This window comes from Cloeon dipterum, chromosome 3 (genome assembly GCF_949628265.1).
Source record: "Cloeon dipterum chromosome 3, ieCloDipt1.1, whole genome shotgun sequence".
Taxonomy (NCBI): domain Eukaryota; kingdom Metazoa; phylum Arthropoda; class Insecta; order Ephemeroptera; family Baetidae; genus Cloeon; species Cloeon dipterum.
In genome coordinates, this window is record NC_088788.1 from 27546544 (window position 1) to 27800198 (window position 253655).

The following is a 253655-nucleotide window of genomic DNA, read 5'->3' on the forward strand; positions in this document are numbered from 1 at the left end:
AAAATCTAAACCTATTTTATTAAAAAAATATTTTATACTTTGGGTATTTTATTACCTGCTTGTTTAAAAGAATTTTGGAGTGCAAACTTTGTTAAAGTTCAATTACATAAATATCACCTCTATTTGTGTTTTGATTCTATTTCAATCGGATACATAGTTAGATAATATAGGTCTAAACTACAGAATGTGTGTAGGATAAACTTCACTTAATTATAAATATAAATTCAAAATCCCGGTACTTGATAAAACGTTACACATAAAATTAATATGCATAGGTTTTGCATAGGAAATTTCTAGCAAGCATCTTTTTCTTGTTCATAAATTGCTAACGATAATAGAGAGTTAAAGCTGTATTTTATGAATATGAAGTTATAATTTTATTTTAAGTCAAATGAGAGTACAATCAATCAAATTAATTGGACTTGGTCCCTTTCATATTAAGTTTTTAATTTAACCAGCGCAAACTGAGGATAAAGTATTTTTAAAATTAATAATTAAATGACACGCACGTGTGTAATTATAAGATTTCTCATCGTACAAGTTTTTGGTTGAGCGGGTGGCATAATTTGAAATGCACGACAACACGAATTCCAGGGGCTACACATACTTTCTCCTTGTCCAACTTCAACTTTGATCTTGCATAATTATTTCTCTCGGTCGCCTTTGATCTTCGTCTCTTCGTGCGTGTGGGCAAAGTTTTTGCCGCATAATTTCGCGCACTCGAGGGGCCGCTTGGGCCGCGGAGCACAACCGAGGCGCGAGATGGCGCGAGGTGTCACGGCGTGAACCGCAGTAAGCCACTCGCTTCGGACGAGCGCCAGCAAATATTGGCTAAATACTCAAATTTTAATTCGGAACCGGGTGACAAAGCAGCGCTCGCGCTCCCCGGGGGACTCGAGTGGCCACCCTTGGCAGTCTTTGAAGTTTCATCCCGCCTTTGTGCGGTAAAAATGCTTTACAACCCATGCAACTGTGAACCGTGATTTCGGCAAGTTGTTTTTTGAATCTGAAAAGCGGCAGCCAATCAGTGAGCTGCACAGGTGGCGACGAGCCTCCCTGATTGGTCACTGAACAGCCGGCAGCATGCCGATGCACGAGTTAAAAATCATGAGATGCGAACGATTGAGTTGTAGGTGGGGAGCAAGTGCCGCGAATAAACTCGCTCTTTCGTTCAGGTCAGATACAGAAGTGCAGATAAAAGAAATCGCTTTGTCTGTCAATATTTATTAACTAAATTAATTACATTTCAACTTTTCTTACAATGAATTAATGTTTTTACAAGTCGGGAAAGCTCAGATGCGTAAACCGATTTAAGTTTAGCGGGCAAGCCCTGCCGCTGTTCGTGTCCCCTCCTCTAATCGCTCCTTCAGCTTGCCGCATTCTAGCGGCAGGGCGCGCTTCAGTCGAGTCGAGAGTCAGCCTGCTACATCTCTCGCATTCGGTTAGTTCTTTCGTTGATTCAAGATGCAATGTTGTTGACAATACAGTTAGTTATGTTGTGAAATGATGAAGAATTTTGCGTCGACCGTCTCATTTTGTGCTATTTAGTTGTTGTCAATATTGCGATAATGAACTGCGACCTTACTTTGTGTTACGTTCGCCCCGCTTGGATTACCAGTTTTATCCGGCAGAGATCTTTTCCGAAGGTAAGCAAACTAGCCTGCTTTGTGTGAGGTGCCATTTCTCGCAGCATGCTTGTATAAATCTTTATTTTAATCTCGTACCGGTACGTTTCGGCCCGATTCGGTCCGCAATGGGTGCCGACAAACCTACAGCGCGTTAGGGACGTTCCGGCAGACGACCTGCTGTCACGTGCACCCTGACTTGGGCGGCATTTTTGACCGGCTGACGCGTGTTCCGGTTCCTTTTTTATTTCGGGGCTCTCGTCAGCGGGCTAGTGTGTAACGTTATTTCTCGTACAATTTTCCAATTACATTCCTTGTTAGGCGCATTGGGCTCAAGTTGGGGAATGAACTCGTTTGTCTTGAAACGGGGTGGAAAATCAGTTTCAAAATACCATCTCGGAAATTTCTTAATTTCGGACAAAGAATGCCAGCGTAATATTCTGTTTTTAGCAAGCGTTGAAGAAATAAGTAAAGTGCTGATGCTTTTTAACCTGAATTACTTATTAACCTCTCCATCTCAAATTTTAAATTTAAGTCAAGGAAGTCCAACAAGCCTTTCATTCCTTGTTGGGATTATTTGTGTTTAGTTGTGTCAAAACAATCATAACTAAGGCGGCACTACGCGCACCTAATTTAGGTATGGATAGGGGCTGTAACACTACTATGGAAAAATTACAGTTTGCGCCGGGTTGCACATCTCGGCAGTTTTAATGAGAATCCTATAATATAATACTATGGGAGGAAAAAACTGTAATTCGGCGGCGAAAAGTGTTATTTTCCATTAGGTGCGAATAGGAGCAGAAGGTCATGGCATGGTTTGAAACAAAGTAACGTATTTTGAAAATTTAGTTGAAATCCAGAAATAAATGTTGCAAAATTCCACTACGAAATTTGTGTGAATTTAGGGGATGCAGGGTTATTTTTATTGTATTCGCACCAAACTTAAGTGCGAAGAATGGTTATAATTAAGATAAAATTCATCTCTTCCTAGGTGGGTGTTTGTTACATTATTTAGAAAACAACAAAAATTTTCAAATAGTATGGCCTCCCTGATGTGGATTATATCCCATTGCTTAAGGCTTAAGCTTCGGAGGGTGAATTCTTCTAGAGGCACACAAGGGGTTTTACTAACATTTCCGGGGAAAAATAACCCAGGATTTAGGTTTTCAAGGGGTCAGTAGGGGAGAGCGGCTCGTTTGTAGATTTCATGGGTCTTTGAAAATGAGGAAAATATGGTATTAGTGCATGTCTATCCTAAATTGATTGATTGTTGTTATAACAGCCCAGAGGACACAAATGCCACACAAAACATTAAATTTTCTAAGATGCGTATTGAAAGGAATGTTTTTGACGAAATGGTGGGCTGTTGGAGCAGTGAAACACCTGCGAATAATGGTCGAATGGTTGGATGCACCTCTCAGGCAAATGAAAAAGGACTTGCCGCCGTCTGGAAGAAGCGGCAGAATGTGAATATCCCTCTCTTCTATCTCGCCTCGCTTTTTATATTTCAAATTATATACGCTTTGTTGATGTGTGGAATGTGGCCATGTATAATGCCTGCTGCCGCCGCGCGCTGCGCCGCTCGCTCTCTGCGCCCAGCGAGGCACACAAGTGGAATTTTTCATACACAATATTGACCTTTTGTATTAGCACGTGATGGATTCTTATCTTTTCGCAGGAGTCGGGCACGGAAAAGCTGCATTAATTACTCGAGATAGCGCGGTGACAAACCGCCTCGAAGATGAAAGGCCTGGCCGGCCGACCGCAAAACTCTGGGAAAAAGAGATTAAAGAAAGACCAGACATTTTAAATTCGATACATACGCGATATACATTTTGTCCCGGCTTGTAATTTGGCCTGAGCCTTTGAAGTCGCGATAAAAGATAAAAGGGGGAAAAGCTTTGCCGCCGCTGGAAAAAATACACTTCTCTCCTCTACAACTTGTTTGCTGGTTAATCCATCAGGCGGGGTCGTGGCTCACCACTGCGCAATCTGTTTGAAAATTAAAGGGTTGCAATTGCTTAATTCCGGGCTTGAACGCTGCGAGCCGCGTAACGCGTATTAATCCCCGAATCACGTGGAAATCGACCCTGTTTAACTGGAAGTAAGATGTGTGGCCCGATAACCGTTGAATGAGGTCTAGTTAAAATAATAATCAGCTCAGCACCCCCCCCCCCAGGTAATTTCAAAATGATGGTAGCGTATCATTGGAACGTCAGAATTATGTCTGTAAATTTATGCAAGTGGAACAATTTACTCCAAATCACTAAAAACTCCTAAAATTTTGTTAGAATAGTGTACTGAAGGCTACGGAGTGAATATTTTTTTTTTGTAAAGAAAGTCGCACATCTGAAAAGAAAAAGTTAATAATATCACGACCTCATCCAGGCTCAAAATGCGCGACACACCACGTTTGAAAATCCTCCTTGTCTGCTTCTGCCTGACCTTGAAACAAGTTTTGCACGAGCCGCTGTTGCATATATGCGTGTGTTTGTGTACAAACCATACACATATGTATACAATAACAAAATAAAAAGCTGCAATAATCGCGTCGCACCTTGTACGTAAACGAAAACCGCTTAATCCGGTGCGGCGCGCAGGCGAATCTAATTAGACAAAAATCGGCGCCACGTGGATGCTAGCGGACCACCGCGAATTAATTAGAGCTCGCCATCTGAGATCAAAGTGGATTTATTTGCTCTCGTAGGCACCGGCAAATGCATAATTAATGATAAACGGTCCATTTGGCCTGTTATGTTTTCCTCCTTTTCTTTCGGCCTTTCTCTCTGAAGTGTTGCCGCCGCCGCCAGCCGTCGCGCCAATAACAATCAGAGCGGCTCGAGGGTGCCAATTCGGCGGGTCTCCTGCGCGGCATAATTGGCCCACAGCACAATCGACATAGTGCGCCCGCTGCTGCATTATTTCATTGTGCATCGTGCGCGGGGGGAAACGCGCTGCTGCCCGAAAAGGGGTGAGCTGTAGTGGGATTAAGAGCGCTTGTGCTGGGGATGTGAAAAATGCGTTTTATTTTGCCTCTGGACCATTGTTATTGATTCGAGTGAACAAACCGACTAATTTAATTATTGCTTTGTTTAGTTCATTCATTATTTTTCTCTTTCTTTGATTCAGACAGTTCAGGTTAAAATATCTTACATCTGAAACTATTCTTGTAATTTATTAAAAAGATGAAAATTATCTTACGCTCACGCTCAAACATGTTTTAGTGGCGAGATATTCAGTCTAGAATTAAAATTAACTAAATAATTACATAGTTACATAGCTCGTCTTGATCTCGAACCGGAAAAGTGAGTAAATTTCGATCTAAATTGGCTAGCAGGCCATAACAATTTTTTTCCAAACTATTTTTCACCTCCCCGCCCGCGTCTGTTTATTTATTTATGCACAACGGGCGAAAGACGTCGACGGCCGTTGCCGCGGCGTGCAGGCCGGCTTCCGATCGATATTACTTTATTATGCGTGAATAATAAACACCACACGTATACGGCAAACCAGCCGCCGGTCCGCGCTGCTGCGACGACAAATGATAATTTAATTGATCCCCCGCCGCCGCGCCACCGAACAGTTCGTCTCCAAGCGATCGAGCAACTCTCCGCCGCCGACACCTGCGCGCCGACTTCGATTTTCGCACGCCGCAAATTAACCCCGGCGCACCCTCGTGCGTCGGCCAACTCAATTAGTGAGAGCACGGGCGTTTACGCCGATGGGTGGCGCCAAATTCGATTGCGATTGCGAGCTGGAGCACGAGTTGGAATTTTGTTTCTCGCGTGGTTTCAAAAGAGGGCACTTAGCGAAATGGCTGGCAGCCCCATCCTGCCTGCAACACGAAACCTCGCAGCAACCCCACCCCACCCTACCCTTCCAGCGAGTTGAAACGACGAAACTGATACTTTCCAGAGTGCATCGAGCGGCTGATTATCTTTTGGAATAAAGGCCGCCACCTCTCCGTGATTAAAGATGCAAATTGGCTAGCCCCGCACTCTCACAACACACTCGCTGGAACATAATTCGGTATCGAGTGGGAGATCTCTCCAAATGAAAAGCGGTCATTATCATTCGCGAGCAAGAATCCACGAGGGTAATAATAAAGGAAGAAATCGTTTCTGAGTATGTACACGTGCATTCATCTCCAAAACGCGCAGAGAGCTGGAGCAGGTAGCGTGAACAAAAAGCCCGTGGAGCAGTCTTGCTCGCCGCAGACAAAAGGACCTTATTTTTACCGTGCACACGCGTGTATTTCAAAACTCTGTTGCCTCGTCCGGCGGTGCCGCCAACGTTGCCAGAGATTTTTTAATCCGGCTCTTGGGAGCGACACACGCACATGCGAGTGCTGAATTGAACCCCCGCTCGGCTTGCTCCCGGGGATGCATTTGTGCAAGCCCGGAATAACCACCCTCCTATTTAGACATTCTCTTTTCGCGTCCGTCTTGTGTGTGTACCTGCCAGCGCGCAATCCTTTCCAGCGCCTGCGACCACGGCAAATTGGCCTGTCCTATCCACTCTTGAAAACTTTTTGCGTGTCCCGCCGTGCCCTGCGGCTGTGTGCTGCTGCTGGCTGATTGAATAATTGATTTCGCCCTGGAGACGTTCCCTGCCTCGACCTGTTCTGTGTACAAAAATTTCCCGAGAGCCAACAGGGGATTTTCATGTATTGTGCAGCTAAATGCTTTTGCTAGATCCAACAGTTGCAGGCGTTTTTTTAACTATTTATATTTCAACAAGGATCTGAAAATTATTTAAGGTCTTTGTTGTTTTAAAAACGAGAGAGCAGTTTTTCTTTGATACCAAGCAAACTTACAGTCGTAAGAAAGGTGATTTATTTCACGAGCGAAATTTTGCCATGAATTTTTCGTTGGATGTAACGAAATTATTTACAGCGACTTGCTTCTGAGTTTTTTTGTGTGCTCGCAAGTGAAGGAGCCGGTTTTGCTGATCTTTTTCTCCGCAGAAATTTGCAGTCGATCAGATTGCAGGTGACTCATGCAGCTCTCTCCTATATCAAAGGCTTGTCGAGATGGGCCGGCATTGAGCGTGATTTTGCTCTCTTCCTCTCCGACTATACTTGTTCTGTTCTTTGTTTTCGTGTTGAGATTTATACAGCAGGTGGTTCCAAATTGCTGCCCCTCATGGAAACGGGCTGCGGCCAAGCGTGTGTGTGTTTGTGTGGGAAAATGTGGAAAGAGAGAAGCGCTTTCTTTGCCACTGTGCAGGCACTTGTATGGTCGCCCGCACGCAAATTCAATTTGCCGCATTTGCCCCTTGCCCTAGCGCGCATTCTAAATATTTGACGATGCCAAGCGTCACGCTCATGCAACCCCGCTTAGCCGGGGAGGAAAACGCAGCTGCCGCCCGATTTATCCGATAATTGGAATCGCTATTATTTACTCGCTAGAATATAACGAGATATTGGATCTGACGCTAATGGGGTGGACTGCGTAAGGGTCACGCACTAACTAGAGTATTTCTCTCTCGACCATCGAGTTTGATACTTGAGATGAAGACACTGCACTTGATTTCATTGCTATTCTCTGGGTTGTTGGGAGGTATTTTTATTCCTTGAAGCCTCTTATGTTGCTGGAGTAAGTAAAACTCAAGATTCTGCTGGAAAATTTGGTCAAATTGGAAAATTTCCTTCTTTTTCAAGTTTTTCTCTCCGTCACACGCAAGTTGTGTAGCCATTTGTTTTATTTTTTCACGATCCCCACGGAATTTGTGTTTTGATATTGAGATCTGATTATATTAACTATTTTAATTGCACGATCAATGTTTTCAATCTGATAAGTCAAGAAATTGTATTTCAATTGCGGTCACCCTTTTGGTCATGTAAAAGTGCTTTGTTGAATCATTCAATACTAAATAAAAATTCAGACAATAATTAGGACTTGAGACTGCATTTGCAATGCTTGAACTTTTGCGCTCGTTAGCAGCTCCTCAACCGGAAATGCAATCAAATTCATATGCGTATACATTTTTATACATTCAGCAGCGTCGGCATTATAAAGAATAAAGCCATGCCATCACGCACAAAAAACGAGTGGTGCTCGTTTTTTATTTTATTTTATTATTTAACTCTGTAGCGAATAATACGGGTAAGACGGCGGCCGAGGGCGGCCGGGAGGCTGAGTGAGCGATCGTAACGAGATGTCGCAAGCAAGGTGTCAAACTAAGGCAATTTGTCCACTCTTTTCTCTCTCGCTCGCTCGCTTTCCACTTTGAAGCTTTGTGCCCAAGGTGTCGGCCCGGCGGTGCTAGTCCCATATTGCTGCATGTGTGCGAACTCCGTATATCCACTCGCCACTCTCATCAAAGGCGAGATTGTCGTCATCAGTCTCAACTCTTCAGCTCCTTTTTTAAAAAGCTGCCTTTGAAGTTCCCTTTCTTCGGTCGCGAAACGCTACGCGCCCACGGCGCCTCCGCCGCCGCGCACCATGCACCGCGTCCACCGCGACCAACACCAACCCTCGTTTTTGTCTAATTGGGGGAGCGAAAGTTTTATTGATGCCATAGCACTAATTGACTTCGTTTACCGACAAGACAGATAACAAAAGTGGAAAATCAGCCGCCGAAAAACATCAAAAAGCGACCGCTTGCAAAAGTTTCCCCTCTGCTTTGCACGCATAGTAATTTAATTTCACACCACGTGCAGCAGCGCTTGGGGTTGAATTGAAAAACAGCCGCTTTCAAAATATTGTCAAGTGCGCGAGTTTCCCCGACCGATCAAAGACTCGCACGTTTTTCCCTCTTTGAAGAATTTCAAATGCTTTCGGCCCGAGTTGTTTTTGTGTGTGTTTCGCCGCTCTGCCGTTTTCCACCTTGCGTGTTACAACATTTTTTTTGATCCGGCGCCGCCGATTCTTTTGTCGATTGTGCCTGCTCAACAAGTTCTATATATGTATATATTCTACTCGGCACAGCTCCCCAGCATGCAAGATGAATGAGAAAAGTGCGCGGAACGTGCAAAACAAACACTTCACCAGTTCGCTGATTTCCAACTAAGGGTGGACACAATTAGGAAAGTGGAACAGCGTTTTTTTATGTTTCGCAAGCGCCAGCATTCTGGAATGCACACAAGCTCAAAGTCACCCTGAAAATTTGGCTCAAAACCAGAGAACCGACTCTTTTTCCCAGTGGAACACCTGAACGTGCATCAATCGAACAATTTAAACTGTTTGAATCGGCGACAGCCTCTCTTTTCGCACTCTGACAACTTCAAAGGCTAGCTCTATAGCATTTGATCAATCCGAAGCGCATGTAACAACATCCCGACATCCATTTCTCATTTCCGCGAGCATCCCCTTTGATTTGGCAGGCCGATAGAAGAGGCCGGCCAGCACGCCTGTCCATTGAGGCGCCCGCTTACTTTGTACGCGAGCTGCGTGTTTATAAAATTAGTCATCAAGTGGACAGATGCAGCAGCCGCGTGGGCTGACGCGGTAAAAAGGGGCCCAATCCGTCTCGCCGGCCGGCTCATTTGCGTGCTGAGAAGGATGACTGTTTGCTCTGACCCTGACGTTGAACGTCGCCGCGCAAAGGGTGGTCAGGCATAGGCGACATACTGATTGTGACTTAATTTAATCATAAACCCTATAGGCTACGGGCTACTTAACAGTCAATGTGCTGATTCGTCAATCAGTTGATTTAAATCTTTGCTTTGTTGTCACATCCAGAATGCCAATTTACTGCTTTAATTACACAAGATGAACACAAATTAAAATAATCTAAATTGCTTTCAAATTTTTATCAAGTGTCACTTTGTTTTGGAACTAATATGCATTTTGGGTTCGCCTACTGGTTGTCCCAAAATAATGAAGCCCGTAACTGACTTCAGCAAAGACCCGAAAATATTACCCTAAAAAAATGCCCGAAAATTTATTGGAATTCCGAAACACTATTGCAAAGCCCGATAATTTTGTACAAAACCCGAACAACTGGAGGGTAAATGTACAAAACCCGAAAATGAGAGAGCGAAAGTTTCTGGCAGGCACACAATAATTTAATTATTAATAAGTCCTAGTTCTAAATAGTTACAGTTTTTTATAAAAACATTTGAGCGCATTGAATGTACCATATTTCCATCCAAATACGTTGAGCAATTGTGGACCATTGCAAAAGCCAGGTGGTATATCATCTCCTTTTCTTTATGTTTACTACTGGAGTGTTAGTACAAACATGTGTAACTACACATCACAACAATATTTTCATGAGTTATGCACACTGTCAAAAATGATTTTACTGCTAGAAACGATAGCTTATATTACTATACTTCTCAATTCCTATCCAAAACGTTGCTGGGCATTCCATAGCCGATTGGAATAATTTTTCCTTCTTTTCAAAAATTTTCGACCTTTGTACGGTCACTGATATTATTTATTAAAGCAATTTTTTTGGATTCTTTTTTCCGGTCTCTGCTGGAGTCAGTTTTCAAGCATAATTATTTTAGGCCAAACAAGTGCCACCGTATTTTGATTGCCCTATTTTAAATAGAGCCACGAAAAATTGAACTGTTGAGCCCAAAGACTAGCCTTGGCAACAGAAGTGTAAAGGCAGTTTATGAAAATTAGTATGCATACAAAATGAAAGCGTTGCATATTTATGATTTGCAGCCGCTTTGGCGGCATCGGAGGAGCCTCGCGGACGCATTAGTTCCGCGGCGGCATTCGTGCCTCTCTTGCTTAATATTCTCTCTTCTCTGGCTGGTGCTCTGAACGCGCGGTAATTACCCGGCTATCGGGCCCAGCCTCCTCACACTCGGCTAACCTTGGGCCCGGCAACACAATCGCATTATACACGCTGCCTCTATAATCATAATCTCGCCGTGCGCGGCTCAATTTTTATCTTCGCTCTCTCTTCTCTCTCTCTCGGCGAGCCGCCGCCGGAGCGCCGTCGATTTGGCTGATTTTCGGCCCGGCATTATAATTTCCTCTGCTCCGTGGGTGTGTTGGCCGCCTGCTCGAACGAGAGGAGCGACCGGTGCGATTTTCGCTAGGATAGAGTTTAATGGATTCGCGCGAGGGCCAGCCAGCAGCAGATGAATGAATTGGCTCGGCAGAGGAATGCGGCGACGGCAACACATCCTTCAATGGATCGTTCGTTCTTTCGTTAGCACTCTCGCCGGTGAAATGTAGCGAGCAGCCTAAGAAACACCGCGACCGCCAGATTAATATCACTCAAAGGAATTTGGTTGGAAAATTCGATTGGTCGCCACTGAAAGACACTTTATAGGAGAGACCTGCAAATTTAGCCTCTTTGGCATTCCAGAAGAAAAATTTACTGGCAACCCTGTCTCCTTTTTAAATTTTAAACCGGAAACATCTTCAGATTATTCTCAATGTTAAGTATGTGCTAAAAAATATCATTTAAGGAAAGAAATTGATTGCAAGGGAGATAAGCTAATTTTTATACAAGTCCTTTGGCTCTCAACATTAGTTTCAAAGCTGTACTTAATGTGAAAAAAAATAGATTTTGCCTGAAAATAGCTTTTCTAACGTTATGAACGGCAGTAAAATTTATATTCCGTTAGAAGAATTTTTACCAAATCTGCCAACATGGGAATGTTCAGTGTCAAAAAACTCCTTTATTATATTAACGACAAATGCAAATATTATATTCTGCTTAAGAATTGTTGCTCTCGCTTCTTGAATGTGACTCCGGTGCCTATGATGTATTCACCTTATGTTCCTTTTTTGGCCTCAGCGTATAAATTTTTACTTCACACTTCATTTTCACGCAGCCGCCAACTGAAAGTACAAAGACGCATGAATTTTTTTAGCGCGCAGCATCAAATTTATCAACTTTTTTGCTTGGCGGCTCGCATCACACGGCTGCTAATTAAGCCCGATTGTGCTAATTATCGGCTAGTGTACTCGACTCTTAATTATTTTCCAGCGCGTAGCGCATTGATAATTATGGTTTGCGCACTGTATAATTATAGTAATTCATTTCTTTATTATCTCAGCCCATTTGGTGGCGAATAAAAAATAGGAAAAATCCAATATTGATTCAACGGCTGGCGATATTTACCGAAAAAAACATGCAACCTTGGGATGATCCTGCGGCGCTGTTATTATTTGCTCTGTACATTTTCACAGGCATCACGACGAAAGAGAGAGATTATTTTTCTCTCTCGCTCGCGCTTCTCCAGAGCTCTTGGTTTGTTTTATTTAATCTTGCCCTTTGATGTCGGTGCTGATGATATTATTATTCTAATACCGACGACGCTGGCTGCCGGTGTGTTTACTCTACACTGCTTGCTTCATCCCGTGTGGTTTCATTACTCTAATGAGAGAGAATTTTAAATCTCTGGCTCATGGCTCTAGTGTGGTGCGGGCAGGTGACACATCCGCCCATTATTACGTTAAGCCAACTCTCGGCGCAAAGAGAAAGAGCGGCTCGACTGGCTTTATCAGAAAGTGCAAACAGGCGGCGACGAAAACACGCACATATCACACAGCTTGAACCTCTGCACGAAGCGTGTGGCTCTTTTTCTGCATTGGCCGATAATTCGTGCTTCTTCCTGATCGCAGCTGAAAGGCTTGAAACACGCGATCCCAACTTGAGTGCTGACTTCTTTCATTCGCAAAGTAAGAGAAATACGAATTAAAGATTGGAAATCAGCAGTTTCTCTTTTCATTTTCGTTCTAAAATTTCTCTGGTATAATCAAGTTTTTCCCTCATGTAAATTCATTGAAGGTATTCAACCATTAATATTCCTTCATTGACGTGGCTGCAAAAAACTCGCATTTAAAAAAATGCAGTGCAGTGGTAAAAAGCGTTTTTTTCTCAATTTTTACCAGTTTCTTGCAGGCAGTGTTTGCACCTCGGTTTTAAATAATTTTCTAATTATTAGCTCATTGCCTCCACTTGAAAAATTGTCCGAAATTTTTTTGGAGAAATTGAGGCAACAAATGGCAATTTAAAATAAAATTTTTATTTTACTGCAGTAAAGGAAATTTTGACCACTTCAACTGCGAATTTTAGATTTTCGCAGGGGAAATATGGGATAAATTCATATTTTGCGCAAGAAATTGGTAAAAATTGAATGGTAAAAAACGTTAAAATCCGGGTGCAACCATGTTCATGGATATATGAGAGAAGATAAAGTAACCAACAAACTTTATATTTTGTGTCACCTATCGAATAGAGGAATAGTAGAGCAGGCATGACCTTTATCTTGTCGTGGAATAAAGAACGACGGCACGAAGTCCCTTAAAAGTGAAAATCTTCTGGAACCAGTAAACTTATTCAACCAATTTTAAAGAGCAAATAAGAGGATTAAGCACACAATAGTTTCCCTTTTGTAAAAATGAAAAAAACTGCCCTTCCAGTCACCAAAATCACATTTACCTTGCCACTCTATAGTATACGCATTTCCAAGAAAAGGTAACCTGCAGGGAGGAGCGTCCAAACAATGCGTGAGTTTTGCTCACTCTTTTGAGTGCCCGAGGCTTTACTTGATCATGCCGGCTAGCATGGCCGTTCGCCTCCCGGCCCCCCTCGTCTGTGATGCCGCCTGAATGGGATCTCTAAACTGGCGCGGTGCTCTTATAATGCTGCCTGTTTGCCTCATACCGCGTTTTTTAGAACCGGCTACGTTGCATCGGCACGAAGACGGCGCGGCGAGTGAGTTCTCGTTGCCCCCCGGAAGCGTCGTGCGGGTGCAAACTCAAAGCTCGGTTCCGATGGATAGATCTCGTAGGCGCCGATCGCATTTAACCTGGAACATGATGTTGGGCAACCTGTTGATTCTCCTAGCCCTGCCGAACATGCCGGGCTAGGTAGTGCGATATCTTTCAGTCGCTGGAACTTTTCCTCTACCCTCTACCGCCACCGAAATATTTTTATTTTCATATCTTATAAATACTATTTTATTCGTAGTTTTGGACGCTGAAAGTAAAGATGCTCTTGCCTCTTGCTCATAAAAAAACACTTAATGAATGCAATGTTCTGAAAATATAAGCTAATTCAATTAATCGTTTTAAACGTTTGAAGAGAAGCAGGCCTCTTTGCGGAAGATTTCATTTCCTGGACTCTGGCGTCACAAAAGTGGCCAAGTGCTTTTGTTGCGGGGCACAACGATGTGTGCTGCTGCGTCGAGATGGATCTAAGCAGCCGTTCCTTCTTCTTTTTAGTTCTCCTCGGGACCATTATGTTGCCTATTAGAGCCGCGCTGAGACCTTCAAAAACTCGCTAGCTGACTCGCCCGCTCGTTTCTTTATGTTTCCAACTGCTGAGTAGATGGATCGCTCCGCCGCCGACCGACCGGCCTGCCCTGCTAGATGAAAAAATCTTATTGCTCTGCACGCTTATAAATTAATGACGCTTAATGATTTGTCGGCCGTTGGGTGCTTTGATTTGGGTCCGATTTGAGTGCGATATAAATAAATCTCCAATGAATAAAAATGACCGTTGATGGTTACTCTGTTTTGATAGCGGGCCGGTCCAATAATCTTATATTATTTCTAGCTATTTGAAATTGAGCCGGTATGCTATGCATTTGCATAGCAGGTTTCGGCGGAGATGTGTTTTTGTTTCAAACAAACAAGCTATTTAAAAAGGTAGATGGGGCTGCCAAGGTCCCTGGTTTTATGATTTAATTTATAGTTAAATTTTTTATTTAGTTGAAAAACGTGTGTTTTTTCGACTACTCTCCTATACCAATTTTTAGTGTCATTACAGACTAGTCACAATTAAAACCACTCTGCCCACGTGGCTTTTCCATTATCCCTGACAGGATAAGAGGGTACAAAGTTTGCGGCGCCAAGTGCTTGCCTCTAATGTGTTTAATGAAAAAAAATTGTTGTGCAATCGTTGGCTTAATGTTTTTCAAAGAGGCGGCGGCGCTCTCTCTCTCTCTCTCTCTCTCTCTCTCTCTCTCTCTCTCTCTCTCTCTCTTCTTCCTTCTCTTAACACACACGCAGCAGAATCAGACACAGTGAGCACAGCCGGCGTTTAAAACAACACTGATGTAAATTAAATTCCGTCAGTCTCAGCGGCCGCCTCAAATAGAGTGATCACTTTGAAAATTGCCTGCTTTCTAAATCGCAAACAGTGCGCTCAAGTAAGTGAGCCGCTGTCTGCTGCGTCTCTCGGACAGCATGAGTGATGTCGGTAGAAAAGATGCAATTATTGCCGCGTCTGCCGAGCGTTTCGAAATCCAATTTCACGTCGTGGGGAACGCATGATTATTCAATCAGCAGCCTCCTGTAATTATGAACCCCCGGTTCAATCTTCCAATGTGGACGGAACCGTGCGTGCGAAAAATTTGAATTAGCAAAGCAATCGAAGAAACGGAAACAGATATAAAAATTGCAATTTGTGGATGGTCGTTTACATAATGTTTGTTGAGGGCTGACAAGGAAAATGATGAACAGTTAAAAATAGTCGATACGGAAAGACGGTTGAACAATAATTCTGGATTTTTATGAAGAGATTAAGCCTACACTTTAAATTCCTTGAAAGATCATAAACATTAATGCACTCAATTTCACTTAAAATGCCTGGTGGCTTGTGAATCGTCATAACATCCTTGCACGCGGTGTCTTTATTACCCTGCCGGCTTTTCGCTAATTTTCCTGCTGCGAACTGCACACAACATCAATAATTTTTGATTGCCAGCCAAGCCAGCGAACGAGCGAGCTAGCAAGCAGGCGGCCGCGATGAGTGTATATGTGATATTGCGTCACATCCACGTGACTGAGTGCCGATCCCTTTGTAGTTCGCCGCCGAACACAGCAGAAGGGGAATATTTCTCTTTGTTGATGCCGACCGCCCATGCTCTGACTGACTGGCGCTCATATATGAGTTTTTGTCTTGTCTGCCGACTCGGGGCACAGCCTGCACGCACCTCGAGACCCTGGGAAGGGTGTGAGGATCAGTCTCTTGATTCGCGGTAACGCCCCCGTCAGCTGCTTTCCGCCGGGAAGCGATTGGAAAGTTTCTGAACTGGAAAACAATACGCGTACTTCTTATTCCAAGCGCCTATGCTGATCTTGAACTTGCGATAATGAGTGGAAGGTTAAAGACACCATAAAGTAGCGGCTTCTATTCAATTGCCAAATGTTCCTTTTGCCGTTAGCTGTTATTGAATTCAATTGAAGACATTTTCTCTAGTTATTAATGCCTCCAGCGCACTGTTTTATAATGTCGTAAGCTATGTGTCCAGAACAGTATGGCTTTTGTTGTTTGCTTTCTATTTACTCATTACTCTTGCATCATCAGGTGTTTTCATTGGGTAAAATAAGTTTCAAAGTATACAAAAAACTACTGTAAATTCATTTGAGTTTATTTTGTGGAAGAAAATTTTTGAATTTTGGCACAGAGTCCACAATATTAGTTATAATTACTAATATATGCGTGCCCAAATTTATCCATTAACGACGCTTCATAATTAGAATGCATTTTCCAACTAAAAAATTGAGTCTAACACCCAACACGTGCAGCAAGCCATCTTCAATCTCTGGCGCACACACACGCACATTCATTGCGAATTCACTCAACAGTTAAACGTGCAAAAAGTTGAAAGAACTTTATGCTCAAGTTCAAAAAGCGGCGTGCCTTTGACAAGCCGCGCAAACGAAAATGAGCGCAAGCTGCGGATTAAAGCAGTGAGCGAAAAAGCCAGAGAGAGCGGCGCCGGCAGACAGCTATATAGCATTTAAAGGATCGATTTTTTGACAGCCGCCCGCTCCTAATTTGGCATCGTCAGCAGCAACGTGTTTTCCCTCACTTTAATAAATTAACGCACATGCACGAATTTACCTCAGTGACCAATGCAGCTGTTGGTTGCAATCAGGGGAAAGGCGAGCGACCAGTCGTCTAGAGTTGTGAGCCAACCGCACATTTCACAAACGTTTCAGCTTCCGATAGTTCACGTTCACATATTTCCTTTCCAGCTTTAAATTTCAACAAGTATTAAATATGCCGCAGAATCATTAATGACGCTCCCATGTTCTCCTTATGGAGAGTCAATTTGGTCTACTATTTTCTTACATAATTAAATTTAATTAAGTTTTCCTAAATCTGAATTAATATCTAAATTAATGCGAACAGCGCAGTTTTTTATCTTTGACATTTACTTGGAGTCTTCAAAATGGCAAACTCGTAGCACAGAATGGGAATGTCAACTTGATGGGAATAGATTACAATTTTGAGTGGATTGAGGATCTAGCGGCGGCGTTTCCTTTAATGTTGCACATCACGGGTCATCTCTCTTTCTCTTGCCACTTATAGCAACCATGTTACAATGCATCTGTGATCCCGCGGAAAACGGCAGCTGCCTCTCTTTTCTGACGAATGCCGCCGCCGTTTGATGAGACGGACGATATTAATGAACCTCTCCTAGTCTGACGAGGGAAAACATATGTATCAATAGATGATGATATAAAACGGTCGCGCCGCAGCGGACGTTTGATCGATCGAGAGGATTTCTATTTCTTCTTTCCTACGATCATAGCAAACTCTTATCTGTGAGACTCTCGAAATCTTAGTGATACACATTCGCGGCGTGCGTAAAGGAAATAACGTCGCATTGTCAGCACATATTCCGCCCGTCAGCAGGGGGACGAAAAATTGACACGGAATGTTCGAAGCTTCCTCGATACGTTGAATATGGGGCCAAACTTTTTAATATTTCACGCTATGCGCGTCGAATCGGCGGAGCAAATCGTGGATGGATGCGAGGCATTTGTTTCGAGCTAGATTGCACAGAGATCAAATCATAGCCCTGGTCTGTTTCAAAACTATTTTAATATTTTTTTAAGTCCTGCAATCACATATAAGCGGCACGCTCAAAGCTCAGAGCGGTAAGAGAGTTTTTAATATCGATGAAAACTTGCTACGTCCCTTGCCGCTTTTGGCAAAAAAACACTGACCTGCACTTTTTTCGCAATTAATCCTAATTGCGAGCACACGCAGAGAGTTAAAGCGGCGTAATTGCTCAATCTGCTGCATATTTGCAGCGGAGCGTTCGTTGCTTGGGCACTCGGGGCAAAGGTCGGCCCGCCAGAGGATTCGCGCGGAGAAGAAAAACGTCGTTTAGTCAGCTCTCGGACCGACGGCGGTGGCGGTGGATTGCTTTTTGATGTTCATTAATGGACGGACGCGCTTCGTCATTAAGCATATAGACGCGAGAGTGCTGTGGCAATTTTTATTAATTAACTCGATCGCGGGCCCCTTGCGGGTGACCAAGCGAAAATCGCCAACCAGAATCCAGAATCATAGTGGCTATCTCACCGGATTGGAACTAGTTAATACCGCCTTTCGAGGCGCCGGCCGCACTTTTTTCGCGATAAGACGGTACGTGTGAGCATCGTTATCTATCCAGCATCTATTACATTTACTGTGTACAGAGCCGGCGGATGAGATAAGTTTTTTCCACTTAGCGGATCTCCAAAGAGCGTTCGCTTTCGTCTTGCCGATTGTAATTATGTTATTTCATTAAGATATTGCTGCACTCTCAAAATCCACAGATAATGATTTTTCCTATTTGCTGTCGAATAGAAAAGTAGCGTTACGTTGATTACAGAGAAAGTGTTTGTGTCAACACCGCTAATTGTGCTTTAAGTAGAATTTTTTTAATCAGCTCAGATTGCTCAGTCGTTTCAAAACAAGTTATCTCAAATTCATTGACTGCTAATTTTCCGCTCGGATTCGCTTAAGAACCTTGGCCTCTGAATACCAATATACATTATTTTAATCTTAGATCTCAAATTTTAATTCGATAGTTCATCTCCGCAGTGTTGCATTCATCTTGATAATTTCATTTAGCGCTCATTATCTGAAATATGGACATGTTTTCTGTCATGAGACAATATGTAAATTGATAAATTTGAAGACTTCATGAAGAATGCAATGAACATGTAACCGTCAGTGAAATCAAAGCTAATCTTAAACGTCTTTCAAATATCAATGCTCAGAACTGTTGACCTGGCGCAGAAAAAATCCCACGGCTGTTTTAGAATCGTTTATTTTTTGTTTTGGTGCCTGAGGTGAGTGCAATAAGCGTATTTCGGGGTCACTGTTGTTGCCAAATATTTTTGTTTACCTCATCAGTGGCCAAAGTGGGAGCCATCCGTCTGCACGCTCGCGATCGCGACTTTGTCTGGGCGCGTACACAGAGTCAGCCAGTCTCTTTGGCCCTTTCAGATTTCAAAGGAGCGAAAGGCAATGTCAGTGGCGCGCGCGCGATTCGTCTAATTTAAACATACCACTAATGTCAAACGCGCTGGGAGCAAATGGTGAAAGCGTGCAGGGGTGCCAGCAGCATTAAATTAATAGGCTTTTACACTTCAAACGGTATCAAAACTAAAACCACTGCCTGCCACAATTGCTTTTTTACCGTATTCCCTTTGATCTCTCCCGTGCTCGCCTTCTCTTTTATTATTATAATGTAAAATTTAGTGTCGAGAGCAAAGAGTAAAAAAGCTGTTTAACTGCGACCGGGTGTGAAGCAAAAGAGCGCACGGATTTTTTCCTCTCACCCTCCTACGTGCCCTTGAAAGCTATGGTTACCAGCTTCCTCTTGATACACAAGCTATTTCATCCTTATTCTTGAATTGATCTAAAAACTTTTCCCAAAAACACAAACTCTTTTTCACATTTTCCGTCAATTTTAGACTGTATTTTTCCGAATTGTTATGTAAAATAAGTTAAGCACAATTTAAGACGTGTCTAGTCAATCGACCCAAAAACTTTTCCCCATAATTCACTTTGTCACATTTTTTGTCAATTTTAGACTGCATTTCTCAGAATTGTTCACAATGGTCCCCTGATGAACACATGCTGAGTAGAGAACACCCACGCACATGAAAAGCTACCTGCAGTTTCCTTTGCTGTTGCCGACCGCTTGGTCGAGCATCATCCCCCTGAGATGGATGTTTTATTTTGGTAACCGCCACCTCATTTATCATCATCACAATCTGGCTGCCTTTCACGCACGCACCCCATTCTCCCTTCTCCCTGACGTGCACCCGCACCTTTACTTTGAACTCGCGGCAAAAGGCGTGACGCGTCGGCAATAACTCTTGCTGCAGTAGCCATTGCCGCCCCTGCGGGCGCTTTGGCGCCGGACAGGAAGCTGCGCGTCCCTTTTGATCCACTTGCGCTAATTAACATTTTATTTATATGCGCCTGATCGTCCAGCTGCTCGTTCGCGCGTGAGGGACAAACCTCTTAATTTAATTAAGTGCCGCCCGCAGGCTCGCTAGACGCGGTTTGAACAACCAACCACTCCGTGGCGACATAAAAAAAACTTAGTGTAGATATTGCAATATATAATGAACAATTTGCGGAAAACAGTCGCAAGTTTTGCTGCAGAAATGTGCATCCTTATCGATAATATAAACCAATCTTTACGCATCATTTTCAACCCTCTTTCTGTTCTGTTACAGGTAAAGCCTCGTGTCTCCCGTCCCCCATGTGCGCAGGAACCATTAGTCGGCCATTTGGATTTAAGCCGAGCACAAGACGGCAAAGAACCCTCCACTTTAATCAAAATTCTTCTCTTTAAAATTTCAGCAATTCCAGCGGCGGCAGCGACTTCAGTCTCTCTGAAAGAAAGAATCCGGCTTGAGCCGTGTTTGTGCGTCGCCCAGCAGCTGACGCGCTGCGAACTCGAAATGCTTCCCTAATTGTTTCCAGTGATGAATAATTTAAGTGCAGCAGGGAGGATGCAAAATAGGTCTTCTCGGTGAACTCGTGTCGTCTGGTCGGCTTGAAGGATTATTACTTGTGTGTAGGCATTTCTGCAAGACTGAAAAGAAGAAACCTTATGGACAGAGAGGAATCATATTTTTTATGAGGGGCCATAAAAAGCAGGAGCTTTTGTATATAGAATTCCTATCCCACACAGGCCGGCTTCTCGCGCAAATTCGCAGAGGACACTCTGGCGGCACTCAAGCCAACTGTCATAAGCCTCTGGCTTGATGGAGCCGCCGCCGGACCACTTTTAGTTTTTGCGAACACGATTTAATGGCCAATATAGCAGCTGACCGCGGAATTTCACTTTGATATCGCGCTGCACATATTTCTTGAATCAAAAATGTTGATTTACTGGTTTTTATTTCGAGTCGGAGAGAGAGAGAGAGAGAGAGAGACCGGCGCTCTGAGCACACATATGTATACTCGCTCGCATACTTTATTTAAGTTACATTACTGCGTCTTTTTGCGCTCCATCCGTCCGACCGACCGGCTCGCTCCTACATTCATTCTTTTTCAAGTGGCTGGCCTTTCTTTGCAAGTCACCGACAGATACTTTTTGTGAAACAATGATCGCCAACCAAGCTGCGTAGGAGAAAATCACGCCTAATGGCATAGATTTAGCTGGAAATTGTGTGCTAAACTCAACTTCCATATAGTACTGCTATGTCATATCTTAATTTTATTTTAAACTTTATTTTAAATCTTCGCCACTGTGAATTCTTCAGCCGCTTTGTCCCAGTGAAGTGCGCCGCTCAACGATTAATTACAAATTTTGACAAACCCAAGCTCAAGGTTAGCTGATTTTCTCGCTCGTCAGGTGTGAACGTTGCCGGGAATAATTAAGGTAATATTCAAATTAGTGGTGCTTTCATATTTTAATCTCCGCCACTCGGGTTCCAGCGGAATCCTTTATAGTGTTGCGTTGAGCGGCGTAAAAATATATAAGATAAATTATAGGGGGGAGGTGAGTGCGCGGCAGGCACACAGGTAATTACCTTTGCTCGGCCTGAAGAAGAACGAGAGAGAGAGAGAGAGAGAGAGAGAAAAAAAGAAAATTTATAACCCGGCAGGTATAGAAGGCGGCAGATAGAATGGAACAGAAGAAGTGGTAAAATCAGAGGAGGAGGCGAACGAGCGAGCCAGCGCGAGAGCGAGCGCCCAACCAAAAGAACAAAAAAGATGCAGACTCGGTATTCAACTTTTAACGCCTGGGCCTCCACACTCGAAGAAACTGAAAATTATCCGCCACTGCTGCCGCGGCGGTGAATCCACTTTAATAAATTTTTATCACTTACCATAAAAACGCCACAGAAATTTGAAAGGAAGCTCTCAGAGCAGGGAATTCCTTCCACGCCTTGTTGTTTTTGTCAATCGGGAAAGCGCGCAATAAAACCGATGAGTTGGTTTACATATGTATAATTTGGAGGGCGCGAAAGAGTGTCACTCAGTCAGTTTCTGGCTCAATTATTCAGTGATGTTAAAAGCCTCCATCTATTATGCACACTCCATTTGACTGGTAAAAGCCTCATCCATTTTGCAATCATTTGACATGTCTCTCCACTCTCTGGGCTGATACGAAAGCTGGAAAGAAGCTGGTTCTGTGGCGGTCGCCTCTCTTCTTCTCGTCTCTTTTGTCTCGCCGGCCGACCAGTCGTTCCTTCAGTCCGCACAGATATTTTACTTATAGTAGGCTGAACAAGACCTTGGACGCGCTGAGAGCTGGATTTATAATGATATTCCATCATGCTTGTCTATCATCGCCGCCGAAAATCTGCATTCGCCTTTGTGCCCTGAGATTTTCGCCGCTGATTGCAAGCGCGAAAAGTAGTCGTGCAAAATTTTTGCCTACTGCCAAAATGATTCTCCTTTCTATTTTGCGGGCAGCAGTTGACAGAATATTTTTCAGCGCCCCCATCAAGTGTTGTTGAATTATTTCTACTCAGCTGGCTCTCGCGAGGCGATCCTCGTTTTGGTCGGCGAACTGTTGGTCCGTGTTTCTCACTCAAGCAAGTAAAAATTGCAAAATTTGTGGTTGATTTTGCTCAATGGGAGCAGGCATTCTTCAACGTAAGTTATTGGATTGTTTACTGTATTGCAGTGGCTTATTCTGTTAATCGCATGACCTGAAAGCATTTGCATTATTTACTGGCACTGTCAAATTTGTTGATAAAATTTTGTCATTTTAAACATGTGTCAGAGTTCTTGGGTCTTATTAACTTGGCAGGATTCTTAAAAATTAATTGCGTGGTTTACAACTCAAATAAGACAGTTGCTGTTACGTACAAAATTGTCTTGTTTGTTGATGCACGTACACATTCTTTGGGAAAAATTATGAAAACAAGGAATTTTGGGCTCGCCTACTGAGTTGATGTAGGATTTAAAAATTCCATCATCCGTCTTCACAGCTGATAATTTTATTTGGCCCAGCGGCGTCGGCGTTGGACTCGCTTTGATGCTCACTCGGCATTTTAGGTGTTGGAAATAGACATCATCGCGATGATTCCCGCTGCTGTCAACGTTCTTTATAGTTTCTCGGCATTTTTGAATACATCAAGGATGCTCGCTGCTCATCTAAAGTTAGCCGTCATCGCATCTTCTAATTTTGGTAGGAGCCACCAAGCGGCGCTCGCTTTTTCACATGGCCGGCCAGCAGCGAGCGATGCTTGGAAGGAGAGAGAGCTTCCCTCACGCACATAAACACAGCCGGCATGGAGCCCAACCGCTAGCTTGTGAACCTCTCTCCGCTTGCTTTTCACTCATACACACGTTTCTTTCATTCAAGCTCCGCATTAATTTTAAATTCAATGCTGCTCACTTTTGCCCTGAGACTGAAATTTTGCTTGCTTGCAGACGCAGACGCCGCAAAAGAGAGTAAGGAGAAGTCAGTCGCCTCAGAGAACATGACTGCCTGGCTGGCTTTTGTACTTTGCAACTGCTGCTGCTGCTGCCGCTCGCCTTTCAGAGACACCCACTGACTCCAGTTTCATCGAGCTGAAGAGGAGTTGTCTTTCTGCTGCAGTGCATTCGCTCACCCAACCGTCCATGCACACACTCCTTTTAAGTCTGCTAATTTTCACACTGCAACCATTTGGGAAAAATTTGAATTTAGATGCTATCCCGTGTCACGTGCCAAGCAGTTTCCCTTTTTCGCTACTTAATTATTCAAACACCCCTTTTGGAGCTGGGGTTACTTTCTTGTTTGTGTCATGAGCCCTCTGTGTGTGCACAACAGCAGCATATATAATTAATTTATGAGCTCATCCACCCCTGAAAGTGGAATTTTTAACAAGATGTGTCCGTTTCTGCAATAATTTTTCCACTAAATGCTCAGGGTTGTTAAATATTGCCTGCTAATTACAGTCCCAGATTTTTAATAACCTGAGATCGTTGATATTATTCTGATGCATAATTAAAAGAATTAATACATTGGTAGAGAAGATTAATAGTTTTGGCATCTTCGTACTTGATACGCTAATTTAAAATATCTAAGCAGCAGGTCAAAAATTTCACAAAATGAATTTCGTTTTGTCGCTCATCTCTCTATGAACTGCCTAAAACCTCCAAAATCATATCTCATAAGAAAAAATGTAAAACGAAATCCTACTAGAAAATTTCTAAAAATTGCACAGTGTAGTTAAGATTAATTATAAATGCTCACATGCAAATGGCTGGTGCTGCAAACTGCAAAGTAGTTAGTTGGAGGCTGGCTGGCAAGTCGCTCAAGTGGCTTGCTCAACAGTCTGCGTGCTACTGCCCTGCAAACGTGTTTGCCAGCCAACCCTCCTGTTCCCATTCCCATTGTACGCACCTGATATTCATTTCTGGCCCGCTGCTCAATTATTTTACCTGCCAATCATAACCTGGCTTACAAACCCCCTCCCCCAACAAATCCGTTTTTTTAGCAGGAAATTCATATTTAATATCTCCATTGTGCGCCAGCAGCCGCAGCTTCGCAAAGTACAAGCCGGGGTATGTTCTCTATTGTGTCTGCCTGCTCAATTCATTTTATCCAAATGATTTCAGCCTTGGAGCCTGAAGCCGCGTCTTTCTTCGCCAACATGGCTTCGGATCATTAATTTGAGGGCGAGTGAATTATTTTCTATGGGAGGATGGAATCGAGGGTGGTTTCTCCCCCTCAAGAGTGAATCACGCCGATTGTGATTGGGAGTTGGTACCCGAATGCTGCTCGGGACGCATATTCTGCGCAGCTGTATTTACGGGCAGGCTCGCTTGCTCTTTTGCGCATTCGGTGATGACTCGGGCGACGGATTCCTCTTGTTGGCTTTTGGTCAATAGTTCGATAGCAGCCGAGCGTATTGCAAGTCGTCTCTGTTTCTTCTGCCAAAAAACCTGTCTTACCTGAGGGGTCCCTAGCCGAAACGAATTGGAGCAGTCTCTCTATTGTTCTGTCAATCATAATTCTTCTATGATGAGGGTAAATATTGCTGCATTGTTGGCTGTTTATTTCTACAAAGCTTCCATTCATCGCTCGTGAGTGGAGAGTTTGAAGCCCGAATGAGCTCACAGCTCCAGCGAACACCGTCCGGGTATTCCAGCTCAGCTCTTTGTCTTTGTGTTTTCACTTTTGACTGAAGATGAGCATCGCAGGCGCCTACAAGAGGCAGAGGAAAGCAGTTTGTCTGCAGCAAAGATGGCTGGGTCGAAGCCAAGCATCCCCCTCTCCGAAGGCAGCCGGACGCCGTATCGATCTCCGGGTCGAGCATCATCGGGCCGCCCCGAACCCACCTCTCCCTTCCTCTTCAGAGCCACAATGGGAGAAGGCAGATCTGCCCTGCTGCGGGGCTGGCTGAATCAGCCTCTTTTCATCGATCCCTGCGCAGACTCTTTTGTGCTCCCTCATTTTTTATTATTTCTTATTTTCCATATGGCCGACTAATTATGCGCTCTGTAAAAAGTGGAAACTCTAGCCGTTGATCTCACTGAGCTGGTTTCTCCGTTTTCTTGCAGGTTGTTGAGTCACTGCAGCAGGTTCAGGAATGCTTGAAGCACGAGCTGATGCTGTGCCTGCTCTGAGCTCCGACCCCGTCCCGATCGAGAAGGGTCATAATGAGTCACCATTCGCTGCCGGCAACCACTGCGGGCACCGAACAGCGAGCCGACATCACCACTTCCATCTCCACCACCACTTGCTTCACGATGCCAGGCGCTTCACCAGAGGGCCTACTTACCTCTGATGAGAACTCTCCGCGGCCGCCAGTTTTAGGTACAGTGCAAACTAGCCTCATATCTCTAATGAGCTAATTTCAACGTTCACTTTACAGGCTGCGAACAAGAGCCTACGGCCAGCGGTACATCATTCTCTGAAGTTTCCAAGCCTGAATGGATGTCGTCATGCAGTTTCACTTATAATCCTCGGGACTATCACATAGGAAATAGTACGTTTGGTAAATTGCGCAAACAAAATATTTTTTCATAAATATCACTATGTTCTCTTTTCAAACAATTCATTTCACAAGATTTGAACTGAAGAAAAAATCGCTCTGTAAAAACAAGTCAAATTCAACAATTTCAACATCAAATCTTCTTTCAAATCAGTTTCCTAAAAGTTAAGTGAAACAAAATAGTTAAAGATTTGACATTTTGGTAAACAATACTAACCCTAAACCATCCCAACCAATTAAGATGCTAATTAAGTTTGGCCTTAACTTCATGACAAATTATTTGTTATTCTTGCTATTAAATTTGTTCACCATCAGATTAAATTATTATTAGTTTCTCTCAAAAAGTAAATAAATTTTTTCACAGCACAATATGCAGATTCCAGTCGAGTCTCTTTGCCAGGAGTTAGTGACAGAGCCACCTCTAGCAACTTCCCGGAGATCCCATCCTGTCTCCTGTGGGCCAAATCTCTGACTCACCTTCTAGAAGACCCCACTGGCTCTGAACTCTTTGTTGACTTCTTAACGGAAGAAAAATGCAAGTCCAACCTCAACTTCTGGTTTGCTTGTGAAGGCATGAAGAATCAGCCCAATGAGAGAGCGGCAAAAATGATGCGCGTCGTATACCGTACTTACATCAAGTACAACCCAGCAACAGCAAAACACCAAACCATTAATTTGGACGAAAGGGTGCGCAAGAAGGTGATCGCGAAGATGGAAGGATTTCCCAAGGATCCAACTTATCTAGACAGGCATTTGTTTGATGAAGCTCAGCGCTCGGTCATGATGTACATCAACGAAAACGAATATCAAATGTTCTTGCGTTCAGAGACATATATTCGGCATGTGCGTGCTATGCAGAGCAGAGCATTGGGAGACGGTGAGAATTAACCTAAATGATTCAATATTCATTCCTGGTCTTAATTTCCATGAATGTTAGAGCTTATGTACAGTGATGATATTGTGGCGGCCCATCACACCATAATATTAAATTTAATTTAAATACCTAATCACCTCCACAACTTAAACAAATCAAAGGACCAATATTAACTCAAGAATTGAATGCCATTTTGGTGAAAATCTAATTTTTTCATGATTATTATTGTCTTATATAAGTGCCTCAGAAAAGTCAATAGTTAAAAACAAATCTGTCGACACAAACCTGTTTTCTCAAACCAAAATCTGATTGAAATAGTGCGTCAATAATTTGTTCTCTCTGGTTGCAGCACAGCTACAAATCAGCTAGCTAAAATTTCAAGAGAATTTTGCACAATCCATTTTCGCTATTTGTGCATTTCTGTTTACTTAAAATAGTATAATCAAAATATAATTCTCTTGAAGATCAATTTTCTTGTGCAGTAAAATTGATTTTACCTTTAATGACTTGCTTATAGGGAGTGAAGAGGAATGCAGCAGCTCCTCAAGCAGCAACGGCAAAGAACTGACAGCCCCTATGGGGCTGCTGCCCACACTGCATGAAGACTCTGAACTGCAAGTAGCTTATCGCACTGATGCATCCCTCAGCCTCACCAAAAGCCATCTGAGGGCAACTCAGAATGAAAGAGCTTTAGAGTCGCGGCCTCTACCTGAAGCCAGGTTTGTTTTACAATCCTTTGTGGCATGCATTCAAAAGCGCATCACTTGTACATATTGTGTATGCCCTGAGTGTTTTACATTTGCACAAATTTGTTCCAGTTTCATTTTGTTTACTTTCGAAATTTTATTGTTTTATGTTGCTGAGTAGTATGTACGTCCAATTAAAAAAGGCTGCGACAAGCATGACGTCAATGGTTCCCAACCCCTACCATGTGCCCTCACGGCAGTCTTTTCTCTACTCCTCCTACAATCCTGTGTCCAGGCAGGACAGCGAACTCCAGAGCCTCAGTTCAGACGCTTACACATCTGATAGCGCCTCAGTTACTAACAGCTCTGCGTAAGTAGTTTCCATGAACCTCTAGCAAAGCTCCAGTAAAACCAGCCTTGTTTAATCTGCCTCCTAATTTTGTACATTATGCTAAAGCTGAGATTTTTCGCATATTACAGGCTTTATTATATTTATTCATTTTATTTATTTCTTCGCACGGTTTTTTCAATTGTGAACTTAAATTAGAAACTTGCAGATATTTCTAAATGGCCCATACTGCTGTAAAAATACTGCCTAAGAAACTTTAGTATATTTTATACTCCGGTTTTTCAGTGATGGCAGTCGCTATAGGTCTATAAAAAAGCAAAGTAAGCCAATCAACAAAGAGCCCTTCCTGGACATAACAATCATCCCCCGCACGCAAAGGATTCCTAGAGAAAATGTAAGTGTTCAAGAGGAAAAACATTGATGTTGCTAGCTAACATATCTGTTTCTTAGTTGAAGCCTATGAAGCCTGAAGAATTTTTCAAGATCTTGTTAGCGAAACTTGAAATAGTTGCAAAGGAAAGAGAACTGGAAGAGCAGCTGGATAAGAAATTATTCCAGGTAAGACTAACTCCATGGCGTACGCAAATAAACGCGATTTTCTGCCTTGATTAATATCTGCCAAAATTTTAAATGGCAGTTTTAAACTGATGGCAGTTTATTTAATTATTCAAAAAATGAATTTAATTTGCAGGGTGAGTGTGGGGGAGAGGAGATGGTAACAACTAGTGAACATGGAGACTCAAAGCAGTTAGAAGAAACTTTTGAAGATAGCTTGCTGATAGGTGACAAAGGAATGCCTTCCTCCGCCCTGCCTTCTTCTGCCCCTGCTGATAGACTGAATAGCGCTGATGATCAATCCATACTCGGTAATGTGCAATGGAAACTCAGTAGTTACAGATACTCATTGTTTTTCCTCTCACAGATATGCATGTCTCAAGAATTTGGCCTTCCATCACCCCTGTAATGGTATCCCCAAGAGCTAGTTCTCCAGACAGTTGGAGGACAGCGACGACCCTCCCTATGAGGGTAAGCTGCATTTTTAATCAATTTTTTATTCCTTGTACCATAGTGTAGTTTCTTTGTGTCATTTTCAAATTTTTTATTTGATATTAAACATTCACAAATTCTTTCTCAGGGAGGACTCCAGTCGCTGCAATCTCCTACGCCCAATTCTTTACCAGCCTTCTCTGCAGCTGCAGCTCAACATCATACCAAAATGTATGCAAGGCATACACGAAAGGACAAGGTAAACAATCAGATTTTGGGACGCCTGGACATTTAATTTAACAAATTTTGTGTTTCTTAGGATGGTGTGTCGACCCTGTCTGCCGATTCAGGCAACGTTCGCGACTATATGGACTCCAGTCACCGTCCCTTCATTCCGAAGTCCAAATCAATGCCTGACTGTGGCGGCCAGCAACCGGTCGAGCCCTATGCCACCCAGGGCCACGCATCACGCATGTTCAGCAAGGAGTCAATGACGGGTAAACCTAGCAGCACGCGTCGAACCTTGACTGACCAGAGTGATAGCGGTGTCAGTGTTGTGTCTGAAACGCCTTCTTGCCAGACTAAGGACAGGTAAATGTTTTAATTTTCTAGATATTATTTCAAAGGCAGAGTGAAGTCACCTAAAGAATGCATTATTTGCGCTCTCGTCATTATAAACAAAACCTTAATCCTTAATTTAAAGAATGTTACTTGTTTACTTGTAACTCATATCTAATTTACAAATTAGCCGTGTGATGTACTGGCTCCTTCAAAACGAGGCTGGGCAAGTGATTGGCAATGCTGGATATTCGCACAGCGATTCATCCTCAAAGCATAAGAGCAGTAGATCTGGAGGAGCTTCTGCCTCAAACACCCAGAGACAAGCGTACGTTTGGTTTCCAATGTATGGATTCGAAATTTACGCTCATGTTTTGCTCAACAAAGTGCAAGAATAATTAAATTTTTTTGTTCTATAGGGAAAAGTGAGCTCATAACTATCAATTTATTTTGCAATCATTTGCATGCTCTATTTTTAAACAATATTTGGCTTTGATTCATTTGTAAAACAATTGTTCAAACGCAAGTTCTTATTTTATGTTTTAATGATAAATCCATAGCTGCTTTAAAGGCAAGTAGGGAGCGTTTCAGTATTTTTTCAAATTTGAAAATATGTGCACTAATAATAATGTGAATAACAGGAGGACCAGCAAAAAATCGAGTGGTGGCACAGGCTCAAGGTCTGGATCGCAAGAAAGGAGTTCAGCTCTGCTCACGTCTTTCAAGAAAGGAGCGACGTGGTGTGATGCACCAAAGCAACCCTTTGTTGCCGACCCCAGTATGCCGCCTATTGACAATCCGCACACACCCACTCAGCTGGAGGAAGCGAGAAGAAGGTTAGAGGATAACCTGAAGGCAGAGGAGGCGAGATTGAAGGCGAAATCTATTGTCAGGCAAAGGTACTTAACCATGTTGATTTTTCTTAATCGTTTTTGCCTGGAGGAAGAGCATTTATTATTTTTTAAGTTGATCCTTAAACAAATAAAATAGTATGTAAAAAAATGTTGGGGCCAAAGCCAGAGCTGCCCTAAATTGTCTAAACTGGTAAAATGTACTTAAAACATACCAGAAACAATTTTTTAGGCTCATGAATTGTCTCCTGGCACTAAAGTGGATGTGTTATGATGAGTATAATTTAAATAAACGTAACTCTTTTATCCTTCTAATTGTGCATTTATTAACATGACTTTGTGGATTTGCCAAGCTCTCCTAAGCACTTAAAATATGGTTGCCAGCTGCAAACTCATAGCCATTAATATATGGTCTTTTCAATGTTGCAAATAGTTCATTCAGTGGATCATTGCAGTCATTTATTTTAACTCTTGATCTCATGGATGCAGGTTCGGGATAGCGTTGCCAGGCAAATCGCTTCCGCTTTCGCCAAGTACAGAGCAATCAAGTGGCAGTGGACATTCCACCCTGAAGAAGAACCCTCCCCCCTCTAGTTTGGTGTCCACCCTGAGCAGAGCCCCGTCTGAATACACGACAGTTGTGTTTACATTCTGCGACGAGGCAGTGCCATACAGGACCAAAATAACCAACAAGCACCTCACACTGCGAGAGTTCAAGGAGCTGTTGCCTAAGAAGGGAACTTACAGGTAAACCTCAACTTCAGTTTTAAACGTGGCCAGTTGAGCTAACATTCCAACCCATTCCATAGGTATTTCTTCAAAACCGAGTGTGATGATGTAGATACCAAGGTTGTCAACGAGGAAGTTATGGATGACAATGAAATTGTGCCCCTGATGGAAGGAAAAGTCATGGCCCAAGTGAAACCAGTCGAGTGAATGGACGCTAGAAGAAAGTTATTTTTTTGACATAAAGATAGAAAATGACAACATCCTGCGCCCTAAAATATTGTGCCTTGCAAATATTTTGAAATGTATTGTGTATCAAAATGTGCAACACCGTTGTTTATACCAAACTCGTAGGGATGACGACAAAAGAAAAGTGTACTGGTGCAATTGTTCCTGTGGACATGGCTCCATTCTCCAGACAGATTTTATATGAGGTAGCCTCAAAAAATAAACAATTGAAGTGAACGAATGAGGATTAATTTAATAAAAAGCGATTTTAGCCTTGCTCTCTTGGCAGCTCATTTCTTCATTTATTCTGTCGCAACATTCTCTTGTTCATAATATCTAAATTAGATGACTATCCATGGAATTATGATTTTAACTGTTACACTCAGGGAACTCGTAACTTTTAATTGTTAATTTTTACTCGCCCTTGTACAGCAGAGAGGTAAAATTTGATCGCGAGATTTTCATAGGGCAAAGCATCTAAAGTATTGACTACTTGACAATAATTAGTAAAAAGGAAAGTGGTTGTTTCCATATTCAGCTGCCAACACTTGAGCCACAAATTATGATTCTTGCCATAATATTACATCGAATGATTGCTCTAGGTCTTATGTATGAATTGGGTTGTAAAGTCTCTATTGTTGCGCGCAAATGTTTTTGTACCTAATGAATTATGTAGTGCGTGGTGGAAATGAGTCAAATGGTTAAACTTGTGGACATCTCTCATTCAGCCAGTGTACACAGACATTATTCTTTTTTGTCCCAGCATTTTATTATTTATTTATTTAAGATAAACGAATATTACATGGTGATCAATAAAAATCTGTCTGTTATTTTGATTTAACCCCTTTGATATTATTCTCTGTATATCCTGTGCGCAGGAATTTTTAAGTGGATTTATGCAGGGCAGCAATTGAAAACTATTTGAATTTTTGGATCCAATAAGGAGTTGATTGATAAAGACTTTTGTAACATTCAAAATAGGATCTTGCTACAGTTAAAATTCAAAAATTTCTTATTTTCTCAAAACATGTGCTTGACTACATGTTCTAGGCAGATTTCGATTCCTCTCGTCAAGATCTATTCAACACTGTATGACACATAATGGGTTATTTTGAAATAAAATCAGATTTCACGTAGGGAGAAAAGTGTGCTAACTTTGCAGCCACTTTTCTCAAAAATTCACAACGCCACTTAAAATTAGGTCAATTTTTGCATCAACTGAATATGCTAAGGAACGTTTGGCAACAAGGATTTTCCAGGCTTTTGCCGTTTAATGCAGCAATCGACATGTTAGCAGATGTGTTTTATATTAAAATGAGGACAATAAGCTTTTTCTTTCAATAGAAAAATCCGAAAAATTTGTTCTGATAACAGTTCACAAACGACCGCCAGTGACCTAAAATATACATTTATTTTTCCTAAATTTAATATCATCTTAAGGTTTAGTCATAATTAATTTACCAAAACCAATGTAATGGTTCGATTGATATAACACTGGATTACGTTGCTTAACGGAATTAAAGGAATGGGAATGGCGTATTCCAGAGTAAAAACCCACAATCACGATATCAAAATAACACCAATGGTACGCACTTTCCTCGTGAGCACCATATTTGAACGGTGACTATTCGCGCCACCATTACGCTTATCCTCTAATCCGTATCAACCAAATTATCTCGGCCAAATGTGGCTGAAATCGCAGTCAATGACCGCTCGAGGCATTTAAACTCTAAACAAACACGCAATTTGACCATCGAGTGACACGATAAAAAAATGAGATTACGGGAAAAGTTTTCAGAATGAGAGAAATTTTGTGAAATAGAAAAATGTGTGCCCATAGATGGTGCGCAGGGAGGGGGCAATCGAGTCAGCCTGATGATAAAAAAAGACGACGACGAGACATGTGAAACTCAAACAAAGATAACAGAGTATCGGTGTTATTGAAGAGAAAGCGTACTGGTTTTTAAAAACCGGTTAATACAATCATTATCTGAACCATTTTACACAATGAAATATACCCTTTCAACTCAATAACATACTTAATTCATTTTAGAAAACCATTTTGAGTGTTCATAGAACACTCTACGCAAAAATGTACGTCCATTTGGTTCAAAAACAGCAACTTTCTAATTTTTTACATGATTAAAAACCGGTTAAAAAAGCATTAAAATATCGATAGAAGAATAATCGATGAGGAGGTGCCCCGTTTGTGCGGACTGGTGCTGCGAGAAGTGATGCTGATGCTGCATTGAGTGGAGTGTGAGAGAAGGAGGCCGCGAGCGAGCGCGAGCGTTTTCATGTGCGAAAAGTCGGCCGCCGATTAGTCAAAATGTGTAGTGTGCCGGCTAAATTCTACGAGCTGTGCCGACTGTGCTTGTCCTGCGACGGCGTCAAACTGTCCATCTTCGACGGCGAGGGCTCGCAGCGCAACTTTCCACTCAAAATCATGACGTGTCTTTCCGTCCTGGTACGCATCTGGCCCGGAGTCGGCCCCGTCGGCCGCCAACCGACCCCGCCGGCGTCGGCCGACCGGTCGGGCGGCCTCCAGGGTCCCGAAACGGGCCCGCGGTGGCCCCCGAACGGCGTCCGCAGCGCCCCCGGGGCCGCGACGGCCGAGTTTTTATCTTATCTAATTTTAGCCCGTGACATATCGCGTTTCCCGACTCCTCTTTTATCAGCGGGGCTGGCGAGCGGCTAAATTTGGCCGGTCACCTCCCGCGGGACCCCCGTGGGCCGCACGGGGGGCTTACCCCGGCCCCTGATAACGCGCAAGGCCGTGCGCGCTGTGATTTCACCGCCATTGGCGATTCGTTCGGGGAACTGCTGGCTGGCGCTGATAAAAAGTGCCGCAGCAGCCTCTATACTTTCCTATCGGCCGTGAATTCCGTGTTTTATTCACCGCGAGTCTCTCGCTCGTTTCTCTCTCTAATCGGTCCCACCGATCAGAGGTGTGTATATCCCGCCGTGATGCAACCCGCCGCTCTCGAGCTGCTTTCGATTTCGTCTCCGGGTCGGAAGTAGTCACATTTTAAGTGGCATAATTAAATTATTATAAACAATCTGATCGGAAATTATCATTTGCCAACACCTGTCGGAGAACGTGTTGCCTGTCACGTTGGTTTCCATTCTTGTTAGTAAACAATTTGTCCGACGGCACTGCCAAATTTTCCGTCTCGCCCGACCCTCAAATTTCAAGCCCAGGTGTCACCCTTTGGTGTTTATTTTCGGGCGGCGCGCTGAATGCATTACCGACTTCCTTGTGATCATCGCTTTATGCTGGATATTTATTTTTAGACAGATCTTGGCAGACAGTCTTATGCTTTGCTTTTTAAAAATATATCTTTGAAAACGCAGGTCATTATCTTATGAATCCTCGCTTGAAATTAACAACATTCAGGGCATTTTTATTTTGCCATTATTCATCTCCCTCTGATTCATTTATATCAAAATTAAAAAAAAATTTCTGACCAGATATTATTAATTTTATATAATCAAAAGTTAAGAATGTTGTTTTCTTAAGAAAATGGAAAACCTAAATTATCCCTTTGAAATTCCTACTTCGCGAGCAATATTTTATAATCTCAACAGAATCAGCTAATGTCGTGCTATTGCATCGACGACCTATTTTTTTTAAATTATCATACACGTCATATATTTAATTTTAATTTATTTTTGTACATTTTTCAACTCAAATAATGCAGTATTTTGTTTGATTTTCTCTCTATTTGTTTTTTTTAACATACAATTTGCTAAGAAAATTTATTTTGACAAATTTATCACAGTTTTAAAATAAACATAACCTATAATCAAAAAATAATATTACGTTATATATTGATTTAATCAATAATTTACACACCTGCCCCATAGAAAGAGGCAACTGAAAGTAAAAATTTGAGGCTTATTGTTTTGAAAAATTTCCTGATCATTTTCCTTCAAACCGTGTATCCATCAATAATTTTAAAAATGATTTTAATGTGTTAAAAATTTTCTAGCCGTTACATTGCTCACATATTTTTCCTTAAATTAATTATTTTCCGCAATTTCACCATCGCTACAAACGGAAGGTTTTGCAAAAATTTTAGTGCCAATAAACTGAAGGCTGTTGAGTTAACATACCAATTAAATTTTTTTACCACTTTTCGCACTTTTTCTTAATCCGGCAACACTCGTTTGTGGTGTTTCAGGTGTCTGAACATGACTTGCTGCCATCCTTGATATGCCACAGATGTGTTTACAAACTCGACGTGCTGTACGATTTCAGAGAGGTGCGTTTTTAGAGAGCGAGTGTTTTCCTGCGGAATTGTGTGACCCGCAGCCAAACAAACACTCTTCGCGTCAGCAGAATTCAACCAAATCGTTTTATTGCAGGTCTCGCGGAAATCAGATCTCATTCTGAAGCAATACCTGAATTACACGCAGCATTTATCAATCCGACCGGTAATTATACAATTTCTTTTTTCTCAAATTTTGGGGAAAATACAAAATAAAAGGAATATAATATGAAGTAAGATTTTCATATTTCTCGCAACTGAAAAAGTTAACAAGGGAAACGCACCTATTGAGTCGCAAAATGTTGTTTTTTCGCTTCAAGTGTTTGATGAAAGATGACAATTTCCAAAGGAATAGCTCCCGTTATTTATGGTTCACTAAAACCACGCCTGTAAAGTTAAAATTCTAAGAAATTTCAAATTGTCATCTTAAAAAGCGGTATGAATAAAAAAAACCATTCGAAATTTGGAAAAATATTGCAAATTTTAAACCTGTGCATTTTTTGATTTTTTGATAGAACTTAAATTAATTCATCTATCAAATGATGTAAATTGCTAAATGAATAAAAAATTGAATCTCAACAAATTTTGATTGAAAAAATTATTTTTTATAAAAACGTGCAAAATTAAATTTAAAGAAGAATAATTATATTTACTATTTTCAACTTTAATATTCCACAATAATTGCCGATCATTCTCTCAACACTAAAGAGTATAAAGAGCCATTTGATGACGGTGATAATATTGGTTGAATTAAAATTGCGTTCGCAATTATCAAAATGTTTCTTTAAAAAAATTATGGTAACTAAATTGCGTGACTTTGGCATGAACTAGAAATGCGTATCAATTTTAGAAGGAAGAAACAACAGAAGCTGGTGGCAGCTCTGGCGCTGAAGAAGATGATGCCCCAATGGAAACAGACGTGTCGAGATTTGTAAAAGTTGAGAGCGACGAGCCGCCAGATGAAGAGGAGAAATCAGTTCCTCCAGAGGGCAGCGAGTCTGAGCCTGAAGACGCAGAAGGTGCCCTCCACATTGTGCTAAATAGCGACCACGAAAGAGAAGAGGCAGAATTCAGTGACAGAGAAGACAATCATGCGCCTCGTGCGAACAACAACAAAATGTATGTGGTACTATTAAAACCGAAAGAATCTGACGAAATGATGGTTGTGCTTAGGATGCCAGCGCTAAAGAAGTTTACGAGGAAATTCTCGGAGGGCAGCTCTAAAATGAAAAAAGAAACAGGCGAGGCGGACAGTGCTTCCGAGGCAGCGTTGCAAGCGGAGAAATTTGTCAGAGACTTCCAGAAAAATGCCAGTTGGCTTCAGGATATGAGGTAACCAACTTTGCACGTGATCTGTGCGACAAAGCCGTTGGAGAATTTTTAAATTGGCATCTGCATGCTGGTTGTTTGATCTTTGAAAGTAAAATCAGCTCTTAAATCTGAAAATAGAACAAGGAACACTGCAAATGTGCTTATAATTCTGTACAAACAAAAATTTGATGACTCAAAACAGTTAACTATGTTTTCATAGTTAAAAAGCAACTCGACAAAGTTAGCTAAACAAAAGGGCTGATCTAAAAAGTTGAATTTAACAGATTAGCATCGTGAAGGTCGAGTTCCTATCACAAACAAATATATAATGATAGCACATCAAGGAAGAACAAGCTTCATCTCAATTAATTTAAATCGTTTATTTTGAATGTTACGTCGTGAATAAATTTTTACTTATTTTACATCTGCAAAGTTGATTCCTGACCGTGAATCTTCTCTACGTTTCAGGACATTTAAGGACAAAGATGACGAGAAAATGGAGATGAGTAGTCCGACGCAGCCATTCGATCTGCGTACCTTCATTTCACGCACTCAAACAACGCCTTGTTCGTCAACGTCTAAGTCGCCATCATCCTCTGGACTTGAGCTTCGAAGATCAGACGGCTCTGTCCTATTCCCGCGCGTCTCCGTCGCCGACATTCTTGCCTTGCAAGCGTCCCGCAGCCAGCAGCAGCAACAGCAGCAGCAGCATACGCACCAGGATGACCCTCCAGAGCAGTCTGAGTCAATGGACGCCGAACCGCACTTCTTGTCGCAGCTGGCCGGCGCCAAGGGTCCGCCGTGGAACGTCTTCAAGAAGCAGCCCAGCCTGGCCACAAAGCGGGTCGACCTGTGCTGCACCAACTGCGGCACAAAGACCACCACCATCTGGAGGAGGAATGCTGAAGGAGACATGGTGTGCAACGCGTGCGGACTCTACTTTAAGCTGCATGGCGTGAACCGGCCAGTAACCATGCGCAGGGACACAATCCACACGCGGAGGCGTCGGCCCAAGCGGCAGAGAACGCGCGGTGGTGGAGGTGGTGCCACCTCCGAGACCAACGGGGATCCCTTGGCCAGTCCTCCAGAGACAGAAGGTAAGAAGATTTTAAGAACTCTCCCATTTTCAGACCAATTCTTCTCACACTTGAAATTCTGAGATAAGTCTAATTTGTTTCTATACAATAATACTTTTTAATTAATATATCATTGTAATTTAATTTAAAGATTTACTCTTGTATGTAATGAAAAAGTTATGGGTCGTAAAAGTGAAATGAAAATTGTTTGACATCCAGCGATTCAGAATTTTCTGCAGTAAATTCTACGGTTATGGATTCTGTTTTGCAAGTTAAGTACTGGTGATGCAGTCTACTAAGTGATTGCTACAGCTTACTTTACTAAACGAGAACGTGTGATATAACTTAATCAACAATTTTTTCAATTTTTTCCGCCTATAATTTTTTAAGAAATGGGAGAAGACTTTGTAATAAATCAAATTTTAAGTATCGAAGTATCAAAATTCATTGACTTTTCATGCAAGTAGTTGTAACGGCAATAGGAAACATGATCTGGCGGAAAGTTCGCTTTGGTGCTTTTTAAAAATGTATCAAAGTCATTGAAGTACTATTCAACATAGTAAACATAGATCTGAATAGGTGAAAATTTTTCGACCTATAAGCAAGTTATGGAGCCTCAAAGTTATGGACTTTAACATGAGGATTGTTTCATAATCGAATTTCAAATCCAGTTTTTGCCCAACCATTTTTATTTTCAATAAGCGTACTCCACTCAATGAGACGATTGGAACGATGAGTAATTTTTCAACGTCCAGGTTTTTTTTGTCCATTTCCCGATAAATTTTTCGGTTAACCATTTCAGACCGTTAAAATTGTAAATAACTTGAATATGTGAAAAATGCGACGAATTTCTCTTTAATTGACAACGAGGATGAAGCCTGTTTTTAATTATATTCAACTTGAATATGGCTTGAGATAATTTATCCAAATTTTCTTAGCATCGTTAAACACAAAATAAACTTCATTTTCTGTTGAAATGAAAAAAGTTCCAAAGCGGACTTCCCTTGTGTTCTTTCAATGAAGCACAATTAATTTAATGAATGAAAGAATGCTTTTTACAACCGATCACAAACAGTTTGCTTTGTGTCAAACTTATGACGTCACCCCAACTAACTAAACTGGTGCTTGTCACCAAGCATTTTAGTAATGACAAAATTTTGCCTTTTTTGCCCAAGGGTGCAACAATTTTGCTTTTTTATCTTTCATGGAAACGTTGCGCGTGTGCAGGCAAACGAGATTACTTAAACCAATTTTTAAAGATGTGAACTTATCTTACCTGCTTGATTCGTTAAAACCATGATTCAATGCTATGTGTGTAAGTCGTTGTTGGTCCAAACAAATCGTTAATGCTTCATTTTTTCTCTTTCGCAGAGTCGTCGCCGCGACTCCAGCTTTCAAAGTCATTACTGTTTTCGCCAATGTTGCCAACCCTGACCGTCCGTGCCTCATCAAACTCATCGCTGCCTACCGGCCGTGACTCAGCCCGAGACTCGGCTTCCCCGGGGGAGCCCGATGACGAAGACGGCGCGGCCCTCGCGCTGGTGACAGTCAAGACAGAGCTCCACGAGTCAGACGAGGAGCAGGAGGAGCGCGAGGAGGGGCCCCTCAACCTTGCAGCCACCACCACCACCTCGTCCCTCTAGGGGTTGAGATCCCAACACCACGTTCGACGACGACCCGGAGACAGCCGTCTTCCGTCAATCAGCATGTGATCACCGCACTCTCTTCTCATCGCTCTCTATTTATTTCTGTATAGTATTATTTTGGAAATGATTTTTGTTTGTCCGTCCTCCATGTAACAAGCAATACTCGGAACGAATACTCAAAGTTAAGGTTGGGCGTAAATTTTACTGGGCGACTAGCACTTTTTGTCGTTGAAAATCAACTTGATACCCTTAAAAAATAGAGTGCCATAAAGAGATTATTGATTTGAAGGGAAATTGATCATCGGGAGGCAAATATTACAATTTAGAAAGTGTCATTCGTTGATGATGTGAAATATTTACCTTCTCTTAAGATGATTAAACCTTTCCTTGCACCATCAATCGTATTGGCTATTAAAGAACTTAAATTTCATGGGCAGAGTGAACAAGCCGTTTTTTTGTCTGAGACAGCAGAAAACTGGTAATTCCAGGGGAAATAATCTCGTCTTCTTGTATTTCCATTTTACCAAAATTGTAGCTATGCTTTTCAGGCTTTGTTCTCTGACGATCCCATCCTCTGAAATGAGAATCCCCACTTTTTAAACAAATTGTGGACCATTTGTTGGATATAATTAAGAATCACATTCCATTACAAGATATATCTTCCGAATTGAACAATCAGTGCTGCGCCGCCCAACCAACAGCTCTCTCTTCTATTGATTTTAGCTCTTAAGATTTGTAGACCTAAGACCGCGCCTTTTTTATTTTGAAATAATTTATTTTGCCATCACCCCCCTTCATTTAAATACTGCTACACAATTCGGTCAGAGCTACTTACGTAAATGTATGATTAACATTATGCCTTCAATTCGGAGACGGCTGTTTTGAAAGCTGTGTCGGCGGAATCTCTCAGCTGTGATACTAACCATCACAAACACAGGTGTAAACACATCTGAAGGACACTGAGCCAAAATTGGGTTCATCATCCTTCTCGCACGGATTCACGTTTAAATCAATTATTTATTGACTCAGCAACAATAATTAGTAACTCACAAAAAACACACACTCGAGTATGTATTATACTTTTGTGCTTAATGATACTTAATGAGAGTAACACCACTTGTCAATAATGTTGAGATAATTATTATGATATTACTACTACTACGATTACTACAGTAATTACCCACGCAGCAAGTATTTCATTACCATATAAGGTTTTTAGTTTTCTAAGCTACAGATTTGTATGAATCATTATTTAACTCTCGTTTATTGCCAGTTGAAGATTTATCTCATTTTTGTGTTTATTCTTTACTTTTTAGGACTGGAGTAATGATTGCGTAGTTGATTTTATTAACAAAACTCAGATTAATATTTAGTCTCTAGTATAGTTTGGACAGTTTCAACCGAAGGTGTTTGAATGACGGCAAGGGGAATCAATTATTTTGGATTTTAAAATTCTGTCTGAGGACTTCCTCATTTTGCAAGCAAGCATTTTTATTTTGATCTTTATTGCAAGCGCCGTGCTGAGAAGGTCTTGCTTTGGTAAAACACACGGCGCTTCCGCTGACTTTTTATTCATACTTATTTTGCCACGACAATATCACTTTTCTCAAATATTTTAGCTTTTGTGTTTGCTTCTATCTGGAGATGTAAATTTTGATATTTGAAAATGTGATAGCTCCCCTTCTTAAAATATTAATGTCTGTCCGGAAAATTTGGGAAAAACGTGAGACAGAATCAGAAATAATATGTTTGACCGTGTACCAGCAGAGCAATTTTAAATGTGATTATTTTACTTGGAATTATTGCACTTCTTAAAGAAAATTATTTTTGAAAAGATCTAAAGACTGAACGAGCAGGATATTAACGAAGGACACTAATACGAAGGATGTTTCTTAAAAACGAGTAGAACACGAATTTGTAAAATAATCGATACTAGAATTGTATAAAATGGAACAAGCCATGATCTGTGCCTTTGACGAAGTATTTTTAGTTATTCTTCCTACATTTGGCACAACAATCGAAGTTGACCGACCAAGGAATTTATTAAGCAAAACAATGCATTGCTGCACTTCGAAATGAGATCAGTATTGCTTCCCGACAGGCTCAGAGAGTTCACTGCTTAACTCAAGCCAGATTTTGTTACTTGCAACACTTGCCAGTTTTTGTGTAAACTACGAGATAATTTATGTAATTTGATTGATATTAATCACTACTAGTTGTACATCTGTGCCATGTATTTTTCATCGAGAGTAAATTTTTAAAGAATCTAATGCTTTATGTACTAACAAAATTTCAAAGTAACCAAGTAATGTGTTGTTTGAGACAGTAACACCCAGCAGTAATAATTAATCCTACACTATATAAATAGTATTTTTCAACACACAGACAAACACACACACACTCACATGCTCAACTCGCAGTAATAAAACGTAAGAATTCGTTTTGATTTTGCAAATGCCAGTAGAGTAAATTCTGAGCTCCTCTACCGATTTACTCATCATTATTAATGTTGCCAATTGCCAGCTCTCTTGTTAGCAGCTCTCTGATTAGTTAACACAGCATGTTATTATATTGAATGATCTGCAAATCATCTTATTTTCTCTCATTTTCGCAGCTGTATGTTTAAGTTGTATTTATTTTAATCAATCCAGCTTTTCAACATGGCTGAAAAACTTGTAAAGATTGTGGTCAGGGTTTTTTTAATTAACTTGTAAATTCTTGACTGCAAATTCAAAAGTGAAGCTTGTATAACAAATAAAATTTGAACACGAACTTGTTCATAAGCTAATCCAAGTGACGTTTGAATCTATATATACCAGGGGCATTGAAATAAGACACGTTGGAGGTAATTTTTGCAAATTGTATCTTCTGGACTTTCATCCTTGTTTTGAATACAGCTCAACTTTCACATTTGTTTTTCTTTAAAATACAATACAATCGATAGCAGGGCGAGTAAAAAATTAATTCTCAGTTGTCTTGAGTACCGTACGAGACCATAGAAACAAATGGAGAGTATAGGTGGGTTATTAAGAAAATCGAATCATTTCGTAGAGTCGTGTTATTTGGAATTGGTGCATTTATGGATCAGTAAAATATGCATTTCGTCCTATGCGCATTTAAGGATCATTCTTTAAGTCTACAATTTTAATTATCGTTCAAGGCCTCTCTCTGTAAGTGGGTCAATAACCTTTTCTGGGACTCCAGCTCATTTTGGTCCCGTGGCAATTAAAACTCCTAATCTCTCGCGCAACTAAACTGGGATCCTTTCGCTACCGTTTCAAGGAGGGGCGATCAAAAATGAATGAAGAGACGAATTTGTTAACAATGCGCAAATTTAGTTTGAAAATCCAAACATTTTTGTCGTTTTGCGTGATGCATGAGTGATATTTTGGTCCATTAATCTAATTAAAGGCCAGCGTTGCCGCTGGCAAAAATCGCCAAACTGAAGAATTATTATGTGCTTTGATTATCCTTAGGTCTTCGAAGCGAATGTCTTTGTCATAAATTGATAACAATGCATAAATCATGATTAACATGGCGTTTTATCTTTTTTTATATTATGAATGTAATTTTCACTTTGCAAACTTTAGCCTCGCAAATATTCAAAAGTGTGGGACAAATTTTTGGCAAACATTTTCGACTTAAATATAGAGAGAGATGGTGCGTATTTTATAATGAAATCAGTGAACCAACTGCATGAGAATAATCTAATTAGAAAAAAGAATGAGTTGATGCACTCAGTATTATATTTCTAATATTCAGACTACAGAGGCTGTAGTTTGCACATGGAAGTTAGAAGTCAATTTTAATATTTTTAGATTTTAGCACATGGATACACATTGGAAGTCACTCCTATTTGTAACTTTTCAATATAATTTTACCTCTTTAGTTTGAAGATTTTTAAGATTGAACTATTTCCAAAATTGCTTCATATAGACTTTCATTTTCTTCCAATGTGTTCCATAATAGTATGTATATTTTTACCGTTTTAGGAAAATTCCAATTACATTTTTTTGCAATTATTTTCTTCCTTTGAGGGATAGAGGTGATGTTAAAAAATATTGATTTACCCCACATATATATTTATCATTGATAAATTAAGAAAGTTAAGTGCGATCAACATTGAAATTTTTAACTCGGAGCAAAAAAAATCATATTAATATCGCATGCAAAAAGACTGATATAGTAATATGTCAACCGTTCTAGGAAACTTGAACCTGTTAATAATTTTGAACAGAAAAAAGACGTAAGTATTCATCCTCAATCCCTCAAATAACAGATTTTCCTATTACAGCGATATTATAATTGTGTATTAGTCTGTTGTACATTAGATATTTTGCGCCAGCGCGGGCATACCGTCGATATAAACCAGCAAACTGAAGAAATAAACCGTAGTTTCCGAGTAGTATAGTTTTACCACAGTTCGATTTTGCAGTTTTGTCAAACACTTGAAACACCAGCGTTACGTTCACAGGTATATTGAAAGTCACAAAATTATTCCAGAATCGCAGTCTCCTTGAGAAGATCGTTGGGGGGCGGGGGGCTAGACGAGCATGGATGCGTTGAGCACGAGTTCCTGCCCCTGGGGGCGGCCCGAGGGCCCCGGCACGGGGTCCACCACTGGCTCACTGTCACTGATGTAGTTGGGCAGCGGCGCACTCGTCGTAATGGAGGGCACCGTCAGGTGCGTCGTCTGCTGCTGGACGCCCCGCTGGTGCCCCGGGGGCGTCGGCGTCGGGGGCAGTCTGTTGATCGGGATGACAACGTGTTTGCTGTTGTCGCCGTTGACCTTGAATGGAGGCGGCTTGCGCGTGATTATTGTCGACACGGTCGGCTTCTCGTCGTCAGACGAGGACACCGTTTCGCCGCGCTGTTTCCGTCGGCGCCGCTTGTGTCGGCGCCGCCGGCGACGTTCCTCTGGACACAGACAGCAGCACGAGGCTGGGCATGTACAGAAGAGAACCCTGTGGATAAACGGAACATGAGTATATTTTAGGAAAATAAATATTGTCATTTGAGATTTAATTAGGTTGACAATTTTGTTTAACCTAAGTAGATGACTAGATACAAAAATCACTCCTAATAAATGAATTCTTAGATTAAATAGAGTGAGAAGAAAACAATTAAATTGCTCCATGAGAAAAAACTGGGGCGATTAAAATTGAATCATTTTCCGTTATTCCAAATATTTTTATGAGCTAGCATATGCTAGAAAATGATTGTTAAAAAAATATTTTCCACTTTTGGCTAAATTTTCATCTCAAAAATCGCAAACATTCAGTTTTTTTGCCCTTAAAAATATCTAGATTGATATTAAAATCAAATAAAAGGTTTCTAAAATAATCATAATATTATATTAATTATTACCTGAGCAGACAGAAGAAGGCGCCCGCGGCAAGCAGGCTGGGCCCAATTAGCCTCAGCTCGGCCGTTTTGAAGCCCTTTTCGCCGAGCCCGACGAACGAGATGACCATGCCGACACACACCAGTCCGAGCCCAATGTAGAGCACCACGTTTGCTGCCGAGCTGTCGACGCCGAGGCTGTCGTCGTCGTCGCCACATGACGCGTCCCGAATCTAGAAAGAGATTTGATTAAACTCGTCTCAGTGAACGTTTTCATTAAGCTCGATCTAGCGATCTCTCAAAGGGTATGCAACCCGCATGATGCGTACAACGTGCGGGTTGCATATCGAGGCATATATTTCTTGAATGTACTGTACGGGCTAAAAATTAATAACTGACGTGACCAAAACATAATTTAAAATTTGCGGAGTAGTATTTCGCTTTAGACTTCAATTTTTTTTATATTCTTGATATAAATTGAACCATTTAGATTCAAAGTAATTTTATTGCGGATATAATCAAAATTATGTAATTTTTTCTTTACATTTCCAGGTGCTAAAAGTGTTATATGTTTTTAGCTTCTTATTTCCTGTTAGAATCAATATTAAAATGGAGCGAGGGAAATGCAACACGCGCTAGCTGCCATACGAGATCACATGCTGATTATACTGAAGTATTTTTCTAGTTTTTGATGGAACAAAAATATTGAAACTGCAGTGGTTGCGGAGCTGAGCTCCCACTCCTTTTTCACTTTTGGTCTAGGGTATTGTTATTAATGATTGTTAGACGATATTTGTTAGAAATTCGTTAATGCAACAGAGAGAGATTTTGAATTTAAATTAGTTTTCGCCGGACACACGAGCCAACAAGTCGCACCTTAAGAGTTCCGAGCGTTTAATTGAGAAGGACCCGGTTCATTTGGGTAAATTCTATTCTAATTTTAAACTGTTCTTCAAGTCAATTCTCTCAAACTGTTAATTCTAAAGTCGATTATGAATTCTGTTTAAAGGTCCTTGTATTCTGTTAGACTTAGTCGCCAAGTGACTGTCTTATAAAGAGAAGAATTGTTCAAGATCCCGCAAGGTTTTATTTCCACCTCCTGACCCCCAAAAAACCTATTTTGATTGCGATTGTTTTTTCCCCACTGGTCGTAAGAAATTCCGTTCGTTCAATAATTTATGAATAATTATATGAAATGAAAATAGCAAAATTTTGTTTAAAAATAATAGCAAAGATTCGAGGAAGGTGATTATGCGAGAGTATATGGAAGAAAAGATTGTCCTGCAGCTTCTCAGGAATACTAACGAGCTGAAATTCATGTAAAAAAAGATCACGCTCAAGCCCAGCTTTGCATCCGTGTGCCCATTTACGTTGCTGCCCACGCTGCCTTGTTACACGCTTATTGCATGGAGTGTCTCATTGCGCGACAGGAACAGAGTCGGGTGCGAAATTGGTTGGATGTGGCACTCGCTCGCACACGCACAATAAATCTAGCCCACGTCACCATGGGAACGGCGTCACAATTGGAAATAAAAAGGTAAGCTAGGCAAAGCATCAGACGTTCCCGGGCTGAGCATCCCCATCACCCGCCCGTCCACCCCGCACCCGCGCTCCAAGTCGCTCTCCTTTCTCCCGCAGCCGAGCGGGGGTGGCTGGGTGTGCAACCTGTGGCTCAAATAAATTTCATGCTACCCCATCGGCCGAATGACTTGGCTTTCTCTCTCTCTCTCTCTCTCGTGAATGCAGCCAGCCCCCCCACACACACACACACAAACTCAAGGTCCAGTCGACCAGCTTAGTTTCAACAAAGACTAGTCCAAGCACGTGCTCTGCTTGCCGTTTAATTGCCCAGAACAAAATGGACTTCTCTGCTTAAGCCTTTTCTACCCTCAAAATTCACGATTCCTTCTTCTTGGTGGTAGGGTGTATGAACAATAGTAAAGCAGAGAAAAATTAAGTTTAAATTTGATTCGTGTTCTAGGCTCGTCAACGTTGTAAAAAATAGAGCAGGTCTTTAATAATCATATGGTCATGTTAATTAAAAAGTGTCAGAACACTTGTCTAATACTTGCGATACTTACTCTGTTTTTCTTGACCCATCTTCGATGAGCTTTGGTTGCCTTGTCCCTGTGTTGGACGGCAGCTGCGTCGCTCAATGAGAATCTTCTTTCTGTTGTGAGACTTGCAGCCTTCCCCTAAAAAACAAGGTTAAGCCATTAGAGGATTGTAAAAACATCAATATCGAATGAAGATATACAATTTCTCTGCGGAAGGAAAGGTTGCCGTCGTAAAGAGCGCATTTTTCAACAGCCTGTTAACGTTATGAAGATCAAGAAAAGTCAGAACGTATTAAATATCAAGTTTATTACAATTTTGATCCTGTACATTAATTTTACACTTCTGTGCTTTCTGTAGTAAGCCGCTTTTATCACGACCATTCAGATTTATTATGTGACTGCGACAACAAAAAACATGTTTTTGTAAGCGATTTAGAGCGCGGCAAAAGCGAATATTAAGTTTGCGCGCTCGTGACAAACGCAACAGTTTGCTAGAATGAAAAATGAATCAATAAGGCAGGAAGCGCAGTCAAAACACGACTGCCAGTCAAGTCGAGACATAAAAGCGTTCTTCCCTATGATAAATTGACGTGCGGCCAAGTCTACTCAGGAAAGCAAAACTACCCTCTCCAAGGTCGGTAAGTAATTTTTCTGACGTTCCTCAACTATTTTTTACATAGTGAAAATAAATACATGTTATTATCTTTAGCAATATTAAAAAAATGGATGACACGTAAAATATTTGATTTTCGCTGCGGAATGGTCCTAAACAATTCAACATGAAATACATAAAAAAATGACTAATAACTCATCCCTAAAGATACAGAATGGAAAATATCCACTCTTTAAAATTGGTTTCAAATAAGTGAAATAAATTGGAACCTTGTGAATTTTTATAAGAGGAAAGTTGTGTTGCAGGTAAGGTGAGTGGTGGGTTTTCCCCTACAATATTTCGCTATCTATTTTATTGTGCTCTGTCATCAATGAGTGCTGTCAGTTGTTTTCAATTTTCAGTTAGTAATATTCCAAGTTAGATGTCAACACTCGATATAGGAATTTTGTCCAATCCTCACAAAAATATTCTAAGTGCTACGAGGTTTGACACATAAAAAAATTAAACAATTCCTTTGCGACTTCATGAAAATATCGCCTCCCTCTTGTAATTTAAAAGAAAATAAATGTTGAATTTCTCGCACTTATGTTTACTCTTTATTCAATTCCTGGATATGTGACGAAAATTGTTGGAGATTAGAAATTTATCACTTCTTCTTATAGCTTGTGGTACTTAGAACGTAAGTAAGCATTGATAATTTAATATTATTACAAATTACATGTTTTGGTGGGTTTAATTATTGTACAAATCGTTATTGCTTTTAGAATTCTTCCTTTGGGATAGCTATTGGTGGAATGCATCCATTGCTTTTAATTGATGCCCAATCTGTTAGTTGGGCACGAATATCTTGCTCCTTCATCCGATTGGATGTGTATTAGGAATTTTTAGTAGTTCCGCTCTTTTTGAAAGTAGACTGGGAACAGCTCTGGCGGCACTAGAACTTTTCTAGCTAGGGAAAGCGCGCGTGTCCCTCAGTCGGCGGTATCTAGGCAACCCGCGTGAATCGATGATAGGCGGACGGGCATGATATGATTACACTGTACATACGTCTACGCGTACGCGTGATGCTGCCTGCCTTTATTTCATCCATCCAGCACTGCTCTCGACCGACTGTCTCGCGCGCGCCGTGTTTGCCGGTGGGAAATTGGGCTGGCCATTCGCGCGCGCAGGGAGCCACTGACCTACTTGTTTATGCCCATATTTTAATGGGCCAACGCGCGTCGAAGGTAAACAAGCAGATAAGGCCGGATTTATTGCCTCATTTCCGATATCGTGTCTGTGTACGTGTTTCTTTTTGCGTAAACCGCTGCCACAGGGGCGAATCTTGCAACCAGCCCGCTCTTTCCCTGCACCGTACATGAAACGCGCGCGTTTGCTAATTAATCACTTCACCTGCCTGCGAGCGATTATGGACGTTTTAAAGGGTTTATACACGCTGTGATCTCCACCCTGCTGCCGGCACTATATGAATCAATTAGAGCAGCAGCAAATTCAGTTTGCCAACCCGTACGGAAGGCAGGCAAAATCAAACAGTGTTGTTTCATGTGCTGGGTTTTATTTAGGGACCCAAATTTATAAGGCTGAACTTGCCATATTTATTTGTAGAACGATGCCACCAAAAGACCGATTTGCCGAATTCAGAGCAGGAAGAATAAGTTATATAAAAAACAGTCTAGCTATTTGTTATTATGCTATTTTACAGACTTCTGAATTTGGACTCTAAATGCCAATTAAGTCTTGTGCTAAAAATGTTTTCCGCGTTTCAGCAATTTAACGTTATAAATAAAACTCTCTAAACCTTTTTCTCAATATCCTTCCCCTTAAAATTCGCAGCTGTTATTATTAAAAGGACAACATTTTGATCAATTTGAAACTTTCAAAATGATTATGACTGCATAAATGCTAGCAAATAATAATGCAAAAATGGGAACACAGAGCTAGCAAATTACTACAAAAAATGAAATTACTTAGGGGTTATCTCTCGCTGCACTCTTATAAAGATTTAGCTCGGAGGCGCCTACAAAAAGTAAATAAATTCAACGAGGTTGTGAAATAGGATTTTATCGACGTTAAATTTGCTGGGTACTTAAAGCGTTTCCCATGATGCAGTCAAAACAGCAATTTCGGCATTATCGATCCTTTCGGCGCTATCCAACCTTGCACTAGATGGCAAGCACACGCTCGGACAAGACGCAAAACATGTAATTCAAATGTTTGACTGAAGTTCGAGTTTCCAAGATTGCGTCCTTGGCAAGTAAAACTATGCACACTAGAGCGCCCTTTCTCCCAAGGGTGTGTTTGAATGCTCAACGCACGGCAAACACGGCGAACGATGTACGCAAATAATATTCAAAGCCACTTTAGAATGTAAATAAAGAGTTGCTTTGAGCGCTAGCCTGCTTGAATAGCTACGATGCAAAACCATTGAAAGCATTTTTGTCTTCAGTCAATGGTCGCTGAATCTACTCGCGGAAGGAGGAACAAGCGTTTCCTTCGTCAGCCCGCAAGATTGATTTCCAGCTAGTAGTGCATTCACGACAGCACGAAAGCTCTTGGTTCAATGGTTCAACCCGTGAGAGAGTTGTATTCTCCAAAATAATTTAATTATACATTATGGTGAAGAAACAAGAAAAATGAATTTTCAATTAGAATTTTTTTAACCTTGCTCAGTACTATCCGTGGGCTATGAGCTCACGAGTTCTAATAACACCAACGAGCGAATAACAAAATGATAAGGAACGTTGTTGCAACTGTGGAGAGGATCCCCAAGAAGACTGACGGCGACAAACGGAAGGAAGCTGGGTGGCTGTGTCCGGCAGAGGGTAGAACTGTACAGTTCCCAAATACACGCTCAACAACTAATTGAAAGTAAGGCAAATTATTTATCATATTGAGCACCAAAATCCAAAAGCGAGCAGTGGTTAAAAGCCCCTTTAATTTCAGCCGGATCTGCGCAGACGGACGACGCCGCCGAGGACCCGTAGCCGAAGACTTTCGTGCTGCCGCCCTGTTTGATGATTCTTCTTGCTCAACTCTTTCACAATTCTGCTGAAGATACAATAAAAACTAATATTATTAAAAGGGATTTATCCTAGTTTTTGTTGGCACCGATAAATTAAAAGAGATCAGAACTGATTCGAGAAAATCAAGCCAGTAAAGCTTCAGTCCATAAGCCTAAAATCTATAGACATCAGCACCAACTGAAACTCTGACTCTATCAACAGAACAATGAAATTTCCTAGATCAATCAATCTTCTCAAGCAAAGTTTTCGATTTGCACTAATTTTTTAAAGACTATCAACTGTCAGAGTGTACTACATTAACGTTCCTCGTAGACTGATGAGAACAGTGTCACTTGCAGAAATAGTTGAGCACGCGTGCTCAGCAATAAATTTATTTGCAGCTTTTCACATGCTATGCGCATAAAATTTGTTTTCAGTCGCGCGCAGAAGTGTCCAATTAGAAGCAGCCATCACTTTTTCTCGTTTAATTTAGCTGCACAGCATTGCAGAGCAAAAAGCGGAGTTCGTTTCTCTTTTTAATTATAATATGCGCGCTAATTAGCGTGTCTGCTGGGCTGCAACTTCAGGAGAAAAAATAATTTCCACCCCGCGAATTATGAAAGACGTGTGTCCCTAGCGCACGTGACCTTTCTTTCAGAGCCACGAAGAACAGAACAGAGCTAGCTCAGCGCCTTCACACTAGAAGAGAAAATATGATTCCCTTTTAATGTCAAAACGAACGAAATTTATCGCTCTTTGAAATAAATAAAACCAGACTTTTTCTAAACTTAATATTGCAATTTTATAATGTTCAAAACTTGAAAGGAATGGAATTAGAGGGGAAGTGTCAAAATCACATAGCTCTTTTCTCCTCATTCCTTTAATAAAACTCAACAGACAGCTAAGAGTCCATCCCTGTCAGAAATTTTGTAAGATTATGAGGTTCAAACATAGTTCCATATTACCACATATTGAAAATTTATGGTCCCTCATAAAAATTAGTTTAAACCATCCATGACCAGGTAAGATTTGTACTAAAGCATGCTAGATTCTATGAATAACGATTTTTTGACTGTTTTTACTTTCAAATTAAATAAATCAGGAGTTTAAATTTAGATCAAACGACTTTTCAAGAAAAAAGGATATTAGAATATCCGCGTCGGATCAGTGGGTTGTTAGCATAAAGGTTCAATCAGGCGTGCAGGCGCATTCAAGGGAAAGGGGCGTACATTAAAATGCGAAGGCCTCCAGCCGGCGAGACGCGAATTTGCAATGCAAACGGGGAAAAAAAGAATGGGCTAAAATTCAAATGTAATTACGGCTGGCTTGGCAGATCAAAGCGGGTTTGTTTTGCAATCAAGCGAGACATTTCCATATCTGTTTCGCTTTCGGCTAGCTAAAAACGCCGCTCCAGCAGCGGCAATAAATCGCGCAGCAGCTCAAGAAGGTTATTTTGTTATTGGCACGATTTATTACATTTTAAGCACTCTCGAGAGGCGCCTCAGGTCGGTATGGAAACACACGATAAATAAAACAGCGAATCACAACTTTGTGCGAGGCCGGCTTTTTCGAGCCTGCCCACAGCCAGAGATCGATGCTCGGCGACCATGGCACTCATTCGGTCTGCATGAATACACGTATACACCTACGGAGTGCGGACACCGCCTTTCGAAAAGCACGCATTCGAGGCAGCCGGACACTAAAAAATGGAGGAAAACTCTAGGCAAATGATTCCTACCAGTTATTGATGTGTATTAAACTTACATTGAAAATTTCGCTTTTCTACGATTGGATGTTTTTTTTTTTCATCATTTTTCTTTTGCAACCATGAAATAGGGCTGTGTGAATTTTAGACGGCTTTCTACGAAAAATTCAGGTACAAAATAGACTATTTTTAAACTCATGATACTTATAATAATTGTATTCTTAGCTGTTTTTTTATGTTTTTAGGGCTTTTTGTTTGTACCCTCATTTTTTGACCGATTACTTTTTTCAACGAGGATCGAGTACATTCATTTTTTGTACTTTTTTTCGTTAATATATTAAATTTCTATTAATATACTAGCAAAAACCTTTATGCGGTAATTGTAAACGAATAATTCGTGCACACAATTTTACAAATTTAAGATTTTCTTTTAATTAAATAAGTATCTACGGTATTAGAATTACTTTCTTCTCACTCTTTGTTTGATTCATGCGTTGATATACAGAAAGTTCCACGAAATGTAATTGTGATTATTTTACTCCAAGGACTTTAAGATCCGTTTGAATGCAAAAAATCATTATCAATTTTTGGCTACAATGGCAATCTTTTCTTTTTTGCAACTGTTTTGGGAGAAGCAGGATGCCCTGTGGCAGATTAAAGGCAATTTCCTAGAATCTCTTCGCGCAGGAAGTGAGTGAAGTTATTAACAAGATTGAGCGGGTAGCGTGTGAACAGCGATGAAGTTCGTTCATCAGCTCGTGAGATTACTCAAACAAAAACTTAATATCAAAGAATAACATCGCGCCGCGGTGCAGGTGACTTTCTGACGTCACCCTGCCGAAAATAGCTGGCGAAACTCCCTTGAGAGTGAAGGAAGAAGAAAGCTGCACAGTGTTTACGTGCCCTCGTGCCACACTCTTTTAAAAAAAGGAATTTCATGTGCCACACACACTCACTTGCAGACCAAATGAATAAGAACATTTCGAAAGTCGGACAAGACAAAGCCGGAAACTGCATATTAAGAGGAAATTAAATGCGGCACTGAGGTATATTACTTTCCAGCCTACAGTCAACACGATCTATCAAAATATCCGTGGACTGGAAATAGAGAGACGAAAATGGGTTAATGCGGATACACAAGAGAGAGTACGGAATGGGAAAGTGTTACCTTCAAAAGCCGAAATGAAGAGAATTGAGAACCAAATCGCAATAACAGAGAACGTGATTGGTTTTGCTGCGCAGTGATGCAACTTACAATGAAGTTCTTATTAAGATGTCTGGGTAGGTTTACCCTGACGGAAGCTATATACCGATCAATATTAATGTAACAGATAAGTGAATGTATCGACGTGGTGGCGCTCAGGGTGCACGAGGGGAGGAGAGTTATGACAGTCGAGGAGAGACTGCGAAACGAGACCAGCATCGCAAGAATTCGAGCCCTCTCTCTCTCTCTCTCTCTCTCTCTCTCTCTCTCTCTCTCTCTCTCTCTCTCTCTCTCTCTCTCTCTCTCTCTCTCTCTCTCTCTCACTCACTTCTCGCAGCCCTGAGCAGCCGACATGTAGCAGACCCGAATAAACATAAGTAAGGTAATATCACTTGTTTCCCCCTGGCCCAAATGAGGCATCCCCGAGAGTTATACACCAGCACCCAATAATTCCGGAGTCCTATAGCCCGAACGAATAAGAAGTAATCACACGCCCTCGACCAGGCCCTCGCGCTCGCTGTGCTGCCGCGTCCCCCTGACATAAGAGTCCTCTCGAACGAAAATTGAATTACAACATACTAAATACAGAATTCCCATAAATTGTTAACTTAACAATTATAGGAGTTTTCCTAAGAAAGTTCGTCAAATTTTTTAGCACAGTCAGCAATATGCATTTTAGTATTTGAAATATCAGGGCAGTTGAAAATATTGCGATTTTGTTTGTAATCTGAGTGCCGGAGCGGCAATAAAGTGGACCGGAGCAATTATGAAGCGGGGTGAATCCGCGGTGCGTGCTAAAATTGAATTTGGCAATTTGGCGGCGCGTACACACGTCGACAATGCACTTCATCATCATCAGCACCTGGCAATCAAGCTGGAAGCGCACAAGCGACGGGCAAATGACGCAGAATTCGATATTCAAGCGCGCGGGCGGCCTTTATGAGATCGAGTGGAGGCGTTGTCAGGCCAGTCTAATCAGTATTCCGGTGGTATTTGCCCAGCGCGAGGCGGGGGCAACCAAGTTATTGGGCCGCTATTTCTCCGAAGCCGTCTTTCCAGGTAAAAACGCACTCATGGAGAATGTGAAAAAATATGCCGAGACGCAGGCTACATTTCTCGGACGCAATAAAACCCAACCTACCGCCCACCTCACCCGCCACCGCCCAGGTAGCGCAGAATTCGCCCAAGTGCGCTCTTTTCCAGCTATCGCCTTCGTGATAAATCTGACTCTTTGCTCCGATGGATCTCTGTCCTTGATGTGGAAAGAAAGGTTTTCATCTGAGATGAATGGAAATTTCTTCTTTTTGAGGCTGACCTGAGATAATTTGATGTAATTTTCACTAATTTGAAAGTCATTTTTGGGGAAAATATTTAATTAAGTGCAACGATGTTTGTGACAGCACATTAATTCGAAAAGCAGGACTCAATGCTGACTTCAAGTGAAAATTGCCCTTTGAAAATATGGTAAATTTAAAAATTTACAATGAAAGTGAATTTGAATCAACTATATAGGAAATGATGTTATATAACATGCTTGCGTGGTTCCTTTTTTAAAAAAAAAATCCTCAAATCTAAAATTTCATCAGATCTATTTGACACTATTTTAACCAGCCTGTTGGCTCGCATTGTTAAGGCACTCTCAGGAGTGTCAAAGCAATGGGAGGTATTTGAGCAGTTCGGAGATTTAATACTGGCTACCCAATGTCAGAGATGGCAAAAATTGGTTAGTTTAGTGACTCGAAATGCTCAAATTGCTCGCTACTTGCTGGTTTGCACCTTTCCATGCGTGATTTGGCTTCGCGGGACGAATGTCTAGCGTTTCAATGCAGTCCTCGGTGCGGAGACAAGTGGCCCTTGAGTGGGCTGGGTCCCTGTGCGGCCTGGTGCGCCCATGTTATCCGTTCGCGGTGTTATTGGGACTCGGGTTTCAGCATTCGTGCTAGTGCAGTGCGCGCCCTTCCCGGTCCTCGGATAGGGATAAAAAGAGCAAAATAATAATGAAACTCTGCTACTTATATTACGAAAAATCTTGAAGGGAAAATCTCTGTGTACCTAAATAAAGGCTGCTACTGCAGCCCGATTTAAGAAGATTTTTGCTTTAAAATATTTTTCAACTTAAGAATTTAATTTTGAGAGCGGGAAAGATGATGATCTCTTTTAGCCACCCTTGAGATCAGCCGCTAAACTACTCTCATCGTCGCTTGTTTTATACAATATCTGATTCTGCATTAAGTTGGTAAGCCACATAAATTGAGTGTGGTTTATCCTAAACAAATTGAGTTCATCATGCAAGTAACAGTTTCAGACGCACAGCTTGCCATTGAATTGGATTGGTAATTATCGAGATTAGCCATAAGCTTCGCGTGCATGATCGCCGTTGCACGTTTTGCGCATCGACCGATTAATCAGCAGCGCCTTCTGATTAATTTAGCTGTGCCCCAATTACGATTTGCATCTCGCAGAGCAACAAACAGAGCGAATAAGTACCTCGCGAGCGAGTGAACGAGTACAGCTCGCCTCGAGTCATGAGAATATATTTATTGTTCAAGCGCACGTGCAATTATAGCCATCTCGTGGCTAGCCGCGTGCCACAATTTACAAAGAGCACGTCTGCATTCTCTTTTGATTGCAACGCAAACACATACTTTTGAGGCAGAGTGCGGTCGCAATTTGAAAGCTTAGTTAGGAAATTTTGGAAAGGGTGCCTGTCAACCGTGAAAATTTTCAGTTAGTGAGAATTGAGGACGGTAAACATGAATAGCAAAGCCGGGTAAATTCGCAATTTTAAAACAAATCCAAGATTTTACATAATTTTAAATAATAATAAACCTAATGTAAATGACTTGGGAAACCTTTCAAAACTTAACAATGATTTTAACACAACTGGAAATCTATGAAAATTGTGCATTTCGGACTAAAACCAAAAAAGGGAAATAGACAAAGCCAAGGAAGGCAAAGTGACCCGCATGGCAACATGACAACCCCATATAGTTATTATCAGTTAATTTTGATTCGCTTTATTGGCTGACGAAAAATCATGGATGTCAAAGAAGAGAATTTAATTGGTTTCTTATAGAACGAAATCGGAATTTCTTAAATCGGTTGCCACATTGGTTGGACACATTGGTGGGCAACCAATACATCATGACGTCATCTTAGTGTTAGGGCTAGTTTAGAATTAGAATACACCACTTCTGTTATCCTGATTGTTGGTCTCTTCCTGATTTTTTTATACAAATAACTAGTCAAAAATTAGACCCTAACAAGTAGCCCAAAAATCACTGCGTAATTGTTAGCGCATCCTTGCCACCCTGAGCTTTGATGATGACAACGTTTCTATGTTACCAGAAGCTATTTTTACTGAGCGTTTGTCCACTAACGTGGTGGCAGATTCCAATAATTCCAACAGACCCATGATTTCTAGAATAATATCGTCTAAAATTATTAACTATATGTATCATTTTCTTGTCGTCTTTAACCTTAAAGTAGTGCACGTGCAAAATATCGTTTTGATTATAGTCATTGATTATAGGAAATAATTAAATGTCCAAAACATTTACAGAAAATTGTGACGACCCTATCATTTCTCTACCTGAACTCTGCGCCCAGATTGGAGGCTAAGTAAATCATTCCAGTCCGGTGGCCGTCTGTTTGTCGTTGGCGAGTTTCGAACACTACTCCTGGCACTGCTAAGATAGGGGCTGCCAAGGTTGGGGGTGGTCGAGCTGGGAGTGAGCAACGGGGTGTTGGTGTTGGACCTGCGACTCTGCTGCGACTTGACCCTGAGTTTGGTGGCCTCGAGGTCAAGTGTTTGGTTGGCATGGGTGCGAGTGAACTTGTGGTAGATGATCTTCTTGCTGCGGCCGGTGAGGATCTGCACATTGTCCTGCAGCCGGCTGTTGAAGCTGAGACCGGCCTTGTTGATGTGCAGCACCTGGATCGCCGGCCCGATGAAGCGTTGGAACCAAGACGGCATCGGACACGCATCGTCCGACCGCCCCAAGTGTCAAACATCACATTGCTACAACTCTCGTCAGGCAGCTGCAGACCCCAGCCAATTCTGTTCACGAGCACTCCGCGGATCAATCCTCACTTTTCACTTGTTACATAACTCAAGCTTGAACTTTTTCAATTTTGCTGCTGTGAAACTCCAAATAACTGCAGCAGACAACAGAAACTTCCGTGCACACGACACACGCGTCAGACACAAAGCACAGCTCAATCGAGACTGAAGCAATCTGGCGTTTTTAAAAATTGTGGCAATGACACTGTTTGGAATGGATTTTTGACGGCACGGAGCAACAAAAAGAGACATTCCTGCCAGTTACAAAAACAAGAGTTTGCGAAACAAATTAGAAAGATTGACCTGCAGTCTTTTCACTCATTGCTGTTGAACTTTATTTTTAAGCACGACGAGAAAGTAGTGCGAAATTCCACATCTTCTCAGTGGAAACTGTCGAGCCCCCTTGTAACTGACTGAATTCATAATTGCTTGTCACGAAGGGTTTAATTACTGTCCGGCATGCACATTGGAAGGGGGCCAGATTGTCAACCAGACTAGCCAAGGGTGACATCACACACAAAATAGTGATGTCACTCATCCCTTCCCCTCCGAAAGTAAACGCTCTCGCCTTTTCTTTCTCTGTGACCCAAATATGAGTATATATGGTATATATACCTCTGAGTGTTGTGTGTATGTTTGTTCGCTGAGAGTTATATGTTTATCCATTTCCTTATTATTTGTAAATGTGCCCGCCCGTTGCATGCACACGCGGACAGCATGTGTGTGCATGCGGTTTTTACTCGGGCTGTTGTTTTAGGTAAGATTCGTAAACAGCAATTTGCTGACAACCTCTTTACCACAATGGTGTTCGTTCTTTAGCAGCTTGATCTGGGTTTGCATTTTAATGGTCAATCTTTTGATTAATATGACGTTGAAAGCCTGAGTCAATTTTTGGTCTTAATGGGATTTTAACGAGACAGCACGCACATTTTTCTTCCACTACCAAAAGCTTTTAATTTTTATTTGTAGAATAGTTGATTTCTCACAGCTTTGAAATTTCGTTTTCAATTGCAATAGTTTTTAGACTAAGGAAGTGAACATTAAGAATCATATTTGAGATTAAGATTAATTAGCAACACAAAATGAAGCTTTGAAAATTTAATTTTCCTTCACTCTTATTTCTGTTCACCTTAATTATCCACAATTTCTTCTATGGATATTACATTTAGCACGACTTTTTGTTTAAAAATTACGGCTGACTTCATTTGTCGATTGTATATACACAAGACCTCATTGACAAAGAACAAACAATAAAGGCAAAAATTGATATTCCTTTACATTAATCTGATTTTGTTCAAACATCAAATCCTGCATGCATTCCTTTGTAGAAAGGAAATTTCCATGTCACATCGCAAACTATCCATATTCATATACTCCTAACCGCTCCAACGGATAATTTTAATTGAACAAGGAGACGCGTTCTATTTGCTCTCGTTGGCAAGAACAATGCCACGCGTATACAGCAGTGATACCTAGAGGCGCCTCTTGTGCGATTAGCGGCGCAGTAATTTTTGTACCGCGTGTCACAGCCGCACGTCAAAACCAAGGCTAATTGCTCTGAACGAGTAAATCTCTCAGTGTGCGGTCGATGTAAAGGAAATTATGAGCGCAGGTCGGCAGTGTAGAACAAATTAGCGGCAGATGCTTAATGGGCGGCGCGAAAAGTAACTAGCAGTGTGCGAAATGTGGCCCCATTGGCGAAGAAGAAGACGGAATAATTAATGAGCGGGTGATTTATTGCATCAGGCGGCATTTGCATATTTATATTTCCATTATTCATGGCCGTCACTCGGCTGATATTGAAAGTACAAAGGAGGAAAGCACGCGAGTCGTGACGTCTGCGGCCAAGGAGAAAAACCAACTGAGAAAGGGCCAACTAGCTATTTGCCTTTTAATAGCACGCTCTCCTTTTGTTAGCTGCAGGAAATGACAATATTTCCATCTAGATTATTGCCCGACAGCACACTTCTGCTCAAGAGAAAGAAAAGAAACAACCGCTTTGTTCGCAGCAACAACCTTAATCTCACAATTAGCAAAATCTCAGCCACCCTATATCGATTTTTATCGTTGCAATGGCTATAAAATTTGTTGAACTGCAAAACACGAGATTCTCTTTAGAGATCTGATAGTAAATGTGCCAAGAAATTCACTGATGACCATCGTCTGAAGCTGAATGCCAGTAAAAATCCAAACACAGCAGGTGAGAACTATATTGGCGCTAAAATTGAATAAATTATTTTCATTTTTTTAATTGGATTGATCACTCCATTGATCAAAATGGTTTGACTCAAGCATTAAATTTTTTTATTTAATGCTAAATTTTGCGCTATGGTATTATCAGAAAATTTTTAACGCCCATGCCAATTAACTTACAGAAAGAATCCTATAAAAAAATTCCTCATGCTTTTAGTGACAGCATTTGAGATCAATCCACTTTAAATTTCATAAAGGCCATTGCATTTATTGCGTTCTGGCCAATTTAACGTCTTTGCATTAGTGATACAATTTACTGTCCAATGTCAAAATTCAAACGAGTATGACGATTTAATTCCAAAGTGTCCTCCATTCTTTTATTGGATAGTACGTATTTAGAGCTGACTTTCGCCCGTCAGATCGTGATCGGTGCGACGCTCTGGATTTCGATTAAAATGCTCACGCAATGGTATTTCGAAGAGAAGTGCGCCACCCACGAAAATATGAATTCCCTCTCGACGCGAGCGATCCTCAAAAAATTGGCATGACGCGTCCGTATTTCCTCCGCAGACTTTCGGCTTTGCAAACTTTCTGCCGACGTGAAGATTGCATGTGAAGGCATATTTTATTTGCAAGAGAACAACTGTTAAAATTAGATTAGCGCTTTGCATTTTTTTACAACCCGTGATAATTTATGTGTAAATTTGTTCTTTTTTTCGTTTGACTTAAAAATTTCAACACTAGAATTGGTTTTACTGAAATCTATCAAATTAACAGCTGCTTGAACGTGCTTTTAAGACTTTTACGTATAACTATTCCTTAATAAAATTTCTGAAATTAGGCTGTGAGAATGTTTTTTTCGTTTTTATTTTTCTAACATGACTCAATGGGTGCGGGCTGATTCTTGCGACAGTAATTTCTAATTTCTTACCCCACTTTGATGCATTTAGTGGCGTTTTTATATGACATTTAAAATACAGATTTATTACCTACAAGCAAATTTTGTGCATAATCGATTACGATTTCACGATTAGAGAAAGGTCAAGCTGGCTATCCATCTAGAAGAGAGCCCTCGAATTCACTTTCTCGCACACCACTACTTGTCACCGCCCCTTGAGTGCTCGCCAGGCATGCGACCTTTGGCCAGACGCGATAAAAGCCACATACTTCCACGAGAGTTGGCAGCGGACAAATCCCTAGCACTTAGCAAACTTAGCGAGACTGAAATGCCAATGTTTGGATATTAAAAAGTCGTGACCCATTGACCCGGCGGGTGCACCGGTCGGTCGTGTGCCGCAGTGTGTGTGTGTGTGTGTGTGTGTGTGTGTGTGTGTGTGTGTGTTGGCACGCAGCAATATATATTGACTCCACACATGCAGCCGATATTTGGACGAGAGAATGTGTGTGTGTGTGTGTGTGTGTGTGTGTGTGTGTGTGTGTGTGTGTGTGTGTGTGTGTGTGTGTGTGTGTGTGTGAGAGAGAGAGAGAGAGAGAGAGAGAGAGAGAGAGAGAGAGAGAAAGAGATGGTCGGCAGCGGAGCCATAAAAGCAATAGTTTGTTTTCTCTGGCCGAAATTGCTGGGCGCAGGGCGGCAGGGTCACGCACGCCTTGCTGGGTAAATAAAAATAATACAACAACAAAATCGGCCGGGTCCTGTCTCACTTCCCGGTCGGCCGCAGATTTCTTTGAATTTTTCAGCGGCGGCCGCTTGGGTGTTGGAGAGCGCGATTTCGCTTGGGTGATGATTTTTTCAGATCGCGTGTCAAAAGCACCCCGCCCTGTCGACCCACGCTCTCGCGCTGCCTTTCTCGCTTGCTCACAACCAACCCCACCCCTAAACGCCCGAATCGCAGGCAGGCAAAGCTCGCCTCCAGGCCGCAGCCAGCCGTTTCGCGCTTGATGTCTTCCTATCCTTAATGCACTTTTCGACCTGTTTGCGCCCCTGAGGCGAGAACGCGAAATTATCGCCGTTCGCCGAGCGTAATTATCACCACGCTCCCAGCTAGAATAGGCGGAATACCAGTATTGAATAAATTTCAACAGTCGTTTCTACTTTTAATATTCCACCCATGTTCGTAGTTTGTTACGATGACGACGATTTATTAAGCCTGCTGCTACCAAGAATATGCCGGACCGTTTGGTTGTCATGATTTTATTTTAGATAGGCTATAATATCGATTTATGTTGAAAAAAGGCTCTAGAATATTAGCTGTGATTCATTTTGTGACTCATTGCGGGGTTGCAATGTAAATATTTCCTATAAAGCAAATTCTATAATGTTAATTGAAAATTGTAATTCGATCCTCGTTGCTCAATAATCGCAATTATTTCATTTTTAGCAAGTTTCGGCATTACCGTTGGGCCCTATTTCATGAAAAATACAATATTTATAGAAATTATAACAATTATGAATCCAGTAAAAAAAGATAAATTCTAAAATCGATGTACCTATTTCATAAAAGTCTCGAGTGAAGACATAAATGGTTTTTGAAAGGCTTTTTGTCCCATACATTTCCTTTGAAGGTTCTCGTTTTTGCAGCTCCTGTTCACCATTTTCTGGATTTTGTTTGTTGTTTTACATTTCACCACTTCTTTCTTTTTATGTGAATACTTAACACGGATTTCAAAATATAGAAATTTAAGGTTGAGATTTTTGTGGTCATGTAACATATAAAAAAGTAAGTCAACAACTCTAGCTTCTTCTTCCTTTTATACTTCCTGTATGTAACAAATTTTAAACAATTTGTGTCTTTCAACTAAATTATGGAAACAATCATATCAACAACTTAAGTTTTGTTTGCGGAAATGGTTCTGGGTATAATAAAAGATCATTTTTGGAAGGCACCGTCTTTCATTTTCAGTGCCAAAAACGTTGTTCTTGGAAAGAGCCCGTAAAATACCGTCCATAAAGTTGTAGAGTCAAGCTGTTCACCATTGACTTCGTAGCACATGCCGAACCGCCTGCGATAAATTGATCTATGCTGCCTGACCTACACCGATGTCGTGCAGGTTGCATATTTCGTAACTTTCTTGCTCTCTGGCCTCGACGTGCACGATACAATCATTAACTTGCGTCCGCAACCGCTGATTTCACTTTAATAGTTTCCTCCAAGGCAACTTTGTATGTTAATGCATGTTTTCAAATATGTCAGTTTAATTTTATCTTTACTTCTATTTGAGGGTATCAAAAGTTCAAATTTGAATTAGAATTAACCCATTTTTCAAGTGTCTTACTAAAATTTTTAAAGTTAACATTTACTAGATTTTAAAATTCTCAATTTTCTCTAGAGGTTGCATTTCAGGCAGATATGGCGTGTTCGAAAATAACAACGAACAGAGGTGTATTATTTCATTCACAAGAGCCAAGAAGTCTATTTCTATAAATTTATAAATAATTGTTTAAACTGAATCAAGTCACAAATTGATTAGAGTGTAAAATAATGGAAGTAACAACAAACCGTAAGCTGATTCTACTTCACAACAATAAAGTAAACACTGAAAGAAAAACCCACGTTGCAGGTCACGCACTATTAGAACTTGGCTTGCCTGCTGCGCGTTGAAAAGCGACCATTCCGCTTCGGAAAGGAAGGCGATGCATTTTTAATCCGCGCTCCGCAGGTGAACATAGGGAAAGAAAGAGAAACGTGCCCCGCACCGCCGACTCTCGCGACGAAAGCGCGCAGTGTCGCGAGCGCGCGCGTGTGTATGTCAGCAGGCCGGCTACTTTTCAATTTTTCGTCTTCTTGTCGGGCGTGCTAGAAAAAGCGGACAAAGAGGAGTCACTGAGCAAACTTAGCCGCCCCGCTCGATATCATCTCTCTCTCTCTCTCTCTCTCTCTCTCTCTCTCTCTCTCTCTCTCTCTCTCTCTCGGCAGGCGAGCAGCGTAAGTTTGCTTTGAGCAGCGAAAGTAGTGCCGAAGCAGCAGCTGCTAGGCTCTCGGGTCAACGCAGCCAGCCAGCCGAGCAGCCCCTTATTACGATTTCATGCCCAGCAACAGATGCCACGTGCAACAAGTTCGGCCACTGCTGCTGCGACTTGCAAATGGGAAACACACAAACCCACGCGTGTTGGTGGATCAAAGCGGCCCTTCGACCCGAGGAGCAGCAACCTATAGCTTTCTGGTCTCAATCTTTTTGACTCGCGGCTCACGTTACTCTCAGCGCTTTCTAGAAACCGACACCGAAATTAACGCTGCGTGCCGAGTGAAAATTAATTACAAAGACTCCTTTTGCTTCACAATTGTTGCGTTCCAGACTTAAAACTAGGAAACCTTGAGGGAACTTTGTGATTGTTAGCTGTTCGAAACAGATTCCAATTCAGCTATGAAGAAATTGATGATTTTCGTGACAGTTACAAGATTTTATGCGCATTCTGAAAGGACTTTAAATTTAAAAAAAATGGATCTAGCTATATTATATATGAAACGATTGTTGATTCCTGCTCGTGTTTAAACTTTTGAAACACTGGTTTTATGGCGGTTTGACTTCAACATTTTTTCAGCGAAATTTTTTCAGTAAAATATTGTTTGATTTAAATCTTAAAAAAATTAAAAAACTAAGTTTACATGATTTATTTTCAGTGATATTGATCTCCTCTCAAGATTAAATTGTGAAGGTTGAAAATCGTTCACGGCTTTGACGATATTAAAAAGCGACTTTCGTCACACAGGAAAAAGCATTTTAATCTCCTGAAGGATCGCTATACACAGTTCATTTCGCGCGACCTTTTCTCCTCTTTTTCAGTCTTTCCTGCCGGTAGAAATTTTCGCTTTGTCTCGGCTTTATTGTTGCTCTCGTGCAGTGAATGCAACCGGCACGGCACATAGAAACAAGAGGGTCGCCTGCTTTTGCAAGCTTCCAGCTGTGTAAGAATGTATGTACATTGGCTTATTCTCGTGCCTCTCTCGAAATCTCGTTGCCAGACTCAAATGGCACCGACGACTGCAAAAGGAGAGAGTGCAACTTGACATGAAACGGCCGTGCAGGAAGTATAAACACATAACTGTCGCGCTCGGATTTCGCCAGATTTAAAAATATAGTGCTCATTTGGCAGACGGCTTTTTTATGGTTTGCTCATTAAGAAGCAAGGTTGAATTCAAATGATATATATATATTATATATATATCAAATATCATGGAACTGGCCTCAGGACTAATTGTTGATATTTTTTTCAAGTTGTACGTATTTGCCATTGAAGACGGTTTTTCATGAAGAGGTCATACAGGCATTGGAACAGTAAAACAATGAGCACGCTAATCACTAAGGTAGATTTCAATAAAAGGTAAACTAATTGCATTAATTAATTTTTTTCCATATTAATATTTTTAAACGAGTACAAGAAGTAAATTAAGCATTTATTTTTATATTGAAAGACGTAACCAACGTAATAAATCATGCTTTGTGATGATGAACTTTTATAATTTATTATAGTTAACAATTTTATATGTACACTGCTGTAGAGCACTGACTTGCTACGTTTGACAAAAGATTCTCAAAACTATACGAAAAATTCAATCTGAAATTCGCGGCTATGAAATGGAAAAAAACTGGACATACCCATGCTTGTGGAGGGTAGGTGGGAAACGGGGCGATATCCTTTGTCGCGACGTTACTGGGGAGGTCTGCCCGGCGTCCTTTCTTCTTGCGGAGTGTCTGCTTCTGGCGGATGAGAAGTGCAGCTTGCATACCGGCCACTGCTGCGGTCATTTGTTGCCCGCCTTAGCACCCGGGGCCTCGGGGACCCTGGGTGCACGCGAGGGGTGCCGAGCCGGCAGCGGTGGTTGGCTCTGCACAACCCCGCGCGGGGGCGCAACTGAAAATGGCACACAACACCCTGAAATATTTGTACTGTTCGCAATTTTCCAGGAGAGAATCGCTGCCTGCAAACCCTTTGATCTCGCGTTCTGCTGATTTACACCTTTTTATTGGCTCTAAAATCGCTCGATTTTTTGTGTGTATTAGGAAGTTGACAAGCAAAGAAGCAAACCAACCTCAGATTTGTGTGCGTCGATGAACTTTTGTTCCTTGTCTTGGCGAGGTTGTCATGGATTTTAGTTTGGTTGATGTTTTAAAATATCTTTAATTGTTCACACGTATTGAGTATTATTTCTGAAAAATTATTCTTGGCATTCCAATCCTTAAATAGTTGCTGTTCGATTTGTTCATTAGGTATTTTCACTTTTTTTAAATGGAAGGAGAAAATGTTGGAACCTTATATAAGCACTACCTTTTAACGATAATTTCTGAACCATGAATTGCGCTGGAAATATCATGAAATGAATCCAAGTTGCACCTCTTTTTGTTCAGAATTTTAATTTACAGGTAAATCGTAGATGATAGTATTTTTCAAATTTTCTTATTCATGCAAAATTGTAAAATACAATGTCGAAAATTTTTACCATCAATTTTTACCCCCTAGAAAGGGAAAATTGGTAAAAATATCGATTTGAAAGTTCTTAAACCCTAAAAAATCCCGCCAAAAATCGACAGTGGATTTTATCGTCGATAGCGACTCAGGGGATCCGGGATCTATTTACTCTTTGTTCCAGCGTTTGTGTAGCGGTGAATGACTTTCATATGTGACCTACTCTTTGTCTATCAATTGCGTTAGTAAACCCTCACTTTGTTTCAGTTTCTTTGCAGCTAATCCGGTGTAGGCGACAAATGGCGACGCATAGGTCGAGCTGCGGACATAATGTTGTGCTTTTTACTGCAGTTTGATGCAAAACTTTTTGTGTGGTGCGCACTGGTTGGCCGGCTACTTTCAGAACGGATGGAAAAGCCCTGGTAATCCAGTTGCATTATGAATGAGCTCCGCTTTGACCCACTTCAACTGCCACATTTGCAGCGACGGACGCTAATGCGTCTTGTGTTTTTGTGGAAACTGCTACGTACAAAGTGGAAAATGTACTTCTGACAACACCAAAGTGTCCGAAACTAACTGTCACACACGCCGAGTGTTTTATCCGCAAGATTGCACTTGCCAACGTGCATTTTCGCTAATGAAACATTTGCACTGCAGCAACAAGAAGAAATAATGGGCAATGAATTAAAAAATTACTCTTATGCGGCTTTTGTGGGAAAATACCGCATCCTTACCAACTTTGTAACACTAAACATTTTAAAAAATCGTGTAAATTATTTATAGTGTATTTCTAAAAAATGGTACGGTCTGATTTTTTATTAAACAATGTATCGATTTCTTAAGAGTATTTTCCCTGAAATGTTTCACTTAAAGGCACCCATCCTGGTTTCCAAATCAGCATAGAAAATAGAGCTTTTAAGTTTATTTGTTAGCTAAATTTCGAATTGTACGTGTTAATTTATACCAGTTATCTTTAAATAACATTAAAACCATAAATATTAACTATCGTCTGATAGCAATATTACATTTTTCACGTATCTAAAAAGAAACGGATATACTTAATAAGTTTTATTTACTTCTTTTTTACTTCACTAATTTTATTTTCATTGAATAAACGATTCAGTGAAAATAAATTAAATAACAATGTAAATTTAGAGGTGAAAATATTTTTCAGCATATTATATATTTCCTATTTATTGTAAATGTTGATTAAAATCAATGAAAAATTAAAATGCCAAATATCTAAAAGATTTATAGAAATCAGAAAAACGAGTAAAAAATTAAATGAATGATTCGGAGAAATAAAAAAATAAAGGTAACGTTTTCATAATTATCATTTTTTATTAAGCGTTTATTTTGTCAAAAGATCAATTAGCTTTTACGCTTTTGAAATGCACGCACTTTCATTCGCGGTGAGGGACACGGGAAATGAGACCTTTTTAAGTTCACGATATCACGCTCTTCCACCGTGAGCATGCTAGGAGAACGACCACTATTATCGTCATTATTTTCCAGCTGGCTCCAGCTAGACTCCAGAGCAGGGAAATAATGCAAATTAACTTCCTGCCTGCGGAATGTGAAAGGCGACTGGAATTCATTTTATTTGATATCTCATGAGGCGTTCCCACAGCCCCCTCATCTGGCTCCCTATCTCACCACTAGGCCCAACATGCAACTTCATTTTCAGCCTTCGTGCCGACGAGCCGATAGAAACAAAAAGCTACACATAAATTTCCCACCCACAATTTTGAGCTTTTTGGACGTTTTCTAACCTTAACCTATTTAAGCCCTTGTAATTTTTCCTGTCTTCACCAAAAATCTTTAAAAAGAAGATGACTTTTTTATTAATTGCAATAATTATTAAGTTTTCGCGATTGAATTTTATTTGATTTTATTAGCAGGAAAAAAGTTGTAAACGTGAAACTACATTTACAAAGTTGTATTTCATTGATTATGAGCAATAAAAATATAATTTAGATAGGTTTAGGGAGAAATGAATAATGCGTTAGAATGAAAACTGATTGATTATTGATTATTTCAGCTGTCCAAAATATTTCTTACCGACGCACCTTCGAGTCTCCCATATTTTTTTTATTTATGGAGTGAAGTTGATTCTAAACCCCTACAACCTGCACCAGAGTATTTCCCTGACTCCTCTGACTCGAATATATATAACAACATGCTCTGAGTGTATACTGAACATATTACATTACTCATATTTACGTTTTTCCTCCTCTTGACTGAAATTATATAAAAAGATAATGAAGTACACATAACGTCTTCAGACGCTCGAACAGACTTCTGTAACAAGTTAGCAAGCTTCACCGTTTCGTAGGAACCATCAGAAAGAAAATTCATTTTCGTTGCTGCAAAATAACGTCAAGCTGGTTAGCACAGGAAAGTTTACTGACTATTCACCCTGTAAATAGTACAAGACAGGCTAATCGTTGCTATCGCATTTACCCGCAACCTTTCCTTACTCAACGTAAAAGCCACTTTTCGGCATCTCATACGTCGTAAAATAAGAAAATATAAATTCTCACACACGCTCTCATGCAAAGCAATAATAATCGTGACGCAAATAGAACAAAAAATGAATCAGACGGCTTGGAAAAAATACCTCGATAGCTGAAGCAGCTCGCAGGTTTCTGATACTGATCGAGTCGGCATTCGCATGGACGCCCAGCAGGGCCTGGTGGCTGTGTTGGCGCGCGGTGCCCGTCGAGCTCGACGACTTTTTGCCCCGCCGGGCCTGCCGGATGGCCTGGCCGGCGGCCGCATACATTTTTCACTGTACAAAAAAGGCCAGGGAACGGGTCAGCCTTACGCTATCTAAATCACCCGGTTTTCCTTGGCAACAAACGAGCTCAATTAGGTTCCCATAGACTGACTGACCGAAACTGAACTGACATGTTGGCAGTTTCGCCGAGAATGTTTTCAGCGGCCAAAAAATCATTTGACATTTTTTAAGTGTGGAAATATTTACATCTTAAAAAACGTAATTTGAAAATCACTTTTATCTATCACAGGAGAAAATAATGTCTCATCTGGATGGTCGTGCTGAATCACAAATTTTCCTTCTTTCAATTAAATTAAAATATTCATTCAAGTTTTGCAAGTTGTTGTAATTTACCACTTAAATCAATCTGCAAAAATATTAATCTTAAATGATATTTCCACTTTCTGGATATTAAACTTTGCAATGGCATCAAGGAAATCAAGGATGGATTTGTAATTACAAATCTTAAGAATTTTGCCACGCAAAAGTAGGCGAGCAAGCTGTTCAAACATTTCAGCGATACAAACTGCCTTGACACGAAGGGTGCAGAAGTTTTGCTCCACTTGCGTGAAAATAATTCCGATTTCCGGTGGCAGCTGCCTCAGGCGGAACTGTTTGGCCCAATCAGTCCGTCAGTGTATTCCGCAGAGTTTGTTGCCAAGGCAAAAAAGTAGGCGAAATCCGCCCGAATCGAGTTTTATTCAAAGAGGCAGTCGCGTCGTGACTAGTGATTGCAAATTGCGTTTCCTCGCGGGTGTGTCGGCCGATAGGCAATCAGACGTAATCAAAACACAAACACCTGAATCGAGCGGAGGAGCAAGTGAATGGCTTAATTAAGCGCCGCGCCAATTTGCCTGAGCAAGTTTCGCTTGGCTGAGTACAAAAACTGCGAGCACACCGCGCACATGCATACATTCATACTCACATAAATGGAGAGGCACACGTGCATGCGGCAAATTAAATGCAGATTGTTGCATGAATGCATGCGCGCAAGGCCGGAGCAGCGAGCGAGTCGGCCTCTGGAACTAGACACGGACCAACTGCATGCACCGCGCCATTTCGCGTAAAAGCGTGCAATAACTTGTAAATACATGTGCACACACACACTCATCCATCTTTTGAGAACCAAGCAGCAGCAGCAGTAGTGAAGGTGGATGGGCACTCTGCTTGCGAGAGGAAAGTCTGACCTTAATTTTCCCTAGGGAGGAAAGTGATGATTGCGCTTCAAGCTTCAAGGTTTTCTACCAAGGGAGATGATGAAAGATTTCAACCCAATCTGATGTTGAGTTTAGAACCACGCAATGCTGGTTTTGGAATTTATTTTTAAAAAAGTCGATATATTCTAATTTCCCTCAGTGGAGAAGCAATAATCTCCACCGAAGGGAGTCGTAAACTGCTGTCGTAAAATTTGTCCACGCGTATTGCGACGCATATAGGAATAGCAAGGTGCCGGATTGAATGAAACGGCAGTCTTTCATATTACGGATTTCTTTATTGTGCTTTTGTCGATTGATTCGTCTCTTGACCCCCTTTCGACTGACCACGGCCGTTGCATTGATATCGCGCACTTTATTATTGGCCCCTTTGTGATAAACACGAAAGGCTGCAGCAGTTTAACCGACTTATTCCGGCTGCCTTCATACACCCGCAGGAAATAACTAATATTACCATTCAAGCAAACCCATCTTTAAATTCTGTGCGGCATTGACGGATTGCCTTCGATTAAATTCTTTCGACAAAAACATTGTAATCGTAGTGCAAAACGATTTTGAGCGTCTAAAATGAAATGGAAAACTATGTATTGACGGCCAAGCTCGCTGGTTATTCAATAATAGGACTAACTATGTCTGCCAGTTACTCTAATTAAGAAATTTTTATTTAAAAAAGACCTCACTGAGAAGCACCGGACACTGGCGATATATTTTTATCGTTCAACTTCTCTTGGCCTGAATAATATTCCCACTGCGAAAAATGGTTCTCTTTAGAGACGGATTTAAAGTTGCAATACATTTGTAACAAGCTCGGGTGGACGGCGCCAACGCTGAGATGCTGTCATTAGCACACAAAAGACCTGATTTGATTTTTGTTTTGAAAGGCGTGGTTAGTTTATTTCATCCCACTCATTTTTATCCTCTGGATATTATAGCGTTTTTAAAAAAGTTGCATCACTTTTTGGCCCTTCCAAATAATCATCAAAAATCACTTACGAAACAAAAAAAAACTGTTGAGAACCGTTCTGCGACTTAAAATAAAATATGAAGAGTTGATTCAACTTAGTCTGCATAAATGTTATTCAGCCTATTTCCAACTTTTGGTTATTTATTTTTCTATTTGTTCATAATTGAATTGAATCCTTTGCACAGCAAAAAATCGAAAATTAATCGGTGACTTGCGCTCGCCACCAACTCAATTATGCTGCACGTAGATGCAATCATCCCGTGCTCCAGCATATTATATGAACCACATGTTGCATGTATGCTCTTTTGATGGTACAGTATGATCATCTCACAAAGGAGCGCATGATTTATGCTGTGACTCTACCCATTCATTTCTGTGCAGTGCTTCGAGACCCGAGCGTGTTCGATTCGAACCGATAAAACCTGTCCGAAGCAACTTTGCAACTCTGCATTGACACTCATGAAATCCTCATCGTCTTTATTGACCACATGTTGAATTACGGTGTGTCGCGCCAATGCCAAGTGGCAAAATTCAAACCCACTCCTAGACTGGGTAGCCAAATAAAATTAATTCGTACTTTAGAATGCTTTAATCCATAAAATATATTGTTAAAACTTTAATATCAGTAAAATAGGGAGAATTCTTAAGCAGGAAATAAATTAAAAAAGGGAAACTGCAAATGGCTTTACGCTGCAAGGATTGATTAAAGATGAGCCGCTGAGCGTAAAACTTTGAAGAGGAACATTATTTTGCACAAAACAGCTTCAAATACAGGGTGGTAAGAGGAAGTTTTTAGCAGACAAAATCTCGTCTCATGTTTTCTTTTTCATCATGATCGTTTTCATTGAAAATTTCCTGCAGCCAACACTTCAGCGTGAACTTTGTTTAATAAGCAAGTTAATTGTTGCTGATGAGGGGGAGACAATTTTTCTCTTCAGAAGTTCTTTAATCAAACTGCGAAGAGTAGACCTATTTGCAGATTTCCTTTCCATTAAAAACTTTTTTGAACACAGATAGTCCATAATTTTGATTCAGATGATGTTTCGTGATCAAGCAGACAGTCTGTCATTTTTTGGGCTTGTGAATTTTTAAAGAAGGGATTATTATTGTTAGAGAGGGTGAGTGATGCGAAATGTATGGAATTCGTGGTTTGTTCTCATTCTCAGTTTGATGCTTTAATTTTACAAAGAGCGGAAAACCGTTTGTTAAATCTGAGTAAGATCCTTGCAGGTTTCTGCAGGGGTTGCACTAGTATGCCAAAACAGAAGCTTTGAATTTATTTTCCTTTTATAGATATCCTTCACCTGACATGTGTTTTAGCTCTTAAAACAGCTGTTAAACTCAATTTTTCATGATGTCCGAAATTAAAGCTAGGAGAAAACGAGTGAGTTCCTATTTTCCTAAAATTTGTGGAACAAAGAGGGCCAAAAATTGCTACGCGCGGTCACAATGACAAGGTCGGTGCGTGCCTGCCCCGGCGCGCACACACACACACATCAAATATACATATAATTTGAGTCTAATTCAATTTGCGAGCGAATGAAAGAGGGAAAGAGAGAGAGGTGTAAATCAACGGGCGCGAGAAGGGTCGCCGGAGCCGCCCTTCAAATGACAAGGCGGGACACTCACCGACGAGGGCCGCCTGCGGACGGGGGCCAAATGAGCGGGCGCCGCCTCCGGCGGGGGCTGCATCACATGGCCGGCCGCTCCGGCAGCGCACAACCGACTGAAGCAACATCTTCCCCAGGACCGGTGCCGCCTCCGCAGATGGCTCTGCGATGCGTCTCGCTCTCTCTCCGAGCCTGCCGCAATTAGGGCGCCGGCGGACGGACGCACCCTCTCGACTCGCACTCCGCGCCGCGGACGGCCCTACTACTTATTGCCCCCACCTAGCCTGGCCACGCTAATATTCAATCGGTCGGCTCTCCGGCAGTGGGCACTGGCGGCCCAATTCGCCGCTGTTGCTCTCCCCTGGCCTACTGCCGCCAGTCAAGCCTCACCAGTCGCTCACCGCGCATCAACCCCCGTTGCCATGGAAGGGGGGCGCCTCGCATGATTTGCGCCTTGCTTTTTATCGTTTTACAATTTCGCACGAACTGAGCTCGAAATAACGGAAGAGAAAAAACTTGGGACATGGAAACTAAAAATTGTGTATAATTTTGTATGTTGGGCAAATAAATCTGAATATCGGGATTTTCGGAATGGGCCAACACATTAGTGAACAAGCGCTGGATGAAGAATGAAGAGAGCGGCCAGAGCATTGTGAAGTGATATCTGTTGATTGTCAAAGTGGTAAACATTGGTTTGCCACCTTGAATATTTGGTCATTTTTTTCGATTTTCCGTTATATTATTATAAAGATAATAATAATTAAAGAAAAGTAGGAAGAAAGCAGCTTCTCTATGATCGATCCACAAATTCCTTAAATTGATGCAAGCCAAAGAGTCCAACAACATAAGTGGCAAGTCCAAATTTTACCAGAGTCAAATTTAACTACGTCACAATTTACTGGTCGATCTCTTTATCCTTTGAGAAAAAACGATTGATTGCACTCAATAACAATTTGATTACGTGTTTCCTTTTCCTTTTCTCCCTTCAAATTAACTCGTAATATTTCAACCTCTCTCTATTTTATGTTTTCAAATTTATTAACGGACGTGACACACACCTCCATCTAAAAACAAATAGAAGATTTGTAAAAGTATCTTCAACTGGAATCCTGGCTGGACTTCATATTATGTGTGTATTAAATAATACGTTCATTCTACATTACGCGGATATTTGAATGATTTTTTATCGTCTCCTCCGTAGAGGTTAAATATGCATTGAACTTAGACATGTACTTAAATGGCAAAATTTTTATTTAAAAACTGTTCATGAAACTGTGGAATTTGCTAATCATATAGCTTTGTTAACAAAATTTCCAACAATTAATAATAATCTCTGTTATTGACTTTTGGCGAGTATTCCATCCTTTTTTAGTTAATATACAATTTCAAATCGGTATATACTGTTTGCACTCTTTAATATTTAGCCCTTGTTTGATAATAATTTTGATCGTTTAAATTTAATTTTGCTACTTTCGTTTTTCTTTTAAAATACTATACACAGTTTCATTTTTCACCGTCAGTGAGTACTCGCACTTTGAGAAATAAGTACTGAACTATTAAGAAGGTCATTGATAAATTTATGGGACCACCAAACGCAACCAATGCAAATGGAACAATTTTTTAGCTTTCTATATCTGATGATTTCCCTTGGTGGCCTACCACAAACCGTAGAAAACGTACACAACTTTGCGTAAAGACACTAACAAATGAGCTGTTTTTCTTCATATGCTCAAGTTTCACATTCTGTGTGCGACTCAAGGTGAGCCGTGAAAATTGTTTATTTGATGGCCCAAAGCACTTTGCCTAGATGAGAGCCGAAAGTCGTTCCAACAAATTTCCAAGGTGTGGGTTGCAAACTACGAGAGAAGTTCACCAAGAAAGGAGGATTTCCCAACACATAATTTCAATGCTGGAGACATAATTCTATTAAAAGTTTCCCATAACAAAATTGTGTGTGGTGAAACCCAATAATTGATTTAAAATACGAAACAGGCATTTTATTTTTTTCCCAATTAAGGTAGCAGCAAACAAAGGATTTGGCATGGTGATTATCTGGCAAGGCCGATTGCTCGAGGCGGCAAATTTTCAATCTCATTAATAAAACAGCGGTGTGTGGTCGAGATCGATGCAAACTTGTAATTTGGTTGATACAGAAAACGAGCACGCGGGTGAAGGCAGGCCGGCCGGCCGGCCGAGCAGCGAGCGAACGCCGGCCGATGTTTGCTGATGGGTCTGCGCTGCCTGCTTTGAAATTACGGCCGTTGTATCGACTGCTGACGACCGTGGGGGCGCTGTATGCAACCCGCACGTCATTTCTGTTCACCAATTTGCATAACCGACTTCGGCTGGCAGGCTCGCGGGGCAGACTCATTCCCAAGAATTGAGAGACTTGCTCTGACGCTCAGCGTAGCATTTCGAAATCGACACTTACACGCTTCTTTACAGCGCCATCATAAAAATTATGTTTTTATTCGACTCGTAAAGCGCTGGCGTGAACAATTCGCAAAAAATGTAAATTTTATTCTTCCTTTTGTCCAAGGCTAAAAAATATCAGAGGCACCACTCTTGCGTCATGCGTTGTTTTCGAAATAAAAAGCTTTCATTCAAATCAGACCAGCCAAGGACGCAGACTAAGAAAATATAAATACCCAACAGGAAAAGCATAATTACTTTATGTATTGCTTTAGAAAGCAGCGTTCACAAGTAAACATACTAGAAGAAAAACATTTCAAACGCCCAAACAGGCAGGCACTAGTACGCATAATTTAAATGGTGTACTAAATCATATCGATTTAAGATGTTTTGGCCTTGTAAGTCCCTGCTTTTTTTGCAGTACCGAAGATACAGCCCAAAAAATATTTTTTTAACATATGATTTCAATGTATTAAATATTAATATATTAGAAAATAATAAAATTAATTATGCTAAATTTAACTAAGCACTTATCATGCTTTAAGTCAAATAAAATCCATTTTGACTCTTCATAAAAAAAGAGTTGCCATGTTGCAATGTCTTTTTTCAAGTTAACTTCAAATTTTGCATGAGTAGTGCTTACAGTCGATTTTTATTTTCTGGCCGTTGAACTTTAACCTCGTGTTGAATGCCATCACACACAAATTCAATATACCAGCAGAATGAAGTGAGCGAGACACACTTTTGCGTTCGTGAAAAAGAGGCGAGTTTGTGTGTAATATCAAAATCAATAAATTTAATCAAACGCAGCCTCACAACTCACAGTACACCAGACTTTTGTCGATAAGTCACGGGGTGCTGGAGCTGATTAACGCTCCGTCTTTAAACAACTTCATTGCCAACAACTTATTACAGTTACGTACCTTGCTGCTTTCGAGCACGAAAGCAGACAGATTAATTAAATTGGCCCCATTAAAAAGTTGTAATGAAATTATTAGCAGCGTTTCTCTCCTCGCTTATAATAGATCAAAGCGCAACGCAACGAGTTTCCAATTAATTAGAAGCTCCGCCAACGAATGCTCTGCATGGGAATGGCAAATCTTTCCAAAGGCGTGCTAAATTATCCGGTTCTGGCACAATTCCAAAAACATGAAAACTCGTCAAAATTTTACGCGCAGAAAGAGACAAAAATATGAGCATCAGAAGTTTCAATTTACTATAACGATAAAAATTGATCTGTTCCCGATAAAATATTCTACAAATAGAATATAAAAGTGAATATTTCCAGAAAAATATAGGTTTGAAATTTGTTATATTTGATTATTATTTTTTGTCAAGATTTCGGCATTCAGGACCTCAAGAAAACCTTGCGGTTCTTAGGCTTTAGTTGTGATTTGTAATGCCGTAATGGTTATCCTCGTTGGTACTATTAAAATAATTTTAAATTTAAAAAATACAAAGCTTTCCAATAAAACCGTATTTTTTAACCTTTTTTAAAAAAGTTTTCTTAGTTTTTTTGCTTCTTAATCACATTTTGAACGACTATATAACATATCTTCTGAGATGTCTCAAATTTTAAAATCCTAAAAAACCAAATCCTGCCTTTGGAAATGATTAACACACGAAAATTAGAGTATATGCAGGGCAGACGCTGACAAAGATATTTTCTTAATTCTCACCTTGTGGTGTCATCCTTGCCTTCTCAGTCGGACCAATCGGAAATTCTTGCACTAACTACTAAGGCGGCCGGCGGATCTCCTGTGTCACATAATCGGACCACTGTTGCTCATGGTGTCGAAAACCATTTCCGGTGGCAAATGTGCGGCAAGCCGAGTCAGGCACTCGCGCGGTTCGCAGATCGGCAGAGCGCAAACCGACTCGGCGGTGAGTGCAAAGCGCGCGCTTGCAGACTGACACACTGTATTACAATTTGACCCGCCCCGGTGACCTTATGCAATTGGACGGGGCCGGCGCCGCGCACACGCGCACTGCCGCCCTTCACGTGTCGCTGGCCGCCGTCCGTCGACGTCCCCTCGGAGCCCACCTGCCCCACGGGCCCTTCGTTCGCACCCAAGATGAATTCGTGGCCCGACAAGGATTGATTTGCCGCTTTTAGACACGGCCGCCTCCGAATACTAATCCCTCTCAATGCTCTCTCTGGCTCGACCCGAGTGCTGTCGTAAAGGCGCCGCCGTTTATGGCCACGTTTTCCTATTCAATGAGGTGCGCTTGCTTGCTAGATCAATTTTAACTAGATTTTCTAGCGGTATTAATGTTCAATTCCAGGAAAAAGCACGTTTAGCTCAGTGCTTTAAGCCCACTTAAGAGCTTTTTTAACAAATATACAAATTTAATAAAATGTTTAAAACTTAGCCATAACTTCAGTGAAACACGCGAGGGAAATGTTTGGAATGAATCCTTTAAAATTTTAGTTTCATTTTCATTCATAATTGTAAAAATATTGCAATTTTAAAATTTTACTTTTTTAATGCTGATAATTTTATTCATTTGTGTATTTATTTAACATAAAATAACTAAACATTACACTTTTGATATTTAAAAAATATTTATGAAGAATATCTCGGTTTCAAATTTTGGTAAATTCTCATAGTAAATTACTCTACATTTAATGAAGTGTGAAACCTACATATCATATCAAATCCACATCTCTATTGCATTTGTGTGAAGTGCAAAAATTAATTTTTTTCGTACGATCATGACTGCGCACAACTTAACATTGCTAAACTTAGTGATACTTCTTTGAAACAAGATATTGTATTAGGAGTACTGTTATTTTCATAGCTTCACCCACGACTCTAACCTCTCCTTATATCTAAAGAAAATGTGAATTACTCGCACTTCTAATATCTCTTTGAAAGATGAAGACTACGAATTTTGAAACCTCGGTCTGCTTGGCTGATTTAAAGCCCTTAAAAACAATTATTTGACTATTTATTTGAAAAATGTACTCATTGAATTTTTTTAGATTAATAAGAAAATTGGATTGAATTGTTGCTTGAAGAAGCATAGATCATAGAGGTTGAATATTAAAATATTTAATGTATTTCACACAGTCAAACCAGAAACTCATTACATGCACTATAAACATTAACTTTTGATTCGTTCGCTTAATCTTGTTATATATTGATTATAACCCATTCAATATATGAAAACGCTGTACATTCGCATGGTAACGGCACGAAAGGAATCTTTCTGGTTGAAAAGATGAATACCAATCATGTCGAATAAATCATCAAAGCAGAAATGGGCTATGAGGTCACACTTTAAAAATCGATGCCACTTTTTCTCTGCCCGCTATGCGAATTCGTAAGTAATGTTTTCCGAAATCATCGTATCAGAAAGGCAGTCAGAGAGTAATTTTCGCGGCGCTAATCACGCACACGAGAGCCAGCCGCGTACATTCCGTAATTTGCATGCCAGCCTTGGCTTCGTATAGATTTTCTTTGCTCTCGTGTTAAAAAATGTGGTCCTACCGAAGAGAAATAGAAACAGAGCAAAAGAACTCTCGCATAGCTCTAATCGCTGCTTTTCCGTCGTTGCGTGTTGCCCTAAATGAGCTGACCGATGGCCTCTCATTAGCTTTTCAAAGTTCTCCGTCGATAGAGGGATTTCTCGGGAGAGCAACAATCGGAAGAATGCTCTCCGTTCAACCAAAAGGATGGGACAAAGTATAAAAATGGATTTGACAGAGTTTGATTATTACATGACAGTGAGCAATTCTACACTAAAATCTAAGCTCAAAATTCCTCTGCAAAAAACTGAAAATCAAGGAACATTAAAGAGCTTTCAGGAAGACAAATGCGAAAAAGAATCAGTGTGTGTGAAGCTCATTGGTGCGAGTAAATCGCGAGCTTTTGAGAAGAATTACATGGGAGGGCAGAAGTGATGAATTGAATCATCACTCGTGACAAATGGGCTTTGTCAGGGGCGGACGGCCCGCGAACACTCCACGCTACACACAACGCGCTTCGCCGTCTACGTCGTCGTCGCAAATTAGGCCAGCAGCGATAAATTCTTCTGCACGAGCGGCGAAGGAGCGGCAAAGCGGACCCTTTGATCTCGATTATATCCCCCTCGATAGCACAATCCGCCCTCGATCGCGCAATTGTGAGTTTGTCAGTTTAATTAACGCGAATTGCCACGCGGGCCAAGTGGGTGACACGCTATTTGCGTCACTAAGAACACCGCTGAAGCAAATGCAAATAAAAATCGTCAATTGCAGCTGACGTAGGACAGCGGTCGAGGCTATTTTTAAAATGTCAATATACACGCCCCCGCTCCTCTAGCTGCTGCTAAAATTGTCAATAATAATATAAATTAATATAATCATATAATTTGTGAGAGGATAGCTGTTGAAGAATGAAACTATCATACACAGCAGGGAAATTCGAATAAAAATTATTATTTTGTCAATATATTGCAGATTTAATCTTCAAATAGCTTCTTGACAGCTCAGTTACAAATAAATTTCTCCTCTGTGAATGGAATTTTTCCAAGAAGATTTCTTAGCTCTTTAAATTGAAATGCGGCAATGCAGCACATTCATTTATTTTTGGTAACCGCACGATGATGTCGAATAATGATCGTATTTCCTTCCGCAAAGCTTTCCAGCATTTTTGTTTGTTCAAACAGTGACTATAACGCTTTACTGCTGAACTTGCTTTTAAGAATGAAATTTTATTTTTTCTGTTCAATAAAAAAAACATTTTTTTAACCCATTTATCTCTACTTTAGAGCCCAAATACTAAATTGAGACGCGAGAGGATGAGTTTGAAAATAGCATTTTATTACTCGCATGGGCAGTTGACTCGGTAAAATGACTGTACAATGAGAATACAAAAAATAGTTTCATTTGAACGACTTTGAAACAATTTTGATAAACCCATAAAAGATGGTTGGTCTCAATGACTGTACACTTTCTGAAATTCCAGCGATATTTTACTATCTTATCTTAGTCGAATTTTAAAATATCCTGTCAATTTTACCAATTTTGGACAGCTCGTCAGCTATGCGGAGGCCCACATACCGGGTTGGCCCACACATGCCCTAAAGCAAATCCCCCACTAATTTACATATCACTCCACGTCAATGATTTCTAGGCAGAATTAGAGTTTCGGCATGATTCTTTGCTAGACTGGAATAATATGTCACTCAGTGCTCTCTAGTCCCCGAGCACTTGCTCTCGAGCACCGCTTCACTCCGGTCTTTCGCACACCTTTCAAGTTGCCAGGCCAAAACTTGAATTTTTAAAGAAAAGACTCAGTCTCCTCGTCGTGTGCATATGTCACTCGGGCGTGAAGGACAAAGGGGTGGGTCGGGGTGCAGCGGCGTCCTTGGCTGGAGAGGGTGCGAGTACGCCCGCGAGGAGGACGCGTCCGTCCATCGGCGCAGCGTCGTCGATTTGGCAGGCAGGCAGCTAATGTCTTGACTCATTACACGCTCGCTCGCTCACTCAACAGCGCCGCGTGCATATCGCTTTCTATGGGAAGCTATAACTCTTTATGCCCGCGCGCTCAATATGCAGCAGCTTTATGGCGCTCGCTGTTGATATTTCAACCGCGAAACCGAGGTTGTGCAGCTCACTCACACCGAATCAGTTCCTGACGATGTTTGGATCCTTCTTTTGCTAAGTGTTTCTTCCCAATCTCTCAAAATAAACCTTTAATATGTACTTATTGATTGACCAATTATTTTTTTCTCGGCCATGTCCACCTTTATAATTTTAGCAACTCGCAGGAAGAGCTGTGGAAGACAAGTTTTGTTACAAATTTCAAAATGTAAAATTTCGAAAGCGAAAAGCTAAAAATTGAATTTGTCTCTCTTCTTTCCATCTAATATTGTTTATTTAGCAGTTTAATGGTTAAAAGACGTTGTTTCAAATCGTGCAATAACTTTTAAGATTAAAAAGAAACTTAATAAATCCTCATATTATTAAGATGTAGTGCGAAAAGCATTTTGTTGCGAATACATTTTTAAGAGCTCAAATACAGATTCTTGAATCCAATTTTAATGTAAGGCTAGAGTGGATTTCATCCTCAATGTGTTCAACTGACTGTAAGTTCTGAAGGACACAGTCAACAGTGTGTCGTGTAGCAATTTAATTTTTGACCACTTTGTCCCCTATATTACGACACGGGCATAAAAGTTAAATTTTACATGGTTCCAACATGCGACGTGCCCCTTTGTGCTTTCTTCCTCTCTTTCTTTTTTTATTATTCCTTTTTTTCTTAATATCCGTGCTCGGCCATACAGCAGCTGCGACAAGCGGCAGGTGAGTTAAATGTCAAGATGGCACGGGTGACGCAAGAAAAGAGTGAGATAAATATTGCTCTCTCTGGCGTCCATTCTGGTGCCCTCTCAGACAGCCTCTCACTCTTCTGTACCCCATACACGCACAACATGCCGAAAGGGCAGTGTTTAAATTCATATTTCAATAATTTTAGAGCCCGGATTTGTGGAAACCAATAATTTGAACTTTCCATCATAAATTATGAATATTTTAGCTATATAATATTATTTATTCTCACACTTTGTCATAATACATTAATGTTATCACAAGTCAAACACAAATATACTGTATTAAAAGCTTCAAGTTTCAAACTTTTAGCAAGGAAATTTGATCATATTTAATGTTTGAACAAAATTTTCAGCAATTATGCGTTAAAATCAAAGCAAGGGATACAAAAATAACTACAAATTAGTAAGTAATGAATTTTTTCAGTTAGTCTATGATTATAAAAATTAAGAGTCAAATTTATAGATTTTTCCCACTTAATTCTAATTAAATCAACAAGAATTTTTCACTTCCCCACCGGCCGGCTCTCAACAATGTGGCAAACATTGGACTTGCTTCTTTACAATATGCCGCGCGTTCAATCTGAAATTCTTGATGACTCGCCGCCCTTCACACTTTTCTCGCCTCGGGCATGACACAGCAGAGGCTGCTCTACTTTTAAGTTGCGGCTGAATGGTTGGTGTGAACCAGACAAGATTGGCTTGCATGCGAACCTTGCGGGATTTTTATGGGTAAAAGAAAGCAATTATTCAATTTCTGACGCCTCCTCGTGGACTGAACGAAAATTGCTCCGCTCAGCGGTGGCTGATGAAATTCGACGCAAAAAATCATGTCGGTTGAAGTTGTTGGCACGAAATGTTGCACGCTATCACATTGCATTAATCACATTTCCGCGCACTTGTTTACCTTTAATGTTTCGAGGACAAACAACTTACGAAACCGACTGAGAAATTAATTTTCGTTGGCTGGCTCACTCAAGCTGTGTGCAACACGCTCACTGAATTAATTAAATTAATACGTAGATGGATGGGATTAAAACAAGCACGATGTGAATTTGATTAATTGTTTTCTTTAAGATCCATGTGGTTTCATCTTTTGTTAATTGCAGCTATTCATGATATTAAAATACTATTATTCCGTATCGAATATCAAATTGCTGAATTTAATCATATTTAATTAAAGATTATGCTGTATAAACTGTATAATATTTACTTGAGGACAGGATAATTTTAAAAAAATGATTGAAATAAAGGGAAATTAATTTTGACTTCAAAGATTTAATAAATAATCACACTCTGAGAAGCATTGATTTTTTAAATCCTTTTCAGACAAAATTATTTTCATCAACAAAATGTGTAGGCTGACAATGAGTGAATGGGAGCGCTGATCAAGTGTTGAATTTACATCTTGCTCGACCCTCCTTTCCATTTCCCAGCTCTACGAGCAATACTCCCATCAGACGGCACAATAGGAATCAATTTTCGGGACGACTTTCCCGCGCTCTCCTTCATATTTTGTGTGGAATTCTGAGCTGCCAGAGCCGACTTTTTTTATCAGCCAACTCAATCTAAATTAGATCGAGTCACGACGCTGCAGACTGCGCAAAGGGCGAAACTCAATTCCAAATTAATATCCACGCGCTTCTTCTATGGACTTATGTCCCAATCACTCTCCAAGAAAAATGTTTACGTCCCTAGTCCACCGCGATTCGGGAATCAATCTGCCTTCCCCGCACTAATGCATATTTTCCAGATGGCTGTTTTTTCAACAAAGACGGCCTCCACGCATCGCGTGATCACCGCTTGACCGCACTTTGACTTGTATTTCACGCGAGTCGCGGGAAATAATGCGTCCGCCCGAAAATTAGTGCCAAATACGGGAGACCTTGGCCTTTTATCGCTGCGTGATTTCCGTGACCCTGAGAAAGCAATAATCGCCGCCCCCCCACAACAGGGACACACGACTGTCCTTGGTCATTCGCACCTGCATGCGCGGGGATTTCTCTACATATATTCATACTAATAATACGGGTGTGCTTTTTGATTGGCCCGCTCGGCCAACTGCAATATAAACACACGCAGGCTGGAATCCAATTATTGACATTCATTAAAGTTTGATGGTTATTTCTGATCCGCTCCCATGCAGGAGCTCACGTCGAATTGAATAACACGGCAGGTGATAAGACGTCAATAAAACAGCACGCTATTAAAATAGTAATGCGGAGTGCTATCGTTTTTGTCGGTGGTCTTTTTATGTGAAGAGTAAAACGGGGTTAATCTAGCAAATTTTTACTGAAATCGAGTAAAATATGTTTCCAAATAAGATTGAGAGAAATCGTGTGTGGCAAGTGGAGACAATCACTGCATGTTCTCTGATTTCTATTTATTTCACGACGATTTATGCAAATTTAAAAGATGCACGAAGAGGACAGTTCTGATTGCAACATCAAATTCTTTTAAATTCCTATGAATCCTCTGCTGTCAAAATTTGATTGTAAAAATACAAACTGTTAAGATAGAGCTCATGTTATAACAAGATATTACTCTCGTGACTATTATTTCCTCATCCGTTCTTATTATTATTTTTCTTCTCAAAGTTACTGATAATTGTAAATGTATTTATTGTGATTCTCCGGTTTATAGCATGAATCATTTGCTCGACTGTACCACAAAACCTTAATTATTGTCCCAATCCATCTGTTATTAAGAACCAAAATTTAATAAGCCGAGCGCCGGTGGTGTCCAATAAAATCTAAAGTAAAATGCAGCCAAATATTTGGCACTTTCTGGCACAGTATTTTTACAATTGAAACTGAACCCCTATTTTTAAAACAGGCCACTGGTCACGTAGGCAACTTATGTTCGGCCTTCCTCTGACTTCTGGACCGCGTTCGGCCCGTGTCAGCGCTGACAAGCGGTCGACACGGCTGAGACATGGGTTGCGCACCTTGTCGGCCTGCTGCTGGAGGAACACACCGATGTAGTACTCAAAGTTAGAAGCTCAATTTAGCCGGGCTGAAGGTGAAAAATTCCCTTGCAGTTCGGAGCTAACAAGAAGCGTGTCGCACTAGTTACAATTGTTAACGACAGTATGGCGAAATTTACGACACGCTCTTAGCCTGTTTTAAACTGCACGATGTGTGCGGCAACAGCCTGCATCGTCCCGTCGCCATTCCCGAAAGATAATCATCGCGAAACGGGTCAAATAAATGGCGTGTTGGATGTTAAACAAATAATGACGCGACGGAGCTGTCTTAGGATCATAATATAGTATAAAATGTACATAGCATAGCGCGCACGCAGACGCTCCCCTCGTTAGTTCGATCTATGTGTATAAGCGGCTGCTAAAATGCCAAGTTGACGCTAAATTAGACGTTGAATTGAATTTTCATTAAGAAGTTCTCATTTTGAACGAGGAAAATAGCGCAAAGGGAAATAAACATTGTTTTTGTGGAAAGGTTAGCTGAAGGTTTTGTGGATCTCATAATGATTTTCAAACTTCAAGTATTATTGACGTCCTCTGATCATCTGATGAGATATTGAAATACAGTTTTAACCGTGTCAGTGTTGATTTGCAAAAAACGGGCTTTCAATTGTAGTCTGCTGTATTGGACTGAACTAGTGAACGGCAAGTTGTTCTCTGATGAGATTTCCGACGCTCCCTTGCTGAAATGAGGTTTGTACCCTAAAATTGAGAGCGCTTAAGATAGCACTCGCCTGGGGTGGTGAGCAATAAACCGCCAGGCTCTGATTGGGCCCTCTCCTCGGGGAAACTTTTCTTATCAGAAAAGGAAGCAAATGCCTGTGACTTTGCTCGTCTGAGGGATTGCCAAAATCACACGGTAGCCTCTTCGTTAGGTTTTCCAATCGAAATAAAACTTCGTGGGTGGTTTGAAGATGACCTGTTCCGTAAAACTAGTTGAATTTAAAGGTTTTTTGTCAGGATCAATCGTTTCAAAGCCATAAAATTTCCTTCAAACATTTTAGTGGAATTCCAATTCACAAAATAGTACTGGGCCATATGAAATGCTCGTGAAGAAAAGAAGTAACAAAACCCTTAGCCGTCAAAGGTCGTGAGAGAGTGGAGCTTTCGACCAGACTTTTTTTTAAACAAAAAAGCTGGCCCGATGACATTTGCCGCTGCCCGTTCCATATCTTAGGCTGTCGATAAGGCGCAGCGAGCTGGGCGTGCGGAGAATGAGAGACCAGCGCCTGCTGTCGGCTGACGACGCAACCCGCTCGACGTGCGGGGTGGTTTTTCCGCCCTCTGCGAGCAGCAGCAACCGGTGGGGGAGTGTCGCCGTCCACCGGCTGCTCGATTAATTATTCAGCCGGCGTGCAGTTCTATTTGTTTTCTCGTGTTTTGCCGGCCGTCCGCGCCGAAAACTTATTTGAGTTTCGCTCGGCCGACCCGCCCCCTGCATTATATCCGCTATTATTTATTCAAGCCGTAATTTGCCTCAAACCGACACTCGTTAGCAAAATATGTACCTGATGTTTTTGGGGTTGAATGCTGATTTATTATTTAGAAAAAGTTTTGGTCTTTTTTTAGAAATCATTTTGATTGAAAGTATCTCAGGCTTGCAAAGACGCACTTAAAATTTGTGTTTTGCGCTTTTTTGGTAGCATTTTTTGTGATGCTGCTTTTATAATCAAATTTCGTCAGAGGAAAGTAAAAACTTGCCAGGCTAAATCCCAAAGTTGTACAGTTTTGTTTATTTTGGTCATTTTAATATTACTATTTTCTTAAAATCACAAGGTAATTTGTCACTATACAATATTTGCACTTAGAAGCGTGCGTTACAATTCCAAGGTAAATAATAGTTATGCTAATTAAAATGTATAAAAACGAATACAAATTTCTTTTGTAGTTTCGTAATAGACGATCCAAACTATCCGAAAAAACTTTGGTAAAAACTGGTATTCATCTCACAAAATCAGCCAGCATGCCAGCGGGCACATATTGCGTCACGTGGGCATAACCACCAGCCGCTGTGATTTTGGCTGAGATGTGCCAAATACATCAGTGGCCGGCTGAAAAATTTAGAAAAATTGAAAGCGTTAAAATGTTAGGGATAAAACTAAATAACTCCTCAGCTCAGAATCAAGCGCATTAATTAAGATGATATTTCGTGAAAGCAAAATTATTTTAATGAAAATAGAAGTGTTAAAGTAATTTCTCGCATGGAACGTCTAGGGGGATGATGCTTATTTAATTAATTGACTAAATTAACCCCAAGCACTTCAGTCCGGTCCACCGGATGGGCGCCGTAACTGGAAATCGGCCTATTTATTTTGGGCCGCAGTCAGTTCCGGATGGGAACGTCTCTAGGAATAGCCGTTTAAGCTTCGATCGGCCGGTTTGCGGCACCCTGAAACTGACTAGAACGTCCCAACAGAATGAGCCGGGACGAATAGCCGTGTCTTCGAACAAACTCCACCACTTCCAGACGGGTGAGCTCAACTCGGAGAATTACGTAATAGAGATTATCTTAAAGTCAAACTTTTTTATTTCTTTCGGTCAGATCTCATTGTCAGGGATAATCCTAAAACTCGTTGTTACACAAATTGGGGGTTTATTACAACTGCCATCTCTCGCTATCGTGAGTCGAGAGGGGCGCTCCCAGAAGGAGAAACGGGGGGAAGTTAATACATTTTGCCACTACATGATGCCATGCGAAAAAAGGTTAAAATGCATCCATCACGATTATAACTATTTTTCATCGCATTCATGGTACATTTTTATGGCCCGACTAAAAAACACAAACAATCCCAGTTTACTGACAGATAGCTGCAGTTCATGTGAAATAGAATAAAAGAGAGGAGCAGATATGGGAAAAGCAAAACGAGCGAAGCAGAACAAACCGCTGACATGAAATGAATATTAATTCGCAGCCGAACGAACAAACGCTGCGAAAATTGATAAAAGGCATTTGTGCGGCAGAGCAACCGCACACATACGGTTTTATTCATGAAATAATAACGTTGGCCCTGATATCCGCACTGGGTGCAGTTTAATTAAAACTTTGCGCCACTCATAATCACCGGGAGAGTATTGCAATAACCATAAACAAAGCAGACGTGAGATAGATGTTAATAATTCAGAACAGCAGGCCGGCCAGAGGAACATTAGTCACAAATTCAGCCGATATTGCGCCGCGTCTCATTTTGATGATGTCATTTGAGGCCGAAAGTTCTGCGCTGTATATGCTCCACTGCAGGCGTTTATAATTGGAAACCGTGATTGTCCTCGACGTTTCCGCATCGTGACACCTGCAGAGTGAGTCGACTAGTCAGTCAACTCTTCCAGGCAGAAATGCGGAAACAATTTTTCACCGTACTCAGCAAAAACTGTGGCTTGTGGAACGTAATTTTCGAAAATGATTATGGCTATTCAATGAAACATTATGTTAATTTATCGAATTAAATCCCTATCCCTTAAAATAAACTATGCAGTACTATATTTCATATCACATCATTAAGAATTGGCAAAATTTGTGAATGGCTCATATTAACACGAAATATTGGTATAGAGTACAATTTACGTATGTGCAGCCTTCTAATACAATTAAAATTGCTGAAGGGATTCAGATTTTTGTTTCACAAAACCGAAAAACAATGAAATTTGTTTATGTAATATAACCATTACGATTGGCAGACTTCTCCATGCATATAGCCTAAGCATAATTATTAGCAACGAGGATGAAGCCTAGTTTAATTTATTTTCAATATATAGTTATTATAATTTGTTTGGTATTTATAAAGAATTTTTCTAAAATTCACATTTTTTGGTAAAAACAATTCAACCCTTACGTAGTAATTTAAAAATCTAGAGCACCAAGTAATTTTCTGAAAAACTGCTATAAAATTGCAACAATACTGAGCATATCACAAGAATTTTGTATCCGTTTTTGTGATGTCCACAGGATAAACAAAGTTGTAAAAGAATTTAAACGGCAATCATATTCTTTCGTTTTTTGCGGCTTCTACCTCCTCTTGGGAACAGATTTTTCTCCGTCAAAATGTATAGCCACGAGAACGGTTTTAATAATCCAGTGCGTTTGCCTTTTCACATACGTTTTCTCCACCTCCGACTGGCCCATTTCCTCAATCTCATAAAGGAAATAGAGCGAGGGAGAAGCAGAACGGCTCTTGCTCAAACAGTAGAACATTTGCGAAAACCAAGCGCGACGGTGCGAGGGAGGTGTACAAAACAGCCGCAGGAGACCAACAACAACAACCGCAATGCATTGAAAAATGAGTACCGACGTGCAGACTAGAGCAGAGTGAGTGCTCGTCGAAATAAATTCGCGGCTGCGAGATAAACATCGGAGCGCAACAGAAAATATTTGCGCCGCGGCGGGGGCGAGTTAGTGAGCGGCGGGCTCTTTGGGGAAATAATGGAAATTGATCCGGCCGCGGCTGGAACAAAGGGCGAGCGGGATGAAAATTCGCGCACGGCGGCCTTTAATTCCGCCGCTCGCGCGCGCATCTCTTCTATTCCCAGCGCCAGGACGGCACTTTCAATAATTCCGACTCCCGGGCTGACGCATTTTTCACAGAGGCACTGAAATAAAAGTGAACTACTCTCTAGGTTGCAAATATTAATGGCTTTTCGCAATCATTGCATGGTTACATGCAATGAATCTATGTAGGTCAGGCCAAGACCGTTTTTGCAGTACATGAAGTAATAGTTTTTTTAATTAGGAAACGTTTTATTTGAAAATGTGTGATAACACAGACATTGCACGTGTGGGCGTGTTGCGCATCTCAGCTAGCAGCTAATGTTAAAAACGTGATGCCCCGCTCTAACTGCTGATAAGCAACAAAATCTTGAATTAGTATTTGGTTGTTGACCTCTGATGGAGTGACGAGCAGACATCGTTTGCAGATCAAAATTTGTGTAACGCATGAAAGAAATTTGTAATTCAAAATCTATCTAAACCTTGATTTGACGTTCGTATGCTCTTTTAAAAAATTAAATGAGACAGTTTCAAATAGTTGTTTTCATTTCCTTTCAAATTCAACGAGGTTAGGTCAGAGATAAAATTCCTTTTTCACTCTGATCAGCTATCGCGGAGTTTGGTTCAAGCTTAAAATCATTTAGAAGAACTGCAGGCTGATTAAAAGTGAGAATTGCAGCTTTTTCTTATTGATTTATGCCTCAATATCAAAACGGTGAATTATTTCAGGCTAAAATTTTCATGAGTAAGAAAGAAAAAACGGAATTTTCTAAGGATGGGTTATTTTGCGTGAATTATGAACGTTTTTCATAAATATTTGTATTAGAGGTTTTAATGACAAGCAGTTTAACCCACCGCAGGTAAGCGACATCAATAAATCTTTTTAGATATGTAGTAGGGGAATCTATTTCCACCGCAATATAATAAATAATTATTGCACCCCTGAGAAAAGAAGCGCTTTTAAAAAGGCCGCTCGCTTACTTGATGTAGGCGAATGAGGCCATCATGCTTAGAATAATTTATTATTGCACTCACAGCGCAACACACACCCTCTTGCAGTGCTGGTTGGCCGCTCTTACTTACTTTCTTGCCACCAGAGATAGCATCGTGGGCCTATCGATGTTATGCAAATCGAGACACACGAAGAAAGCCAGCTTTCGGGCGGGCGAGAGAGGAAGAGGTTTATTAAACAACCTCTTTTATTGTTATTGTGGCGGCGGGACGCATGGACGGGCGAAACATTAGCCCAAAGCGCGCGTCTCCGTTATCTCGGGACACACTAGCTTGATTAAAAAGCGCCAGAAGATTGCGAGCGGCTGGCTCTGTGTCGTCGTTAAAAAAGCATTTTTTGCTTATCATTTTAAAGGATGAAGCCGGGCAAATTCCTCAGCTCTGAGCAAAATTTAAACGGTTGCTTCTGTTGTTATACCCTGCGTTTTAGCAGCAAAAAGCTTAAAATTAGCGAAATTACCATGCAAAATAGCAAGTCAATAAAATTATGGAACATTTTGCTTATTTACTCTTCTAAATTTTAAGTCACATCTCGTTGATAATTGATGCTATTTTATAGTTGCTAAATATAATGTTTACATGTCGAGATTGAATGTACAGCCACTTTGCATAAAATTACGACCCCGTGTGGGTTCCTTGCTTATTTCTTGAACTCTATACTTTATTCCATATATATAAAATATTTCATTCTCATTGCAGCGCAGGTTTAATATTTCATGTTGCATATCAAAGAATTCCGAGCGAAGACATGTCGTGACTAAAGAAGCGAACTGCTGTCAGACGAGAAAAATGTGCGCAAGAACAAACGTTCCATCCAAGCAAATAGAAAAATTACTCTGAGTAATGGCACGCTGAATGGATACCTACTGGAGGTCGATACACAGGAGCAAATAATGAAAATTGAAGACTGAAGAAAGCACTTCTTAACGAACTCGAGCGCCAATGAATCAAAAGCATAAGACTACGGAGCCGAAGAAAAGCAAAACTCGACGATGCAGGTCATTAAAAGTTCTCGTTTTGGTCCTTCAGCAGTGGAAATTTCCTCTTGAGTGTGCACACACAGTGCTAATCGGATTAGATCGAAAGAAAAATAGGCTCCAGCTCCTCCGTCTTTGGTCCCGCCGCGGCAGGGGCGGCAGATTGAATTACGTGTCGCCGCAGTTGCATAAACAAAGATATAAAGCACAAAACATGTCATCAGAGTCGGCGCTGACGTCATCAGGGAGACGATCGCGTATTCTCTGGCCTTCGCAAATGCTCCCCTGCCGACGTAAAAGTTTGCACGCACCCAAACAACGTGAAATTTGCAGTACAAACAGCTCAGGTGTGCCCTCAACGAACCAATTTAATAATTCAAGCGAGCTGCTTTGGTATTCAGAAAGGCATTATTTCTTCTTTTGCTCAGCGCAGTGGGTGGTGGCAGTAAAAGTTTGCCAATTGTATTACCGAGTGACTCGCGACGCCTGAAACAGAGCCTAATGACTCTGAGAAACGCCTTTTGTTTCTAACCTATTTCATGAAAATTCGCCTTTCGCTCACAAGCCGCTGCCAAAATATTCACTGAGCTGTATATAATTGAAAATTATTTCTTTCAGGTAATTAGTGAGTGTACATTTCTTTTCAATGCTAAACTTTTTATTCCTAAGGGGGTATTCTGAAAGTGCAAAGGCGAACAAGTGGGCGAAACCGAGCAAGACTATTGCTATGCATAATTATATTTTTAGGCACAATTATTGACCCGTCGTGGGATTCAGAAGCGGGTAAATATAAGTGGGAAACCCTGAGGGCTCACGCGGCCTGATTGGGAGCCCAAATAATATGAAATGCATTTTTTGCTTTGACCTTTGATTTTAGGTTAGGATTGTATGGATTATATGACGTGTAAATATATATGAAAATGTGGGTGTTTGTTGAGTGATGCGCAATTTTACCGCGACCAGGACGAATTTCTTTTTCTAAAATATTTCCTTGACAATATTTTATTAATTTTTCCCTGCTGTAAATCCAATGTTGTACTCTGAGTATTTTTACTTTATAAACTATAAAGTAGATTTTATTTTTTTCCATGAAATATGGCTGCAGTTGACAGCCGAAACTATAGTATAGGCATAAATAAAACGACAACTTGTTCAACGGGGAATGTCTTCCGTGAATGAAACCTTTAGTGCGACCTTCAGTGAAATTATAACCCTTTTCAAAAATACCTTAGTTTGCACAAGCGAGATTTTTACGAAAAAATCTTTCTTTCAGGGCAGCTCTCATTTAAATGTTCTGAAATAGTAGGTCTGTTCCTCTCGTTGCCTGCCCATTGTTAATATTACAGAAGCAACAATACATTAATAATTATACACCAGAGCGCGCAGAACTTTGTCTAGAAGAAATTTGCATATTCCCTTTGAATCGCTCTCCCGCCCCATTTGCAACTGACATGCGGCACTCGATTTGCATTCGGCCTTGGACGCACGCCTTTTCCAGATGAGAGAATTAAAAATTCTGCAGCCTTCTCGTCTGCCTGTAATTTTATTATTTTGGTAATGAACCGCCAGAGCGAAAACACGGCGGCCACTGCCTCTCATAGGCTGTTTTATTTTTTCACTTCATTGTTATGCACCTCGAGAAAATGTTAATGTATGCGCTCGTTGGCCGCCGACACGCACGCTTGCGCCAAGGATCACTTGTGGGAATTGAATGTTATTAATTTTATTGTCTTGGAATAAAGCTCACCTTATCTGCCTTATAACCGCGAATTTTCGGAAGTGCATCGTAAAATGGAAATTTCAAATTCGCCACATAACCAGATAATTAGACACGTGCATGGTGTGCGGCTCTACTCAATAAATCGAATTGCTCAAAAAAAGACACTAACATTGCATTATTGGGTTTTCTTGCTCCTGCCATAGACCATGAATGTGTGTTATGTTATACAGCCAATCACATTTTAAAACATAATCATTATGCCAGCAGTTTTTAGCATTTATTATTAAAACGCCAGGTCTTTTTTAAATATGATACCATTGAACAAAAATAAGATGAAACCAACTTTCAAAAATACTTAGTGCGATATTTATTTCGAATGGGCATGACAGAAAGAATGAAAAAATGCTATGAAAATTTTTCTGCGTTTTTGAAGTTTTCTGCTAGCATTTGTTTGCCCATTCTTACCATGTCTTAATTTTATGTATTTAAATTTTGTAACTATGACAGTAGGAATAAACAAATAATAATAATAATAATAATAAGATATTCTTGCTTGATTGTTGGAACTTGACTGTCGTCTTCTTGAGTGGCTCTTGCGAATTTGGCTTTTTCTATAGGAATCTGTAGTTTTTGGATCCCCCGCTTCCCCTTTTCTGAAAAGGTAGGAAATTCTTTTTCGTTTGAGCATAAGATCTCGCTCAGGGACCAATTTTATCATCAGATTTCCAGAATTAAAGTTTCTTTCAATTTGGCCATTATAGTTGTCGAATTCATTTCAACAGTCAGTTAGCTTGTTTCTTTGTCGATAGCATTTTTGCGTTATTGTTGACAACAAACAAAGCGGTTGTAGCTCGAATTTTAGGCTAAATGCCCCGATTGAGAAAGAGAATTTCACCCATTGAGGGTGACTCACTGAATGATGGCACTAATTCAGTTGAGATTCAAGCGCCCGTGGTAAATAGTGGACCCTCGAACCATCGGCGAGGGAGCGGCGCTGCACCACGTATGTCTACCGCTGCACCTTCAACATCTTCAGGTGCACCTGCGTCATCGGGTTTGGTGGAGCCTAGCGCACTACTCACCCAGGCAGGGAGACCAAGACAACGCGTTAAATGGACTGATGAACTGAATGAGAACTTATTACGCGCATATTACAGAGCAACGAAGGTGGGAACTCAGGTGGAGGGCTTCCGTGTCAGGTTAGTGCAGGAATGGGAAAAAATCTATCCGTCTTCAATTCTTTCAGAGCAGAATGTTTGTGGCCAGTATAGGATTATTTGTTCTAGCAAAAGGGTTTCTGAAGACAGGGTTCATGAGTTGAGGGCTGAGATCCAGCAGGAATTGAATTTGACAGGTGCTGCCGAAATAGTTGAAAGAGTTTCACGAAGGAGAAGAGGAGAGTTAAATTTAGAAGCACAGGAAGAAACAAACGAGGCAAATGAAGAAGCAGGTTTGATGGGTCAAAACCAGCATGGAGATGATGCAGAAGAAGAAGAAGAAGTGGTTGCTGGAGAAGAAAATCAGATAGATTTAAGACTTAATGTTGATTTTCAGAATTACAGGTCACGGTACGAGAATGCAGTCATGAATGCTGTTCCGAGAATCCCAAAGATACCGTCAAACAGATCGGCTAATGAATGTGTTGCTAGAATGAATCGTATTTTGGATAGGGAACTACATGATGACTTAACTTTGGAAAGGCTTATAAATTTGGTCAAATGTGCAGCATTAGCAGTTTGTAGTGTGCTGGGTATTAGGGTGAATGAGGAGCCAACAGTGCCAAGGGAGGAAGCTGAAACAACGTCTATACCAAGATGGGTTAGGAAAATTGAGAAGAGAATCAATGGTTTTAGGAAAGACATTTCTCATGTCCAGGCCTTCTTGAGGTACAGGTTTTCTTCGGGAAGGAGGGTGATAAGAAATGTGAAAAGAATTCTGCTGACTATGCAGCTGTCTTTGAGTTCTCCAACAGCAAATAGGAGGTTGATGGGGAAGTGCGAATACTTGAAACAGAGAATTGCAGCTTTGGGGAGCAGAATACGTAGGTTCAACGAATCTTCGAAGAGAAGGAGAGAAGAGAAGATGTTTAGGGAAAATAGAAAGCAGTTTTTCAGGAAACTAGAGGGGCAAAAGCAGGTGGAAGGAGAAATGCCATCGAAGGAAAGTTTGCAGGAATTCTGGGCAGGAATTTGGTCGGATCCAAAAGAGCATGATGAAGGTTCTTCGTGGATAGGAGATGTGAAGGGGAAATGTGAAGATTTGACACAGATGGAGAAGGTCGTTATTGGAGTAGATGATGTGTCAAGAGTAATCAAGAAATCTCACAACTGGAAGGCGCCTGGGCATGACGGTGTGCAGAATTTTTGGTGGAAGAAATTTCCTGCAACTCACAGAATTCTTCAGAGTAGATTTTCAGATTTCATTGATGACCCTGACAGCATTCCTCAATTTCTGACTCTAGGCAACACTTTCATGCTTTACAAGAGTGGGGAGTCCAATCAGGCGAAAAACTATAGGCCCATAACATGTCTTCCAACTTTGTACAAGTTCTTCACTTCTATTATTGCAGCGAAAATAGAAGCTCATGTTAGTGCTCTCAACATTGTTGCTCCAGAGCAAAATGGTTGTAGGAAAGGGTCCCGAGGTTGCAAGGAGCTTTTGGTGGTAGACTCTGCAGTTGCTTCCCAGGTCAAAAAAGACAAAAAAGACTTTTCAACTTGTTGGATAGATTACAAAAAGGCTTTCGATTCTGTTCCTCATTCTTGGCTTGTTGAGGTTCTTCGACTATATAAGGTAGATGGCGCTGTTATTACCCTTTTACAGACTTGTATGCAGAGTTGGAGAACGCAACTGATTGTAGGAAGAGGACCAAATGCTACAAGAACTGATGAGATCCAGATTCGACGAGGAATTTTTCAGGGGGATAGTCTTAGCCCTCTTTGGTTTATATTAGCGATGAATCCTCTGAGCATGCTGATCAACGATCTGAAGTGCGGTTATAAAATGTCTGAAGTGCCAGCAGGTCTAATATCTCACCAGTTATATTTAGATGATTTGAAGCTCTACGCAGGCAACAAAAGGCAGCTGAAGAAAATGTTGGAAGTGGTAGAAAAGTTTAGTGACACGATCAAAATGGAATTTGGTTTAGAGAAGTGCGCTGCTGTTCATGTTAAGAAAGGGAAAGTGGTTGAAGGAGCAGAAGTTTTAGAGTTGCTGAATGGAGAGGTCATTGATTCTTTGGAAGAAGGGGGTAGCTACAAGTATTTGGGTATGCAGCAGCTTTTGCAGATCAATAGCAGTGATGTCAGAAAGTTGGTGGAGAAGAGGGTATTGGCTAGAGTTCGAAAGGTCTGCAAGACATATTTGTCAGGGAGGAGCAAGATCGCAGCGATTAATTCATGGGCGATTCCAGTTGCTGTGTACAGTTTTGGAGTCTTGAAATGGTCAAAGTCTTCATTGCAGGCATTAGATAGGAAGATTCGAGTCACCTTAACCAAGTTTAGGCTTCATCATCCACGAAGTTCAATCCAGCGATTGTACATCCCGAGGAAAGAAGGAGGACGAGGTCTTCTATGTTTAGAGGTCATGTGTGCTAGGCAATGTGAACAGTTGAGGCACTATTTTGTGCAAAACAGGTCAGAGTTTGTCGAAGTGATTCAAGAAAAGAACTTGGCATTTGGTGCGCTTGATCTCGTCTCGGTGGATCCCGTTGAGTTTCCCCTGATGAGTTTGGAAGACAGGAAGCAGGAATGGCGAGGAAAGGAGTTGCATGGTCGTTTTCTTCGGGTGCTGGAATCTCAGAATGTAGACAAGGAATGGTCAACTGAGTGGCTTAGAACTTCGGGTATTTTTGGTGAGACTGAAGGTTTTATTCTTAGCATTCAAGATGAGGTGATTAGCACTCGAGGTTACCAGAGGCATGTCATGCGCCAGGATGTCTCTGATAGGTGTCGATTATGTAGGGTACAGAACGAATCGATTCAACATGTTTGCGGAGGATGCAGTGTCCTGGCTCCCAGGGAGTATCTTGAGCGGCATAACAATGTCGCGAAGGTGGTGCATCAAGCGCTCGCTAAAAGCCTCAAATTACAGGAGGAAGAGCAGCCCTATTACAGATGCAAGCCACCGCAGGTCATGGAAGCTGGAGGAGTGCGTCTTCTTTGGGACTCGGAGATGGTGACTGACCGAGCAGTCGAGGCCAACAGACCGGACATCGTCGTCATTGACCAACGGAAGAAAGAAGGCCTGATCATCGACATCGCCGTGCCTTTGGATGCCAATGTGGAGAGAACCGTCGTCGAAAAAAAGAGAAAGTATCAGCCGCTTGCAGTGGAGTTGAAGGAAATCTACAACCTGGGGAAAATCAACGTGGTTCCTGTTGTCATTTCTACAAATGGAGTTGTGCTCAAAGACTGGAAGAAGCTGATGGAGACATTGCCGCTGACAACAAACCACCTCAAGCTGATGCAGAAAGCTGCAGTACTTGGAACTGCCAACATCGTCAGGAAGACTCTCGCACTTTAATTTCCACACTGTTTGTTTGCTCGCCATTTCCCGGCTTGGCCTCTTCTTGTAGGCCCGCCGGGTTATGTGTATCACTGTTGAACCAGAATAAATCCAAGATAATAATAAGATTCTTGCTTGATTGTTGGAACTTGACTGTCGTCTTCTTGAGTGGCTCTTGCGAATTTGGCTTTTTCTATAGGAATCTGTAGTTTTTGGATCCCCCGCTTCCCCTTTTCTGAAAAGGTAGGAAATTCTTTTTCGTTTGAGCATAAGATCTCGCTCAGGGACCAATTTTATCATCAGATTTCCAGAATTAAAGTTTCTTTCAATTTGGCCATTATAGTTGTCGAATTCATTTCAACAGTCAGTTAGCTTGTTTCTTTGTCGATAGCATTTTTGCGTTATTGTTGACAACAAACAAAGCGGTTGTAGCTCGAATTTTAGGCTAAATGCCCCGATTGAGAAAGAGAATTTCACCCATTGAGGGTGACTCACTGAATGATGGCACTAATTCAGTTGAGATTCAAGCGCCCGTGGTAAATAGTGGACCCTCGAACCATCGGCGAGGGAGCGGCGCTGCACCACGTATGTCTACCGCTGCACCTTCAACATCTTCAGGTGCACCTGCGTCATCGGGTTTGGTGGAGCCTAGCGCACTACTCACCCAGGCAGGGAGACCAAGACAACGCGTTAAATGGACTGATGAACTGAATGAGAACTTATTACGCGCATATTACAGAGCAACGAAGGTGGGAACTCAGGTGGAGGGCTTCCGTGTCAGGTTGTTGCAGGAATGGGAAAAAATCTATCCGTCTTCAATTCTTTCAGAGCAGAATGTTTGTGGCCAGTATAGGATTATTTGTTCTAGCAAAAGGGTTTCTGAAGACAGGGTTCATGAGTTGAGGGCTGAGATCCAGCAGGAATTGAATTTGACAGGTGCTGCCGAAATAGTTGAAAGAGTTTCACGAAGGAGAAGAGGAGAGTTAAATTTAGAAGCACAGGAAGAAACAAACGAGGCAAATGAAGAAGCAGGTTTGATGGGTCAAAACCAGCATGGAGATGATGCAGAAGAAGAAGAAGAAGTGGTTGCTGGAGAAGAAAATCAGATAGATTTAAGACTTAATGTTGATTTTCAGAATTACAGGTCACGGTACGAGAATGCAGTCATGAATGCTGTTCCGAGAATCCCAAAGATACCGTCAAACAGATCGGCTAATGAATGTGTTGCTAGAATGAATCGTATTTTGGATAGGGAACTACATGATGACTTAACTTTGGAAAGGCTTATAAATTTGGTCAAATGTGCAGCATTAGCAGTTTGTAGTGTGCTGGGTATTAGGGTGAATGAGGAGCCAACAGTGCCAAGGGAGGAAGCTGAAACAACGTCTATACCAAGATGGGTTAGGAAAATTGAGAAGAGAATCAATGGTTTTAGGAAAGACATTTCTCATGTCCAGGCCTTCTTGAGGTACAGGTTTTCTTCGGGAAGGAGGGTGATAAGAAATGTGAAAAGAATTCTGCTGACTATGCAGCTGTCTTTGAGTTCTCCAACAGCAAATAGGAGGTTGATGGGGAAGTGCGAATACTTGAAACAGAGAATTGCAGCTTTGGGGAGCAGAATACGTAGGTTCAACGAATCTTCGAAGAGAAGGAGAGAAGAGAAGATGTTTAGGGAAAATAGAAAGCAGTTTTTCAGGAAACTAGAGGGGCAAAAGCAGGTGGAAGGAGAAATGCCATCGAAGGAAAGTTTGCAGGAATTCTGGGCAGGAATTTGGTCGGATCCAAAAGAGCATGATGAAGGTTCTTCGTGGATAGGAGATGTGAAGGGGAAATGTGAAGATTTGACACAGATGGAGAAGGTCGTTATTGGAGTAGATGATGTGTCAAGAGTAATCAAGAAATCTCACAACTGGAAGGCGCCTGGGCATGACGGTGTGCAGAATTTTTGGTGGAAGAAATTTCCTGCAACTCACAGAATTCTTCAGAGTAGATTTTCAGATTTCATTGATGACCCTGACAGCATTCCTCAATTTCTGACTCTAGGCAACACTTTCATGCTTTACAAGAGTGGGGAGTCCAATCAGGCGAAAAACTATAGGCCCATAACATGTCTTCCAACTTTGTACAAGTTCTTCACTTCTATTATTGCAGCGAAAATAGAAGCTCATGTTAGTGCTCTCAACATTGTTGCTCCAGAGCAAAATGGTTGTAGGAAAGGGTCCCGAGGTTGCAAGGAGCTTTTGGTGGTAGACTCTGCAGTTGCTTCCCAGGTCAAAAAAGACAAAAAAGACTTTTCAACTTGTTGGATAGATTACAAAAAGGCTTTCGATTCTGTTCCTCATTCTTGGCTTGTTGAGGTTCTTCGACTATATAAGGTAGATGGCGCTGTTATTACCCTTTTACAGACTTGTATGCAGAGTTGGAGAACGCAACTGATTGTAGGAAGAGGACCAAATGCTACAAGAACTGATGAGATCCAGATTCGACGAGGAATTTTTCAGGGGGATAGTCTTAGCCCTCTTTGGTTTATATTAGCGATGAATCCTCTGAGCATGCTGATCAACGATCTGAAGTGCGGTTATAAAATGTCTGAAGTGCCAGCAGGTCTAATATCTCACCAGTTATATTTAGATGATTTGAAGCTCTACGCAGGCAACAAAAGGCAGCTGAAGAAAATGTTGGAAGTGGTAGAAAAGTTTAGTGACACGATCAAAATGGAATTTGGTTTAGAGAAGTGCGCTGCTGTTCATGTTAAGAAAGGGAAAGTGGTTGAAGGAGCAGAAGTTTTAGAGTTGCTGAATGGAGAGGTCATTGATTCTTTGGAAGAAGGGGGTAGCTACAAGTATTTGGGTATGCAGCAGCTTTTGCAGATCAATAGCAGTGATGTCAGAAAGTTGGTGGAGAAGAGGGTATTGGCTAGAGTTCGAAAGGTCTGCAAGACATATTTGTCAGGGAGGAGCAAGATCGCAGCGATTAATTCATGGGCGATTCCAGTTGCTGTGTACAGTTTTGGAGTCTTGAAATGGTCAAAGTCTTCATTGCAGGCATTAGATAGGAAGATTCGAGTCACCTTAACCAAGTTTAGGCTTCATCATCCACGAAGTTCAATCCAGCGATTGTACATCCCGAGGAAAGAAGGAGGACGAGGTCTTCTATGTTTAGAGGTCATGTGTGCTAGGCAATGTGAACAGTTGAGGCACTATTTTGTGCAAAACAGGTCAGAGTTTGTCGAAGTGATTCAAGAAAAGAACTTGGCATTTGGTGCGCTTGATCTCGTCTCGGTGGATCCCGTTGAGTTTCCCCTGATGAGTTTGGAAGACAGGAAGCAGGAATGGCGAGGAAAGGAGTTGCATGGTCGTTTTCTTCGGGTGCTGGAATCTCAGAATGTAGACAAGGAATGGTCAACTGAGTGGCTTAGAACTTCGGGTATTTTTGGTGAGACTGAAGGTTTTATTCTTAGCATTCAAGATGAGGTGATTAGCACTCGAGGTTACCAGAGGCATGTCATGCGCCAGGATGTCTCTGATAGGTGTCGATTATGTAGGGTACAGAACGAATCGATTCAACATGTTTGCGGAGGATGCAGTGTCCTGGCTCCCAGGGAGTATCTTGAGCGGCATAACAATGTCGCGAAGGTGGTGCATCAAGCGCTCGCTAAAAGCCTCAAATTACAGGAGGAAGAGCAGCCCTATTACAGATGCAAGCCACCGCAGGTCATGGAAGCTGGAGGAGTGCGTCTTCTTTGGGACTCGGAGATGGTGACTGACCGAGCAGTCGAGGCCAACAGACCGGACATCGTCGTCATTGACCAACGGAAGAAAGAAGGCCTGATCATCGACATCGCCGTGCCTTTGGATGCCAATGTGGAGAGAACCGTCGTCGAAAAAAAGAGAAAGTATCAGCCGCTTGCAGTGGAGTTGAAGGAAATCTACAACCTGGGGAAAATCAACGTGGTTCCTGTTGTCATTTCTACAAATGGAGTTGTGCTCAAAGACTGGAAGAAGCTGATGGAGACATTGCCGCTGACAACAAACCACCTCAAGCTGATGCAGAAAGCTGCAGTACTTGGAACTGCCAACATCGTCAGGAAGACTCTCGCACTTTAATTTCCACACTGTTTGTTTGCTCGCCATTTCCCGGCTTGGCCTCTTCTTGTAGGCCCGCCGGGTTATGTGTATCACTGTTGAACCAGAATAAATCCAAGATAATAATAATAAAATTTAAATTATGGTAGGGTAAGGTCATTGTGTAAAAGATAATTTAACTCTTGTCTTGTTTTTTTTCTAATTCACGTCCTGCATAATTTTTGTTGAACATTGCAACGGTATATGTTAATATTTAAAATTGCTTTCTTAGAGACATCGTTAGCAAACAAAAATATTTCATACCACTTATATCCATAATCTGGTCATCAAGTCAAGAACCCCATGAGACAATTAAGCGCGCCTAATGAGGATCGGCAGTGTTTCACTTGCGGCGTGTGCCGTAAGCAAATAATCATTAGGAAAGAGAGCGGGCCAAGCTTAAATAAACACACGAGTTCACGTACCATATAATATCAGATCGGTTGCGGTGGCGTGTGCGGTATCTCGCAGGGGTCGAGTCCATAATTCCGCAGACCAAGGTGGGTCGTTTAATTTTTCTTTTGCGCTCTCTTTATTTTTGCCGCGGCCACCATTCTGTTCGAGATTAGTTCTGCTGTTTTCTGCTGCTGCTGTTGAACGATCGCATTTTTCATTCTTTGCGGGTCGCGTCGCGCGAATAAATCACCTCGCAGTGTCAGCAGCGCTTGTCATAAATTCACGCGGCTTAACTTTTGCACACGAATTACGTGCGAAAAACCGTGTGTAGCTACAACGGTGATAACTTTCACGTTAAAATATTCATAAATACCTGAAGCAGTATAATTTTGTTCATTTCAAGTGCACTTTTAAAATGCAAATCTGAAATTTTTTAGGAATATTTTATTGCGAGATAACGACAAATCCGGGAAATTGCGAATGAGCTAGTTAACGGTTCCAGGTAGTCCAAAGAAAATTTCTTAACTGAATATCGGGTAACTTTTCCCCAATTTTTGTCATTGGATAAATAACAAAAATTAAATTCATTCCAATTTTATAAATTCAATAAACCCAAATTTTAACTTAAATTTCTTTTGGAAATATAAAAGTGCAGGAACATTTTTTTATCAACATGCATCAAATTTAGGAAATTTTTACAGATTTCAAACGCTGTGCAAATTTCAAAGCTTAGTACAAACCCACTTTGAAAATGTTTCAGTTAAAAAAGCCTAGTTATAGCATGCAGATTTGTCCGCATTTCTTTAGAAATGACCTACTCAAGTTTCAGCTGCTAGTTTTCATAGCCCTAATTCATGAGTTCCCTTTCCCATCTGAGAGTCGAGGATAACATTTGAAAAAAGTTTGATTTTTTCGGGATGGTTAAAAATGACCTAATTGGTTGATTAGTCTCATAAAGTTTTCGTTTAAAAGGCAATAAACTCACACAATTGTATAATATTGCTTTTAAATTGATTCTGAAATATTTGGTTGTTTTTTTAACTCCACAAGTCGCTGAAATTGTCGAATCAAAAAATTCTACCATTGAACATCACGACAGGAAGCACGAAGTCGATTACAAATCTAAACAGAATTAAAAGAGCGTCTCTTTAAGAATATCTTACAAGAACAAAATATTGTTATTCCGTCACTGCAGATGAGCGTAAAAGTAACGTCCAGTAGATGATAATTGTTAAACGTGAATCATAAGAAGAAGCAGATTAAAAATGCTATCAATTAATAGAAATTTGTTTCAACTAAATGAGCCGTGAGCATTTTTACTATGAAACTATCCTTCATCAGGTATCCTCGTTAAAAGCGAGTCGAAATATTGATCCAGTTTTTGAACGGAAGCAAAAGCTCTGCCTTTTTTAGCCAAAACCTAACCCTTTAACCTTGAATTTCTACCCGTAACGAAGCACTGTCAATGGGGAGAAAAACGAGTAACAAATCACATTGCGACGTACGCATCCACTACTCTAAAAAAAAAACGATTCCGCCCTCTTTCACACCCTTGCCAGCGCCGTGTGTTGCAGACTATATAGAGAGTACGGGCGAGCGGTGGCGAGTTTGTGAGCGAGAGGGCGGAGGAGTCGTCATATTGATGTTCCCCGTGCGAGCGAGAGCAGCTTCCTATCCATCCATCCCTCCCGGACCAGACTTCGATCTTAATGTGCATGTGGTGTGCGTAATTCAGCGCCCCGCACGTCCACCCTCCCGCCCCGCTGCCCCAATATGTACGTAAGAGGATTTGCACAATCAGGCAGCGTGTTTCGCGCTCGATGGACAAACTTGAGGGCTGACGCCGAGACGTGACCAGAATTTCCGCCTCTCGCAACACACACAAAGACGAAGTCTTCTCCCTTTGCAACGTCAGCGAGTGCATGTGTACTTTATTCCCCGTCTGGCCAACCCTTTTGTTGCCGGCCGGCACGTGACAACGCAAATTTCGGAATGATTTGTTAGCAGGTAGGCAACGGCGCCGTGACTTTATGCAAGAATTGATCCGATGCAACAGTAACTCTATATAAATATTGTGTTGTTCGAAAGTCCGAGGAAACCTGCAATCTTGATTATTTTGTAACGAGTAGTTACAGTCTTATTAGTTGGTTCTCTCAACTGCTTTATTTCACTAACTGAATATGTGAATGAGAAATATTTGTGAATGTCTTTGTTACTCGAGAATTTTTGTAAGCCATCAGGAGCGAGTATTCAGCCAGGTTAGAAAAGAGAACGTAGCTAGGCCACAATGGACCAAGACCACGAATGCCGCTTCGCATTATTTGCAGATTTAAGCGAATTTAGACAGGATTGTCAATCCGCAGATTTTTTTAAAATTGCAGAATTGTACTACAAGAATATTTCCGTTGTGAATTTGTGTATTACGAACTGAATTTTGACTGTGGCCAAAATGTATGTTCTAATTGGGAACGTGACCGGATGGCTGTAGGTTGCTCCTGACCTTTTACTAAAATTAACGTGTAATCGACACTTCAAATTGGATATTAGGATTTGCACGAGCCACCGAAGACACCGTTCCAACAAGTATAAAGTCAAAAAAGTAATATATCACAACAAACTCCAACCCTGATTAGAACATTTAATCTCTATAATTTACCTACCACTGTCTAAATAATAATAGATGATCCAGCCATTGAAGATAATTTAAAACATAAAAATTATTGACCTATAACGGCACATGACGACGACGAATCAATTTATTGTTTCGGGCGTTTATGCAGATACTGCTTGTCATTTTTTTGCCATTGTTCATTAATCTCAATAATTTATGCATGTAAATATTTGAAATGAGCAATAAACACAGTAATTAAAAAATAACGTATGGCAATTTTTTTTGCACCAAAGAAACCTACTTTAAAGTGCGGTTTGCATCACTTTAAAGTTGATCATTATACCCCTTGAAAAAAACAAATAAAAATGATTTCAGTTAAATGCATTCTCTCATTTGGTCAATGCATTTTATGTTATAAACAAACCGAGCAATTTGTTCCAAAATTGCCATTTTTACTCCTGGAAAAGTTAAGAAATAAAACGCACACCGCTTAATGAATGTTTTAGAAAAAAATATTACCATAAAGAGTCGGTCAATTTTTCATTGCAAGGTCATAAAAAAGTAATCAAACATCTGGATCTTTATCGTAAATTCTCGAGATATCAAGATTTTCAATTCAGCGGGCATATAATTAGTAAAAAGAGCCAATTTCACGTCAGGTAATCTTCTCCAGGCTCTAGCAAGTAGAGCGAAAATATGTTTTTGTTGGCTCCATTCCAACTGCAGAGACCCATGATCTAATCGGCGTGACACCCAATGCCACCAACTGTTGATTGGAGTAGCATTCAAACCTACTGCAGTGCTTTAATCACCTTAACAGCTTCACAAAAAACTAACAATATGAAAAATTTCCAGATACAGATTACACACAATTCTAACAGTTGAAACTTAAATCTCTTGCATTTTGGTGATCGCAAATTGCAAGAAAAAAATTCAACGGTTCATTTTGGTCCACGTTAATTTGTTAAACTGAGTCCGCCTTTAAGGGCACGCGAGTAAATGACTTTTTTATTTGATAAGCACAGAGGCGTTATGAGCTCTCTCACAAGCATTGAAATTTTCAAGAGGAATATAGGCTTAAATTATTGCAATAAGTAAGATGTAAAACTTACAATCAGGTCATAAAATAAATCTGGTTCAGCAAAATTCCCGCATTTGTGTTTAAATCATCATTAAAAATTCTGACAGTTATTTTTTTTCTGTGAAGTAGATAGATTGATTTTTATAATGTAGGGACCCATTGGTATCGACTAGTTATTTGGGTTGCAAATATAATTAAATTGTGCATTAAAAAGTTATACCAAGAACGTAAATTTTAGTTGAAGCATTGTTTTTATTTGAAATAGGGAAGTTAGGTACATCTTAAGCATGGTATTTTCCTTGGACACAGTTCGCAGATCCTCGGGGAAGAGCCAATGGATGAGCTGAATTTTAACCATTTAATATGAGTTAGTAGTGTGGAAATTAAATATCATTATCTTCATTGCATTTTTAATTGTCTTGATTACATTATGATTTGAAAACAGTGTCCTGTTAACCCTCGTAAATATGTTGTGCAAATTATCTTACAAATTCTGACTGAGACATGTATGATTTAAGTTACAAATTTACTGTCCACATTAATCACAGAACGTGCATAAAAGCGGGGGTGTCTGCGACACGCCTAGTTCCGCCACTGCTTGTAGGCCACATGCCACCCTCTAATTCGCTCCCTCCGTGAGTGGTGGTTATTAATTTTTTTTTGTCCAGCCGCCAACACACCGCCGGGGGTTTATGGACGGTGCGAATGACGCATTACTTTGTGCTCGGCGTGCGTTTCGTCGCACGACACAGCAAAAGGAGGTTGGACGTGTTCCTCAAATCCAGCGGCGTTTAGATTAGCAAAAAGTCCACCGCGCTCAGTTCGTTGGCTATTATTACTCGCTCCATTTGGTGCTGCCACTGGCTAGCGTGACATTATTTCCACAAATACTGCCCCATGGGTGGCCCCTCGTTTCTTTCTTTCGTATGGAGACCATTAATTTGAATGCTAAATAGCGGAAAACAAGCCACTTGTCATTAAGCGTCACGCGAAATTAAACTGTTAAGTGAAATGTTTGATTTCAACCTTAAGGTCCCACTGAGAATAATTAATTCCTTATCTTGGAAATTTTATCAGAAAATTTGTCAACAACATTTTTTATATTCCGATAGTATTAATTTAGCATAATTAAGAACGACAGCAAATACCAAAACCCACAAGAAAATATAATTTTAATGCAAAAAAATTGACAAAAAATATTTACCAAATCGACCAAGAATGAGCTTTATCTAGGAATCTTTCAATGGAAAAAAGAATTTGATGTAATCTCAGAAAATGTCAGGGTCGACATTTCTGTGACCCTGATATTTCGATGAAATTTCAGGAGCCTAGTTTGGGATGAAAGTTATTACTACAGTTGACACACATTGTAAATGTATAACCATATATTTCAAATTGTATAGAGGTCTTGATTGAATTTGCACTGTAAAGGGCTTCTGACATTTAATATTTATCTTTGAAATATAATTAATGGTGTTTCATGTTGAGACGGAGTTTTCTACTTTCAGTCAAGAAATGTTTCGCAAAAGAAATAATAACTCAGATCGAGGAACACGCGTGACTTTAAAACACAAGGTGCACGATAGCCTCGGTGAAGTTCAACAACCGCGTGCACGCCTTGCTCTCATGACACACGTTTCTGACTGGGCACAAACAAACACTCGTGGCACAGGCACGCGGAAGTCGATTGGAGACCAATGAATTCATCCAAGATAATAATGCTAAACGGGATAATGAGTATTCAAAGACTGTAGGAGTTTTTGTTGATGGTAATTTTTTCGCTTTGTATATGCTTTCAATTCAGAGCTAATTTTCTCCTTGATTAAAATTTGTTGGTATGTAATTTTGCATTGGGGAGGCTTAGAAAACTGATTAAATATTTTAAAAGTTCCAAATACTTTGGTACATATTATATGCATACATATTCAAATGGTAAAAAATTGAATATAAATATTTGGAAATTATTTTATTGATCTCTATTCCAGCAAAAACTAAATACAGTAATAAGAGGTCCAACAGTTTGATTGTAATCGACATTTTGCCCTTATGAAAACGACTAGTAGTGTAGTTAAATAAGGCAATTGATTTTTACGTACGCTATCAATTTTTTTTAGTAAAGGTGGTGAACGACAGAATTTCCCAATCCAAATTAAATCTCGCGTAGATCAGATCTCGCGGACAGTTTAAAGTGAAAAATGCAAACAAATTCTTCGGCCAGTGCTTTCGCAATTCACCGCCGCCATCATATACTGACGCGCATATTTTCTCTCCTGTTTGATTGCGGTTGCATGGCTTTTGCCTTTTCACATCCCTAACGACCACGAAGTCATCCTAGCCGTCGCTCCGATTGATTCATGAGGGGTCGCCAATAAATTTCCGAGATGACAGCCCTGCTCACAAGTGCACACATCACCATGGATCAAATGTTGGCCGGAATAGGGAAACACGCTCAACCCGAGCATAAAATTGGGTTGTACGCAGAGCGCATGGAACCTCTCCAACAAGGGGATTCCACTCAAGCTGTATTGATTTCAGTATGAATTTGCTTGAAGGCATTTGCATTCTATGACAGTTTTATTTTTATATTGGTATCGCTCAGTCAAGTACGGAATAAAATTTTGTAAGCATCGCTACGAATCTCGAACCTCAACGTACTATTTTTGCCGGTTAATTGCATACTAACATGTTAATGGATCTCCAGTTGTGGTGCGTGTTTGAATTTGTTACCGCAATTTTATCTTTCTACTAAATTTCCTATTTATCCGATTTTAATTAAATCTAGGTGTTTCCCCTCATTGTTTGACCAATTTACGACTCACGAGTGAAGACAAACACAAGTCCGTCTGTGCGAAAACCTTGGCTAGCTAATCGATGACTCGCCGTTTTCAAACAATGATAACGAGATGACGGACCGAGCGTGCGGTGCTTTTGATCAATAAGACAGGTACGCCTCTTCTTTTCTACCTGCTCTATCACCCTTTGAGCGAATCTTCCGTGACACACATACTTCGATGAGAAATGCCGCTGAGCACAAAGAGATGGTGAACATGCTGCAAATACTTAACACCTTGCGGCGTCAGATGGAACGCAAACGCTACACGGCTTGCGTAAATTATAAATTATTTGGAAGCGCCATTTTTGCATGAAATTTTTACAACTAATGGGCGTTTTCTGACAGATAAATTATTTTTAAGCTATAATGTAGTTAAAAAAGAATTAAACCTAAATACTTCTGGTTTCATGAAATATTTGTGATTGTTTTATTTAGAGGCAAACATTATAGAGCCAAACTAGTTAGGAAACTTGATTTATGCTACACAGAATGAATTCCTCTGATGATTCATGCATTTTTCATGATTCTAACAGCACCGTTGTAATTCATTCCAACTACTCTGCGCAACGGTAAAATTTAAAATAAATAATCCGCATGACTTTTCTGCAGTAGTATAACTTAGAGAGGATTTTTCTGAGAATGCTGCTTCTTTGTTTGAAACAGAAGCAAACCAACGTCATGAACACACTTGCTGTGCAAAAACAGAGACCTTATTTATTTTCCAATAAGCGTCAGGGTATTTATGTGCGAGACGGATTTCCCGCTTTTTCTTCTCGGCGAGCTACAAGGACAAGGGCCGGCCGGTTGTACTGACAATAAAACACAACGGAAAAGCGAAGCACTTTGCGCTGGACCTAATTTTACAACTTCCTCGATCTTGCACTGCGAGTCTGCTTCTGCTACTGGTGCTCGAGAAAAAGCGACGCTTGGGACGCAGAGCAGCAGCTTTAGCGAAACTTGCGAGTTTGAGAGGCAATAAAAATTAGTCGAGCGTTGCTGCACCCTTAATGGCGCGCCCCTATTATTCTGTGACGAGCCGCCGAGTGTGTTTGGCACATGTTTTGTTCCTAATGGGCAACGTCGTGCATAATTCCGTGACAAGCCGTGTTCGCTGCTCTCTTTTGCCCCGTGTTGATATTTTGATGTGGCAGCTACTCAATGCGAATCAGCGGGCCGCTGGCATTTGCTGCAGCTTTCCGCGATAGGGTGATGCCCTAATTAGATTGAAAATGGCGCAATGGCTAATTAACGCCACAACTGCAGCACCAGCATAATTCTCCGTCTTTGATTTGCATTTTTAATTGTAGATCGCATGGTGCTTAGACAGAGTGTTCCGAGAGAAGCTCGTTTTTTGAGCGCTCGCTTCACATCAGAGCCGAAAAGGCGAAGGCGAAAAATAATCCTGAACGGGATCAGACGGAAAGGACAAATTAATCAGAACGGAAAAGAGCTGAATCTACAACGAAATAAAACCAAAACCAGCCAATACTGATTAGACCGAAATTCTAATAATTTAATTGGAAAATATTAACTTATGACTTTTAAAGACTACTAATGGCTCCGAATTTTAACTCCTCACGCAAGCACCACATATCATTTAAACTGTTTGGTGCTTTTCCATGGGAAATTTCATTAGGACTTCATCTTAATTTAAAAATGTGTGTTTGACCTTATTTTTTGTTAGGATTGGGTTTATTCCGAAAAATGAGATTACATAATCTTTTCCTCTCAATTGCACGTTATCTTTCAATGCTAAAAATGGCATTCATGATTACTATTAATTAGCGAAGAAACGGCAGTGAAATTCAGCATCATGGACGGGGAACGATTTCATATTCTGCGTATCACGCGGTGCTACAGGAAAATGCGCTACATCTACGTGCACGCTCTTACGCAAGCGTACACTTGTTATTGGAGATTTGAGCTCATCACCAAGTCCCTTTCTTCGCAAGAAAGCGGATTCTGGCTCGGATGGTAATGCTCGGCGAGAGCGACTATAGCATACAAGAAGTAGTGAGTGCGCTCTGCTACTACTCTCCTTGGCGGATCCTGAGCAAGGAGGAGTTGCAAGTAAGGTTATCTAACGATTTTCCAGCATGCACCCGTTCCGCCAGCTCTCGGCTGGAAATTTCGCAGACGCGCAAGAGGGAGAGAGAGAGAGAGAGAGAGAGAGAGAGAGAGAGAGAGAGAGAGAGAGAGAGAGAGAGAGAGAGAGAGAGAGAGAGAGAGAGAGAGAGAGAGAGAGAGAGAGAGAGAGGCGCGCACATTCCTGCGAGACCGGCGCTTTTGCAAACAGACGCGTTCTTTTCCGCCCTGAACATCCACTCACGTTTCTCCCAGCATTTGCAATTTTGCCGCAAAAAAGACTTTTCAGCTCACTGCTCGTATGTTGTGACAGGTAGGTTGCTGGTGAGGCAGGCTTTAAGCTCTGGATTAAGCTAGAAGCACTTGTAATTAAGTTGAAGCACAGTTTTTTTAGACAAGTTGTCCGTGCCACAGGTTTCAGCACATTGCACCTGACGCTTTAAACCAAGTGCACTTGCGCATACTACAGCTATAAACTGAAATTTACTTTTTGGGAAAAATACTATCATCACTATCATATAAATATATAGAGCTGGATATTTTTTCGATAGTTAAGAGGTTTAGTTTCCCTATTTGAGTCTTTGCAAAAATATGTGGGTTACTTGTAATAATTGAGAGTATGATTTAACGAAATTATTTGAATTAAATTAGAGAAAACTTACAATATGTGGCTGATTGCTGCAAAAGACTACCTTTGATATTAATATTGATTTGATCATTCAGTTGGCCCTTTCTTGACTAATTTTAACTATTTAGTTATTAAACAGTATTTTCTTTTGCAGGTTAGTCCTGCTAATTAAGCCTTAGAATACGAAACTGCCGCAGAACAGTGCGAGAATGAGTTAAATTTTCATAATATTCAAAATTTTAACTTTACCAGTTATATAATTTAGTACTTTTTTCTGAAACTCAAGGTCTTTGAACCCTGAAAACATCGAACCAACTCCCATTGTGGTAGCAGCTGCATTGACCAGTATTTTTGTGAATTTTTTGTCCCGTGTTCGTAAAGCGACAAAAGAGTCGTTCAACGGCACTGTAAATAAACAATTTCGGCCACTCAGATCGATTTGGCAGCGCCCATTTTCGCCCTTTATCAATCGGCATGCCTCGCCAGCCGGACTATAAATTCGAGTCAGGCCAAAATCTCCGGTTCCCTTTTCTCCGCGTTATTCGGCGTCAGCAGAGTTGCGGGCCGCCGGAATTTACACTCGGTCCATTTTGCCGGTGGCTTTAGAGTGAGCGATGAAAGAGAGAATGGTTCAGCTTTGCTGCCCAGATTTATATTCATTCGAGCTGCGAGCCCCTCCTGCGTCGCACACACACCTGATGGGACTGCTGATTTTTTCCAATGTGATGAGCCAATCGAGTGAGAGCCCGTCGATTTGCGCCCCCGTCTCTTTTATGGCGCAAAGTCGTCCGCCGGAATTTCTAATATTTAGCATTCAGTCCGAAAATCACAATGGGAGAGCTTGAATTATAGAGCGGACTCCCTTGCCAAAGGGTAGTTGCTGTGGTAAAAAACTTTGCGTCTCTAGTGTAGTGGAATAGTATTCTATGATATACAGAAATTTTTAGCCCAGATGAATTATTTTCCACCATTTTGAAACAATCGCTTTTCTAGTCTTCACAGGCAGAAATGCAGTTTAATTCGTTCCAGCTATTAAATCCCACTTAAACTACCAGGACCAGGGAATAAGCGGCGAACTGCTCTATAATCACTCCGCGGTGATAATTCTCAGAGGCCACAATCAGTTGCACTCTTCGGAAAACGCGTATACACTCACAGTGTTCGAAATTAAGCTAGCGCAACGAGCGTATCAATCTTGTCATGTGCCGCTCGTTTCCTCGCCTTCATTTGCTCGCGAGCAATTTCACGGTTGATATATAACGGCTGCATTTTTCCCGTCGAAAGAACGCCAACTGAGAGCAAAGCCAGGCAAAGAAGTTTAATAAGAAAAATCGAGAGAGAGAGAGAAAGAGAGCACGGCGCAACTTTATTGCTAGGTTATTGATATCTAAAAAGGCACAGGAAGGTAGGCGGCCTGAATATCATATTATTGGGTGGAAAGCGAGTCACATGGGCCGTCCGTGTGCAGTTTAGCCCACGGTCGTCGTGCTGAGTTTGTGTAAGTGTTAACAAAAAGCTACAACCGCGGAGGAAGTGGTCACGGCCAATCAATGTTCCCCGCAAGAGCCTTGTTCTCCCATGCTAATTCGCTGTCACAACAACTCTTTATCTCTTTCCCAAATTATTTTATAGTGCATCAATAAGCTCATCAATAATATAACGAGTTAAAATGAATGATTTATTTTTATGCTAAATAAATTGGCCTTTTTCTTAAAGGTTTAATCATGAAAACGATGCAATATAATATGATTATTTAAAAATATGCTAGTTTAATCATTTAAACATTGATTTCTGTGTATCCGTATTCACTGGTTAAAAGTTAATTTTTCGTATCATAAAAAATACTTGAAAGACACTGCAGCGGAAAATTACGTCACGATAATTTTTTAAAGTTATATATTATAGAATAAAGAATTTAATTTTAAGTGATTTTCAATGGGATGCTGCTATCTTGGTAGCTTTTCCTCATCTAAAATTTTATTGATATAACCACAGTACCACCTATGCTATGACTTTTGGATAAACAAAAAATTGTGGAAAAATAAAAAAAATCCATTCAAGGCTATAATTCTTTAAATCTTTATCTTACATCAAAGCATATCATTCGCAGAAAATAAATGCGCAATTCATTACTATAGAACAAAACCTATCAAATCGTAATGTAAATGTAATAATTTGGCTCCAAGATAGATTTACGATGCTACTTAATTCTAAAAATTCACCTCCTACTAGATATACCTGTAAATTTTAATGAAAACTTGAAAAGGAATCAAGCTCCATCAGGTAAGTAATTAAGCGCAGAGGTCAGACTTTCCTGTTGTTTCTCTCGGCAGTGGCAAAAAGTCAAACATTCACACATCGCATGCAGGAAACAAACGACACGAATACTTGGGTAACACACACAACACACAAAGCTAAGGGGTGTTCGGGTTCTTGCTCCATCGCATTCCTCGGCGATGAGACAACATTTTCCAGTGCTCCTCGGTGAATACGCAACGTGAATCACTAGTCACAACAGCGTTTTCCGTCATCGGTCGCACAGGCTCCGTGCAATTTGTGCCAGAGAAAGGACTCGATCTTTACGATCGAAGGGTGGTAGACGGAAGGGCAGCACTACTTTCGTATGCATTTATATCTACTGCTCCATCGGGTTTCATGTCTGCCGGAGTGGAAAAGCATCAAGGGTGGAGACGTGTTTACAATCCCGAACCAAATTAATTCGCGAAACCGCTTCGTGTTGCAAATTGGAATTGACGTGTTGTTATGCTCGCCCAAAAGGGCTAAAATCAAGTTGCGTGACATTCAGCAAGGGTGTGATAAAGAACTTCCATGATTCGTGCAGATTAACTGAAATTGGGAGGTAATATCTACATGGAAAAAGGAATGTAAAATATGTTAATAACACCGCCTGAGATTTTCACCCCTTAAAAGAACTATAATACAAATGAAAGCAGTGAAGCCGAACCAAAAACTGAAATTCAAACTCTTGCGCCGAAATTAAAAAAAAATAACGAAACATTGAGTTTAATTCAAAGCTCAAATCGGTTTAAGAATATAATTTACTAGCAAAAGTATGTTCGGCACACAATGTCGGTTCAATATTTAGTTTCAGCTTGTCTTTTGCCTTTTTTGTGCTATTTAATTGATAATATTCTTTCTGTGATTTTTTAATTCATGAACTCCATGAATAAAAAACTCTGCACCTTGCTTTTCCAAACTAGCAGATATAGAACACCCGAAATCTCCTTCAGGCACAATTTGCACTGAGCCCTGCGAACTAAAAAGTAAATTAGCTGATGAGATGCACTCACCGCAGTGGAAGCACTCAGGTGGGATTGTTCAATTCCATCAGATGCGTTGCTAATCGATCCAACTCGTTATTCATGTTGACAATCGGCACCGCACTCACACACTCTCACTGCTCGCTTTCTATGCTCTCAACGCCGAGCAGACCGCGTGCCGCACATTTCGCAATAAAATTTTAGTTCCATCGGCAATCGAGGATGCTCGCTTATTCCACACGAACTGCACTGCTGCACCGAGTGAGGACACGTCTGGCATTCGACCCCGGGGGTCAGCACGCACCCTGCTAGGTCACATGCTCGAGGCGCACTGGCACCACGTGAGTGAGGCTGCGAGCGCGCTACATCATCACCCGAGCGATCCCGCTCTCCGAGTGTGTTTGGCTCGCCCCTGTTTCCAGGCAACCAGTGCACCAGCCTCCTCCCCTATGACCCCTCAAGTCCCGGCTGTCGCCGCTACCTCCGCCGTCCCGGCAGACGCACTCTGTCGGAGGTTGCACACCCTAGGGCAACTTTGCTGATGTCAGTTCCGGCTCAGGGCTTATCGCCGAGAATCAGGTCTGCCGCGTGCAGATAAAAATCGGTCTGCTCGTCATGTTTCAATTCACCGTGCTGAATAGTGAATAGAAACCCATTTTTATCCACGCGCTCCATTCTTGAGCAGCGTCTGCAGTAACGGCTGCAGGTCCATTAGCAATTTAAATTGGGCCTTGGTAATGGCTTCATTATTCAAAACGCGTTCGGAGAAGTAGTATGCTCGCAACCTGTTCAATTACACCGTTTACTAGAGCGGTTTCAAATTTCAGGGCTAAATGGAAATTTTCACCTGCAACACGATGAAATGGTTTCTCCTGAAAAGGCAGAATCATGAAGGGGCTGCAAGGTGTTCATTTACATGCTTTTTATGGGCCATCATATTCGGAGAAAATGACGGTATGAGACAAGAGTGGCAAACTTAATTTAAAAAAATCAACATTTTTTAATTATTTTCAAATTGGTCGAAATAAGTTTGTTTTGAATGTCTCGTCCAGGCAAAATAAAATTTATCAAATACCAATCAGAAGCAAAATTTTAAATTTACACCAAATATCCAGCTTCAAATATAATATATTTTTAAGGAAAGGTTCTGACTCAAAAATAATTTTTCTTCTACTAAAAATAGGGCGATTTTTAATGCGTCAGCTGGTCAGACATTCTTAGAATAAATTTTAAAACATGGTACACAACTGCAAAGCCATCGAGGTACAGTAGTAATCAAAATAAGTGTTCCAGCACCAGTGAAGTCTTTGAAAGAGGGTCGCAGCGAAGTGTTTTCTCCATTTATATTCAAGCGTTCTGCCCTGCCGACCGTAAGAACTTTTTCACGAAGAAAAAACGCTGGGAAATTCCTTGCGACAGCCAGATTTGCTCCCTCACCACAGCGGCTTTCATCCTTTGGGGTCAACAGGCCGATGGTAAAAATACCGCAGCGTTACGTTGCTCAAAATGAAAGGAGCAGCTAGACTCGAAAAGTTAGTTTTCCTGCTCATTGTTGCAGCTCGCACTTTGTAAGAGAGTGCGTTTTCCTAACTAAGTTGGGCGTGGATTTATTATGGAATCATGGCGGACGAGGAAAGCAGGAGAATCTCGGGCGCAAACTTTGGTGCTTATGGCCATTTCGTTCGACCCTACATTTTCATGACACATTTGGGCACGCTCGACTCCCTCTCAAGGGAGAAACGAGTGAGATACGTGCAGCACAAAAGTTGCACATCTACTCAAAGGGCAGGATTTAATTATGCACTAGACTAGAAGATTATCTAATTAAAATGAGGTCACCGCCGTCGTGCGAACCGGGTTAATGCTGCGCCGCTGGAGTGAGTTGCGACCTAGAAAACTCGAAGCGTGAAAATTATTTTGAATAATCCATTTTTCTCTCCCGATTTCACTGAATCGCTGAGTTCTTATCTGTATTGAGATTTTGAGTTAAGGTTGATTGATAAAATAATAAAATTTAAATAAATTTCAAGACCAAAATGTTATTGAATTTTAATTAATTTAACATTCTCAATTTTTTGTGTATGAATTTAAAATCAAATCCACAGCTTTCTCAGCAATCATATAAACAGGTGCCATAGTGTTGCCACTGACAATATCTGGCATGATAGAAGCGTCAACCACCCTTAGTCCTTTCACTCCGTGCACCCTGAGCTCAGCGTCCACCACAGCCAACGCGTCCTCGGCAGGCCCCATTTTGCAGGTGCCAGCGGGGTGGTAGGTGGTGGCAGCAGTGTGTCTGACGGCACATTTCCAGTAGGTGAAAGATAGCGAAGGAAACTGGCTACAACCCGGTAGCTTCGCAGTGTTCAACCTGGCACCCTGGGTTCTCAAAGGTTTGGCCTGGCTCATTGCCAAACTCCATATAGCACCTCTTGCCAGGGTTTCCACATCCTCTTCATGTTCGAAGAAATTGGCAAATATTTTTGGTGCCGCTGTAGGGTTGGAAGACTGAAGTTGAATCCAGCCTCTGCTCTTAGGACGCAAGAGGATTGGCTCCATGATGTAAACGTCGCGATTTTCTTTAAATAATGGTCTAGAACAAACAAGTGAAAAATTATTAAAATTTAAATATAATTTTTTCGTAAGTGTAACAACTATACCTGAAAAGCGTTTCTTTTGACTCTTGTGTCAGTCCATAGATTTTCGAACCCACGTCTACATTTCTTGCGTCACTAAAAGGTCCTTCAAAATGCATCTGAACGTCTGGGTAATTTCTAGATTTAAAATTTGTGCTGATGAAACCTGTCAGGCTCAAAGCGCCGGTCGTCGACAGTCGTCCTGAGCGACTTTGAAAATATTGGAAAACTGGATCCACTGAATTGTTTTCTTTTGGAACACTAAATGTTGCTCCCATGAACCTCGAGTGATCTTGCAAGTTGCGGCCTACGCCAGGCAGGTCGTGAACTACACTGATGTTCAGGTCATTCAGGTGGTCTGCAGGTCCAACGCCGGAGAGCATCAAAAGTTGCGGAGAATTGATCGCACCAGCAGATAAAATCACTTCCTGTCGCGCTCTCAGAGTCCGCACTTGTCCATTTCTCACGAATTCCACGCCGACGGCTCTTGTTCCCTCAAATATCACTTTGGTCGCTTGAGCATGTTTGAAGACGTGCAGATTCTCCCTGGCTTTGGCGCCCTTCAAAAATGCCTTGGCTGCGTTGAATCTGACGCTATGGGAGGCGGTTACCTGCGCCTTGTTGAAGCCGGCCTGCTGCGCGCCGTTCACGTCGGTTAATCTCGATCCAGTCTGAACGGCCGACTGGAGCATAGCCTGAAATATAGCAGCATAAGAGAAACTTTTTTATCAGCCCATTAATTCCGTTGGGCCTCACTTGAAATATCGGCGGCCATTCTTCAAAGTTCGACACAGGGAGCGGTCCACCGCTTGCGTGGTACGTCGAATTCTGCAAGCCGGCTACCTTTATGTCCTCGGAGCGCTTGAAGTAGGGCAAGACGGAGGCGTAGTCCCAGCCAGGGTTGCCTTTAGCGACCCAGTTGTCGTAATCGTTTTTATGGCCGCGAACGTAAATCATCGCGTTCAGAACCGTCGAGCCCCCGAGTGCCTTCCCCCGTGGCCAAAGGCATCTGCGAAAATAAAAAGGGTAGTATAAAAATGCCGAATAGCGTTTCGTCATTGCGCTGTTATTACCTGTTTCCCTCCAGCCCTTGGAATGCGTTTGTTTGTGGCTCGGTTTTGTATTGCCAATCAGCATCTGTCATCTGGAATTCCGCAACTTCTATTAAGGTTCTTATATTACAACAAACATCAAGCTAGAAGTAGATAAATAGAAAGAAGCAGTAATTTTTGTGGTAATAAAATTTCTTTGGTGTCTTACAGTCAGGATTAAGGCATATAGCAAGGTATTTATGTTTTTATGAATTAACAGAATGATTATATTTGCCAGATTTCATTTCAAGAAAAGATTAGTTTGAAATTATTCCATTGAAGAAAATATTGTTAAAATTATTTTTAAAAAAATGACATGAATATATAAGTATCTAAAATATTCAAAGCTAACATAATATTTTTTTAAATTAAATAAAACGTAGAGCTATTAAGTAACGGTGAAAGTAAGCTAGCAGTAACTGCCGCTACCTTGAATAGCACTTGTTAAAATCCGAGTAATTGACAAGGTGGTAGGTGTGAAAGAGGATTATGATGTAGAGCTATAATTGCGGCGGAGCCCAGCAGTGCTCTAGACGAGTTCACTCATGTTCGACGCCCTGGGGTTAAGCACGGTGAATTAATTGTCTGGCGATTGGAATCTTTGTAAACGCGCTTAATTACTTCGTGTCATGTCAGTGGGGGCAACAAAGTTGCGTGACCCGGCCGCCCGGCACACTGCGGTGAAATTCGGCGGTGCCGGGCCCACCTGCATCGGTTTGTTCGTACACACGCCCTGTTATTATGCAGCCACCACCAATCTCTTTCTCATCATTGATTCCAACTCTCATCCTGTTGTGGCGGCGCTCAAGGGCGCTCAAGCCTACGCCCTCGAGGCTTGACACGCACTTAAATGAGCACACAATCAATTTATCGCCTGTCGTTCTCTTCCGCCCCGCAGTTCCTCATTTGTACAACACCGAATTCTTTTGCGTGCGATTGGAAAATTCTCTGCCGATCGATATTCATGACAACTCTCAAATTAGAATTTTTACTATAAATTATACAAGCACACTGATAGCGAATTTTTTATAGGAGATAATTTGGAATCTACGGAAGTCTTAAAGTTCAGTGAAAAATCAGTGTTTTCGTTTAAATACATCTCTATAAATTATTGTTGTCTAATTTAGTTTGAATATAGCATTATAAATACACCCCACGATTTATGTATTTTTTAAGAAATGCTTCTAAGAGAAAATTTGTCTCTTAAACTTATACCTCTTGAGCCATTTTTGTGTGTACTCTCGCAAAGTTAAATTTTTCTATCCATTAAAAACTTGAGAAAAAAATTAAAGTTTTACCTGCAAAGTATGGGAGAGTCCCGGCACATCCGAGTCAGGTGGAGGATTGCCGCCAGCTTCGAGCAGCGCAACAGTAAAATTCGCCGACGTCGACTCGGTGAGCCTGGTGGCCAGGACAGAGCCAGCAGCGCCGGCTCCGACTATCACGAAGTCAAACTCGCTCATTTGGGTGCTATTGTTAATTTATTATATATTAGCTGCGGTTAAATTTGACGGGATTTCGAGCATTGCGTCGCTTTTGCTTGCTTGCTCGTCCACTGTTTCACTTATTATCTAACAATAAGAGACCAAGGGAGAGGCGCCTGCAGCAGACTCGAGTTATGCAATCTGTGTGGCACGCAAGGCACGCGGGCCAACACAAACGAAAGGCGAACTCTCCCTTTCTCTCATTGCTCCTCAAGGGCGAGGCGAAAAGATTTATTGAGAAAACGGTATTGACATAGAAACGAAACCACCTTATCTTATCGCAAGTCACCATAGAAAGAGGTATTGAAAAGAAATGCAATCAATTGGAAATAATGATAGCTGTGGAAAATTTATGTTATATCGTTTATTTTAACATAATTCGGTAGTATTTTGGTGACTTTATTGTTATTTTTACAAAACAGTTTTCTTTGGCAGTTTTTAAAATTGATAAATGGTAAATCCGGAATTTAAAATAATTTGCAAGAAACGTGAAATAAAAACTGAACATGAAAATTCCTAAGTCTAATGCATTATTGAAAAATAGTTTATGGGTAATGTATTACTTAGTGTCAAGAGGATAGTCATCTGGGTTGCCAATATCACAAGCACCGCTCAGCAGGGAGCCAATTAAACTGGTCAGCAATGCTCCAGACACTCCAGACATGCCTGGCGCCGTTCCGCTTGGACACACACTCCCGTTGATGGACATTGCTGATGCTCAGTTTCTACTTGAAGAGAAAATAAAAAGCACGAGTTCAGATAGATATAATTAAAAAGGAAGCTCGACCCTAAATCAAAACATGATTTAAGATAGGGCGGAATGTAGCATCAAGTTATGTCGTTAAAACGTGTTGCACTGCGATAATGGCCGCATTCGCACACGGAAGATTAAAAGACGCGGAATGACTTTTAACAACGAAGTCCCTCTGGAAGCAATCATCAACATTTCGCCCAGACTGCGCGCGGCCTTAAAAAGTTTCACACACAAAACGTGGCTGCTCGTCTCGCAGCTCCTCGATCGATCCCTCGTAAGTCGTACGAGAGGAAAATAATAGTGGAACGAGCGCAAGGAGAGCTGCCGGCTATATTGAAAAAGTACGCAACGCCGACAGGGCTGCTGAGCGATATCGTACGTACGTCTTGCAAACAGCTCTTGCTACCTTCCAGTGCGCGCCGACGACACAAAACTTTCCAAATGGTGTGCAGAACACACACACACGTATATAGCAGAATGAGGGATGGCAATGTAAAACAAAAGGGAAAAGGATGTACATTGCTGGCATCTGCAAAAATTAAAAGTGCTGTCTATGCGGCGAACAGATAAAGCAATCTTTCAGCAGGAAGCGAAAAGTTTTCATAGAGTACATTTATTGAAAAAGAACAATAGAGAAAAGTTTAGTATTACCGTTCCGCTTGCAAAGCTCTACAACAGACTCGTGCACTAGGGCGACTGAGCTGTTGAGTTAAATACGAGCTATTATTACGAGATACGTAAGCTGCAAACTTCGTGATATCATATCACACTAATTGTCAAACAAATCGCACTTAGCACATCAAGCTTGCACATTGGTGAATGTTTGAAATTTGCTGTCAGGTTTACCTTCCAGGAAGCAAAGATTACGCCAATCTCACAAGCACAAGCTTTGACCGTGGGTTTTTAAACAAAATTAGATTGATTCATAAATATTTATTAAAAAATTGTTATTTATATGCGCCAATGTAAGGCATAGCGATGCACTCAAGGTCTCTTTCTTCAATTAAAATTACATGCCTTAAATGCATAGCCTTGGTGTATAACGAGCTATTCAATTTCTTTTGTGAGGCAGAAAAATGCGTAAAATAAACAGCTGTGACTGAACTGCAAACAAAGAGGTAGCTGCATCAAATTTCGCTAATTTCAATGATATAACAAATATAAGCACAAATAAGAAAAAAAGTCATTGAAAACTTTTTGCGTTTAATTTCAGCCTCCATAAAGTTCGGAAATTTATCTCCGTTTATTGATCGCTTTCTTTTATTTAACAAAAACTGAAAATCTGAATAATTTTTATTTGAAAAATATGTTTGACTCTTCTCTTCCCATTTCCCATCCAAATTTCACTTTACTCATGGAGACTGGAAACTGGAAAGCTGCTGGAAAGATAAGGATTATAGCATTGCTATTGACACGTGTCTTTACCGCCTCATGGAGCACCAGCCCATTTAAAATCCCCTGTTTGCGGTTAAAAATATTTGGTGGCAGCACAATCGAATATCCTGTCTCCGGTAGCAAGATGGCGTTCGGTGACTACCCGGCCGAATATAATCCAAAGGTTCACGGGCCCTACGACCCTGCCCGTTATTATGGCAAAAGTAAGTTATCTTGAATTTGTTCCTTATATATTTTCCTTCAAAATGAGCCCTGTATCTTCAAAATCGGTTGTGCACTTCTGTTGCAAAATCAATTTTCTTGATCAGGGATTTTTTTACTGGCTTACATAGCAACTTATCTTTTCAAATCAATATTGCTGTCATATTTGCGTGTATGAGCCGATTTTAACTACTTCTAATAATTTCAGTCGACACCCCTTTCACTCAAGTGAAGGTCGGTGAGATTGGAGGTTGGCTAGCCCGCAGGAATAAGTCTCCAAATGCCATCGCTGGAGCTTTCAGCCGAGGTATGTTTTCTTTGTTCCTGCCTAATGGATGGATAAATTACACTTTTCGCCGCGACTTATTCAGTTTTTGCCACCCACAATCCTAAATAAGAATCTCATAAGAACTGGAGAGATGTGTAACCCGGTGGAAACTGTAACTTTTCCATATTATGTGAAATTAAATTTTCGGTTTTTTATTTTGATAACATTATTTTTAACAATGTTTTCAGCTTTCTGGCGCTGGCAACATAAGTACGTGCAGCCAAAGAGGACCGGAATTGCTCCTTTCTTCCAGGTCACCTTCGCTGGAATGCTTTTCTTCTACGTGATGAACTACGGAAAACTGAGTAAGCCATTTTACTATAAGATTTTTCCATCAGTTTCTTAATTTATCCTAAATTGCAGAGCACCACCGCAACTACAAGTACCACTGGTGAACTACCTGCATTGAATATGTCGCCGGATTCCTTCATCTGAAGAAAATCCACAAGTAGATTTCCATTATGTACAGAAGCTCGAATTGAGGTGAAAAATAAAGATTTGTTATTAGAGGAAAACGCTTAGCTTTTTAAACGCATGATCAACATGTTTATTTGCACAGCGACACTCGCTCTCACTTTGTAAACGCGGTCGCAAGTTTTTTCTTTTCGATTTTCTGAAGAATTTGCTCTCTCTTTTCTTTCCTTTGTTGGATCTTAATCATCTTAGTCTCCATCTCTTCATGGTATTTGCTGAACATTATCTTCATGGCAGGCATCATTACCGGCAGCAAATGCAGTTGACTTAGAGACACCTAACAATTACTTATATATAACTTCTCGCAAATAAATTATCGCTTATCAATTACCTGCATGTTATCAAATGCAATTCCAACCGATTCAGAAAACTTCTCATTGAAAATAGGGATTTTGGCATAGCGCTGGCTGAAGTGGGTCAAAAGGGTAAACTTTGCAGCCATTTTCTGGCCTACTTGGATGGCCTCCGAAGTGGTTGAGTGCCTCTTCTTCCTCGCCTCGTCTTCCAGTCCATCCTCCATGGTTGCTTCGTGGATTAAAAGATCACAGCCGTAACCTGCAGAAAAAATCTAACTTAATGCCAGCCACTCCAGTTTCAAAGACTCATTTACCCATTTCGGTCAGTTTATCGCAGGGCTCGGTGTCGCCAGAATAAACAATTTTCCAACCCGTTTCGTGTTCGCACAAAATTCCATAAGCGTGGCTGCAATGCCTCACAAGGCAGGTTGTGGTTTCTTTCAAACCAATTGCTCTGTTGAACTCACTGTAGTCGACACCCTCGGTCAGTTGAAATACTTCAACTTGGTCAGCAATATTTTCAAAGGTTGAGCTATATTCCTAAAAAAAGGTGTCAAGCTGGGTGTCTAACTGATTATTAAGTAGTTAACTTACGGAGACAAATGACACAACGTGATAAGGAAGAAGCAGAATAAGCTTTGACGGCACAACGTCTCTCAGTTCAAATGCCTTCTTCCTCGCTAGAATGACACCGACCAAACCGATGTGGTGGTCAGCATGGAGGTGCGACACAAATATGCCTTTCAGTTTGCGTAAAATATCATTGGCCCCTGGCAGACCAAACAGTCTTATCAGCTGACCAGCAGTTGCCTCCCCACAGTCCATTAAAAAGCAGGAGTCTTTGCTGCAAATTAATTAGAAATTAAATATACAAATCTCAGACTGTTTGAATTAAAATTAATGAAGTGAAATTCCAATTTAACCCGCAAGGGTATTTATCGAATAAAGGTTACCTGATGTGACCTCAGATTGACAAAAATTGTCATAAATATTGGATCAATATTGTTAATTTATTATCTCTAATTCATGGTTAAATTTTTAAATACTTTAATTCCTGGTCATACTATTTTGGGAAAATTTGTTTTCACGGCAACTTAAAAATATTATTTTTACCAATCCATTTGAGATGGATAATCTTTGTGAATTAGTTTAGGACAGTTAGGTATTTTACCTTGTCTCCACCAAGATTCCACTTGTATTTCTGGTTTTGTTTGGAATGCAAGATCCAGTGCCTAAAAATGTAACTCTCGGGTACACCGCCCCTTTAACGTCTGCAATTTGAAGTTTCCTGCTGAGACTCTTTAGTTCCTCCTCAAAACCAGCTTCTACCAAGCATTCTTCGACATACAACTGAGGGTCAATTAACAGTCGAGAGGATCTAGAACTTACTAATATGAGTATTTTTTGAGAAAAAGATACCAATATTTCTCACAAATCAATTCCGGGTTTTGGCTGGACATTGCACTTAACAAGTGTATTTCCTTGGACAACATTGCTGACAGCTGAAGCTATTTGAGGCCGCTCTTTCATCAGTGGAAATATGTCCTGATGCAGAAGGTGGAGTTTGTGCTGCAGTCGATGGACAGCAGTTGTGCCCTGACAGTAGTTGTCTGAATTCAAGGCCACGTGGGTTGTAGAGGGAGAAAAGAGCTTAATCCACTTCTGGTATTCCGGGAGGCACATCACTTCTGGAGGAGTGAAGTGGATCACAAATTTGACTAAGTCAGATTTGCTGCTAGAATCTGAGACTTGGTGCTTCTTCAGTTCTTGGTGATCCAACAAGGAAGTGAGGTACGATTTGTCTGGGCATTCAACAACTGCAAAAATAATTTAGGGTTAAATTTATTTTTCAAAGAAACAAGTCATGATTTTTATATAAATTAACTTCCTTATTGTAGCCGTCTCTCATCAATACATCCAGAACGTTAAGTGCGCTGATTAAGTTTGGGCAAAAACTAGGACATTGTTTCCAAAAATTATTTTCTTTAACAATAAGTGAATTGCATAATTATTGAGGTCCTTATAAGGGATATAAATATCATTTGTCCGAGATGGGTGATTCAAAACTTTTCCAAGCGATTCAGAATAATCTTCGGAATTCATCCTAAAGTATATTTTGTTTTTAGGGAGAATCGCCCCATAATTTTGAGTTTTTGGTGACTGTGAAGTGTGCACAATGGCTTCCAAGTATGTCGTATCAACAATTAGTCAAAATATTTTTGGACAAATTCTCTTTGAACAAAGTATGAGCTTGCTTAATCAATATTTGTTTATGACCAGTCAGCCATTTATTTGCAATTTTATTATAATGATCTTTATAATTATTATTATTTTGTTTTATAGTTAAAACAAATTGAAACGTTTTGCATGTTGAAGAAAACACGAAAAAGTGCTGGGTAAAATATTTTTTTGGGACCATTTCCCAAGAACCCTCAGCGTACCCAAAATTTGTTGATTAACTAACAGCTGCTTGACTCACCAATAAAGACCGACCCAGGGTCATCTGGACTGGTGACATCTTGCGATCTGACCACAGTTCCGTCCTGCAGGATGATATCCTCCCCTGCTTTGAGTTTTCCCAGCAGAGGGCCTAACGGAACTTTGAATTTTTCACACTGATCTAGCAGCAGGGTGCCTTTTCTAGGGTGCAATGTGCAGATGAAGCAGAGGCTTTTGTTGCTATCTACAGATCTCACGCAAATTCTTTTCTCCTGCAATATTCAAAATTAATGGTTTCATGGCAAGAAAACAATTTAAAACTGAAACCTTTATTGGATTCTCGTCATCCCCAGAGCTTTCATCAGCTAATTTGTCAGTGTCGCTTGAATTTTCACCCTCTATCAAGACGTAATTCACTTTCATCACCGAATCTTCAAAAGGTTTGATCACTGCAGCCAGTTTTACATTCAGGTCTCCGAGAGTCACAAATCTCTTGCTGGCATGAAATATTTCATCCTGAAATTATTTTATTACTTTTATGTAATTAAGTTGTGAATTAATTTTCTTAACATACCACTTTAGCAGGCCCATGGATTGTCAAATCAGTCACACCAGCGTCTCTAACAGTCATGCACAAGCCAGGTAACCCTCCAAAGTTTTTCCAACTGGACCCAGTGATGAAGATATGCTCCAACTTGGACAGTTTCATTTTGTGTTCATGTGCCAACCTTTGTGTGCCTTCGCCACAGTTAAATAAATACCTAGGGAGGAAAATAGCAGCAATTAAGCGTCTCTAACATTAAAATTAGAGGGACAAATTACCTTGTCTGGTCAGATACAACATAGAGAGAAGCCGGCGTTCCGTGGGCACCACTGCCCATAACCTGTAGGGACAAATTTGAGGAGGCGTATTTCTTCTTAGGAGCAGCGCCCTTTTTAGATTTAAACGAGTTCATGCTCGCGACGAGATTATTCAAATCTATCTTGGTGGATGCACTACGTGCAATATTGAAATGCGGCACGATTCTCCGAAAAAATCTACTCATGCCTCATGCCAGAGAAGGATTTTGTTTACTATACGGCAGGAGCCGAGCCGCACACATGTGGGCACGACTCGGATGCTCTGAAACAGATGATGCAACATCAAGAGTAAAGCGCTGATTGGTCTTAAGCAGACTCTTGTGACGATTCTTATTGGCTAGATTACAAACAAGCAGCCAATCTGGTTACAGAGCATTTTCGAAAAGAAATCGCTACTGAGTGTGCGGTTCTCTCAGGGTAAGATCTCGTCTCAACCTCTCAACTCTGCTGTATGCTCACATCTGCTTTAATTATGCTGTTACTGATATGGTTAACTCTTTTTGCGTTGTATGCGTTGTATTAATTATTGTGTTATTCCCAGTTTTTCCTTCAAACCTTGTTGCGTCAAATTTATAACTTACACAAAACAAATCATTAATGCATTACAAAATGTTGAAAAATAATTAATTATATTAAAATTATTTTACGTTTTGATATTTAAACAACTTATGTATGTCATCGTTATTATATACTTAAATATCAGCATACATAACGAATATTTGAACGCAGTTGAAATAATAAAACATCTAGAACGGAAAGAAAAAAAGATTTTTTATAACACTTTTAAATTTGCTTTTATCTCAGAACAGTATGATTTTATTATAGTTTTTTTTTGCAAAATAGAAGGCGCCTTTCAACGAGATAACCAATTTACTTCAAACCTTTTAACATGAGTGGCACTGGAGCATTATTGTTGCTAATAATTCCTTTTAAAAGCAATAATGCAATATTTTCTCTTAATCACATTTTTTATAAATTACTTACAACAAACTATCAAAACAAAACAAAAAATGCTGTGTTATATCTTTTTGTTGTGTTCTGGATGTGGATGTATGGGGCATAGTTGCCCTGCTGATCTGCAGTAATCAATTTCTGAATCTAAAACCAAATATTCCATTTTTCCATGCAGATTAGTTTTTACTTCGCAATGAAACTTTTTTGGTTACGTTAAAATAGCAAAATGGCATTATCTCGTAAGTCCGATTTTTAAGCAACCTTTTTATAATAGGCCAAACAAGTTATTTAAACTTTATATGGGAGCAATGATGTGAATGTTTGATCAAATTGTTTTTGTTTTGAGTTTATTGGCCCGGTGGGTGGAAGCATAGCGTCGTAATAATACTCTCTTGCCAGTGTGTGTTATAATCTCTCTAGCTGCTCTTTCTTGTACTGTGTGTGTCCTCCTTCCCACGCACCTTTTTTACTCTCTAAAAACCGCTTGGTATGTGTGTTTTTAATTCTGTGTGAGCAGAGAAACAAGTCGTCATAAATGCCTTTTCGCGCCCCCACGTATGCACGCAGACCACCCCTGAGATAAAAAGGGTTTAAATTGTCCTGATTGCGGACCCCTCGCGCCGAGACGAGCACAAGCGGGCCAAATGAATCGCCGTCTCTCCATTCATAAAGTATGGCGGTTCGTGTTGTCAGTTTTTTCTTCGGCACAAATGAGAAATGAAGAAAATAAGAGCAGCTACGGGTTCACGGGGTGTTTTATTACCTGGCCTACATAACTATATCCTAAATCCTAAAATCAGATTGTAAGCGAACTGAAAGCTAGTTCACTTTTTCCACCATGAAATTAAACGTGATTACGTGGTCTCAAATATTCTTAATTTCAGCTAATTAGGTGCCAAACACCAATCAAATTTTGTAGAAGGAACCATTATTAAGTGAAACTTTGGAAAATATTTACATCGTGAAAACATTAGTTTGATTGCTCTCTAATTAAAGAGAAACTATAGTGCTCACTTTATTAGGAGCTTTCCTCGCATGAGTAGAAGGGAGTACATTTATATTTGGTCTGATCTCCACCCCCAACCTGGACCTGAGTGTTATTGCTGCTGCACTTTACGACTTCCAAAGGGCGGGTGTGTGTGTGTGTGTAACAACAGGTAGAAGCAGCGGTCGTATCACAGAAATATCACAACACAACACACTTCTAGCTGCTTCCTTTTATTCCGTGTGGATGCATTAATAAAACTGCTTGATGTGAGCGGCGGCGCCTTTGATCTTTTTATTGTTATTATTTAATTCCAGCCGCACACATCTCTCTCAACCAGCGCCCACGACCTTTGCTGGTGGCGCACAAAAAAAGGCAACTGCAAGATAACTCAATTAAAATTTGCCGAGCCCATTGCTGCCGAGAGTGCATTTAAACATAAAACTCGTGGAGTCTGCTTTTCGAATAAAAATTTAATCTTACTTTCAGATTCAAAATGTTCTATAAAGAAAATCGAGTTTTGCTAAAATGTTACAGCTGTCTTTGACAAATTTAAAATTACGTTACAATTTGATCAAATTTTGATAAAAAAAAATGGTTTGAATGCTCTATTGAGATTTTTTTGAATACTTGAAAGATAATATAAATTATATAGACATATACTGACGGAGTTCAACTCAGTGAACATTATTTATTTTCGCGAATTTCTTTTTTAAGCAGTTTGAGATAGAATATGAATGATCGACAAGAGAGATTTTCTAAGTATGTATATTTGGTGTATTTGTATATGATTAAACCCGAATATTGTAAATAATCAATATGTACCAATTATATGCTGATAATTGCTTCTTGCTTGTCATTTTTGCCATTGTTAATGAAGCTCATGAATGTTAATATTTAACATGAACAATAAACACTACATATACATTTAAATTATTTCATATTGAAAAAATTTAACAGTAGCAGATTGTGATACCATAAATAATATTTTGATAAATTTCTTTTGTTTCGACTTTCTTGCTCAGTTAGCAAAGATAATCTGTAAATCAGAAAATTGAATAGATCGAACAAACCATTTTATCACTGTTTGCATACAGCGTTTATTGTGTATTTAATTAAATTCACCAAGGTTTGTGTTCAATTTGTATGCACTATCTTTTTAAAGAATCTGTCTGAAAATAGGGTATTAATAATTTTGCTACAGTATTGATGAGCGTGGAAATTTGAAATTTCAGCATATTTACAAAAATATAGGTAAGCTGGCAAATTTTCCAAATGCGGATTGTAACTATTCAAAGGATGACGCAAAAGGGAACTGAGCAATTCTCCAATCAAGAAATATTTGGATAAAGATGGGTGATATGATAATTAAAAGCAAAACAAATATGCAAGGAATGGGGCGAACAGAGCTAGAAAAATAATGAAAAAATGATAAGTATCATACGGTAATTATCTCTCACCACACTGAACTGCAATGATGATTTTTATATGAAAGTATACCACCATTTTAACAAAATAAATAGGCAATGCAAATGCACTGCCAGGAAGGACACAAACCGAAAATACTCAGACTTTTTGTATTAGTGTAGTTTTTGTAATAGTGTTTTGATCGATTTGAGTATATAATTTAATTATGACGTGCAGCTCAAAGAACAAGTATAGAGAGCCTTAGTTTGCGAACTTGCTCTGCCATATAGCTTGTTATTAGAAATTTAAGCTCAGAGGATCAGCTGTGATGATGGATATATGCCGGTAATCTACGTTTCGCACAGAGGGATTCAAACTTCTCTAATTTTCCACCCCACAAAACCTTCATAAGCATACACACGCATAACCTTCATTTGCGTATTATCCAACGTTGCACGTATTAAATAAGGAAAACTTTTAACTATTTCAGTTGCAAAGCGCGTTATGTGCGTCAGTCTTGCAATAATGAGCAAAGTAACCTCAGGCACAAGTAAGTGTGTTTGTGATTGACTAGTTGTACAATCTACGGTACAATGCAGGTACAATGTAAGGTTTCGGGAAATAAACAACCTTTGTTTGCAGCTCTTTAGTGCTCTGGAAGCGGTTTGCTGTGCTGGGTAAATGCAAAATCTTGAATTCAACAATTTCTTAATTAACGGCATCTATGAAAAATATTTCAGCTAACACTTAAAAGCATTAAACCGTTCCTATAACGAAATGAACAAAAAATGTCTGGTTCTTAGGAAATATGTATTATACCAAAATGCAATGACGATCGACCACGTTGAAAACTATTAAAGATTTAGCTGGTGATCGATACAATAAAAATAACATCCAACCTTTGCAAGTGTGAAATAAAAATGCAACTATAAAAGTAAAGCCAATTCGTAGCAGCTGCCTTTAAAATTTTTATTCAAGCAATGGCTCCGTTTGCAAGTTATGGAATTGAGGCAATTATTTGGCCATTCCTATAACCTGAAGTGATTTTCACAAGTTAGAAACCTTTAAAAGAGCTTTGTGCTTTTTCCGTTTTAAAATCGATGAAATGAAGGCTGACGTACAAACTAGCAGACACTGTGACTTATACGTTAGAGAGTTACTTAATAGACATTCACTGCAGGAGCCTAACGCATATTTATTAAATTAATTGGAAACCACCTTTTCAATGCCTCTCAGAATGATCCAAAGTTTTTCGACACCCCTGCTATGGTAAATCAAAATTGGAATGGAGCCTTATTTACGAGACACGATTGTCACGTTTTTCACTACCTAGCTGATTTGAAAAAAGTGAGATAGGGCTGTGAGTACAAATTTTGTGATAAACTATAACACACTTCTACCTCATTTCCTCAACTGAGATTAAAACGAGCTAACTTAGCCAGAGCAAAATCTTATAGTAAAATTTGATCAATCCTAATAATTCATTTCGTCTGTTGTACAATACACGTTTTTTATGTAATATACATAGATTCCATCCGAAAAAAAATTAAATTTAGGGGGGATAAAGAGTATGGTAATTTTTCAATATATTTGCGATCCTAAAAACCCTGTAGACATATATATTTATAGAAGGAGATAAGGGCCTATCTCTTTAGTTCGTCATCCAAAAGAGAATGTATTGCAAAACCATTTTCTCTGCGTGCTTACAAAATAAGCTCGACGCGCACATTTCCTCCGTTCCTAAGTCAGGCGCTCTTTATAGAGCATCCTTTCCTCGGAATGTTTGCTGATAGAGAACACATATACATACACGTATAGGGTTTGTTTGCAGTGGAAATTAGCACCTCTGCTGGTGCGCGATCTGCCCCGCTAAGCGATGATGACCTTACTTTTTCAATCTCCTGCAAAGCACACAAGCACAAACCGCGGCTGCTCTGAGGGGAAAATACAAGCATAGTCTTTCCATTCCAATCCGACGCAAAGGGCTGTATAAATTAGTCAGGGAAGCAGAGATTTTTTTACTTCGAAATGCATTCTGATCAATGAATGCGGCCTTTCCTTTGAGGCGTTTTATGATGGGCCAACACAGGAAGAACATCTCACGTACTCGGCTATGAGAGCAATAAATACATCCATCAGCGTTCATTCATGCTGGGTGCATTATTGTATCACTAAACTAGAACAGGTATATTTTACACGCGCCCCTTTTTTTGTTTTGTTTTGGAATCCCTTTGTGAGAAAGCCGAGGTGCGGCAGTAATTTTGGGCCAATAAAGCATTTCGCCGCGTGAGCCACGCACACCCGCTCCAAAATTTATCGATTAACACGTCTCTGGTTCATTTTCAATATAGACCGCAACAGAAGTGTCAAAAATCTAGTTTAGAATGAAGTACTCCCGTCAGTATATAGCTTCAAAATATGGAGAGATTTTCTCATTTATTCCTTAATTCTAAATACAAAAATTGATGTATTTTTTTTAAATTTCAGAATGAGTGCAAAGTTTTGAAGTGCATTTTTATTTTAACCTAAAAAGATTCAGTTTGAGAATTTACCATACATCCACAGGCACATCATGCTCAACGAATAAACCTGCTGCGAGTTGACCAAAGAGAGTAAACACCACTTTGTATGTACACGCATGCTGTGCATACATGTTTGCGTCTGTATACATATATATGTACTCTGTCCAACTGGATATTTTTCGTTTCGTAAAAATGGGATCTCGCGCGGTATGATGGCCGCCGCAGTCGGCTGCATGGGACGAGTGTGTGTCTTGCCAATTAACACCTCTCGTCTCGCACACAACTCACTCAGCAACGGTCTTTCAAATCCCTCTACGTTTGTGCGACAGGGCAGTGTGCTTGCCAAGAGAGGCATTCCATTTCGAGAAAACATAAATTTCAAAGCCCACACAGAAGGAAGTGGAAAAATCCCACCTCTAACGCAATTGAAATGGCTCTGGCCATTGTTCTGCTGAAAGTCGCACAATTTTAAATTCTATTGTTGTGGTCCATAACAGTTCTTATTCTTAAAATCAGCACACTGGTGTTCTGTTCTGCGCAGTTTTTTTGTTTTGGAATCAAGGCCCAAAATGAAATCTCAAAACCGTTTTTTACAATAGACGTTAATTGGATATTGAAAGAGCAAAGATTTAGGAAACAACCTGCGTCAAATACGCTTAGATTTTACTTGTCATAAGAATTGAATTTTCAGATTTTGATATTTTGTAATGGTTAATTTTTTTCAATAAGCATTTTCTGTCACTTTTTTCTTTCCATTATTGTGCTTAGTAATGAGTGCAGTCAATAGTTTTCAACGGCCGTGAAGATTAAACAATTTTTTGAAACCAATACCGCGCTAAGCGTTAATTTTATTTGACATTGGTAAAAATTTGCTGCTGATAAGGCCTGACGGACTGAAACAGTAGCTGTTCAGTACAAGCACGTGCGAAAAATTTGTCTCTTTAAAATTTCATTATTGGCGGCAACCCATCATTTTTAATTAATCATCCACGCATTTTTTTCAATCAATGTCCTACGTGGGATATTTTTCTAATTTGCTGATCTTATTAAATATAATAATCTCACTGACAGCTATATGCCATATTTGTTTAAATATTGCGAAAAATTGCTAGCAGGGATTAGCATATGATTGCGAAAATCAGTACAATTTAGAGCAGATATTCTTGATAGATGCCAATGAAGACGCGAGGTTGTCATAATTTTCAGAAGAAATTAAATGCAGTTTCCTCGGTGTATAGTGAGCTGTTTATTTTTCCGTATTTCTACAGAAATGTCCTGCTCAACTACTGGTTACAGCCCTAATAGATGAGGTTAACATGTTATCTTCAGCCCCCAGACGGGACAGAAAGCTCATGAATTAGGGCTTCAATCAGTAGCCCAAACTAGTCAAGCAGGATATTATATGTAGAAATACGAAAATATAAACGGCTCGCTACACACCGAGGGAGCTGCATTTAATTTCTTCTGGAAAGATATCTTTATAGTGCCTCTCACACATCACATTAAAAATTAATAAGTTGAAGGTTTAAAGTTAATGCGTGTTCAGCGGTGAAACAAGATATTCGCGGAATTCGCACTTGCATTTTTATTTGCGCAGAGCGTAGGCTTGCGGGCGCTCATTCTCTGCTCTATCAGCACCTCCGCCGGTCAGCAGTCATAAATCCGCAACCGCACTTCGAATTCGGTGGCACTCTCGTCGAATCGGCAAGTAGGTGTGAACCACGCCGCCGAGAGACCTGAATCAAGAGAGCATTACACATTTTATCGATTGCAGACGCAGCCACCTCAGGCGCTGCCTCGATGATCCGTGCGAGCGCCCAAAATTCAGATTACACGCGAACGAGAAAGACGTGTGGTCAATCAGGATGTATTACCAGACGCGAGCGAATGTGTGTGCCTATAGATAGATAAATGAAGACGTTTTTGGACCACAATCTCGAGCAGATCTCTCCGTGGAGCTGAAATGAATGTTATGAGGGAAGTGTCAAAATAGTTTTCGATCATTGAAACAGTTTTCACAACTTGTGGTAATTTTATTTCTGATGATTTTTTATTTGTAAAAAAATAAATGTTCAAATTTAAGTCACTGAATTTTAACAAAGACAAGCAAATGTTTTGATATTGAGGCAAACGGAGCTTGATTTCAAAGCAATAATATTCTGTTCAGGATGAATTTGTCAATCAATCAGACTATAAACCTAAAAATTGCATTCCTTATACGGGTAATTATATTTGATGATTTGAAATCAGTCTTCATTTTTAACTTTGAAAATTATTTTTAAATAATCTAAATAGGAATTAAATAATGTAAAATTAGGTGCTGGCATCTATGTTGGAATTATTTGGGAGTTGGAAGACACACGACATTTAATTCAAAAAATTATTTTATTAAAAAAATAACAATCGGTCTTAATTTGAACCAGCGAGAAGCGAACAGCAACACTGGTCTCAAATCGTAATTTTTCTGTTCAGAAAGGAGTGGACCATTTTCTTAATTTCGTCCACCTATATCAACTATTTTTCACGCCCCTCTGAGCATATTAATTCAATGTGCGTCGGTCAGGACGGGCGGATAGCTGGATGCAATATAAAAATCCATCATTTTATTATCCAGATGTATCTGTGGCCATCTCATACTCTCTCAGCGGCTGCTCCAAGCACGTTTCCTTTGTGCGCGCGCTGGAAAATAAAATATTTATTACAGTCATTAGTGCGCGCCGTGTGTTGTAAGCCGCGTTGCATATCACTTTATACAGCGTGTATGAGGCGCGGATAAAAAATCGCTTTATGGCCACGCGGTCGGCTGACTGAGTGACATCATTGCAAAATCAAAATTTATGGGCCGCTCTCCTGCGCGCAAGAGGTGAAATTACCGGAGACTTTTGACGCACGACGGTAATAGAGACATATTCTTGATTCTTCTCACTTTTGTACAACCGTTCTGCGCGTGAACACAGCGATTCCCTCTCGCTGTGTGTCGTACGTCGTCGTTTTGCTATCTTATTGAGCGCACAGCCGATTTGCATATAGAGAACTCGGTGATGCGGTTTCATTGTTTGCGCTCGCTAAGCTTTAGTAAACAGATTTGATGGCTGCAGCTTTAAAATGACGTGCTCACGTGTGTTTGGTTGTTTTATTGAATAATAAAACACGAATACGTCTGCGTCAAGATGAAAGCTTTAGTGCTTCCAAATTTCGTATTCATCACATTAAACCAAGCTGAAGCACAGACAGACACTGTGTTTCAGTGTTTTTATATATGTATGTGTACGCGCGATTGCGTCAGTATCATTCAATTTATTTCACCTGAAAACATCTCAAGGATCTCCGTTTTTTAAAAATCACTTTCTAACATCCCCTGGGGATTATTATTTCTTGGTATCAAGAACGCATTTTGCAGAAATCATGGGTAAATTATTCCAAATCGATCGATACATTTTTGCCTTATTAAGAATTTAAAAAAATGAATTAAAACTAAGATGTCAGTCTTAAAAATCGAAAATTACTAAACTGAATGCGGTTACACAATTAAAGAAAAATTAGAGAAATTTAGTATAGAAACCAGCTTAATTATTGAATCGTTTGTTTGCTGCGACTCATTGTCAATGCGAAGAAACAATAAATCATATACATTATCAGGTTTTTCTTCTCGTGTAAGTTACCTTTTTGTCACTCCCTTTTAGTTTATGTTAGATTATTCTAATTTTACATCATGAAACGATTAAAAAATTTTTGCATTTGTCAAGCTGAATTGTCAATTAATGAATTCCTAAAAATTCTGCTAGACACATTTTCATTGCAATTCTTGTAAATCCACAAAGGTTTTTGCAGTTTTAAGTTAAATTGCAAAAATGGTCAGTAAATAACAACTTTGGCGAATCAAAAAATGGCTGATAATTCGTTTTAAAATTCTCTTTTTTCTCCAAATAACTAGCTATTTCGTTTTTATTTTAATAATTTTTTTAATTTTTGGTGTTTTTTTAATAATACAACCACGTCGTACTTAAATTGTAATAACAAATCTGCTTTGAGGACGTATATCTTTGGCTCATTACACCGCGCGATGTCGGCAAAAAGCAAACACGGGGAGGAGAAAATCCTTCTGGTGGCGCTCACCAAGCAGAGCGCACTTTATGTGTATATGTTTTCATTTAAAAAAGAGTTGCAGGCCGTGAGCTGACTGTCTAATTAGAGCACGCATGTTAATTAAAACTTTTAATGTGTGCACCACGCCGCGTCCTGCAGACCGAACGCGTATGCTCACGTATCGATCCCTGCGACACAGTCACGCACCATTTGAAAGAAAAATATAAGGTCCTTATTTCACGTCAGACGCGTGCCGCTTTCCCATTTGGAGGGAAAATATTAAAATTCCCTATTGGTGAAAGCATTTTGTCTCTTTCGTGGCAGCACTAAATTCGAAACAAAACCTGCTGTCGTCGGCACACACGCTCGGAAAAAAAATCTCACGCTCGTCAAGAGGGAGGTTTGTTATCTTGCAAGAAATCTCTTGCGTTGGAAACACAAGGCGCATAAAACTCCCCCGTAGCTGCACTTCAAAAGCTTAGGGCATGATGGGTGGAGGTTTTTCGCGAAACCCCGAGCATTCCGTCCTTGATGCTTTTGCAACTTTGTATATTACGCGTTCGAGGCAGAAAAACATTGCCATCCGAGTGTGAATTTGAGAAGAATAAATATTGGCGTCTCGGCGGGATAACGAGGAGCTTCAAAATAATGAGTCTTCAAAATGAGGAACACACAATGCCGGGGTGCTAAATACGCGCCCGCCGTCCGAAAGCGCTCCAGCGCTCCGTGTTTGTGTTGAAAATTCTCCCGCGGCGGTCAGACAATGGTTCGCTATTCACGGGCACAAATTATATTGGTGCCTATTTGTCTACACGGGGTCAGTCACCAAGCGAAGTGAGCCACTGGCACGTGCCTCTCAGACACCGCCGTGTTGGCCACAAGGCTTGTTCTCATGTGTAACCGCAATGACAAAAGCTTCAATGAAGTTCTAATATTAAAAGCATTTTCTGTCAGCAGAAGACCATGAATGAGTCTCGTCAGTTTTTAACAGGCGGAGGAGCCCCTGCCAAAAATTATTATTTACGGAGTATGATTATTCGAAAGCCTTTGGAAGGAAATGTTTTAATTTTATCGACCAATTTATTAATTAAAAAATCCTAGTTTGCTCATAGAATTCGATAAAAATTTATGAAACTGATTGATTTTTTGATAAGCTATTTGGTTTAACCGTTTCAACAACCTACTCGTAATTCATTTATTTGCTTCCATTTACTTGCAAGATTACTTTTAAAAATTGTCCTCGTGAAACATTTGAGTTTTCAAACGAAAACAAAAAGTATTGCAACGCTATGAAAGATAAATTTCTGAAGAAGCTCGACGTGAGACGTATTTAAAATTAATAAAAATTATCAATTACATATAGGTGAGGGTAAAAGCAAGACCTGCAGGCAGTTACGCCATAAAGACATACAGCCACACAAAGCTATGCTAATTTTACATTTTTTACAGAGAAATTGACATTTTTAATCAAAAATAAATTAAAAATGCAAGCAATTACTATGGGGGCTAAACATATGTGCGCTGATGAAAACTATATTTTAATTCAGACAATTTTAGGAACATAAAAATTGATTTCATCCAAGCAAAATATGTTTTATTATCATCTATCTATCTATCTATCCATCCCGCCATTGCCTTTTATGCTAAACAAAATTTAAAATCATGTTTCTCGCATTTTTTATTATTATTTTGGTTGACCTTTCAACCCGCGGTGCTGCGACTCTCCATTCCGGACCTTTGCAGCGCGGGGAAGCTGTCACCTGAAATGATTACACACACGGCTCAGGCCAATGGGCACGTTCAGGTCGGTGTTCGTCTCAGGTGCGACCGCCTTGATTGGATCTCAGGCTGGCGAGACTCCTCCTTCGGGCTGCGGTTACCTCCGCAGGTGGCCTGGTGCAGGTGAACCCCTCAGTCGCGAGAACTATGGTCCAGATGTCACACATCTTAACCGCTGCTGAGGCCGACCTGGGGATGGCCCGCCATGCCCTCGGCAGGCACCAGGTCCTCGAGGATGCTGACCGGGACATTCACGTCAGCCTCGATGACCGCGACCTGTGGACAAAGTTTCAGTGCCTCACTAACGAGATGATTGTTACTAAAAACGGGAGGTGAGTAAACTACATCTTTTTTATTTTATCTAGAGTAAGCTTACTTGATATATGATAATTTTTAACACACCGAAATCATGCATTTCAAAAGAAGTGATTTCTAATCTAACATGCTGATTAATAGTTGGGCCAAAAGGAAAACTTTTCTTTCTGTGATAGTGAAATTAAAAAATCATAATACACGCTCCGTTTGGGTAACGTGTGTATATTATTAAAATTAACAAGCTCTGCATGCGAGACAATATCGCATTCTTTAGAAATTTGTCATCCGAAAACCATTCCTATTTAAATCTATAGCGAAGCTAATTTTAATTTGTTTGAGAATATTTATGCTTTTTGTATGAGATAAAAGGCGCTTAATTTATCCAAACAGATGGATGGATGTGTTTCTGGAAACTAATTGATTGATCAAGCTGAGTTTCAGCTATTTTTTTTCAACAATTACTTCTAGGTCAAAACAAGGCAAAATCCTCTATTTGTATCTATGTATCTATTGAAAGGCACTGAGCATTTAAGTTCAGCGATATACGTCTGATATTTCCACTGCCATGCTGTTGTTTTTCCTAGAAGAGAAAGTGGGATTTCCAAATGAAGGGCCGCTGTTATTTTTTGAGAGGATTGCTTTGCAGTGCGAATATGTGTGTAGAGTTGCTTCTTTTCTAAAAATAATGCTTAACTTCATCCAATTTTATAGCGTTCAACGATTTCTCATCAAGTCATCGACAATGATATATTTTTAAGTACGCTATTCATTATATCATGCTATTTCTCTCCAATTTATTTTTTGCTCTCCCTGTACTTAATTTTATTGATTATTGCTCTTTTCAACTCTGGCTTTAATGAAATTCTTGACTGCACATAAAATCGTAAAAAGAATAACATAATACGTTATTGTATCAGGCTTGTGAAACAATATATTAGGAAGGAAAATTTAATCACATTTTAATTCAACAGAATTATTTGCGACTTGCTATTGGAGTCACATGAAATATATTTAGGCAACTAAAAATCAGCCGAAGCCATGCAAATTATACAAACAATTTTTACAAATTACACAAAAGGAGCTGACACTTTACATGTATTTTTTAGAGTAATTTTACCATCTCCCCTAAGCAAAAAAGTCGTTCACTGTTAAAAAGGCCAACTTTTACCCTCTGCATTGCGACGGGGAGCAGGTAGCAGAAACCCTCCTTTAATCGTGCTCCAGGCTGCGGACGAAATTTATGGCAATTTCCTTTCTTTTCATATTCGCGGAGAAAAAGATCAAAGGGTATCTTTTGTCACGCAAGAATCAGGGCATTGGCAGATTTGCGAGCAAAAAGTGCTCCCCGGAATAGTTAGCAATTCCGTCCGTCTTTTGAATCAACTTTTTGCGAAAGGGTTTAGACGCGTTGATGTCGATATGCGATGATAATGAATTGGCTTGCAGGAGATTGCTCGTGAGTTATTACGCGCACGCTGATTAATGGCACGTTTAGAGCAACCGCGCTACTATCAAAAATTATAGCACGTCTGCTGAGTGTGTGTGAGTATAATTGCTGAATAAACTGTCAGACGCACACACACACACACACAACACCCACCGGTGTGGGATAAAATCAACGCGTGGCAGTAGTAAATTGATGCTTGATTGCTAATTGTCAGGTGAGAAATTCGGCGCCCTTTTATAAAAATGACAATCATGTGCTAAGGCTCGGCACACTTGGCACCTGCTTGAGATATTTGGTCTCGACTCGCTCATTTACATTTTCGACAAATATTAACAGGCGCTCCCTCGCCACCTTAATCTGCTGCTGATCGGTCGCGCAATTTGCATTTTGCGCTGTTTGACGTTTGTCAGCATTTAATCTGTTGGCGAACCGCTTGCGCAAATCAATATTTAAGTGATGTCACACCGTGAGTGACGCATGCGATTCCACAAAGAGCAATCACTTTTTGGGAATTTCTTAAAAAATTTGAACAACGCGCGTGACTCACGCAGTCTGGAGTGAAGCATATTATGCTTGTTTGTTTGAATTATTTTTGAGAACAGTGCTAGGACATTGTCCTAAAAAGAAACTGGGTAACTGGAAACCACCACGTTTTTCTCAATAAGTCAAGGAGCTCAAGCTTCGTAACATGGAAAAGTGCGTGAGTCATTTTTTAACACCTCGGTGAAAAATGATCTACTTCTGCGTGCTTCTCCGTACGCGTGCGTTAGCAACGCTGTTTATCAAATGTATGATATATGAACACCTAAAATGAACACGGAGAGAATTTAAAGCGGATGTGTCCACTTTTCTAATTATTAACGTTTTTAATTTAGAGACAAAAATATTGTGTGTTTGAAGGAATGGAATTCTCGGATGACATTTAATCAAATTAATAACAAAACTGAAGATGGAAGAAAATTTCTTATTAAATAATTGAATTAATGCGTTTGATCTAATTTTTTTACAGGCGCATGTTTCCTGTAGTCAAAGTGAGCGTATCTGGTCTGGACGCCACTGCCATGTACTCAATTTTGCTCGAATTCGTGCAAATCGACTCACACAGGTGGAAGTACGTCAATGGCGAGTGGGTACCAGGTGGCAAAGCCGAGGTTCCTCCGTCAAACCCAATTTACATTCACCCCGAATCTCCAAACTTTGGCGCACACTGGACGAGGGAGCCTGTCTCTTTTGCCAAAGTGAAACTCACCAATAAGACAAATGGCAGTGGACAAGTGAGCCCCTTAAACGAAAGTTTTATTTTTTATTAATAGTCGACATCTCCAGATTATGCTTAACTCGCTGCACAAGTACGAGCCGCGCGTCCACGTCGTTCGAGTGGGTTCAGAGCATCGGAGGGTAGTAACCTACCCCTTCCCGGAGACGCAATTCATCGCTGTCACTGCGTACCAAAATGAAGAAGTGACGTCCCTCAAGATTAAATACAATCCGTTTGCAAAGGCATTCCTGGACGCCAAGGAGCGACCCGAAGGCAGCAGCAATTCCAATCCAGCTGCGATTTTCCACCACCACTCGAGCCAGAGGACCGACCACGTTTCGCCTTATCAGCCCCAGCCACAGTATTCCCAATGTGAGTTTTAATTCCTTTGACGCACTTCACTTCAACCACCGTTCTGTTAATTTAATTGCGGATTAAATGTGAAAGTTAAGTACTATTTATTCATGCTTTCATTTTCTATCATTTCTTTGCAGCAGATAATGATTTATTAACAAAATGAACGTATGTATGAAAAATCGTAGATTTCGTTTTGCGGGAGGGAAGCTATGCAACATTTTCTACATGGTGTTCGTGCAGGTTGCCAACTTTTACATCTGCAGGCGCTTTTAAATGGTCAGTTTTTCCTCAATAAAATCAAGATTTGATTTTTTCAGACGCAAGTGCCTGGCTGCTTCCTCAAAGCTACATCCACAGCCCTTCTCACCACCCTGGGCTTGTATCCTCAGGACTCGGCTCACCAGGTCAGGAAAGGTACTCTCCTGGCTCACTGAGAAACCATCGCCATAGTCCTTACACCATGCCTCCCCGTGCTAATCGGCAGACATCACCACATTCTGGTAATTACAAGTTGCAGCTTTATAAAGACATTTAAAGAAAATTACACTAGCAAACTACGACAACCTCTTGCCTGCTTCTGCCTGCTTTGGCACCAATCAAGAAAATAAAATTTATATCCTTGGGTGGATATTTAATTTTCCAAGCCAATTGACTTTTAACAAATAAAAATTGCCAAAAAATATATTTCCGCTCATCATTTTAGCAAATAAATAAAATATTAATTGTTATAATTCTTGTAAGTAATTTACCTGACTGATGAAAATAATTATACTAATATGTGGATCCCCATTAACGCACAGTTCGAAATTTCTAGAAAAAACAAAGTGTTTCGCAAATATTTTTTTTTTCTTTTGGAATTTTGTCTTTCTCATTTTAGACAAGACAAAAATTCTGCAGGCTTCTCATAAAATTAAAAAATTTTAGGTGCTTATGGCTCTGAAGGCGTGGAATGCGAGCCGGAGTCGGAGCCACTGCTGATGTCTGGTCCTACAGCCCACCCAATTTCCTGGTCCTCTACTGTTTCGCCGTTGCACGCACCCAACCCTCCAGAGGGGCCGAGCAGCGTAGCTGTCAGCTGGTCAAACCTATCTCCCATCCCTTGCAACACGTCACCCTCCCTCTACTGCAACGCCATGTCCCCTTCGGTTGTGTGGACCAGCCCGTCGGTGCCCTCCGAGGCGAGCACCAGCAGGGTCAGCCCCGCAGGACACCACCAGACCCCGTCCTATCCCCACCATTTTCCGATGGTCGAGTTTGGCTCGCACCACCTGCACCACCACCCCGCCGCCATGATGGCGCCGCCTCTCATCTCTGTGGAGTACCCTTCCAATTCGAGTCCCTCCAACGCCCTACCCGTGGTGCCTTCGAGAACGCAGACCTCGCCCCACTACGAACCGATGGCCAAGTCAGAGGCCCTCTCAGAGCCGTACAGCGAAGACGAGAACAACTCCAGGAACGACTGGAGCCCCCTCACACCGCCTACAGGGATCTGACCAAACGTAATTGATAGTGTTCGTCCTTCTTGACGCGAGTGCTGTAGAAATGTGTGCAATTTGCCCTTCTTCTTGAGAGCAGTATTTTATTTTAGAGTGCAAAACGATTTGAACAAGAGAAATATTGTGTAGGAAATGTTAAATAAAAACTAAAATATATCAAAGACCTCCCATATTATTCTTTTGGAGAAACAATATTATCATGAGCGTTTACATTCCGTTTAGTAGATTTAAATATAAAAGCTGGTTCAAAAAACCCTATTTAACAGGATCATTAAAATAAAATTCACCTTTCATTTTGTCGAATAAATGGCTACAGCAATCAATACATTATTTACGAAATATTTTCTACGAACATTACGTCTTTAATGTACTGATGATTTGAAGTCTCAGCTGCGAGATTTATGGCTGGCGGGACCAGTTTAGCCGAATTTTTTGCCAGGCGGCGGCTGGTGGCTGGCGCGGTTGATATATTTAAAGGGTAAAGTTAGATAGTGCGTAACGGGCCGGAAGACATTTTTTCTTCTGCACTTTTTAATTTTCGACCCTTTTCACCGGCGACTGGTGCGGCTGGCTGTGACCTCTAATATACTGATTAATTTTAATATACTAAACCTAAATATATAATCTCAGTTCTTATCAAAGCAATAAATAAAATCATGACCAACGCAAATGTTTTCAATTAATTTAATTGATTTTATTTTTTCTGTAAAAGTAAGAAAATAGTCGTCCGTAACATATTTTTTAATATTATTGTTATTATCACAAAAATAATGTCATCAAGGCCATTTTCCAAAATACAAAATTTTGTTCTTACTTAGCCTAATTAAATAATTTTTTTATTAAATAGTTGAACTTGTTTTAATCGCTGCCCATTGAGCTATTTGAAAAGTTATCAAAATCGTAATGCAAAACTAATCAAAATATAAAATAGCTTTTAAACTTTTAAAGTATCGCGCTTTTCCCGCCTCTAGATGGGCGGACGCACTCGGTTTATTTATATTTACTTCTACAGCCCACTTCTCACAGCAGCAGCTGTCGAGTGCCATGCTTGGCCTTGCACTTGGCACGCAGCCGTGCCTCTAACCTCGAACAAGTTAAGGTTTTATTCTGGCAACTACACATACGTTTTATGGAATTTGCGAAGCTGTTTTATCAAAGGATGGCACAGTCCGTGGGACAGAGGGTCATTCAGACCCTTCAGACCACCGTCATCGGGCAGACGGGTGTCTCGCCAACTGGAGCTGTTATCTTCTTGCACGGCTCAGGTATGTTACTTACATTATGCACAAGTTTAGTACATAATTGAATGACCAAACAAATAAATCTGGCCTTAATAAACGCAATTTTGTGGGAGAATACGTCCTTATCTGAGGAAAATGTCATCGTCAACCGCCTAAAATTAGCGTGGGTGAGTGTTAATGCGTCATCTAACTTCCAGGTGATAACGGACACGGTGTGCAAGACTGGGTGCAAGGGTTAATGAATCAACAATTTATGTTCAGTCATCTAAAAGTGATATTCCCGTCGGCCCCGTTCATGCCATACACCTTGTATGGCGGAGAAGTGAGTTACATTAATTTACTTCTAAAATTTGTATGATAATTACTTTTTCAACTTGTTTTTATTAGCCAAGTACTGTTTGGTTTGACCGACTCGATCTGTCCCCCATGGCCCCTGAGCATTTGGAAAGTATCAACTCCATGGCTGAAAATTTAAAAGCTCTAGTGTTAAAAGAGGTTGATTCTGGAATTCCGCTCGAAAGGATAGCAGTAGGTAAGGCAAAACATTAGAATTAATTAAAAATTTAGAAATTGAAATATTATTTAATCTTTTGTTAACATTAGGTGGCTTTTCTATGGGAGGTGCGATGAGCCTTCACCTGGCCTACAGGTACCTGCCCCAGGTTGCTGGCGTTTTTGGTCTCTCCTGCTTTTTGAATGAAAACTCTGAGGTTTACAAGGCAAGTTCATTCTTTTAAAGTTTTATAATGCAGAAGCTAATAATTTTCTCTTAAACTTAAAACAGGCGCTTGGGGTGGGCCAGTTGCAAAATCAGACTGCTCCACCTCTGTTCCAGACGCACGGTGACAACGACACCCTGGTGCCATCCTCCTGGGGCAATGCCACGCACTTAAAACTCTCTAAACTCGGTGTGAATGCATCTTTTCGTTCTTTCCCACGCACAGAGCACGAACTACGTAAACCGGCTCTCAAAGCCCTTTACTCATGGCTGTTGGATCGAATTCCTGTGTAAATAGCACTGGCTGCAACATCGGTATATCAATATCAAAGTGCCTTGTAAGATTGCTAAAAGTTTGATTTGACAAAGACAATTCTAAATTTTTAAAAATGGTTTACAATCATGGTGTTTGATACTAATGTGTTTTGGAAAGTGGCCTCCTGGTGAAGTCACTAAAAATATTGGTACCCAGGGTAGCATTATTTAAATGAAATAATCATTCAAATACATTAAGTAGGTTTAAACACTAAGGTTTAGTGGTGCTACGATGCTAAAGCATTTTGCGAAGACTAGACGGCTACAAACAGAAATTTCCAAGCTCCTAGGAAATGATTCAACATACTTATTAATAAATGGTGTTTGCATAGAAATGCAAAATTGGCTTTTACCATTTAGCTTTCATTAAAGATAATCACAGCACAAATGCCATGCAAGTTCAATGGATTATCGCCAGCTCAATCTCAATCGATGTTTTAAGAAAATCGTGTTCAATTGTTTGTTTGAGCCATATAAGCTTCCTTTAGGTTAGTTAGGATTTGGCCAGTTCATGGGCATCAAATTGTTAACTTGTGTTCAAACATAATTAAAAAAAGCAATGAAAAAAACGAAAATGATTAACGTTTGTTTCATTTAATATCAATCTGTCAAAAAAGTTGCAGTATTGGGAAAAATTAGTTGAAATAAATTCAGTGAGAAATTAAGTTATTTGTTTAAATAAAACATAATCAAATCCGAAATCCAGAATTACATTGAGTGTTAACCTATTGCCATGTTCACTTTAGATTTTTAAATCAACCTGAAATTAAAATCAATTAATATTTTCACTCCTGAACATAACCCAAATTTTTTAGCTCCCACGACAGCTCGGAGCGAGAGTGCAGGCGCGCAACGCATGCGTCGAGTCGGAGGAGCCTGCCAGTCGCGCGAGTCTGCTGGTCTACGTCTACTCTCCGGCCTTCAACCAGCACTCACTGCGATTTCGGCGGCCGCTGCTGGAACATTGGTGCTTTACTGAGCTCTCCTCGCCACTGCAGACAGACGAGCATGTTTTTGTCTCGCGTGCAGGAGACGCGCGCCGATAGTTTGGCTCTTCGGCTAGTTGTTTCTTGAGTTGCCCCCTATTTGGAATATGCCAAGCCGTAACTAGAAAGGATCGCCAGTAACTTGGTAAGTGTTGATTTTCGTAATATCATTAACTTCATATTTTTGTCGTGCGTCTTAATAATGAATCAAAATGACAGAAGTAACACTTAGACGATTTTAATTTAAGTTTCAACTCAAGATAAGTTTCTAAATTTATTTACGCCTTTGGTTCTGAAATAATTGGGAAATTTTCTTATCTTTTTCACAACAATGACAAAAATTATAGTTCAATTTTTCAACTTGCACTCTGCGATTTAATATCAAACTGACAATTATTATGCAAACATAAATTTAATGTTTCAAAACTATTTTGAAATGAAAGTGGTTTTAATACATGTCAGGCAAAAAGTTTGCATTAAGTGTTGTTTTTAGTGAGAAGTGTGTGAGTTATCTTATTACTATTTTTAAGTTACTTAAAGTGAGCTTCCCATATTATGCTTATCCATTCAACTAAATAATTATTTATCTAAGTCTATATAATCTTTCAAACTAAATTATACTAAGATTGATTTCTGCAAGGATTAATTTATTTTGACTAATAGTTGCTGCAGTTTCTTAAATTTGATTTGCACCTTCAAATACACACGTACTCATCAATTCAGCGGGCAGACACAGGGAATTTTGGTGTCACGCTACTATGATGAATGAACGCGCGAAACTATTTGTGTGGCCCACTCGGACCATTGATTCGGAGAGACTGAGCCAACACATCGCGCGCCAAGAAAGAGCTCCCACGCACATTTGCCTCGTGGTGCCAGTGCCTGCTCGCTCGCTCGCCCTGCTAATATAATGAGACGCAGGCTATTTAGCCCCCGCCTGGCCCCGGGAGGAGCCCTCCCCAGGCGCAAACAAAACCGCCCTGCCCCTGCTGCCAGCAATATGTTTCTCACTGAGCAAAGCCAGGGGCAAGTGAATGAGAGACGAGTCGGAAGTTTTCAGCTTGCGCAGGAATACGAGACGTTATACATTATGCAGGCCTGGGTGTCCATTGCAGCAGGGCAGCCTAAACAGGGGAGCAAGAAATATTTGATATATATATAAAATCATATTTATCAGAATTCTGCGGGATGTATAAAGAAGATTTTATCCTGACACTCAATTAGATCTAAAAATTTGGGACCAGTTATTTTTCAGATTCAACTATTTCAACGAATCATTTGAAATTTATTGAGTTCGTTTTAGTGACACCTTCGTTCTTTTAAAACCCTCTATCATTTGCAAACTAAAATCAATATGAGAAACACAAACTTCCTGCGAAAGTGAGAAAACTATGTCACTAGTCCAAGATATCCGTTTTAAGAGCCGCTGTGTTGTGCGACCTCGCGCACATTAAAATCATTCCAGCACGTCTTCCTCACATGCTCAAACAGCATAACCCCGCAGCTTGTACTATCTGAAGTTTTAATCTCAAAAGGGTGCTGGCCTGTAGCTCAATGGCGCAGCACACGTGCACTTTTGCACTTTTCATCGTCCGTCTTTCGTGACCTAACTTCTCTGTGCACTCGAAAATTGAGCCGTGCATTTTAAATTTTTTCGCGACTCAGCATGCACAGTCTGTCAAGGCCTCCTTTTTGTTCGCTTTCAAGGCGCAGGAATCATAATTGAGTCTTGGAAAATCACTTTATAGGATGCGAAGGGTCCTGGCATTTTTCCACACTTGCGTTTTTTTTACTTTTTAACACGTTTGCTCATTCACAGGAGGCATACGGGTAGATAATTGCTGAATCCACGCAGTAAAATCTTGTCTACTATGACGTCATTTTTATGCATTGGAATGCCAAATTTGTCCTGTTTAGAACTTGTTAGACCATCAATACCAACCCGATTTAATTTACTAAGCAGTTGGGTACAGTGATTTCCTAAAAATTATTCAGGAACTTTGAACTAATTAAAACAAGCTTTGAAGACGTGGGAAAGCATTAGTTAAAATAAATTAAACTATGTAAGTAATTATCATATCGGTTTTTGGTTTAGATAGAGGCATTTTGAGTCCTAATTTAATTAATTTTTTTTCCACCTCGGGAAAAGAGGGGCTTTGTGAGAATACTTAAAAGTTCGTGAAATAACCTCTGAACGTTGTTTCTGCCCTTTGCATAAAATTTAAAAAGTATATAAGAAGCTTAGCTGACCTCCACTCATTTTTTCCATCATGGAAAGCACAAGGGACGCACGTGGATGGCTATGATGGCGGACGTGTACATTTCACCTCATTATTATTTTTTCCGCCAAAGCAGCAATTAACTGAGGCTTAACAACAGTAGCACAGCCGAAACTGCGCCGCTCTTCTCGCGAATTCGAGATCCGCCCCTGCTTTCGGGGGCTCTAATTTGTGCGCGGCAGGCTTGAAACAAAGCCTCAAGGGTCGTGTGTTCTCCAGCACTGACACAGCCGCATAAAGGAGGCGCCGGGCTAGAAAGGGGAATAAAACGAAAAAGGAGAGAAAATACCCGACAGCAGAAGCTTTGAAGTCCGGTGGCTTTCAACCAACTCTCCTGAGCGTTCTCTCGCTTAACGATAATTAAAAAGAATATACCGACGATCACAATCGAATCCATTTCCCTTTGTCATTTCTGCGTGCGAAGAGAAAAATTGCCTCACTTTTTAAAACTGCCTGGTGCCTGGATAAAACACAAACCAAAAAACGCTCTGAGCGATGGGGAAAATGGCTTCATTTTTTGCTGACAGCGAGATTTCATCTCTCACAAAAGCTTTAAAACAAGCGTCAAAAACATTTGTGCGTTTGGATTTATTCATGAATTAAATTACTATACAGATTCACAAAAAAATTTTATTTGAAAATGTTGTGAGCCTTGTTTATAACCTTTTGCTTCCAAAAATCAACAAAATTCATTTTAAATTTAGTCAAAAACTTTGCACCAATGTAAAAAAATTTCTAACATTAGAAACGGATTCAAGCAAGCTGTTTATTTTGTTTGGCTCACAGCTGGCACGTAAACCAATTAAGGCAAAAAAGAGTTATCTCAGCGCCAGAAAAGGAGTTTTTACTTCGATATGGCAGGCAATTTTTCTCGCCCCCACTTGGCGCAAAAATGAGCCTGTATATGCATGCGTGCCGGCTTGTAATAAATAGCAGTGAACGATATAATGCGAAAAGTGTAAGGGCAGGCGCCACACACACGAGGCGGCGGCGACCAGGAGTGCGGAGGAAAACGGTGGCGCGCATTTTGCGCAATATTGCATGCTAATAATAATGGTATGCGCGGCTGCCTGCCTTTCTTGCGCGCGCTCTCTGCGAAATTTCCCGACCCAGATGCTTGGCACAAAATGAGGGGATTTTCTTTTTTTCCGCTCCCGTCTCCGCGTACAATGCAAGTGATTTTTCATGTTTTGATTTTTTTTTTCTAAATGACTCTTGCTGTAAGGCAAATATCCGCTAAAAGCCTGCTTGCAAAACCGAACCATGCAGGTAAAAAAGCGATTTTTTTGTAACAACAATTTTCATCAATATCCTCCACCTAAAATTACAAGGTATATATAACAAGTTTCCATGTAAAAAAGTTAAAAACTTCATTTATCAACTGCTGCGTTGGTTAAAGTTGAACAATATATCTTACCCCTTTCGATTTCTCTCCAGGGAAGTGTGCGGCATTTTCTTTTCAAGCCTGCGGTGAAAAATCGCGGCTCCGATAACGAGCCTCTGAAAAGCAAGTTTGGCGCTGGGAGAACTGCGCACCTCCGTGACAGTCGCAAAGGGGGGCTGTTAATTTTTAAGCGTCGTTGGAAGTAAATACCTCTCTCTACCTGTCCGCAAGCATTAAAACGTCAAGTGTTCGGCGGCGCTTTCTGATAAGCGTCCCGCGCGCACAATGACGTTGCGTGCAGCAGAGGCATCCATCCGCCGCCGCAGCTCTCGCTCGCAAGCACACATACACACATTTTCCGCTCGTTTATTGTTATTTGTCCTCGGTACCGACGACGTCGTCGTCGAGTCGAGACTGTCTCAAATGCGGGCCATGACATTGTAGCTCTGACGTTCTGCAGGCAAAGTGATATATTTGGTAAATTACGTTGCAGAATATTTTTAGCTATGGTCGGCAAGCCGGAACCATCGACCTTTCGTCATTATAAAATTTTGTTAAAAGAACGCACAAAATCAACGTCGGAATAAACTTTTAAAAAGTTTCGTTCTAACTGAGCGATCACAAAATTTGTGTTTTTCAATCCCTACAATTTTTATATATCGCCGCAATTGAAAAATTGTCAAATTTGTAAAAATTGTAGCATATATATCTTTTATTTTTTGTCTCCTTCTCTCTTGAATGAAATCGGTTAGTTGGAAAATATTCCAGCCAATTCTAAAGCTAGGCGCAGTTTTGCTCAGTGTTTTTATTATTCATTATTAAGGAAACATCATGACTTCTAAAAAAAAATTCTTGTTCTAATTTTTGTTTATTGAACTGAAATAAACGTAAATATAACTTATTCTCATAAAAAGTGAACAAATTGAAATGCAGGCAACCTCTGATGTTATTAATCATGATTATAAAATATTTCAGTGTAAGTATTTTTAAAATAACATGAACAATGATGAAAAATTCAAGCAGGACTGTGTGAAATAATTTCTGTTGAGCTTGTGAACAGATTTTTTCATTCTTGCAACAGTCAATGATAAAATACTGAGGTAGGTTTGTCTCCAATACCAAAAGATTAAGGGAAAAAACATGCAAGAATCGGGGAATAAAAGAAGCAAAAAAGTTTCAAAAATCATGTTAACGGGAAATTTATTTGATCTTCAATTACATTTAAAATAGATTTAAAATATAGGATTCGTTACTTGGTTTATGATACAAATTAATTTTTATAGTAATTTACGTTCAATAATTGGTTCAAAATGCCTGAAAAACATAGTACACACCTGAGCGAATGGGATGTGATTTTTGCTTTATCTTACCCAGCGTATAATCAGGTTTAGCCTTCATCATCATCCTTAATGTCAATCTTTGATCTCAAATTGTCTTAATGCCAGACCCTCTAACCCCTCACGCTCTGCATCCGAAATTTAGGCTGCTCGTTCAATTTGCGCAGGCCAAAGTTAGGCCCACGCAGTTTCAGGCGGTCTGGGGTGCGCGCAGCTTTGACAAAGCAGAGAGGCAAATGTCATTTCGGCGTGACAGGTGGCGGCATACGTGGTCTACGTCAGTGCGAATAGGTCCTGCGTGCGAAATGGCAGGATATATTCGATTTTTCCCTCAGGCTGTAGTCAGGAATCGAGTTACCTCTCGCCACCCACCCATTTGGCGACTCATTGGAAAATTGCCGTGATATACGCACACAATGCGAGCCCCGCTTGTGACGCCATTAGTGCAAAAAGCCGTCGAGGGGGCGAGAACGAGCCCAGGTTAATGTGAGTTTGATGCTCGCGCGATCGATCCCACGAGCGATGAAAACTTAATCCGATTTCATGCCAATTAACACTGTACTTGCACACTCACGCTGAACAAGCAAACGGTGCTGAGTGGAAAACACGTACCCCCCAGCTCCATTATTGTAAATATTGTAAGCTGAAAATAATGTCATCATGTGTTCATAATTCTGACACGCAGGTGGCACAGAGCTTCAATTTTACATTAGTCTTTTTTGTCACCATTGACCCAATTTTTTTTCTTTAGGAGCCCGAAATACGTTCTCTAAACTTAGACGTCGAGTTGAAAAATTAGCTTGCGTAAGAGACACTGACTCTTTATCTCATTAAAAAGGTGATACATACTATACTAATGGTTGAATCTCAATTAATAGTTTAAAATCTAATTTGTTTAATTTTTATCTGGCATGGCTGGAGTAAAGTAGAATAAAATATAGAGTTATTTTTTTTAAACACTTTCAAACTAACTTTTTTGTGTAAATCACCAGAGATATACACAGGCCCTCACAAAACTGGACTCATCTTTAAGTAGACCAGGATAATTTTCGTTCAATAATTTATGAATTGAAAGCTTTATTCATTTTAACCGATCGCGTTTAATTTATGATAGGTTTAAGCAAATAATACACTCAATGTTAGTTGAGACCTATAGTAATGTGTGCCCCTTTATTGCTTCTTCATAAACTAGTCCACTACACTAGTATTATACACTATACACAACATGAAGATCATAATCATCAATAAACAGGAATGATTGCAATTAATATAATATAATTGTAATGATAATCTTTGTCTTTGTAGCATTCATTTAAGTATTAAAACATTTGCATACTGCAGCGTTTTTTCCGTCATCCAAAGAGAAATGATTACTGTGTGATTTGAAAAGGTATGCAGCCTGTGCAACAGCCCAGTTGTGGATTTGCCTACATGCAAATTTTTCATTCGTTTGATTTCTACCGTTTATTTCGCGACAGAAGAAAAACACAACTCTACTGATATGCAAAATCCACCCAGTGCTGATTCCATATTTTACATTTTTGCAAACGTTTGCACATGAAGTCAGGCGGGCTATAAATTTTACTTTGTCAGCATGCTCACGGAAGGTAAAAAAATCCATGATAGGACGGCGCATTTCTCGTTGTGGGTTTTACAGGACTGCGAAAATCTTTCCATTTTATAACTGACGCTTTCAACGCTCGATTCGGCCGTTTTATTGAGCTTGCAACAGTCGCAGCCTGGCAGGTTGCATACGTGTGCGTGCCTGCCATAAATTCGCCCTGCCGCTCAGCGAATCTAGCTAAATTTATGGACGGCTGAAGCACCCTGCTCGCTCGTACTCGAAATAATTCATGCACACAAGAGCATCCCTTATAAATAAATGAATCGATGGAACACAAATACAGAGAAGTTGTATACAACGCGTGCTTCGCATTCCGCGTCTGCTGCATGCATGCAATCCACCCCTGCAGTTCAACTGATGCGCTGCCTGCACTTTGCAAAAATGCTGATGGAGAGCGTAGTTCAGCGAATATGTGGGACTTAGTTGGAATTTGACCTGAATTTTCAGCAAGCTAATTATTTAGGTTTATTGCTGGTATTGCGTTGGTGTCTGAAAAGCAACTTTTCTCATTAATTCTAAATTAAATTTTGAGTGGAGGAAACCGACAAGAAAAGTGAAAAATATGTAGTGAATAGATGCAATTAAAACTTTATAAATTATAATGCCTTGAAAACCTTTTCTTGAGAGCAAAAGACTTGTTAAAGTACAAAGTACTAAACTGTTTTGTTTTTTAAACTCATGTGCCAAGTAACTGAAAAGCTGTATTATTTATTGGCTGTTTAAGCATCATCAAACTACAAAATATATGGTTGCAAAAAAGCTATTTGTAAGATTAGGTGTCGGATGATTGAGAGTAACTCAATTACTTCTTAAATTTATTTCACAAATTCAACACTCGAACATTCGAACTTCATGTCATGATTTGGAGTCATATTTATTGCTGTGTACAATTAATCGAACAGAAATTGGGTTTATCTTTATTGTCAGAATTTTCAGTACATATTATGTCAGCAATTAATTGGTAAGGTAACTTATTGTCGCTCAATTAAAATAACTTATTAAAGGCAATTTTGAAAGAAGTAATTTGGAATCGAATGTTCTGGAACTTAAGAATTTGGAACGTACTTGGGAAACGCCTGGACTCTGGAGCATTCTAGGGAGAATCATAAATCACCACATGTTTGTCTTTGAGGTTAATAGAAAGGTAAAAAGGATATATCTCCTGACATAACGTAAGATGCGACTTTTATAGCAAAACAGACAGATTCTGTCACCAGAACACGAATCTTTGTATGATAATTTCGAGGATGAGGCCGTTTGCATTGAAAATGTATTGAAATGCCGCTTATTTGAAATTCAAGATCAATAAGAGAACTTTTCCAATATTAGCAAAGTGAAGCCAAGAAAAAAATGGTATATACCAGATACCAGTAGAAGGAGCCAAGAAACGATGCCAAGGGTCCGGCAGTCATCCGACTCTTCCGCAACAACAAACGTGGAATAAATAAGGAAAGGTTGTGTACCAGGCTGAAATGATTTTACAGTGGCCGTGTTTATCCCCACTCGGGGTTGGCTTTTCATGAAAAGTATAATTTTTCCTTTTTATTGCTTCTTTATCGCGAGCACGTTCCAACTTTTCCGGGGTCACGTAATGCGGGGCGTGCATGCAGCCACGGCCAATTTTGTTTTTCATAATTCCGCTGGCTTCACTGAATGAAGGCAGAACAAGTTTTATGGCCAGCAGGCCCTGCAGTCGCCAAACAACCCAAACACCTCCCACAACGCGTGTATTGCGTTTTCTCACCTGCCACCCAAACACACCAGGGGCCGCCCTTATTGGTATTAAAAATTTAATAAATTATGAGTTTGAAGACGAAGATTTCTACCCACGAAATTTAAAGAAGAAAGCCCCTCGTTTTTTCCAGAGATGGTTGTGTATATTTTACTGTTTAAATTGCAAAACAATGATGTCACGCAAAACCAAATTTAAATTACGGCATTGAATTAAATTGAAACCAGGAGAAAACCCCGTTCCATTTATTCCTATTGAATGGTGCATATCACATGATGATTAAAAACTGCTAATGCCTTATAAGAATTAAAATTATCAAATCTATCAATATAAACAAGGTCCGGATTTTATGGCGTGCAGTATAGCTACCCTGCGACAACCCAGAGCTGAGCAAGTTTCTGCACAGTTTCTAAATATGAAGTCTTGCATGTACACTATTGATGGTTCATGCCAAAACAAAGCTAAATTGCGAGTAACCAGCCGCCTGGCGCAAAGCGTTTGCATGGACCAGATCAGCAAGCAGAACGCTTAAATGACGGAGAGCTAATAGCTGTCGTGTTGCCAGGGGCTGGCCGAACTTATGTGGAGCAAAATTGCGTTTTTGTTCAAGGGCCTGGCGGACGTCGTTGTTGCCACAAGTGCTCGAGCGGGGAATGAAATGATTTCCCTGGTTTATTGTGGGAGACCGCGTAAAAATTCACTCCTTTGGCGCACTTTTGCTTAGCGCAAAAAGCCTCTGCTCTCGACCGCAGAGTCGAAAAAAAGGACTTGGATGCAGGTTTAATTCGGTCAGAAGAGCGAAACTATTTTCAAAAGGATGCGTGCCTTTCCGGTTTATACGGTTTTACTATTTTAGTCGCACTGCCAAGCATGTTAAAGGCTTAGCTGGAAAGCTCATTTTCAAACTAAATAACGAAAACTGGGTAGCTTTAATGCGGTTTCTAGTACGGTTTTTTTACTAGAGATAAGAAAATTTAGAATAGTCTTGAATGATGCTTTCAATCCCGAAATAATTAAAAAGACAGTAAAAGAGCAGCAGACTGCAATGTTAATGAAAAGAAATGCCGCATTTGATCATTCCTATATGTACTATGTATTTTACTAATGTAAGAATTAATATGGTTATAGAGCCAACTCCTTCAGGATGTGGGTAGCTTTGAGCTTTTAAATGTATATAGTAAAAACAATTGGAAATGCAATCTGAGAGTTGAAAGGAGAAACAAAAAACTGAATTGCAAATATGGCACCGTAGAAAAGGCTGTGACACAGAAAGAATCCTGGGATGCACACGCGTATCACGTCGTCTCCGCGGCAGAAATTGAAGCAGGGGAGTAGGCGCGCCGACTGAGTGCCGGATAAAAGCGAGATAGACTCTCGATTGCTCGCCAAGCATGCAGGCAGTCAGCATCAGATTTGCGAAAGGGATCAAGACGAGAGGCAAAGCGTGATATATTTCACTGCTCTCTACCAGACAAAGTCAATATTTAAGGTCGTCCCGAACGATTCTACTCTGCATATTCTGATACAAAAATTGTTATACACATTTTCGACTTTCTCCTTGTTCCTGCCATTTCCTACAACTTCGTGCTGCGCTAAATAAGAAATGACATCGGCGTTATTCATGCGTGCTATGCGCCTCCCAGTCATTCTGCGGTATTAAATTTATGAAAGGCGACCGCTCTTGCTGCCATCGATTGACCTCTGCCTACGCAGCACTGTACTTTTATGTCGCTCGGAATAAATGTATTTATTCGTACCTACTTATTTGAACGAGTTGCTCTTCTTTGCCACTTTGCTGCGAAATTTGCACGTTATGCTTGCGTAAAAAATCTCTTTTAGAAAAGTTTCCTGACACACAACAAGAGGGAAAGATGAATATCAAAAGCGAGAACGTCTTCCTTGAAATCGGCATAAAGCAGAAAATACTTTTCCAATGAAAACTTTTTGATTGGAGTTCAATTCAAACCTATTAATCACACAATTCTCCTTGAAAGTCACGTAAATGAATATTCTTCAAGCTGCCTCTCAGAGTTTCATTAATTCCCAGATTCTAATAATCAGGAAAACAAGAACAAAACATTTTTTATATTCTTGTTTATTCTTGTTCTCATCAAATACAATAAAATATATTTGTAAAATTAAATATTTATAGTTGCGCTAAAAAAGCATTTATTTGTTCCCTACAAAGATTGATCGAGCACAAAATGAGCCTGGGGCTGATTTGACGCAATCGAAATTGCCTTAAAGAAGCAGGACGAGAGATTGAAAGACGTGCGCAAGAAGTTTCCTCCTTAATTACATATTTAACTCGTGCGTTGCTGAGGACAAACTCACTTTTGACGCCGGCGTGGATGAAATTTGGCTAATGAGGAGGAAGCTCAATAAAGGCCCCAGCAGCAGCGACGCGCGACAAATATATTTACACAAATTCACACGGCGCAGTTTTGCACGGAAAACTTTTCGAAGCAGCCAATTGAGCGGTTTTGAGCCGCTGGGCTCGCACTCGAGGGAAATGAGAGCTTTGACTTGAGTCGGAGAAGGTTGTTTGTATATGCACAAACAAATTGAGCAGCTAGCTTGCGAGGAAGCAGCAACATGGCGAAATTCATGTGCAAATGCTGTTACAAGCAACGTCTGGAATGGTGTGCTTACGTCGAATTGGTCTTGACAGCAAAAAGTAAAAGCCTAATCAGATGTTTTAAACACTGTGTCTCACCCTTCTTTTACTTTTCCTTTATGTTAATTTGTTCAATTTGTCTGGAGTTGGCAATGTATGGAGTAGATCGGCACAATAACGTTCATTTTGGAACTAATCACGAGTAGAATTGTATACGCGTAAAACTTGGAATGGCGAAAAAATTGGTAATATTGGTATTGAAATTTTTAATTTTACATATTTTGCTTCATCATGACTTGAAAATTGATGCATAAATTAAATTTAAGAGCTTGAACAAAATTCATCGTTTTTTTCTTTAGGTGGGAAACATTTAAGTGTGCTTTTTTTCTTAACATGCAACTTTGTATTGAAAATTACTCAATTTGTAGAACAATCTGTTTTTTCAATGGTTGCGCTTCAATGACTTTCAATTTAGTGCGCTTTACAAATTACATCATATTTCATTTTTATACTGTTTCCCTTAGCACTTTCCGATTTATTTTGATTAGATTCGTATCAATGTATGTAAACTGGCTGGACATTGAATTTGGGTGAAACGAATTGATTAACTTTCGCCAAAGAGCTCATTTCAAAACCAGTTTACTTATAAATACAGGCGACATTGACATTCGAAAGCTAGATTTTAGTTGCGTTTGATGACATAAGATTATTTGTATAGACTCAGTCGTATTTGAAATGGATTTACCAGCTGACCGGATGCCGTCCAGCATATCGACCGCGTGTTCTACTTCTGCGAAATCAGTCGAATTTCTCGTTTGGTGACCGAGCAAGCAGTAATGTCATTGCGGGCGATTCGCGATAATTGGGAACCACAGACACGGCGGCAGCAGCAGCAGCCGTCACAGAGCAAAAAGCTGGCCGAAATGAATTCGTCGTCTGGCTGCGCGCGAGAGAGGCATTCAATCCCTTCCATCTGTCTAACTGCTCTCGTGAACTGTGACCCGGCCCGAGAATTGCGAGTCTCCGACTGAAAGAGCGAATTTTGTGTGTGCGGCGTGCTCTCAGAGTCGCGAGCGACACGCCGCTAATTGAATCGGGCGTCATAGCGCCGGCGGCAAGAAATGAGAGCAGAACGTACAGGAGATAGGTGCTTGAGTGGCGTGCCGTGGCGGAAATTAAGCCATCAGCCCGATGGGTGGTTGTGCTGTGGGCGCGTCTCCCTGCTGCCCGCGGGGCAAACAATTGATTTTATCCTTTTTATTGCGTGCTGCTGCACAACGGACAGTAGCTCCCGCGGGGAAATGTCCGGCATGTTTGCTCAATCATACTCAAACTGAATTAGACCAGAGAGCTCTGTATCAATTATCGGTTAATCTCGGTTTGAAAATATGGCTTCGCAAGGCAATTCCGTCACGTTAAATTATTATTTGTATTTCTCTTCAACCTTTTGGGGGTCTTTTTCATATTTAGTTTGCGTTAATTTTCCATCTTATAAGTTTAAACCACTCCGTGAGAAGATAAAGAACCGCGAACCAAAGTTACATGGAAGAGTTCTATAAATTTCTTTTAGTGCTCATTGGATAATAATAATAATTTTATTTGTCTTTTGGCATGTACATAATTTAACACAGTAAACATTTTGCATTTTATAGATCTTTCAATCCATTCGTTTGATCTAAACTAACATCCGGAATTATGTAAACTTTTTGAACATTTTCATCACTTTTTAACGAGTAGTATATTGTTGGTTCTGTATCAGCCAACTTCATTATTTCGCCGTCTGAATGTGAAATTAGAACTATTTGTTATACTCTGCGTGAAATATTCAATAATGAAAGATAAATAAAAATTTCTTGTTTGCTGAGCAAAATACACAAATTTCGCGGTTGAATAACGTCGCGCGCAAAGCCACCGAGTAAAAGTTGCCTTCCGCGCGCACCGTGTTATCGTTTGCATAACTCGCGAAGCGTGGAAAGTGGGACCGTCGTGCATAACACTTTCATTGATCATCGGGCCAACGAAAGCGAGAGTTATCTCTTTGGCGCCTCTATTATATTAAATTCCTAGCGAAGCAAGTCCAAACATGCCAAGTCAGCGCGACGCATAATCCGCCGAGGTGCGGTACACTTGCAAATTGTGCTCATCTAACGCCGACCAGAAAGTTCACGCTTGGGTGCAGGGCAGCTTGCGTAACGCCAATTTTGCCAAGTTCAGTCTCCTCCCTGGTGGGCTGGCGGCCTGGCCCATTGTGTTTGCATTGTCCCCCGCAAAACAGATTATAGAGAGGATTTTGCTTCCTCAAAACTTACTTAGAAGGAAGATATATTTGCAAATTTTGCCTTTCAGGCTTGGCCATGCATCTTAAGTCTCGGTTAAACACCACTAAAATTAAATTATTCTGCCTGGATGGTGCAGTCCTGTAAATACTATATGCGAGAACACGAGACAAAGAATAAATATAATTATATAAGGGCTCCTTGGGAAGAAAATGCTTGGAGGAGAAAGCATTGTGGTCTGTATGCTCGTTTTATTTGCGCCGCGCAAACCTCTTAATGCCATTTACCGTCAGATGTATTCATACTTCTGTGTAATAAGCAAGCCACTTTAGCGCACAATCATACAAAAGCACTAGGCTCGTGTGCTTTTCCTTCTTCTTTTGAAGTCAGCTGTTTTATTTTCTGACGAGTCATCATGTCATTGTCGGCCGTGTTGAAAATGCATTACGTGACGCTTGCACGAGCTGCATTTAGACGCTGTTTTCACGGTGCAGCTATGAATTGTCGCTCTGTGAAAAGTAAAAGGTGTCGATCGAAATTAAACCGCTCAATTGCTTGCATAACGTAATTTGATTAGATTCGTGAAATTGACAAATAACTTCTGAGACCTTAAAAGCTCAATTCTTTCCCAATGCCTTTCAAATAACACTTTGGCGTTTTAGGATAAGAGAAATCACGCATGTCGCAACAGACCTTAATAATTTGTGAGATATCATCGCGCATTCGCATTTCCTCCATCCAGAATTCAAACTGCTCCTGTATCGGCGATGGGGGATCGAATTTCCTGAATTTTTCAAACACAGGCACGCCACCCACGCAAGGCGAAGAAACCACTCGAATATCTTATTAAAACACGAAAATAAAAATATATATTTTTTTTCACAAAATTTATATTTAATGCTTTTTAAACAGTGTTATTGAATTAGGGTAGTAGATCTTATTAAATACAGCGACGGGGTATTTCTGGTCTTTCGGCAATACACACACGGCCAACTCAAACTCTCAGCAGAATGGTCAGGTCCGTGGGTTATCATAATTTTTTGCCGATTTATATTTGGACACCGTGTGGAGCAGAATACAGAAATACTAAAAACGGTACAAGCCAGCCAACACTGCTAAACGCCTGAGAGAGCAGACCAGAAATAAATACCGTACGTTATTGTTTCAGACCATCAGTCGATCAGTCACGAAAGGAGGAAGTTCTGTTAAAAATAAAAACAAAAACGGAAGCCAATTACACAACACGAGCAATATTTTTTCTAGGCAATGTTATTGCAGCTGCTTGTTTCCAACACTGCCGTGAGCAATAAAAGGAATTATGCTGCTGTTTACACTCACAATTTTGAAAATAAATTACTAACATCAATAAAGAGGGAAAATATATTAAAACAATAATGTGGAAAATAAAACTTCTCGTTATATTTATTACTGGCAAGTTAAATTAAAAGCAATGTGATCATAACATACAGTATATAATGTTAGTTAACACACACCTTTGCTCAGTCCAAAAAGTGCTGTTTTGTGTTTTCAATTTATGACTCTAGGAATATCGTGTACCACCTTTAGCTGCAAAAAAATACATATTATGTATGTATGGAAAGGAAAATATATTCACTTTTGCAGCACTCTCTCATCGTTCAGCTCTCAACTTGTGTAAACCTCATACTTTATTCTTAGTGTGACAGATGTTGCTGCCGCTAAGAGTGTGGACAAAAAATCCAGGTTCAAAATCAACGCATGAGAGTTATTCAATATTGAGATATATATATATATATATATATAAAATATAATGCATGGCGGTCGCAGCTGCAGAAGCAAATGAGGATTGCCCAGCTAATTGTAAGAGATCTTAAAGATGAAGAAATTTAAATTTAACCGGTTATATGCCTAAAAAATTAGAATTTTCCCAATTAAAGTCATAGATCTTGGTCACAATGAATTTGCTAAATCGAATCAACCAATAATTCGAATGTAACTAACCATTGACTGAAAAAGCATATTTCTCCCTACTGCCGGCCGGGTTAATCGAGCTTTTTCGTCAGCTTCTGCTACAGAAGTACTGAGAAATCGTGGCGCACGCGATATAATTTTCTCTCTTCACTTCCTTGTTCTCGGAAGTGACGGCTAGTTTGAAGTCGAAGGCACACATACAACACATATCGATCAATACACGTACACTTTCACACAATCTCGCTTTATGCATATCCCGTCTGTAAATTGACAAGTGTCACCCTCTTTGGCTGTTCTTGGCGATGGACGCACGAAAGTGCCTCAAGAGCTCCGATACCCTACACTTTCATGCGTTCGGAAATCAGTTTTGCTGATCTGCTCTCGAGAATCAGGGATTCTTGGATGCTTATTCAATTTGCATGCAAATTGCGCTGTGAGGAGCAAACAGGATGTCAGAGCGATCGACGCAGAAATTCCAGTGCGATTCTTTCATATCTCTCTCTCGCTCCACTGGCGGCGTAAAATTTATAAAAATGCGTCCTGCTGTAAGTGTTTGGTCACGGGGAAAGAAACCATACGCGCTGAGCTCGAAATGCTTTTTAATATGTATTGTTCCACGTCGCGACTGAGCATTTGGCAGCGACCGCTGACGAGAGGGAAGTTCATAAACATCGGCTCTAACGATTTTCGCTCTAATTGTTTGAACTGGCAGAGGAGATTGTCAACTGCGTCTGAAAAAAAATAAAAGCTCACGTACAGATTGGCCCAGGTTGGATAAAAATTATTTTTATTGAGTCTCCAGTGCCTCTCAGTTCGGCTCTCCATAAAATTGCATATTGATTCGGTCTAATGATGCCGAAATCGATCTCTGATCAACCGGGTGGTTCCCTCGTGGCATGGTGGGTGTTGTGTGGAGAAGCGACGGATCCACCGTGATAGAGGTGTAATCAATAAAATGAATTGAGTGAATGTTTGCTCTCGGCCTGCGGCCACCAGCAACCATCAACCCGGCTTGTTTTGTGATCAGCCGAGAGCCAGCTGTGATTGGTATAATGAACGTTGTTCATTTCCATCTCGTTTGGACTTTGGTAAAATAGTGACGCACGCTGATTGATGCAGACAGAGCGACGCCTCTACCTCACGCAACGGATTCACGTTTTCCTGACCGCACGGATCACATGCCAGTGCAGTGGAAAATGTTTTTCGAATTAAATCTCAATGAAAACATCCTATTTATTTGTTTTGTCGCTCACAACAACACTTCTTAGAATTAAAAGAGTGTGTTTAAGATTAATAAATCATACTACCACCATCAGCTTCAAAATAATGCATTGCATATACAATGTAAGTCTCACTCGGCGAGCACCCGATCAAATAAACTCATTCGTACATCGCTTCTCACAGCCCTGTTGTGCACTAGTCTTACGGCTTACATAAAATGCGATTGTGGGCGGCGGTGGAAGTGCCCTGCAGTGCACAATTTAACTTTTGCCTGCGTTCATGTACTAGATCCGAAGTGAAAAAAATACTCTTTTCCACTACGTAGCGCACAAACGACAGTGATATTGATATTGTGGTAAAAAACGTCATCATACATTTGGTGCTTAAATTATTCCAGCTTGAAACAAACAAAACTCACAATCAATTTTTTTGTGTTATTTAGAGAAATATATTGCGGATATATTTCTGCATTTCCTGAGTGTTTTTTTTTTAATTTTTTGTTCCGACATTCAGCCTGTCGTGGTTGTATTTGAGGGCAATTTTCAATTTTGCAATAAATTATTTCGTGGTAGAATGACACAATTGAATATTAGCAATCGTGGTTTTTATTGCTTTTACAAACCTTGGTAATTTTCTCTTGATAAACAGATTTCCTAATTTAACATTTTTTTGGGTATAAATTTTTAAATGACATTAATAATTATTGTTGCTCTCGTGCAAGATTGATTTAAAAGTTTTGGTGATAGTAATTCGTGAAATTATAATAAAACCAAAGCTCGCCATGAAACTGTAGCGGATGCGGAGCCAAGCTCCTACTCCTTTTTCACTTTTGGTTCAGGGTGTTGCTAGTAATCATTGTTAGGGATTATTTGTTAGAAAATTCACTGAAACCAATTGAAAAACTGTCATTTAAAAAAAAGAATTAAAAGGCTAAAATCAGATTGGCATATAATTGAAAAGTATTATTACCTTTCAAAAATTGAACCTCGCCCTTTCTTGGGGAGGAATTAACAATTATTCATTTCACTTACGGCATTTTAAATATTTTAACAGCCTCCATGTCCATGGTAAATGTAGATTAATTGAGTTTAATCAATTTGTATTTAAAAGGGGAAAGGAATTAAAAATTTCAAGAATAAGAACGAATAAATTTAATACACACACCTCGTTAAAAAAACATTGAGGTTCTTGAAGCCGCCTTAATTTGAATGGACTAGGCATTCAGGTTTCACCTTGCAAATTACGTAACATTCATATTTACAATCCAAGTCGACAAGCTTTTTTCTCTCCCAAGTGAAATATGAAACACATGTTTCCTGGCCTGCATTAAAGTTTCTGGGATTACCGTGCGCCTTGTCCCACAAAGTATTTGAAGGAAGGAGCTGTTCTCCATCAATCCATTTGAACTTCCCTGGTCTCTGCTCAATATCAGATGCCCCCAGCCACCAAACACCTGAAATTTAGTTGCATGAGTGTTGCAAAGTATTAGCAATATTTAGCAGTACCGTGGTCAATAATCCTCTTTGACTCGTCGAAAAGTCCATCCAGTTGACTTTGATTCTGTACCTTCACCATGTACATGTTATTTCTTTCGCAGAATTGTTTTGATTCAGTCCAACTCATCTGAGATGAAACAAAAGTTAACCTTTGTTCTTTTTTTTATAGTTTTGAGCTCACTTTTTTGGGATAAGAAAAAAAGTAGGTCATTTCATCTGCAGACAGAGTTCTCACTCTACCAGTGCCTGAAATTTTTTTATTAATTTTTTGGATATAAATTTTAGCTTTTACCATTATCCGGACAGGGTTTAAACTCTATCTCCTCATCGATCTTTGGATTGCTGATTCCGACTGTAATATTTTGCTGAAAATTAACTTACATTACCCTTTGACTTTTGACTTATAGAATATTGTGTTAAGTATTAAAAAAAGGAAACCAAAACAATGATGGTAGCAATTAGGGCAATAAGAAAACTAATAGGCTTTTCACATTCAATTTAGCAATTGCCCCAAGTTTTGACTGTGGTTTTATTTATATTCTTTGTGACTATTCAGTTATTAATATAGTTTCTATGTTGATTAAAATAACCACCAGCATGTCCTTGATACTGGAAATGTCCTCCTTTAAGTGTTGTAAATCGTTTGCCAACTTGCTCTCCTCATCAGTGAAGCCACTGCATTTTTAAATAACATTTTAAGTCTCTTTTTCGCTTCCAATTGAGCACATACCTGCATCTGTAGCGTTTACGGAGCATTGTCTTCAGAGTCAGGGCCTCAATCTCGCAGTCGTCCGCATCCGCGACTTCAGCGGAAAACGCTGTTTGGCAAACGGCAAAAGCCACCAGGACGGCGAAAGCAGACCATTTTATGCTTTGCGTCTGCATTCTGAGCGTGGGTTGCTATCAGATCCGACGGCGGCCGTCTGAATGCCATGAAAAAGTGCTTTTATAGCGTTGCAATGCGCATATATTGCGTTGACGTCTGATTTAAGACACGTGTGAAGCAGAGTTCAAATAACTATAGTTAGTAAAAAAGCGTTTGTGCTCTACAAGCAATGCGGGATTGACTAATAATAGCTTATACTAGATTGCCATGTGGTATTCATTAAAAAATTAATCTACTTGCTCTAATTTAGAAAATGCGTACTCCGTGAAATAATAAAAACTCATGAAATATTTGAAATTGCATTTATTCACAAAATCATATACGCTGCAATAATTGGTATAGTAATAATAATATTTATGGATTATTCTCACTTTCCAAAAGAGCAGAAATCAGCTAGTGGAACGTACTTTTTGAGCACTCTCCTAGATTTTGAAACACGGCGTTATTTAAGAGTAAAAAGCTTCTCAGGCTGCCTGGGTTTGGTAATACATTAGGACACATACGCCCACCTTGACGTAGGACCGGACCGCCGTCCGTAGCCCGGAGCCGTAGTGAATCTCTAAACCACAAATTAAGAGGTGGTCTCACTTTCTACAGGCACGCCGCACTATTGTGCCAGCAAAGGCCATTGAGGACAGTTGCACTTGCAGCCGCACCGTTTTTATGAATGCAAACGCGGTTGCGAGGCAGCATCATTAAAAGTGTTGTAAAAGGACCGCGGGCTGGCAGAGGACCTAGATTTTGGAAAACATTAAGATTAAGGTCGTGAACGCCAGTGGGTCCTATAGTAAAAGCGCGAGGAGCGCGGTCAGCCGCAAAAATTAGTTGGCATATAATGTTGTGCATCCCTGGTGAATTTTAAAAGCAGCCACAAATTTCATGCATTCCGCGTCATTTCACTGTCAGAAAGTATGTCACGCAACGTCAATTATCGCCCGGAGCAGCAGGGGAAAGGGCTGAATATTCATTAGTTTCAGTGGAAAATGAGTGTGGCAGGAGTTTTTATGTGCGCGGTTCGGTCAATGGGTGCTCGGTTCGCCGCTCCTGATGATGATGACGGATAGCGTTGGTGGGGTTGCCAAGAGCCTGTGGTTTCGGACTGTGGCCAGCCTCGCGATGGCCAATAATTTCCATTCTGATGATGGTTTTGGGTTTTCTCACTTCCTCAATCAGCGTGTCTAAACTTGATTACCAGCACATTTAATCACGTGCCAAAATAGTTTCAATGAGAATGTCCCACATCTTCTATTAATTTTGGGGGTAAAATTATCCTCCAGCTTTATTACCTAAATTCAAGTAATTAATAAAACGAAAATTTATTCTGACAAAAGAATGAAAATTTGTGTATTATAGTTGATTTCTCTGTAGAGCAAAGTCCAAACTTGTGATTTATGCGCGCAGCTTCGTAGCACGCATAGCACGTTACTCATATTGTGCCAAAAATGTCAATTCTGGCAACCCTGCTGGGGCAAGAAAAATATGAAACGCCTACAGGAGCTTTTACGTGACGAATAGAGGGGTTTACGCTGTGTTCACGAGGTGCGTTTGGAATTATAATTAATTGGCGCGGTCGCGAACTGCATGGAAATCACCACGTACCTCTGAATGCCAAGCCCAAAGTGAATACAAATATTTTAGAGTTGCGCTGCTTTCAATTCGTGTCATTGCTTTCAAGTTGTGTGTGCGCGAATTGTGGCTTCACTTGTAGTATGGATTGAAAGCTGACGTCCGTGAACTTTTTGTGATTATTTTTCATCCGTTCGCGATATTATTAATGCGTTAAAGTCGGCAGAAAGAAAGTTGAACACAAGCTTATTTATTTTCCTTATGATTTCATGGTTTCATTGCTTAAAATCTTTAAAATTCATTTATTCGGTTAGCAATACAAAATACCATAAATTATCTGAAAAAATAATTATTCCATTGATTGTAAGATTCGTTATCAATAAAGCACAACGAACATACGTAAAACATACACCTCCTTTTGAAAAACAAATTCGGAAACTGCATAAAAAGGAAGCAAATGGAGTTGCAAATCAGGGCCTTTGAGATAAGAAAAGCTCAACTTTCTCAGAATATTTTGCACTTCAAAGGATGAGGAGAGAACCGGGGCGAAGGAATTACAGCGCCGTGTCGAGCAATCTCATTAAATCAACAGCAAGGAGCATTCATCCCTCGCGACCTCTTTGGCACGAACTGACCTGCAAATTCACATAATTATTCTCGTCGACGCTGCAGGGGCAGCATGCAGAAAACCGATAAAGATTCTTATCCCTCTTCTCACCCTCTGCTGCGCTGCTCTCGGTCGCACACGTGCAAGCAGGGTGTAATTCCATAATTGCACCCACGGCGTTGCCGCAAACGAGATGCCGGCCAATAAGTTGAACCAATTTGCACAATACAAATTGAGTGGGCTGCAACTGTACCCATGAGGTCAAACATTCAATCGAGCTTTTTTCTATTGTTGGAGTAATACCAGCAAATCTGCTCAGAGAAGGAAATTAATGAGGCGCGAGGAGGTACGAAATTGAGCTTTCCACTTCAGTAGTGGAATTCTGAATGGCAAATCGATTGTAAAACTTCTCGAAAGCTTTTATTCAACGATTTTATCTTTTCGCAGAAGCACTTAAATATAGCCTTTTTGAAAATTTCTAAGAGAAAAGTGAAAAGTTTGAAACAATTCATGTTCAGGCTCCAGAAATTGAGTTGTTTTTAATTAAATACAATGCATGGACTAGATGCAGATCTACGTTCTAGCCAACAATGTCATCAGTTTTTTAATCGATAAATAATTAAATCGCTAATTTCAAGTTAAAATTTACCTTCATTATTAGGTGTGACAATAATTATATAATTTCAGGAAGTATTAACACAGAAAGTAATTTGAATCACCCAATATATTTATTAAAACTGAAATACAAAGCGGATGATTGATTTTTGAAAATGCATATCGACTGAAACTCAGTAAAATATGGTGTCAGAATTTCTTGTTGGTTAAGATAATGATAAAAAATTGTTTCATAATTCATAATTGTTCTGCTTTGATGGAAACAGGAAATACATAAAATGACAGTTCTCATCATTTTGTTTTTACCCATATGCCTCATGTCCATGCGTTGTCCCAGCAATAAATTTTATCGCGGCATTGACCACTGTTAAAGGAGGTCACACAAGCAAATCTTCATTCTCGGCCCTCTTCTTCTCACAAAGGAAGAACCGGCACTCGCGAGACAAGGCACGAGATGCGTGCACTATTGCGAGCGCATGACAGTGTGCAAGGGCAGTTGAGTGACCTGACCTGGACTGTTTGTGTGCACAATGTCTCCGTAATGGCGAGCACGCCAGTGGAATTCTTTGTTGCGAGTTTGCTTTGCGTCAGGTGCAATGCGGCAAATACTTTTCTAATGGCCGCGCGCGGCCTGCTCCGATCCATCAGAGCAACAAACCGTCGTTAAACATGCATATTTATGAGTGCCGACCGGCAGCACTCGCACACCATACTTCTGGGCGTGTTGTTTGTCCTCGCTGCTTGTTGGACACAGCGTCACGTAATTAGACGGGCATTAGGCGACATCGTCATGGGTGTGTGCTCGCATGGCACCCCCGAAACAAACATACCCACCACTAATCTGACCTCGAGGTTATCGCATATTTGCACACTCGGCTTCTGCGGGCCGAAGGGAAACAGAAATGAATGCAAAATAATGGTTGCCTGTGCGTTGGAGTGATCACAAAATCGATATTATCGTTTTATGCTGTCAAACGCTTGGACGGAGATCGTTTACCCACGCGGACGAAAGATTGTGACCGCGCGCGTGTTTAAAATTTGCATTTAGAACTGAATTCTAAACGAGGACACGCTCGGCTAAAAAGCCCATTTGCCAGCGTATAGGGATAGAATAGTGTGCACTTTGCGCAATTAAGAGTTTAAATTAACAAATGGCGCAAATTTAAATTAAACACACGCTGTGTGTTGCAGGATTGAGCGTTATCCACCGTTGCTCTTGATAATTTGATAGCCTATATGCGAACGATTCAAAACGTTGAATGATTTTGTGGAGTGGCTTTTATAATGATATGATGATACTCGCTCAATATTGGAATATTCATTCCCCATAGGCGTATTTAGGTGTGTATTTTGACCTTTTTCGAACTTTATAATTCGTTTATATGCTCCGATCCACTTTATGAAGCAATTAAACAGCCATAATGGAGCTTGTTATTGATGATAGTGGCACCAATTATAATTACGAGCTGAAAGATCCAAATTTGAGCAAAATGCATCAAATAATATTCACCAGATTTTAATCAAAATAACTTGCGGGTAATTAATTAGGGATGTAGGATGCGGTAACGTAAATATGATATTTCTGATGATCTTTCATACCGCATCTTCACAAACAGTGATTTTCTTGTGTAAAACGCATCGAAATAATTTAAAATTCCAAATGCCAGGACACCTTCAAAATTTTTGGAATCAGTCAGCGCTTTCAAAAATTACCGCTGAATTGTGAATTAAAAGTAATTTCATGGAGCACGTGGAAAACATTAGTAGAGTAGAAATATTAATCAAGTATTAATTTCCTCAGCTAAAATTTAGGCATTTAACAGCGTCACAAGCTTCTTAGCTTGAAAACAAAAATATATAGTTGTACCCTGATTTGCTTCGAGTGACGATCGAATGTTTTCTCATTTCCAAATTCGGACGAAGTAGGTTATCAAAACAAAGTAACCTGACACCCAATCAGTTTGATCTGATGAAAGTTCCACGAGCAGCAAAACAAACGCCATCGGATCAATGTGCATTCGACGCGCGAGGCCAGCTAATTTTGCAATTAAAGGCTGGGGTGATTAGTGCAGGCGTCGCGTGCGAAATAAAAGCGAATGGGCAGATGCACGTGACTGCAGCAAAAAGCCCCTTTCCCCGCTGAATGCCCTCGTCGTTGCTGAAGAAGCCACTTTGTCTCACTCGGCGCCAGCAGGAGAAATAAATTGGGCCCAATTAAGGCAGGCGAGCCGCTCGCAAAACCCCCCATAATTTGACCATTATTTGCGCCCCGGGGAAATGGTAAGAATCCGCGAGGAATCTTTTGGACGGCTGCCCAGCGCGTATTGCGACCGCCCAAAAAGAGGGCAAAAGACATCAGTCGATCGCGTTGGACCTCCTTCTAGGAATGTGCCATTTTTCAACTTCAGCCAGTCTCTCACGACACACGTGAAAAATAGGCCCATTTGTGGGAAAATGAGAGACGCTGTCAGGCTGCAATATATTTTGTTCGATTTTTTTTCAAAAAGCCACAATTACGCAACGATTTGCCAGCCGGGAAATATTTACAGACTTTTTTATATTCTAGCATTGTCACCGATTGATTCAGTAATAGGAATGCTAACGCTAGATTCTAGAGCCACTTAATCTTTTAGAAGTCGAGACAGGCTTTTATAAAATTTCTCTAAAAAGTAATTAAAGGTGAGAATAATTTATGATGCTTCTCATTCTCAAGAAATCAGCCGACGAGCCGGTTTTAGCCTGTTTATAAATCACGTAGAAAATGGAATTGTGGGAGAGGCGTGTTTGGAAAAATGCCGGAGGAAATAAGGCGCGTGCCCTCCATTCATTAGGAGAAGTGCGGTTCGCAGCTGCTACGTCTCAAAGTAATTACATATCTGCCCGTGCAGGTGAACCTGATCTGTTTCATGAATCACATTTTTTCATGTTCGAAGCAAAATGCGCTCTATTCTCGTGTCTCCGCAAGAAATTTATGGTCGTCATTATGCGAAAGTGCAAAACTGCTCGCCATGCAAATTTGGCGACATAAAAAGGCGTTCGCGAAAATTGCCCGGCTTTTGTGAATTTAGCTACATTATTTTCAACGACATGAACCCTAAGGGGGGTTGATCTTTGATCAATTTTACAGTTCTCGTTATTCTAAATGGGGGTTGAGACCTAACTGGAAACTGTCCCTGAAGTCCTTGACTCAGATTTATAAAAGTTTGTGATAAAACGTTGCAGTTGCAAAACTTTTGAATGTGGTTCGCAGCTTTTGCAAATATAACGGTTGTTTACAGACATAAGCGAATAGTTCAGGAAATTTACTGCAAAAGTTAATCAACATATCTCACACAGCAGCATTATTTTCATCGAGCAAAACTTGCACGCATGCAAAGCCCTTAATCCGATGTATTCCCTTTCGTAAAAACTGGACAAGGCAAGCCTTGTTTACCATCAAAATTCTCTCTCGAGCTCGCACAAATAGGCGGCTTTAAAGCAGATCTAGAGGATATTCTGCAATTCTGCATCGTCCCCGAGCGACGACTCTATTCACATTTTTGCTGTCCACGCGCGCTCTATCGATTTGCAACACGGGGCAAAATCCGCTTTGGAGAGAAAAATACGCTCAACTCGTTATTTTGTTCGCCCGTAATCCATCAAAAGCGGCAGGCAAATAGCACTATAGTGGCCGGCGATTAAGAGCGAGCCTTAATTGGCAATCACATGTATATACATTCATTCTCGGTGGCGGCACGCGATTATAGCCGGAATTCAAATGAGCATTGTGGAGCTGGGCTAATTGCCGTGAAATGCGCTTCGATTGCGTTTCGGAATGCAAAAGGAAATTCCCATTGAGCTGGGACGTCAGGTATTCCAACTGATTGGAGTGTGCGTGTTTTCCGCCAGAACGAAAATATTACCGCGAAAGTTGAAAGCCCTGATGGAGATTTAATCTCGGCCGACCTCAAATCTGCGTGCACAAGCACGGAAAAGTAGATGGTTGCTGCTTGAAACCACCCTCTTTGCACAATATCAGAAATCAATCTCGTGTGACCTCTTTGTAATTGCACTCTCTTCCCGGTGGGCGGTTCTTCTGAACAACAACGGTGGTGCGGTTTCTCGCTTATTTTGCGAAATTAGAGCGTGAGTTTCGAAATGCACAAAGCTTTGATTCCGCCGCAGTCTCCTACAGATGGAAGGTACAAGCAGCTCTTCACTGTCAAACTGGATGTTCCGTGCACATTTCCAATAGCAAAATGCAACGACGGATTTCAGGGTGGAAACTGCGGATTTCAACGGCCTTAGGAGGGGGGCTCACCAAGAGGTAAATGACTTGATCCCTGAACAATCCCGGTGCCCAGGGGAATTTTCGGAAAATATTGATTTATTGATTTTTAAGGGCTCTAAAAATCAGTTCTATTTTTTTCAATGCTTCGGATATTTACCAGCTTTTGTAAAGAACGATTTTAAGATTGTTCAAATGTGTGTTCAAGATGAGGATCAAGTAAGTCCTTGTAAAGCTCTAATTTCTTAGGATCAGAAGTCATTCCATGTCCTCCTGTAAAAATTTCATAGCCTATAATTAAAATAGGTGCTCGTTGCATGTTCAAAAGAAGAAGTTTATTCAAGGAGTGTGTAATTCGAATATTCACGTCAAAGCATACACTACATACAAGGTCAGCTTCTGAGCGCTCAAATTGTGAGGTGAAGGGGTAATTACCGGCGTGGTTTGCGATGAGCCCACCTGATTAAATAGCTTTAGAGGCACAAATTATTGCTGCATTGCGGATGGTGTCAGGAGCACGCATCGAGTAGCCGGCCAGTATTCAATCTACGTCAAATTCCTCTCAAAAAATACTTGGGATAAACGCATTAGGGAAATTACTCGCCAGTAATTATATATTTTATGTGAGAGAGAAACCTTGTTGTAAATTTCCATCCGCGAAACGTTAATTTGGACTTGACAAAAGAGCCTCACGCAAGTGTGCACTGCTTTTCAAGAAAATAATGCTGAGTGCGGAAGCAACAAAAGCGGCTCCACTTCATTCATTTTGCACGAAAGAACGCACGCGAGAGACATCATATTGTACAATGTTCATGGTTGAAATCCCACTTTTCGTTTTAGAATCTAAGCTATTATACGGATTTTCATTGTTAGATTAATGAGCATCTTAACACAAACTTGAGTCTAAATCAAAAAATACATATTTAAAGGAAAGTTCTGCAATTTTAAAATTCGAGAAATCACAGCTTCCAGGGCTATGCAATATTGTAACATTTTTTCTGTAATCAAAACATTTGAACTCATTTAATTGCAAAATGTAATAAAATAAAAGAAAACATGTGAGATTATGTGTTGGAAGTTGTGCATTATTTTTTCTCAATTATTACAATTCATAAAAACAAATATCGTATCTAATCATAATGTATTGTTTCGCAGCCACAACACATTATTCAATGTTGCAAAATTAAATCGTAAACACTGACTCGGCTCTTTTCTTAACAGCGAAAAGGCAGCGTTAGCAATTAAAAATTCATTATTATTTCATTTCGCGGAGCGGGCGCGGCGCCACATGACACGCGCAACGGAGTTTGCTTGGAGGCAGGGGGCGATTATTTAGAGACAAAGCGCGGAATAATGACGTTGGATGACTGCTTTCTTCGACTAACAGCCCGCTGGCTGCCGAAATGGAAGCGAGCCAACAAATTGTTTTTCTCGCCGGCCAATAAGCACAAGCCGCGAGGCAGGGAGCACACGACAACGACAATCGACGGGCTGATTTGCATTCTGCGATATTTCCGCCTCTGCTCTCTTTTGTTCTTTGTGGCAGCTTCGCGTTGCGTCTCCGCCACCAGCCCCAGATGGTCGCAACTTTGTTTGTGGGCCCGCCGGCCGCAGCAGGTCAGTCCTCCTTTCCAAAGAAGCCGACAGATTTTGCTCCTTTGCCAAGCGTATCTGACGCAAACAATGTCAAGGTCTAATATGGGTCGGATCAGTATGTGCAGCCCCTCGATGATTTTACGAGCGCCAATTTCGGCTCCGTTCTCATTTTTCTCATCGTCTGTCTTTTCTCATAAAAATCATCGCGCGTGCAAACTGCCACCCATAAACGAGGCAGGTCGCAGATTATATGCAACCAGCCTGACGCACTTGTTCGTCACGGTTGCACAGCAACGCAGTTTTGTCTTTGTTCACTGCTGAATAATCAAGATCTATTTTTATGAACAATGAGCTTGTTAGAGGTGCGCTTGGTTGAACACTAGAGAAAGTGCATGCAGATTTTATCAGTGCAAATTTCAAGGCTTTTGCTGCAACGCTGAATAAAATCCGCCAAACATAATTAATTAATAAACTCATGAGGCCTATTACAGCATCCATTAGTAACAGTTTTGACTTTATCTTGGAACTTCTTTTGAAACCAAGCTTATTTTTCTTGCTCTGAAAAACATCAACAAGATTTTTTACTTTTTGATGCGCTGGCCTTATAAAGAACTTATCTGTGAATTATTAATTCAAAGACATGTTAAGATAATATCCTTGTATTCAAATAAGCAAATTCAAATCATTAGCAACGTTTTAAATGTAAAAACCCTACAAATTTATTTCAAAATTTAACAGTGTTTTGAAATATTTTTGTCAACTGGCTCAAAAAGTCATAACATTATTTGTTCACTTTTACAAATGAAAATTTATTTATCTCCATACTTGTTGACTGTTTACATCCCTTGAAACTACAATTTCAAATATATAAAGCTTTAACACTCCAAAACGACTGGCACCAAAAATGATTCGCCACTGAACGGAGATGCACAAGTTTTACTAATCAAGAAGCATTACTCAATTTGGCATATAACTATTCGTTTGCGCAAAAGGAACGAGCAGCAGCTGCTCACATTGTGTGTCACATATGCAATCATCCATATTACGAACCGACAGAGCGACTGATTATGAATTATGATGTTCGTCAGTAGCAGGCTGAGTGTATAATACATTATAGCGTGCCCAGGAGAATATATGGTTGAGAGCGATAAGCCGCGATGCCTCTTCTTGTCATCCTGATTAGCCCGGCTCACATGAGTGCGTTATGTTTCGTGATTGCACGACATGCTCCTTCACTACTTAATTTCGCTAATCCCATTCCGAGTTCAGCGTTCAGCAGCTCAGGTTATGCAACTTCCACTGTCAATTAAGGCTGACACTTAAAGCACGCGGCAATTCATCAAGCACGCGAGACGCACACGCACGGGAGATGAGAGAGACTTTTGCGAATTTTACAATTAAATTTGCCGAAACATAATATCCCACCACTTTTTCTCGGCTGCTAGGCTTTAGACGACCGAGAAGCTTTGAATCTGTTACTCTCACTGGACCTTGTGCCTAATTACGATTTTTGCAGTACAAGCAACACATAAATGATGCAATAACAGTGGCCGTCCGTTGTAGTGAAATTTATTAATCGCCGCATGCCATTATTTGCAGCTGGCGTAAGACCGCTGAGCGTGAAATTTACTCTTAGACCACAAAGCCGCATCGTGGATAAATACTTACAATTAGACTAACAAAGCATTGATGCGTGGTTAACATTACAGAAAACAAAAGAAATCGTTTATTTGGAGACAAGGAAATGCTTATGAATAGCATTCAAAATTAAATATTATTTTGAATAATGTATAATGTATTTCACCATAACGTAATTTATTTATTAATTTATTCTCCCTATACAATAACAAGTAATTGGGTGATATACAAAATATTTTTGATTTATAGATAAATAAAATTCAAATAAAAAACACATGAAGTCTCACAAAATAACTTAATGAATTTGTTGAAGACGTTGCTTGTACACGAGAACCAAAACTGCGGCTGTTGATGTTCCATCGGTTGGATTTTACGTATGGTCATTGCATTAATTAAATATTTCAAAATTAAGGTGAGTTCTAATAGTCTACTTACAAATGTCACAGTAATTAATATACATCAGCCCTGAAATTAAATGCAATCCTGTGGAAGGATCTTGCAGTAAGAATTAGTTTACTCAGAAATCGGCGAAAACGTCTTTTGATTAATTTCTACGGACAAAAAATTGTGGCTAGACCAGTTTTCTAATCTGTGTTGACCATTTAAGTCTGTCTGTTCGAAACTAGAAATGACCACACTTTATCAGAAAAATGTGACAATTTATTTCGTAAAAGTGTTCAAATGTGTGATTTGTTTCCAAACTTATTTTACAATATCTTTTGCGACAGATCTACAATTTAACCTTGGGATCTTGCGTGTAGTGTGATGTATGAATATCTTCTGAAAAAAGTTGGACGGTGAAAGTCCAGATCACTCTGCCACTAAATATTTACCAATACGCTGTGTTCATGACAGTTAAAGATAACTGTCTTTCAGAGTGCCAATTTTAGCCGCGCGAATTCCGTAGAAATCGCCATATATACCGATTCTGGGAGCTCGATTTTGGCCGTTTCCCCGCGATGATTGCCAAAAGTTAATTGCTTATTTTCTCTAGATTTGAGTGCGAGAGCAGGAGAATGCCATTCTTCTGCCAGAACAAAAAATTTCTCTACACACAATATGTTTAGAGAGAGCTAAAAATTGAGCTATTATACAATCATTGTGGCTCAAACAAAACCTGGCCCATATACGTGTGCAATAATTGAAAATAATTTGAAAATTTTGTCTATTCCAAGGAAACCTGTACCAAATTTATTTATACGTTTTTCACTTCAGAGAATTTTATAACTTATTAATTGAGAATAAATCACGTTTAGATAGCAAAGACGAAATTCGGTTTTTAATTTCTCTATAATTACGAAAATTTCATTTTTGACATAATATAGCACGTTTTTAAGAATAGGCTCGGATCTGGTGGGTATATTAATAAATAAATAAATATTGTAATTTGCAGAGATGCCTGTTGAAATTACGTGATTCGGCAAGTATATTTAAGCTGAACGAACGGACTAAATAGCTGGAGCAAAATGAATTCAAAACAGTCTTGACCCCATATGAAGCGAGTGAAACAACCTTGACAGCGTCTCTTGAAACCAGTGTTCTGATCTGCTGTTTTGATTTTGATGAACAAACCCACTCCACTCCACACTTAATTATAGTAACCATATAAACCAACTGAAAATATCGCGTTGATTAAAGAAGGTTAAAAAATATAAATTGGGTCAAAATAATTAAAGCCCTAGATCTATTGTGAAATTGTTATGCACCATATTATTAAATCAGATAATGCGCTGCAAAGATGGCCTGGATGTTCAAATTATCTTACTTTTGTTAGCTTTTCCTGCAATTTAATACGGAAATGGTGGCCGGAAATTCTGAACAAATTTTTTGAATACTTTTTTAGTATTTAGAGGGGTAGTGCTAATTATTATTACAATCTATTTTGAAGTGTCCACTATAGTTTTTAATTAAAAAAAATTAAAATATATTTTATAATAGTACAAAACTTGTTATTGGTTCTAGCAGAGAGAATTAAATCTGATGTATGAAGTGAAATTGAGAATACTTAACACATGACATGAGGAATAGCCTTATATAAAAATTAGTTCTTCAAAATCACATTATATAATTATCTCAATGAATATGATTATAGTTTTATAATTTATTTTCAATATATTTAACACCTATCAATGGATCGAATCCATAAACATTTTGAACTGCCATTTATCCGTTTATATGAAGATTTGGCTCAAATCGGATTGTTGTTGGTCAGGTACGATGAACTCTGCGCCGGCGGCGGGTCAGGGGATGGTTGCCCTCTTGGTGATGGTGGCCATCGTGTGTCTGGTGCTGGTCTACTACTGCTGGGGCGCATGCTGCCGCTCCATCTGCCCCCGGAGAGCCTCTTCCCTTGAACTCGACCCCGAGTTCAGTCAGCCAACCATTATCCTACTGCCCTACGGCCGCATGGTTGTTGTAGACAGCAGGGTGAGCATAATTAATCAATGCGCGCAAACTCATCCATCATTTTGAAAAATTGATCAATTCGGAAAATACGCGATGTGTGCTATTAGGAAACAAAAATGTAAGAAAAATCGTTAGCAAAATGCTGCAATATATATATATATTAGGATCTATTTTTTGCGTAACAAGTTGATATAAAAACTTCAGCTATAAACGTCTAGACGCATTTATCAAGTTTTATTCTTTTAGCATCGTCATATCGTCAACCTCGAAGTAGACGAAAACTCAAGTCGGAAAAGATAAACAATTACATTTTAGCTCAAGTTGAATATATATATATATATATATATATATATATATATATATATATATAAAATGCGAACAAATTCATACTCCAGGGAAAAAGCAAAGATAAAAAAAAAATATATTTCACGTGTGCACATGATACAAAATCCAGTTTTTAATGCGTTTAAATGATTTTGATCTAGATTAATGTATATTTGCATTTTTATTTGCAGTTGTTTAACCAGTTGCAAGCAGGCAGTGGGCTGGACCTGACCGAGATAGGTCGGCAGATGACGGAAGAGGCGGACAGCCCCGCTGAAACGCCGGATTCAGAGGCCAAAGACAGGCTGACCGCGTTGCTTATGCCTCCTCCTCCTGCCTACGAGTCAATTTTCGGCCTGGAGGACAACCCACCCTCGTATGAGGACCTGCTGCGGAGGCAGAGGGTGTGCATCCTCACCATGGAGCCGCAGCCATCAAGCAGCGCGACCAACTCGGACTGTGGAGACGATTCCCTCAGGGAAAGCAGTGTTTAAATTCGCGAACAAAGCAAATCATCGTTTCTATTCTATTTTTGTGACTGAATCAAAGTACATATTATTTTATCCTTGTGTTTCTTTCCGTGAGAGTGGCAGGGAAGTTAGTAAAGCCACAAGTAACTGTGATATTACTTGCTAAGAGATAGAAATGCTCGTAGGGGATTCATGGGAAGCTCAAAGTGTACCAAAAATTATATAATGGATGACTTTGACATGGGTTTGAGCCGACAATAATAACTCCATTGTGCTCTATTGCTGATGTAAGTCTTCAAGCAGCTGGCCTTTATCAAACAGCTGCTTCAGCACTAAACCACAAAATGTCCATTGTTTCAAATAATACTGATAGGTACATAAAAATAAATGCATGAATTTAAAAGAAACATTGAAGGTCTAGAGTTGCCAGTACAGAAGACCAAAAAAATCCTTGGATTGCTATTTTAAAGGCCGCAATTATAATTTTTGCGGCATGTTAAATGGAGTCGAAAATGCTTTCTAAGTTATTGTGGTTTCTAATCCCTTAATATATGTATAACTTCTGCTGAAGTTCGTGGAAGGGTCGTTCTATGGCTTGCGTGATACCGTTAACGGCTACTTTCAAGTTTAATGTATTGTATAATTCTGGCAACTCTACATCCCTGTTACAGCCAAAATATATACATTTATATTTTCTAGCCCCAGATCTTTTGGGGAAATAATGAACTCATTTTATCAGTTTCCCATTTAATGTTTTATGCTCCAAAGATCAAATTTTCTACTTCACTGTGCTCTCTAGTCAATGTCAGATTGCTATCAGTTCACGAGATTGCCCCTAGAGAAAAGGTGTAATGTGTTTTTAATGTTGAAATGGTTTAATTATCAAGTGCATCAGCCACTGATGCTACGAACGTCCAAGTACCTGACGATAGCTGCAGCAAAATAGTCGCCCCCATTTATGGTCTACCTAATTACACCAGACATTCCACCCTTCAACACCATCTAATGTCTCCTTGATGTTGCCCCATTTTCCACTTTTGCCATTGTTCCAAGATTATTCCATTATTGTCGGCCTCATTCAATTGCCATGTACCAAGACAACACATTAAGTTGATATTTCAAAGATATTAAAAAAATGTGTTTTATTCTAAACATGGTTTTTATTTAATTCACTCATCACTATCGCCGTCTGAAATCGACTCACCAGCAGAGGCTTCACTCCCGCTTTCCTGCTGCTTGTCCCAGTCCTTCAGCTTTCCATCTCCCATCATGAAGTCGTCTCTCAAAACACTCCAAATCGGAGCTGCGTCATCCTGGAACAAATTAAGGACTCAGTTAGTAACAGTAATACAGCCCTAGGTAAAATTGTGAGACATTAATAAGACAGTTCAAATAATTTAAAATCTTCTAACCAGACAGATTATATTGAAAGCCATGCCATTCAAATCAATACTTATCGCATTAAATCATCACTAAAAAATGAATAGTTTCTCAACTCTTAATCACTTAGGGATTTAGGTGAGTTCATATACTTGCCTTATCATCTTTTGGTTCGACTTTCTGCGACTGGTTCCTTCCAATGAGTACACTCTTTGACGGGCCCATCAAGATGTCAAGGAAACTATTCTTGTCAACAGACTTCAAAACTTTTTCCCGTTTTCTCTCTGAGTGTCCTGCATCATCAAGCTCTGCTTCAATGTCTTTTTGTTGCTTTTTAACCGCATTAAAGAGCTGCACCACTCCTCTGAAAATACGAAATATTTGTTGGTTATTTTATTCCGCTAACTTTAAAGCGTTTCAACCATTACCTTGTGGCAATTTTAGACAAAGATTTTTCTCGATCCTTTGCTAGAACATTAGGTTTGCTCCTGCTCATAGTTTCCCATAGTTTTCTCTGAAATATTTAACAAACTATAGCAATTATAATAAACCAACTTACTACTATTCACGCACCTTTTTCTTTTGTTCCCTCAATTCAGCAGCGCTCAATATAGGTTTCACGTCAGGTTTTTCTTCGACATCTTCAGTTTTGTCTTCTAGATTCACCTCCTCGCCATCGATTTCAAAGCCTGGATCTTTAGGTTCTTCTTTCAACACAGTTTCATTCAACTTCTTTGCTCTAGACAAAACCAACGTCTTCTTTTTCTTCGGTTTATTGGTTTTCAGCACTTTCAAAATAGCGTCCGCCCAACCAGCATTTCCGACTGCTGGTTTTTCCTCATCATCACTGCTCCCACTGGCATCCGCACCATCAGACTCTTTACCACTGTGTTTGGCTTTCTTGGAAGGTTGTTGCTCTTCATCTAACTCGCTGCCTTCTTCCTGAATGTCAGAGACTTCCTCTCCAGAATTTCCAGACTCTGAATCACTCTGCACAGTAGTGAGCTCAGCTGCAAAAACACCACTGATTTATCTTGGCCACATAAAAGAATTAAATGTATTTATAATACTAAATATATTATGTGTAACTTATTAAATTGTAAACCAAGTTTTGTTTTGAATTGACATGCATGCGTAACTCATGTGAAATGCTGACAAAAAATAAAATATCACAAACCTTGACGAGCTTGCACCAGCGCCATGATAATTTATAATTTTATTGCACTTTTTACTGAACTTAAGGGATGGTCCGTGTTTTTAACACGATTACAGTAATAATGCGAAATATGGGAAATAGGAAGAATAGAACTGGACGCGAAAGCTACATAAACGTGAAAAGACACGTGAGAAGCGACGAACAACTCGAGGAAGCAAATTTTAGTAAACAAAAAACAAAAGAGTAAAGACATGTGCACCAATCACAGCAGGGATTTGCTGCCAGCACGATACCAATGCTACCACCTTGCGGCGAAATAACGCACTGCGTGACAGCTGTACTAGAAAATTTCAAAACAATGAAAATTTTTTCTGCTTTTTAGTTGATTTTATTTCTATAATTTAGGTAATTGTGTCCAATTTTCATCTAAATTTAAAAACTAGGTAGCCATATTGATGTTTTAATGCAAATTGCAGGCTGATTGGGATCTTCAAATTAAGAAAGATGACTACAAGTAAGCAGCCTGTGATGGAATTAATTCATTCGGCATTTCCACCACTGGTCGCCGCCCTTGTATCCCCGCTGGCAGAGGATGCGTGTAGAAGAAACAACCTGAATTTTGTTGAGATGCTCCAACCATTCTGCACTCTTCCTGGTGACGGTATGGATTTTGATCTTTCACCAAGGGTGGGTCTGAATTGGGCGCGCTTACCTCAACCGTTTCCTCAACCATTACCTCAATTTCAATGAAACGTTGAGGTAACGAGCTGATTTGGACTCACCCTTAATTGCCTTGAAATATTGCATAATTATTTAGGGTAAAACCAGTCGCCAATCCTCTAAGGCCATATTAATGAAGAAACCAATTTTTTTGTAGCTCATATCAGAGATCCATCAGGAGCCCTTTTATCAGTCCGCCCTGGATTAAGAATGTGCCTGCAGTACGCCAGCTGGGAGCCTCCAGCGCCTCCACTTGCCAGAAAGTGGCTGAATGAGGCTGCAAGCTTGCATCCGAATCCCAATGATATCATCACAGTTGAAGCTGGTAATATTCTCCATTCACAACATTGAAATCCATTGTAATTTTACGCACCCTAAGGCAATCAAACCGTAGAGATGCCCGCAAAGACTCCCTGGTTTGAAGCATGGCGCAACGTTTTTCTGCAGGTCCAGTATCCTTCTGACCACGAATTTTTGAAGCACTACCTCGCCTGCATTATTGTGGTCAGCTCGGAAGACCCTGACCCGGTTGCCTGTGTTCAGTCCCTATGGTCTGCCTGCACAGCAAACTCGGGCAACAATCCTCACCAGCTGCCTAAATGGTTTTTCAGCCCAGCCCTGCAATATCATGTGCTTTTGCATGATGCCTCTTCGCCAACTGCTGACACTTCAAAGTAAGATAGATTTCTACTAAAGGGTAAAAACAGTGCCAACCATCTCTGGATTTAGGGCTGAGCAGCATTTTGCGAGATTGAAAGCTCAATTCGGAGACTCCTACTGCACCCTGCTGCCAATTAACACAGAATCCAGCTTGATGGATGATGACAAGAGCCCGCCTGCCGATCCTTGGGCTCAGTATGTGATGGCCTCTGCCCGTTGCCCTCAGCCTCCAGGCATCCTAAATAGTCCAGGTGCTAGAACGCCAAATGTGCTTGAGGAAGCGCAGGAAGTGAATGAGGAAACGATTCCGCATCCTTTGAGTCCAGACGCCCCTGACGTAAATTGCATGTCTTTGAAGTAGCAACATTTAAATCTCTTGTCATTAGTCTCCTGGAATGCCACCAATAATGAAGGAGATAAACTCTTACAATGAGCAGCCTGTCTTGGCAGGCGTAAGAGGCAAACATCTCAGTGCGGAGGACAGAGAAAAGTTGCGACAGCTCATACCAGACTTTGCAACTAGAGTTTTACTGCCATATGCTGAGAAACAAATTCATACCTTGACAGAATTGGTAATGACATGATGTGTATGCTTTGATAATAAATATTTTTTATTTCCTGTTGAAAATATTTCTGAAATTCTTGAATTAGATCACTTTGACACTCGCTCATAATTTTACCCGGTGGTCGGTTCCAAAAATTCCAAAACCACCCCGGATTTCAGAATTTTACCAGGAAATTAAAAATATATTTTTTAAGCATGCGTGTTCTTAGCTAATATTGTTGTTTCTTGAAGGTGATAGCCAGGAAAGGCCTCAGCAGATCCCTTTTTTCTGCAACCAAACGATGGTTTGGTTCTAGCAGCAAACCTGGAACCACCGCCTCTTCGCCGCAATCAAGTCCTGCGTCACAGAGGTAGCATCAGCTATTAATTAACATCAAGAAATAAGATAATACAACGCATCTGGCGTTTTCAGTTATTCTGCTGACTCAGCTGAAAGAGGTCTCAGAAGGCTGGGTGACCTCAGTTTTCTTCTTGGACTGCCTCAACTATCATTCCCTGCATATCATGCACTGAAGCGAGACCTAGCTGCTGATCAGGCGTGGCTCATGCTAGCAGGTGCTCTTGAAATGGCTGCTCTTAGTGCTTTCCTACTACCGGAACAGCCACCCACTTCTCCCAAAAGAGCCCAGGAGTACATGGAAGAAGCAATCGACACCTACCTGAAATTTTGCAAGTGAGTTACAAGATGTACCTGATATGGCTAATGTAATATCTTTCTCTAAAATTATTGATGCATTGAAAAAATCGCAAAACAAAGACGGAAATATCATTGATAATTATTGGATATTAGATGCGTCATCAATTGAAAAATTATATTATAAAATTAATGCTAAAATCTACTGCTCAAACTTTGTTTTCAATCAGAACAAAATGTAAAACCTTTCCTTTTCGCCTACAGGTTGCCTCAGTTTGCAACTAGAGCAGCTCTGTTGAGCTCAGAAATTCTTAAATCTAGAGGTCTAATGGGTGAGGCTGCGCAGCAGTTAATTAAACTGACCAGTGAAGATTCTGATTTAAGAAGTGCCCTTCTGCTGGAACAAGTATGCCTAAAAACTTCAATGTACATGATCCAATTTTACGTTGCAACTCCTTTAGGCTGCTTACTGCTTCTTTGGAAGTCACAAACTCCAAAAGTTGGTGAGAAAGTATGGATTTCACATGGTGCTAGCTGGGCACAGATTCAACAAAGCTGGTTTGCGACCACACGCCCTGCGGTGCTACCAACAAGCCTTGCAGGTTATAAATCTTGCCAAATCTACCTCAAACTTGTGCCTCAAAATTGTAATAAAAAATGACAAGTCAAATCTCTGTCTTACAGATTTTTGAAGGAAAACACTGGGGCCTGGCAGAAGACCACATTTTATTCACTGTGGGACGCCAATCGGCCTTCCTTAGAAAATTACCTGAAGCGAGAGACTCATTTGCGAAGCTTCTTTGTTCTGGAAGCCAACAAGCATCAGCACAACAAGCTGTTTTCTTGAGAGAATATTTGCAGACTGTTCAGGTATTATAGATGTTTAATTTTCAAGCGTAATACGTTACTCTGCTATTGAAAATTAACAAAATTACCTAACATTGTGTATACATTTTGACATATCAGATACAAGTCGTGCAAATTCTAGAGCCTTGCTAAATTTCTCTGTAATTAACAATGGTGTTTTAGGGCTTGTTGGCCATTGACAAGGAAACCGGAATCCCTATAATGCCAGTCCCAATAGTTGACTGCAAAAATTTGCAAACTTTGCTGGGAACACCATCAGAGGGTCAAGTACAGGCTGATGTAGCCTTTGTTTCTGGTACCACTTTTGACTCAAAATTAGATGGCGAAGAGAAAGTTGTGTAAGCGAACGTAAACTATTTTATCAAATGAAATTTGATTATTCGTTCAATGTAGTTGGGAGAAGTTGGAAGAACAACTGGTCACTGAAGCTCGTCTTGGCCAGACATTTGTTTTCAAGCCAATTCTACAGCTCCTCACGCCAAAATCAAACAATTCCACCAAACCAAATGCAGTAATCAATGGTAACATATCAAAATGATTAGATATTGGCAGTGCAATTATTTGTTTTCATTTGTTTCACAGAGCATTTAGCAGTCCAGCTAACAGTAACAAATCCTCTGCAAATTCCTATTGTATTTACAAGCGTTAGGCTTGTATGGAAGTTCAGCCCTGAAGGCCAACCTGGTACTGAAATCTCAAATGAAACCGCCAAGGAACAAAACTCAGTTGACACTCAAACCCTTCCCTTGCTGACCCTGGACGCTGGTGCTTCACAGAAAATTGTTCTTTGCGTCATACCTCGACAGGTTGGAGAGCTGAGCATCACTGCTGTGGCTTTTGATTTGTGTGGCCCAGCCCCGATCAGCTCTGACCAGCAACCCATAGCTGTGACAGGTAAGGAAATCTTTCCTAATTTTTTGTTGTCTGTACCCGCTGTGTATTGACGAAATGTGAGAATGAACAATAATACTAATAAAGGCTATATCATGATAACCAACTTCATTGATCATAATTTACAGGCAAAATTCCTCTTAGCGTCAAAGGAGAGCGGCTGAAGGGTAAAGATAATCCAGACTACAGGCTGACCATCACTATTAAGTCACCAATGCCTCTTCTGCAGGTTTGAATCTAACATAATGTTTCATGATTTGCACATGGCACAATAACATTTTGCAGGCGAGACTTGAAGGTCTGGGAAGTAAACTGATGTGTGGGGAAACAAAGCGGATTGGTGTGCTTTTGCGAAACTCTGGTCCACAGCCTCTGAAGAACTTGCTAGTCAGCATTTGGCCCCATGAAGCTCAGTGTCTCGCCCTTCCAGTGGGCAGCAAACCCCCGCAGTCACCACTGAGTAACCTTGGCCCTCAGCAGCAGGGATATAGGTGAGTTTGAATTCTGATTTTGTGCATTTCTCGAATATCTCCTAGCAAATTAAAAATTTCTTGTTAAAACTATATCAACTGAAATTCCAGGGTTGGCACCCTAACAGTCTCAGCTGAGCCAAAGGTGTTGAGAATTCCCCTGCCTGGGGACGTCTTAGGACCAAACCAAGAAGCCAGCATCGACATTTGGATCAAAGCACCCATGACACGGGGCTCTCTAAAACTGCACCTCATGATGTACTATGAGGGAATGGAAAACAATCGGTTAGTTATTATTCCTGCTTGATCGGAACATGCAAAACAGAGTTTTATATTAGGTACCGGACGCTCCAACACTCTTGGCGAGTGATGCTGAACAATCCTGTGTCGATCACAGCGCAAGTTGTACGCAGCTCTTGTCCGACAATAAACGGAGAACAAGCAAGGTCTGAGTCATTAAATTTAGCTCTTCAGATTGCTCACATGTCTTCTTTGGTATGCATATTTTATTGAGCATTAAGGCTTTTACTTAATGGTTGATTTTTGGCAGGAGTCCGAAAACAGTGAAAGTGATTTGAAGGACTCCTTGTCGATTCAACAAATTGCTGTTGTTAGTAAACATTGGCACCTAGGGCCGATGGTGATTTCCCCTAAAGGTAAAATTGACCAGTGCTGTTGGCTAATGGATTTTGATTCATTTTTCTTCCTGCAGATTGCAAACTTAAGCCTAGTGAGGCATGTCATCTGCTGTTCAAAGTTCTGCGATCTGCTGACACATGTAAATAAAACTTTGGAAGTCAAATGTAATCAGTTTTACATAAAAAAATACTTTGTAGGTGAAGACAAGAAGTACATTTACTCTCACTCTGGAGTGGGAACTAGTCTAAACAGCCAATTCACATCATGGCCAACGTTGATTTTTTTGATAAAAGAGTTTTTAGCAACAAACACTAGCACTGCCGAGTCTAAGCTAGATCTCACTCTGTTATTGAAGTGGAGGGTAAGCGTATTTTAACAATGTTTATCAATTATTTCTGATGTCAAAAGTGACTCCACAGGTGTTTACTGGGAAGGAAATCCACGAAGGACAACATCAGCTCTCAATCCTTGACTTGGGTACAACGAAAACGTGGCCTCAGTATGGAGATAGTCCTATGCCTCCAATCCCAGGTAAAACTAAATTTCCTTTCCTTGTGGCCACTTATTTAAAATCTCAACCTCCCTCAGTGCTCTCTCCGCCACCTGAAATATCGCCTGAACTTGCAACAGCTCAAAGTCTAGTTTGCTTCAGTTTGCAGCACACTGCCTCAGTGATGCATGACTTTAAGGAGATGTGGTAAGATCTGATTTTTCAACAAGGAACATATATATCAAGCACAGAAATGGATTCTTGACTGTTTAAAATAAAATCCTTGTGAATTTGTCTAATTTTCTCACAGGTACAATCATTATCCAAAAAACAAGCGCGCCAGAATAATTTTCACCCTTAAGAATCCACCTTCAAGCTTTAAATATAAAGTTAACATAAAGATTTAACAAAAATTAAAACTTATTTTTCCAGTTTTTGTGTGATTCCTGTAAAAATTCACCTTCAAAATTGTTCAGACCTGAGCCTTCATGTGATTGTTAGCTCCAACGAAACACCAAGGTAGCTATTTAGTTGTGGTATTCATATCTGAACTTTTTTGGATATATATTATTACATTTCAACAGTGGTGGTATTTTGAGGAGCACTCAGCTATACTCGCCTCATGCTGGTTCTGGATTTTGTTATCTGGGACCATCACGGAGGATAATTACCTTGGCCCCCAGAGCATCAGCTAATGTGGACCTGAAGGCTGCCCTCCCCCGCCCTGGAACTTACGACCTCTCCAGACGGCTTGCTGTAATCAGTGGGGAGTTAGGCAAAATCGAAACATCTTTACAAACGTGGAAGTGTCCTTCCCCTCTCATTGTTAGCCAAAAAATATGAATTGTTTTACATTCCTTTCACAGCCAATAAATTGTGATTAGTCTTCTAACTCAAAAGCTGGTTTTCAATTTTAATACAATTTGTGATTTACTTTTAGTTTAAAGTTCAAAATTTAGTGGGTTCTATCAGATAAAATAAATACTGCTAGTAAATGGACATCAACAGCAGCATTCAATTTAATCTTGATTTAAAGTTGATAATGCTATCTCATAAATTAATAATTAGATAAACAGCAAAATAGTATTATAATTTTGTGAAACCGCTAAACTATATAAATAAGCTAAATAATAAGTTAAAGCAGAGAGGGGACCTTAAGTCGAGTTGATTCCTTATTTCTAATCATTAACAATAGAAAGAGAAAATAAATTTGCCTTGTACGTGAAAATCTTACTGTAAAATTGCGTGCATTATGTCATTTGATGTCAATATTGATTACTTAAAAATATTTTTTACCGTCAATGGCTCTTTTCATATTTTTATATTAATAAGTATAACATGTAATATATTAACAATGATCCGTTTATGTTCATATAACTTAATTTATAAGCTTGGTATACATTCATATTTTGTTAAATAATTATTCATCTTATCCTAGTGATTACTAATGAAACATTGATTAAAATTTTTTAAATATTGTTGAACTTTTTTTTCTTGCCTAAAATTTCCCACGTCAATTAAATAGATAATATCTTAATATCATACACGCACCATACTGTAATATTTTCTATTTATCGTATTTTCCTGATCGTATAATTAACATCAAATTCCTCTCATTTTTATCAAGAAAGGTTTTTCATCATTCATCAACCTGCTACTCCTGGCAGAACTGACAATGTCACTGCCACTAAACTTGTCACTGCAACTGCACAATCAGCAGCAAACGAGCAAACTGAGCAAAGAGCAAACTTGCAAGCTGCGATCTACTTTACTATCCTAATTTTTACGTTACTGCTGCTTGCTACACACCGCTCAACAAGTGTTAGATGGTACAACAGAACTCTGAGAACTCTCCTTAAACAGAACTATAGACTTAGACTATAGTAGAGAACGAGAGAGTAGAAAGATCCTTTTTTCATGCTTTTTCACTCGTCTTCCAATCTTCCCTCAACCTGCCCCCACCACAAAACAAGAATCTGAGTTAGAGTTACATGTTAACACCGGCGGAGGTGGAGGTAAGGAACGAAAGTGGCAAATCGGCAAAAAAGTCAACCATTTTCTCAGAAACTCCTCTTGTGGTCGGTCGCCGCTTGTCAAAGCCAGCAGATCTATGTAAGCCATAAGCCCCCAGAAATTCTAATTTCCAGTTTCCAGGTATCAAATTGGGGATTTTCTTAGAATGGATAGCCTGCTCACACTTGCCATTTTACACATAAAATACTAACCGTATCCATCATTTTTGCGTTTAAACATAATAATTACGTAATATGATATAATATATAAATGAGCTTTAAAATGTGCATACATACATATCTGCGTTTGCGACTTAGATCTTCTTAAATGAATGGTACATAATGTATCATACATACATTCACAGCTACGTGTAGTATGTATATTTAATAAATTTATGTATACATACTTGTGGTACACCATTATTAAATATGTAATGAGTGCAATACATACATATTACGTGACAGCCTACATGATATTAATTATTGTATATGTGTGGAAAAAAGTCATTTCGTCGCCTCGACTTTGGTTCGTCACCCCATACTTATATTATCATATAATATTCTTTTTCTTACTGGTGAGAAGTGTAACTCGGTAGAAACTAATTTCTCCATTCCTGTGTGGCACTAATATGCTTAATATATTCAAATTGTTACATAATTACACATCTATTAATATCTTATATCTGTCAATTAAATTATCTGCTTGCTTAGTGTGCCATGTGTGAATAATTATGTACATACATACATAACATTTTTTCAAATGAGATCGGCGCTTGTTAAGTTCACCTTGATTTGTGATTAAATGAACGAATTCTGCAAATGTCATTAAATACATAATTATGTTATGTATTAGTTCATTTACATACGATATAATAATTTATTAAAATTGACAAAAACATTCTACAGCTGAAACAAATTCTATTAGGAAGAAATGTTAACATGACTACGGATGGAGTCATTTACATATTCTTGTTTATTCTTGCAGAAGTCAAAACAATAACTACATTGAATAGAATTTCTTTCTCGTATTATGGTAGACTCGCACTTTTCGCCCAACAATCGCACTTCTCGCTAGCAAAGGGCATTACATTGATTCTTTCCCATCAGAGAACGAGAAGTGTGAGTCCCCCATTATGTACATTCTACATGCGCAAACAATACATAATTTGAAATCTTGGTGCTGGCTTGAACTATGTATGTACTTGACTGTTATGTAGCATGTGTAGCATAAACATGGTCAGAGTCAGAGCTCCTTGGCTTAAAACCCCGCCATTTTTTATTACATGTAAAATGAATATTGCCGCGAAGAGAATGATTGGCCAGAATCAAACCTTAATGAGTACAATGTATCAAAGTTAGTCATGAGATGAGATGGCCATTTGAAAGTTATGACGTCTCCCCCCCCCCCAAATTTAATATTACTTATTGGGGAAATAGATAAATTTAATACTAGATGCGCTAGTAGAAATTGACGAATCGCCATGATGTGTTCATATTGTGCAACGGTGCAAAGTGACCGTTTTATGAGAAAAATCAATCCATGTATCTATATTTTCTCAACCTTTGATACTTTTAATATTATAAATTAGTTAACTGTTACCTATTATCGATCAACTAAAGACACTTGCAAAAATGCTCAACAAAATAAAAAAGATTTAGAACGAAAAAATGCGTAATTTAAGCCAGTTATTTACTCACACCAAAAGCCCACTCGATACCTCAGTATATTCAGCTAAAATTTTTTATAAAATTTTTGATAAATATGAAAACCATTGCCCCACTGGACGTCATTATAATATTTGGCAAAGATGTAAAATCAGTATAGGTGATATTAAACTAATTTAAAATGTGACACCATAATTTACGAGAATTTAGACTTCGTTCTATGTTGTAACTTCTACCATTTAATAATATGGCAAAGGCGTTGCAAACTGGAATGGATTTAATATAGTTCACTGATATTCCCGCAGTTGAAGAATTGAGCAAATTGTAATTTCATCTGCAGTGGTGTTGTTAAAAATATGAAATATTTTGCAGATCAACAAAAGAAATGGCCTGCGTTGAAGAAACTCAAGCACCATTGGGCAGCAATGAACTGCCTCCTGAAATCACTTTGATCCCACTCGGCTCGGACGAAAAATCCGCTGCTGAGATGGCTGCATTGAACGAGAATACGCCTGAATCTGGAGTTCCCCGCAATGTGTCTCCTACATCTGCCCAGGTCATGAAGAGCGTCTTCTTCAAAGAGATGGTCGTGAAGACCAAAGTCTGTGAGGAAACATCCTCCATTGAAGGATCTGATGAGGATTCTGGCGAGGAGTCCCCTTGCAGCTGCGATAACGGAGATGACAGTGATGGCGAGGAGTTGCGCCAGTGCGCCAAGGAATGCGTTCACTCAACCACTGAAAATGCTGAACAGGACCAGAATGAAGACAAGGAGGATGTACTGGATGCTATTGTGAAGAAACTCTTCAACAAAAAGGTTTAAACTAGATTTCAACATATGTTAAGAAGGCTTTTATTCCTTATTAATGAAATATAGCAAGATCAGGCGGAGGCAGTTGATGGTGAAGAAACCAACAGCGTTTCTTCAGAAATCGAGTTAAACTACAAGGGTGAAGAGACTGATAACAGTCAGGATCCGACTGTTGACATTGTTGCTCAAATCGCAGCAAATGATTTTCAGGCCAGCCAAGTGGAAGTTGCTCAAAGCCAAGCCAACGCTCAAGAGGAGCAGGAAGCAGCCGAAGCTGTGCTCCCCGAGACTGACCAGCAAACTCAGGCTGCCACCAATCAGTTGATGGTCTATTTGCTGGAAGAGGGACAGAACAAAGAAAATGGAACCCCAGCTGTTACCGAAACAAGTGAGTTGAATTTAATTTTAATTTAGCTTTTCTTATCTAATATGTGATGCAGTGGAGCTTACAGTCCCCACTGGCATGGGCGAAGTGGAAGAAGCAGCCCAGGGAACCCAAGAAGCTCTTGCGCGTCCTTTGACCATGGAAGAAAAGCAGATGCTCATTCTTCACAAGTACACGCCTGGATTGGGTAACTAAAATTAAATTTTTAAGTCCTGGTGGAGACCATACAATAGTTAAATAATAACTTTGTCTGGAGTTTGCAAACTTTGAAAAAGTAATTAAAAGCGTTATTTCTTTTCTGCATATTCTTTTTGGAAAAGTTTGAATGTTTTATGATGTGGATTAAAAATTTTCTTGTCATGCTTTTTGTTACTTAAAAACACCTTTCCTTAAGATGCATTCTAAATATTGTAAGTTGCCATTTTTTGTGCTCTTTATCGCAGCAATATCTGCAATTCTTGAAAGTAAATAATCAATGTTTTCCTTGAGGCCTACTTTAGAGGTACTCATACATGATAAACAAAACGAAAATTGTATATTTTTTATAAAATTAAGTGTTGAGCGCGTTTAAATCATGCTTAGGATTATCACCAAAATATACATAAAATTTTAGCGTTTATGTAGAGATGTTAACTTCAGTTTTTTTTGCTGTTATATAGATGCTGTCTTGAAGGATGATCGCTGGCTTACAAACAACCCTGAAGGGTACAGCTTGAGGGAGGCTCTTGCCAATGCTGGTTTTTGTGCCACAGAGCTGATTATGCAAGCCTTGCAGGTGAATCCCTGCTTGTACCATCTGAAGAAAGAAGATGACTGGTTTGGAAGGTGAGAACATGTGAAAATATTCTGAAAATAAATGTGATATTCGCAACATTTCTTGGCATAGGAACATGCTTGGAAAGAAAGGTGTCAACGCTGTGCTTGCTAGGATTGGAGTCGTGGAAGGCCACTCAACTGAATACGGACCCGCCTACAAACACGTTCAGAGGTTCTCTGGCACATACATCTTTGTGCGCCACTCCCTTGATCATGGTATTAATTTTTCTCGTGTCCTCTGAGGGTTAATGCGCTTTGCTCTTTGCAGGAGATTTTCCTGGATATCTGAACAAGCTTAAGGAAAAGGCAGAGATGCTCAGGGGCGAATTTCCTCACTTGAGCAACCCTGAGCGCTCCAGAACTCCCAGGTGCACCCCTATAATCCAAGAGCCTGAAATCATCTTCCAGTGTAAGTTTCAAGCCTTGATCTTGCTCCAAAGCAGATAATTAATTGCTAGCTATGCAGATGTGCACCCTGCGTTGGATGAGATGGTGGCAATTGCTAGAAAAGGAAAACCCAGCCCTCTGTCCCCAAGAGTGGCTAACAGCAACACCCAGCAGCAGGTTCCCAAGAAGAGGTGCCTGCAGTTCAAGGAGAACCAAGAGCAAGAATCTCCTACCAAACGTCCACGTGTTGCTGGCAATGCTGATGGCCAGGTGAACAAAATCCATTATTTCACCTTCCCAAGGTTGTAAGCAGTATTCATTTCTACGTGGTCTTGATTATGTTTTTGTAATCTAAAGCAGATCTGCATACCAGTTTTTTTGTATGGGAAAAATGATTCAAAATTTAATTTTCCTTGTCACTAACAAATCCTTTAACTCGAGTTGAAACAAGAAATAACCAAACCTCAGTTGCAGTGGCACAGTTAATGGCCTTAGTTAATTTTTATATTGTTGCAATACCAGCTATTGTAACTTATGTATGCAAAATATTTTGTCCTTTGAAATAAAGTTATTAAAAACAATTAGTTTTTTCCTCAAATATCCTCCTTGTATTGAAAATATCTATGAGAGTTAATAGGTATAATGCTGATATAAATTTGACTTGCTAGCAGGCAATGGGAATATAATTCAAATAATGATTAAAATTGCACATCGCGAAGGTTAACAATAAAAAATCACATTTTTCATGATTAATCATTTATTGTCTCATTGGCATGAAGCAAGCCAACTATTGTTACAAATAACAGTAAATATTTATTTTGCTCACATGAAATTTTAAAGGCTAGACATTTTGCATTTTTATTTTATGCTTTTACGGGAAACTAATGATTTTTAGCAGTAATAATATATATTGTCTTCCAGTTTCCATAATAATGAAGATAATTCAGCAAAATTCGCGTACAAGTTGTCCTCTACAGGCTTTCCTTTACCAGACAAACCCATAATAATTAAATTGCTAGCATATTCAGAATTTCTAAAACAAGACAATTAATATTGCTCATGTGCATACTGACCATTATTTAGAGATGAATAGGACAAGTATTATAGTATTTTTGTTGCTATACCTTGCGATAAATCATACACAATTGAACATGTTTAATGTAGCCATAAACAAAAAACAAACATCAAATTTGAGCCCTAACTTTGATTAAATACAGTTTGAATTTTCACTCCACAGATGGTTTTCCAGCAACCAATCTTGTACTGTGTGTCCAGTACAAGCTAAAATGCGTGCAGTGAAAAATGTAAATACAGTTCCAACTCTTTGGCATTTGGCACATTCAAAAGTTTCTAACTTTCAGTTGCTAATGCAATCACTATAGAACACAACAAATTTGACAGTGATATATATTGTCGTAGTCAATATTGTCTTCATTTTGGTTTCCCTAACATTCTAGCTAAGTCTATTATGACGAGAGATAATCACCACAGAAATACGCGCAAATGAGTGCATTTCATGGCTATTGTATACATACTTAGCAATATAATTTTCAGTTTCACCTCTGCCAATAGGAAGAAAGTCGCATGATTTTTCTTTAATCCTAGTAGCTATCATGAATTTTGTGCTTCAATGCACGTTTTTTCGAATTTGTGGCAATTCCTCAGCTGCCGCTTTGTAAATATTAGTAGAGAATATAGAGACAATAATCTATTTAATTGGTTTTCTCGACATTTCAGTTGCACTGCAGACTATAATATTGTGTGGGAGTATTACAAATTATATTTTCATCAACGGTTAGACGATAATTTTTTAACAAACCAATCACGTCCATTCAAATTTTAAACAAAGTGACATTTATAGCTTCTTCGCAGCGACCCAATACTTTGATCTTGCTGGCCTGAACTGTTGTTAGTCATTTGAGATCTCTTTTTATAACAATTTTATTTGAATGAGGAAAAGAAAAAAATTAATTTGAATAGAATGCCAATCAATCATGCATGCTGCTTCGTTCTTATTTTCTATGTACATAATAATTTACCAAACGTAAAATGCAAAAAATAAAGACTGTCCAGCGAGTTTACTCTCAAGCCGGCAGATATTTGACTGTGTGCCATTTCAGACTGGCATTGCTTTGATTTAAAACCATCCACAGGATGTTGTACTTGCTGAGAGAGGACCGTTTTCCCTAAAAATGAATATGATTTAATTTGCTCCGTTTTGGGGTCCCTTTGATGCATTCTGCCGCCGCAAGTCGGACTTGATGATAGCCGTGAGAATGACTCCAACCAGCAGTGCGGCGCACGCGAAGATGTTGGCTACCATGTCGCCCCACTCGCCAAAGAGCCACCCATAGATCAGGGTGAAAACGACACCGAAAATTTGCGCAAAGGCATTCAGAATTCCAGCAGTGGTACCTTCAGCTTCGGGGTAAGTAAGCTCAGCTCCAAACTCAAATCCAACTGGCAAGTATCCGGTCATAAAGAATCTGAAATTAATGCGAATTATAAAATTTCCACATTTTTATATTTCCTTGTTCTAAACTTTTCCTCCTCGTTCAAAATTATAGGGATAAACTTGTATTAAAAATTTTTGACACTCAAGATGTCCAATAATTCATAAGAGTGATGATAGAGAATTTTAATGTAGTATTTCATACTAACCCTAATGCTGAAGCTGTGATGTAGACAATGATGATCTGGCCCACTCCCAGCGTGGCTGAATATAAAATCATTCCAACGAATGAAAAGGTGTAAACAATCAGAGTTGTCTCCCTGTAAACACAAAAAATCATTTTTATTTGATTTTTTGAGCTATCAAAAAATGCAACAGATTTGATCTGACAATGAACCAAATAATTTAAATTCATTATTGAGAGTCTTTTACGAAAGGAGAGTATGCAACCGGGAGAGCGGATATGATCCACGGGTTGCATATCTTTTATTCAAGCAGGCGCTTAAGTATGTCTTTGAACGTTTACATACAACTACATATATTATGTGAAGTTGTGCTTTGTCAGTTAAACAAAGCTGTCATGGAAATTAAATCTTGAATTCGACTGTTTGGCTTTGAGTAAATAATTAAATCAATAAAAATCAGATCACAATTAACTTGTCATTCTCATCCTCGCCCAACCAATTAGTTTAAAAGAATGATCAAATTGAAACAAAGTTTTTGCTCTGCGTTTCACAGCAGCAATATTTATAACCTTCGTAAGCAGTTTCAAAACTTACTTAAATTTATGCGTTTTGTCGAGAACAATGCCGCAGACCAAAGATCCAAGCATACCAGCGAGGACAATGCACAGTCCAATCGTTCCAGCATCAGAGTCAGCTCCCTAAAATTAATGAGCATGCGTTAGAGCTATGATTTAAAATTAGAGGTCAAAAGATCTCGTATTTTAATGGCACTCAGCTAGTTCAGCTAGTGCATTCGTTTCTGAACATCAGCAAAAAGAACGAACCTCTCCAAGAAGGAGCGTCGCCCCTTGAAAACATATTCGCTGACAGTGCACTTCCGACCCGCGTGTCGATTAATTGAGATACGCACAAGAGCGCATTTCATTCAACAGAGTGGGAAAAAAGAGATGAAACAGCGCGATGTATTCAAAAGCGTGCGGGGGAGCAAAAACATGGCTCGCGCCTTGCAGAAATCAAATAATTCGTCTGGCTGCATTGCAAATCAGGCGGACGGAAAATGAAAATGAAAAAAATTCCGTTGTGATGCGCCAACGAACAAAAAAAGGACGTGCGACCAGTGAATCGCGCACATTTGTCTCGCAAGAGCAGAGAAATGGCTGGTGAGCAAATGAATTTGCACAAACACACACACGCTTCACTAGTCCGTATTTGCAAAGTGCACTAATGGATTACTTTCAACGATTTTAAAAAAAGTTAAAATTTTTAGCGAAAGTGCAATTTTTCACAAATTGTATAATGATTCAAAACTAATTCTCAAATCAAAACTTGCATTATAAAAATGTAATAAAATCGACCAGGCCTGCGTATTTCTAAAAAAAAAGAACGTTGCTTTTGCTATTGACACTCACGTACCGGGAAATTGGCGATAACGATTTGGTTGAGTAGGGTGGAGAGGGCGTAAAAAACGCCGACGTTAATGCCGTAACTTAGAAGCAGAAGAATGTATCCACCATTCTTGAACAGTCGAACCAGCGTTCTCACAAACTCGGCAGCACTTTCGTCATCCGCGCTGGTTCCACGGTTGGCCTGAGCTGCACTTGGAGGGGTTGGAGGTTCTGCTTTGAAAACTGCGGGCAAAATTTTAAAATATTCGAGATAAAAAACAGAATAATTTAAATAATTTGTTTTTTAATAGAATGTACTTACAAATGACAAGAAATACGAAGAGAATGGTCGTAAAGATGGCCACGCCGTAAAACATAAAAGATAAGTCGTAACCGATGTCATCAAGGTTATCATGGTTTTTAACTAGAATAGGTGGCAGCAAAAATCCAGACGCCACACCAAGCTGAAATCAAAGTTACACAGACTTTTTACTCTTCCAGCAAAAAAAATTGTAAAATAGAGATAACTCATGCAGACAGGCAAATTGCAACACACGACACGTTGTTATTATTCTGTTCTTGCTCTCGTATTCTCATTCATTTTTAAAAACACCCTTGTTTGCCTCCTCTCTGAACAGATCAAAGCTTTCAAATCCCGCATATTATCTCTTTTTAATAACACACGCGTTTGTGACGATTTCAACAAAGCGAGTTTGAGTCGGAAAAAGGAAGAGTGAGAAAATAATTCTTTTGGCTCATTAGTGTTGGTAATTAAGGCATGATGTGTGCAGTTTTTACGTTTATATAAATAACTTATAATTACTGTTGAGCTGGGTTTCAAACAAAAACCGAAACAATAAAAAAAAACTCTGATACATATCATTCCAGGGTTTTATTCAAACAGACATGTACGTACTCAAAATTAAAATTCTAGCACGATTTTTAACGATTATAATTAATTAGATTTCGATAAGTCCTTAAATTTTTATGATTTTAATTTAGAATTACGCCTTAGGCAATAAAAAATCTCCAGCGATTAGAGTGGATTATTAACTCTGATGAAGCGTTAAAACGCCCAAACACACCGAGTACAAAAAATTGCAGAAAAGCAAAGGCGCACAAAGAGATTCTGTTTGGCACTGCTGGTGTTGCAATTACGCTCGTTATTTTGCACAAACCAAGGGAAAGAGGGTTGTACGTCCGCGCGAGTAATGAAATTATTATCTTCACGCGCCGCATCATTCTGCTGGCTGGTCAGAAAACGTATATCTGCACACGCCAGATAAATCTCGAAGCAGCTTAAACACTTCACTGCGACAGGCGTAATTACACTTTTAACCAAATTAAAAATGGGGATAGCGTGGGCACGAGGTGCACGACGTCGCTCTCACTGTGCGCAGAGATGAGCCTTTGGCAGCCACTTATTTCCATCCCCTCGCGCAGATGAGCGTTTTTCAAGTTTGCTTTTATGGCCTCCGACGAAAGAGCTCTCCTTATGTTAACACAGAGGAAGAAGCGTAAAGGACGGAAAGCGTTTCCCCTGCTTATCATAAAATCCACTTACGAAGCGCCGCCAAAAATCATTTTCTGCTGCATTCCGCTAAAAATCGAGTTAGCAGGAATTTCGATCGGAATTAATTTTGCTCAAAAGAACTCCATCTTGTGAATTACGTTTCAAGACAAATAAGGCAGATTCCGACAAGACGTCATTCACGGATATGGGAAGGATCATGTTTTTTTGGAACATTGAAAATGTGATAATAGTAAATAACTTCAGTTTAGCATCAGAATGAGTCTAAAATATGTTATGTATGTTTTTAACATTTAATTAGGAAACATTAGTAACATAAAAAATGCAGTTTGTAAAAATATATATTAGCATTTTTGACTGTTGCATCGTCTCCCTCGTATGTAGCTTGACTCATGACATTTGTTAACTTTTTTATACTATGTATATTGAAAATCGCATGTTCAAAGTCTTGATGAGCAGAAGGAAGGAAGCTAATATAAAGGGCGGAGCAACTTTCTCGAAAGTAACGAATGGAACCATTTTCCATCCGGAAATTAAGCAGAACACTGTGTTGGCTCAGCCGGCATTTCTTCTTATTTCTAAAGGAGAGCAGTACAATTTGTCTGCGCGGACGCAAAAAGAAATTAACGACTGTCTGCTTCACGGATATTGAAACAAAAGTTTGGCCACATTTTAATTAAAAAAGAACGTCGAAGTTTTGAGCCAAATCCGAAAGTGGATATAGAGGCAACACTGCCGAAAATACCCAGCTCTGCTTCCTCGTATTGTATAATAAAAGCTCATAATTTATTCAGCAGGCGAACTTTCTTTTCTTTTTTGCAATATGCCGAGGTCCCTTTGTGTCGTCAATATCACGTCCGGCATTGCTCTGGCCTGCTGTGCACATTCAACTTTCCTTCCCAGACGTAAGGAGGAAAAGTTGGTCGACGGCTCAGTCCGTGCGAATAATGCGTCGAGTGTATCATTTTTTATTTCACTCGTCACTTGCCACGCACATGAGAAAAATATCTTTCTCTCCTTGGCAATGGTCTCTTTTCCGTTTGGACTTGTGGGAAAGAGGCGAGGGATCAATCATTTCTCGTTCTCCACTAAGCCAACACTTTTTATTTATCGCTTTTAGTGATGAATGCTTCTACAGTGACATTATGTCCAAGTTGTTCCGATCTTTAACGTCAAATTATGATTTAACCGAAAACATATAATATAGATCACCAGTGCATCAGATAGCAAAATTGATGAGGTTTCTTGAAGTGCGTCAAAGTTTCTAAAAACCATTTTCACAGTAACCAAACCATTCTGATACAAGGTAAATTTAAAATAAAATTAATATCCCATTTTGCATGCTTAAAAATATCTTAAATATATTTTAGCCTTTCCGCGATTATGAAAATATTTTTATGAAAAGACAGGATAGACACACTTTTCAAACGAAACAAAAGAATACCCTACTGTTCAAGAATAAATGTAAATGAAATTTGTCCTTCGACTCTCAGTCAGTGGCCGAGCTTTATGCATGACAGGCCAGTAAGCAACATCCTATTACAAAAGGACCTCTATTATTTGCTGGCTCGCAATCCGTTTAAACTTATTGACAGCAGCTGACTGCCTCTGTGTGCAGCTTGCGAGTGAAGTGAGTTCAAGCATTCCGCATTCGAATCCATTGTCACACAGCGTTTAATTTAATGCACTTCCATTTCGAATATTGAACTGCGCTTATGTATAAGCAACTCGTTTGATCAGCGTGCACTCCCATTCCATTCCAATCCAATATAAGCGGCATTGTGCTCCTTGTGCACCCAACTCAATAAAAAATAGAAATGCCATTTGGGAATTAATTACCAGTCAGACTATTCTCAGAATCATTTTATTTAAATTTTAAACTTATATAGTTGAGCTTACAATTTTTTCTGTCTAAAATACCTACAAAATTTAGTGAAAATAACTAATCAGGCCAAACACTCAAGGAGAAACCCCCACATTATTTCGAGTGCTGGACAAAATGAAAAAAGAGCAATCATTTGTGATATCAAGGCGTAATCTACGTTCAAGATAGTGAGTACTTGGGCTGGATTAGGGTATGATTACATGAAACAGGAGTATTCGTAAGGCAAGTAGCGTAGTTATCGTCAATAATTAGTTAATAGCTGACGCATCCCAATCTCAACTAACTGTAAATTTTATGCCACAAAAGCAACTCAATTTTTCTCTTATTTCTTTAGCAGATCTCCATTATCTCACTCATTTCAATAAATAGGCTTTACGGAGATTTTTCTGCCACGTCAAAAAAGTATTTTCCAGCCGCAATCCAAATAAAAAAATCATTTTTATATTTTAATTGAATCTCGTTTATCGTCAAATGATGTGGCATAATCCACGAAAAACGAGAGAATATATAACCCAAAGAGAAGTATATATACCCAATGAAAATGGTTCGCAGGCACTTGAAAAATGCATATCATCCGCTGGCATTGCAGACAAAATGCTAATGCAAGCAATGAAAGCGAATGTTGCAGCCACGAAAGGGTCGATTAACTTTTCCGCTCGGCGTTAGCGCCGCAAAGGGAATTTCATCGCCAGAAAGCCACTGGGCTTAGTGCAGTTTCGTATTCAATCGCCTGTGCTATGGCGTGATAAAAATAATTATATTGCTACATTAATCCGCAGTGATATGTTAAGATTTCGCACTAGTGGCGGAGGCGGCAACGGCGATTGCTAGCCGTGTGTATGGTTTACGCTTGGCTTGGCAGTTAGTCGATTAGGCCGCCTTCGCAGTCACTTTTCTTGCCTAACCAAGCGACACTAATTACGTGTGCAAGCAGATATACACCGCGAAGTGCAACCGCAGGCAAATTTGCTAAAGGTTGTCTCGTTTGCGATCGAAATGAATCAGTCGATTGAAACGCCCCTGTTCCACTTCATCTACACATATAATATCCTTTAGGGAAGCCGCGCTTGACGATCAAAGTCTTCAGTCCGCCATTCGTGCGTAATTGAGCTGAGAAATCCATCCGCCTTTGAAACCGCATCATCTGACTATTCACTGCATTATTTGCAATCGATAATAACTGGTTTCAAGAATTATAAAATAAATTTGCCACTGAACAAAATAGACGAGATGCATAATTAACCCCTAGATTCTCAGGAGTTTTAAAGCAGTTTTATTAGAAGTCTCAGCCAGCCACGCTGTTTACCACGCCGGCCGGCTAATTTTTGGTCCCGTGGTCAGTTGCCGCCAACTGCGACTTCGGCAAAAAGTAAGCTGCGTCAGCCATGCCAGCCGCCGGTCGTAAAGTCAAAAATAATAAAAAAAAATGGCCACCGGCACTTCAAGCCACTAAGCATTTTCAAATTTCACTTTTAAAATTTTCACACCAGCCGCCGGTAAAAATTCTCAGCCACCACCTGATTAAAATTTGGCTAAACCGGTCCAGCCAGCCGCAACCTCAAATTTTTGCGGCTGAGACCTCCATAAAAATTAATTTCTTTGTAAACAAAAAATTTGTGAACTTCTAGTTTTTTTTATTTTTTCTTCCTTTTTATTCTATATTTCATTTCAAAATCATTAGTTACAAATCATTTGCAGTCTCTTTAGTACTTCACAAAGAAAATAGAAAGCCGGTCCATTTAACTGATATCTTTATACAGGTTTCCAAGTGGACATTATTTTTTGCTCGCCTGGACAACCTTTTCCTGTTTAAAAACCTAAATTACAATAAAAACAGAAACAAGTTAAATATAAAAAGTAAAAACAAAACTATATAAAAGAAACTGCTTTTCTGAACTTTTCTTGAGCGGTTCAGTGCTCAGTTGCTAGCTGTTCCAATGGCGATAACAGTGAACTTGGAAGAGGTTTTGCGGTATTTTAACAAATATGAAAGTTAGCTGTCAATTTCATTGTGAACTGTGCTTTCGTACTGCGAAACAGCTGCGAAACAAATGAGCTTCACATTTAAGGGCTAACATGGTAGAAATTTCTAGAAAACCGAGTTTAATAGATGTAAAGCCAGTGTAAAAAAGCTAGTTTTTTCCTATCCAGGTGATGACATTTGGTATCTTGGTATTATAAATGGATGTATAAAAATTTTGGTGTCTCGCTAAAAAAGAGGTTTTTGTATTGCCTTCTATGAAGTTGGAATTGAGTTGGTTTATTAGCTATTTATATGTATTTTGCCGTATTTAAGGCACTTTTAAGCAGAGATCTCTTTAATTTAAGTTTTAATTCAAACCGAGTTTTAAACCTGAACGTGACAGCCAGGAGCTGAAAAATTCTGGCAGCGTCGTGTCTCCACAATTATGTAATTAACCCCGTCTCTCCGCACACCCCTCGCTCTTCATAGGCTCTCGTTAATTGAGAAAGACAAGCGGCGTCCGCGCGCGTTGCAAATTAAGGACAACGAGAGAGCGCAGGTGCTGCTGAGGGCGGAGAGGCGATGAACGAGGCAGATTAATTGTCTCGAGGACTATCACGGGCAATTGCCGTAAATCACCGGATGAATGAGACCGGCCGGGCTGAATGAGTGCCGTTGCTGGGTGGTAAGTGAATGAACGGGGCGTGCTTATGAAACAGACGAACGTGTTCTTATCGCCGAGTTTACTGTCGTCGCTCGGCAACTTTTAATGGCTCTCTGTGCTCCTCACTCTATAGCATTAAAACTTGTTTTCTCGTTAAAGCGAGCATAGCAGCATCCCACTAGAGGACTTTGTTGTGTAAATAATTTCGCAGCTCGGCGGAAGCAAAAACGCAGCTATTATTTTTCAGACGGAAGTTGCATTAGTCGGCAGGCTCTCATTAGCATGCGAGGCAAACCACGACATTGTTTAAGCTATTTAAAAACCCCAATCTGGAGTTTATCATTTTTCGTAGGAGAACCTCATCTAAACAAGAGGGACACTATTAATTTTTACGAGAGGCTTGAAACTGCTGAAGAAGGGCACAAGTAAGCTTTTCATGAAATGATCAAAACGCATGCACAATTAACATACATCTTAAGTTTGAAAATTTGTTAAAGAAAACAAAGAATTCTTGGATTAGTTAAGTGAGACAGTAAGTAATTTTTAGAAAATTGAGTTTCAAAAGAATATAGATCAAGTGTAATTTGTTTTTGATAATATTGAATTTATGTGAAATGTGTACTTAATCACTCTTCTGGCCAATTCCTTAGCTTCCTCAAAAGTGAATTTAAGAATCAAATAGAAATAATTTTGATTCGACAAGGAATTCTTATTTCATGTATAATTGCCAGTGAAACGTATTCCATGAAGTTCCATAAAAAGGTGGATAGAAATAGCAGATTTTTTCAAATTTCATGGAAGGTCGTTTTTTATAATTTTTTAATATTTGTGTTGGTCTATATGATTTTGTGAACTTTAAACAAATTAATTATTTTTAAAATTAGCTCTAAACGTTACTCAAGTATTCCAAGGAGTGCGTGTAGTTCCATCCCCCTGTAAACACGTCACTGTGGTTGTTAACAGTGTTTTGCGACGTGGGAAAGATAATTAGCAATTTCCTATTGTGTCGTAATAGCTCAAAATTTGTTTCGGTGGCTCCCAACAATTTCCTCTCCACTAACCAATTACCAAAACGAGTAATCCAATTACGCCACCCGATTTCAGCATCCCCCCTCTTTTGTCCAACAGCATGAGCAGCGCCGAGTATTGTGCTGGTTGTTTAACCGCAGCCGAAATTTGACGTCCACTCTTGGCGAATCAATCAAGCGGGAAAAACAACAGACGCGACGATGCGAAAGCCTGGTGTTTTCGAAATTGGCTTTCTGCGGCATTTACGCTGCTCTGCGTGAGCGCACAAGGCAAATACTTATACGCTAGACTCTTGGTTATTCTATTGAGCAGAACAGCGCGTGTTTTGGACACACCACTGGCCGTGGGGACATTGTGTTGTGTTGCGCTGACAGGCATATATGTATATTGTATACGCAAATGTTGTGTATGCGGAACCGACGTTGTGAAAGGGAAATGATTCCTGTTAGTTCAGTCATCTGTAGTGCCTTCAGAGTCGAAGAACTATTTGACATTTCATGGAACAGAAATATTTTTCTTCTTCATAAATCCAACAAGCGAACTATAACGTTATTGAGAGAGAGATTTCCTTTTCTCTGTATATATAATTAGAGGAAAATGGTTTATTTTATTTTTTATTTTTGATCCTCTGCTCAACACATCCCGTGGGATATGAGCTCACCAGGGACCCAATAATACCGCTTAAGTGGTTAACATGGGTCCCGAGTGGCCAGAGAGGAGCTTGGGTCCAATGTGGTCATTTTTTCACTTCCTCGCACCGAATCATAGACTTCAAATTTATTCGACAATGAATTCAAAAGAATTTGGAATTCTTTTTTACTGTTTTTGCTGCCCTATGTTAATTTTATGCCAAAAAATCAAATTCCACAGCAATGCACAATAATTTGAGGTGTCCACTCTTAAACTTTAGGAATGCCAAATGCAGTTATTTAATCAGCTCAAGCAGCAATTTTTTTTATCGGGATCCATGGATTTGGAAAATCGCTTTGTGGCAAGTTTTCCCCCTGAGAGCCAAGAGCGCAGATAAACCAGCAATAAAAGGAATCAACGTTTCCTCTCAGAACTAAAGAATGATTGGTTATAAAAATTCTGTCAAATAATAAGCCTTCATCTTGCAATAAAAATTATCTCAAATTGTATTTAGGGTTATTGCACTCGCAAGAATTCACTGCTACAAAAAACTCCGCGTCATATATATCTTTTGTGATATTCACTCAATCTAACAGTTTTTTCCATTAGATAATTCAATGGATTATTTAATGATTTACTTTCTCTGTCCGCTTTGGAGCTTATTGAAATCATATTTATAGACTTCCTTAACTAAACAACCTGGACAGCTATTTATTAGTTTCGATTTTTGCAAGAGAGGAGAACTATAAAAGGAGCATCACCAAGGTTGAATGTTGCTCCTATCAAACGCAATTACTCAATTCCTCTATCGTGCCAGCCATTAATTTTCTTCCAAGGGCGTGATAAGGGCAAATAAACAGTGGAGAGGACCGGCTGAAGAAATTAAGGATGCGGCGACAAAACAAAGACACAAAATGCGCTCCTTCGTCGTTTGACGCGAAAGAGACGCCAGAGAACTTTTTATCAAGTCAAACAGATTATCTCCTCAAGTTCGTAAAAAAAGAAACAGCGCGGCTTTGGAGCCCATTAACGGAGGAGACGGAATTATTAGGGGCGGCTTGAGAGGAATAGAAAAAGCACTAGCTCTTAATGGCATATTTATGGCCGAAGTGACACGCATGCAAAGTTGCAAATAACCAAAGCATATATCCATTGTCCCTGCGCGTTGCGCACAGGAAATTTAATAACATTTGGACGAATAAATCGGCTGGTTAGGAAACAGATACTGCTGTTTACGTGAAATATATGCACGACCTTCAACGAATATGGGCAAAATGTGAACGTGTTACTCAATGATCAAAATCAAAATTATCATGTCAGCTATGCTATAGAATCCCTCTAACCAATCTACGAGAAATATGTCAAATGGCTTTTTGTTTCCACAAAAAAACAATTCAAAACTTGATTAATAGAGAGCCTGAATAATTTTTCTTAAGTTTAAAAAATTTCAATTTAAAAGTTAGCTCTATTTTGCACATAATTTTCTGACAGCACATCTTTATGTCTTTTGATGATACTGGATTCATCAAGAATTTGTAAATCTTCAACGGTCTCTCCGCGGAAATTCTGCGAACCATGTGTTGCAGTAAGCCTTGGTAGGGTAAGAAAACGTCTGGGAAAACTGGCGTTGCTCACGTATAAGATAAAAAAAACGTCGAGGATTTCTCAAGGTTGAAATGCATTATTCGCGAGACGGCGGCAGGGTCATTTTTAAACTTCTCACGCGAGATAATGGAGGCGTGCTGTTCGGTGCCTTTTCGCCGGCCGAGACTTTTTAATAAACCTTCTCCTAGCTTGGCTGACAGCTCATTACTCTCAGCAACTAACTCTCCTGCATCTTCTGCAGCCAATATACAAAGGCCAGATATTAATTCGGATTTAATTTTGCACTGCACTGCTATTAGTATTATTTTAAAATTGTATCCGAGTGGTGGGCGAAGCAGCTGCTGTTGCAAATCACCGCTTCGCTGCTGCAGCCAGCCAACAAGCAGATGAGAGATGCCCTAGACGGCCGGCGGTTTATTCCACTGATGTTTGGACTCTGATGGCCGCTCGTTTTTCATGAGCCTTTTATGTTCGCCAATAAAAGGCAGATTAAACTTTTTACTGCTGCACTTTGACGCATTGATTGGAAATTATAAGATCTAATCGATCTAATTTAAATTCAAACCACGCTCGCATCATAAAGATCGATGAGTTTCCAATTTCATTTTGAAAATTGTTGCAAATAAACGCAACTTTTTTGCAACACATTGATTTTTTTATTTGTTTAATGGGTTTATATTTTATAGTGCACTATTTTATACTGTAGTAAATCTTTACAAAAAATATACGTAAAATCCTTTTTAAATATTTACTAGAAATGCTACCTAAAAATGAGGAAAAGGCTGAAAAGATTCAAGGTTGCCGTTTAAATTTTTTAAAACACGTCGGCTCAAAAGTTTGCATGCTAATCAAGCGGAGAAAATTTAACTGTTCCTCGGTCCTAATTGTTCGTCTGTAAAGCTCTACTTTAATGCATTGACACTTTCCAAGCGCTCTGAGAGAAAAATCACTGGAATTGTTTATATATCTATCATCATTCGGTTTGAAACAATATAAATTTTTGTTTCGTAAAACCCAACTCACACAACAATGAAAGAGTTCTCGCACCTTTTCCAAGTCCGAATGCGAATGCATCTTTATTTTAAATTAATTGCTAGAGCATTCAAAAACTTACAATAGCTGAATAAGTATAACTAAAAGTCAGCGTTTTTCATTTAATATTAGCCCTAGTCAGGCAAAATGAGCGTGCTTAAATATAATAAATTAAGGGACCAAGAAATTGGTGATTAGAAAATTGGGGCAAGCGCAAGAGATAGTTGGCAGACTGACAATGAGCTGGAGCATCGCTCGTAATGGATGAGTAATTGGCCAATATGGGTTGGGTGGAACACACGAGGGTCCCCCCACATAAGAGGGACACGCTGCTAGCCTGCTTTTGCCTTGGCGCGTCCGTATCCGCCTGCAAAACGAGAAATCGCTCACAGTCCGGCACAAGCACTGGTCGCTTTGCCCCGGCAAATTGAATTGAGAGGAGACGCACCACATCAAAGAGGTGCTTTTGCCCCAAGTGCTTTTCAAACGTGAAAAACAAATTAAATTTCTTTCGAGGAAATGCGTAAGTTTTGATGCCAAAATGAGCTCGGCAGAGTAATTAAATTCTCAAATTTCACGTAAGTGACCACACGATAACGCGAGGCTTGATGCAACGACTCGGCTCAACAAGCGAAAGGCGTGGTCTTGAAACAATTGGCCAGAGAGGAACTCTTAATTTATGGTGCGGTGTGACTCACAATTCATTGCTCCCATTTTCCAATTCTGGCCCAGGGACCCGTCAAACAGTTTAATTAAATTGTCTTTCAGAGCAATCGACGTTGGCAAATTGCGTTCTTTAATTGGCCATGTTAAATGACAGAGAGAGCAATATAATTAAACGGGCAAGGACTACAGTGTTTTTCGAAGCGACATTAACTTTAATTGCGATCGAAAAAGGTAGCAAATTTTCTTAAATCGAATGAAGTAACTCTCTGCGCTGAATTGAGTAAAGATAGACGACTTCTAGTGGAATTTTGAGAGTAAAAAATTAAATTCCAAGTGTATTTTTCCGTTACTCTCTGTTCTCAAACTGTCTTATTGCGGTTTTGACGCCAGACCGATGCGTTTGTAGACGCCGGAGAAGAAGAAAAAGTAATTGAATTCGGTATCGATTGCCAGAGAAGCGATTCGCGCATCATGTGCCAAAAATAATGACTCTGTAAAGAGTTGGAGCATGTTAGTTGTGTGCGCGCGCCTCGCTACTCATTCACCTGCTCCTGTGAGATTGAGTGGCTCCATTAGACCAACGCACGCCAATCCTCAGGGATCACAACCTACTTTGTCACTGCGCTTGAAACGGATTCTGCCCGATTTGTACTAGGTTCCAATATTACACCTTGCGAAAGGCTAGCGTGCTTTTCTAGAGCACGTTAAATGCTTTTAGGGCACGTGCTTGTAACAAACTTTTGGGTCTGTAGTCACCACTGCACACAGTAATTCTCACTTACGAACTTTTGCTACCGAGTTAGCGAAACTAGCTGTCTGAAGAAGTTAGCGACAGTCTCCAATTTCGACCTTATCTGAGGTGAGCAGTCCGGGCCTTCCGCGACGCACAGGGAACTAATGATAAATGGCAAACTATTCCCTTTGCGAGTGATTGCTATACCCTTCGCAGTGCCGATACACGCGTGGTTTCGATCATTATGCCGCGTTTCATTATCAGAGAGAGCGCTCCATGTATTTTTTGCCAATAGCAGTTCCAATGAGATATATTGCGCCACTGTTTCAATTTCCTCCCACTCTCAACCAGTTTTTTTGAACATCAAAGCGAGAGATTTATCGACTCAACAGACTTTTTCAAAGGCTGCGGGAGAGCCCTCGTTTGTCCTAGAAGCAATCATTTCATGTTTCAACTTTATTACATTCTGCGTAAAAGGATATTCTCCCCTGCCTGTGTTTTATTTGTGAAAAAGATATTTGTTTGGAAATCTTCTCGTGCCAAACTAAAACTATTTTACGACTTCACCAGCTACGCCAGCAAGAGAAATAAAGGGATGCGTTTTACTGCTTACCTGGTTGCCGAACACGCCGATGGCACAGGCGGAAGACACTTGTTTGGGGCCGAACCAGACGGCCGCCAGTCGCGCGGGCACCGACAAGATGAAGACCTGAGAGACGGCCACGATGGACTGGCCGCCGAAAGACACCCAGAAGCGGTCAGGCGCCACCGAAAACACTTTCACCCAGGCGCCAAGACACGTTCCCAGCGCGCCAAGCAATGTCGTGAACCTCAGACCCTGCAAAAAGGCAATACAACAAAGATTAATATTTATATCTAGCAGCCTTTGTCTATATGAGAGTGATGGTCTTTTTTATACTTATATTACTATACACATCAATTTATCTTTGGATAGACCATCAAGTCGGGGCAACGAATGCGTAGGGGTGGTGAACCTTTAAAACCAAGTGGAGTGACATTGCGTAGTTCACGAAAAGCATTTTTATCTTCTCTAAAAATTAGGTCCGAGCTCAACATATTTGTTAATTCTCACAAATAATAAAAATGTTGTCAAAAGAAAGCGGTCACATTTCAGCCAAATGTGTTTCGTGATAACGATAGCTCTAAGCCCAGGAAGGCAAAACTGATATTGACCAATATGAAAAGTTACATAATTCTTTTTTTTTTACTCAGGTTGCCGTGTTAATTTTCGAGACGAAATGTTTTTTTAATCATATTTAAGTTCGATTCAAATATGATTATTTACTTGATAAAGTTGAACGGTGTAAAAAGGAAATAAATTATTACATCACAGTAAAATCAGATCCGGGTACAAATGTGGAATATATGGAACAACCCTTAATGATTTGCACCAGTGTCCCCAGGGTGTTTCAAGCCCACAGTATTTCGCGCTCACTGAGCAGGAAATTATTAAATAAAGGAGGGTGGCGAAACGACACACGAGTGCGCTCGAAATATAATTCGACCTGGGAATTTTTCTCTTGAGCACCAATCTTTCTGCTCCGTTAACAAACTCTCTGCGGATCTCATTATACTGCCAAGTGAGATGCAGTGCGGTGTAATGCGAAACCAATAATTATTCTTGAAAAAAAGCGTTTTTTACGCCTCTTCAATCTGTCACCCCAGATAAGAAGAGTTAATTTATTTTTTAAACTTTAAAATGTTTAACCATATGGATATCACAAATGAAACAGAGAAATGTGGATTTCATCAAAGAAAAAAATAACTGTAATTTTATTTCTATACAAGGGAAAGCTTTTTTAATCGGTCAAAAAATTCAATCGCAACCACAGGCATTGTTGGTTTGAATGTACATTCAATTTAACAATTAATCTCAACAAATAAATACGGATTAAAAAGTAACGCGAGTCTGAATCAACCGCCACAGGCAATTGACATCAGTCTGCCGAACAAAAGAAATCAATTGAATGGCCTCTACGGCATTTCGTTTGGCGTCGTATTATTGGACGTACGGAGCCTACAGGTCATAAATAACCTAAATCCAACGCGTACGAGGAGGCAGGAATATTTTAGCATGCAAATTTATTTCCAGAGCAGCTCGTCGTCGTCGCGTCTCCCCCAAGCCCCCATATTTACTCCATATTTGGCGGAATGATTTATTCCGCACGCGCAGCGTAGCACCGTTCAGTCAGGTAGTTCTGGCAAACAGCCTCACCACTACGCGCTTCTATCGTGCTTATTTACGGCTCAAACACACCTGCAAACTGTGCACTCTGCACTTTGAATTACGAGCGAAAGTGGGTGGCTTGAAGGGTTGGAATAAATGTTCCATTTCCGGCGCCACGCAGCAATCAAACTGACCAATGAGTACGGCTACTGTGCACCATTACTGGGTGTCAAAGCTTTGTGGCTTTCTGACCAAACAGTTCAAACCAGAGTCTAAAAATACATATTAACTTTTATGTAAAGGAAAATATAACATCTGACAGCGTGATTTTGTGTTAAAACCATTGAAAATTTGTGAAGTCTGTTTAAGAATTAATGACGGAAATGAATTCATACAACCTATAATTTGTTTAAAAAAATTATAATAAAAAATATGTATGGAGTTTTCAATATAAATTTAATTTTTTATAATTCTGGTTTCATCAAAGGTGAAACATTTCATATAATGGTGAATTTCATATTACGCAACTGAAACCAGTCAAATACCATATCTTGATTGTGCGAACTATTAAGATATGAACATTCCTGATTTATTATGAATTCAAAAATTTATAAAAGTGAGAATAATTTTCTGTTCTAACTGGCTGTCTTTGTTAGAAGACTGCCTTTGAATGTTGAGCTCAAACTTTCTCTCTCTGATTATTGGCTTTTGCTGGTGACAATGGATATTGACAGGTAAAATGAAATTTTTAATTAAAAGCCGTATTGACCTCTCCCGTGACATGATTTTACGCCTTTCAAAGGAACTAATTAAGGCGCACGTTTTTATTACGCTAGCGAACACCGGATGTGCTCCAAGTTTATTGTTTGAGCTTAATTGATTGCATTTGTCCCTCTGTTGGTGTCAGCAATGCAATGAGAGAGCTCCGCCGTGGTGTATATTAATGGAAGTTTGCTGTTCTAGTTTGCAAGCGTCGGAAGGAGTTTAGAGTGGATTAAAGGCTGCTTAATTTATGCAGGGTTGTCTATTAGACAAAGGCCATAGTGCGAACATTAAGTGCACATGCACGGCAATTGCAAAAGCCGGCAATCACAGCTAGGATGTTTGCCGCATCGATGATTTCCACAGGCTGGTGACTAATTTCCAAACTTAGTGACATATTTTCATGGTCAAGCATTGCCACATTTTCGGAAATTAAATATGCTGAAGTTAAATTGATACAACTAACAATAAGAAAAAATATTCAAAGGTACTCTCTGCTGTGTTGGTATATAACCAGGATAGTTGGCTACGAATGCAATTAAAATTTTATACACTTGGAAATTTTTGGCCACCTACTGCCAGCATTAAAAAATTGTTACTTAATAATTGTTTGCCTCATGAAATAATACGCCCGATATTTCATGCTAATGCTATTTATTCTTCAATTAACCAGCCTGTTGGCTCGCATTGTTGAGGCATTCTCAGGAGCGTCAGAGCAATGGGAGATATTTGAGCAGTATGAGGATCTAATACTGGCTGCCTGATGTCAGAGATGGCAAAAGGTGGTTAGTTAAGTGACTCGAAATGCTCGAATAGCTTAACGGGCTATTTGACCCCGGCGCCGACTCGCCACATGCTGGTTTTCTCATCTTTCCAGCAGCTTTAGGGACAAATGTCTGGCGTTTCAATTAAAATACATCGGTGCAGGGAGGCGAAAAGATGGCCACATTGCTCCAAGCTCCTCTGCGGCCACCATGTTATTCACTCGGCGGTGTTATTGGGACCCGGTGTGCTCATGGCCCACGGGATGTGCTGAGCAGAAGTTAAACAAAAAATTGTATCCCAACATTCTCCCCTGACGACGGATTGGCAATGAGATCAAGCTCGCCCTTCGCCAGCGACCCGCGACGCATCGCTTACTTTGCCAATTCCTCCTTTTCCGCGTCAGCCGAGGAATTCAATCACGGAGCGCTCCAACAAGCAGCCTTGCCGTTCTCGCGGAATCAAAAGAAGATGAATTGCGCTGATTTGCATTCGCGCGTTTGGGTCGGCTTTGCCCTCTCGTCCACTCAGCACATGTCAGAAGCCTTTAATCCGCGTGCGCGGCTTAATGACCTTTCGGGAAGTTGGCGACAATTGTGCGGTTTCGGGTCTTTTCGAGGGGCCAAAAAGTGCCTAACAAGTGGTCACAGCGCTCTCTCGACGCATCAATCACGCTGCGCTAGTCAAACAAAGCCAGTAAAGAGCATCAACGCTTCTGTGCTCTTCTCAAGTCCTGTCCTGAAAACTGCCCAATAGCCAGTAAGTTTATGGTGGCAAACTGGATTTATATCGGTTCAGAGCTTTAATTAGAATCAATATTAATCAGTTTCGTGGCATAATTTTTGTTAAATACGGAAACGAAGTGAAGTTTTTACTTAGATTCTGGGAAAAAACATTAACATAAATTAACTTAGCCGTTGTTGGAAACTCCATTCCTTTAAAATCAACAGCTTCAGTTGATTGTAACAGGAATATTTTTACTATCCTAGATCTTAGTTGGTTTTACCAAAATGACTGCATTCCCCATTCTCCTCTGGTATGACGTTACCATAATGTATTTTAACAAAATATTTTTAATCTATGAGACTATTTTAAATTTTTTTTAGCTTCGCTCCTTCCCCAGCCATTCTTTAACTAGGCGATTCATTAAAGCAAAGTGCCTTCAATAGCATTTCCGACATGTTGCAAAGCTAAAAATATCAACTTTCTCGCTTAATAGGACAGAAAATAGGACTCGACTCTCTCACTGCATCGTGCCCAAGTATCTCACCGCCAGGCAGAAGGTTTTGCAGTTCAGTTTTTGCCTTTTGGAGAAATAATTGCTGGCACTCTTGACGCCGAATGCAGTCGAGCAAGATGAATGACTCGGCTCAAAGCGAATAAGTGGAGCAGATGTGATGCAAGCAGTGGTGTAACTTTGCACCAACTGCATCCAGCCCTAAGCAGGTGGAAATCTCACTCAAAGTGCTTCCGTGCACAGAATTCAATACCTTTTTAATTTGCTCCAGTGGTGCTGGAAAGTCTCGCACAAAGTTGCTCCGTTTAAATCAGACTCGGAATAAAAGTCACCATAGGAACTTTCTGCTTTGTCGAGTATGCTTTACAGCACATATTGAAAAGTTTACTAGTTGAAAAAAGGCCACCAAGTGCTATCAGATGGTTTAATTGACATTGAGCTTAGCTTCAAGTGCTGCGGGAGATTTTTTTTAAGTTCTGTTGGATTTCAAAAGAGTTTTAATATTAAATGTAAAGAATATTAGAAAACATCATTCAAGGGGAGCACATGTATCGTGAATTATGACTGTTTACTTTGTAGTTCGAAATAATTTATTTATGTGTAAATGTTTACTGCACTAGTACCTTGAAATTAACAAAATGCAAATTATACATGAAATCAAATGTTGGCATTTCTGATCGTCATTAACTTTTGTTTCTGCACGAATTGGTCAATTTCACTTTAAATTTAAGTTCAAATAGCACAATTAGAGAATGAGTTTTTTATTCTTTTGCAATGTCAAAGTAGATTTTAAAACCAAAATATTTTCAAATCAATATATTACTTGCTTAGAGATAAAATACTGCTACAATGAAACTTTGTTGCCTAATAAGTCTATTATCTTGATGGGGGAAGTTCGGGCTAAGATCTCTCCTGGAAAAAATCCCATTGACATTTATTCAAAATTTAGCAAATTAATACCATTTTTCAGCGTTAGTTATTGATATAATAACGGTTAAAATTGTAAAATAGCGTCGGTATTACGTCACTTTCTTACAGCTGAGAATTTCACAATTATCTAGACGTGGCAAAGTTAATTCCATTCATTGGTCAAAACAATGCAACAATCAATTAGCATTAGAATTCGGAGGAAGCAAACAATCTAAACGATATTTCTCACGAATTTCTGTCTGATGCAATCTTGGGCTCCCTCTCTGCACTGCTGCACCAATTCCCGGGAAATACAAAGGAATCGTCCCTTTGGCAAGAACTGTTGCCATTTCCCGTATTTGCATTTGTACAGCTGAACAATAACATGCTGGCATTGTCCCTGGCAACCGTTCGAGAGGGAGCATCCTCGGAAGCATCAGATAATGAATTTCCTGCGTTCCGCTGCTCTCCCCAAAAACGAAACATAGGGTGCACGTCATTAGTCTGAATAATAAACAGCACGCGTCCGGGCAAGTGCCGCTGGCAAATACTCGCGCGCAACAACAATTTAATTAAAATGGTTGCTATGTGCAAATCTTAAGGTGATTAAAAGCGCCAGTGTCAGCAGAGCGAGCCAGCGAGTGGTAATCTCGTCAGCTCAGCAGAGGCGTGTTAGTGCGTGCCGCGGTGATTAACTTGTCGGGCACGCAGAAGCGGATTCGTCTCGCATTCGTCGTGTGACTGAGCGCGCCCAAAATCCTTAATCAAAGGCGTTTAACAAGATATACGGTGTTCTTCTACAACTCATGTCGGATCAATTTATTCCATGCAAGATCCGGTAAAAATTCTCAAAGTGACTTTTAAAAGAATTCGTGTTAGAGTAATGCCAGAGAAAGTGTGTGACTATTGACAAGCACTGTATTTTTAGGGTGCATTGACATTGTAATTTAATATGCAAGTGTGGTTGATATAATGCAAATGATGTTTATTAACAAAATATTATGAACGTATAATTTTAATAACTGTGAGACCGCTCCAGGGCCGCTCTAGAAAATTACATATTTTTTTAGTAAATATTCTCAAGAAACCTTTGAATTCCCACAAGCTAATAAGCATGTAGGGTACCTACATTCCGTCAAACAATGACCATTCTTCAACACACAAATTTACACAACAGACAAATCACATTGTTTGACGAGCATATATAAACCGACGCGACCCAATTCAAAAGAGAGAGAATTCCTGCAGCAGCCAAGACGACCGGACCAACCCTGAGGACAAACTGGACGAGGACCCTGTAAGACGTAAAGATCACCATCGCAGCAGGACGATGAGCTTCCGTCCCCGATGTTGTCGATCGCACGCCTGGGCTTAAGCGGTACTACACTTCGGATGCTGCGCCACGCTTCACCGAAGTCCCTGACAAACCCACTCGGACGCGTCCCGAGTCTTTAATCCGTCCCATTCTCCGAGCCTCACAATTCCACACATATTCAGCCCCGCAGCCAGTCTACACTTTTCCGATGTCGTCCCATCTACCACAAGTCGCAGTCCACACACGCAGCCCACAACTACAGCTTTAATAAAATTCATAATATAGGAAACCACTGCGCATCGTTATTCCTTCCTATATATTTGGTGACCCCCGACGATAGACGCTGGATGAAGACAGCCAATTCTCAAGAATTTTTCAAACTGGAAGAGGCCGCTCAACAATTAACAAGAATCAACAATTAGTTCAAAATGCATCGCGGCCCTCAACAATCAGGTATTTAAATTCATCCAGACAAGAACACGCAGAATTCTTCGATCAAGACCTGGCAAGTGAGATTCAAAATTTTCCACCTGCATACGACTTCCAGTCTCAGTAAGGGGCGTATGTAGGGTACCTACATTCCGTCAAACAATGACCATTCTGCAACACACAAATTCACTCAACAGACTAATCACATTGTTTGACGAGCATATATAAACCGACGCGACGCAATTCAAAGAGAGAGAATTCCTGCAGCAGCCTAGACGACCGGACCAACCCTGAGGACAATCTGGACGAGGACCCTGTAAGACGTAAAGATCGCCATCGCAGCAGGACGATGTAGCTTCCGTCCCCGATGTTGTCGATCGCACGCCTGGGCTTAAGCGGTACCATACTTCGGATGCTGCGCCACGCTTCACCGAAGTCCCTGATGAACCCACTCGGACGCGTCCCGAGTCTTTTATCCGTCCCACTCTCCGAGCCTCACAATTCCACACATATTCAGCCCCGCAGCCAGTCTACACTTTTCCGATGTCGTCCCATCTACCACAAGTCGCAGTCCACACACGCAGCCCACAACTACAGCTTTAATAAAATTCATAATATAGGAAACCACTGCGCATCGTTATTCCTTCCTATAAGCACATTATCATTATTACAATTTTTCATTACTTAAACTATAGGTTATCTCGCATCTTGAGACGCAGCTATTCAACTTCAGAAGCTTGAAACTTGATAAAAGTTGGCACAAAAAATGAGCGTTAATTATGGACGCAGTTAGCATCTAATTACGGGATGCTGCTGCGTGCAATTAAATCACAAAGAGCGAGCGGGTGCAAATCACTTTTGGCGCAGCTTGTGCTTGTCCGCGACTCGTTTAAAATTTAAGTTGCCAATTGCAACATCTGAGCCGCGCCGCACTTTTCCGTCCGCTGATGGAATAAAAGGCGAAACTTTTCGCAAACGCGCTGCTTGCTTTTCCGCGCGCCTGGCGAAAGTTGTTACGCGCCCGGAGCAGGAAGCCGGTGGGGCAAAGTTAGACCGACGGGCCATTATCGCGGAGGGCATAGGAAAAAGCCCTGCTTTTTCTCAGTCACGCGTCTGCAAATTGCAAATCGCGCCCACGAGCAACTTTCTTTCCATGCTTCAATTAGCATGCTGGAAAATACGATTGGAACCAATGCTCACGGGAAAAGGCGAATGAAATTCTATAGCATGCGTCGTGATTGATTTGGGGATTGAAAACGAACTGTGATCAAGCAAGCACATCCGGAGCTGAATATCAAAATGGAAAAGGATTGGATTGCCAATGAAAGATCAAACTGCTTGTTTAAATTTATTTCATATGCTGAAATAGCATATGTGTAAAACAATTTGTTCTACAAATTTCTACAGTAAAAATTCCAATTTTTCAAATTTTCTAAAAAATTTACAGCGCTTGACCACATTTTCTTGGCAGATTTTGATTCCTCTCTTCAAGATCGCTTCAACAGTGTATGACACTTTTTAGGAAACTCTTTGTTTTCAAATAAAATCAGATTTAAAGTAGGTAGACAGTCCTTACCATTTGAAAAGCATGCTAACTTTGCTGCCTGCACTTTTCTAAAAAAATAATAATAATAATAATAATTCAAAGCTACTTAGGTCAATTTTGGCTTCAACTGAATCCTAACGAATGAGCTCATACATTGGCAACAAGGATTTGAAAGAACATTGCAGTATCAGTCCTCTTTAATGGTAGTAACAAGAAGAAATCGTCAAACGCAAAAAGTTGCTTTTTGCTGGATTTGAATAAATATATCCTGGGCAAAAACCGTTTGAGAGCGCAGCTTGTTATTTGCGAGCGAGTATAGCGAGGCATAGAGTTGTGGCCCAGATTGCAAAAAACGAGCAACATTTTTCAAGCTTAATGAATTTTGAATTAATCTGCTCGGGCTGAAACCTCACATTACAGTCAACGGCCTCCATGCTCGCGTACCCCTTGGGTGCAAATAACGGGCAGGCCGCGGGGCCTGACTATTTCTCCCTCGGCAGGAGATTTGGCTGCGCGCCAAAAATCGACAGCAAACCTTGTTGTACATTCGCTACATCACCAATGAAATAGATTGCATTATTTTCACGGGACAAGTTTCTCCCTTTCGCTCCCAGGGAGCAATTTGAGGGGTTTCGCCATCCCTTCTGACGTCTAATTTCGACAAGTGACAAAATGCTGAGACCACACGAATGCATCCTCGTTCGGTAAGGGACGTGGCAAATTGAGAATCTCATCAAATGTCAAAGGCTGTCAAACAAGAAGATTGGCAAAAACTGGGTCCGTTGGGGAAACTGACGTAGGCATATCATCAGCAAAAGTGTTTTCTGGTATGAATCGAAAGTAGCTTTAAGCACACCTAATAAAATTGAACAGAAAAACTGAATTTCTACATTATTTCACCACAAAAAGAGCAGAAAAAATTGGATTTCAAATGCAGCCGTTGCCGCTAAAATGTCAGATGCTTTTTGCTTGATTAAATGTTCATAACTGCTTATTTTAACATTTTCTGCACATAATATAGAACCAAAAACCCTGTCTAGAAAGAAAAAACTATTTTATACCACCCTTGTGTGTTAGGGTTGCAGATATGCACCTAGTTTGTGAAGATTGGGCACGCTGCGCAGAAAAAAATGATCTTGTAAATCATTTTCACGCTAAGGTGGCTGCGGAGAAGTCTCGAGTAATTTTATAACTTATGGGAGGAAGGAAAAGGCGGCGGGAAGCCCATCAATATGCATTAGTACACATCGCGGTGAGCACAGCTATTTGGGACACGCTCTTCTCCGTGAAATTATCGCTCCCGGTCCCGAGGATCGATTTTTTAAAAACGACTTAAACGGAATTTTGTTCACTATGAGATTTTTAACATAGCGCTGATTGTGCGAGTATTAGAATAAGAAAACATAATATATGATACATTATCATAATAGTTTTATAACGATTTTCTAGATTTATTGTTGTGCAGTACAAACAATAAAAATATTAACAACACAGAAGAAATTAAATGAGTAGCGAGCTGTTTACTTTTTCACATTTCCACAGAGAGGGGCTGCTCAACTAGTTCCGGCTTCTAGTTTCAGCCCTAATTCATGAGCTAATTTATGATAAATGAATAAGGACTGCAATCAGTTGCTGAAACAAGTAGAGCAGGATCTTCCTGTAGAAATATGGAATATTAAACAAATCGCTACACACCGAGGACGCTGCATTTAATTTCTTCGGACGATTATGACAACTTCGCGTGCTTCTGCCTTCATTGGCATCTTCTAAGAACTATTTACACAGCAAACAGTATGAAATGAAATAAATAGAAACCCAGTCGTAATCTTAGGTTGTAGTAGTATTTACTAAACAATTGCAGCTGTGTACGGAAATAGACAAAACAAGAACAATAATTACTTTCTGAAATAAACCTACATTGCTGCAAGTCAATTGTAGAACACAACTCGAGTGGGTCAAGGTTGCGGAAATCTCCTATGTTCACAAGAGAATAAATTTTCTCGTCACTTATATAAAAGGGGGTGCAACACGCTCTCTTTGTGTGGATTTGCTCCGGGAAAAAGTTGGTTACTGCTGTTGCCCCTGTGTGTTTGCATTCCCATTCACAGCAAACGGAGAACCATACTGTAAATAATACTCCTCCCCTGTATTTTCGTCCACGGCGAACAAGTAATTGGAATTGCTGGTTCAAATGAATTGTTGCTGATTGAAACAGTGCAAAAGAAACGGACAATTTATTTTCTCCTCAACTTTTCTTGCCTCTGAATTTGAAAATGATGCACGTTCATTTTCCAGCATAAGCACAAAATTCGTTTGGGAGAGGATTGAATTTGATAAATACTCCATTGACTGTAGTAAACAAATATAAGCATCCGATTCGAATTCCATCTGCGCATTCCATCCAGGAAATTATTTTGCGGCCAGAGCAATCGCGGATAAAAACAAGTTTGGCGCAGATCGAGCTAGAAATACACAGCAGCCGTGTTTACTGCCATAAATCGGCCGCCGCTGGCCGTGCTCGGCGGGAATGAGCTGTGGCCTGCACACATCCTATATATTATGTGCTCCAAAGTGGTAGAAAGTTTGCCCAGAGCTGCGAGTGTGTATAGAGCGAATCGAAATCAACACGCCGACTGACTGGCTGGCAGCGCTCGCAAATTTGATCAACGCTTTGCGTGAGGGAGCGAGTGTGTGTGTGTGTGTGTGTGTGTGTGTGTGTGTGTGTGTGTGTGTGTGTGTGTGTGTGTGTGTGTGTGTGAGAGAGAGAGAGAGAGAGAGAGAGAGAGAGAGAGAGAGAGAGAGAGAGAGAGAGAGAGAGAGAGAGAGAGAGAGAAAGAGAGAGAGAGAGAGAGAGAGCAACTTTAAGCGGAAAATTCTGTTGTCTTTCCTCCCTTGCGGAGTGCTTTCAGTGGTAACGAGTTGCAGAGGAAGCGTGTCGACGGGTTTCCTTGTTTTCTTTTTGCTGCTGACGATGATAAATTAGATTTGATTATTGTACCAGGCAACTTCTTCACACAGGTGTTGCGCAGGTTGCATAAAGCTTATCCATAAGATTTCGTTAAGATATTATGAGCGAGTGGATTGTTTTAATGCATTAAAACTCAAAAACTTAGACAGTGAGTTCCCCTTTGAGAGTTAATGAACCAAAACGTTTTCTTATTTTTCACACAATGACACTTCGCCGCTGCATTTAGCCCCTTCGCACGAAATCACGTCGTAAGCACTTTATTTTTATAGTTCGACCGCCCTAATGGAGCAGAAAATAATTTTTTCCGCCGACGACCACCATAATTTATACCTCAAGAAAGTTATCCTTCACTTGCATCCCTGCGGGCTCTCCTGCTCACCGCCACGGCTTTCTTATTTTTATTCGTTTCCGCAACAGTAACTGCTATTTGTTATTGCCCTTTCCAAACGGCCGAATCTACGTGTGCGTGCGTATTATGTAAGATACATAAATGTGTAAGTCGATGTTTGGCTTGATTAGGAGGATTGCCAAGTGTGGTAATTTACGGCGAGAGATTGCCCTCGAGGACGTACAGCAATTATCGCTCTGATCGAGACCCTTTTGAGCCTCGTCCAACACTAAAAAAAGGCCAACCAACCGCACGCAAGGGAACTTTTTTGCTGAAATCAGCAACTAGCACCAACCCAATAACCTTTTAAAAAACTTAAGTTCTTCTATGCGATTGAGTTACCCTCTGTCCAACTTTCGAGTTTTATGTGAGGGTATAAAATTTCTTTATTGATTGATGCATTTATTAAGCACTGAAAAGTGTACAACTTGGTATAATAGGTTTCATCTTACTTGGTACAGATAGACTAATATCTCTTTTTTGCAGTTCAGAAAATGTTATTAGCTTGCTTCCTTATCGCAGAATTTACAAACACAGTCTGTTATCGACTCACAATGGTAATTTTTGTTCTTACACCATATATAATGGAACACGTGACAAGCGCAAACATGTGCCTATTATCACAAAGCGTTAACTTTCAGTTTTGGTCGAGCATTGCGGGCGAGTGTCATAAAATTTGGGCCCGATCTGTGATATCTTTATAGAATATTCTATTCTTTATAGAAAATTCTATTCTATAACCTTTAACGCCTCTCATGATGTTAAGAAACTAAAAAATTCGTCCAAATTAAAAAGTGAAGTAAACATGGAGTAAACTAGTAATATTAAATTTTAAATAAGTAATCTTCTGATCCGAATTGTATAAAAATAATTTGCTAAATGGCTTCCCACTTTTGGATCTAGAATAATAATGGAAAATTGAAGCCTATTTATAATTTAATGGACTTTTTGACCTAAATCAGAAGAAAATTTCAAAAATGTTGTCATAGAATTTGATAAGGATTTGATTGTCCGTTGATATTTACTACTGCTGACTACGCGCACATATATACAGAAGTTTCTTTATCAGAAAGGGTTTGATAACGTGAAAGATAAATAAAACTCTTTATGAAATGGGAGGAACATCAAATAATTATTTTCCTACTTGATTGTGCAAAAGCAAAGAAAGGCCTTTCTATGTGCCGCTCTTTACGAATATAAACTTTGTTTACTGCGACAGTTTTGACAGATTCGCCTCGCATGGCTAATCCTGTTGCGCCGCTCGGCAATAAATAATAAAACCCTATTGCACACACAGCTAGCGCAGCCACTTTCTTCCCTTTTCCGCGATCTCATTTTGGTGCAAAAAGTTGGCTAAGACAGAAAATTGGTGCTAGAGCCACCTAAAATAACACAGCAATAATCCTCAGCGCAGCATTTTTTCGGGGCCGGAGAAAAGCAATATTTCATCGCTCGAGCGAAAAGGCTCGGTGAATTACGCGCCGCCGTTGATGCAACATTTTATTAACATCTAGAACGACAGCTTTGCAATTCGTTTTTGGGTACACGCAAACACACGCCAGAAAAATATGCACCAAAATGAGAGTGACCTTTCCAGTCTTAAATAGCTGACCAGCAACTAATTGCTGTAAATTAGGTGGAAAGCAGAAACAGCTAGCTTACTCCTTTATTATTTGTTTTTTATCCTTTGTTAAAAATACGCGACAATAATGGTCAGCATTATTGAACTCTCAAATTGACGCTGCAAATTTAAAGACGCGTGGAAAATCGGTGCATTGACTTGGAAATTCTATCAGAATTGATGTTATCTCTCACGTACGCATTCACCGGAAATAGTATTTGAGTAATCATCAATCGTCGCGTTGAATGCCGCGTGATTGAGGACCCACATAATTTAGGAGATTAGATAATGCATAATTTAATGAACTTGAAAATTGTAAAGCCAAATCCACGTGTCGAGGTTGTGGATAATTTTCATTGAAATTTTTTAATGTGGAGCACCTCTGTCACTGTGATGTTTGTAAATAAATTTTTTATTTGAATTGAAAATGCATCTAATAGTGGTGGTCTCCAATAGAGTTCAAAATTGCAAAAATGAGGGATATGAGTTCCAAGATCATAAAAAAACCGTCGGTAGAACCACGTCAGACAATAATCTTTTATTGGGTAATTTTCCAAACATTATACATTTTTATTATTGGTCTGGATGTGGCAAAGTATATGGAAAGCTTCCTTATATAACCATAGTAAATTTTAATTAAAAAGTTGCTCAATTTTTTTTTAAATTTACCAAAGTTGTGATTTTTAATAATTTTAAAATGAGAAACTTTGAACATCGGCTACTGCGACAAAAATTAATAAATCCATCCGCCGGTTCGCTTCATATCTTCATTAGCATGTGGCACCACGCGGTGGCCTTTCTCCCACCCAGAGATCATTAAGGGCAGGCCAAGGGTCAGTCCGTGCAAACGAGCAGGAAGAAGTGAAACGATAACGCACGCACCGCGCGTTTCCACCAATGAGCAAATTGGCTCCCCGCACTTAAGTCCTTTGCTCTGTTAACCATCCTCTGTTTCTCCAAAACTTCTATAATTGTGAAACAAAGTCCTAAAAAAATCGAAGAACCCTCAAATGAACAGTGATCTTCTCGTCGACTTATCAAGAGTTTGGAGAAAATTCTTTCTCCACGTGAAGAGAATGGTTTAATCAAATCTGTGAGCTTAAATAATAAAACTACTAAAAATAACTTAATGAGTGTATTTCCGAGTCTATGATAATAGCTGCATTGATACTTAAAGGATATGCCCGCAATAATTGATTTATGTTAGTTGATTTCTACTCTGGTGTTTCGGCTATGTAATCTTTTTGAGCTTCTGCCATCGCATCCTAAAAATGAAATTTAAAATGAGATGCAGTATTTTTCTTATTTATCAATGATAAAAATGTTAAGCCTTTTTCACTAAATAAATTGTTTTTCTTACATTTATTTAAAGATCACCTGAAGCATAAATGGAACTAGATACCAGAACAGAAAGCGACAAATTGATGTTATTTTCTCTGTTCTTTGTACAACACCATAACTAACAAGGTAAGAAGATCTCGGACCTCTTTTAGTATCTTATTCCAAAGGTGAACTTATCATGGAAAAAATGTATTGAATTTGTAGACAAAGTACATCTAGTATTTGGGAAGATGTACTTGTGAGCTGCTTTGCCAACATTTTTATTTACAAATCATTTTCAAAATTCCAAATAAATGTAACTCTAAAAAGAATGCGACACAAAAATAAGGTTTCTCTCTTACGCATCATATATGGCAGGGATTTTAGCTCATTGCCAAATAAAACTTGCCGATCCCGTAACATTCATGATAAGAAAGATAGTTGTTTTTTAGTTAACGTACTTCAATTTTGAATGATCAGGAGGTGCTTCATACCAATATAAAAAGCTTTATTTGTTTTTTTCGACTCCACTTGGGTAAATTCTTTTAGACTGAGAGTTGACCAATCAATTATAGTAAAACCACTTCCTACCTTTTTAGTGAGAATCCAGGAGCCTGGGAAGATAAGTGGAATGTAAGTGATCATGAAGATCATGGAGGTCCAGTCGATGGCCAGGAAGCTGACGCCATAGTAACGTTGGACGACGTTAGCGATGATGGAGTATTGGATCCATTGCATGGCGTTGGAGGCCGAGTAGAGCACAAAGAGGGCCAGCACCAACCACCGCCGTTTGTATGACTTGTACTCTCCGGGCGGCTCCTTGCTCACCAGGGGGTCAGGTGTGGAGGCGGCCAGAGCCGAACTCAGGCCACTCTCCACCGTTGCGATGCCCTTTACAGTGTCTTCTGCCATTCTGCGAACAAAACAAAAGGAAAATTTCACCCATCTGAATTTTTTGTTTTCAACAATAGAACAAAAGAAGGAAATCTCCCGATTCAGTCCAACAACGGAATATTTTTGTTTTTAAAGAGGAATGATACTGCAAAAGCCTGGAAAAAGCTTGTTGCCAATGCATAAACTCATCCCTTAGGATTCAGTTAAAGCCTTAATTGACCTAAGGAGCGCTGTAATTTTTTGAGAAAATTGGCTGGAAAGTTACCGTGCTTTTCAAATGGTAATGGCTGTCTCGTTACTTGAAATCCGATTTAATTTCAAAATCAAGAGTTTCCCCAATAAGTGGCACACACCGTTGGACAGATCTCGACGAGAGGAATCGGAATATGCCAAGAAAATATGTAAATTTTGGAGAAAATTGGCAAAATTTGAATTTTTTAGTGTAGGAAGGTCCTTTTTTATTATTGCAAATTGTTGAAAAAATTGTTTATCGATCAATTGTTTATGGCCTCCAACAATTCAAATAATTTTCAATTGTTGCCCAGTATCATTCCACTTTAATAACAAAAAACAGGCTTTTACCGGGTATACTTCGCCATGTTTTCGCTCCCGATTTTTAAGCGTTTTATCGTTTTAATATCTAACTCGGAAAGGCGGCAGCAGACACGTAATTGTGCTCACAAGCGAACGGAGAATGAATAAACGGGCGCTCGGTGGAGCGTGAAGTGGCTACGAATGTGTAATATTATTGTGCCCGCGCACAGCATCGGATGTGTTGGAAAACTCCTTTTTATATATAAAAAACCAACCGACACATTCCAGCTGGGACTCTCTTGTCTCTCGACGTCGACAAACAATTGTGTGCACCATGGGGAAATTCTCGGTATTTTATTTGGAAAATATGTCATACGGCGTCACGATTAAAATACACACATAGCAAATTTGAAGCATACAAGAGAAGCATACAATTTCGTCAGAAATGGCCGAGCTCATTCTACCAGACGTAATTCGAAGGAGAGTCTGAGCTGCTAGCAGAATTCGCGTATTTTATATCCGGTCCCCGCTCTTCACGTTTTTGTCTGACCTAAATTATGCTCACGTACGTCGTCCACTTAAACACACACGTTTTCTGCGGGGGTGGAACGATGCTAGTCTGAGCCCGGATGGAGAAGTTGCACGCTACCTTTTTGCCACTACTCGGAATTCGGCTGAAACTGCGTTTTCTCTACTCCAGTGAGCTTTCCCGTCTATTACCCTTAAAACATGGAATGCGTTCTAAGCCCCAAACACCTTATGACCCTTCAGTGAAAAATTCTTCATAATACCAAGGGAAATCTGATTTTTGCACTTACGGTTTTACAATTCGAGATTTTGTGAGCGTAACTGTGTCCCTGGAACAAATCCTTCCTAAAATATTTTTGAGCTTTTATAATTTTCAACGCTTCATCAGTGCTCGACTTTTCGATAATAAGTCTTGTTAACTCTCACATTTGGTAAAAATAGAGAAAGTTAATTTCAATGACTTTGTTATGAAGAGCCTGTGAAAATAATAATCATTCTTAATTACTTTCAAATTAAAAATAATTACTTTGCCCTTCATACTGATTTCAATATAACCGATGAATTGCAGCATGATGTTAAACTATTATAATTGAAACTATTAACTCTACAGAAATTCATTTTTCGATCTTTTTTGTCCGTCCAAATATTATGGGATTGAATTGCTTGTTGGTGCGCAGTTATTAATTTAAAAATACAAACATCCAGTTCAATTAAAACATTGAATTAGAGCTTGTACTGAACACCATGAATGTATTTTGTTGTTTTTCTATACTAAAACATGCTGTACGCATGACATGACCATTTTTAAACGAATCTCGCATTTAAATTTGATAAAAACGTGCCTGTGCATTTGTTCCCAGCACGTTTTCCATTTCCAGCGTCTCCTCCCGGCTGGCCAATTTATGTCGGGGCTTTGTGGATAAGGAGGTGGAAAGGGCGCAGATCGTGCCAAAAGACGAAACCACCCTCACTGTGTAGCACCAACAATGTCTTATCCCCGACCAGATTTATTGACCGACTAGGAAAATAAAGTAGGAATGGGTTTGAAAAAAGGAGAAGGTCCGGTCTGCGACCGTTGGCGCGAAATAAAATAGTCTTATTGCAAGTTTGAACTGCTGCTCACGTGCTTTAGTACGGTTTGAAGGACACCTTTATTGACATTTGATGCATGTGCTTGACGGAGTTTTCGCTAAAGAATAGCATATTTTTTAAAATAAGTATATATAGAGAGAGACGAGGAAAACGATATTGTTTTAACTGGAGAATGATTTGCCTGCTCTTGGAAATACATTTGGTGCTCTGTTATTTTTGGCACCCTAACTGTGATAATTCCATTTCAACTACGGACCAGAAGTTCCACGCTGTTTCTACAACGGCGCAGCTATTTGCTCCAGCTGCTGCAACTTTATTCAAAACTGTAGAACAGGAAAATCCACTTATTCCCGTCCCGAACATAGCAATAAAGACAAATTGCTCTCGTTTAAATTCAAAATGTATGCGCAACAGCAACTCGCGGTGGGGAGGGCGACAACGGGTCCTTCTTGGCAGTCTTTTGCAAAAAGTGCGTCGCGAAGAGATGCTTCTTCGGACTCACTGTGTGCTTAACAACCTGCTTACAACCGTGTTTCTGGAGGAGAATTTTTTTGCAGCGTTCAAGCATATATAATATTTAAACGCGGGCTGCAAAACTGGCAGGCAACCAAGAAGTGCGAGAGCGGAAGAGTTCCCACGAAAAAAGAAAAAGAAGGGTCGGCGCACAACCATTAGATGACGACAAAGATGAGCTATTTTCCTACACAAACATCATCACAGGAAGCTGAATGAACAACTTTTCCAGTTCCAACCCCTTCACTCTGCACAGAGTCCGGGTAAATGAGATTCTGCGAGGGAAACAAAAGAGACGGAGTAAAAAAAAACAATGATTCTTGCCAGATGGTTGAAGTTTTATGATATGTTTAACTACGCTTCTTCACGTTTATTACTGCTAGACGAAACAAACTAATCTTTAGTTAGTAATCATTATTAACGACTTCCCATTAGCTGTTAATTATTTTTAAATCAGTCTTAAAAGCGTATTGAAAAATATCAATTCTTTACTCTCATTACTAACTTAAAAAGTTGTTTATATTGGCGACATTGACATTTAATTGATTAGATATTAATATGCGTATCATACTAGTTTTTTTTGAAGGTTTATTTAAACTAATAAATTGCGGGATACGCAGTTCATTTAATCATATTCCAAATTTTCGAAATAATTATACATATTGACATCGCTGAGAGTTGTTGCTGGATGATGGAGCAAATCAAGGAGATGAAATGACGTCTTTTGTGTGCACTTGTAACGATGGAAGATTTCGTCTCCAAAGAGGATTTGCGCTGAAAATTTAATGTAAGCCGCGAAAGGAAAAGAACAAAAGCGAGACGCCAACGCCAACTAAACCGACCTATATACGAGCCAAACAGAAATCGAACGACTTTTTGATCTCGTGCAACACACTCGTAAAAATTTATGTCATAGCAACGTGAAATAAAAAAAATGATACACGCCTAAAACGTTACACGAGCCTTAGAGGAGGAAACAAATTACAAGTCTATACAATGAATCGTCTCTTTAACTATTATTTGTTAGAATCACCATATGCACACGCACAGTAAATTTACAAAACTCATCATCTTCCATATTTATGCAATATAAAGGACGTTAAAATAGGAGGGAAATCAGTTTGAATATTGAGTTCTCCTTATCGACTAACATCTTGGCGTGGCTTTGTTTACACACATGGCTTTGGTAGCAATGCCAGGAGGGGGATAAAGAGCATTGCAAAACATGTCATAAACACGCAACATGCGTTCTCAGTTGGCTACAGTTTCTGTGAGCGTTGCGAAACTTGCAATCAGAGCAGCGAGAATCGCGGAAAATCCGGTTGCCCTTCGCTAGACTGTTTACTGCTCATGCACATTAACTCTTGTAATTGCGCGTGCTAGACAAGTCGCTTGCTATAGAGAGCAAAAGCGACTGACAGAGTCATTGCCTCGTCGCTGCTGTGTTGCTAAATACACGCGGAATCACGCCAATTTTGCCGTCAATTAGCTTAATTAAACAATTTGTTTGCGCGCACCTAGGCAGATTAGTGCGAATTCTATATTAAAGCAACACTGACTTTGTCGTCAATTATTAAATTATGAGGATCTGAGGGGCTATTAAATGCACTGTCGTTTGGATCCGGGTTGAACAAAGAGCAGATATCACGTTTGGCAACGGACCAGCGCCACCAAGGCTACACGGTCATTGATAAGAAGGCTCGTTGATTAACGTTTCCTTTTTTACAGCTTCATCGATTGACATGTGCCCGATATTATAATCCTGAAAAAAAATAAACCACTCACGGGCCTAGCGATCAAGTTTTTATAAATATTTTCTTGTGTCATGATCTGCATCTAGCTCAGATAAATACAAAAATAACATCAAAACTAGTGAGAAACCAAACCAAAATAGCAAATTGAAATAATTGTATGTGGGTGGTAAAAAAATGAGATGATACAAATGATCACAATGCAAACGATACGGAAATGTTATAGGTTTATTTTTAAATTTCAAGAGAGGAAAATTTTCATTTGAAAATAATACTATTTAATTTTGATCCATTTCTGTAGTTTGCTTTTAAAATGGTTCAGTCTGTAATGCTTGTTATACACTATTTGATAGAGTTACTTCGCCAAAAATCGCAGTCAAAAAGCCAGAGTATCAACCACGCAAGGAGAAAATGGGAGAGGAAACCGCAAACAGACGACTTACAACAAACGCCGCTCTTGTTGGTCTATGGCGTCTACAATTCCCTTTTCCTGCGCTACACAGACGACAGGCGGGCTCATTTTTCACCGGCTCGTGCTTCAATCCGCTATCCGTCATAATCGGCAGCGTCAGCTGGTGCTTTTATCACTATAGTCCACACTGGAGGAGCAATCGCACCAGCCGCTCAAGACTAACTCAACTCTCGTGATTTATTTTTCAAGGGTTTGGAACATGTGCATAATCTACTCCCCCCGCCACCGCTTAAGCACGCATACATATATTCACCCGTTCTCTCACTAGACGGCCAGCATCACTTTGCGACATTGATAAACGACCTGATAAGCATTTTAATGAGCTACGGACACTTTGTCACATGAGAGGAAAGGACTCTTTTTGTTTTTGCCGAAATCAATCACCGATTTTGTTCCTTTTTTTAGTGAGCGCCCGCTGTAAAAATTGACGAATCTGCTGGCGTGAGTGCACAAAGTCTGACAAAAACCAATCAATTTGTGCAAATTAATCCGCGACCGAGCCTTTTATTCAAACTCGCCGCGTTGGCAGTTTTCCCTCTTCGTGAATTTGCGGGTGATTGCAATCATTATGTGCTTACAGAATAAATCAACAGAGTTAAATATTTGTGAAATTGAGTGGTAATTTATCATATCATATTTGCGGAATATTTTCTGCTTGTTTTGCACGGTGATAGGGATTCAAAGAGCAGCTTTTTCAATACATTTAACGAGGCGAACCATATTTAAATTAATTTTCAATGCTCTCTATCACCTAAAAAACTTTCCGATGCGAATGGTATTGTTTAATTTATAACATCGACTCAAAAAATACTCTGGATCCAAAATTGAATTAAATGTTTATATATCAAGGAATAATAGAGAGGGAAGATTTTCTGCAGGAAAACAATCACATATCAGGGTAGAAGCTTTGTGCAACAATTTACTTGAATGAAACCTCCAAAGTAATCATTTCTAGAAAACAATTCATCCATAGAAAGGATTGCACTACATCTGCAGATAAAGAAACTCCTCAGAGCTTTAAGCAGAGGTTTCATTACTCTGTCCTTAGCAAACAAACACCGAACGACTGAACTCACTGTTGCAATCGGATAATCTCGCGAGCTGCAAGAAAAATTGCACGGAAGCAATTATTTCGCAAGCGCGGATACGGTGAGAACTACTCGGTTGGAAAGTTTTGCGAGAGCCCGACGGAGAGAGTCAAAAGATTGAGTGAGTGCAGCTCTTGAGCTCCTCGGCACTCACTTGGCCTGCTTTTGAACCGAGGGGTAACTAGGTGCGCGTACAATATGGTGTGCATGCGAGATGTCACTCACTAGGCTGCGAGCGGACGGGCGGGTGGGTGGGCGAGTGGGCGAAAGAAATACCAACCGGTCCCTTTTGTTCACGCAAGCCCAGCCCCAATTTGCTTCACGGAAACAAAAAGAAAGGCAGGGTGCTCTTACTCTCCTCGAAGCTTCTTCCCACCAATCCAATCTCAACGCCTACAAAAGTGGCTTTCCTGATATTGCACCTGGAGTAAAATTCTCACAATACATATACCTCTCCATTTAGGCACGCATAATTGAAAATTAATTAAAAAAATTAAATTTTACTCGGTACGTAAAGGATATCAAATCTAGAGGTACTTGTTTGAGACTTCAGGAACTTAACAATATTTTATTTTGATAAACTTTATTGTTTTTTTTTAGGAATAATAGTTATGGCTGAGTTTTAAAAAGTAGTACAACATAAAGTTAGACTACTGGGTATCCTGACAGCAGGGCTTGTATAACCATACATTGGGTGCTATTTTTAATTTGCTAGATACGATGGTTATTTTTTCCCGTCAAGGGAGAATGATATAAAAATTGTGTCTCAGTGAAGCAGTTTATTTAACAATTCATTAAACAATTTGTTGTAACCATTCTTTATTATGCTGCGATCGTTCACTATTCCATTCCGAAAAAAATATAAAGCTGTAATCCTTCCTAAAATTGATCTGGAAATTCACTCCAAGCTAGCAAGCAAAATCAAATTTTGCGTCAATTTCTCGAGGATCCCTTAAGACTATGGGAGAAGCGATCCCTTTATAGCTGCAATCGAGTTGTTCATCTTGAGCTGGAGGCGAGAGACTCTCCTTACCAGCCGAAATTGAATAAAAACAGCACTGAGCGCCTGCCAACAGGCTGCTGACGCAACCTGCCCGGCTCACCTGTGTGCCGGAATGCATAACCACTCCTTGATGAAGCAAGGAAGAAAATAAGTTTATCAGACATTTAAAATGTTCGGTTATTAAAACTTTAGGATTTGAATACGTTTTGCACTGGAGAACAAATATGGCTCAAAAATATCAATCAGAGAAATATTGTTTTACAGCATTTTAAGAGAAGCCATTGAATTGCCGATTGTATTTTTCCACTCATCATAAATGCTCCGCACGTGCGAGATTTTCACATCTCAAAACAATTGAGATAGATAGACCAAGTTCAGTCTGGGATTAGCGCTCAATCGCATTTCATTCGTGATGGAGAACAATAGAGCGAGAGATAAGCTTCAACGTGAGTCGGCGAGACATATGTGCGAGAGAAATTCAGCAGTTTCTCTCACTCCAGACACAGAGAGTGTCGCACCGGCTGTTTATTATTTTATGTCTTTATATATACGACGTCTCTCGAGGATATATTCCTCGATTTTACGATTCCAGCGATAAGATCTGATGGTGTGAGTCTGATCTGCACAAGACACTCGCTCCACTCATGCCACCAGTACCATTGTATAGATAGGAGAGTATTATATCGCATATTGAGGCGATTATATAATTTCAACATGGAATTATTATTCATTCAACTTGGCGCGCGTTTTGTCGAAAGGCTTTTTGCATGTCAATTTGCGGTTTAATACGATGAATAATTTACTTTTGTGCATACTATATTAATTAAAAATATATCGATTATTAAACACTGTTTTGAAAATACCAAACAAGAAATAATAAAACCACGAGGTAATCCTGTACTTCAAATAATTTAAAAAAACAAGACAATCTTCAATCCCGTGGCAAGTTTAGCCAGCCCGTTGACTCGCATTTTTAAGGCATTCTTAGGAGTGTCAAAGCAGTGGGAGATATTTGAGCAGTATCTAATGCTGGCTGCCCATTGTCAGAGATGGCAAAAGGGGGTTAGATAAGTGACTCGAAATGCTCAAATTGCTCAACGGTCTGGGAGGCGCACCGGCGCCGACTCGCCACTAGCTGGTTTTCGTACCTTTTCAGCGGCTTTAGGGACAAATGTCCGGCGTTTCAATAAAAGACCTCGGTGCGGGGAGGCGAAAAGATGGCCCCATTCGACCCAAGCTCGGGCCACTTGTTCCATGTTATCCGCTTGGTGGGACCTGGGACCCGGTGAGCTCATAGCCCACAGGAGGTGCTGATTGTGAGCAGAGGTTAAAAAAAACACAGTTTAAACTTCCTTTTCAGCCTGATGTATTTGCCGCACTTTCTATGAAGCGGAAGCCATTAATCAGGATCAAAATTCACGAATGTGTTTAAGCATGTTGATTTACGACTGGCGTGATTCTGAACAAGACAAGAGCGCAGTTCGCACTTTATTAGGGGATTTGGAGCACGAGCGAGGCAGCCCAATTTAATTGCCGGGCAGAAGTTTGCAAAGTAGGTTTTATGGTCGCTCTCCTCGGAGCGAATAATTGAATCTTTATCGTGACAAAAGAGCAGTAAGTGTTTGGCTAACAAATGCGAAGGTTTCAACGGCGAGTGTTGAGCTTGCTATCGAATAATTTATTTGGAGTTCTTTAAAAATTTTAACTCTAGGCCATCAAAAAATCAATACATTTATTCCTATTTAATTTTGCCAATAACCATTAGCGCTGGCACCCGATATAATATTCATTGGAGATAATGACCCAACATAGCATGATTGGATTTCCCGAATGCCTCACTAACAAGCATTCTCCAACGATTTCGCGCCAGTTTAGAGCAATGCCGCCTGTTGGCGTGGTTTTCCTCCAGCTGATTTCTCAGCGGCCGCATTGTTCGCCATCACATTGTTTGGCTTCGAACCTCATCCAGCAAACACAGTGCTCGCTCCAGTGACTGCACACCGCCCCTGGCCATCTCCGTGATACGTGCCATATCGTTTCGACAAACACGTGACCCTGTCAATATTAAGGAGTGGGCCATTCTTTTTAATATCTGCATATACCAAGGATAAAAATCTTTTCATGAAAATCTTGCATTACACAGCTGCCCAATATATTTCATTTAAAAATATTGAATTTCTGGAAATTCTGTATTTTTTTCAGCTGGCTAAACACGAAAAATTTTAAATTAATTTTTCGTTTACAAAATGAAACAGCATATTAACCATTAGTTTAGCCTAGAAAAAATGTTAGCGCCTCAATTATATCTTTGAACGTTTGCACAGTTTGAATGACATTATTTAATACTATGCAAAATATGCACTAAATTTTACACAGTTTTAATATATTTTAAGCCATATCCTGTTTTTTTAAAGCAAGACCGAGCAAGGCACAAACAGGAGTTTTAATTACATGGTTTTACTTTTGCGATGATTAATTTCCCTCTGTTGCCAGCATCCAAACGCAACCATCACTCGCCTGACGTGCATGAGCTAAATGATACGCGTTCATCCCCTTGGCATGGAATTACAGTGAGTACGAAGCAAAATTTTCACCGCGCTGACATCTCCAAGTGAGTGGTTTCGGCGGCGCCAAGTTTGATAAATGGATTGCTCCACTCTTTCACTCATCCTGCCAGCAACGAAATGAAGGGTTAACCTTTGACATGCGAGTCCCACACCAGGCAGATTCATTCACCCGCCCTTTCATGAACACACATGATGATGAGAGAGCGACCGCCAAGTTTGCTCTTTTTCTTACGTCGAAGGGCATACATTTTCCGCTTTTTGGCAGCGATGCGTGTTTCGCTGGTCTACGAGAGAGACATTTTAACGCACCATTTGGCCACAAACTTTTAGATCTCTCAACTTATTTTTCTTACACTGGACGACGGCTGCAAGTGCATGTATGATGGTGTGATAAATCAGCTGGTCGCGAACTTTGAAGAAAATCCGCAAAGTTTTTGCGTTTGCTCAAGTAATTGATGGAGAAAGGCGCTTTGTTCGCCTCAAAATTTATGTTTGCACAAGAATGCAATAGAATTGTTTTAAATTGAAATAAAAACACAAGAGTTTATACACATAATATAACAGACACATGAGAAAGAAAATATCACAGCGTAAATTTTGTTGAATAAGTGAATTTTCATAGCCGAACTTAAAAATTTGCAATTTAATTCGTCTTCAAATAGAAATTTAAAAAGTGAAGACAATTCAGTGTAACATTTCACAACACTTATCTTAGAAGAGAGCTGATTTTTATCAACTTTTAAGTTTTCAATTAAAGTTTAATCTAGATCTTGCAGAATGTTAGCAAAATGTTTTACGAAAGTTGCATAACAAGCATTTTTGTATTAAATTTTCTGAATACACAAGCCTTCTTTGGTTGGTGATTCAACCGTAGATGTGATAAACCCAACAGGCCCTGCGTTTCCCTCTGCTCGCTGCAGAAACCATGGGAGACGAGTCGTAAGATCAATTTGTTGCGTCCTTTGCAAACTGCTTGGTGCGTCCTAAACACGCAGCGCAATCTGCGGCCACGAACCCGAGCAACTTTTATCAAGGATTCGCCTTTGAAGTGGTGCCTAATGTATGCGTGGCCATACTCTCTCATTAAGCCTCGCGTCGGCATATTAATTCATTGCACTGCACAGCGGAAGCAGCGTCTTCCCTAAATAGCACTAAAAGCGTCCCTTTCGCAAGACAGATAGACGCGAGTGACCAGAGGAGCACAGCACTATGGTCGCTGGAGGCGGGCGTTATTTATTTATTCGGTTTATTCGTCTGCCACCCCGGCAAAAATCATTGTGAGCCTTCTAGCCACGTGAATATTGTATTCTGCACTGCACAAAAATATCATTTTTTTTGGAGATTTATGCAGGAAACCACTCTCTCGGGAGATTGCGGTCGAGATGTTGCCAAGAATACATTCCCGTATTGGTTTTAATATTTAAAAATGAATTCCCAGTATCCACACACTTCTAGAACTTAACGGCCATTGTATCTTGATTTCGAGCTGAATTTAAATATTTTCAAAACAGAATGTGTTGTGGTATAAATCTGTCCTGAAATTCCCTCCACTCTAGAGTAAAAATATGCATCTCATGCCAACCTTTTGCAAACAAAGAAAACTTATCATTTTACGCCCTTAGTTTCAAATTGATAATTCTTACAAATCTTCGACATAATTTCCTATTTCATTAGTCTCAAGGTTGAAATGAAGGAATAGAGAGCCGATGTCTGCGTTACAGCTGTAGAACGAAGTTCAAAAACACTAAATAATCCGATAAAATTTAATATTCGGATCAAAATTCAAGATATTGATTTTGATTGCTACTTACTGCGGATTTTCGGTGGGCAGTGACGAATATTTTGCGTCGGATGGCATTTTTGGTGACGGAGCAAACGACGCGCGAGGACTGTTGTAATGACGGTGCTCCTTTTCTTTCATCCGCCAACGACAAAAGATGCGAAGGAGCAACTGAGCGAGATGCTGTTCTCGCGGTTGTTTGTTGGCATGGCACTCCTCGTTATTAACACGTGGCCAAAACTCGTTTTGGAAACCAACACTCAGCACGAGAAGAGAGAGAGAGAGAGAGAGAGAGAGAGAGAGAGAGAGAGAGAGAGAGAGAGAGAGAGAGAGAAGGTGGAACAACCTCCGACTGTCACACAGCACATGGCGTTATAAAAGTGCGAACTCCCCACTGCATGAATATTCATTATTGTCAGTGCGCGAAAGGAGCTCCGGGTTAATATACTGCAGACGACAGCGAGACGGTGGCAGTAAATTTGACAAGAAAGCGAGCTTGCGATGATGAGGGTTGAAGGGAATTTCATTCAAGGCCGAAAACTTTGTCTTCTGGAGCTATTTAAAGCTATGATCAACACTTTGCTCATTTTGCCGGTAAGTTTTCGTTTCCCTAAACTATCTTTATGGAACCTACGAAGAGGTTCAGTGAATTCTCTTTAGTGCAATAACTTTAAATAAACTTGATTTTTAGTTTCAAATCAAAATGCATTTTATTTAAATAAGGAAAAACTGATTTAAATTCAGTTTCATTTACTGATCGATATCATTCCGGTATAATGATAAATCATTTCGGAAAATTTAATGGTACACAGGTCTTCAGAAAAAATCTCCAAGTTGCTTGCAGCTCGTCGAAGAAATAACGTCGGAGATATGATGTCACACATTTCGTGCTCAAAATGCCAGCACGTTTTTTTCCTCTGCTCGAACACACACGACATTTATTTTCACACCGAAAAATTGACCCCTGTCTATTCGGGGCCGTGATCAGAACCTTTTCTTGAGAGATCATCAAGCCCTAACCAAATCAGTTAACTTTCTACTACCTTTTTGGCAAATTGGATTTTTTTGTAAGGGAAAAGGCCCCAAATAATGCATCAGTGGCATTGATTTTTCAATAAGTGATGATAATTTCTAGGACATATTTTCGCAGTCTTTATTGATCTGTTCAAGGTGAGAAGTAGCAAAAAACTAGGAGCCTATTTCCCAAACTTGCTGTTTATTTATGAAAGCGAAAGCAAATCTTAAATATTCGCAGTCGGTCAAACGTTGCTTTATGCAGTTAATATTTTTTTGAATATGGAGTATTGCGCTGAAATCAACTCGAAATAATAATGAAGTGCAGACGTAATCGTTGGATAAGCGTCATCAGGCTAAAAGCCCATCCGAACGGGACCGTGTCCTCTCTTATTTATCCCGAGTGTGCCAAAAAAGTAGGCTGGAGCGCGGCCCCCTCGCGTGTGTAGCGCCGACCTTTATATTTGATAAATGGATGATCAGCCGCGCGTCGTGGGTGCTAGAAGTGAGAGAGATTGTATATTCGGCATATTCCCTCGCCCTTTGCCCGATGTTGCCGAGTGCAAACACACTCAGCTCATCTGCGTCCACAGAGAGTGATTTCGTTCACATCGTCCGTTGGCAATGCAAATAACATTGCGTGTGCTTGGCGACCTCCAGCACCATCGCCCAGAGTGCGGGAAACGAAAAACGGAAGCAAAAGCGCCGGCCCGTGCTTTCGCGATTTTTTCATTCCCTGCCTGCCTGCTGTCTGCTCACAAGTGTGTGCAATTTATTCTGCAAGCAGTACGCATCAACGCTTTTTGCAGGCTGTTATTTCATTTCTCAACGTCCCGCCATAAAAATGTGTTGCTAATTTTTTGTCCACTCGTCTCTGCTATTAAAATATGAAGCAAGAGCCCCATTTGTTCTGAATCTAAAATGAGTGATAAAAAAGCTACCCAATCAAAATTAATAGTCAATATCGAAAAGCAAAACAAATTTTATTTGACTTTGTTTAAGAAAGTTTGAAGCGTAAAAATTTTATCGATTTTTTTTCATAATTTAATTTAACTTTTTTATCTTTGATATGGCAGTCGAAAACGTTATTTCGGACGGAAAATTAAATATAACAATCGGAAGATTTTGAAAAAAAATTTAATTTTGGCGTTGCAGGTTGCAGATATGTTATTTTAATAAAGCAGTTTCACAAAGAATACAGTGTGTCAATGGAGTAGTTAAAATAGGCAAGGATAAGAAAATGCACTACCAAGAAAAGATTGTGTCATAATTATTCAGTATTCTATAAAGACGTGCAAATTAGTGTAGATACAATCGAAAAAAATGTACAAGAAAAAATGCTGTTTGTGCGTGAAATTTGTAGCTGCCTAAAGCCGTATTTTTCACTGTTTTGCATTAATTTGAAAACTACTTAAAACTTTGAGTAATAAAATTGAATACAATGGTGTTATTTCTGGTGGTAAAAACTAATTTCATTGCACCGCAGGGACAATTGATCACAAAATCAACTTAAATTACTGCTAACTGTACCAAAAGACGAACATAAGAAATATGATTTTTTTTAATATCAAAGGTTGAAACTAGTGGTTTATTCTCATCTTTTATCGCGTGATGATTTCATCGCGTGAAAAATGAAGATCAAAGCTTACTAGCAGCAAGCAAGTATTAAGCGATTCAAAAAGATACAGCAAATCTCTATCAGTGCACCGTTTAAAAAAGGGTTGAAGAATCTGCCAAGAATCCGAATTAACCTCAGGCAAAAAAACTGCATTCCTTGCTTCGACAAAGCTCTCGTGCACCCACCCACAACAAACGTTTGACCCATTTCCGCAAAACCCAGGCGACTCAAGTACTTTGCTGGCAGCGAGATATGGCAAAAAGACCGCTAAAATCGCTCTTTGAACTCGGTGATTCACCTCAAGCGGCACATTCCTCTCGAATCGAGCAATTCATTGTTGATGGCCACCGATGTTGCTATAATTAAGGCACACGCGTCTTGTATTTAGTGAATTCGATGAGAGAGTGGATTCTTCTCTTCAAACCAGCGGACACAGCACGAAGAGAGACGTGCGTGTCAGCCTTTCCTCATTGGGTGCTCACTAATAAACCCAGAATAAGCAGGCTTGAGTATACCGAACCCTAAAAATGCGTGCCAGCGCGATGTTAAAAGGAGACAAGCGCAGTTTTATTTAGAAGCATCGCACTTTTCATCACATCAGAAATGTGACACTATATATTAGTCCCATCATTGCCTCTTCAATTCACGGGGAAAGATTCACCACGGGTGTATTTTTAAAATTGTTGAAAAACAAAACGTGTAAACTACAAAAACATGCCAAATGATAATGGTATGGTGTTTTTAGAGAAAAATGAAAAAATATGTTAAATATTGCTATTCGGTTTATTACTAATTCAGATAGCCATAAATTCTGAAAAATTTGAATGGTTTGATTTTGTGTTAAAACACAAAATTCGACCCAAGATTTGAAGCTATCACTGGCATGTTGCGTTTTGGTTTTGCACCCTTCGTGTTACGAATGTCACCTTACCTGTTCGGCGAGTGCTGCTGGTCGGCGACAGGGGGAAGTGTTATTCAGACGGCGGCGTGGCCCGCACTGCACATTCTGCAGCGGCGGAGAACTGCTGGACTCTCGCGCGATATCAAACAGCCCTCTGGTATCAAATCAAAATGCGGCCGCCATTGGCTGCTGGAGCCGCCAATGGATCGGCCGCAGCCGCATGTCGCGCGGCAGCCCTATCTAGCTGTACCCAGGCTGGAGCTGGCGCGATCTCTGGACCAGCGACGCAGGCGGCCCAGCACGCACAAATCTAATTTTCTTCTTCCCAGGCTCCCAGCAGAAAATTTCGGGAGAGAAATAACTGGAAAATTAAACAAATCTTTTTCAATAAATGAAGTGATTGAATCAGATAAGACAGTAAAATTACTTTTTAACCTTAAAAGTTAAATATTTCTACGTTTCCGCAGGATATCAAATAAAGTCATTCTATGCGATAGCGTTGGGAAATTTGAGCATGCATTTCATAAAATTTTGATCAGCCGAGATGGTAGAAGTCATTTTTCTTTTTATGAACTCCATAAAATTACGAGTTATAAATAATAACAATTTTTCCACTTCCGGTATGTTTCATTAGTTTAAACGATTTTGTACGTATGTCCAGCAACTTAGTAGCAGTTTTTACTTTATTTTAGTGTTTTGCGAATTAATAAAATTTATGTTTAACAGTAATTTTGGTTGCTGCAATAATATTTAAAATTAGGCAAATAAACCTAAACTGAAAAATTTGTTTTCATTCAAGATTCAAGGCATCTCTTATGTCCAAAACGTAAAAAATCGGCACCATATAACACACACGTGGTGCATATTAGGAGTCAACAACCCCAGAGTCCACTCTTCCAAAAGTATAACAGAAACGCCGTTCCAATGTGGCGAATCTACCTTCTCTGGGAAGATTCGCATCTTCTGCTGGTGTCTCACCTTAGGTCCACGGCCGGCAGAAGTACAGATAACCCTTCCAAACAGTGGGAAGGGACGCGAAAATTGTGATTCTGCGAATCACATGGCCGATAAACAAAGGCACTGGCTGGCTGGCACGTGTCCAACGCATGCGTGAATTTCCACCCGTCGGCAGCCAGCATCTCGCCGAAGGATCCAAAGGGAGCACCCCTCGCGTCTCGTGCCGGTCGATAAGCACCAGGCCAGACAGACGCACAACGCACAAGCGGCGGGCGAAACGCCCGTCGCGTTACGTGCATGTTCGAACTTGTAATTTCGCCCAGAGAGGCCCTCAGCGTACGCAATTTTCTTGCAATTTTAACTCAGCCAACCCAAATTGTCACAAATATTGTGATGAGCACCAAACGCTCAGGTATCAGTAAATTGCGCAACCACCATCATTTGATCTATCTCCTATCTCATGCATAACTTAACTAAGTCAGGAACTTAGGATCATTGTCTGCGATAGAAAACAAAATGGGCAAAAACTATTTTTGTATGATTTTACTCTTTCAGTTGTTCAGAAAAATAAACACATTAAATCACGTTCTCCTTCTTTATTTTGCCTTTAAAATTTCACAGATGCGTGCCTCAATTTTCACCAGACGTATGCATTTAAATTTTATTACCCAGTTTATAGAAAAACTCTGTTCATACGATTCAAAAATTTATTTACTTACATTACTACATCATGAGAATAATAATTAACCGCCTATTTGTATCAATACAAGTACATCCAATTGATTAGGAGCCAAAGTTTCTTCAATTTCTTCTTAAATGATGAATAAGTGGTCAGCAGCAATCAAATACGTACAGATCCAGAGCAGAGTAAGTTTGCTTCACTTCTTCATTTTTCGTGTCTTGTTTTAAATTTGGGACATGGCTTAAAATTAACTTTAACGAGAGTAAAAAATAACGCACAAATTGAAACACTGCATGATAACATTGCATTGTTCGCGCGGTCGGTGACACATGAAGATTGAAGTTGGTTACCTTGTCAACTTGCATGAAAGTTTTGCTTTTACACTTGCTTGCTAGACATTGAGAATTTGCTGCTCGTGAGGAATGTCTTGCAAAGAAAAAAGATAAACAATTTGCAAATAATTACAACTACCGGCCACCGTCGGGGTTCAAGTGCTTCTGAAAAAAAATCTGTCTGTCCCTCAGGTCTTAATGTGAGACGAAAATGCCAAAACAACCTATTGCACTAAAACGAGAGTAAAGACGCGCTCCGCGGATCGAAAAATAAATAATCAAATACGTCTCAATCAAAGATGCGGATTAGATTAATAATTACAAAACTAATGCAACGGAAGATGAGTAGAGAACCAGACAAAAATGCCGACAGGAAAGAAGGTGTGAGTGTGTTCTGTGTTTGTGTGTTGCATTACGAGCTCAAGCCGCTCAGTCATCGATAAGTATCAGATTCTTGTCAGCGCCACCGCTGGCACGGGCCCTGCCCTCGTCAGAGCGTCCAGAAGTCCCTGCGAATCATTTATGTTTGCCTGCATCAATAATTAGAAAATCCGCGTTTTTAACACACGGTTGGTTAGTTGCTCAGACAGAGAGTTCAAGATGTGAACTCAACACAAAACATTCAGATATTGAAAGCATCATCACTGCAACTAAACATATACAAAAGCAACGGTCTCACCAGTTGTAGGCATAATTCAAGAGGTAATTTCCTGAAAGATGTCTCACTTCAGCCTCAAATGGTAAGAGCAATAAATCATGCAAAGCATCCAAAATTGAAAATGCCTACAAACACAGATTTAGGGTTGTCACATGCCAAAAACACATAGCAACCCTGCCTGGACCTGGAGAGTCAGAACAAAAAAGGGGCGATTGCTCTTAAATTTTTTAAACTTTTGAATAAATTAGTGAATAATTTTTAAATGGGGGAGGTCATTCAGAAGCAAGAAATGCGTATCCAACATGAACAAATCGGTCTCAAGGTAAAAAGCGCTTTCGCAAAAAAGACAACATTTCCTCAAGTGCAGATTCACATTTATTGACTTAAGAAATATCGAGCCTGACACTTAAAAACAGTAAAGTTGTCATCCTTTTTTAAATTTAAAGAGAAATATCTTAAGAATATGAATTGAGGATATAAAGCAGCAAACCCTTCAGTTATACTGACTTCGGCCAGGTCGATGATCTGTTCTTATTAGATGATTAAAAACAGCGTTCTGAGAGAACAGCCTACTCACCAGAGTAGCCCCCAGAAGAAGACTGAGGCTGTCCAGGAACAGAGTACTGTGGTCTGAAGTTGGCAAAGTTGGCGGCGCCAAACGAAGCAGGCAACTGCCCGGTGGGGAAACCTGGTGGGAACTGGCCAAGGAGGCCGGCCGCCTGGGCTGCGGCCACTGCCGCTGCAGCCGCGGCTGCGCTTGACTGTGAGCTGCTGCCACCGCTGCCGCTGGGCACTCCTCCCGGAGAGGCAAGCCTCGACAAGATGGAGCGTTCTGACATCTGCAGCCGTTGGGCGACAGGGGGAATACGGGCCAAGGTGGCCGGCAAGCGGCTCACGTCTGACTTCATGTCCGACAACAGCTCCTCCAGCTGATTTAAAACCTGAAAGTTGCACGTTCAAGACATGAGCTAATTATCTTGTGCAAACTATATATGTGACTTCTTTAAGCAATTAATATTTATTTCCTACTTTTCGGCAGGCACTACTAATTCTTACCTTATGGAGTACGGCGTTGGCAGGTTTATTGCCAGCCAGTGACTCCTTGGAGAGATGCTGGTGGGACTCAGCCAAGCACTCAACCTCAGCAAATCTTGCGTTGAGGCTCATTGCAGGGTGGTTGGGGTCCTGAGTCAGGTTCAGATAGGCAGCACGCCTTAATTGCTCCTCAATCACCAAAGCCTGTTCCAATAGCTAAAACAAAACATTCCGTGATAAATAAATTTGAAGTCGCAAACTATTGCGTGGCTTCTAAAGCAAGAACTTACCTTAAATCTGCGGGCGAGGAACTTGTTCTTGATTTCCAGGAAGTTGCCCTTGCCGACGTCCATCTTGAAGGGCTCATTTATGATGGCGAATCTGATGTCGTTCTGGATGTCCTGCCATCTGCCATACCCGTGGGTCACAATGCCAGCGAGAAGCCAGTAATCGTGCCTTCTGTGCCAAATTTCGTACTCTCGGCCAGGTACTGCAGCTTTCTCTTCATTCTGCCAAAGTGTGTGCAACTCTGTGAAGCCTCCATCGGCAATGTTGAACATAAAGCGGCGTTTGCTCTTGTCCTCCTCGACTTTGAGATCCTCCTCAGGTTTCTCTTCCTTCTTCTCCTTCTCCTCCTCCTTTGTTTCCTCATCCTTCTTTTCCTGTGCAAATTTTGGCTCAATTAATAATTGATTCATGGTAAAAATTAACGCTATGTTCTATTATGTCTCAGATAGAGAGTTCAAGAGTAATGGTATCATTTCAACATTAAATTCAGACTGATAAATCATCATTGTTTTTTCAAGTCAAACGAAACTAACAAAAAACACTTACATCTTTTTTGGTCTCATCCTTGGATTCTTCTTTAGGCTTGTCACCCTCCTCAGATTTCTTCGCCTCCTCATCTTCCTTTGCGTCCGCCTTTACTTCATCCTCAGCCTTTTTATCTTCTTTTATCTCCTCGTCAGGCTTGTCCTTCTTGGGCGATGCGTCCAATTCCATAGGCTCCTCTTTCTTCACCTCAGACTCCTTGGCCGCCGCGTCCTCCTCTTTGGGGGCAGCCTCCTCTCCTCCCTCAGTCTTTTCCTTTTCCGCCTCCTTCTCAGCCGGCTCTCCTTCCTTGGTGCCAGCTTCCTTGCTCTCCTCCTCCTTCGGAGGCGCTGGACTGGCTGCTGCACTCGTCGCAGGCGTGGCGCTGTTACTGGTGGCTGTGCTCTGCACCTCAGGATTTTCTGGCTTTGCTGGCCGCTTCACCATCTCAGGCATGCTGTAATACCCGTTAATGTGCTCAAACTCCTGCACTTTCTTCCTGATTAGCGACATCACGCCGATTCTAGTGAGCACATGCTGCCTGCTGAGCCCCTCCCTGGGAACGCCATCAGCGAATGTTTCGGCGTTGTCGGCGCCAGGCTCGCACAAATGGCGCATGAACAAAGACACGTACGACTTGAAGTTGCGCTCTGACTTGCCACGTAAATCACGTACCAACCTGTTGAGGGTTTTTCAGTTAAGAAAACGTGAAATAAGCGGGTTTTAAAATTTATCTTAAGCACAAACATGCGTCAGAAAGAGAGTTCAAGAAAGTTGACTCAGCATAGAGAATTTTAAGATAAGAATGATTTCATCATTAATATTAAGGCATCTAATTAATTTAAAATTTGAAAGCTACTATCTAAAGACTCACCACTGTGAATTGAAGGAATCCTGTGGTGGCATTCCATATCGCATGATCGCATTGAGGAAGGCTTTCCTCTGTCGAGCATTGAAGCCAAGGACCTGAAACATCAATTTACTATTATTACACCTGATTTTAAGTAACAACATAGATTGCGCAGTTTTGTATTAAAAAACATCAGTGTGACAAGTAAATCACATGGAGCCACACATCTAATGAGCTATGGATCTAGTGTACTGGGAGGCCTTTAATAACAGTTCAATGCTCCAGAAATATTATTCTATTATCTCCCAGTCTTGCAGAAATTTGCAAGTTAATGTGCCGAGCCTTGACCAGCATTAGAATCAAGACAAAAATGCTTCCAAGTAGTAAGTCTCGGGTGACAAATTAATGCTCTATCAATTGAGTAAGGAGGTCATCACTTGATCGCAAAGTGACAGTCATCAATAGATATTAACTCACCTCAATGTTTCCTCCAACACGAGCGAGCAGGGGAGGCAAGGGCCTATCCTTCTCATCCCTGCGCTCCATTCCCCTTCTTCTGCCACTTCTCCTTCCTGCTTCATTTCCGTCACCCTTCTCATCAAAGTCATCATCCTCTTTGTCATCATCAGATGGAGCAGAAAACTCAGAATTGTAGTCCGATAAATTGTCCTGCCACGTAGTGTCGTCTCTCCCATCGGCAGCGTCGTTGTAATTGACCTGTTTGCGGACACGTTTGCCTTTTCCTAGGGTGCGCGCCAAGTCCTCCTGCTGTTGCTCATAATGGTGCCGCAATAGCTTGACCCAATATGCTGGATCCGTGTTTTCAGCTTCTTGCTTGATAATTTCGGTAGCCGTTTCTTCTTCTTCATCGTCACCTTCCTTGGTCACATAGCTAGCCACCTGAATCAGATTGATATAGGTTTAAGATTTAAAATTAAATGATTTGAAAAATATTCAGAATTTAACTAACAATGATAAAACTCATGATTTTTAGTAATGCATGCCGAGAAACTTTAATGACTACTATAATTTGCAAAAGATAGCATTTTGCAACCCTCTAAATATAGCAAAAAAATGTAAGTATTTTAATGGCCAGATGCAATTGCCATTAGCTAGTGATGTGTATTTTTGCACCCACAGACTCATTTTTAAAAAACAATTTGTGCTTTATATTATAGCCCAATGAAATGATTTCTTTGAGACAACAATGCTAGTTAAAGATGTGTTTTAATTTCATTAACAAGCGGCAATACTTCTATCATAATAATAAATTTCAATACTGAATGGTTCCACCTTTTAGTTAATAGTTAGAATACAAAATTCTTCGCATTACTCTAGCGCAAATAATTATGTTTCGAAATTAATCCAAAAATTAACTAATAATATTGTATGATTGACCTACCTTGAAAGATGAAAGATACTCGTTTGCCCAGTTTTCCTTTTGCTCAATGCCCTCTTTGGTTCGGTCCAGCAGGTCAGCGATGGCTTTGTCGTCATAATGAATAGCCTCATCCTCTTTACCTTCCTCCTCCTTGAACAGCTCCTCAGTGCCAAACCTAAGGATGTCGTCCAGTTCCTGTTTGGTGAAGTTGGTGCTCTTTCCTCCCATACCAGGTCGCACCACCAAGTGGGTCAGCATCATTTTCCTCTTCGCCACCTGAGTGACTCTCTCCTCCACAGAGTTGCGAGTAACAAATCGATAGATCATGACCTTGTTGGCCTGACCAATACGATGGGCTCGAGAGAAAGCCTGGATGTCATTGTGAGGGTTCCAGTCAGAGTCGTAGATGATGACAGTGTCGGCAGTTGCCAAGTTGATACCAAGACCACCAGAGCGGGTGGAAAGCAGGAAAACAAACTGCTGGGCTCCAGGAGCGTTGAATCTGTCAATGGCTTCCTGTCGCATTGTGCCGGTGATGCTGCCATCAATGCGCTCGTACTTGTAGCCTTCACCTTCTAGATAGTCCTCAAGGATGTCCAACATTTTCGTCATCTGGGAGAAGATCAACACTCTGTGCCCAGTATCTTTCAGCATGTGTAACATTTTCGCAAGAAGAACGAGCTTCCCAGACGCTTTGGTCAACGCCTGGAGCTCATAGGTTCCGTTAATGGCCACAGGGGCTTCCATGGAGGCGGCAGGGAAGAGGTACGGGTGGTTGCAGCACTTCTTCAGATCCATCATGATGTTGAGCAGAGATACCTGCTGACCACCACCCTTGGCATTGAGAGCCTCGTAGTTTCTGGTTAGAATATATTTGTAGTATTTCTTCTGCATTGGAGACAGTTCAACACGGACAATGAACTCAGATTTTGTTGGCATATTCTGTAACACATATTTCGACTTGTTAGTATCTCAAGCTAATAATTCAAAGGCAAAATTTTGATCTAAATAGCGTTTAGTTAACACATTATTACTTTGAACATAACCATTATAGGACTATTTAAAAATCCTTTTGTAATAATCTAAACTAAGATTTTCACTGGATTTTTTTAAGGATTTTAGGAAATATTATTACGCACCTTGAGCACGTCAGCTTTCAAACGACGCAGCATGTGTGGACCCAACATGTCGTGCAGCTTTTGCACTTGCTCCTCCTTAGAAATGTCCGCAAACTCATTCTGGAACTCCGACAGATCGTTGAACTTGTCTTTCTCCAAAAAGTTGAGCAGATGGAACAACTCCTCGAGGTTGTTCTGCAGCGGAGTGCCAGTCAGCAACAGCTTGTATTGGATTCTGTAGCCGTTGAGCAGTCGGAAGAACTTGGACTGGTTGTTTTTCAGTCTGTGCGCCTCGTCAACCACCAAACAAGCCCAGTCGATTGAGCCTAAGCATGCAGCGTCTATGCATACCAATTCATAACTTGTAAGCAGAACATGGAATTTGACATTGTTGGACCGCATCTTCGACACCCTGGTACCTCCTCGGACAGCATTCTCATCAAAGGACAACTCATGCTCTCTGATGACCATTCGAGAGTCCTTGTCGCCTACATAGGTGACCACATAGAGGTCTGGCGCCCACGTTTCAAACTCTCTCTCCCAGTTAATGATGGTGGACAGAGGGGCGCTGACCAGGAAAGGTCCCTTACAATGTCCCTCTTTGAACAGTGAATACAAGAATACGATGGTTTGGATTGTTTTTCCTAAACCCATTTCGTCAGCTAATATCGTGTTGATGCCCTGGCCCCAACTGTAACGCAACCAGTTGAGACCTTCCAACTGGTAGGGGTGGAGAGCCATGTTAGTCTGGTCAATAAAATCTGGTTGGCGTTCATATTTCTTGCTCAGATTGGTGGTCGGCCTATCTGGAGGAGGTGTATAGCGCCTGGGAATCCGTTCCTCATCCTCCTGCAGTTCCCTGGTCTTGGACTTCTTGCCCTTGCCCTTCTTGCCCTTTTTGCTGCTGGTACCATCTGCGTTCAGTGAGGCACGGAGGTCCTGCAACACAATGAGACATTCTTATCAGCAGCCCTATTGATATTACACGATTAAATGAAAAACGTTTGACACACTCCAAAACGCTATCAGTTTGTCTGTGAATGATACCTAAAACGTAAAAGAAAAATAATTTTTTCTAACCTGGTAGTACTCAACAGCTGTGTGCAATCCATGAATTGTGCCATCATCAAATTCCCAAGTAGTCTGATCATAGCCAAGATCCCTCCATTTGACCAAATACATGTAAGTACCATCCCTCAAGGACTTGTGATTGATGGTTCTGTGCACGATGAGCCACTCAGGCTTTACACCATACTTGTAGAACCTATCTTCAAAAGAGGCGTCGTCGACGCCAGCCTCTTTGAGTCTCCTCATTCTAGTGTCCATCTCATCAATGGACTCATCCAGCTTGGGGGGCTCATCCATGTCGTACTTGCGGCAGTAGCAGCGGTACATAGCTGGATGGAACACGTCCATCTGAAGCTCTGTGATCCAAGAGCAATGCCAGTACGATTTGTCGGCCCACTTGACAAAGAACTCCCTCTGCCGCTTGTGTATCTTCTTCTTTGACATGGCTAGCTGATCTTCGTCCTTCTTCTCATCTCCATCCTTCTCCACCCAACGCCAGGTGAGGATTTTGCTTACCTTGCCCTCTAGAGGCTCGGCAGAGCAACGTGGGCACTTCCAATCGCCATCTGGGATTTCTTGCAGAGGTGGATTCAGACAGAATGTGTGGTAAGCGGAGGGACAGGAGTCGCAGCACAGCAGCTCGCCACCATCCTTACAGACTCGACAGAACTCCATGTGCTCATCCTCCTCCTGCTCTTGGACGCCCTCGCCTTCGCAGTGAGGACAAGACCACTTGCCTTCTGGAGCTTCCTCCAACTCAGGCTCCAAGCAAACCAAATGGTAAGCCCTAGGACAGGTGTCGCAGAGGATGATCTCTCCACCTTGTTGACAAACCTCGCAATAATCCTGGTGATCGGTCACTTCAAATCCTTCCTCTCCTTCGCCCAGTGGGAACTTGCAGGTGGTTTTAGTTTTCTTCTTCTTCTTGGTCTTATTACCTATCTTAGTCTTGGCCTTGCGCTTCACAGGTTGCTCTACAGGTTCAGGTTCAGCTTCTTCGGGCTTAGACGCCTCTTCAGCTTCCTGCAGCATTTGCTCAAACTCTGCGTCAGAATCGCGGTCGCTGGCGCTCTTGTCTTCGTCAGAACTGCCTCTCTTGCGCTTGCCAAGCTTGATTTTCAACGTTGGAACTTTGCCAGCGCTTTTCTTTCCACCCTTCTTCCGCCCTCGTTTTTTCTTGCTGCGGTCATCATCTTCCTCATCCAAATCTTCCTCCTCCTCTTGGGGAGTGGGCGCTGCTGAGCTACGAGACCTGCTTGGCTTAGGTGTATATTCAGCCTCTGCGGGCGTTTCAGGTTGCATGTGGGGATTTTCGGCTGAAAACTTCCTCCATTTTGCAGCAACCAACATCATGATCTTTGACACGGCAACCTGAAACATAGTCATTCAAGTCAATAACCACTGCAATGTAAAATATGGAGACCAGATAAATATATTACAATCAATTTAGATTTGATAGTTTAAATAAGTCAAACATGAAAATGTCCAGCTGTAGCATGTAGTCCTTTGTTATACACCTACACAGTGAATATTTCAACACAAACACACCTTAGGATTTTCCTTAGTAAGTAATGGCCTTATGTGAGCCATGTATTGCTTGTATGTGACCAAATTGGCAAGTTCCTCGTCAGTGTAGTCAATATCGACATCTGTCAAGGTGAAAGTCTTGCAAACCTCTTCAATACTGGGCATTTCACCTACGAAAAATTTATTTATTCCTGCATTGATAAAACATAAAAAAAATATCACGTTACCTGAGGAAGCTTCTGCAGCTGGAGTGCTGGCAGATGCACTAGCCGCTGGAGTGGAGCTTTTCTGGCCTCTGGACCTACGGCCTTTCTTGCTGCCATAGTCAGAGTCACCAGCTTCTTCTTCAGCGTTCTCACTCTCTTCAGAATCGTTCTTCTTCTTCTTCTTCTTCTTTTTGCCCTTTTTCTCCTCGCCTCTGGCTTTCCGCTTTTTGCCCTTTTTGCGTTTTTTAGAATCCCCAGGCTCATAGTCATCGTCTTCCTGCTGGCCAGCCTGAGCACCACCCTCCGAGTCCTTTTCCTCTTCACCAGCGGCTTCTTCATCACCGCCTTCAACTTCTTCTTCCTCCTCTCCTGAAGCAGTATTTTATTTAAATAAGTTGTTACGAGATGGTAAAAATTTAAAAAAAAATAAATATGCTAGGGAAAATTTGTTGAAACATTATATTGTCAAGTGGTTTAAGAGTAAAAAAATTAGAATAACTTTATCAACGGGAGTTCGTTATTGTGTCATTATTTTATTGATTGCTTCACCATTGCAGACACTGTGATTACTACACACTTGGGTAACACTTAAATCAACTTCTTGATTTCCGTTTTTCAAATAATTATTTTAAATTTTTATACAGGAAATAATACCAAATTGTAAAAATGGAACCAAGAAATAGATTATTATTGATTTTCTGTTATATTACATTTTAAGAAAACTGTTCATATTTCAGCATTTATTTTAAGGAATTGAACAAAACACCGCGATTTAAGTTTACTGTACCAGCATTGCTGCAAACTAAACAAAGCGAGATGCTCAACTTTTTCACTTGTCCTTAATTAAACGGCCGAGTGCATTTCGCAGCGAGGTTACCACAGGTCAAAGACCTCGCAAAGTCATTATTTTTCTCGCCAATTTTTCCAAAAGAATAAAAATGCTAAGAAAAACGCGTAATTCGAACGATACTCCGTTTTCGAGACATGAAACGGAGCTCGAGTCGGCCGGAAATGGCATTACGCGTGCTGTGCCGAAATTCGGCACTGTCGACCATGTGAAAAACACGCCAGGGCCGTCTATAAAGCAGGGCCGGCGACGAGAAAAGCAACGTCAGTTGTACAACAAAAGCCGAATTTCGATCCCGACCGAAGCGGGGATGCTGGGCTATGGCCGTGCCTTGCCGACGGTGGTGGCGAATTTCGGCGTCGGCTTTGGCACGTCGATGCCTTTGTTTGATGGCCTCCATTTTGTGGAGGGGTCGCGGGAGTCGAGGCAGCAGCCCGCGCTGTCACAAAAACTCCTAATCACCCGTCAATCGGCCGCTTCAGCCACCCCCGCGCCCTTTTAGTCCGTCGGCAAAGTTGCTGGGAGGGTTGCCGGGTCCCCAGGGCCCAGCTCCAGTGGCCGAAGAGGCCAGCGACGGCCGACCGCGCGGTTCGGCGTCGAATGTTTGGGCCGATCGGTAATTAATCAAATGAGGCGGCCGCGGTGCATGCGGTGGTCGACTTACCGGCGTAAGTGTCTTCCTCGGGGTCGTCAGACGCCATCCTGTCTGTAATGCCGGATCTTAGTGTGGGTTTAGCAGTCGTAAAATGCAAAAAGCGGCCGAATTTATGCCGACTTGGCGACAGGAATCATCACCGAAATCGGGAGACGACTCTTTCGCCGCAGCAGCTTCTTTTTTTGCCAATCGCCACCAGGGCGCATGCGCGTCGCTCGCGATTTGGTGCGACGTCACGGCTACCCGGGTAGCTTGATTTTCATGCGTGCTTACGTGCGAGTGCAGTAAACGCGCGCCGCGCGGCACAGGAAAGGATAATAAAAAAAGAAGAAGGTGCGCGAAGCTGCACACCTCCCTTTTGATGCATTGAACACGGCTGCATGGTACATTTTATTTTTCTATGCAACAAATAATGCATGCTTGACAAAATGGATTGCCATCCATGAATCGCCGTTCAACTGGGGAATCTAAGGGTCGAAGAGATTATAGGATCCGACAATGGATCTAAATTCCTGTTACATACCTCGTTACCTGGGCTGATAATATAAGAATTATACTGAGGGTGAAAGTATATTCGAATCCTATTCCTCTCTACCCTTAGGAGAATCATTCTATTGTACAACCATTATTTAATATCTCTTTAGAATACCAGAATACCTAAATTATTGCTCGTACTTTGTTTGTTAGTACTTCTCGTACTTTTATACGAGCTTATAATAATGTCATCAAATCACCTAAATCCCAAAGCAATTAAAAGTATGAATTCGCTAAAAAAGGTAAAAAAGTATTCGATGTTGAATGAACGATTTTAATCATGATTTATAAAAATAGCAAAGAAAAAGGATTATAATAAAATGAAATACAGGTTGGGTTGTAGCTGTAATAATCTACTCCCTTGAAAATTAAACATTTGTTGTTCAACAAAGATATTTGAAATTGAACCACTCAAATGAAATCATTCCAAATACAGTAGAGTAGAAGGCAACTCATTTTGTGGTTGTTCATAAATTAAAGCACATACACGCCACTATTTAATTTATTTATGAATATGATGAGCCTGAAATTTGATCAACCGTTAAATCGAGTAGTGCATAAACTAAAATTTGAGCCCAATTCTTACTGTAATTAAATTAATTATAGTTAAAAAGGCTATGTATATATATTTTTACATGGTTATTGTATGTATTGAAGAGTTTAAGAAATTTATCGTCAAGAACTATAGATGCAATTGTAATCGAAACAATACATGTCATATATCTCTGCGTATCTGCTAGTGCTAAATCTGACATTTTTATTAATTAAACTATAGTTGAAAATATATCACACGGCACTCTACCCATGTGAATTCACAGAGTAGAAACGTTCGAAAAGTGTCATGTGTTGTAGTATAACTGCCGGTAACTGCAGAGTGAAAAAAAATGTACAAGACGGTAATGCAACGTCTGGCTTGATGCACCAGCGAGAAGCGAGAGTTGCGTGCCCCCCGGCTCTAGGGTGGCGCGCACCCCCTCGAGGGAGACACACGCGAAAAAGCAGCAGCTTGTTAAAATATTTAGATTAAAAAGAGAGGAGGCGTTTTATGAACTGACGGGATGAGCAGGCTTGAGGATTTTAGTCGATTTGTCCAAAGTCTATTTCTTCTGCACAATACATCTTGCTGTAGAATACACACACAACACACAAATAAATGCGTTTGATCTATATAGTCTATAGTTTGGCAACAGAACTTCTGTCACAGTATAGTGTAAATAGGATTTCATTTTTAAATGTTTGGAAACCACAATCAGACGGGCTGCGATGAAAACTTTTCTTACTCGTGAGATTTGATTCCAAAAATAATCTCAAAATATCTAAAGATGGCGGCTCTAGCTTTTTTGGACATATGAGTAGAAAAGGAACGACCGGAGGACTGAAATATGACCCCCAAATAGGTAAATTCAGGGACGAAAATTATTTAAAATAAAGCATTTCTGGATTTTTCCTGTTATTTCACCAAGCAAAGAGGGAAAATTACAGTTTCAACTTTAATATTTTATAAAGCTTTAAA

The 253655-nt window shown here is 40.3% G+C and overlaps 15 protein-coding genes across 27 annotated transcripts; 8 read left to right on the forward strand and 7 right to left on the reverse strand.

The window, feature by feature from the left end:
• The first annotated feature begins 1397 nt into the window (after positions 1 to 1397).
• On the forward strand, positions 1398 to 31841 carry Axn (protein axin). Of its 6 annotated transcripts, none has more exons than XM_065486001.1 (16): positions 1399 to 1646; positions 25308 to 25563; positions 25622 to 25744; positions 26106 to 26618; positions 27133 to 27334; positions 27483 to 27671; positions 27936 to 28044; positions 28101 to 28208; positions 28342 to 28516; positions 28573 to 28676; positions 28786 to 28896; positions 28957 to 29228; positions 29386 to 29523; positions 29837 to 30094; positions 30536 to 30793; positions 30856 to 31841. In XM_065486001.1, the coding sequence occupies exons 2-16, from the start codon at positions 25407 to 25409 to the stop codon at positions 30980 to 30982; spliced, it is 2844 nt and encodes a 947-aa protein (XP_065342073.1). In that variant the 5' UTR covers positions 1399 to 1646; positions 25308 to 25406; the 3' UTR covers positions 30983 to 31841. The 6 variants fall into 6 exon arrangements, with proteins under 6 accessions (XP_065342077.1, XP_065342079.1, XP_065342073.1 ...); XM_065486004.1 differs by having other exon boundaries at positions 25622 to 25735; XM_065486002.1 differs by lacking the exon at positions 1399 to 1646 and adding an exon at positions 23980 to 24422.
• Positions 31842 to 33193: 1352 nt separating this feature from the next.
• LOC135940897 (uncharacterized) lies at positions 33194 to 42092 on the forward strand. The gene is made up of 7 exons (XM_065486014.1): positions 33194 to 33467; positions 35185 to 35265; positions 35369 to 35437; positions 36122 to 36390; positions 36445 to 36603; positions 37051 to 37679; positions 39030 to 42092. The coding sequence occupies exons 1-7, from the start codon at positions 33330 to 33332 to the stop codon at positions 39299 to 39301; spliced, it is 1617 nt and encodes a 538-aa protein (XP_065342086.1). The 5' UTR covers positions 33194 to 33329; the 3' UTR covers positions 39302 to 42092.
• Positions 42093 to 42150: 58 nt separating this feature from the next.
• Positions 42151 to 114249, reverse strand: LOC135940898 (uncharacterized). 2 transcript variants are annotated; one of them, XM_065486017.1, is made up of 5 exons: positions 113889 to 114249; positions 68469 to 68639; positions 46729 to 46842; positions 44672 to 44880; positions 42151 to 44268 (listed from the first exon to the last, which is right to left on the reverse strand). In XM_065486017.1, the coding sequence occupies exons 2-5, from the start codon at positions 68631 to 68633 to the stop codon at positions 43848 to 43850; spliced, it is 909 nt and encodes a 302-aa protein (XP_065342089.1). In that variant the 5' UTR covers positions 68634 to 68639; positions 113889 to 114249; the 3' UTR covers positions 42151 to 43847. The 2 variants fall into 2 exon arrangements, with proteins under 2 accessions (XP_065342089.1, XP_065342088.1); XM_065486016.1 differs by lacking the exons at positions 68469 to 68639; positions 113889 to 114249 and adding an exon at positions 56821 to 57614.
• A 1656-nt stretch (positions 114250 to 115905) lies between these two features.
• On the reverse strand, positions 115906 to 120586 carry LOC135940472 (glucose dehydrogenase [FAD, quinone]-like). Its single transcript, XM_065485371.1, has 7 exons — positions 120475 to 120586; positions 119633 to 119794; positions 118884 to 119055; positions 117568 to 117638; positions 117251 to 117503; positions 116519 to 117189; positions 115906 to 116451 (listed from the first exon to the last, which is right to left on the reverse strand). The coding sequence occupies exons 2-7, from the start codon at positions 119776 to 119778 to the stop codon at positions 115926 to 115928; spliced, it is 1839 nt and encodes a 612-aa protein (XP_065341443.1). The 5' UTR covers positions 119779 to 119794; positions 120475 to 120586; the 3' UTR covers positions 115906 to 115925.
• Positions 120587 to 121261: 675 nt separating this feature from the next.
• On the forward strand, positions 121262 to 122262 carry ATPsynF (ATP synthase, subunit F). Its single transcript, XM_065486018.1, has 4 exons — positions 121262 to 121421; positions 121628 to 121726; positions 121936 to 122052; positions 122111 to 122262. Exons 1-4 carry the CDS (start codon positions 121343 to 121345, stop codon positions 122140 to 122142), a joined length of 327 nt encoding a protein of 108 aa, XP_065342090.1. The 5' UTR covers positions 121262 to 121342; the 3' UTR covers positions 122143 to 122262.
• An 8-nt stretch (positions 122263 to 122270) lies between these two features.
• Positions 122271 to 126069, reverse strand: LOC135940895 (ribonuclease Z, mitochondrial-like). Its single transcript, XM_065486008.1, has 10 exons — positions 125779 to 126069; positions 125531 to 125717; positions 125284 to 125472; positions 124997 to 125228; positions 123950 to 124334; positions 123689 to 123895; positions 123112 to 123361; positions 122832 to 123057; positions 122553 to 122776; positions 122271 to 122498 (listed from the first exon to the last, which is right to left on the reverse strand). The coding sequence occupies exons 1-10, from the start codon at positions 126000 to 126002 to the stop codon at positions 122319 to 122321; spliced, it is 2304 nt and encodes a 767-aa protein (XP_065342080.1). The 5' UTR covers positions 126003 to 126069; the 3' UTR covers positions 122271 to 122318.
• An 11586-nt stretch (positions 126070 to 137655) lies between these two features.
• byn (brachyenteron) lies at positions 137656 to 142578 on the forward strand. Its single transcript, XM_065485534.1, has 5 exons — positions 137656 to 137882; positions 140322 to 140586; positions 140639 to 140942; positions 141245 to 141427; positions 141852 to 142578. Exons 1-5 carry the CDS (start codon positions 137698 to 137700, stop codon positions 142418 to 142420), a joined length of 1506 nt encoding a protein of 501 aa, XP_065341606.1. The 5' UTR covers positions 137656 to 137697; the 3' UTR covers positions 142421 to 142578.
• Positions 142579 to 143445: 867 nt separating this feature from the next.
• LOC135940476 (lysophospholipase-like protein 1) lies at positions 143446 to 145272 on the forward strand. Its single transcript, XM_065485374.1, has 5 exons — positions 143446 to 143688; positions 143862 to 143986; positions 144052 to 144196; positions 144268 to 144383; positions 144449 to 145272. Exons 1-5 carry the CDS (start codon positions 143553 to 143555, stop codon positions 144674 to 144676), a joined length of 750 nt encoding a protein of 249 aa, XP_065341446.1. The 5' UTR covers positions 143446 to 143552; the 3' UTR covers positions 144677 to 145272.
• A 234-nt stretch (positions 145273 to 145506) lies between these two features.
• On the forward strand, positions 145507 to 179126 carry LOC135938484 (uncharacterized). 3 transcript variants are annotated; one of them, XM_065482135.1, is made up of 4 exons: positions 145507 to 145828; positions 175088 to 175186; positions 176987 to 177201; positions 177696 to 179126. In XM_065482135.1, exons 3-4 carry the CDS (start codon positions 176992 to 176994, stop codon positions 177996 to 177998), a joined length of 513 nt encoding a protein of 170 aa, XP_065338207.1. In that variant the 5' UTR covers positions 145507 to 145828; positions 175088 to 175186; positions 176987 to 176991; the 3' UTR covers positions 177999 to 179126. The 3 variants fall into 3 exon arrangements, with proteins under 3 accessions (XP_065338207.1, XP_065338206.1, XP_065338205.1); XM_065482134.1 differs by lacking the exon at positions 175088 to 175186 and having other exon boundaries at positions 145509 to 145828; XM_065482133.1 differs by lacking the exons at positions 145507 to 145828; positions 175088 to 175186 and adding an exon at positions 172690 to 173157.
• Positions 163263 to 164582, reverse strand: LOC135940559 (uncharacterized). The gene is made up of 6 exons (XM_065485489.1): positions 164330 to 164582; positions 164193 to 164274; positions 163892 to 163964; positions 163781 to 163845; positions 163609 to 163726; positions 163263 to 163556 (listed from the first exon to the last, which is right to left on the reverse strand). The coding sequence occupies exons 1-6, from the start codon at positions 164482 to 164484 to the stop codon at positions 163303 to 163305; spliced, it is 747 nt and encodes a 248-aa protein (XP_065341561.1). The 5' UTR covers positions 164485 to 164582; the 3' UTR covers positions 163263 to 163302.
• On the reverse strand, positions 179115 to 180720 carry LOC135938483 (RRP15-like protein). Its single transcript, XM_065482132.1, has 5 exons — positions 180532 to 180720; positions 179928 to 180364; positions 179783 to 179868; positions 179511 to 179718; positions 179115 to 179287 (listed from the first exon to the last, which is right to left on the reverse strand). The coding sequence occupies exons 1-5, from the start codon at positions 180554 to 180556 to the stop codon at positions 179144 to 179146; spliced, it is 900 nt and encodes a 299-aa protein (XP_065338204.1). The 5' UTR covers positions 180557 to 180720; the 3' UTR covers positions 179115 to 179143.
• Positions 180721 to 180797: 77 nt separating this feature from the next.
• l(3)76BDm (trafficking protein particle complex subunit 8 homolog l(3)76BDm) lies at positions 180798 to 187345 on the forward strand. The gene is made up of 25 exons (XM_065482131.1): positions 180798 to 180915; positions 180987 to 181171; positions 181388 to 181555; positions 181610 to 181904; positions 181960 to 182227; positions 182277 to 182462; positions 182687 to 182805; positions 182868 to 183128; positions 183354 to 183495; positions 183551 to 183691; positions 183774 to 183959; positions 184119 to 184294; positions 184350 to 184477; positions 184539 to 184850; positions 184976 to 185076; positions 185133 to 185338; positions 185429 to 185602; positions 185656 to 185812; positions 185868 to 185973; positions 186030 to 186095; positions 186154 to 186317; positions 186376 to 186487; positions 186545 to 186653; positions 186879 to 186965; positions 187031 to 187345. Exons 2-25 carry the CDS (start codon positions 181015 to 181017, stop codon positions 187287 to 187289), a joined length of 4080 nt encoding a protein of 1359 aa, XP_065338203.1. The 5' UTR covers positions 180798 to 180915; positions 180987 to 181014; the 3' UTR covers positions 187290 to 187345.
• A 1057-nt stretch (positions 187346 to 188402) lies between these two features.
• On the forward strand, positions 188403 to 193103 carry LOC135940681 (uncharacterized). The gene is made up of 8 exons (XM_065485676.1): positions 188403 to 188558; positions 190496 to 190940; positions 191001 to 191322; positions 191375 to 191506; positions 191979 to 192144; positions 192206 to 192351; positions 192404 to 192544; positions 192602 to 193103. Exons 2-8 carry the CDS (start codon positions 190509 to 190511, stop codon positions 192829 to 192831), a joined length of 1569 nt encoding a protein of 522 aa, XP_065341748.1. The 5' UTR covers positions 188403 to 188558; positions 190496 to 190508; the 3' UTR covers positions 192832 to 193103.
• Positions 193104 to 193261: 158 nt separating this feature from the next.
• HisT (Histamine transporter) lies at positions 193262 to 239799 on the reverse strand. 4 transcript variants are annotated; one of them, XM_065485744.1, is made up of 8 exons: positions 239513 to 239799; positions 224319 to 224640; positions 208896 to 209120; positions 196867 to 197008; positions 196573 to 196787; positions 195754 to 195857; positions 195184 to 195294; positions 193262 to 195008 (listed from the first exon to the last, which is right to left on the reverse strand). In XM_065485744.1, exons 2-8 carry the CDS (start codon positions 224637 to 224639, stop codon positions 194726 to 194728), a joined length of 1401 nt encoding a protein of 466 aa, XP_065341816.1. In that variant the 5' UTR covers position 224640; positions 239513 to 239799; the 3' UTR covers positions 193262 to 194725. The 4 variants fall into 4 exon arrangements, with proteins under 4 accessions (XP_065341816.1, XP_065341813.1, XP_065341814.1 ...); XM_065485741.1 differs by lacking the exon at positions 239513 to 239799 and adding an exon at positions 235981 to 236081; XM_065485742.1 differs by lacking the exon at positions 239513 to 239799 and adding an exon at positions 229483 to 229642.
• Positions 239800 to 241132: 1333 nt separating this feature from the next.
• On the reverse strand, positions 241133 to 251821 carry Mi-2 (chromodomain-helicase-DNA-binding protein Mi-2 homolog). 2 transcript variants are annotated; one of them, XM_065485739.1, is made up of 13 exons: positions 251618 to 251821; positions 250128 to 250475; positions 249922 to 250070; positions 248386 to 249744; positions 247327 to 248244; positions 246209 to 247129; positions 245284 to 245706; positions 244831 to 244922; positions 243981 to 244635; positions 243437 to 243808; positions 243168 to 243362; positions 242689 to 243052; positions 241133 to 241962 (listed from the first exon to the last, which is right to left on the reverse strand). In XM_065485739.1, exons 1-13 carry the CDS (start codon positions 251652 to 251654, stop codon positions 241883 to 241885), a joined length of 5913 nt encoding a protein of 1970 aa, XP_065341811.1. In that variant the 5' UTR covers positions 251655 to 251821; the 3' UTR covers positions 241133 to 241882. The 2 variants fall into 2 exon arrangements, with proteins under 2 accessions (XP_065341811.1, XP_065341812.1); XM_065485740.1 differs by having other exon boundaries at positions 241133 to 241983.
• Between the last annotated feature and the right edge of the window lie 1834 nt (positions 251822 to 253655).

What these genes read in the sequence shown, in the direction of transcription:
- Axn (XM_065486001.1), top strand. Translation starts at nt 25,407, where the DNA reads ATGAGTCACCATTCGCTGCCGGCAACCACTGCGGGCACCGAACAGCGA. An exon ending in TCAGTTACTAACAGCTCTGC is followed by an intron (nt 27,672 to 27,935) that starts GTAAGTAGTTTC and finishes CCGGTTTTTCAG; the next exon opens with TGATGGCAGTCGCTATAGGT. An exon ending in TCTTGCCAGACTAAGGACAG is followed by an intron (nt 29,229 to 29,385) that starts GTAAATGTTTTA and finishes TTTACAAATTAG; the next exon opens with CCGTGTGATGTACTGGCTCC.
- LOC135940897 (XM_065486014.1), top strand. Translation starts at nt 33,330, where the DNA reads ATGTGTAGTGTGCCGGCTAAATTCTACGAGCTGTGCCGACTGTGCTTG. An exon ending in TGCTGTACGATTTCAGAGAG is followed by an intron (nt 35,266 to 35,368) that starts GTGCGTTTTTAG and finishes GTTTTATTGCAG; the next exon opens with GTCTCGCGGAAATCAGATCT. An exon ending in CGTGCGAACAACAACAAAAT is followed by an intron (nt 36,391 to 36,444) that starts GTATGTGGTACT and finishes GGTTGTGCTTAG; the next exon opens with GATGCCAGCGCTAAAGAAGT.
- LOC135940898 (XM_065486016.1), bottom strand. Translation starts at nt 57,204, where the DNA reads ATGCCGTCTTGGTTCCAACGCTTCATCGGGCCGGCGATCCAGGTGCTG. An exon ending in AATCTGGGCGCAGAGTTCAG is followed by an intron (nt 46,843 to 56,820) that starts GTAGAGAAATGA and finishes CTTGTTTTTTAG; the next exon opens with GGGAAGGCTGCAAGTCTCAC. An exon ending in GCCTTCTTCTGTCTGCTCAG is followed by an intron (nt 44,269 to 44,671) that starts GTAATAATTAAT and finishes GTTTATCCACAG; the next exon opens with GGTTCTCTTCTGTACATGCC.
- LOC135940472 (XM_065485371.1), bottom strand. Translation starts at nt 119,778, where the DNA reads ATGTCCATCAACGGGAGTGTGTGTCCAAGCGGAACGGCGCCAGGCATG. An exon ending in GACTCTCCCATACTTTGCAG is followed by an intron (nt 117,639 to 118,883) that starts GTAAAACTTTAA and finishes GCGGAATTCCAG; the next exon opens with ATGACAGATGCTGATTGGCA. An exon ending in AATGGCCGCCGATATTTCAA is followed by an intron (nt 117,190 to 117,250) that starts GTGAGGCCCAAC and finishes GCTATATTTCAG; the next exon opens with GCTATGCTCCAGTCGGCCGT.
- ATPsynF (XM_065486018.1), top strand. Translation starts at nt 121,343, where the DNA reads ATGGCGTTCGGTGACTACCCGGCCGAATATAATCCAAAGGTTCACGGG. An exon ending in CGCTGGAGCTTTCAGCCGAG is followed by an intron (nt 121,727 to 121,935) that starts GTATGTTTTCTT and finishes CAATGTTTTCAG; the next exon opens with CTTTCTGGCGCTGGCAACAT. An exon ending in GATGAACTACGGAAAACTGA is followed by an intron (nt 122,053 to 122,110) that starts GTAAGCCATTTT and finishes CCTAAATTGCAG; the next exon opens with AGCACCACCGCAACTACAAG.
- LOC135940895 (XM_065486008.1), bottom strand. Translation starts at nt 126,002, where the DNA reads ATGAGTAGATTTTTTCGGAGAATCGTGCCGCATTTCAATATTGCACGT. An exon ending in ATGACGAGAATCCAATAAAG is followed by an intron (nt 125,229 to 125,283) that starts GTTTCAGTTTTA and finishes TGAATATTGCAG; the next exon opens with GAGAAAAGAATTTGCGTGAG. An exon ending in TTGCATTTGATAACATGCAG is followed by an intron (nt 122,499 to 122,552) that starts GTAATTGATAAG and finishes AGTAATTGTTAG; the next exon opens with GTGTCTCTAAGTCAACTGCA.
- byn (XM_065485534.1), top strand. Translation starts at nt 137,698, where the DNA reads ATGGTCCAGATGTCACACATCTTAACCGCTGCTGAGGCCGACCTGGGG. An exon ending in CCAGCCACAGTATTCCCAAT is followed by an intron (nt 140,943 to 141,244) that starts GTGAGTTTTAAT and finishes TGATTTTTTCAG; the next exon opens with ACGCAAGTGCCTGGCTGCTT. An exon ending in GCAGACATCACCACATTCTG is followed by an intron (nt 141,428 to 141,851) that starts GTAATTACAAGT and finishes AAAAAATTTTAG; the next exon opens with GTGCTTATGGCTCTGAAGGC.
- LOC135940476 (XM_065485374.1), top strand. Translation starts at nt 143,553, where the DNA reads ATGGAATTTGCGAAGCTGTTTTATCAAAGGATGGCACAGTCCGTGGGA. An exon ending in GCTCGAAAGGATAGCAGTAG is followed by an intron (nt 144,197 to 144,267) that starts GTAAGGCAAAAC and finishes TGTTAACATTAG; the next exon opens with GTGGCTTTTCTATGGGAGGT. An exon ending in AAAACTCTGAGGTTTACAAG is followed by an intron (nt 144,384 to 144,448) that starts GCAAGTTCATTC and finishes AACTTAAAACAG; the next exon opens with GCGCTTGGGGTGGGCCAGTT.
- LOC135940559 (XM_065485489.1), bottom strand. Translation starts at nt 164,484, where the DNA reads ATGCAGACGCAAAGCATAAAATGGTCTGCTTTCGCCGTCCTGGTGGCT. An exon ending in CGTAAACGCTACAGATGCAG is followed by an intron (nt 164,275 to 164,329) that starts GTATGTGCTCAA and finishes TTAAAAATGCAG; the next exon opens with TGGCTTCACTGATGAGGAGA. An exon ending in TAAACCCTGTCCGGATAATG is followed by an intron (nt 163,846 to 163,891) that starts GTAAAAGCTAAA and finishes AAAAAATTTCAG; the next exon opens with GCACTGGTAGAGTGAGAACT.
- LOC135938484 (XM_065482133.1), top strand. Translation starts at nt 173,118, where the DNA reads ATGGTCGCAACTTTGTTTGTGGGCCCGCCGGCCGCAGCAG. An exon ending in GGGCCCGCCGGCCGCAGCAG is followed by an intron (nt 173,158 to 176,986) that starts GTCAGTCCTCCT and finishes GTTGTTGGTCAG; the next exon opens with GTACGATGAACTCTGCGCCG. An exon ending in TGGTTGTTGTAGACAGCAGG is followed by an intron (nt 177,202 to 177,695) that starts GTGAGCATAATT and finishes TTTTATTTGCAG; the next exon opens with TTGTTTAACCAGTTGCAAGC.
- LOC135938483 (XM_065482132.1), bottom strand. Translation starts at nt 180,556, where the DNA reads ATGGCGCTGGTGCAAGCTCGTCAAG. An exon ending in GCTGGTGCAAGCTCGTCAAG is followed by an intron (nt 180,365 to 180,531) that starts GTTTGTGATATT and finishes GTGTTTTTGCAG; the next exon opens with CTGAGCTCACTACTGTGCAG. An exon ending in TGAGGGAACAAAAGAAAAAG is followed by an intron (nt 179,869 to 179,927) that starts GTGCGTGAATAG and finishes TAAATATTTCAG; the next exon opens with AGAAAACTATGGGAAACTAT.
- LOC135940681 (XM_065485676.1), top strand. Translation starts at nt 190,509, where the DNA reads ATGGCCTGCGTTGAAGAAACTCAAGCACCATTGGGCAGCAATGAACTG. An exon ending in AGAAACTCTTCAACAAAAAG is followed by an intron (nt 190,941 to 191,000) that starts GTTTAAACTAGA and finishes AATGAAATATAG; the next exon opens with CAAGATCAGGCGGAGGCAGT. An exon ending in GCGCCACTCCCTTGATCATG is followed by an intron (nt 192,352 to 192,403) that starts GTATTAATTTTT and finishes TGCTCTTTGCAG; the next exon opens with GAGATTTTCCTGGATATCTG.
- HisT (XM_065485742.1), bottom strand. Translation starts at nt 229,559, where the DNA reads ATGAGCCCGCCTGTCGTCTGTGTAGCGCAGGAAAAGGGAATTGTAGAC. An exon ending in CAACAAGAGCGGCGTTTGTT is followed by an intron (nt 224,641 to 229,482) that starts GTAAGTCGTCTG and finishes TTTTGTTCGCAG; the next exon opens with AATGGCAGAAGACACTGTAA. An exon ending in CCTGGATTCTCACTAAAAAG is followed by an intron (nt 209,121 to 224,318) that starts GTAGGAAGTGGT and finishes GCCTTTTTGCAG; the next exon opens with GGTCTGAGGTTCACGACATT.
- Mi-2 (XM_065485739.1), bottom strand. Translation starts at nt 251,654, where the DNA reads ATGGCGTCTGACGACCCCGAGGAAGACACTTACGCCG. An exon ending in GATTCCTTCAATTCACAGTG is followed by an intron (nt 244,636 to 244,830) that starts GTGAGTCTTTAG and finishes AACCCTCAACAG; the next exon opens with GTTGGTACGTGATTTACGTG. An exon ending in TCCTCGCCCGCAGATTTAAG is followed by an intron (nt 243,363 to 243,436) that starts GTAAGTTCTTGC and finishes GTTTTGTTTTAG; the next exon opens with CTATTGGAACAGGCTTTGGT.